The sequence below is a fragment of the Zootoca vivipara genome, chromosome 2, assembly GCF_963506605.1.
Source record: "Zootoca vivipara chromosome 2, rZooViv1.1, whole genome shotgun sequence".
NCBI lineage: Eukaryota > Metazoa > Chordata > Lepidosauria > Squamata > Lacertidae > Zootoca > Zootoca vivipara.
The window spans coordinates 121,092,524-121,351,031 of NC_083277.1; the positions used below are offsets into that span (position 1 = coordinate 121,092,524).

Genomic DNA, 258,508 nt, shown 5'->3' on the forward strand with positions numbered 1-258,508 from the left:
CAAAGCAAGGGAGAAACCATTTCTGTTTTCTACTGTGTTCTCCTGGAGAAAAGCAGCTGACACATCTTTTTTTAAATAAAAAAAAGCAACTGTGTATCATGTGACTCAACCATGCGAAGCAGTCATACTGCTTCTAGAAAAGAATTTGTATGACTTCCATTGCTCAGCAGGTTATCCATGCCTTGCCCTCTAGCAGGCAAGGGGCCCCCTCACCACCAGGTGATGATGGCCTCTTTACCTGCCATCAGCCCCAGCCAGCATGTCCGATAGAAGGTATGATGGGAGTTGTAGTTCAGCAGCAACTGAAGAGCCACATGCCCCCTTGCCTTCCTCTAGACTAGTCTGTGTTACAATCACACCTAATCACCAAGTCAGAGAGTGATGCATGTTCCAGCCTGCCCCAAGGCCACAAAGAAAGGAAACGCTTAACATCTGAGGCTTCAGGAATGCTTGGCTTGGCACTCACAGACTGTCTTGTGACAATGACTCAGCTCTTATTTCCAGCATGAGAGATTTCCAGTGTGAAAGGTACTGAGATGTTAACATCGGTGCTGGTCTCCCTGGGCCCCTAGGAAAGGTCATGAATAGGAGATGTGCACACTGTAGCCAGCCATGCAGAGAAACACCCATTTCCTAAACTAGGTTTTTAAAAAATCCTTTTGATTCCTTCAAAAACCCTGTAAGGCACATGTGGCAGTGGAAGTCTTCAGGGACACACCAAGGATGGTGCACTTTTATCGTGGGATATTTGCTCAGAAGTAAGTCCCACTGTTTAGTGAGTTTTCCTCTTAAGTACATATAGCAGAAAAGGGGAACCTCTGGCTGTTCAGATGTTATTGGGCTCCTATCAGCCACATAGTGATGTTCAACAACAATGGGAGCTGCATACGGAGGACTACAGGTTCCCCACCATAGGAGTAATTGTAGGCTACAAGCTTCATTGGCTTCATGTGCATATCAAGACTATTGGTTGGCATCTCTTTTTGAGAGACAATGGAATATTACTGAGCCAATAGCAACATTTATTGAATTGGAATGGGTTTGAGTACTTTTTTGTCAAGTCAGTAAGTTGTATTTTAAGATGGCTGAGCTTCCAGTGTCACTCCTGAGCCCATCTTATGTATTTTGGAAAGTGGTTTTTATAGATACGATGCATTTAAACACCACTTGAGATATCATCACCAAAATTTTGCATGGTGGTTCCTGAGACAAAGGAGAAAGGCATTCTATGTTTGAATACATTTGGACACCATTTTGAATCAAAATGAGACGGAACCTTTCAAAACTGCACTATTTTTTGGTTTCTTAGAATTCACAATCAACACTCAATATAAAATAGCTTCCAAACAGCTAATAGCAACATCATTTCTAAATTGGTGACACCTTTTGTGCTCTTTCAGCTCTATAACTAAATGGCCTGAACCAGAAGTAGCATCCTGTAGTAATGATCCATTTCAGCACTCTTGCAGTCTGTTATTTGTGCATCCTAAATTTTGGGGAGCTGCAAGCTTGCTTTCTGAGGCAATGGGGAGGTGGTGGCAAAGTGGCCTGTAATCCTTTTATTGTGCTGTGCTTGCATAAGATTTTATTTTCTAAGACCTCTCCCAGTGTGGTTAGGCCACAGAATGATGCCAAGCCACCCTCGTCAGTGCAGAATAGGAGGCTGTCTTTCCGGTAGAATGAGGCACACCTCTTGCTTCCTGTTCCCGTGTGGAAGCTAATGCTGTTTGAATGGCTGAAACAGGATGGGGGAGATGCTCTACTCAGTCATTTCTATAGCTTAGCCCCTTTTTTATCTGGCATTCATTGTCAAGGACCAGGGAGACCCTGGCTCAAATCCCCATTCAGCCATGAAGCTTACTTGGGCCAGTCACTCTCAGCCTGACTTAATTCACAGGGTTGTTGTGAGGATAAAATGGGAGGCAGGGGGAGAACCTCCAAGGAGCTCAAGGTGGCTTACAAGGAATGGTGGGATAAAAAAACAATGACAAACAGATTTTCAGGGCTCTTTTCTTTTTTGGTAACAGATTGATGGGGGGGGGGGTCCTCCTTGTAATGAAATACAGGACTCCTTGTGTTTTCCTATTGACCTAGAACAATGCAGTGGGGTATGGGGGCTCTGCACACCCATCCACCCTCCCTGTGCACTTTTGAATTTGTATTGCAGAAATGGGGCAAGATATACCAAGTGCTAGCCAGGTCTCTTGACACACTCCACCCTCCTTCCTTTCAGACAGTGTTGGCTGTACCTGAACCATGATGGCAGAATCATTGCCCTTCTCTGTGAGCACCCCAGTGCCCCCATGGGAGCTGGAGGCCTGGTATGAGGACTTGCAGGAGGTGCTCTCCTTGGACGTAACCAGCAGGACAGACCCCCCTGTAGGGGGACAGGAGCAGGTGAGAAAACGGAGGAAAGCAACTTTCCTAGCATCTTGTATGTCTCTTGTGTACAGCATCCCAGAGGTGGGTAGATTCCCCCCTTAAAGAGTTTTCTATTTCTTATTCCATTGGCTCTGCATCACACTTTGCTTCACTTGTCCTCCCAAACCATTACAAAAAAACCATGGAAAAACAAAATTAGTGTGGTACCTGTAAATTTGGGCAACCTAGTAAGCATCGGTTTTACCACTTATATGCTATGCAGAATTTTGATAATCCTAAACTGCTATATAGTTTTCAATATAGCCTATTCATGATGATGGTAGAGAAACATTGGAGCAAATCCTGTCATGCAGAAGAGGTAGATATTTCAGGAATTGATGGGGTGGGGGGTGTCCAACTACCAGCTACTCCACATGACACAGATGGGCTGTCAAGCCTTATTTTTTATGCTGTGTCATTCACCTTTCATGTGCCCATTAGTAGGTTTTTGTTTTTTGGGGGGGTGCCTATAGACTATAGATAATACCTACCTCTTTCTGTGCTCTTAGGTGTGCACTGCAGTTTCTATTATAGCTTAGAAACTGCTTTCTGTAGACAAAAGTAAAGCAAATAAATGTGCATATTTGGTTGCACGAATACCTAATCCCATTTGTATCTCTCGTGCTTTCTTCCAAGGAGCTCAGGGTACTTTCCCCACTTTTTAATCATAACAACCTTGTGAGGCAGCAACAAGTCCAAGGCTGCCCCAGTGAAGATGGATCAGGAACCCTGGTCTTTGTAGGCTGGGAATCACACTGGCTTTAGGAGGTGAAGGCAAATAGTAGCTCTCACCATCTTTCCATTTTCCTACAGAAGGAGTTTGATGGTGTTGACAGTACTTCTCTGCTGGGGAACCTGGATGCTTCCAATCCCTTGGAGCCCAGTGGAAGTGAAGCAGTTGGAAACTGTGAGCTGGACCCTGATCTCACAGCTCAACTCCTGGAACTGCTAGCTGAGGCGCCTGTGGGACCTGCCGAGTCAGACTCCAGCCACAGTTCCCCGGTGCAGACTGGGACAGATGATGATGAGGGGGTGTCTACTAGCCGGAAGAGGAAGCCTGGTGGACAGCCCCACGGAGGCAAGAGGCAGCGGGGCAGAGAGCGGGAGCAGGAGAATGAGCGCCGAGTGGCCGAGCTGATGGCCCACAATGAGCATCTCCAGAAAGAAATAGAGCGCTTGACTGCAGAGGTGGAAGCAACAAGAGCAGCACTTATCCAGCGTATGGTGAGCCTAAAGACTTAATGGACCTACTGATGACTCACTTGCCATGGACCAAACAGAGCAATACTTCACTGCTCCCAGCTTTAGCATCTGACTTTAAACAACATGCTAAAAAAAAAGTGTCAAGCACTTTTCTATACAACAGAGTAAACATTACCCTCACCTGGTAGGCTGGGGCTACCAGGTGCAACATTACCTTATCAAATTGCTTATTTCTATTCTGGTTTAGTGAGCCTGCCTTGCAGAACTGAAATATAAAAGGTGATCATGCAACTAGACTGTGCCAAGCTATATATTCCAGAAACTGCCTCTGCCAACCAGGCTTGTTCTTAACTTCACCACCACCACTTCACTTGTGAAGAAAAGTATGTATATATGAATCCAATAATAGCTTTTGCATTTATAGATACAGTATATATTTAACCAATAAAATATTTATTTCTCACCATATAATCAAAACACTTCAAAGGATTCTGAATTTTTCATAAATGTGATTACAAAATAGGAAAAGGGGCTACAGCAAAATAATTTAACATTGCGAAAAAGTGAGAAACTCTCCTATTGCTGAAATAAAAGGAGCCAAGTGTCTGGGCAGGAGACAATTCACTTTCTCTTTTTCACTTTTTCCTCAGCCAACTTGAACTGCTTCTGTAGTTCTGCTAATTTTGAGACTGCAGCATCAACCTGCTTCTTCTCAGCATTCTGAGCCTTCAGCTGCTGCACGTACTTATCCTAGATAGAGAAGTGAGAGGTAAAATATTGCACTCTTGCACAAACTGGAAGCAGGTTGAAGCCTGCAAGGCAAGAATCCTGAAACACTGCAAGTTACAGTAGCTGGGACCAGCAGCCAACATGCTGCTCTCTAGAGAGCATTGTCCTGTCGGCCTTACTGCATCCCTCATCACAAGTACCGCAGGCTGCCTCCTTAACTTTTCCATTCTATAAAGGTGGCTTTTACCTTGCCTCCATGCCATCTCTGCCCTCCTGATACAAGTACTGCTGTTTCCAGGCCTAGTGCAAGATGGGTGTCTCCCCCCCCCCCAGTGTAACACAAACCCAATAAAACAGCATTGCTCTGCAGAAAGTGATTTTCAGTTAGTGCAGCCCATGCTTAGTCATCTCTAAGTGGAACTTCACTTTTTCTGGAGGGAACCTCAAGGAAATGTAGCACTATGAATTTGTGACCCTTAGGGCTCTCTCCACCTGTCCCCCAAGCCACACCTTTCACAGCCTCTATTTTACAAGGCTATTAGGCTTCAGTAGACCCAGACTAAAGCTGTCAGCAAATCTTGCTCCATTTTATCACTTTTCTGTGCCTTTGTGAACCATGTGTGTTTGCTGGTTGCCAGTGCTCTTCATCACTGCACGGGACAGGAAACCCTTAAAAGTAGCTCACAAGTAAGCCAGTTTTTAAAACATTTTAAATGCAGCCTCCCCCAACCTGGTGTACTCAAAATGTTTCAAACTATATCGCCCATCATCCTTGACCTTTTGGCTAGCCGAAGTAGGGCTGATGGGAACTAAAGGGCATCAGGTTAGGGAAGAAGCTGGAGTTGTTATTTTGCAAGGCTACAGCTGCTTGGCTATTAAAGAGATAATCATGTAGTTCTAGTTGTGGAGTTGGGCTGATCAGTTCATTAAAAACTAAAAACAGTAGAGTGTGCAGCCTCACCTGTTTGGCTACTTCTTCCTGAAGCTCCTTTGCTCCTACTGCCAGCTCACCTTTTACAACTTTTTGCTTGAAGGGGAGGGGGAAGAGAAATAAATCTAAATGAGTGGCAGTGTAACAGGCTTCACCAGCTTAGCATCCAGGAGACAAGGATAAGCAGAACTGCTTTAGTATAGCCCTCAGATGAAGCTCAATTAATGGCAGGCACAGGCAAAGAGTCACCAAAGCTTGCTTGCACTGTTTTTGTTCTTGTTTGTGGGAGGGGGGCGGGGAGGAAAAGACACACATGCAGGATACATGCGTGTTCATTAAGGTGCCACTGGTGTTAAGCCCTCAATCTTCTCCCAGTGCCCTTTGCCCACTAGGGTATGAAGGATACCCATTGTTCTAGGTAGCTGTCCCCAGAAAATAAGCAATGAACAGGCTGCAGTGGGACAAGAGTAGAGGCAGTAAATAGGAAATCATGTAATCCAACCCTGACTGCTTTGAAATATGCCATGCATTTTGCCTCTCAAGCTAGATACAAATGGCTTAAATGCCTTGGTTAAGCAACAGAGGAAATTTACACTCTTGTCATACATGTGGATGGGTCAAATCTGAATCAGAAGAAGTGAGCGCTGAGTGGAACTCAAATGATGGAAAACAAAATGTCCCTCGTAATTTGACTGAACTTGTCCTTAAGGTGGGGAAAAGTGAAGGATGTACTGGAGAGCAAAGGTTATATATACAAAAGTTGGAAAACTGCCTTTCTCCAACTTGGCACCCTCCAGTTGTTTCAAACTACAACTCCCAGCAGCCCTAGCCAGCACGGCCAATGGCTAGTGCTGAGCTGTAGTCCAAAACATCTGGAGGGCACATTGGGGATTCTCTACATGCCACCCTTCTCACTGGCTTTTCGCAGTTTGAAATGTGTCCTTGAATTCTGACAATGTCTATTGCTTGTCCGATTGGGGGATAGCCAAGCCTCCTGCAAATGTTAGATCTATGGAGAGCCCTTCCCAAACCTCAAAGCCACTCCTGGTGAGCAAGAAGAACACGTTTTACCTTCAAATTCAGAGGGAAGTCTTCAAACTGGAAAAAGCACAAAAGGATATGATACCACAGCCATGAGGAGCAGAGAGAGAGAAGCAATTAGGTGCCACAGCAGAGGAAAGAACTTTGCAATTAGCCCAGAGCTCTATATACTGTATGCACTAAGGGGGAGGCAAGAGATGCTTGCCAGTGCTAGGGATGCAGGATCCAATCAAAACAGACACATTTTGTGGCTGCTGTGGATGCTGAGTAGATGACTAGCCTAGGAACTAAACCATAGGTGCAAAGCAAAATATTAAGAGGCAGAAAAGGGTGAAAAGCGTTGGAACAGTTTCCCCTGAAACAGTCACTTAGGCAGAACCAAATGGAAGATGTCAGAATGAGTCTCCCCAAGTATTTACCTTCAGAATGTGAAAGGGCAGATTTCTAAATCCATTTCTTTGTAGAAGTTGCTATTCAGAGCATGTCTGTCAATTGAAAGGCAAGCCCTGACTCATGCAGAGATACGACAGGCAGATTTCCCGGAGGTAAGACAACTCTGCTTTGCCCATGCATCCAACAAACCTAAATGATCCAGTCACACACCTCATGCAGGGCAGAATGACCTGCCTTTTGCAGAAGCTGACTGGAAAGAGGTGTGGCCAGAAGAAGCAAGTCAGGCAGAGATGCTGGGGGCAACCTCCTCTGGAGGGGAGTACTTTGGGCTCCCAGGAGCCTTTTTAGCAAATTCATTCATTTCCTGAGGCACACAAGCCATTTTCTCATTCTGCCGCTCTGATACAGAGTTTGGGAATTGCTGTGTTGAGAGAGTGAATTGTGAAATGTTTGGAACAGAGGAGGGCAGAAATGTTTTTTTCTGGCCCCCAGCAGGTAAGTAGCTGCAGCTTACTTGGAGGAATGCAGTGGCAGAGAGGTTGACATGGTGGAACCGCATTAGCTGAGCTAATCTGGTATTCCTGCCAGTGTGTTTGCATCACGCCACCCTCCCTGTGTCCCAGTAAGCAGCAACAACTCACCTGCCAGGTCAGGTAAGCACCCCCCACACACACACACATCTGCTACTGGATACAGGATACATGGGAGTGCTTCTTCAGTAGCTTTCCAGTTAATACTCTGGCCATTCTGCTACTCTCAGAGGCCGAGCAAGGTATGGGGGGGGGGGTATCACGAGGGCCTTTTTCGTGGTGGCTCCAAGAATGTGGAACTCCCCACAGATGTGCATCTGGCACAATTTATGACAGCATCTGTCAGTTGTTTTGAAAATGGACAATTCATCATCATGAACCAGGTAGGCGGAACTGGAGTGTTACAAGCTCAGGAAAGTTGTTTGTGCTGTGGCAACATTATGAGGAATGCAGTCAAGCTCACCTAGCAGTTCTTGAGCAATGCATGTCTTAAGTGCCCTCTCCACAGTCCCATTCAGTTTTCTGAGCTCATATAACTCCCCCTTTGCATTTTAACTAAACGCTTACTCTGACAGCTCATTGCATGAGGTTCTTCCAGAGGAGCTTAAATCCATTGGCTCAGCTGCCTCTCCTTACCTGGCCACCACCAAAGCGCTTCCGCAGGTTTTCAATTTGTTCTGTCTCCAGCTTCTGGAATAGAGGTGTCACCTGGTGGGAAATTAAGGAGTCAGGTGGGTCCACAGCATCCTTTGTGAACTTGTCCCACGCACATGTTATGTGTATTCTATATTACTTTGAGAGTACTGGGCATCCCAAGAAATACGTCTAAGCATCTAGTCCCTAAGTTTGCAGAGAAAAGTTTGTAACTATTTTAATAGTAACTGTTAGATGTAAGTAGGAGGGTGACAAAACAGAACTTCAGTTTCTTTTCTTTTTTGCCAATTATTTTTATTGCTTTTCCAATTTTAACCCCATTACACAAATTAATTCCAAATTAATACAATTTTGTTAAGAGGTTTCCCATGCGCTGTTCCCGATGGTTCTATTACAATCCATTTTACAAAATTATCACATAGTCAACAGCTGCACTCTTAATGATTTCTATTAGGGTTGTATTATTTAACTTTCACAAAACTTCAAGTGTTTTTTTTCCTTTTTTAATTTTTATTGATATATTTTCCATTTTTCTACCTATACATCATACAAAATTTCTCTACAGACTTCCCAACCCAACGCTCCGTGGCATTCTAGATGTACCTACCTTTGCTGATATCTGTTAATTTTCCAACCCTATTTTTCTCCTTTCAATTCCTTTGTTGCTGTTAACTGTTGCTCAAGAAATTACTCAAGAAATTACCCAGAGAGAACTTGCTGCACATTCCAGGGACAGATTTGCAAATACGGGGACTGTCCCCGAGAACCGGGAATGTCTGGTAATCCTAGCTTAAAACCCTTCGAGGAAGGAGAGTCCACAACCTCCCAAGGGAGAGGTAACATGAGCAGTCTGGCTGCTGCATTCTGCACCAGCTGCAGCTTCTGGACCAGATACCAGGATAGCCCCACACAAAGCCCATTACAGGAGTGGTATTCCTTTTAGCTCACAACTCGGTGACCTTTCTCCCAAACATGCTAGCTGTTTAAGTGCTGGGATTATATCTTATTTTTAATGGAGGAGCATTCTGTTATACAAGCCTGAAGCAGTACAGTCAAGAAACAGGTTTACCATCTTATCTGCCATTGGAAATAACTGGCCCTCGGTCATAGCTCAGAAAAGACTTTAGCCACAGTTCTGACACAAGCTATATAGCCTCCTCTCCCCAGCACTTACCGTGCCAATCTGATGCCCAGCAGGCAAGGTGCAGACAAAGTCGTTGGTCACCACGTTGTAGTCAGCAGGAATGCACAGCTGTTCTTGGATTGCAGCACTCACACTGGGCATGTACGGTTGCAGGATAACAGATAGCAGGGATGCAATGTTTACGGCTACCCCTATCACTGTGCTTGCTTGCTTCCTAGGAAGATGAAATAATGCTTGTTAATTTTCCTAGGAAGATGAAAGAATGTTTCCTCCCTGTGGGAGGAAGGAGAGAAGCCAAGAAGAGGAGGTGGCAGTCTATATACCAGAGCTAAAACATGCCTCCCAAAATAAAGCACTGGTACCGGTAGCTAGTGCACTCATGTGCATAGGAGGCAAGACACAAGCACTTGACCCAACACTAGCTGGACATCTCCCAAAGCAGCAAGACATTATTCTGCTGAGTTGGCTGGTCTGACTAGAGGGCACCATCAGAAAACAACCTTTTCCTCGAAGCAGAGACTCACTTGTCAGCCTCGCTGCCCTTGATCCGTTTCCAGGGTTCATTGACCTGGAGATACTGGTTGCCCAGGCGAGCAATGTTTAGGATACTGCGCAGGGCATCACGGATCCTGCAGGAGAAAAACAAAAAATTTAAATACTAACACAGATCCATACGGGCAAGCAGACTAGTAAAAGACCTTGCAGGTTATCAATTTTTGTCAAGTTATTTGCAAGGGTGACAGAGCCTGCTTTTTCATTGTTTTATCTCTACCTTAATCTTAACATGTCAGTTTTGCCTCTCAAAAAGGCATGGGATAAAAAGCACACAGAGGTACATAACCAGAAATAAGCATCTAACACAATGCGAGTAGAACTCTGGAAGTGAAGATTTGTTCCACATGCATTTACTTGCAGTTAATTAAAAGGATATCTGCACATGCTCGTGAGAGAGATATAGATATAACTAATTCACATGGTCAGAGCCAATCTGGAGATGATCGGTGTTCTCCTTAGCCAACATTCTGCTGCCTGTGACTGGGAAGAGCCCTTTCAGAACTTGTCTAAACAAGGGATGGAACCAGGCCCTCGGGTAATGGCACATGCCAGGTCCTAAGGACGTACTTGACCTTCTCCAACAATTGGTTGTATTGGCGCAACTCCAGAGTGATGTGAACCAACAGACATTTGTCATCCTTACTCAGCTCCATGGTGGGGACGTGTCCCCCAAAGAATTTGCACACAAAGGACCCGGCTCTGAGAGAGAGAGAGAGAGAGATGAGGGAAGTACGCAAGGGACAAATTTTATTGCAAGCATTAAATCCGAAAGTTCTGGCATAGACATTTTATTTTACAGAAAACCAGACTAATTGTAATGATTTGATGGTCATATTGTTTTTTTATTGCTGTGAAGCCCATGATTTGCATGCAATAAATGTATGGCTAATGAACAGGCAGATCACTTAAAATTTCTAACTGGATACAACAAAAATAGGAGGAGTTTGCAGGCTATGTACAAAGTAGTATCTCCCAACCAGGGGTGGGAACAGATCTGTATCCATTACATAAGTACAAATCCACTGAACAAACCATGTGTTGGGTAAATTACCTGCTTTCCTTTTCTTTATATGAACTATCTGACATACATTTGTAATTCTTCCTCTCAACAACTACCAACACCACCAGGCTGCCATGTTCTAGTTTCACTATGGATTTGAATGACTCTTTCCCTTCTCGCCCCGTTACCTGTTGATGAAGTTGCCAAGGGTGTTGAGAAGCTCTGAATTGTTTTTAAGCATAAGATCATTCCAAGAGAAGGCACTATCCTGGCTTTCAGGCCGCAAGTATAGCAAGTAGAAGCGCCAGATGTCTGCAGGGATGCCTGTGTCTTTGGCCATATCCCCAAAGACCCCCACACCACGACTCTTGGAGAATTTGCCATCCTCATAGTTCAAGTACTCTGCAGAAAGGAAGATTAAGTGATGGCTTTAAAAGAGGTTTCGACTAATTCACAGATAATAAGGTTCTCAATGACTACTAGTCATGATGTCTTTTTTAAATTTAAAAATAAACTTTATTGAGATTCAAATTAAAATGAACATACATATAAACTCACACACACACTTGAAATAATAATGAAAAGATACAAATTCATAATAAATAAGAAATCTGAAATTAACAATAATAACCATAAAAATATAAATTGAAAATTAAATTCATACATTCAACCTAAATCCGACTCAGATTGTAACACTCGTGACTCTGAAAGAATTACAAGTAAAAGCAAAATAGAAAAAAAGGAGAAAAAAGAAAAAAAATACAAACAGAGATTCTTCAATCCTTCAAGACCAGAATTATTATTGTCATAGTATTCCAAGTACGCTCCTCCCATAATCTCCTTTAATGATTTCCCTTTATCTCCTCCCCTCCTAATTGACTTTCCCTCATCTCTCTCTCAGGTTCATCGGTTACTTTATTACAATACTGCTTCCCCATATTTCAACTAATATATACCCTTAAATATCTTATATGTAGAAATTCATCATCTATCGACTTTCTCAACTTAAATTAAATCTAAGCTATTCAATACGAGATCTAAAAATAAACCCAGGACTTTACCGTGGGGTCTTTTCATGTATTCTCCGAATTTGTCCCAATTAAGCTGGAATTTCTTATTCGAATGCCCTCTAATTAAATTTGTCAGATTATCCAAATCTAAATATCCAAATAATTTCATGATGTCTATGCTCTCCTTCCAGTATGGAGGCACTTGGTTGGCATCAGTCATCTGTCTGTCTTAAGTGACAATGGAGCGTGCCTCCAGGGGCAAAGTCAAACCAGTGTGGTAGCAGAACCCAAGTGACCTCCCTGGAGCACAAGCCTGTGCAGTGTTTATGGAGGTCCTGGGTTGCTCAGACAACAAAACCCCACTCTCAGCCTCACTAATGTAGTCCAAAGGAAAGCAGAGCAATACGTTTGGCACCAGCTTGGCTGCAGGAGCTGCTGGAAGGAAGCGTACAAGGCACCACCCAACCATCTTAGGGACTCCACTCCTCAGTCCTTTCTTTTCCCAAAGAGATCCTGCAAGGCAGCAGAGGTGGCTACCTTCTCAAATTGATGAGCCCCATCTGTCCCTCGCTTCCCTCTACGGCATGTGCAGAAACTGCCTTCTTGACCAGGCATCCCCAAACTGCGGCCCTCCAGATGTTTTGGCCTACAACTCCCATGATCCCTAGCTAACAGGACCAGTGGTCAGGGATTATGGGAATTGTAGCCGAAGTTTGGGGGTGCCTGTTCTTGACCATTGGACCCATTATTGGTCTTGTCAGCTCAATCCACTGGAGCCTGTCTCTGCGTGCAGGGGAAGTCCCTACCTCACCTCTGAATATGCGGAAATGGGTGCAGCACTGTTGTACTCAAGGTTCCTACTTATGGGCTTCCCATAGGGATCTGCTTTGCCACTGCCTGTGGCATCCTCTAGCAGGGCTCATGTTCTTAGGGGGTTTTAAAGGTTTGCTCAAATCCCACTCCAATAGCTCCACTACAGCTTCCAGCTCACATAAAATGCAACCTTTTTTTTTCATAGTCTAGCTTGAACCAGCAGCAGTCTGAGGGCTGGAAATGAAAGAGCAGCAGGTGGGGCCAACTCACACACAGAGTACCTGTTGCAATAAGATGGTTGACGAGCGTGTATCTATCCCCAGTACCCAGCAACGAACATGGAAACACAACACTATGGAAGGGGACGTTGTCCTTGGCCATGAAGTTATAAAGCTGAACCTGAAAAGAAACAGGAGATGGGCTGCATGGTTAAGTCACACAACCCCCTCACTCTCTGCTGCCCCAAATGGCTGAATAGTATAAAGGGCATTTTTTGGAGGGGTGTTATCATTATTAAGTGCAATAGCCAGAAGCACAGATGCCCCTGGGGATGGGATATTCACATGGGTGGAGACAGGCACCCTGGGTCCTACACATGCTCCCACCCCATCTCCAGTGCTTTGATACACCATCAGACAGAACATTTGCCTGGATTCTAGACTGAAGACACACATGAGAAAACATCCTTTACATAAACATCCTTTACATAAAATAAGCTTATCTGTAAGGGATCTCCCGGTCTTACTCCTGTGAGTGGCAAGTGTGCAAAACTAACAAGCTCATCACCTGTTCTGGGTTCTTCCACCATTTCTCCCACTGGTCAGTGTAATTTGCTGCAATGGACAGGTAGCCAATGGGGGCATCAAACCAGACGTAGAACACCTATAAGGGGGGGGGGAACAAAACATCAGGGGATGGTTCACAGAAGGCAGCCAAGGGAGCACTTTCCGGTAACATCCTGCCTTTGCACTTTTGCTGACCAACATTTCACTTGAAATTTGACACATCTGCTAATACACATACCGTATAAGACGACCGGGCATATAAGACGACCCCCAACTTTTCCAGTTAAAATATAGTGTTGGGGATATACTCACCGTGTAAGAAATACGACCCGGCGTATAAGACGACCCCCGACTTTTGAGAAGATTTTCCTGGGTTAAAAAGTAGTCTTATACGCAGGAATATACAGTATTTTCAATCCTTATTTTTTGAATTATGGAAGGCCATAAAAAGGTAAAGGTAACCCTGACCATTAGGTCCAGTCGCGGACGACTCTGGGTTTGCGGCGCTCATCTCGCTCTATAGGCCAAGGGAGCCAGCGTTTGTCTGCAGACACCTTCTGGGTCATGTGGCCAGCATGACTAAGCCGCTTCTGGCGAACCAGAGCAGTGCACGGAAACGCCGTTTACCTTCCTGCCGGAACGGTACCTATTTGTCTATTTGTACTTTGACGTGCTTTCGAACCGCTAGGTGAGCAGGGACCGAACAATGGGAGCTCACCTTGTCGCGGGGATTTGAACCGCCGACCTTCTGATTGGCAAGCCCTAGGCTCAGTGGTTTAACCCACAGCGCCACCCGCATCCCATTATGGAAGGCCATACTGATACTTAATTTCTAAAACAGGGCAGGCCACAGCTCATATCTTTAAGACAATGCCAAATATGTGGAGATTAGCTGCTGATTCTTCAGTGGTGAACTGTTGGTTTTCTGCACATGCTCAAATGAACCAACACTTGACCATTCTGGAGCTGTACCACAGGTTTCAAGGGTTGAATCAATAATTAGCCGCAGGCATAAGTCCTGGGTAATTAACAAAGCGATCAGTTTAAGTCGAAGTATGAATAAATTAGATTGGAATTAGAAAGCATTTGATTGACTGGCAAATGCGATATGAAGTTACTAATGCGTAATACCATTGAGAAGGTTATTTTAGATGTTCAGAAAACAGACACAACCCAGACAACTTTCTGGGCTCCTTTTACAATGCCCTCCTTTTTCTCCAGGGACCCCTGATGCTAAGTTGTTCTGCCTCTAGACTCCCTACCTGCTAGAACTCCCTGTCTTTCCTGTGGGGCCCCTCAAAAAGAAAAAGCCTTGGACCACAGAATAAGAACAAGCACTCAGCAATACCATGAAAGGATTAAGCAGTGACCCCCTGGGTCCTTACCCCATCACTCACCTTGTCACGGAAGTCATCCAAAGGGACTGGCGTGCCCCACTTCAGGTCACGAGTAATGCAACGTGGCTTGAGCCCATCACGGATCCAGGAACGGCTGATATATCTTGCATTGGGGGTCCAGTCCCCAGTGGACTGAGAGACAGCCAGCCACTTTTCCAGGCTCTCTTCTAGCTAAAGGTGAGAGGATCAGAGACAGTGAATGGGGATCCTGTGTGTCTAGGGCTCATTATGATTGCCGACAACACTAAGCAAATTGTACATCACATGTACATCGTACTGTCCTTTAAAGACAATAGTAAAACAAGAGAGACTTACCTTGGGCAGGTCCAGGAACAGGTGCTGGGAGGATCTCACCACAGGGGTCGCCTGGCAGACTTTGCAAACTGGTTTCTGCCAGGATGGAAAGAAGACAAGGCCATGGTATGCTTGACATTAAGCCCAGCAAGTAAACAACATGTAGGAAGTAGTACTGAGCCCATATGTAGGACCGCCACACATGCAAATTCTTGTGCACTGGAAATTTATTATTGGCTGCACCTCCCTTTGTTTTGACTGACAAGCCCAGGTTTTAATCAATGAATTGTTTTCCAGGGAGCAGTGATTTGGGAAAAGGATGTTGAAGTAAAGACTAATAACTGTGTTTGTTCTTCACATGGATCTATGCTATTTCCACCACCACCATTACTTTTCCTATGCAAATCAATAGAAATATCACTCTCTCCCTTTTGAATACAGGGTCTGTGCGCTCTCTCTCTCTCTCTCTCTCTCTCTCTCTCTCTCTGTGTGTGTGTGTGTGTGTGTGTGTGTGTGTGTGTGTGTGTGTAATATTCCCCCCCCCCCCGTCTTTTCTGGGGATCCATGCTCTTTATTCCCACCATCACCTGCACTCCTAAATTCCAATTGTACACAATCCAAAACAGTAAAGTCTCCCTTGAGGGAAAATCACTTCAAAATTTGGCAGGTTTTGTATCATCAGAATTGCTTTCAATTCTGGTATCAGATACCTTTTCTTTTTCAAAAATTTGGTATGCCTAAAGCACTCTAGAGGGCTCTGCTATGCCTGCAAAGTTCATCTACTGTAAAAAGCGAAGGACCTTGGGCTTGTACTGCTGGATTCTATGGGGAGGAGATGGGTGGTGGGGAATCTGTGCTAGCCTAGCATGGTGCAAATGAGACACATTCCACCATTATTTCTAGCAATCCAAGACCAAGATAAAGAGAAATGCTAAGTACGCAGGTTCCCATGACCATATGGGTTGCAGCACCTTAAGTTCAGTGGCATTGATCAGTTTGCCACATTTGTCGCACTGGTCCCCACGGGCCTCTTCATAGTTGCAGAAGGGGCAGATGCCTTCCACAAAGCGGTCAGCCAGGAACCGTGCACAGTTCTCGCACTTCAGTTGATCCACTGTCTCTGTCAGAAGGCAATTGCGCTCCAGTAGCTTCTGGAAAATGTCTTGAGCTATCCTGAGGCGAGGAAGAGAGGAAACATATGAAGGAGGGACATCCTGAACCTTCATATGGCACACACCCAAAAAATTAAATAAAAATCACATCAAGGAAAACTTGGCAGTCAATCCATGAACAATAAGCAGACCAGTGTTTGTCTTGGGCTTGCCAACTGCATCTACACCTTCTGCTGAGGATTCTCTAATACAGCGGGAAGGCTGGCAAAGCACTTCATACCTCTAGGACAGGTGTGAGGAACCTTTGGCCCCCCAGATGTTGATGAACTACAACTACCATTAGTCCCAGCAAGGATGACCAATGGGAAAGGGTGTTGGGAGTTGTAGGTCCAAAGGTTCCCCACATCTGCTCTAGAACATGGAGTGCTGCCCTCCTGTGCCCACCATGGTCCAATTCATGGAGGAGGCCCATCTCATGACACCACCCGTAGTGTGAAATTCATGGCTCAAATGTCCATTGGTTATGAACCTTTCTACGGTGCAAAGGAAGTCCCACTGACTTGGTTCTGTATTGCTGAACCCTGTAACATGCGGCTTGCCTTACTTGCTCAAGCCACTGGAAAACGACCAAACAGCAAACACCTGTGTTTTCCAATGGCATATTAGTGCCTGGTGGTGTAGGTAGACTTGATGGGAACTGGTGCCGACTGATCTTATTTACACACATTTAGACCACTGAGTATTATTATTATTAAATCCAAAGTGTTGTCCAAAGGTTAAACTGCATCTTATCTTTAGATGTGTATCTGACCTTGCTTCACAGGGGGACTGAACATGCTTCCTACAGCAGTACACGTAAGCAGGGTAACTAAAATTCTATCTGTCCCAATTAGTATCCTTGGACAATGCTGTTCTGCTCATTCAGAGAGAGGGATAAAAGTACTGTTACAAATCACTTTATCAGTTTACCACTGAACAAGACAGGCCTGGAGCCAGTACACCCAAGCTGCTAACCAGTCAGGACTGCATTCTGAGTTTATCTGCCAGACCCCAGATATGATGTGGAGCACATGAAGTTCTGCTTACAGGTAGGTAGCCGTGTTGGTCTGACGTAGTCAAAACATAAAATAAAAAAAATTCCTTCCAGTAGCACCTTAGAGACCAACTAAGTTTGTCATAGGAATGAGCTTTCGTGTGCATGCACACTTCTTCAGATACTTTTCTGCATCACACTTAGTGGCACCATACACTCTTTTGTAATACACCAATGGCAGCTATTCAGAAGAAGAGAACCCACATCCTAACTCAGCCTGTGCACCAGTGGTTCCAAGGACCCCATCTGCCACATTAACCCATCAGTAAGTTACTAGCCCACAAGGAGTTCCTTCTCGCCCACATATATGATGCTTTGTCATTTGTAGCCCATGGCTACAAAAGCTAAATTTTGAAAAGCTTCCCTTTTTCTGGAGAAGTCAAAAATTTGCTACATTGAGCACAGTCATTTACACGCATGCCTTAAACCTGTACTTGGCACCAATGCCTCACCCTGAGCGGTCAGTCTGAGTGGAGTGGCAACAATTTGAAATAATTTAAATAAAAACATACAGGCATGCTTTGTTTCATGGCACCTGGACCTCCATGGTCACAGAAACTGTAAACAAGTCCGTCAAACTTTCCTGCCCATCTCTAACAACCAGTTTTACAGTTGTTAAAGGCTAAGACAATGTGTGGTTTGTAAGAGAGAGTGCAAAGCAGTGCTGCCACATGGGGCATTTGTGCTCCCTTTCCTGGCAGTACTTACTTGGTCTGATGGGGTGTGGTGGTGCGGCCAAAGTAGTCAAAGGAGATTTTGAACCACTGGTAGATCTGGGCATGGACAGTGTAGTACTTATCACAGATTTGCTGCGGTGTCAGCCCCTCCTCCATGGCCTTTGTCTCTGTGGCAGTGCCGTACTCATCAGTACCGCACAGGTACAGTGTGTTCCAGTTGCGCAAACGACAGTACCTGGACAAGACACAAGAAGTGAAGCAGGATGCCTATTGCTACCTGCAAGGACCAAAGCTTCACACATTCCCTCTGTTACTTCAAATGGGTCAAAGCTCTGCGGAAAAGCACATGCTTTGAATGCAGATGGTCCCAGCTTACATTTCTGGTACCTCCAGTTAAAAACACTCAGGCAGCAGGGCTGGGAAAGGCCTCATCTTCAGGTCTTGGGGAGCCACTGATACTCAGAAGAGAGCAGAAAATGGGGCTGCATGGACCAGTAGTCCACTTGATGTGAGGCAGCTTCAATGATCTCCTTAGATTAACAGTTAAACCCTGTCGATGATTAGTTGGAAATAACCCCCACTGAGCTCAGTGGCTCTTACTCCCTAATAACTCTTTAGAATTGCAGCCTAAGGCCTGCCTAAGACCCAAGTTGCAATACACAGAAAATACTCTTTATTTCCTTTCATAATATGTATACACTGCCGTTCTCAAAGTAGTTTACAAAGTGTATATAGGCAACGTAAGCACAGATATCCAAGTACACATATTGTGGGATTTTGCAAATTCATTTTAAAATCAGATTCATTAAAACAACATCAAATAGCAAGAAATCAATTGACTCATATCACCAACCACTCTGGTATTACCAGGTACAAAGGCAGCTCCGATGGAGTGGATACACCTTCAAAATAAAATGCCAAAAGAATAAAGTCTCAGCCTCCCATTAACCCACCTCCCCTTTTCAAGAGTCGGTGGTGAAAGGCATCATCATTTTACCTGGCAAAAGTATCAGCACTGAGGACACAGCCAATGATATTCCCAAGGTGAGGCACGTTGTTGACATAGGGCAGGGCGCTAGTGATCAGCACGTTCTTCATGCCTTCCACAGGAAGTCTGCGAAGATGAGACACAAGAAATAGACCCAGATTTTAAGGAGAGAAACTGTGCAGGGAGGAAAAAAGGCTGCTCTGTGAGGTTACACTGTAAGTATCTGGGCTCCTGGGGAAGTTGCCCCTGCAACTTAGAAAGGGAAGTTCTTTATAGGCTGGATGCTAGCCTTCTGCAACACCAAGTGCAAACAGATCCTGATACTCTGCTAAATTTGCAAATTGGCTTTTGACTTCTAAACCTCATGGCTGTGGGGAAACTCCATTAAAATTTATCACACATCACCACAAAATGGCCTATAAAGAGGAGGGGGCTGTTGTGCTGTGCACCATGTTGCATTGATAAGGGTTAACCGCCAACCCTAACACCAATGTCAATGTTCACCATTACTAGTTACAGGTAGGTAGCCGTGTTGGTCTGAGTCGAAGCAAAATAAAAAAATTCCTTCAGTAGCACCTTAAAGACCAACTAAGTTTTTATTTTGGTATGAGCTTTCGTGTGCATGCACACTTCAGCCCCCACATCATTCAAGACCAGGGCATTTTAGCCCAGCAAGGTACTTACATAGGCTGCTGTGGCTTCCAAGGTTTGGGGAGGCCAGCTGGCCCTCTGACCCAGACTTCTGCAATTTTTGCAATCTCCTCCTCAGACAGAGACCTCTGAGCGGATTCCTCTTCCTAGAGAGAGGAACAAAAATCCATCTCCAAACCTGCTTTGCAGGTGCTTGGCACCCAGCACCCACAAGGCAATCACTATGCTGATGCAAAAAGTGGCACAGTCCAAAACTGCAAGTGTGGCTCAAACACACCAGGGCAGTTGGCACCGCCCCTTGGTGCATCTTCCCTCCCCACATGGTGCTTTAGTACTTACTGGGCTAAACCAGTCAACTAAACAAATCCTAAACATCTTCTCAGAATCTAGTCCAGGCATCCCCAGACTTCGGCCCTCCAGATGTTTTGGACTACAATTCCCATCATCCCTGACCACTGGTCCTGTTAGCTAGGGATCATGGGAGTTGTAGGCCAAAACATCTGGAGGGCCGCAGTTTGGGGATGCCTGATCTAGTCATTGACTTTAACCACATTTTCACAAGCAGAAGGAAATACTTTGTTTGTTTTATTCATTTTATCTGTACGCCACTTTGCCACCCCCAAAAAATGCTCAAAGCAGCTTACGAAAAAGAAACAGAGATGCATTTCAAACAAACACGACAAAAACAATTTCATAACAACATAGCAAAGCAATAGCACAATAGGACCACCCTGCTGAAGGCCCTGCTCCTGCCTTTATCTACCTGGCCCAGGGCAGGAGCTGACAGGCTTCCTAAGGACTGCTGCTGCTGCCCAGCAGAGAGAGCTTCTTCCCTTAAATTGTTTTTATATCCTTTTAAATTCTTTTTTTAGTGTTTCAACGGTTTTTAACTGGGCTGTAAGGGCACTTGGTGGGATGCGCCGGGGATGAGAGGAGCAGGGGGAGGCCCCATTACAGAGGTTCTGGGTAGGGGGAGGTATGGTGTGGGAGGAAGGGCAGGCCGGATAAGGGGCACATGGCCCAGGCAGTTAGTGACTGTGCCATGAGCCAGCCCCTCCTCCAACCTAGGGAGTTGGAGTTGTCATATTAGCCAGCCCTCGGGTCTGCAACTGCTGCTGTTGAATGCCAGGTCGGCCCAGAATAAAATCTTCCTCATCCATGATCTGATTATGGATGAGGACGCTGATCTGGCATGTATCACTGAAACCACGGTGGGTGAACAGGGTGGAGTTGGTCTCACCCAGCTGTGCCCACCTGGGTACTCAGTGCAGCATCAGGCCAGACTTGAGGGTCAGGGAGGCATAGTTGCTGTGGTCTATAGAGATTCTCTATCTCCATGCTCTCTGTCCAGTTGAGGGGGGGGGCGAATCTAGAGTGTGTGTTTCTGGTGTTGGACAATCGGGACAGATTAGGGATTCTGCTGGTTTACCGCCCGCCTTGCTGCCCAGCAATCTCCCTTCCTGAGCTGGTCTCTGGGGAAGTGTTCAGTCTTCCCTTTCCCTTTCCCACATCTGCAGCCCTATGTGCTACTCTTAGCACCATTTGAAGAGAACTTGAGGTCTGGTTCACACGGAAGGAGGGCAATACCTTCAGCTCATTAGTAGCTGGCTTCTCAAAAGGCTGGTTGGAAGCAGGATGCTTCTGCAGATAAGCCTTCAGCTCCAGCAATCCTTTGGGCGTCCACACAGATTCAACAGCCTTCTTGCAGTACTCCTTCTGGTTCATGTTCTGGAACCATCTCCTCAAGGCTTTTAACTCATCTTTAAAATAAAACAAATTCCAGAGGAAAAATCTCTCCTTGGTAGTTGCTCAGTCTCAAATAGAAATGTATTAGGTTCCTATTTGTTAACACCTACACCCCACAATCTGCGGAGATCCCTGCCACTGACTCAAAACTAATTGGAGGGGTACACCAGACAGGAGACCTCTTCTGGGCAAGAGAAGCATAGTTGGAATCAGCAGTGATCAGAATCAAGATGGCCTTGAGAAACTAAAAGCTATCTGTTGTACCTTTATCTCAGTGTGGTCCAAACAGTGTTTTGAATGCCCTAGGATCCCTCTGTAAGATGACAGTAGTAGCAGACAATCCTTCCCCTGAAAGAGTTTGCCAATGCTGGTCTTCCTCCGTAGCAAGCAGCCACAAGAGCATGTAAGGTTGTTCCTTAAGGTGCACTCAGGGGCAACACAGCAACTGAGCAAGTCTCATTGGTGCTGCATATGAGCTGGTTGTGTCCTAGAATTCTCTGCAATGCAAGGGGGCTCCCTGAAGGCAGAAAGTTTGGCAATGTTCCATATGCTTCCATTACTGAGAGAGGGAAGAGTGTAAGAAGAAGGACCCCGCAAAACCCCAATTATGTATGCATGCATGTATGTATGTATGTATGTATCTATCTATCTATCTATCTATCTATCTATCTATCTATCTATCTATCTATCTAATCTTTCTATCCCACCTTTCCTCCAAGCTCAAGGTGGCATTAACGGTTCTCCTCCTCCCCATTTTATCCTCACAACAACCCTGTTGGGAATGTGACTGGGCCAAGGTTGCCCAGAGAGATTCATGACTGAGTGATTAGGGATGGGGAGAGGAGAGGAGCCAGAGTAACACCTAGAGGCTCATCCAAACCAGCACGCAGATCAGCACATCAAAGTTGCCTCCTGTGGCCTTATAGCTTGGCCACAAAATGATCATCATCATCATCACTTTTAATTTGTATACCGCCTTTCTATCTTACAATACTCAAGGCTGTTTACAAGCTGAAGAAACAGAATCTAAAGAAATACAAAGCAACCTTATAACAATCTAATGCAATACAAAAATGTGATAATAAAACATAGCTTTAAAATAAGCAATCAAATAATGTAACGTTCAACAATCATAAGGCCTTTGGCAGCATCTCTCACCTGGCAGGAAGGATTCATCCCTTAACAGAGGGAACAGGGCACCCCACAACACGACATCAACAGCTGACTCAGCGTCCTAGACAAAAAGGTTAGGGGGAAACTGGTTTGCACGTGTGAACAGGAGGGGCAACATGACTGCCAGGACAGAACAAACTCTAGAACAGAGTTGCAAAGTGTTTCCCAAAAGGACCAAACTCTTTCCATAATATGCATCTATTATTAAGTTTAAACTTTCCAGAATTGACACTGAAGAGACTTCCATGCCTCTGTTAACCATTTTATCAGAGGGCTCCTTTTTATAATTACAGAGCAATTTGCAAATTTCCTAAATGTAGCAATTTTGCATAGGCTGCTTTATGGTGCATGCACACATGCACACACACACTGCAATCTTTTAACTAACTTATGTAATTTATGTTCTACTAGCTGGCCCGGCCACGCGTTGCTGTAGGTCATCCCTGTGATTCCCCCCACCCTGTCCCGATCCATGACGTATCCCGCCCCTCCTCCCTCCAACCCCCTGGCTCATCCCTGTGTTTCGGTAGGATACCCTTCCCTCTGTTTTCCCCGGGGAATGTTGTCCCCTCCCCCTGTATCTCCATACATTGGCCCCTGCACACGCATCGTGAACCTTTTTATATATTTAGATTTTTAAAAAATTGAAATAAGAACATGAGAAGCAGAAGTTATTATTGTTTAATTTTATTTTGGGGGTTGTCATTTATTTTGGTGGGTATTGTATGATTTGGGCATTGTTGTGTGTTTTGGGGTTTGTGTGTGTGTGTGTTGTTATTTGGATTTTCTAATTTTGTAGTAGGTGACCCAGAGAACCACTTTAATAATCCCGACTGGGGGGGGGGATGGGAATCAAATAGTGAAGACCCACAGCCCCGTAGCAACAGAAGGCGAGTTCTGAAGTGCCCGAGCTCTTCAGTTCCATAAAAACCCCAGGAAGTGGCAAGGGGAAGGTAGGATATTGTAAATCAAGGGGTGGGGTGGGGGATTGACCAATGCAAATATCTAAGGACTTAAACTGGGGAGAGAAAGTGCATGGTTGGTTTTTTTTAAAAAAAGACACAGAGGCTTGCAATCAGTCATAGTATAAAGCCTAGGTTAAAAGGGGCACAATTGCCCTTACTTAAAATGGCCGCCGGAGCCTCGCATGTGACACAACGCCCACTAAATTTTAAAGTAAAACCCCCTTGCCGTGCCCCCAAGTGCATTGCTGTGGATTACCACCACCACCCCGGGCCTAGTGGGGGCCTGGCAGCCTGGCAGGGACCTACATAAAACAAGGGCCATGCTGCAGCCTGCGATCCGGGCATTCGCCCTCTCCCCCCCCCCCCCGGGCCTAGTGGGGGCCTAGCAGCCTGGCAGGGGCCTAGGAGTCTGGTAATGGCTGCCTTGGTGGTTTCAGTTGCTTGGTTGATGTTTGCTTGGTTGATTATTTGGCGTCACCCTTCAGAGCTTTTGCTGATGACAGCATGCAATCTGCCTTTCTATTGGATGCTGCTGGAGTCTTCAGAGCTTTAAATCACTATTTAAGGTATGGAAGCTGTGCTTTTTTGGAAAAAAATGTATGCCAGATCCCTCACTTATGGGCAAGGTACGCTTTGTCCTAATTTGATGCAATTTGGTTCAGCGGTTACGGAGAAAGGCTGTGACCTCTGCGCGCGCAATGCCTACATTTTTATATATATAGATAACTTTTGCATTTGTGCTCAGTGGGCCATAAACAAATTATATACGGTATTTGATTTATCTTGTCAGCAAAAGCCAGCATAACATAGCAATTTAGTACACATATTCTGTAATTAGCTTTTTATATAAGACGATAAACTTGTGTTCTAAAATGGTCACTGGGAAATACAAATGCACCAACTGAAAGAACAGATGTTCTTGTCCGATCTCTTACCCAAGGCAGGATAGCCTTATGCATTCTGTGACTCTATTGTTCCAAATTGCAGGGCCGGCTCTAGGGGTAGGCTGGGTGGTGCGGGGCACCAGGGAGCTGGGCTGGCAGGGGGGCGCCGCGCGGCAAAGCCGCGTGGAAACCAGGCTGCGCACTGCGCCCGCCCACCAGGGGGGGCGCCAGAGCGATCTCCCCACCATGGTGCCAGGGCACCCGACATGCTTGAGACGGCCCTGCCAAATTGCACAAGAACAGCACTTGGTATAAAATTTAGCATCCAGAGAACTGCAGCTTTTATTATTTCATTTTGGAGTTTTTAGCCCTTAGGCATAGCTGCCAAGTTTTCCCTTTTCTCGCGAGGAAGCCTATTCAGCATAAGGGAAAATCCCTTAAAAAAAGGGATAACTTGGCAGCTATGCCTTAGGGTGAGAAAGCTCAGCAAGCATTGCACTCACGCATACAGGCCTAAGCCTCAAAAGTCAGAGGTGATGCCTCAATGGCACTTCAAGCAATTATAGTTCTCTCCCCACTCTTTGCTTTGCTCCCCTGACTTTGCTTTGTTTCCCCCTCCCCTTGGTTCTCCTGTGACAAGAGCCGCATAAAATGATGTGTTGCAAATGGACAAGACCTTGGCTTGGAACCAGTCCTGCCAAAGACAACCGGGGGGGGGGGGGAGATTCTAAGTAGTGCTAAGGAGATTCTTCACCAGGACAAACAAAATTGCTTGCACTGATTGAGCAATCTCCCTGCTCCTCTCCACACACGCTGTTCCGGGGGTTCTTCTGAATCTCCTGAACAGATTTGGAGAATAAGGGGTGGAATTCCTGTTGTGCAAGCAGGATTCATTGCGCTGGCGCCCACTAGTGCAACTATTTAGCCTGAAAGATCCAGAGTGACTGGATATCCCTCTCAACTCTACCAATCCTTTGCCAGTAATGCTAAGTTTGCTACACAGAGATTCTTACTTACCCCAGCAAGATAAGGAGTACCCCTTTTGACAAGGGTCTGGTCGATGTAGTTCAGTGGTTTCTGAATAATATCCAAAACCTCCTCTCCTTTCTTTCCATGCACCAAATGAAGATACAAGGCTGCAGACAAAGCAGGCTAAAAGGAAAGCCAGAGGAGAGGAATTTTAAGGCCCTCTTATGCCTCGTGTTGGGGACGCAGGTGGCGCTGTGGGTTAAACCACAGAGCCTATGGCTTCCCGTTGCTCGGTCCCAGCTCCTGCCAACCTAGCAGTTCGAAAGCACGTCAAAGTACAAGTAAATAAATAGGTACTGCTACAGCGGGAAGGTAAACTGCGTTTCCGTGTGCTGCTCTGATTGGCCACATGATCTGGAAGCTGTATGCCAGCTCCCTCAGCCAATAATGCGAGATGAGCGCCGTAACCCCAGAGTCAGTCACGACTGGACCTAATGGTCAGGGGTCCCTTTACCTTTATGCCTCATGTTGTTATCTTTCACCCTTGCTCAAAAGTAGGTTGTCCTCTCCTAAGATTAGAACTGATACCCTATTTTACAATGAAAAGAATAGTGCATACTGGCAGCCCTGGATAACAGCAAATATAAAAGCTAGTTTCCCTCCACACTGTCACAATTCAGAATTAACCAAGGAGCAGAGAATGAATCCTATGCAGGACTACTGTATAAGAAAGGATGTGGAAAGGGAAGCAGGATCAATTCTCACCAGTGTCCCACAGCAAGCTTGGTGCTTGCCCCAGTAGTCACCATTTTACTTTTAGCTATACAGACACATTGAGCTCCCCTGCCCCCCAGCCAATTCATTCTAATGGCAGACATTTTGCTCGCCAGATTTTATATATTTAGTTCCTCTGCAACACTTGTGCTAATGAAGACATAGAACTTGAGGAAACCCTAAGCAGATGAATAGGTGGCTTCCCCACCCCCCACTTAATGATTTTCATTGAGTTTTGTAGGACAGAGTAGAGGAGCAGCCTCAATAGTTTGGGCTTCCAACCCAATGGCATTATTAAGCAAACCCCTTCATCTTCTTCCCTGTAAGTAGAAGGTTATTATTAATTCTATGGGGAAAGTGCTGCATCGGTAAACCAAGGGGGAGGGCAGGAGGCAGGGGAGAGAAAACCTATGCTCCAAACATTAGGTGTAGGAATGTAAAAAGCCAGTTTTCCACTCCAGCCTGCATTGTTGCATGCAGCCCTATCTCCTTTCTGCTGCAGTTTGTCTTCTGTCAATAACTAGGTTATTTGCCCTACTGTCCGCCGTGGTGAAATTATGTAATTTATGTATTTAACTATGTCAATTACATAGTATGTTATTCCACCCCATTAATTTCAATGCAAAGGAGTGGGAGCTCAATTATGTACTGTTTGCTGACTGAAAGCAACAGAAGCAAATACTGACTGTATTTGCTGGATTGATTTCCATTGCAGACATGAGACAAATAAGTGCATGTTTGCCGTTTCCTCCACCATTTCTGTTTTTGTCAGAATTCTCCAACATTCCTACTAGGTGACCCAGCCTCCATCAACAGGAAGCTTAAATAAGCATCTTGCACACACACCCAGGGGCCCCTGCAATATATAATCACTCCCTTCATACACCCCACCAACAAGAACTGGGCATTTTGGAAGGACAATAAACTGAGTCAGTCTCATCTATAGGCATCTGCGTATGTAATTAAAGAAAATAAAGCAGCTACTATAACCTTCTTCTCTTCCCGCCCGTGAACAATACCATTTCCCCTCCATGAACTGCAGAAACATGCAAATGTCCCCACCATAAAGAAACACAGCAATGCTTCACACACCTCCAGCTCAGTTGCATCCCACTCAAACAACTGATTGGAAAAATTGCTCTCATCCTGGCCAAAATCACGAATTTCTTTTCCAGATAAATGGAAGAAGTACCTAGAAGAAAGAAAGCAGAAGAAACTGAGCACTCTCCACTGGGAATATGCGCACACTTCTAGATGAGTTTAAAAGACAATCAGGAAAACAAAACGATAGTCGTGCTTGTGTTCTATCACAAGGAGCCCTCATTAACCCCTTCTGTTTCCAAACCCAACATGACTGCCCTTTCACATTCTTGTGATGGAGGCTGATTCACAGATCTTGCTTTTCTGTGCTCTTCTGCTTCATGCACTCCAGTATGTGATGCATATCTTGTTTCTATGATTTGTGCTGGCATGATCCAAGGCCACTAGAGAACCAGTGTGGTACAGTGTTCAGAGTGCTAGAGACCTGTGCCCAAATCCCTATTCAACTATCAAACTCACAAGGGGGTTGGGGTTGGGATAGCAGTCACTATCTCTGCCTTCCCTTTCCAAACAGGATTATTCTTATAATTAAATGGGGAAACCCCCACGTGGGCTCCTTGGAGAAAGACACCAAAATATAAACAGCAATAGAGATGAAGCCTGCCTAACATTCAACGGGAAAAGATTCCAAAGAGTAGATTCTAGCACTCACAAAATTCCCCATGAGGACACTGGCGGGAAACCCAGTGCCCACAGTCACGGGGGCAAGCTGGCACTGTTGGCCCACTCCATTGGTTTGGATGGGACAAATGGTCTTCACCACCCAGAACCCCTTCTCCCTCACTAGCAGTGGGGACTGGCACGGCCCAGCAGAAGGCTGCACCAGCCTGATGGTGTCGGGAGATACTACGCAGGCCAGTGCAGACTTCCACTAGGCTGCGTCGGTCCCTGCAGCGTTGGGAGACACTGCACAGGCTGCTGCAACCTCACACCAGGCTTCCACGACGTTGCGCTGGCCCATCAATATGGGGGGGGGGGATGCTGGGTCTCCTTCAAACAAATATTGAGGGGGTGGAACACACCACAGCTTCACAGAGTTGGTGTCCCTGCTCAGTGGCCCTGCCACCTGGCTGTTGTAGTGTAAAACCCATTGAGCCCATTGTTACAATTGTCATAATATATATTGTACAGATGAAAATAGCATGGCTCACTCATTTTATGCCAACTGCAGATATCGTTCAAAGCCTGGGGCTGCTTGCCTTCCCAGCTGACCCACCTGTTCAGAATTAAATCCCGATGTACTGGGGGAGGGGGGAGTTGGAAGAACAGAAGCAGGCTTTACAAGGCTTTATAAGGTTTTGTAAGTATCTGCTTTATAAGTTACAGAAGAGGAGGGAAAGAAAAAAGAGCACATTATGGAGGATTTGGAGCTTGAGTAATGGGGTGCAAAGGGAGAAGTTGTCCCCTCTCCTACCCTATGATGAGCTGGGACCACCAAGGGTGGTTCTAAACCCTGTCCTCTAGCACAAAGAGGTGGCTGTGTATGTTCTGAGGGTTGGGGAAGCCTAGCACAGACCTATGTAGGATTGTAAATAAACCAGTAGCAGAGTGCTAATGAGTGTCCCAGCTCCCCCCCCCATCTCCATTTTCCTCCACAGGAGACTAACTGCAGCGGTGAAGTTATTTGTGCACATGATGTAGAACTCTCAGCAATATCCAGTCTACAGTGGTACCTCGACTTACGAACGACTCGACAACCAAATTTTTTGACTTACAAATGGGGCAAAACGCTTACGAATTTCTCGACATCCGAACGAAACCGCGGCAGATTTAGATAGGGTTTTTTTGACTTACAAATTTTTAGATGGAGTTGCTTCGACTTATGAATTTTTCCGTTTCCAATGCGTTCCTATGGGAAATCGCGTTTCCAATGGCGCTTTTCGGCTTACAAATTTTTTGACCTACGGAGGTGCCTTCGGAACGGATTAATTTCATAAGTCAAGGCACCACTGTATTTGATATCAAGTCTGTGAAATTTGAAAGCTAGCTAGCTACTTTGCAACTTACTGCTGCTATTTGGATTTAAAATGTGACATACGTATTTTTAATCAGAAGAACACAGCCACATATATGAGACTCAAACAGAAAGCAAAAGTCTTCAAGCTGGCTGTTGCCCAATTAATACATCATTTTTGTATGGACTCAGGCAAATGATAACAACCTACTGAAAGTGATGCAGATTCCCAGGATCAGTAAGTTTTTTAAAATACTTTTTGTACCTGTGCTTCAGGCAACTGCTTTGCTCGTACTATCAACACCGCTGGTGTTTATCTAGCATCACCAGTACCCTAGACATTGGGCACAACACACACACACACACACAGAGTTCAAGTGATGTGACCAGTAACTTGACTTGGAAAGCACACAGGGCACCCAGGACCTCATACTTACTGGCAAATCATATTTGTGGAGAAGAGGAAAGACTCTTTTTCCAAGTGCAGAGCTGGCAGCTGTGAGCGGGTGAGGAATGGGACGATATGAGCTGTCAAGGAGGAATACACACAAAACAGAGGTACAGTTTACACACACACAAGAGAATTAACTATTTTCTAGCAGGTCTTCTTTGCTTGAGCAACTAAGAAAAGTTGACAGGGGGCAGAAGAGAATTTATAGCAAAATAGTATATATATTTTATTATATAGGAGTTGTCATATGCGGGCCCACATTTTTTAATACCAGATTTAGTTGCTTCAAGTTTATGGTAAAGCCTAAACTTTGCATGTGAACAGTTTCAGGTTCAACCCCCACTATCCCCAGATACAGATGGAAATATTCATTGACAGGAGTGCCACTCAATCCAGCAGTTAGCCCTCATTTTTGTCTCTAGGCCCAAAGTTTACCGGTAACTAATGATACCAAACAAACAAAATTGACATTTTGCCAAATTAAAAAAAATCTCCCTCGACAGCAATTTTACCTGGAAAAAAGAGGACTTATCTGGGGAAAACCAGATGTATGGCAATCCTAAAATTGGGTTCAATGGCAGGTGGGACTGCCAAAGTTTGTTCCCAGATGCCGGCCCCTTTTCTATCTATCTATCTATCTATCTATCTATCTATCTATCTATCTATAAACACATTGATTCAATGCACACAAGTTAAACACATGTAAGTTGCGGACTTACTGTATAGACTAGAGTTCTTCAACTGTGGTTTCCCAAAAGTTGTTCAATTACAATGGCCATCATTCTGGACCACCAGCTAAGCTGGCTGGGACTACTGGAAGTTCCAGTCCAACCTCTGGGGACTGGTTGAAGTAGGCTGTTGCAGGCAGGGATTCCTGCGGGGTACCGATTCTACACCTGCGACCACTAATGTGGGTTAGGATTCTTCCATCTTCTCAGTCCCACTCCCCACACATGACAAAGCAGAAGTTAAATGGCTGTCACATGGAGGATGGAGCAAGCTTGTTTTCTCCTACTCTATCAGCTAGGACCGGAACCAAACTTACAAGTAAAGGTAAAGGTAAAAGGACCCCTGACCATTAGGTTCAGTCAAGACTGACTCTGGGGTTGCAGTGCTCATCTCGTGTTATTGGCCGAGGGAGCCAGCGTACAGCTTCCAGGTCATGTGGCCAGCATGACTAAGCCGCTTCTGGCGAACCAGGGCAGCACACAGAAACACCGTTTCCCTTCCCGCTATAAAAGTAAAGGTAAAGGGACCCCTGACCATTAGGTCCAGTTGTGACCGACTCTGGGGTTGCGCACTCATCTCGCATTATTGGCCGAGGGAGCCGGCGTATAGCTTCCAGGTCATGTGGCCAGCATGACTAAGCCGCTTCTGGCAAACCAGAGCAGCACATGGAAACGCCGTTTACCTTCCAGCTGTAGCGCTTCCTATTTATCTACTTGCATTTTGACGTGCTTTCGAACTGCTAGGTTGGCAGGAGCTGGGACCAAGCAACGGGAGCTCACCCCGTCACAGGGATTCGAACTGCCAAGCAGGGCTTGTGCTTATTGTGTTGCCAAGAGATGGCAGAATTTGTTTCCTGTGGCCTTTCAGACTCACCCCGACCAGTTACCAAAGACAGTGTATTCTACTAGCAAAACTAGGAGCTTAAGCCATCTATCCAACTCATGCACAAGACCAGATGAAGATCGCTTCCTCCTCCCAGTCACAAGATATAGAGCCAAAAGAGCCCTCCAGGGTTAAAAGTCACCTTGTCACTGCCACCCCAAAAGCAAATTCAGGACCTCCCTGCCTACTGACAATCAAATGGCTGCCATGTTGTTTTTTAAAAGAGGCAGAAAATGGTTTAACCACAGTGCCACCTGGGTCCATTCCTGCTATTTATCTACTTGCACTTTGACGTGCTTTCGAACTGCTAGGTGGGCAGGAGCTGGGACCGAGCAACAAGAGCTCACCCCGTCGCAGGGATTCAAACCGCCGACCTTCTGATCGGCAAGCCCTAGGCTCAGTGGTTTGACCCACAGCGCCATCCGCGTCTCCCAGTAGGCCTGGACAACATATAGCCCAGGACTGGTATGAGCGGCAGACTGCAATGGCAGCTTCACTCAGCAATATATCATGGGTGAAACCACCATCACTCCTCAGTCTTTCTTCTACCAGTACCCAGCGCACCAAGGGAGAACAAGTTGCAGCAGGCACTGGAGGCAGTGGGACTCAGGAGAGGCAGCAACTTCACCAGTGATAAAGCGCTGAGTGAAACTGCCACCTCACTCTGCCCTCATAGCAGTGCAGAGGGAGAAACAACCTGCATCGGCCAGGCGCAATACAGCTTGTTCCTCCCGCCTCCTCTTTAAACCACTTGGCTGAGCAGCGTGCCACTGCCCTTGCCTCAGCCAAGCAGTTTTACAGAGCCCCCAACCCACCACCGGCTCGCATGACCCAGCGGCAGGGTGGGGGCTCTGTTAAAGTACTCTTGCTCCCCAGCTGAGGAAACTTGATCCTTCTCCTGCTAGGATCAGGGGTGCTTAGATGGGACGGGAGGCTCTGCACCCTCCAGCTGAAGAAATCTAACAGAGTCCCCACCTCGCCTCCAGCTTGTGCTAGCCAGAGATGGGGCTGGGGCTCCCTTAGACTTCTCCATTGAGGTGTGCAGGTGAGTCCCTCTTGGCGAAGATTTTTAAAGGAGCCCTGACTTCGCCTCCGGCTTGCGCAAGCTGGAGATGGGGTGGGCCACATCCCTTCGGCCCACCATGGGCGGGACGTGGAGCTTGTTCAGCTAGGGGGTGGAAGCCTTTGCATCAACCAGCTGAGCAGCACTGATGAGAACAGTGACAGTTACACCCAGCGCCTCACGGGGCTGGGGTCAATGCACCTTGCTCTTTCAACATTGCGGCATATTGCCAGACCAGGATGCTTGGCTGGTGATAGATCGTGGTGTTGAAAACCTGTCATCGCCCAGCCCTAGTTGTAAGAAAGGAGATTCTGACCAAACACAGAGAAGAACCTTCCAACAGTAAGAGCTGTTTGACAGTGGAACTGTTTTCCTCCAGAGGTGATGGGTTCTCCTTCCTTGCAGGTTTTTGAGAAGCGTTTGGATGGCCACCTGTCATGGATGCTTCAGCTGAGATTCCTGCATTGCAGGGGGTTGGACTAGATGACCTGGTTTTTGATTTATTATATTTCTATGCCGCTTTTCATTCAAATGAGTCCCAAAGTCGCTGACAAACAATAAATAACAGGATTGAAGATAACCGAACAACATAATTATAGCATAGGGTCTCTTCCAATTCTATAATTCTATGATTCATAACCAATCCAGGTTAAGGGATGCTAAATTACAGAACAGCAGAGGGTGGAGAAGTCCTTAAAAATCAGAATTCAAAGCTCTAGTTACAGGTAGGTAGCCGACGTAGTTGAAACAAAATAAAAAAATTCCTTCCAGTAGCACCTTAGAGACCAACTCAGTTTGACATTGGTATGAGCTTTCGTGTGCATGTATCTGAAGATATGTGAAGAAATGTGCATGCACACGAAAGCTCATACCAATGACAAACTGAGTTGGTCTCTAAGGTGCTACTGGAAGGAATTTTTTTATAGAATTCAAAGCGTTAGATAGGGATGGGGGGGGGATCCTAAGGTGGAAAATCAAGGCTGCTGCTGCGATAGGATTTGGTTTTTCATTTTTAGTTCATTTCTCTTTTACGTCGGAACAGTATCGTCATCATCATCATTATAGCAATCTCCCGTAAGCCACCTGGGCGAAACTGGGGTGTTTCCTGGGAAAGCGGGGCGCACCCCCTGGCACTCACTCACCCTCCTGAGGGACCCACTTCAGCTCCGCAAGGGCGCCGGTGGCTTCGGCAGCCGCCAGCACCTTCAGCGCCCCGGGACTCCCTTCGCTGAGGAACAGCTTCATGCTCGCAAGTTCGGACCGCGCTCTGCTCCTCAGCTGATGCAACTGGGCTTCCTCCTGCTGTCCACGTGGGCCGTGAAGCCGGCCGCCCGGACCCTCCCTCCGCACACCCACTTTGGGGCCTACGCACGCACGCACGCACGTCCCGGAACTACGACCCCCACCATGCATTGCGCACAGGACGGGAAGTTGTCGCGACAGACGCGAGGGGAAAGGAAAGGGAAGCAGAGTCGGAAAAGGAGGGGCATGCAGGTAGCTTGTGCACATGCGCACGTATGTACGTATGCACACGAATACGCTGATGTGATATCATTGTGTGTTTAGATAGATAGATAGATAGATAGATAGATAGATAGATAGATAGATAGATAGATAGATAGATAGATAGATAACATTATCACTAAAAGAAATGCAAAAAGCTAAATCGCAACATGTCTGATATCAATAGGCAGGGAGTTCCAAAGTCTTGGTGCTGCCATACTGTATATGGGTCTGATTATGGAAATAGGTTTCCTTAAGTATTAAATTGTTAGAGTTCCTTATTAAAATGCCTATTTACTGCATCTAATTATGCACATTATCTTCTTGATCTGTTGAATTAATGCAACAGCCACTCTTCCCACGCACCTGGTGATTCCCAGTAACTAGCTTTCAGAGGCATACTGCCTCTGACGGTGGAGGTAGAAAATTTAAAACACAGAACAGCAGAACATAATGTAAGAACCAACAAAACAGGAAATGAGTGTTAGTGAAGCAGTAGTCAATAAAACCCAAAAGTCTAGGAAACATGTCTTAGAAGCCGTTCCATTAAAAGTGGTGGTGAATTAAGAGGGAGCCTTAACCTGGCACCTGACAGAATAGCACAAGTGCCTAGTGAGTTTGTATGTCCAGGTTACTCAAAAGCCCCTTTTCCAACTTAGCCACTGGATGAGGAGGGCAGCAGGCACACCCGGAGAAAAGTTTCAGGATGAACCAAAGGCTACCCAGGACTTTCACCATAAGGTGGAGATAATTCTTTCTCCCATTCTCCCACCTCTTTGTAATAGGAGAGAGAGAGAAAAAGTAGAGAGAAACTTGCAGCATAAACTTCCAGTGAGCATTTGGAAGCTGCTGTGCATGGAACAGAAACAAGAAGGGATCTCTTGACACCTTAAAGACCAAGACTGCATCCTATACTGATTTACTGAGGGGTGAAAGTAAGACTGCAACACTATGCACACTTACAAGCTCCATTGAATACAGTGGAGTTTACTTCTGAGTAAGCATGCAAACAGCAGCTCTGTAAGTCCAACTGAACCAAATGGGGCTTACTTCTGTGTAGATACATATTTATTTTATGGCATAGGTGTTGTGTAGGAGAATCCACTTCTCCAAATCCACTGAAAAGAATTTTCATCTAGGAGCGCAGAGTGTTTCTGTCGTTGGGCAACTCTGTAGTACTCTCTCTAACTTTTACATTGGAAGTTAGGCTAGATTGAAAATGAGTTCTGTTTTAGGCAGGAAGGACTGTGATGGTTGACTTTTGCGGAGGCTGGAAGACAATAACACTGCTAGCTTCCTGTTTGATTCTAGATCTCTGGTTTACTGCTGGGGAGATCAAAGTACAGGGTGTTTGCATGAAAGCCACGGGAGGAAATAATAATAGCAAGGTGAAAGAATTGTTTTGGAGTTGTCAAGGAAAAAATGCATTTTTTTGCATGCTTCATATTTTATATAAAATGACAAAATCCAGTTTTGCTTGCATTGAGATGGGAAACTTTTTATAAAGAAAACAAATTAAACTGACGTCATCCTGGGAAAAAGTGACAAGTGGGGTGCCACAGGGTTCTTTCGTGGGTTCGTTGTTCAACATCTTTATGAATGACTTGGATGAGGGAATTGAGGGCATGCTCCTCAAATTTGCAGATGAGCAACTGGGAGGGGTAGCTAATGCCATAGAAAACAGAATCAGAATTCAAAACAACCTTAATAGATTGGAGAACTGGGCACAAGCTAAACAAAATGAATTTCAGTAGGAACAAATGTAAGGTTCTGCACTTAGGCTGAAAGAATCAGATGCACAAATATAAGATGGGGGACACCTGGCTTACTCACACTACATGTGAAAAGGATCTAGGGTTACTGGTGGACCACAAGCTTAGCATGAGTCAACAGTGTGATGCAGCAGCAGCAGCGAGAGAGAAAAAAGCAAACACTATTCTTGGCTGCATTAATAGAAGTATAGTGTCCAGATCAAGGGAAGTAATAGTACCACTGTATTCTGCCTTGGTCAAACCACACTTGGAATACTGTGTCCAATTCTGGGCACTACAATTTAAGAAGGATGTTGACAAGCTGGAATGTGTGCAGAGCAGGGCAACCAAGATAATCAAGGGTTTGGAAACTAAGTCTTATGAGGAGTGCTTGAAGGAGCTGGGTGTGTTTAGCCCAGAAAAGAGGAGACTGAGAGGAGATATGATAACCATCTTCCAATATCTATAGGGCTGTCACATGGAAGAAGGAACATGCTTGTTATTTCCTGTTCTGAAGGTTAGGACTCAAATCAATGGCTTCGGGTTACAAGAAAGGACATTCTGACTCAACATCAGGAAGAACTTTCTGATGTTCAACAGTTCAACAGAGGAGCGGACTCCCTCGGGAGGTGGTAGACTCTCCTTCCTTGGAAGGTTTTTAAGCAGAGGTTGGATGGCCATCTGTCATTGGTGCTTCAGCTGAGATCCCTGCATTGCAGGGCGTTGGACTAGATGACCCTTGGATCCCTTCCAACTCTAATATTCTATGATTCCATAATAATGAAACCAGCTTCCATTTTAACACATCATCAAGGACACTTAATATCTTGAACATATGCAGAGTGTATTTTCTATTATACAGGGACTCATTTTTCAAATAAATCAATTTAAGAACCTTTGGTCTCTCACTCACCTCATTCTATTTCCTTTTTAATGTTCTTTACAGAGCAACGAGAAATAACAATAGATTTTGGTGTTTACATTGCATCCAGTCCAGATTTCCCAAGAATGGAGTTAGTGGCAGGAGCAAAAGGATGCAAGGGAACAAAGACTGCTCTTGGTGGATTTTTGTAGAGGATGAATACTCTGTTAATGAAACATGTATGATTTACAAACAAACACGTAGAAGGCCATGCAAAAGGTCCCTAGTTCAGTCCCAGTCAGTGTAGGCAATACTGAGCTAGATGGATCAATGGCCTGTCTCAGTGTAAGGCAGTTTCCCGTGTTTCTAGCTTTAAGCCGATGATCTGCCTGAACTGAGCCCATGTTCAGTGGGTGTGCTCTCCCAATGAAGGTGTGCCTAGGCTGCAACCACACCGTGCGCTCTCTTAACCACATCTGCTTTCGGAAGCATCCTCCACAGACTTAAGAGGGACGTATTGAAAAGACAGCATGCATAGGATTACAACCCTTGTCTTGCTGCTTTCAGCAGGTCTTCTTGCTTCAGTAATAATTTGTTTCATGCACACACAAAAAGGCTTCAATCTTTATTTTTAAAAAAGATTTTTAAAACTCCATGTAGGCTTGATTTATGGGGTTGTGGGTCAGAGAGACTGTGCCTCCTTCCTGCCTCATCATGGGGCATGTGAACAAAGCAGCTCGCTGCTGCCGATAGGAAACTATTAACCCCTGCGAAAGCGGATGTGCGATACCTGCGCTTTGTGCTCAGTGCACTGAATTCTTTTAAACAAGTGAAATGCTTCATCTTTCACACCCCACCTACACGAGGGATCAGAAGGACAGGAGAGCAGATCCAGGAGCAAAATAGTCACTCTCAGGAACTTCATCATTCGTTGTGATGTGAAGTCAGGTAAACTTAATTCTTATACACAGTTGATCTGGTGCCATGATCTTGTGCTTCTATTATTGTGGATTGGTGGGATGGTGGGAGAGACTTATGAATTCAGGTTCTGTCTTCATCTCTTGAGAATGCAAAGGGATTTCATGAATCCGGTGGGTGAAAGGATCCATGAACTTAAATCTAGGAGGTGGGACTCTGTGATTTCTCCTAGGTCCTATGGAACATTGTGTCACACTTGTCCCCACTTGTATATAAGCAGAAATAAGTTTTAGTGGGGTTGATTTTCTTGGGGTTGATTTTCTTTCATGGGGTTAATTTTCTTGTTGGGGCGCCGGGTGTGTGTGTGTGCTAGTCTATGGCTTAATGGCAGGCCCATTGTCAGCGTGTCCCTTCCCAGTCCCGTGTGCTGGTAGCTGGATCAGCAAACTGCCATTTTTAATTTCCCACAGTGTCCCTGATTGTAGCATCTCTCATAGCTGCCAAGTTATCCCCTTTTTTAAGGGAAATTCCCTTATGCTGAATAGGCTTCCTCGTGAGAAAAGGGAAAACTTGGCAGCTATGATCTCTTTGTGGGAAATTTAAAATGAGGGCTCCTATTTTGTGCTGAGAAATGTTGGAGGGTATAACAAAAACTACCAAAGAGATACCAGCTTTTTCAAAAGTGGCTTGGCTTTTGAGAAACAGGGGCCTGCAGTACTTAGCTAACTGGAACCACTGCTGTACTTGGTTACAAAACACTAGTGTTTGATCGTAGAGCTGGAAGGGACCCTGAGAATCATCTAGTCCAACCCCCTTCAGTGCAGGAATACGCAGCTATCCAAAGCCACAACCTTGACATTATCAGCACCACATTCTAACCAACTGAGCTATCCAGTTGATGTGTTCTTTCTCTGCATAGCTTCACTCAGACTTGAGTCCTTAAGCTGTTACTAATTTGTCTCTAAGGGAGAGGTGAAAACTTTTGTACATATAGAGTTAAGGCACCCTGCATTAAAATGGGGCGGGGGGGGGAGTGAGAGGAAATCAACCATTAAAGTAGGAACAGGGCTGGCATTAAAAGGCAATTCAGAGAAGATTTTTGAATAATAATAATAATAATAATAATTTATTATTTATACCCCGCCCATCTGGCCGGGTTCCCCCAGCCACTCTGGGCGGCTTCCAAAAAAACAGAAATTCTAAAATACAGAAATCCATCAAACATCCATCAAACATTAAAAGAATGGTAATTAAGAGGCCATTCTACCATGGCTGAGTATCCACCATACATTTAAAGCACATTTTCTCTCTCTCTCTCTCTCTCACACCCACACACCCACACACCCGAAAAATCATGGGAACTGCAGCTTCCTTTGCACAGAACTGCAATTCCCAGCACCCTCAACAAATTACAGTTCCTAGGATTATTTGGCGTGGGGTGTATTTTATACCTACAGTATAGTGTTAAATTCAACAGGAAGCAATGAAACAGCAGAACCTGCAAGCAGGAAGTTTTTATTTTAAGACTCATTAGCTCTGAACTATTGCTTTGCCAGTCCGCTCTAGGCAGGCTGGCTCAACAAACATGTTTTATGTATTTTTTTAAAAAAATTCCCATGAATTTGGCTGGAGGATAAAATACTGGAAACTGTAATGTTGTTTGGATGCTCTGTCAAAACTGAGTGAATAAAGGATAACAGTTGCAGCTTAAACGCCTTGCCTGTTTGTATGAGTGATTAAGTTGAGCCACCTACTTTGTGCCTCAACTACAGTACCGCTGGCAAGTGGCCCTCGGAGAGTGGCCCAAGGGGAATATGAACCTTTGCACTACAGAACAACTGCTTGTTGCATATTTCTCACACACGCACACACACACACACACACAAAATCTATCATCTGTCTTTATAGATATAATCGATCTGTCAATCAATCAATCACCGCCCCACCCACTCATGCGCATCCCCCTCAACATGACCACATTTATCCGGGTCACTGTGGAATAAATAAACAAACAAATAAATAGATAGATAGATGGACTTCACCTTGCTCAGGGCTGCTGCCAGAGTAAGAGAAGGAGGCCTTCGGTTGCCCTCTGTGACCAGCGGCCACTGCCATGCACACTGGCTTCCCTCAGGCTCAGGACAGGTTGCGAAGCTGCCCTGTGCAATTTCCAGGGTGAGTCTCTCTCTCTCTCTCCTCCCCGCATGCTCTCCCTACGAAGGTGGGGTGCTCCTTATCAAATTTTAAGAAACGTGTAGCTTACGAATATGCTCCCAGCCTAGTTCAGGGGTAGACCATATGTCACCCTCCCTGAAGTTGCTGGACTATAGCTTCCATCGTCCCTAACCATTGGCCATGCTGGCTGAGGCTGATGGAAGCTGGGAGTTCAGCAATGTTCACCCCTAATGTGTAAGAAACAGAAGCAGCAAGGCTCCAGGTGTGCTTCCTATTTGTGTGCAATGCCTTGCTACCGTGTTCATGTTCTGGAATGGCATGCAAGCCAGCAACAAACAAGGTCAGCGCTAGGTCCGCTGGGCCCTGTGCTTTGTTGACAGAATTACTTGTTAGCCATTCTTTGAACAGCAATGAGTGGCTGAGAATCACTGCTTACATTTCCCACAATGCCTCAGAACATAGGAGACAACTCCTAGGGGCTGAGTGAGGTCCCTTTGCCCCCCCCCCCAGTAAAATATTTGTCATTTGGCTGTCCCTGTCCAAAGTTGATTAGCATTGTCATCTAAATATGTGTGTGCTGCATCTTGTGATTGATTATGCGGTGCGAGGCTTAACCCCCCCATATTTTATTCAAATTGGCATCCCTGCCCCAAAGTGAAGCTACCATGAGGAGTAATAAAAATGGTAGCAAATCCTCAAAAAAGTATACAATATATACAGAAACTACATTTTATATAACAGTATAATACCAGCCCTCCCACCCTCAATCTGACAGCCATGGGTCCTGCCAAGGTGGTTGGTTATGGGTACTGGATGCTGGCAGCAGCCCTACAAAAAACCCCCACAAAAACTCACTAGCAATTGGACATCTGAGGCAATCTTTCAGAAAGCAAATTAAACGCTCACCTTCTCTGATCCCACATGCATGCATAGATACCATCTGAGCACATGTGCTCCACAACAGTGAAACCCACTAGGTAATGCCAACATTTCTGTAAAGCCAGAATGTTTGGGGAGGCAGTGGGGGCAGGGTAGCATTCTGGCCTCTAGAGAATGGGGAAGCTGGAGGAGATAAAGTCCCCCCCCCAAACCCAGAAGTTGACCACTCATCATCTAGATGGAATATGCATAGGTTGGTCTACGAAGAACATGTACCTACAAAGAACGAGGTACAAGGATCTTATACCTTGAAGGTTCTGTTGGAGAGATGCTGACAAGAAGGATGGTGAGGAATTCCAAGGGGACTGAGACGAAGACAAGTCAGCTTTGTTTGTTTGAGAGTCTGGGGCTCTAGAAACTGCCTCCCTGTGATGGTTTTTATGAGCTAAGCAAATCCCACTGGGAACATCTTCTGCTTTGTATGGCTGTGTACTCACTCTCTGCAATGAGTTGCGAGAGCAGTATTGCTTCCTCTTGCAACAGCTACTTGGACACTCCTGCAACTTTCGCTTTTCCAGGGCCAGGTAAACTGGAAAGTACTTCTGGAGTTGGTGGGGACACTGCCAGCTTCTTCTCCAGTCTGAGCGGCATTCTGAAAGCCGTATGTAGTGGCCCCTAATGGAACCACAGACTCCCAGCTGCAAGGCACATTGAAATATACTCGGAGTCGAGAGTGAATTTCATGCTCTTTATTCAGCTCATAGTCATCAAGGAGAAGAAGAGAAGACTGGCTCCTTTCCCAAAACCATCTGCTTATATACATTATTTACACAATGGGCCTTGCGTGATTGGCTACTTCAGGGCTACACCTGTGGGCCAATCAGGTTGTGGATTGACTTCTGCCTGCAGCCTGATTGGCTGCTCCTGCAGGCCAATCAGGTTGCAGATTCACTTCTGCCAGCCGCCTGATTGGCTGCTCCTGCGGATTCACTTCCACCTGGAGTTGGATTGGGTAGCTCCTGCGGACCAATCAGACTGCTGATTCTGAATCCTATTGTTCTAGGATTCAGCTCAGTACATAACACACATGTTGCAGCATGTCTGTGTGGGCATCTGATTGTGGGAAGCCCTTTGTTTGCAATAGAGGTGGAAGATCCGATTCTCACTTCCTGAGCTACAGGACTATCCTTTCCCTGCTTGGTTCTCTCTCAGCTGCATACGGACAATGCATTTGAAGCACAATACATCCCCTGTAGAATCCTGGGAACTGTAGTTTGTTAAGGATGTTGGGAATTATAGCTCTGTGGGGAGGGCAATAATGTGCTTTAAATGTCTGGTGTACATGCAGTGGTGGCTATGATATGGTTCAGGGTTTTTTGTTTTTGTTTTTTTGCCGAGGCAGAAAGATCTCAAAAGCAAGTAAACTGACCATTGTAATAATATGGCTTGGCGTAGGTGTAGCGGTTAGAGATGTGTGGGGAACCTGTGGTGCGCCATATGTTGCTCCCATCATCTCCCATCATCCTGGCCACTGCTTGGACCCATGCCTAGAAAGCTAGGGTCAAGAAGAAGTGTGGATGGACCTAATTGTTGTGTCTCAGCCTCACCATAGGATGGTTGGGAGGATAAACCGGGAGGGAGCTACAACCTCTTTAGAGGAAGAGTGGGATATAAATGTAATGAATAAGCAAGATGTTTTGGGACAGAGAAGGAGGACTAACTGGAGCCAATGCTCCAAGAAGGAAAGGCCTAATCTTCAATTTAAACTATCCTATGGAATTCATTGCCAGTGTATGTATATTATGACTTTTATAGCACTAGGAAGAAAAGCCTGGACTTATAACCCAATGGTTGCTAGGAATTCCCTGTGCTTTCCTGCAAAACTAAGGGCTTGCCAATAATAATAATAATAATAATAATAATAATAATAATAATAATAATAATGGGATGGGGGAGAATTTCAACTCACTTGAACCTACTGTACTTAATTTGCACTTTCTGAAACAATCTGAGATGTGAAACACAGACATTCTTTGAAATTTGCACTTCCCTGAATTTTGCAGTGCAGTTCTCCAGCCAAATAGTGTGCACAAGAATGCATATACTGGGCTAAACCGCACATGTTAGTGAAAAAAGCATACTAGAATTATAGGGGAAATTGCATTGCAAAATTGCATACAAACAGGTATATAATAGGAGGAAATTAGCACTAAAATTCTGGTGGATTTTCTTGAGGACTTTTTCATTTTTAAAGAAATTACAAACTAATGTGGAAATGTGGAGAACAGAACTTAAGGTGGGGAAAATGAGAAACAGAGAGAGAAACCAAAATAGACAGATCCACCCATCATTAGTGATAGAACATCTGCTTTGCAGGCAGAAGGGCATTCCCTGGCATCTCCAGGAAGGGCTGGGACAGAACAGAATGTCCTGCCTACTACCCCAGAGAGCCCCTGACAGCCAGGGTAGTTATCCTGAGCTAGATGGACCAATGGTGGATTCAGTATTGGCCCGCTTCCTATGTTTGACATTCTTAGTACACTAATATTTCATCATGTATGATTAAACCAGCTGATGACAGTAGATGTGCCTAAGCAGATTGGCATCTTCTCCGCTATAAAAGGTATATTTATATTTGTGTGTTCAGCCTCTCGGTGTTGTGCCCCTTCTGGCACACAGTCCCTGACGCTTCACGGCTATCCTGTTCTGATGAGATGCTTGCAGGACGGCGACTACTGGAAGGTTTCAACCTCCGCCAGAGCACACCATCACTGGACAATCCCTCTGGCGCTGTTATGCTGCAGGCCCTCTACAACTACCAATATAAATCTGAGGATGGGAGGCAGGTGACCATTGCAGAAGGCGAGATCTTCCAACTCATGCACAAGGCCAATGAGGACTGGTGGCAGGTGCGACGGCTTGGTCAGCCCAAGCAGAAGCGGCCCATCTTTGTGCCTGCCACCTACATGATTGAAGTGCCGCCTGGCACAAGGACAGCCTGCCTGGAAAATACTGCACAGCATCCTGGCATCAATGCAGAGCAAGATGGTGGCACTGGTGAGTTTTTGGGGAAGGACCAAACAATGAGGAGCCAGGCTGGCATGCCAGTTTATATTGTAGACAAAACTTCTAGAATTTAAATAGAAATGCAACACATCTCACCATAGTGGGGAAGAATTTGAGCAGATGAGCTGTGTGTCTGCCCATTCAGCTGTCCAAGTGTTGTTGGCAATGGGAAATTTTAGGCCCTTGCTCTCCCTTCTTATCGGTCTTTATATTTAAGCTAGACTTGGACTGGACAGTCACATAAAGGGCACCTTAAAAGAGAGGACTCTCCTCTGACACACCTTTAAAAGAGGACTGCCACCCTTATTGGGGTGGATGGCAGACCTTCCACGTGAGAACTGTAAAGCAGTCACACTTTCCCTGCAGCCATGGCATTGCTCTCCTGAGAATCCCTACTCTCTGGGGTGATGGGAGCTGGAGTCCAATGCATCTGGAGGGCACCATGCTGAGGCCTCAATATATGGGCAGGATCATGTGGGAAGAGGCAACCAGGAGCAAGCAGAAGGGCAGGCAAGTGGATGGGGAAGCCAGCAGACTCTGAGGGGAGCAGCCAGGGCTGTGGCTTGGTGTGAGTGCCCAGGCTTTGCCTGCAAAAGGTTCTGGGTTCATTCCCCAGGTGGGGCTGTGCAAGACTGCTTTCTGAAACCCCTGAGAGCCACTGCCAGTCCCTAGAGACCAGAGCTCTTCCCCCATTATTTCAATCAGCCTAGGCAATGGGTCAGAGATGATGGAAGTGGTAGCCCAACAACATCTGGGAAACCAAGGCTGAAGACAGCTGGACCAATGGTTTGTTTCCATATTAAGCCTCACATTGGCTGCAGCGTGGAGATAGAGAATCTGACGATTGTTCCAGCAAAGACCTGGAAGCATTGATAGCTCAGTTTAGGTCACAAGGAACCAATGGTCTACCAGCAGTGGGGTGGAGGGAGAAGTTACGGTAAGTGGCATTAGAACCCGAGAGAACAACACTGTTCCTACCCCCTCCTCCTCCTCTCTGCAGCCTCTGGTAGATCATCACAAGAGATTCCTGGTTTGAGCCTTGGCTGGAAGAATGTTGACACGCTGATGGCTATTGGGACCAGTCCTGCAATAGGAGGCTGATGGGACACATGAGGCATGCTCTCCTGAGAGACTATGTGTGCACATGCTAGCAAAAGGAAACTTCATGGCTAGAACTGGGGATGTGGTAGTCAGTGGCCCCTGTTTTTTTTTTTAATAATAATAATAATCTTTATTAACAACACAAAAAAATCATCAACTCAGAAAATAGTACAAATCGTTAAAACCCATGAGCAAAAATTATAACCCATTGAGATATCATTTTTGCTTTGCCCCCTCCCTCCCTACCACTTCCCCCCATTCCCCGCCCCCCGCACTTTCCATCCTGTTTGGAGCTTATCCTTATATTCCATATATTATTTACATACTTTAATTTATTTAACTATTAAAAAAAAGAAAAAAAGGAAAAAAAGTAAGATAAAAAACACAGCAAAATGCATATAATTACTTATTTTCTAAGTCAAATATTCATGACAAAATCGTTAAGCATCTGAGATTACATTTGGGTTTTCCAATTGGCTCTTAATATAATTAATAAATGATTTCCAATTTTTAACGGTCTCCTCTGAATCCATTCCTTTAATTTCTTCGTAGTTTTTTGCTAAATTGTAGTAATTGAATAATTTTATCTGCCATTCTTCTTTACTTGGGTTTACCGAGGTTTTCCAATTTTTTGCAACTAATAACCTAGCAGCTGCTACCGCATAACTGACTACACATCTGTCCTTGGGATGGATGTCCTCAGATATCATTCCTAGAAGGAACATTTCCGGGGTTTTCTTGAAAGAGTATTTTAATATTTTCTTTAATTCATTGTAAAGCATTTCCCAAAATTCTCTAATTATACTACAATTCCACCATATGTGGATGAAGGAGCCAACCTCCTTTTTACACCTCCAGCATAAATTGCTGGTTCCTGGGTAGATTTTGGATATTTTAAGTGGGGTCAGGTACCATCTGTTCTGCATCTTCGAAATGTTTTCCTTTAGATCGTAGTTGGGTGTAAATTCTGAGTCTTTTTTCCATAACTTCTCCCACTTCTCCACTGGGATAGGTTTCCCCAGGTCCTGACCCCACTTAATCATGAATTCTTTGGTCAGCTCTTCTTCTGTTCTCCATTTTAGAATTATCTGGTATAATTTTTTAATATATTTGCTCTTATTTACTAATAAAATCTCCTCCAATTTTGACATTTCCCTGTCAAAGCCCAATTTTTTATCGACTTGCAGCCTCTGATTTATTTCAAAGTACTGCAACCAGGTGGTCAAGAGGTGTTTTATTTCAGAGTAATCTTTTAATTTTAATGTTCCCTCTTTTTCTTCCAATAGGTTCCTATAGGTAGGCCAATTACCACCCATATTAGTTCTTTTGACCGCCACTAATTCAAGTGGGGAGACCCACCATGGGGTCTTTGGTTCAAAGAACCTTTTATATTTCTGCCAAACTAGGTACAGAGATTTTCTAATTATGTTGAACATAAAAATGTTCTTTTTTTCAATTTTTTCTTTCATTAGATAGCGGTGCCAGCCAAAAGCTAATCCTTGGCCCTCCAAATCTAAAAGATCCGTATTTTGGAGCTCCATCCACTCTTTAATCCAGGCGATTGCAGCTGCGTCGTGGTATATTTCGAGATCTGGGAGCCCAAAGCCTCCCCTATTTCTATGATCTATCATGATTGTGTATTTGATCCTCGGTCTCTTCCCTTTCCAAATAAATTTCATAATATCCTTTTTCCATTCACCAAAAAATTTTTCTTTCCCCAAAATTGGTAAGTTTTGAAATAAGTAATTCATTTTCGAGACTACACACATCTTAATTAATGAAATTCGGCCCATTATTGATAGTTTTAATTTACTCCATTCCTCCATGTTTGCCTTTATCTTTTTCCAGGTTTCCCTATAATTTTCTTGTACCAGATCTATCCCTTTTATTGTTGTTTTTATACCCAAATACTTCATTTTTTTGTCAATTTTTAAACCTGTTTTTTCTTGGAGCTCCTGTTTTTCTTTGATTTCTAAATTTTTTACCAACATTTTGGTTTTCTCATAATTTATTTTGAGTCCTGCCAGTTTACCATATTCATTTAGCTTCGTAATCACTGAGGGGATACTTTGTATTGGGTCTTCAGTAGTTATAATTATATCGTCTGCATAAGCCTTTACTTTATATTTTTTACTGCCAATTACTATACCCTTAATGCTGTCCTCTTCTCTTATATTTTTTAGAAGAATTTCCAATGTTAATATAAAGAGGATAGGGGATAAGGGACAGCCTTGCCTAGTACCTCTTCCAATATTTATGTTGTCTGTTAATCTTCCATTTATTAGTATCCTGGCTTTTTGAGTTTTATATATGGCTTTTATTGCTTTCTCCATTCTGTCTCCCAGGTTCATTTTTTCAACTATCTTTATCAGAAATACCCAGGAGACTCTGTCGAAAGCCTTCTCTGCGTCAATGGCTAGGAGGGCTGCCTGCTTGTCCCTTCTATTTTCAAGGCATTCTAAAATATTTACAATATTTCTAATATTGTCCTTTACGGACCTACCCTTTACAAAGCCCACTTGATCTTTATGTATTAGTTCTTGCAAAATTTTGTTTAATCTTTCTGCCAGAATTTTGGTAAAAATTTTATAATCAGAATTTAGGAGAGAGATCGGTCTGTAATTAGATGGTAAATCTAAATCTGTTTGGGCTTTGGGTATTAGAGTAATTTGTGCTTCTGTCCAAGATTTGGGAACCTTGCCTTCCGTTAATATTTTGTTCATTAAATCTTTAAGTGGGCTAGATATTATTTCCTGAAATTCCTTATAGAATTCTATGGGAAGCCCATCAGGGCCTGGGGTCTTCCCTCTTTTCATAGCGTTTATTGCTTCTATTATTTCTTCTGAGGTAATTTCTTTATTTAAAAGTAACATTTTTTCGGCTGATATTTGGGGTAGCTGATATTTTTTAAGGAATTCATCAATTTCCTGGTCGCTTACCTCCTCCCTTTGATATAAAGATTCATAAAATTTTTGAAATATTTTCATAATTTCCTCAGTCCTATCAAGAATTTTCCCCTCTGATCTAATTCTTGTTATTATTTTCTCACTTTTCCTCTTATTGATCTGCCACATCAATAATTTGCTCGGTTTATTTGCCCATTCAAAGTATTTGTATTTCCAGAATTTTAGTTTTCGTTCCATTTCTTGGTCGATCGTCTTTTCAAATTCTGCTCTTAATAGTCTTAATTCTTGTTCTACCTTCTTGTCATGGTTTTTGTAGAGAGATTTTTCTTTTCTTTTTATTTCTTGTAATAATTTTTCTTTTTCTTTTTCTTCCGCTTTCCTGATTCTCGCTGATTGTTCTATGAAGACCCCACGCATGAAAGCCTTTCCCGCATCCCATACTGTATTTGAATCTACCTCACCATTGTTATTTATTCTAAAATATTCTTTCAATTTTTTAATAACCTCTTGCTTTACATTGGTTTTTTTTCAACATAAAGACATTTAATCTCCAATTTTTCTCTTTTTGGCCTTCCTTTAATATCAAACTTATAGCACTGTGATCTGAAAGGGTTCTGGGGTTGATTTCTATTTTTTGGATTCTTAACAATAATTCTTTTGAAATCCAAATCATGTCTATTCTACTTGCAGTATGATGTCTGGCTGAAACATGTGTGAATTATTTTTTAATTGGATTTTTGTGTCTCCAGGCATCCGATAAATTCAAATTTTTGGTCAGATTCAGAAAATTCCTAGGCAGCTTCATTTTATGATTCTTTATATTCTTTCCGCTTTTGTCAAATTCTGGATCAATTATTCCATTTGTATCCCCCATTAATATGATCTTATTTTGAGCATACAGTGGAACCTCGGTTTATGAACACCTCGGTTTATGAATTTTCGGTTTATGAACGCCGCGGACCCATCTGGAATGGATTAATTCACTTTCCATTACTTTTAATGGGAAAGTTCGCTTCAGTTTATGAACGCTTCAGTTTATGAACAGACTTCCGGAACCAATTACACCCAAGTTTCAGTTTATGAACGCTTCAGTTTAAGTACTCCGCGGACCCGTCTGGAACGGATTAATCCACTTTCCATTACTTTCAATGGGAAAGTTCGCTTCAGTTTATGAACGGTTACTCCGCGAACCGTCTGGAACGGATTAATCCACTTTCCATTACTTTCAATGGGAAAGTTCGCTTCAGTTTATGAACGCTTCAGTTTATGAACAGACTTCCGGAACCAATTGTGTTCATAAACCGAGGTACCACTGTACTTCATTACCTGGGATTCTAATTTTTCTAGGAAGGCTGTTTTACTCCCATTTGGGGCATAAATGCCCACCCAGATCCATTGCTCGCCCTCAATAGTCGTCTTTATCATTACTATTCTGCCTTCATTATCTGTCCATAATAATTCTGGTTCCCATTTCTTTTTAACATACAATACCACGCCCCTTTTCTTTTTTGCATCTGCCGTAACGAATTCCATTCCTAGTTTTTCATTTTTTAATACCCTCAGGTGTTTTTTGTTTATGTGTGTCTCTTGAAGACAAATTACGTCATAATTTTGTTTTTTAAGTAAATGGCCCACTCTGTTCCGTTTTTTCTTATTATTTAAACCGTTTATATTCCACGATATAATTCTTAAATTCATTCTGCTTTATTTAATTTTTTTTTTTAATTGCAATTTTAGGGAAAAAAGGAAAAAGGAAAAGGAAAAGAAAAAGGGAAGGAAAAAAAGAAAGGGGGAAAAGGAAAAGAAAGGAAAAAGGGGAGGGAAGGGAGGGGGGAGAAGGAAAGAGGGGAAAAAAGAAAAAACAAAAGAGACCGTAATATAAAGAACTGATAAAAACAAACCAGCTTAATCCCCAAACTAAGCAGAGCCAAGGAAACAAAACTCAGTTTCAATCACAATTTTCTGTCTGGTGTGTGAAGTTCATTAAAATCATAAGTGTCCATAACTAGAACCTCCACTATAATCATTTCACTAATTAACTGATAGGAGTTAACAATTACAAGGAAGGTTTACATATTCTATAGACTACTCTTTCTACTCATCCTTCTGTTTCTCCTTCCTCTTTTTCTTCTTCATCTGGCACTCTCTCCTCTTTATCGTCGTCGCTGCTAAGATCTTCCTCTCTTTCATCATCAGTTCTGGTTTGTTGTTGATCTTTAATTAGTTTCATTTTATCTCCTCCTAGTTCCTGAGAGTAGGTTCTAAAAAATCTGTCAGCTGCCTCCTGTGTATCAAACCTCCTCCATCTTCCCTTGAATGCGAAGGCTATGCCTTCCGGATACTCCCATTTAAAGAAAACCTTTTTTGCTTTTAAAGCTTTTGCTAGGAACTGATATTTTTTCCTTTTGTTAAGCAGTCTGGGGGGGATTTCTTTCATTATGATTATTTCTGTCCCGTCCATCACAAATTTTTTCTTTCCTTTGGTTTTCAAAATTTTGTTCCTAAGCCACATAGTTGTGAATGTTGCTAGACAGTCTCCAGGCCAATTATTTGCTTTTGCTTTTTTGGAGTTAATCCTGAAGGCTTCTTCCAGGCGGGTTTCAATGTCTAACTCCCCCAGCTCTAACCATTTCGCCAGCGCTACTATCAACTTCTTTTCGATGTCCTCATTAGGTGTCTCAGGGATATTCCGGAACCTTAAAATTTTTTCTCTCATTTTCATTTGAAGCATAGCAAGAGCATCCTGCTTTGCTTCCCAGGCTTCCTTTTGGTCCTCCAGATCTTTTTTTATTTTTTCCGTTTCTTTTTTCCCTTCACGTCTTTCTTTGGAGAGATTTTTCAAAGAGTTTTCCATTGTTTGGTTTTTTTCCTGTACTTCTTGTATATTCTCTATTGCTTTATTGGCTGTTTCCTCAACTTTGTTAAGATGTTCTTGAATACCTTGTTTATCTTTTTCATTTGTGTCCATTTTCCCTTCCATTTTTTCGACCTTATCTTCCAAATTAATCAATCTTTCATTCATATCTTTTTTCATTTCTGTAAGGTCTTGTTTAATCTCTCCAATGTCAGTTTTTAAACTGAGAATTAATTCTCTAAGGTCCATATCATGATCTGCTGAAGACACTCTTCTTTGGGAATTGCTGGCTGAATTTGATTTATTTCCTTTATTCATATTTTGGAGTTTTCCGCAATGTCTATTTATATCCACTTGATGTCACTGTTGAGTCAGATTTCTTAAGAGGATGTCTATCTGGTTTTCTATCTCCACTTGGTGTCGCTGTTTTGTTTTAGAGGCTGCTTTCTCCGTTGTTCGGTTATTCCTTTAAGATATTACACACACCACTTCTTGTTATTCTGTTACCTTGCTTGCTTAGTCATGGGTCTTAGCACGCCGTCGCCATTTTATTTTAGAATATTTCCAACTTGTAAAGTAAAGAAGGGAAATAAAATTAAGTCCAGCTTTAGAGCAAACAGTAGAGTTTAATGTAACTCGCATAAAAATTGCAGTTCTCCGCCACGGTTCTGTCCTACGTTGTATGAATAATATATAAAATCAAAGCTCCAACAGGTCCTGATTAAAAAGTTCTTGTTTCCCCCTGATTAAAGATACTTTGTGTCTCCCCAGTCAGCGTCTCTTGCATGCGCGATACTTTGTTCCTGTCGATCTTTCCCACACCCCACTTCTCCTTTTTTAACAGTTTAAGGCAGTCCCAGTTCGTTAAGGCAGTCCCAGCTCGTTGGGGGGGGGGGATGATTTTAATACCGATCTCCGTTTGGCTTCCTTAGTTTAATCTACGCCCGGGGGTGATCGTGGGGGTTATATTTAAAAGGGGTTCTTTACCGTCATGCACGCAGCTGGTTTCGGCTTCAGTTTAGGCTGGAAGAATCTTATCTCTGTCTTAGTTCCCAGGTCTCTCCCCCTCCTTCTTTGATCGCGGGGGTCTCGGGGAGGTCTCCTCTCCCTCTTCCTCTTCTTCCAATTGCGAAGGTCTCCGGGAGAGCCTTGGGGGAACCGCCGACGTTTCGGGAGGGAATCGCCTTCCCAGCCTTATTCGGGGGGGTCGTTTAGCCGCACGACACCCCCCTCTTTTCCAGCTAGAAAGTCGGGAGTTACGGAGCTCCCGTTTCAGCCAGCTAGCGCTCCGCGGTTCGAACCGGAAGTCCCCCTGTTTAGAGGGTCATCTGGTCTTTAATTAGATAACTCGGGTGTGTGCCTGAGGGATCTCAAGGAGGTATTTAGGAGTTGGTACAATCCCTTGGCTTTTAATGCCAGGCCTGGCCAAGGCCGATCTAGTCAGCTATGCTGTTCTCACAGTGGGAAACCTCATGCCTGTAGGAAGTCCACAAGCACGACATGAGGGCAGCAGCTCTCTTGCCACTTGTGCTTCCTAACAAGCGGTATTCATACCTAAGTGCCTCCAGCTGCGAAGGTGGAAAGCCCCCAGTCACAGACTGCACCTGTCCGCCAGCACACGACCCTTTTCATGTGTTTCTCACGTTGCCATTTCCCTCATCCTTCTAGCTCACTTGGAAGTGCTGTCTTGCTCTCTGATAGACCTCTGCATGGAACCACACACACGGCCTTTTCACCACGTCGGCCTCATGTCCTGCCACAGCCTCCCTCTGCGTTCCCGTCCCTCGTCTTTGGGGAGCAGTCACAGCACATGTGGCTTGTCCCAAACTGGTGACGCAAGGCAGGAGCAGAGTTCAGAGGAGCAGCTGCTGGCAAGCTGCGCCCAAGAGGTAAGGTGGCCTCCATCCTGTCTCAACCCTTTTCACATAATTAAGGTGTGTGAGGTGTGGGGAATAACTCTGTGAAATCAGAAGCAGGGCTTCAAGGCCTCAGATCTCTCCTGTCCCCTGAGCCCTCCATTGAAAGGCAGACCCTTCACTCCCTTCTGATGGCTTTAACCATCTTTAACCCAGACATGGACTAGACCAGGGGTAGTCAACCTTTTTATACCTACCACCCACTAATGCATCTTTCTTGATGGTAAATTTCCTTACTGCCCACCAGTGCTCGATGGAAGGAGGATTCAGCTTGTGCCGTAGAACCCTCTACCGCCCACCTAGAATCCTGAAATGCCCACTAGTGGGAGGTAAGGACCAGGTTGACAACCCCTGGACTAGACAGTCCTTCAAACAGAGTAATGTCCTCTATGACATGTGGGGAACCTTGGGATTCTCCCCAAGCCACACCCCTCACAAGCCCTTCTTTGTGTGCACGCGCGCACACACACGCGCGCACACGTACACGTGTTTGGGCTTGGTTGGAATGTGTCCTCCAACCCTTGCAGCCCTGGATGGAGGAAAGAGAAGGGCGTGTGAATTTGTGCAGAAACAAGCATGCTTTTAAAAGGGGGGGAGGTAAAATTTACATTACTTGCTGCTTTTACTCTGGACCCACCCAGCTCTGGGACCAGAACATTTCTTACTTCAGAAAGTTATTCCTGTTGTTTAGTTGGAATCTGCTTTCTTGTAACTAGAAGCCATTGGTTTGAGTCCTGCCCTCCAGAGCAGGAGAAAGCAAGCTTGCTCCATCTTCCATGGGACAGCCCTGTTTAGACATTGGGAGATAGCTATCATATCTTCTTGGTCCTTGGTGCTTCTCCCCCCCCCCCCAGCTGACTTAGCCCTCTGAGGCCTGGGCAAGTGTACCCGGCTGCCCACACACCCTGCACAGCCTTGGGTCTCCGGCTGAAAAAGATTTCCTGCCTCTGGTCTATAAAGAAGGACATGTGGCCATCCTGCTCCTCAGCTGCAATCCCAGTGAAAATCCCACTTCTCCTGCTACTGCTGATTGTCGTGGGCACGGCGGGTGGGGGGGGGAGGGATTTTTGTTGGGCTCACAGCTGGGGAGGAAAGGGTTAATCCTTTCCCTACTGCTTTCCGGTCCTTACTTTTAAGCAAACAGAAACCACAGTTGTGGTTGCGAGCAGCAACATGGTAAATGTAGGCCTAGTCAGCGGTTTGTACAGTAAAAGCAGTTTCAGGGTTTCCATTCAGTGTTCCTTACTAAGGAAGGATTGGCCAGTGTCTCAAATACGGTAAGAGAATAATGGTAAAATACCACTGTACTAGGGTTGGGGCAGACTTTTAACTGCACACTTATATCTATTTAATAAACTTTATATGCTGCTTAATCCAAAAGAAACCTATTAGAATCACAGAGTATGAATTGAATAATAGAATCACAGAATTGTAGAGATGGAAGGGAGCCCAAGGGTCATCTAGTCCAACCCCCTGCAATGCAGGACCTGCGGACTGAACAATCCACTAGATTCCTGGGTGGTCACAGCAGCACACATCTGAACATGCTGCACCCCACTTCCCCTTTTTGCCCTTTCCCTGGGAGGCTGCTGGTCTTGCCCACACAGGATGTGGGGGAAGCCAGGGGGAGGGCCGCCAGAGCCTCAGGGTGTGACTCTGAGCTGCACTCCTGACCCAGGCACTGAAAGCAGTGAGTACCGGGCTGGGAGGGGGAACTGGGGCTGGGGAGGTGGGCATGAGCAAAGGCCTTTGGAACAGGCAGTTTGGGAGGGGGGGGTGGTAAAATAGGGAAAGCGCTTGGGGGAGGCCAACGCAGAGCAAAAGGAGGCGTTGGGGAGCGGAGGCTCTCTGAACTGCTAAAGGAATCATTGGAAACCCCAGCAATGAAGCAAGGGTTTTCAGCTTCCTCTTGAGCAATGGGTGGGTGGAGGGAAGAAAGAGGGGCCTTTCTAGCAAAGTCAAGGCTTAGGAAAGCAGCAGAGTAGGACCTCTCTGGGACGGGGCAGTGTTTGTGATGGTCCATGGGTGGGGGTTCAGGTGGATTCTGTTGGGGTTAGGGGTGTGGCTTGGAGCCAACTTGTGTGACTCCAACCCAGGGCTCTGGCCGCCCACATGTACTTCTCACATTTAGTTGCATTTTGAGGATAAAATGGGGGTAACTTTGGTTATTAGGTGGGGTAAAAATCTTTCCGCCATAAGTAAAAGGCTCCACGTTGTAGGGTGGGGATGAATGTAAACTCCAGATTGGAGACGTCTGAGGATTACAGACCTAGATAGGACAGGTGATTACATGGTCAGTTTGTTCCAATGATGGAGGCAAGGTGGCTGCTCTCTCTGTCGCAGTGCAGTATCCGCCGAAGGGAGGGTCTTCGCAATGCCTGCGTCCCTTGAGCATTTGTTCATTTTGAAAACGTCTAAACTGCACCTTCATCTTTTTAAAGTCTCCACATGGACTCCAGTGTGGTTCAAATAAAAGTCAAACATCAATGCAGTATTAAAACAAACATTTAAAAAGAAGATAAATACAGTATTTTAAAAAATCTGAGAAATGTTCTGGTGCCACATGGTATGTCACCTGCCTTAGGTCAGGAGGGCACAGGAGGCCGTGATCTGGGACTAGGAAAGGCAGGTTTCAGGCTTGTAGGATCTGGTGTAAAAACCATGCCCTTAGAATCAAAGCATTCTGATTCCAGGAATTACTGTAGGTTTTTTAAAATGTATTTTTTTATTAAAGATTTCCTGGTTTACAAAAGTATGTGCAATGTCTCTTTTTTCAAGTTACATTTTCTACAGATCAGTTTCATTTGTTGAGACATTAGTGTTACATTAGGAAGAAAAGGGGGAAAGAGGTGGAGGGCGGAATGGTGAGTGGGGGTGGGGTCGGGGGGGGGCGATGTTTCTATTTTGCTTAATGCATGTGTGGGGTTTTGTGTCAGCATCGCTTGTGCAGGTTCTCTTTGCTATTTGCTTGTGTTCTTTTGGTGTTGAGAGGTTGGGGGTTGGCTTAGGCCCTAGGGTTTGACTGTTCAATTGTGATTGGGTGAGTTTCAGAGAGAGTTATTTCCTTTTCATTGATAAGAATTTAAAGCAGGGTTTAGACCACATTCTGGTCCACTGAGTGGGGTTAATCTCATAGCCTATGTCGTCCCCCCATTGTTTTTTGATTATGTCTAGGGGGCTCGTGGGATTTGGGAGTAGTATTTTGTATATTGCAGATACCATCCCTTTGCCGTGTCCCTTTGTTGTTAGGAGGAGGTTTTCATATGTTGTCAAGAGCCAGTTGCTGCTGATTTTACTATGATTGTTTAAGAAGTGGTGTGTTAACCAGGGCATTTGGGTGTCTTCTAGTTTGTCTTGTATTTCTTGCGTTGATAAGGGTTTGTTATTTTTATAGAAGTCTGTTAGGTGATACAGACCTTTGGTTTGCCAGGTTTTTATCTGGAGGTTTTGTGCTGTGTGATGGAATAGTGGGTCGTGTGCCAGGGGTGGTATGGTTTTTTTGTTTTGTTTTTTTATTAAAAAAAACCTTCCCTTCCCAGAGCTACAATTTACAGAGTGGTTTAAAATTCAATCCCTCTTCACAAGGATCTCTAAAAATTGTAGCTCTGGGAGGAGAAGGGGACAGCTCCTAATAAGTCTCCGCTCCCTTAACAACCTAGAGCTCCCAGGATTCTTTGGGGGAAGCCATGATGGTTTGATACTGCCTTAGTAGTACCAAAGTGGTATGATACTGCTTTAAATGTATCATGTGATTGGGGCCTTTGTTGTTGCTATTGTTAACCAGTTGGGAGAGGCCTCAAATCTTCTTGATCATTCAAATATCTATCAGTAGATCTGCCTTCTTCTTGCCCCTTGTCTAGGGGATTGGAAAATGTTTATTTTTGAAGTTAAGTTATCCAGAGCTCTTTATTGGGTTCACCATAAAAATCCCATGCTATGGAGGCTTCCTCTCACTTGTTTTGCATTCCACAATGAGGAGAAACTGCCTCCTCTTAATATCTGAAAAAATGAGCACCCCTGTTTTCTTCTGACAGATGTTAGATGATACTCACCTGCCTCCCCATCATCCCGTTGGGGAAAAGACCCCAATTTACTGCAACCTGGAGGAGATGAAGCAACCAGCCACAATGCCCCCCAGCCCTCGCAGCCCCCCACTGCAGGTGCTGGACACCTGGGAGCAGCACATCGATTCTGGCTCCCTGCGCAGTTACTATTACAAGCCAGTGACGGGCGAGAAGTCATGGAAACCCCCGCGAAGGAGCCAGGAGATGGTGAGGCTGCTGCTGGTTCTTACCAGTGTGTGCAACTGCTAGTGCAGAATCTCACCTCCATCACTTCAAGCATTTCTCAAGGGGGGTGGGCTGGCAAGCAGTGCTTAGGTGATAAGCTCACATTGTTGCCTCCCATCCTGGCCCTTTCAATTTCACAACAACGCTGTGAGGTGGGTAAGGCAAAGAAATAGATTGCTTCTGGACAACCTGCTTATTTACCATTCATCCGGATCTGTTTGCACAAAGTTTGTAGGGGGTTTGGACAGCACCAACTATTTATTGAATATTTGTTTGCTGGAAGGATAGACAGTGTTGTGTCAAGCAATTGTGATCTCACACTTTCCAGCGTGTATTTCCCCATTACTTTCCTTATTGCAAAAAGTCCAGAGCACCAAACCAATTTGCATTGCACAGCCTGAATATGCTGGTATGTGACTGAATCCCACCCAAAAATGGCAACAGTCTGGAAGCAGCCTTAGGCTACCCAGCGATATCCATGACTGCATCAAGATTTGAACCCGGATCTCCCAGGTCCCAGCTGAGAACTATTAAGCACTATACCACACAGGGCCCCCTGGTCCATTATTGGGGGCGGCGGCTCACCTGTTGGGGAACCCTACAAACAGGTACCTGCTGCCACCTCCCTCCCCCCACAGGCTGCCTCCCTCTGAAGCCCCTTGCTTCCTGGCACCCTCTCCCTGGGCCGCTGCTGGAGGAATTCTGCAGTAATTACTTCTAACGAACTAGGAGTCCTGGCCAAGGGGAAGGAGCCAGCCTGCCAGTGCCAGCTAATCTCCCAAGCTGGCTCTTCCATCTCCCCACGCCCCGCTGCCCCGTGCATCCCTCCTCCACCAGGAGAGCTTGTGCCTGTAGGTCTTGTTAGGATCATCAGCGGCAGAGGGTCAGGGCAGGACAGATGGGGGGTGGGTGGGTCAGGAGGGTGGAGGGCTGTTGCTTATGTGAGAGAGGAGGTTTGAAAGAAATAGCAGGGGGCCCCTGGGGATTAAGTCTCTGGAATTGCTGAGCCTGGGGTGGGGAGGGGGAAGGGCAACCTCTTTTAATTGGAAGCTGTCCGGTTCTCTAGATAGAAGCTTCTCTTCCTGACACACACACACACACACACACCACACTTTATCCTCCCCCCCTTCTGTGTTTCTGCATTTTTTGCAGCGCTTGAGAGAGGCAGAGGGACACAGCCCCTCAGCTCCTGTAGACCCTCCTCTGGGTGAAACACTGGACAAAGACCCAGACGGAGCAAAGAGGGGGGAGCTGGAGGCTGGGAATCAGGGTCTCAGGACCAGGGACAAGAAGCTGAGCTACACCAAGTCCATGGTGCTGCCAGAGACACACGTGCCCAAGGTAAGTCACCGGGGGGGGGGGGGGCTGGGGAGCAACTGTGTGCCCAAAAGTGGAGGAATTAGGTACATGTGGTAATGAATGGAGGCTGTGTGCACACCAGACATTTAGAGCAAATCCCTCCCACTGCAAGAATCCTGGGAACTGCAGTATACCTATCACAGACTACAATTCCCAGGATTCCTTGGGGAGCATCGGTCAGTACGCAGCCTTGCGTTACTCTGTGTCTGTCTGGAACTGCAGGTGTGAGAACAGGAGGGGCAGGGCAATGGTGTAGAATGTGTTTGGACCAGGGCTTGCCCAAGACATTTGGCTGCGTGAGGCAGAGTGGCAAATGGCATGGCCTCCCCTCCAACCCATGTCAAGTAAAGGTGCAAAAGTAACCAACGTCAGCCACATTATTTTGGCACCTGAAGCAGAAATTCCTTTCCCCGTTCCCTGGCAGAGAAAAAGACAATAAAAGATAGGGTGCTATCCAAACTTTGTGAGTGGACCCACCAAAATTAGTGGACTTGAGGTCACTGATTTTAGTTGGTCTACTCTGAGAAGGACTAACATTGGATATCACCCATAACAAATGAAATAAGCAGCTGTTTGCCACCCCTTCGTTTCATCCAGAACCAGCTGTTGAGGGCAGTCATTTCCCTTTGCCTAATGGCAGGGCTGGCCCTGGACTTGATACACCAAAGAGGCTGGGAGACTCACTTCTTCTGTGTCTCTCTCCTTCCAGGGAAGTCATCGCCGGAACCTTTCACAACACAGTTGTGAGGCCTGGCTAGAGGAATACCCTGCACCGTCGGGATCTGCCAATGGTTCCCCCACAGACAGCCCTGACCTGCTGCATGTAAGTGTGGTGTGGTGGTTAGAGTGTGTGAAGCTCACTGGGTGACCATGGGGCCGGCTGGCCTCACAGGATTGTTGTGAGGATAAAAGGGAGGGGACCATCTATAAACCACCTTGAGCTCCCTGGAGGAAAAGCTAGATATAAATATCATTGAGCAAAGAAACCTCCCCGCCTCCCCACTGGAAAGGATCTGGAGCAGTGAGCACCCCGAGTTTAGGACAGCCATGTCAGGCAGGCGTCTTTCTCAGTTTTGGGGTGGGGTAGGATGCTCTTATAAGAAGAGAGCCCTGTGGGATCAGGCCAATGGCACCAATAGTCCTAGACTATATACCTGTGAACCAGATGCCTGTGGAAAACTTGCAGGCAAGATCTGATTGAAGTCAAAAGTGCAGCCCAGGCAATGGACTACCCAATAATAATAGGAATAATAGAAGGCGAGCACAGTTTGCTACCGGCGGTGTGGCTTGGAGGGTGAATGAAGCAAAGGGGCGACAGGGAGTGGAATCCAGCCTTTGGAAAAACAAAGTTTTGCAGGGTGGGCTAGGGAGACCCAGTGCGGTAAAGGTAAAGGGACCCCTGACCATTAGGTCCAGTCATGACTGACTCTGGGGTTGCGGCACTCATCTCGTGTTATTGGCCGAAGGAGCCGGCGTACAGCTTCTGCGTCATGTGGCCAGCATGACAAAGCTGCTTCTGGCGAACCAGAGCAGCGCACAGAAACACCGTTTACCTTCCCGCTTGGAGCGGTACCTATTTATCTACTTGCAGCTTTTGAACTGCTAGGTTGGGATTAGGTTTACCTAATCCTCCTACCGGTAGGTTTAGGATTAGGTACCCAGTGCAGTACCTAATCCTAAACACCAACAATAAGATCATATATAAAACCAGCTCCAAGGCTTGATGGAAAAGGAATGTCTTCAGTAGTCATCTGAGAAGGCAATAGAACAGGGTCCCCAAACTACGGCCCGGGGGCCGGATGCAGCCCAATTGGCCTGCCAATCCGGCCCACGACGACCCCCGCCGCTCGCCGCCCGCTCTTACAGCATATAAAAGCAGCGCTCTTCCGGGTCGGGGAAAAAGCGCCAAAAATCCTTTGTGCGCATGCGTATGGGCCTCTCCCGACCCGGAAGAGGTCATTTCTGGTGCACTTCCGGGTCGGGGGAGGCCCATACGCATGTGCACAACGGATTTTCAGCGCTTTTTCCACCCTGGAAGCGCGCCACCGCGCCACCGCGCGCCAGCATCCGCACGGGCGCGCACTCCCCCGCCCGCCGGCCCGCACAGGCGCGCGCTCCCCCGTCCTCCGGCCCGCCGCGCGATCGGCGCAGTTGGAACCGGCCCAAACGCCGGTAAGTCTGGGGACCCCTGCAATAGAACAAGCGCCTGTCTGATATGATGGAGAGATGCAGGTTAAGCTCTGTTGAGAAACAGAGGCTATTGGGGAGTATCCTGCAGCTCAGAAAAGGTCAGAGGGTTTGCCCATGGTGCTTGCTGATGCTGATGCTTCTTCGCTGCAGATGGTGGAGAAAACCGGACAGCTGAACAAAACCAAGATTGCAGAAGGAGGCCGAAAACTCAGGTACCTCGCTGGAATCCCCCTGCAGTGGGAAGATGCTTGAGGAGGGGTGCTTCCCCCTATTCCTTTTGGTGGAAACTGGGCAGCCCTTGGTCCTCTAGTCTTCATGCTAACCTGGCTGGTTGCTCACTTCCAGCTGGATAGCAGTTCACAGCTGAAGGGGTTTTGACAAGCAATGTCCTGGCTGTGAAGGGACAAAAGGGCTGTCAGTGGATAATTGGGCCTTTTTTCAGCTTACTGTCACAGATCAGGAGGGGGCCCAGCCAACCTAGGAGGAAATAAAGCAGATTTGAGCCTGGGTTCTCTCCATCAGGGGAGAAGTTTGGTGGGGCAGAGGAAGCAAGCTTGTGTGAAATGGGACACATATTAATCAAAGAGGTTGGAGTATCTAAATAAGCCTTGTGGGCAATACGATGGATATACTACCATGCCAATGACTGTGGAAGGCCCCAGGGTCTTCAAAAAGTGGGCAGCAATGAGACCAGTTGGTCTTAAGGCAGGGCTGTGGTGATACTTGTGGCCTCCAGAGTTGCGAGGCTCCAGTGCTCATGCATCACCAGCCACGCTGGCTGGAGCTGATGTGAGATGGAATCCAGCAACATCTGAACATAGTTCTTCAGCTATGACCTAGGAGGAATTCTTTCTCCTTCCCTCAGGCTCAAACTGGGATATTGAGTTAGTTCCAGAGAACAGGAAATAGGTAAAGAAAGTCTCACCTGATTCCTTGTTGACATCCATTTGTCTTGAGAGATAATGGAGTCCGCCCCAGGGGTGAAGTCAAACAGCTGCATTAGCAGCACTGAAGGGACATCCTTGGGGTGCGAGCCTGGACAGTGTGTGCGGAGGTTTTGGGCTGCCCAGAGATGACAAGACCTCCCTCTCAGACTCACTCATGTGGTCCAAAGGAAAGCAGAGCACTCCCTTTGGCACCAACTTGGCTGCAGGAATTGCTGAAAGGAGGCATACAAGGTGCCATCCAACCACCTTAGGGACTCCTCTCAGGATTTGTGTAGGGTTTATTCCTTAGCCTTATCTTCCCGCAAGGCAGGGGAGGGTTAGGATTAGAGTTTTCTGTCTCCTAGAGAAGCTGCCTTCAGGGAGGGGAGGGGAGGGGAGGGCAGCCTGAAGACATAAAGTAGGTTCTGGGTGTGATGGCATCAGAGCAAGATACAATGAAGTCTTCCATATGAAGTCTGAAAATGCAAGAAAGCCACTGGCTGCTTTCAATGTAAGGTTGAGGTGGGTTCATTTATATAACTGCAGTGCTTAGTCCAGCCAATTAATGCAATCAATGTAACATGCCTGAATGTGGGGGCATTTGTTTTCCTGCTTTTGTGTGTGCGCTCAGAATATGCATGCTGTCAGATTCATCCCCATAGACTCTCACCCTGCTTCTCGCACCCCCACCCCCCGCAGAAAGTGTTGGGCATCTTCGTGGCTGGTGTTGGCTGGGAACAGCCTCATGTTCTACAAGGACCCCAAGATGGCAGCTGCATGGGTGAGTGGGGCAAGCAGGGCACAATGTGGAAGGTGAAGGAGGAAGGAAGAACTGGTTGTGCTTGACAGCAGAGGCCTCCTGTGTCCTTCTCCCAGCTAACTCCTTCTCCTCTCTTCCTGCAGACTCCAGCCAGTAGCCGGCCTGAAAGCAGTGTGGATTTGCGTGGTGCCCGCATTGATTGGGCCAGGGACTTGTCCAGTAAGCGGAACGTCATCCATGTAAGCGTGTGAACGCTCAGGAAATGAGCCTTGACCTGTGGGATACCTGGGGTCAGATGTCACATTGCCAAGAACTGAGCCCTTTTTGCCCCCACTGTGGCTTTGTTTGCTCCTCTCACTTAAGAACACAGAGTTGACCTTTAATGGTCCTGTGTTGGCCTGCAATAGAGAAGCAGCTCAAGAAGGGCTACTGCAGGTGCCCTGCATGGAGAAGAGAGAGGATAATTTCCAGACCATGGATTGTCTCTGCTGGGAAGTGGATGGTGAGAATCTGCTCAAAAGCACATTCTCAAGGAAAATAAAAAAATTCCTTCAGTAGCACCTTAAAGACCAACTAAGTTTATATTTTGGTATGAGCTTTCGTGTGCATGCACACTTCTTCAGAAGGTATGAGTGTGTATCTGAAGAAGTGTGCATGCACACGAAAGCTCATACCAAAATAAAAACTTAGTTGGTCTTTAAGGTGCTACTGAAGGATTTTTTTTATTTTGCTTCGACTCAGACCAACATGGCTACCTACCTGTAACATTCTCAAGGGTTAGTCAACTCCTCACTCCTAGCTAAATTCCCTCTCTGGGATTGGAGGTGGTGGGAGACTGCTATTGCAGGAGCTTGTTGGCTTCTCAAGACCCATCTTGTTGGTCACTATGAAAGAGGACTGTTGGGCCTCTAACCTGACCCAGCAGGGCTCTTATTATGTCCAGTGGCTCCTCATACAGATTTCCTTTGAAATGCAAGACAATGTATTCTAGGAAAACACAGGGTTACACAGAGCCGTTGCCTAATCCAGCCTGCCTTCTCTCCTTTCCCCCTCTGTTCTTCTTAGTTCCGCACCGTGACAGGCAATGAGTATCTCCTGCAATCAGGTAGTGAGGCTGTCAGCCAAGACTGGTTCCAGGCAATCAGAAGGGTCATCCGTAGGCTGGTGAGTCAGGCAAACCAAAAGGCTCTTCCCCCTCTTCAAAGTTAGAAATGCTTGAGGTTTTGTTCAATCTGCATTTGTTTTAATGAACCATTCTCATTTGCACTTCCTGGGACTGAAACATGGATTGAAATGCAGTTATTATTGAAATGCAGTTATTGCAATAGTTTTCAGCTGAAAAAGCAAGTTACCAATATTATATTTTATGTTAAAATGTGTACAAAATACATTTTAGAATAAGGCTGTATTAAAATAGTATAAAACTGCGTGTTTTGCGGGGAAACACATTAAAAATGGATTTGTGTTTTTTGTTTTGTTTTTTTAAAAATACAGCTTGATGTGGAAACAGGGAACTAGGGCCAAACCTAATAAATCAGGCATCCCCAAACTTCGGCCTCCAGATGTTTTGGACTACAATTCCCATCATCCCTGACCATTGATCCTGTTAGCTAGGGATCATGGGAGTTGTAGGCCAAAACATCTGGAGGGCCGCAGTTTGGGGATGCCTGTAATAAATCTTACTCCATTGAAGATATGACCCATGGTGTCAGAGAAGGATTGGTACATGATAGAAGCAGGCCACCAGGGAAGGCTAATGGCACTACAGCTGGCCCCTCTGCCCTCCTCCCGCTTTCCAGACCCAGGGCTTTTAAGGGGCCAGTTGCAAAGCTGAAAGTGTGGTTGAGGAAGACTGGAATTAAATGAAATGCCAATTGGAAGATTATGTGGGTCAGGGTTGCATCACCATGACAAGTCACTGGCCAGCCCAATCTAGGTCTCCCTAGCAATGAAACACCGCATTTTGCATTTGGGATAAATTATGAATTAAATTCATTTGCCTGCTTTGCTCCACCCCTACTGGCTTCATCTGCCTCCCTTCCACACTGCAGGATCAAGAGAATCCTCTGGATGAGCCACTTCTGTATCCACTCTGCCGGTCCAACAGTGCTGAACTTGTGGACCTCAGTGCTGATGATGAGGAGGAGCCAGGTGCTCTGAAGAATGAGGCGGAGGCAGGTCTGTGTCAAGCAAATCTGGGTGTGGGGAATGCTAAGTGAGTTTCTTAAATAAAGCTGCCTTGGCCTAGGTAGGGGAGCTGGGACATCTGAGCTTCAGCTACTGTAGCAGCTGCCTTAACTTCTTCTCTCCCCCCTTCTCCCTGCCCATCTCCTAGCACCCTCAAGTCCAGACAGAGCCTACAAGAAGCGGGTCAAGAGCAAGCTGAGGCGGTTCATAGCCAAACGGCCTCCACTGCGGAGTTTGCAGGAAAAAGGACTGATCCGAGGTGACTACCCAAACCCTTTCAGCTTAGGTGGTGTATGAATGATGGACTTTTAGAGGTATTGTAGAATTGGCATCATGATGTACTTGCTCGTAATGCTTCAGATGGGAAACCCTTGAAAAGGCAAAATAATTCCCCATAATCATGACCAGCATGGCTGCAATAGATGGGTGTAAATTTTGGTGTGGCTGTTGTGAACATGAAATGTAGCAGGAGCCAACATGGTGCCCTCCAGATGCAGTTCTCTCCTCTGGATGATACCCAGCTCTACCTCTCCTTCAAATCAGAACCAGTAAAGGCGGTGAAGATCCTGTGTGAGTGTCTGGAGAAGGTTGGAGGATTGATGGTGGCTAACAGATTGAGGTTGAATCTTGACAAGACAGAAGTACTGATTTTGGGGAACGGGGCGGGCGGGTGTGGGGGACTCCCTGGTCCTGAACGGGGTAACTGTGCCCCTGAAGGACCAGGTGCACAACCTGGACGTCATTTTGGACTCACAGCTGTCCATGGAGGCGCAGGTCAATTCTGTGTCCAGGGCAGCTGTTTATCAGCTCCATCTGGTGTGCACAGGCTGAGACCCTGCCTGCCCACAGACTGTCTCGCCAGAGTGGTGCATGCTCTAGTTATTTCCTGCTTGGACTACTGCAATGTGCTCTACGTGGGGCTACCTTTGAAGGTGACCCAGAAACAACAACTAATCCAGGATGCGGCAGCTAGACTGGTGACTGGGAGTGGTCGCCGAGCCCACATAACACTGGTCCTGAAAGACATACATTGTTTCCCAGTACGTTTCCGAGCACAATTTAAAGTGTTGGTGCTGACTTTTAAAGCCCAGTATACCTCCACCCCATCATTCTGCCTGGACGCTGAGGTCCAACGCGGAAGGCCTTGTGGCAGTTCCCTTGGCAGTGCAAGAAGTGAGGTTACAGGGAACCAGGCAGAGGGCCTTCTCGGTAGTGGCGCCCTCCCTGTGGAACACCCTCCTTAAACAACTATAGTATCTGACTTTTGGAAAACACCAGAAGGCAGATTCCCTGTTTAGGGAAGTTTTTAATGTTTGATGTTTTATCATGTTTTTAATATCCTGCTGGGAGCCGCCCAGAGTGGGTGGGGTATTATTGATGTTGTTATTTCCCCAGACCAGGTCTTTGGTTGCCGGCTAGAAGCCTTGTGCCAACGGGAAGGGGGCACCGTCCCACGTTTTGTCCAGCAGTGTGTGGAAGCTGTGGAACAGAGAGGTACGCTGTGCTCACCATTCCTTCTCCATGAGGCATCGCCTGGGCTGGGAATTGGCCCTGACCCTGGTAGTAGCCTCCTGCCTTCACTTTGCCCAGTTCCATTGGGGGTCCATGAGATTTCACAGGAGGGTTTCTCCTCTGCTTTTCAGGACTGGATGTAGATGGAATCTACAGGGTCAGTGGGAACTTGGCCGTTATTCAAAAGCTGAGATTCATAGTTGATCATGGTGAGTAATTACAGTGATAAATAGAAGTGGGGGGGGGGAATTGCAGAGAAAGGAGTTGCTGAGTCTCAAAGCCATCTTGTCCTCTGTCACTGGGCTTTTCCTTTTGTGATGGTACAGGAAGCATTGGAAAAACGGGGGCCAGTTTGAAAAGTACTTTTCAGCCTATTCAATACCAACATACATGTTTTCCTATCTTGGGGGTGGAGAATAGGTCTCTAGTTTTGTTTCCAGTGTGGTTCAGCTGTAGAACAGCCAGAGGACAGAAGCCACCTATTGCCTGGCACCTGGAAGGTAGCCAATGCACACATGCCTGCTCCCCCAAAGCAATTTTGCAGCTGCTTTTGCAATTATTTATAATAAGGCAAAAGGCAAACCTATGAATGTAAACATACTGCTTTAATATGTGTATAAATCATAGAGCTGAAGCATAAGAAGGAGAAGGCTGAATCTGTGTATGGCTTGCTGATCTGTATCTATGTCAGACATGCTGTGAAGATAGGATTGCCAAAGGCCTTGTTCCTCTTACTGGTGCCCTCAGTAACCATTGCATTGTCTTGCAGAGCGGGCAGTGACCTCAGATGGGCGCTACGTCTTCCCTGAGCAAGGTAATGACGGGTGCTTGCTTCTTTACAACTTTGTCTCTGAGCTCAAGAACACAGAATGAGAAACACAATACAAGCAAGGCAGAGATGGAAGCCTTTTATGGAGCCAACTTGTGCCTTGAATGCAGGATGCAGTTCTCTTGAGTTGCAGAATAACAGAGCTGAAAAGGGGACCCAGGGGTCATCTAGTCCAGCCCCCATTCAGTGCATGATATGTAATGCAGGAAGTAACTACCGCACCCTTGACAGGTGGCTGCCCAGCCTCTGCTTAAATAGCTCCACCTTCTCCAAGGCAGTCTGTCTCATTGTCAGTCAACTCTTATACAGTGGTACCTCGGTCGTTGAACATAATCCATTCCGGAAGACCATTCGACTTCTGAAACATTCAACAACTGAGGCGCAATGGGCGGTTGGCAAATTCCATTGAGAAAAATGAAGAAAGACGCCTCGGAAGCCATTCAACTACTGAGGTCAGGGGCGTAGCAAGGTGGGAGCAGGGGGAGCGGGCTGCTCCCAGCTCCGTGTTTTGGGGGCAGCGCAGGCGCCGCCACCGCCACCCTGCTATGTAGCGCGCATGCGCAGCGTTGCTACGTAGCGACGCTGCAGATACGCGCTACATAGCAACACGACACCCCTGGAGGCGCATCATGTTTGCTGCTCCGGGTGCCCGAGTGGCTTCCGACGGCACTGACTGAAGTGCGTTCCATAATGGAAGCATTCACTTCTGGGCTTTTGGTGTTTGGGTTCCAAATTGTTTGGCTTCTGAGACACTTGAAAACCAAGGTTCCACTGTATATAGTTAGCATGCTTCTCCTGAGTATAGGGAAATACAACTCCCTGCAATTTGTCCTTTTTTCTGCAGCAACACAGGATTAATCTCCTCCCTCTTTGTGACAGCCTTTCAGACATTTGAAAGACAGCTGGGACGTCTGCCTATCTTTACCCTTCTGTAGGCTAAACATACCCACCTCTTTCAACTGTTCCTCATAGACCTTGCTTTTCTTTGCCATTCTTGTCAGGACACACTCCAACAGTTCAATGTCCTTTTTAAAATGTGCTGCCCAGAGCTGGACGCAGTACTCCAAATGTGGCCTGGCCAGTGCAGAATGAGAGTGGAACAATTGCTTCTTGTGACCTGGGCACAATGATTCCTTTCAGGCAGACTTTTCTGACTCCTCATTTGCCTGTCTTCAGCAGCTCTACTGTCTTATTTCTCCCTTTCTAGAGGAGAAGCTGCGCCTCAGTGACCCCCAATGGGACGATGTGCATGTGGTAACAGGGGCCCTCAAGCTTTTCTTCCGGGAGCTGCCTGAGCCACTGGTTCCGTACAACCTCTTTGATGAATTTGTGGCTTGTGTCAGTAAGTGTATTTCCTGTCCTTGCCTTTTGGCTTTGGTCCGACTTTCAAGAGACTGAGATCTACTCCCACTATAAAAAACTGGCAGTGATCTACCAAAGTTGTTGAGCTATTTTTAGGGAGCCCAAGTTGTTTTTTTTTGGGGGGGTGTCTCCCAAGATCTACCGCGATCTACCACAGACCCTCCACAATCTATCAGTAGATCGTGATCTACCTGTTGGACATCCCTGACCAAAAGGAATGACATCCATAGCTGTCAAGTCTCCCGTTTTTCGCGGGAAACCCCCAGATTTTAATCCATTTCCCGCTGTTATCCCGAACAGAAAAAAAATCCCGTAAATCCCCCAGATTTCCTACCTGCCAGGGAGGCTCCATTTCGGGTGCCGCTTTGCCCATGTCTGGGCACCGGAAATCGAGCAGAGCGGCACCAGAAGTTGCTTCTACACATGTCAAGACATGCGTAGAAGCGACTTCCGGTGCCGCACCGCTGCTGATCCCGCATTTTTCAGTGGGAGACTTGGCAGCTCAGATGACATCACATTTCCCCTTGCCCGCCCCCAGTTAGCACATTAGTGGCTCCCATGCATAACTTAGAGCTTGGGTGAAATGCAGGTAGAGAAGCCGAGATCACATGGTGGGTAAAACACCTGCTGCAGGAGCACATATATCAGCTGCCAACAATTTTCTCTGCAGCTGGGGATGAAAAATGGCTCAGAACAAGTATATACTGCCCTTTTCTGCAATAATTCACCTAGTAACTTCCTACTTTTTTGAGTAATTAAACCCCAAAGCCTTGGTTTTCACCAACTAAGATCTGGGTTTGTAAAATTACTTTATTAGCAGTGTAATCACTGCAGAGTCATTTGCATTCTGTTGCTAAGATTAGAAGTCCTGTTTGTTTCACAAGATGAGCAAGAACCTCAAGCCATTTCCTGGTCTCTTGTGGCTCCTGATGATGCCTCTTGAAAGCTGGTGGTGTCTCTCTAAGCATGCCTGTTATCTCACCTCCTGCCCAATTAAGGAGTGGCTGGTTGCTTTTCCCTACACAGAGTCGTCTGAACCCAAGAAAGAAGTATCCAAGCTTGCAGGACTGATCCAGAGCCTCCCCCAACCGAACCGGGACACACTGCATTATTTACTGGAGCATCTTCGCAAGTAAGGAAGCAGGATTAATGTACCATCCAACCCTAATTGTTTTCTTATTCCACTACCTGTTACTGGCATGTGTGGCATTGGTTACTAATATTAGAAGGTAGCTGTTAAATATCCTGTTAAAAAACCTTGCTTAAAATCCCATTAAAAGACTGACAAACAATGAGGGCTTTATCTGTCATCACCGGACTTGCAATTACGTTGCATTGTGCACACACAATCACAGGATAGCAATTGCAGAGAAAAGGTATATTGTGGAAGCAAACTGGTATAATTCCAGCTCTCTTGCTTCTCCTATCAGATCTACTCTGCAAGGCTATACTCAGGGCCGTCTTAAGCCCATCCGGCGCCGTGGTGCAAAGGTCCCTCCGGTGCGCCCCCCCCCCCCGTTTCCCAGAGTCACTGACCTTTACTGAGCAGCACTTTGCCTGGCGCGGCATGGCGGAGGCGCCCTCCAGGCATTGCTGCTCCGTGCCGCCTCGCTTCTGGGGGAACCGCTGCTGCCCAGGGCGGGCACGGCGTCATGGCCACCGGGTGCCGCGGAGGCAGAGGATGGCAGCGGCCTCAGGACCTCCTGAGCCGGGAGCGCTTCCCCGCCCCACAGCACGGCCAGCAGGAGGAGGAGCAGCCCCGGCCACAGCCGCCACATTGGCACCTGGAGTGACCCGGCGAGGGCACACGGCCCTTGAGCTTCCTCTCCTCTCCTCCTCTTGAAGCAGAATCAGCGAGACTCCTGCCTAGAGTGGCAGCAGGCGCGTGGTGCCACTCTAGGCAGGAGTCTCGCTGATTCTGCTTCACGAGGAGGAGAGGAGAGGACGCTCAAGGGGGGGGGTGCCGGCAGCAGCTGCTCCCAGACACCAGCCGTTCGCCACCTCTTCCACGCCCCTGGTGGCTAGGCGCCCTGGCGCCTTGCGCCACCTGGCCCGGGCCTAGAGACGGCCCTGGCTATACTGAGTTTGGAAAGCTGGAGTACCGGTATTTGGGAGCTAGCACTACATGACACAGTGGTGAGAAATAGAAGTTCCAGCTGATTGGAATCAGAATGTCAAAGGATGTCTTTTGTAGGTCGTAAAAAGAAAGAATGTTGGGGGCTTCAAATCTTAAATATTCCCTAGTGTGATGTGCAGAGAAAGAAGCGTGTGTAAAATGTTTTCCTCTAACCTGGATTATTACAACAAGCCCACATATAGACTAGGGAAAGGACATTCCAGTTCATGGGATGTGACTTTCAAGCTGGTTGAGCACCACTTTTTCTTTTTAGATCTCAAACCCAAAGCATATCCACATGCCTTCTTTGGCCTTGGATGTGTTAGACAGAGGCCAGTGCTTTATGATGGTTCTCTCTCTCTCTCTCTCCCCCTCCCCGCTTCAGAGTGATGGAGCACTCAGATATCAACCGGATGACGACACAGAACATTGGCATTGTCTTTGGTCCAACACTCCTGAGACATGAGCGAGATGCAACCAGCCTGGTGGAGGGCATGGTGTACCAGAACCAGGTGGTGGAGCTGCTTCTTACTGAATTCCCCAGCATCTTTGTGGCCCCAGGTGCTGAATGACATGGCTGGCACCTAAATCTCAGAGACTGACGATTTTATCTTGAAGGCGTACTAAATCAGAGATCATCTAGTCCTGGGGCAAAGCATTGGCTCGGAGCACCACTGACCTCGCATTTGCTATTAGACCAGTATTGCTTGGCATCAGCTTCTTGCGGTGTGGATTTCTAGGTGGCTTGGGCTCTGCAGGGTCATCATCCAGGATCTTGAGACTGAGTCAAATTTAGAAGCTGGTGCACCATAGGGAAAGGTGTTCTCTACCTACCCCCACAAAGAACTATTTCTGACGCCTCAAATGTAGCTGAGGCAAAATGAAGCTGAGACTGGCAGCGCTTGGACCTAGGCCCACAGGGTTCAGCACGATTCCTTGAGTATGAATGTGAAAAGAGAAGGATGTCGAAAATAGACTCCCCATTAATCCTGTCCCTCTGACATCATCATTCAGCCAAGTTCTGCAGCTCATTCTCTTGAGCCAACAGTTATGTTTTCTCCACATGATGTGCAAGGCTTCTTTGCTCTGTTTTTGCACTCTTCTGCACCAGTTCCTCATTTTGCCCTTGCTGTAAAGTCATGCGGTAAAGCATACATCCTCTAGGACAGGAACAAGGAACCAATGCCTGTCTTAAGAGGTTTCTGGACCACAGTTCCTATTGTCCCTGACCATTGGCTATGCTGCCTGGGGCTGATAGAGTTTCGGAGTCCAGCATCTTCTGAAAGGAACCAGCTTCCTCATGCCTGCTCTAGGTCTCCTTCATGACTCATTATGTTAGGGCACATCAGTACTTTTTAATTAAAAGAAACGTAAAACTACTTTGAAACTGCCATGGTTTCCTGAAAACAACGCTGGGAACTATAGCTTAATGAAGCTGTTGAATTTTCTGTACTGGAGATCCAGTACAGGGTTTTTTGGTCCAGAGCTATGACATTTAGGACTGGTTACAGTGGGAAGAGCTGGTTGAATGACAGAGCATCCACTCTAATAAGGCTGTGGCTCTCTGAATCATTTGGGTCATAGCTTATGGCAGCCTTCCCCAATCTGTCACTCTCAATATGTTTAGGACTATAGCTCCTATCAGCTTCAGTGAACATGACCAAAGCCCAGGAACAATGGGAGTTATAGCCCAGCAATCTCTGAAGGGCACCAGGTTGGGAAGGCTAGCTCATGGCATACAAAGAGGTTGGCATTTAACAACTCATCTGGTAGCCCTAGTTGATCAAGAATCTCTTGTGGGCAAGTGAGCACACTAGCAGAAAAGGAATGGACCACACTTTGTCTCCTCTGCCAACCTCAGCCATGGAGGAAGAAGGTTGGTGGAATGGAGAAAAAGTTATCCAGCTCACACAGTAGAAGTCCTTTTTTTTTTGGATGAGTCTTAAAAGTTAGTAGCCAGCCTTTCCATGCCCACTATGGAGACAGTGGCTACTACCCTCATAGCAAACACATTTTTTGTTTGTTTTGTTTCTGTTTTTGTAGGCTTTTGTGGACTTATTTACAAGGCTGGCACATAGTTCCTGGAACTTTTCATCTTGGTTTTCTCAATGACTTGTAATAGTTGAGGAAGGGAAGCATTCAATAAAAAGAATTTCTGAGTGATCCATCCCCTCTCTACTGTACAGGGCAGAATCAAGCATCTTGGGAACCTCAGTTTGGTGGGGGAGAAAAGCAGTTTCCTAATGGCTACAGGAATAAACTATAGATCAGGGGTGAAGAACCTGTGGCCCTTCAGATGTTGTTAGACTCAAATTCTCAACTGCCCCGGCTGGCATTGCCAATTCTCTGGGATGATGGGAGCCAGGGGCAGCCCATCTCATTTCGCCACCCAAGGTGAAACGGGAATGTGCTGCACCCCACCCTATGCTGCCCCTTCTCACCGCACTCAGTGAGAGCTGGAGCGCTCTTTTCCAACCCCAGGGAGGGGGATGGGACGAGCTACAATGCTGTGTGCAGGAATGCTCTTGGGAGTCTGAGAGGAGATATGATAGCCATCTTCCAATATCTATAGGGCTTGTTTTCTCCTGCTCTGGAGGGTAGGACTCAAACCATTGGCTTCAAGTTACAAGAAAGGAGATTCTGGCTAAACATCACATCAGGAAGAACATTCTGATCGTAAGAGCAGTTCAGCAGTGGAACCATCTCCCTGGCAAGGTTGTGGACTCTCCTTCCTTGGAGGCTTTAAAGCAGAGGTTGGATGGCCACCTGTAATGGATACTTTAGCTGAGATCCCTGCATTGCAGGGGGTTGGACTAGATGACCCTTCGAGATTCAATTCTGTGATTCCACAAAACATTTCTGCTTGCCTTCTCAGCCCCGGGGTGGGGTGGTGGTGGTGTGGAGGGGGAAGACAAGCAGCAGTGCCTGCCATGTAGGAATGCCCAGGCTCTCACAGACTTCTCTGAGAGTTGGGGCGCTCCTCAAGGCATTGTTGCTTGTCTTCATCCCGGGGTGACACCATGTGCTGGAAGCAGTGGGGCAGATGGGGCACTGCCTTGTGCACCTCTGCTGTCTGAGGTGGGGGGGTTTCACCCCATCTCATTGGTGGGGGCTGGCTCTGATGGGAGCTGAAGGCCAACAACACCTGGAGCCACAGGTTGCCCACACCTGCTGCAGAGGATCTGAGGAGGCTCCTGGACAAGGAACTGCCTAAGAAGCAAAAAATATATATTAGATGAATTTATTCCTCATCCCTGCATAATGCCCCCCCCCCCGGTTGGTTTTCTCCTGGTCCTATAGTTGTTCATGACATTAGGTGCTTGAACAAGAAAGAAAGACTGTATCCCTGTAGTCAGGAAACTGGTCCATAAATGATCCATACAATTTGCTCTCTGAAATCTTCTGGCTCTTTCTGGCGCATACTCCATGTCTGCCCTTCCTTCACTTCTGTGTGGTCTCCCAAAACACTTATTTGGAAAATTAACTGACAAATAGTCCTGTGCTCAAAACAAATGAAATGGGTGCATCCTTGTATTTGGCAGTGGGTGTTTTTCAAATATGACATTTAAAAGCATACCTTGGCTTCTTTATGTGCTATGTATGCCACACGCAACTGTTGAAGAAGGAGGAGGATTTGGTTGTGTATAATCAGGAAGCACCGCTAGTTGCTTGCTCCTTAATAAATGATTTTTTTAAAACATCCAGCCAATTTGAAAAGGATCCATTATTGACCACCCAATCAGCTGCATCTCTATATCAACTGCAATTCAGCTGTCTGGAAAGGTCTGCTTCAAGCAGCTTGTTGGAGCCATTGCCATCCAAAAATCTACTGAGTAAGCAAAGGTTAATCAGTAGAAGATTGCCTACATTATTTTGGTAGTAAGCCCACTATGGAAGTTCAGTGCATTTCCTAGATCAAGATCAGGAGCAACCCATTCTCCTGGTTTTCGGTATGCTGAAGCTATAGAGCCCAAGTGAGAGTATGCTGTGCACACTGGTGACTGGCTGGGCACTTGTTACAAAGCTATCTCCCCCATTTTTGGAGCAGTTGGATGTGTTTCTAAAATATTTAAAAGTGACCAAGATGGATGCAAGGAGATAATACGGAGGGAGAATCAGTTTCAATTAAGAAGTTTGATTAAAATAACAATAATTGATCTGAGAGCATGGATGCTGTAATGCATGATGAGAACCAGGGTTACATTAGGGAGGAGAAATATTTGGGGGCAAGAAAACCAAGGCTAAAAAGAGGCTAAATGTTTGGTGTAGTTCCACAGCTATATGAGTCTCTTTCAATGTGTATAAAAGGGACAGATTTGCTTCTCCTTCCTTAGGAAATATTTTCAATTTTCATTTTTATTGGTGTTTTTTCTCTTTAAAAAAAGAGAGAGAAAGATTTACAGGTAAAAAATACTTGCACACCTATATACAATCCATAAAAATACATGTCACTATGATATGCCTAGAAATTTCCTCTATCACCCACCCTTTTGCTTTAATACTTTCCCCTTCCCATAGATGAACAAAAAAATCACCTGGAAGGGACAGGCATTGGTCTAGCTTCCCAGCTAAAATACAAAAGGAAGATACAAAACAAAAACTAAAAAGGATGAAAGGTTTCTTTGGTTTCTCAAGTTTAACTTAGGTTCTTTTTTCCCCCTTTCCCTTTTTCTTTTGCTAGGAGGAGGATGCTTGAGTGCAGGGCATTGGGAATAAGTACCTGAGGGAGACTAGGGAGGGGGAGAAGGTGCTAGCTCAGTGACAGAAGCTGGTGTTCAGTGGTGGAGCGTGGCTTTGCATGGTTCCATACCCAGCAACTCCAGGCAGGGCTGAATAAAGACGCCTGCTCCAAACCTGGGAGAGAGAGGCTGCCACTCAGCATGTAGAAGACAATACTGAGATGTGGTGGAACTAAGCTTCTTGTGCTCCCCCTGTAATGTTTTGTTCCCAGAAGCAGGGAATCCCCCTGTCTGCTTTGGAGAAAGAAGACAAGGGCTCAGGAATGTAACAGGCAATGTGTTTAGGAGTGGTGACAAAAGCGTCACTGGCCTTGGCTCTGCTCATTGTCCTTGGTCATCTTTGGTCAAACAGGTTTTTGAAAGCCTACAAAACCTGTTTAGAAGAGGTGACAGTGGGGCAAGTGTCCCAAAACCACAGGGGATGGTGTCTCCTTTTAACTCTTAACACCACTCTTGTGGTTGTCCATCTCAATGCAAACCCTCCAGAGCTTTTGCAGCACTTGTTTTGCTTAGTCAGCTGGGTCTGTTTGAACATTACCTCCAAGTCTCCCCAACCCCTGGCTTATTTGTAGCCTGTGAACAAAGGGCACCATCTTTGTATGTAAATTCAGAACTGAAGAACCCAGCCTCTGAACTATTTGGGGAACCTGGACTGAATAGATAGCAGGAGCTATAGCTCACCAGCTGAGCACAAGTGCCACAGATTGAGGGTTGCCAGCCCCAACCAGGTTTCTGCACGTTAAAAACAAACAACCCCCAAAGCAGCTTGAGATGGCAGGAGCTGCCTCTAGCCAATGTTTCTCTAGGCTAGAGGAAGGGATTTATTTGCTTTCCTGTGGAGTTGCCAGGCTGCAACCTGTAAAAAACCTTCAGATCCCCAAATGCAGTGGGAGTCAAGGCAACCAGCTTCCCACGTGGCACATCCCTGGAACCCTGATAATTAAAACAGGTTGGGAAGGATGGCTGGACAGAAGGGCCAAGGAAGGAGCGAATCAGCAGGAGCAGTTGTGGCTGCCTTGCTTCCTGCCAAATTGGGAGATTCAAAAGGAGGTAAATGTTCTCCAGATATGCAGCCCAACTCAAGTGATGCAACACACATGTGTGAACCTGCTTTTGAACTGATTTGGGTTCAAGAAGGATTTTTCTTGCAGGCTGGACCGATCTGTGATCTTAGGGCATGGGGGCCCTTAGGGGCGGGTCTTGTCATCCCTTGTAACTTGGCTTGCTTGTCTGAGTTATGAGCATGTGAGGCACTTCAATCCTGTGTGAGATGTTGTTCCTCCAGCTTTCTACACTTGTGGCTCATTATGGTCTGCTTGTGTGCCTGTTATGCACATTCACTTCCTAATCTTTCAGCCCTGGGATTCAGTTCTCTGTCCAATGCCTGACATTTAAGGACCCTTTCATACATCAAGAGGTAATAAACTCGGGCAAGGATCCATAGCCCACCCCAGCTCCCTGATGTATGTATGCAAACATGGGCTCATCACAAGCATCTGTTTTTAAGTGCACATGTAAAACATAATTGCCCCAGCCCCAATGAGATCTCTCTTTCTCGACTGGGAACTGCTGGTATAAATTATATGTGCATTCTGTTACTTACATGCACAACCAGAGGTGGATTAGGACACTTATATGTACGCCTTTAAAAATGTGATGTGTGGATGGAGTGGCCCTTTGGTGAAATTGGGCCAGATTCCACAATTCTGCTCTCACAGCAAGGGATAGTGGAGAGGCATGTATCTTTAGGAAAGCAGAAGCCACCAGAGCAGATGTTTTTGCATATCCCCCAACATTACACTTACATCACAATGTGAGCTTTGTCATGGTGGCAACTGCAGGATGGGAGCTAATGGAGAACGCCCAGGTTGGTGTGGAATTCAGGGCTCCAGGCAGTCTAGCAGCTTTACCAGACAAGAGCTGAAAGGCCCGAATGTGCCAGAAGTGTATTTGCCATGTGCAAAGAAGAGCTTGCTCTGAGCCCCACCACCAACCTCCAGAGCCTCTATGTAGGCAAAACCAGAGTCAATTCTTTCCTCCACTGGAAGTCCTTCCTTCCTTCTCTGTGGAATTTGCAAGAAGGAACTATGAACAGGTAGCCACATTCCTGCTTGCTCAAGATCACTGATCTCTCCTGCTAAATGCAGGCAAAGTTTTCAATTTGCCTAAAAGCCCTGTTTTTGCACATGTTCCTCTGTGGATAAAATGTTTCCAGGCTGACATGGGCCCTAGGTATGCAGCTGTGCTCAAGAAACTCTAGAAGCAGGCTGATAGCCTGTCAGAGCTCTCAATGCATAGGGGACTCTGCAGAAGAGGCACTTTGGGGTGATGCTTATTAAGAATACTGGTTTCATTTGGGGGAGTGCGGGAGACAGAGGATGGATGGGTTTCGCTCTTCCAGCTGGGAGAGTGGAAGGACTCCACTTCCTTTTCCTATGGCCACCTGTCCTTCACCCAGTACCATCAGCACAGTTCTCAACAAGAGACCCACCTTGTACAGGACGTCTGAGGTTGCAACAGATGCAATTTGGTACCAAAAGGCAAGCCTGGAAGTTACTAATTGGACTCAGTCTCCCTGCAGAGCCCCCAGTCCCACTCCCCAACCTCAAGTTATTGAGTCCAGCCCAGCAAGAGGTACCCTGGCCTTGTCTCTCCTTGTGCCCATCTGGTTCCTGTTCACAGCAGGTCCCCGTCATCTCTGTCATGAACCCAACTGTACTAGGAAAGGGTGTTAAGGAACTGGTTCTCCCCTGCCAGCGAGTTCAGCATGGAGCTCATGTCCCCCACAGCCATGTTGGCTGGGCCGCCAGGTGGGGAGGTGGGGCTGAGGCCCTCTGCGTCGTCTAGGATAGCTGTGAAGTCCAAGTGGGTGTTCTCCAAGTCCAGAGTGTCCAAGCTGTTGGACACCTGCTCTTCTGGCAGGTAAGAGAAAGAGTTTGATTTGAGGATGTCCAGCCTGGGGGTGAAGGGCCCACCTGGATCCTCTGCCACGCAGCTGGGGGGCTGGCAGTGACGTTGGTGGGCGTTCATCAACTTGTTCCCGGAAGCTTTGCCCAACGGCATGGAGAAACCTCTGGCCTCCTCAGCGCTGCGGAGAGGGGGCAAGCGCATCAGCCGGTGGGGGCCCCCCTCACCAGGGGTCTCATAAGGGAGGCTGGCTTGGTAGCACAAGCTGCTTGGCCTGCTCAGCGGCTTGGGGCCCCCGGGCGGGTGGGGAACCATCCCTGGGCTGTAACACTGGCCTCCAGGGCTTGAAAGTGCTTTGGTCTCCGTTGCTGGTGGAGGCTTGGCAGGGTAGCTCGGGTACTTGGGGCTGCCAGGGTACGGCTGGGGCTGCTGGCATTGTCCCCCGCTCTCTATACCCATCATGGCATCACCGGCTGGCTGCTCCCCCCACATCAGCGCCTGCTGCGACTGCACATAGCTCCGAACCATCATCTCCTTGACCTGCAGCATGGGGGTCTGGGGCCTCCTGCTGGGGGGTTGCCCCATACCAAACCACGGGGCCTGTTGGCTCTCAGGCTGGTGGTACCCCTCACCCCTGGCACAGGCAGGCTGGGCTTGGCTGTATGGCAGCTGCTTCATGCCCTGGCAAGAGGCCAGAGCAGGCGCAGCTGCTTGGAACTGCTGCTCAGCCTTGATGTGGGCCTGGCCGAACTGGAAAGTGCCCTGCTGGCCTTCACCACCATGACCTTCTACTCCCATGTGCTTGGCATCTGGGACTGCATACTGGGCAGAGTGGCACTGCCCCATGGCAGAGGGGGGTGCGGGATTAAGCCCTGCACCCTCGCCATCCCAGTGCCGCACTGTTGTGTGGAAAGCCAGGCTCATCTGGCACTGGGGCTGGGTATAGTCCAGTTGGTCAAAGCCGCCCTCCAGCTGTTCAGGACCCATCTGCAAGTTGCCTATCGTCCTGGGTGCACCTTGATGGGCCACGTTGCTTGGGAGCTCCATGCCTGCAGCCTGGCATGGGTAGCTCTGCTCCTGGTAACCCAGGTAAGGCTCCATTTCCAGCAGTTCCTGCTCTCCACCTGGGTTGGTGCTCTCCATGGTAGCGTTCTCTAAGAAGACGTTCTCAGTGATGCTTGGCGGTCGTGGCGGGAAGAGGTGGCGCTGCGGGTTGGCATCCGAGCCCCCAATCGCCTGCCCACTGGCTCTGCCTATGCCTCCTGGGCTCATGTTGCTGAGGCTTTTGAACCTTTGCACTCTGGGGGGCGGGTTGGCCTCACCCACCATCTGGGAGGGGTCGCTGGCTCGCCGGGCACTGTGGCCAAGTGCTAGGTGGGGGTGGAGGATGCCAGAGCTGCACCTGTGGTATTCATTGGCACTGTGTCGATGCATGAAAGGAGGCAGGGCAGAGCCTGAGTAATCTGCCATAAGGCTGGGCTGAGCAGCCCTCTCCATACTGTGCAGAGGGGTGGGAGGCGGCCCGCCTGTCGCAGCGGCATACTTGGCTTTGAGGCGGTATTGTTGGGCCGGTGTCAGGTTGCCCAGTCCTGGAAGACCTCCGCAGTGGCTGGCCTCGCTGGAGCGCCTGGAGGTGTCAGGGGAGATGGGCTCATACACGTCAGGTGGGCCCACCCCATTAGGGCCTCCCGCAGCTGGCAGGTATGGCGACACCATGGAGGAGCGGCGGCTGACGGTGTAGGCCGAGCTGATGGTGCTGGTGGTGCTGCCACGGCGCTCACTGGGCATGGACAGGGAGGGCAGGTCTCCAGACGACAGCTCCATGATGCGCCGGTGAGAGGCAGCGGAGGGGGGCCCACACAAGCCAGGCATCTCTCTTGTGGAGCCTGCGAAGAAGCAGCACAGTTGACTAAAAGGACAGAGAAAACACCTTTCAAAAAGCCAGGCCCAAAGCTAAGCCCATGGTTTGTAGCTGGCTTACTAGGCTCGAGGTAAGGCCTGACAGAATGGAGTAATGGCTCCTGGGCACCTGTCAGTCATATTTAGAGCATCGTATGTGATGTCAGCTGCAGGGCAGGGAGAAACATGGCTCAACCAGCTATGTGACCTAATTGGGAGGACGCAGTGCTAAATGGCTAAAGAAAGAAGAGCAGACCGCAAAACCAGTATCTGCAAGAGGTGATTTCACTGCAAGAGGTAAAACAGGAGAACAGCCGCGCCCAGCACTGATGCTGCTCTGCTGGCAGCCATCTTGAAGAGCAACAGTGGGCCTTGTTATTCTCACTGCCTCCTACCTATGTGAAACCCTCTATGCAGACCCTATTCTATGGGCATCCACAGGGGTAAAGGAAAACATGAAAATGGGGAGCAGGAGTTTCTGTCCATTTTGACTTCTAGCTCAAGTTCTACAAATGCTAGAAACATACCCTTTAAGAAAAATGAAAGCTGGAGATCTAGAGATGAAGGCTCATCTGGATTTGGAGGTGGAGATGAGTGCCTGACCCCCTGCAGGCACCCCTCCCCTCCCCTCCTCTTCCCCCCAAGACCTCCTTCCACACACACCTGACCCGGGGATGGAAGGCAGCTTGACCCCCTTTGCGGACAGGGGCTTGCGCAGCTGCTTCAGCTTGTCAATGCGCAGGTTCTCCAGCTTGTGCAGCGCCGACAGCCCTGAGTTGCCCATGGACTCCGACGGTTCCTCCAGCGCTGACAGGTCTTCCAAACTGCCACCCGCATTGGCATTCATCTCCACGCCACTGTCATTGTTGTTTGCGCTGCCCAAGGGAGAGCGCTCACTGCTGCAGGACGACTGGCCACCGGGGCTGGGCTGAGGTTTCTGGAGTGGGTGGGGGGTGGAGCACAGCCACATCGCAGGGTTACAGCAATCATCACAACAACTGGGGGGGGGTCATGCAGGGTGGGGGGGAGAGATCTTGGCTACTTAGAATCATAGAATTGGAAGGGACTACGAGGGTCCTCTAGCCCAACGCCCTGCGATGCAGGAATCTTTTGGCCAACGTGGAGCTCGAACCCACGATCCTGAGATTAAGAGTCTCATGCTCTACCACTTGAACTCACTGGGACCTGTATAGGAGTGGGGCACTTGCTTGTTTCTTTTATTACATTTCCACCCCTCCTTTCCTCCCAAAGGAGCCCAGGGTGGCAAACAACCAGTGATTAATCAATAGAAAGAATTCTAGTACAGATAACTGGGCCAAAGCAAACAAGATGAATTTTAACAAGGAGAAATGTAAGGTACTACACTTGGGCAAAGGGACCCAGGTGGCGCTGTGGTTAAACCACTGAGCCTAGGGCTTGCTGATCAGAAGGTCGGCGGTTCGAATCCCTGTGACGGGGTGAGCTCCCGTTGCTTGGTCCCAGCTCCTGCCAACCTAGCAGTTCGAAAGCACGTCAAAATGCAAGTAGATAAATAGGAACCGCTACAGCGGGAAGGTAAACGGTGTTTCCATGTGCTGCTCTGGTTTGCCAGAAGCGGCTTTGTCATTCTGGCCACATGACCTGGAAGCTATACGCCGGCTCCCTTGGCCAATAATGCGAGATGAGCGCGCAACCCCAGAGTCGGTCACGACTGGACCTAATGGTCAGGGGTCCCTTTACCTTTACCTTTTACACTTGGGCAAAAGAAATGAAAGGCACAAATACAGGATGGGTGACACCTGGCTTGAGAGCAGTACATGTGAAAAGGATCTAGGAGTCTTGGTAGACCACAAACTTGACATGAGTCAGCAGTGTGATGCAGCAGCTAAAAAAGCCAATGCAATTCTGGGCTGCATCAATAGGAGTATAGCATCTAGATCAAGGGAAGTAATAGTACCACTGTACTCTGCTCTGGTCAGACCTCACCTGGAGTACTGTGTCCAGTTCTGGGCACCACAGTTCAAGAAGGATACTGACAAGCTGGAACGTGTCCAGAAGAGGGCAACCAAAATGGTCAAAGGCCTGGAAACGATGCCTTATGAGGAACAGCTTAGGGAGCTGGGTATGTTTAGCCTGGAGAAGAGAAGGTTAAGGGGTGATATGATAACCATGTTCAAATATATGAAAGGATGTCATATGGAGGAGGGAGAAAGATTGTTTTCTGCTGCTCCAGAGAAGCGGACACGGAGCAGTGGATTCAAGCTACAAGAAAGAAGATTCCACCTAAACATTAGGAAGAACTTCCTGACAGTAAGAGCTGTTCGGCAGTGGAATTTGCTACCAAGGAGTGTGGTGGAGTCTCCTTCTTTGGAGGTCTTTAAGCAGAGGCTTGACAGGCATATGTCAAGAATGCTTTGATGGTGTTTCCTGCTTGGCAGGGGGTTGGACTGGATGGGCCTTGTGGTCTCTTCCAACTCTATGATTCTATGATTCTAGATGCAGACAGGGAAAGATCTCAGCTTAAAAGGCTGGTTGGAAGAGGAAGGTCTTCATCAGGCACCAAAAAGACAGCAGAGATGGCGTCTGTCTCATATTCAAGGGGAGGCCATCCCAAAGGGCAGGTGCCACAACACTAAAGGCCGGATTCTTGTATTGTGCAGAATGGACCTTCTGATGAAATGGTATTTGCAGGAGGCCCTCACCTGCAGAGTGTAGTGACTGTGTATATAAGGGGTTTCAAGTATCTTGGACCTTACCTGCATAGGTAGGGCCTTATAACACCGAAACCAGCACCTTAGCTACTTCAACTTGCTTCTTAAGCTGAATAAAGTATGATGGTAGAACAATATTTTTAAAATAAAAAAATGAGGACTGCCAGCTTTACTCATTAGATCCATCTACTTAGTTGATTAATCACTGGGGCAAATTCCAGTTGGTGTGGGCAATGGATTAGGGCGGTAGAAAGGAAAACGGGAATAATCCTGAGATCCTCAGGGTGCCAATTTCTGGAGATTTATAGTGCAACTGTTGAAAATGAAGTGCCTTGATTCCTTCCTCCAGGCCTGTATGCTGAAGAATGGACTGCAAGAACAGGAAGCTTCCCTGACTAAACTTTTTGGCTGAATCACAAATTCCCATCAAATTCTAATTCCTCTTTGGCTCAGTGTGGTTTGGTTTGGGAAGGTCTGTAGCTCAGCTCCCTGGCACCTGCAAGTACTGGCAGGAATGGGAGAAATCCCCACCTGAATCCATGGAGAGCCACTGCCAGTCAGTGTGTGGGCAACACTGGGCCAGGCAGACCAATGGTCTGACTCGGTATCAGGCAGCTTCCTCATCTTTTCTGACTCATCCTTTCTGTGCTTCTTAAGAAGGAGGGAAGTGCTCCTTAAACTCAATAAATTCTAGCCTCATAGCCCAGTGTGGAGGCTGACCCTGGTGGTGGGCACTGCCCCACCAAGCTCAGCCTGCCTTCTGGCAACCCCCACCTACCAGACTTTCTGCTTGCGAACAGTGCAAGGGAAGCACTGCCTGCCACCCTCCCTCTCCTCAGTCTTATAGAACACAGCAGGGAATGGGTGGGCTCTGCCTAACACTGGCTCTGGCGCCACCTACTGTTGGCCTCCTTGCCTTCTCCCCTAGCAGTCTCAATGTCCACCAGCCACCACTGCTCAGTGTCAAGACCCGTCCTCTGTGTGTCCTCTCCAAACAACCGTGATATGCCTTGCACTGGAATTTAGTCTCTCTTCTCCCAGCGCTGCCTGTGTAGCACAGCTTACCAAGTTAGAGTCAGGCACCATGAGTTTGCCTTCGTCTTTCCTGCCTTCGCTATCTCGCTCCTGTTTCATATCGCTGTGGAGAACTAGTGTCCGGCTGGTGGATATGGTGTCTCCGCGGTGCTTCTTGGTGACGTGGGCATCTGGTCCGTGCACTGTCTTGACATGCTTGCGCAGAGAACTGGGATCTGTGTATCGCTTGGTGCAGCCTGGGATCTTGCAGACGTAGGGTTTCTGCCAGGACACGAACAGATTATTATCCCTCACCGGTGGTGGTAACTTTAGGCATAGAATGCTTCTCTGCCTCACTTTGCCTCATAGTAAAGTGCTTCAAATTGGGACTCTTCAGATGTTGGACTGCAGCTCCCATGAACCCAGGGCCGGCCCTACGTGCAGGCTGGGTGGCGCAGGGCACCACGGCGCTGGCCCGCCAGGAGGGCGCCGCGAGCTGCGCCCGCTGGCAGGCCGGCCGGTCCGCCGTGCAGCTGCATGCTGTGCCCACCCGCCCACCACGCTGGGAAACAGGGCAGGAGGGCGCCGGAGAGATCCGGCGCACGACGGCGCCAGGGGCGCTCAAGACGGCCCTGCATGAACCCACACTATTGCCTATGCTGTAGGGGGATAATGGGAGTTGTAGTACAACAGCACCTAGAGACTTGAGGTTCGGGAGCACTGCTCTTAGTGGAAAGGCTGAAGCACTAGGTCATACCAATACTGCATGGGGGGGGGTGCCATCTTTTTGACGTGAGGCTACATGGTTCCATGGTTCACCCTAGGCCTACCTCGTTGGAATGTGTCCGGTTCTGGTGCTTGGCCCGGTCTGAAGCATTGGAGAAGGCCTTATTGCAGCCTTCGTGCTCACAAACGTAGGGCTTCTCACCCGTGTGGGAGCGCAAGTGGGTCTTGAGGTTCTCCAGTCGTGAGTAGGCCTTATTGCAGCCTTCAAACTGTAGGATAGCAAAGCAGTTGGTAGTTGTATGGCAAAATGGGGAACCCCCACCCCCCGCAAAACCACTCTTTCTCTGTGCCAACCCAAATGTGTAGCTTCCTTTGTGCACACACCACACCCTTCTTCCAATGGGGCAGCCAGCCACATGGAAGTGGTGGAAGATGGAACCTGGCTCATAGTCACAGGCACTGGGTTCTGCCCAACTTTGGGGGTGCCTGGCGCATGTGTGTGATGCCACGTGGCAGGAGGAGTCTGCAAGGCCCACCACAGCCACAGGGAGGCCTGGTAAGGCCTGGTGGGTCCCCTTTGCAGCCGTGGGAGGGGTAGGCACGGCGAGGCCCAGCACAGGATGCAGAATATTGAGGGGCCCCGGCTGCCTCCTTGGAAATCTGAGCCACCCCTGCTCAGGGGTAGGGAATTCCATCAGAAATTGAAACTAGTGCAATATGCAAGTTTGCCCAAGGTCAGGAATGGAAATCACACAAGTGAATTAAAACAGTACTCAATATTGACGTTTTTTAGTCCATACAAGTTATGCAAATCAGCAGTTTTCAAAAAAAATTCAGGCCCAGAACCCACTTTTAACCCAAACATGCATTAGGGAACCTATTTCGTAATCTTTTACAATATATTTGGATGGTGGTAGTGCTCCTGTTGTGATGCACCTTGGATCAGGCCACAACTCACTAGTGGGTCCTGACCCACCTGTTGAAGACCAGTGAGGTAAATAATTGCATTATTTTCTGCATTGTTCTTGACGTTTCCATGCCACTGAAATGTATTGAAATTAATTACCAGTAAGTTTGTTCTGGACATAGTAGAGAATGAAACGACACAGATGTTAGCAGAAGCCAAATAGTAGCAATACAAAAACAGTATTCATTGTGAAGAAGACAAGGCGGGAGACAGTCATAGTGCGAACCTCATCAAACTTTGTCTCTCCACCCAGGACCAGAAACCAGCTGCCTCTTTGAGCCCCCGCCCTACTCACTGTGCACTTGTGGGGCTTCTCTCCTGTGTGGCGCCTCATGTGAACAACCAGCATGTACTGAGCTTTGAAGGGTCGTTGTTCCCGAGAACACTCCCGCCAGTGGCACACAAACTCCTTCTTCTCCCCATGGATGTGCTCATTGTTAATATGCTACAATGACAAGGGAGCAATGCAGCAGAGGTAAAAAGTCAGTGGAAGTCAGTGGGAAACACAATTCATCGACAGCATTTATGGTTTAGCTTCTGAGCCTGCCTAATCACTGCAAAGCATTACAGAGTGGAAGCAGGGATCGTTCCAGGATGCAGAGCCATAGCGGGGGGGGGGGGGGGAGAGTGTCTAGCCAGGGTTTCTGACCTGGGTGAAGCTTCCAGAGGGGTGCCATTGAGGCCCCCAGCCTCCCAGTATGTCTGGGCTTCAGCTGGAGAGAAAGATGAAAAAGTGAATGGCAACCATGAGCTCCTCTTTCCCCATGAAGCTGAAGAAGGCTCATTTGCAAGGTGGCACAGGAAGAAGGAGAGTTGTTATTATATTTATATGTTTGTGCTGAGGAAAGCCCAAGAACATGCCTTCATCATATAGGCATACACCCCCCACCCCCAATAAATAAATATTATATGCAAGGAAAAATAGCATTTCCATCCAGAACAGTTAATTCAACAGTTGGTCTGTGAGCATTTAGAAAAGGATGCTGTGATTACTAAGACCCAGCATGGGTTTCTCAAAAATAAGTCATGCTAAACCAATCTGATTTCTTCTTCTTTTTTTGGTGGCTGATTTCAGTAAGGCTTTTGACAAAGTCTCCCATGATTTTCTCACGAGGAAGCTGGTAAAATGTGGGTTGAACAAGGTAACTTAGGTGCCGGACCAAACCCAAAGGTACTCATTAATGGTTCCTCATCATCCAGGGAAAAAGTGACAAGTGACAAGGGTTCTGTCCTGGGCCCATTGCTGTTCAACATCTTTATAAATGACTTGGATTAAGGAATTGAGGGGATGCTCATCAAATCTGCAGATGACACCAAACTGGGAGGGATAGCTAAATACAGGTTTCTACACACACACACACACACACACACACACACAGCTTAACATGAATCAACAGTGTGATGCAGCAGCAAAAAAATAATAATGATATTCTAGGCTGCATCAACAGCCAAGGGTCCAAATAAAGGGAAGCAATAGTGCCACTCGATTCTGCCTTGGTCAGACCACACCTGCAATACTGTGTCCAATTCTGAGCACCACAATTTAAGAAGGATATTGGCAAGCTGGAACGTGTGCAGAGGAGGGCAACCCAGATGATCAAGGGTTGGGAAACCAAGCCTTTTGAGGAATGGTCAAAGGAGCTGGGTATGTTTAGCCTGAAAAAGAAGAGACTGAGAAGGTTGTCACATGGAAGATGGAGCAAACTTCTTTTTTCCTGTTCTGGAGGGCAGGTCTCGAACCAATGGATTCAATTTACAAGAAAGGAAATTCTGACTAAACATAATGGAAAATGTTCTGACAGTAAGAGCTGTTCGACCATGGAATGGTCTGCCTCAGGAGGTTTTTAAGCAGAGGTTGGATGACCATCTGTCATGGATGCTTTAGCTGAGTTTTCTGTATTACAAGGGTTTGGACTAGATAATCCTTGGCATCCCTTCCAACAAAAATAAAATTGAGAGTCCAACAAAAATAAAATCGAAAGGAATCTTGTTGAAGCTTACTTAGGAGTGAATTTACATGTCAAAAATCCTTGAAAGGGTTTGCACAGAACCAAGAAGAGGGGTGGGTGACAAAAAGCCTCAAAGAAAAGGACAAAACCATTTTTGAAAGGAAACAAGAGAATCTTGGCTGATCTTATGGTCTTGTAATGCAGTCTTGTAATGATCCTGTGACCAAATAAATCCAATTCAAAACCTGACCTCAGATAGACAATTGCTGCACATGGAAGTTCTACTTTTGAAAAACAATTTGCTTTTACAGGAAGGGATGCTCACTTTCACTTTGGTCATACAGTCATGATACTTCTTAGGATTCCTCTGAATTCAAATCATTGCCTATTTTTATGCCCTTTATGAATAAATGTGTTGGGGTGCATGTGTGTGTGTGTTATGTATGTATGTATGTTCATGTGTGTATGCAAACACACATCTGAGGGTGGGTGGCTTCCAAACTGGGTCTTTGACCAAGGGGACAGAAAGGCTAGTTTCAGCCCTGCCAGGATGTATCTGAGGCAGCTAACCAGGGCAGGGGGTTGGACTGCGTGAGTCAGCCCTTCAAGTTTCCACCAAGTTCTAAGATGCCTCCCATCCCGCCCACCACCACCCCAAAAAAGTCCTGCCCACAGGCCCACGTGACTCACATGCACCAGCTGCTCCTGGGTGTCAAATTCCTTGGAACATCCTTCCCAGTGGCAGTTGGTCTCATACACGGCCTCAGCCTCTACTTTCCCATCTTCCTTCTCCAATTCATCCCGGGGATCAAGCATGCCTAGTAAGGGATCCTGGGATGAAGGTAAGAAATGGAGTATGTTCAGAAAATCTTGGGAACAATTCAGATCAATGACCTAGTCTGCTTCGCCCCCCCCCCAATCCAACGAGAGAGGGGCAAAATCTGTCCATGATGCTCCACCCAGTGAATAGGCATAACGAGGATTTTTGTGGGGGGGGGCTTTTTTGTGGGGGCAGGCCTTTGGGGGGGAAGAATCTCAGCTATGCATTTTTATTGATTGGAGGGGCAGCTGCCCATCCCTGCCCCCCTGGCTGCACCTATGGCCTCATGGACTGATGAAGTCAAGGGTTTTGAAGTCAAGGGTCTGACTGGTGTGTTTTGAACCACAGGGTTTTTGGTGTTTTACCTGCCACAGGTGTAACATCTGTCTTAGCAAACTTTATAAGAACCTTCAGACATCCGCTTGGGACGTTGTGTCAAAATTTAAACACAATTGGTCAAGCGGTTTCGGTGAAAAGTGGACACAAACCCACATGCCCTTTTTACATTCATATATATATATATATATATATATATATATATATATATATATATATAGATGCTGATGGTGAGAATATCTCCCTCTCTCTCCTCCACGCCCCCACCGCCCCTCCAGCTCCAAATGAGCCCCTCCACTCCTGAACACTTGACTCTGGATTTGGAGAGAGGGCACACTTTGTGTCTGTGTGAGCACATTGGTGTGGCCCGATGTTACCTGTGTCCCTGTAGAGGCTGGGCTGGAAATGTCACCCTCCGAGCACTCCTCCATGCACTTGGTGCTCAGGGCATCCAGAGGGCTGCCCAGGCTGGGCTCTGACTTCAGCTGTGGGAAAGAGACGGCGAGAGCTCCAGGTGATGGTGCCCTCTCCCAGTGCAGCCCCAGACCCAAAGGAGGCCCTTCCTCCCGCTGTTAGCTCTACGGCCACCCACCTTGCTTCCCCAAACGAATGCGAGAGATTAATCTAAGAGCCTACCAAGAGTGCTAAGGCACCCCTGGGTTGTTAACATTTATTTATGGGGGGGTTGTGGGGGGTGAGCCGGCTATGGGACTTGTTAAGCAATGGGTATGGCGGTGTCATGTTGGGGTTTTTTGGTATTCACACGCTTGAGCGTGACACATTGAGAGGGGCAGGCAGGTGAACTGGATACCCACTTACCTGGCAGTGTTTCAGCATCCCACGGGGTGGTGGCATATGGTGCATCATCCCTGGCCGGCCAGGCATGTGTTCATGAGAGCCACAGGGAGCCATAGGTGTGTTGTGGCCAAATGACATCCCTTGAGCTTTCTGGTGGCCCATGGGGCTCTGGAACCCAAGGGAAGGACTGCCAAGGGGGACAGAAGAAAGCACAAGCTGTTTGCATGCAGAACACCTGCATGATGCACTATTTGCACAATGAGCATTTGCATAACGGCAGTGCTGCGCATGTGTAACGATGCAACAGAAGTGACTAACATGTTACTGAGCCCAAATGCACCTTTCTAAAAAACAAAAAGGCCAAGGAAAGTTTCTAGCCCTTATGCTTGAAAGGGCATGGGCAATGCCATCTAGCTGTGAAACATGGAGCTGAAGAAGCTTCTGATTGTGGGGCACTATTAGTGGAGAATGAGAACTAACATAACCGGGAAGTTTATTTGTATCTCCAGCACAACCCTAGAACTATTTTCATTTTGTTCAGATGCATTTGTACACCATCCCCTTTCCTGGCTTACCGTAATTTAACAGAACTACCCTTTGAGTATCTATTATTGGGCTTGCTTGGGCAGCAAAATGGAGATGTAGTCAAATTTGGGCGTAAGGATTCCCTGCTCCTTATTGCAGTGCTCCTCTCACACAAAAGGCTCTGGCTTTGGAGGCAGACATTGGTGTGCTTCCCCAAAGAGTAAATCATAGAAAGTGGGGCATATATGCTTCTGCTTCAGAATGGCTAGAGGGGAAGAAGGGGGAGTGGAAGCTCATTTGTGCTAGTTTAGGGAAAACTGAGAACTTGGGTGTTGGGAGGATTGAGTGACAGGCAGGTGCTGCATGTCCACGGTAGGTCAAGCACATTTTTAAAAACATGTTTGACTTTTTCAAATTTAAGGTTTTATCATGTATGTTGCAAAGACATGGTGCGTATTTGCTCAGGAGCCACAACTGGCTGACATTTTTGGGTGTGTATGAGAGTTCCCCATACATTTTGCATACAAGTGAAGAAGGCTCTTAGTCAGAGGTCTAGCACACAATGAGTTCCTGAGTTTAAGTGTTTTTATAAGAGGAACAGGCTTTTATGGTGCCCAGGACAGTTCCTCAGATTTCCAAATATGTCCCTGCTCCGCAATACACACAAGCCTGACCCTTCCCGGAAGGGAACACCTACCTGCTAGTGCCAATGGAGAGGTGCCCGTAGGAGCCACCAGCTGAAGCACAGCGGGAGTTTATGTAAGCCACCAAGGAATTGGGAGACGTGCGGATGACAGTCTGCAGGTCAATGCTGGCATCTGAGAGAGGAGAGATGGACAGTGCTCGCTTCTTGGACAACTTGGCTGGGCTTCGGGACATAGAAAAGCGAGTACCTGGGTGGGAAACAGGAAGAACACATGGAGCTGCCTTATCCTTAGTCAGACTTTGCACCTGGGTCAGTATATTGGCAACACTGGCTGGCAGCTGCTCTCCAAGTTTTCAGACAGGGTTCCCATCCTCCAAGGCTATCTAGAGTTTATTTATTTATTTAAAGCATTGGGGTGCTCTAAATCAGTGGTCCTCAACCTTGGGCCTCCAGATGTTTTGAGACTACAATTCCCATCATCCTTGACCACTGGTCCTACTAGCTAGGGATCATGGGAGTTGTAGGCCAAAAACATCTGGAGGCCCAAGGTTGAGGACCACTGCTCTAAATGAATGTTGGCAGGTCCCCAAGCTTTTTGTGCATCTTCTCCCCTCCCAAGGGCAAGATGCCAGGGATTGAACCTGCACATTCTCCAATGCATTTCGTCATATGAACTTGTCTGGCCCTCTAAGACAGGGAAGGGGAAGCCATGACCCTCCAGGTGTTGCTGAACTACAACTCCCATCACCCCTGTCCACTGACCATGCTTCCTGGGGTTGGTGGGGAAGGAGGCCAGGTTGGCTATCTCTGCTTTAAGAGCATCAAAAGACAACTTGATGAAGGGTTCTTCTGCTTCTGTTTCTTGTGTAAGCGCATTACTTCCTGCAAAGAATCCCGGGAACCGTAGTTTATCCTTCACACAGATACACTTCTCAGCAGCCAATAATCCATTGTGGGAAGTCATGTGCTTTAAATGGACAGTGTATTTGCAGCCTTGGAGTGGGAAGGTAAACCAGTTGACAGAGCAAGACGGAGGAACAAAAGCAGGAGGCTCTAGTCTCAGTAGTGTGTCCCCACTGGGGATGTGGGCCCAGGTAGGTGCCCTATATTGTTGACCACTGATGCTGACCTTGTCCGGGACAGCCTCTAGTAATTACAGGCATGTTCCAAAGTGGAGATGTATGTGCTGGGGCTTGCATGGAAGTTGTCACCACCGCGGGTCCTACAGCAAAAGAGACAAGCCACTTTGAAAACTGCACAAGAGCTTGCCTTTTCAGCAAGTGTAGCAGCTATGGCAAAACTATCAAAAAAAAAACTCCAGCTCCATGCAAAATTTCTGCCTGTGCTTACTTATCTGTGCTCTCAAGTCTGTAGGCTGCAGTGTGTCCCCTTCTACCTCGCCCCCCCCTCATTACTTCTCATGGATTTGCCACCACCTGTCCTTGAAACTCACCATCAGTATGAGAAGGATGTTCACTTCCCGGTGGCATCCCATAGGTGTGATGATTCCCCATGGAGTTGGCTTGGTGGTAATATGGCAAGTCATTGATTCCTGGAAAAGAACAGAGTGAGTCATTAAAAGAAGCAGGGGAATGTTTTGGTCCACCCTGGGATTCCTTGGAATGTCATCACTCCTCAAGGAGAAGACCAGTACTGGCAGACAACCGAGTCCTGAACAAGACCCCTGTTAATATTCCCTTCCAACATCTACCTCAAGGGGTGTGATGAGTGTGTTCTGAGACACAAGGGCATTGTCTCAGGTGCACAGAGAAAAACGAGGACCTGCAAGGCTTTGCTGGTCCTCTGCCCAAACTCAATGTGCACATGCATTTCTAGAAAACCCTCTCTACAAATCCTCTGTAGCATTAAAGGGTTCCATGCAAGAGCTCCTCAGCAGACATAGTAACATGGGAAAGGTTCCAGGAAGCTGGGTGGGTTGGGAAACCCTCTTGGAAAAGAACAGAAGGAGAGGCAAACAGATGACTCAGGTGGAGTGTTGAGCAAGAGGACTTTGCTGCCCCTGGCTGTTGCTGTGAGACTGACCTTCCACCATGGCGCTGGGTTGCCCTTGCCCATGCAGGGGCCGAAGGTAGCAGTGATCTACGTAGTTATTAACTGGTGGGTTCATTGGGTTGAACATGGTTTGTCAGAGGCTGGATGCAGTCAGGGAGACATCTGCTTTTTTGGTGGGTTACAATGGGCCAGGAAGTGGCAGGGCTCCTGCTAAGGGATCCAGATCTGCAAGAGACAGAGTGTAGTCATGTGAGAAGGCAAGAGAGACCAGCACCCAAGATCCCACAGTCACTGGTGTGGTGGCTCTAGAACTGGTCCTGTCTTGTTGCACAGTTCATCCAAGGACCCTAGTTTTCATCACGGACAGAGAGGGGTCACATGTCAGTGGCAGAGCACATACTTGGCATGCAGAAAGTTCTAGGTTAAATGCCTGGCATCTCCAGGCAGGGCTGGAAAATACCTTTCTCTCCCCCCATCCACTTGAAACTCTGAAGAGCCACATCAGAGCATATTGAGCGGGACAGACCAAGAGTCTGGTTTGGTGCAAGGCAGCTTCCTATGATAACACAGGTTAAATGTACACCTTCCATGATTAGCTCCAGTAATAGCATTATATGCGCTTAAACAGATACGGAGGGCTCCTCCAGACAGCCAATTTATTATTTTTCTTGATTTGGCTTGCACGAAGTTTACATGGGGGTTAGATTATATCCAGTCTTTATTGAGTATTTGTTCTGATTTGTTTGCTTGTAGCTTACACAAGAATGAACATTCATCCTGCATTCATCCTGGTTTGCTTTTTTTTTATACATCTACCATTTGTCATTCATTCAATCAATCCACACCTTTCAGTGTCGCTTACTCAAACTGCAAAAAGTTGTTTCTTTTTAAAAAGTGGATTCATTGCATTAGAGCGACAAAGCACAGTAATCCACTTTAACAGAAAAAAACCTAAAATTATCAGTATGTTCCTGAATCCCTCCTGGAAAATGCTGACAAATCTGGAGAGACAGAGGCAGTGACACCCCAGTTTTCTGATGAAAGGAGGGAAAGAGTTTTCTAGTAAAGCAGAGTGGAGTGAGAGGAGCATCAAAGGCTCATAATTAAATAGATACAAGATTAACTCCTCCCTCTCTGGGGAAAGAAATTAAAACGCCTTTTAAGAGCATTTGCCATGATTATTTCCTATTTTACACCTCATCTGAACTGTGGCAACGACGAGTTCCACTCTCATTTTTAAGAAAAAACATTTGTTCTTTTGACATACATGTAAGCTTGTGTAAAAAATGCTCAAAATTACCCCCCCCCCCAAAAAAAACAGAGTCCCTTTTGCTGGGGATAACCCAGACTGAAATTCCCAGATGTCAGAAAAGGTTATTTATGCATGCAACAACTGTGGCCCATGTTTTGTTAGCCCACAAATGGAAAGTGAACGAGGTCCCAACTCAAGAGGATTGGCAACTTAAGTTGACAAAATATGCACAACTTGCAGATTTAACAAAATAGAATGGGAGAGCAGGAAGAACATAGGTTTAAAGAAGATTGAAAAACATTTATTGAATATATGGAAAATAACTGTCCAGCTGAAAACACAGGCAGGATTAAGATAAATTCAACAAAGGAAATAATTTTTGATGGATGTAAAAGTGAAAAATTGATTTGAATTGTTATAGTAAAATATGCAGGATATATGATATGTAAAATGAACCATGGAATGAAGAAGGGAAGTGACTGAATATTTTAAAGTTTGTAAAATGTTTATTTGAAATTGTAAAACAGAAAATTTAATAAAAAATATTATATACAGTATACATAAAAAGAAACGCCTCTGCTAAAATTCAAGAGGCTATTTAGGTTGCCCTAGAGTCCTCTAAAATGTTTTGGATTGATATGCTGTTTCACCACTATGCAGAAGGGGATGTGAACAGTGGGATTCTTTTTGCACATGTGGTAGGAATGCAACCCAGTTCAAAGGTTTCGGGAAACTGTATTTGGGCAAATATCTGACATTACAGGACAACTCATTCCCCCTAACCCTGCTTTCACCTTTCTATCTATTGCAGATCACCTGGAGATATCAGTCAAACACAAGGAACTTGCTATGCTCTCTCTCTCTCTCTCTCTGTGTGTGTGTCTCCCATACTTTTGCCATCACCTCTCCCTGGAAAGGTTGCCCACAGCTTTCCATTGGGATGCTATCTCCATTTATTACTTTCACCAGAAGAACACCACTCACTTCCCCTCCACCCACTTACTCAGATTCCCCTACAGCAAAGTTCAATAGGTAAATGGACACAGAATATCAGCCTTATTCTGTTGCAGACATGCTGTGTGCATGAATTTTACCTGTATTACTCCAGAGTCATTTGTACTTGTGCTGTTGTTTTCTCTTTCATTGTATAGACTATAAACTACAATTTTAAAAGAAAATACTTCTGGGTGCAATGAAACACACGGGAAGTATGCAGAGCCACCAGCCCACGGGAGAGTGTGACACAAGCCCAGGTCTTCCTCACCACCGCTTGCATTCTGATGGGTTTTACACAACAAGGATTGTTGACTTTCGTATCCCTTTAACAGCAGCCCTTTCCAGGCGTAGGGAGGGACAGCTTCACCGCCTTTGGGCTTGTGTGTCCCGTTCTGGGCAGGTGGCAACCCTATTCACAGCTGTGTGGATCCACAGGAACTCCCACCCATCTTGAGTGGCAACCAAGTACTATGGCTGGCACAGTAATGCACCCTTCACTTAAGGTGGCGATGTACCCTAACTTTACAGAGGCATCCTTTGCTTTAAGATGCCCTCTATTTGAAGCATTGTCTGGTCCCATTTCTGTTCAAAAAGCAAGGACCATAAGGAGAGGCGAGCAGGAGGGGCCTCCGAGTTGCCCGTCAACATTTAGCAGCACATGGAAAGCAGCCTGGGTTGGCACCCAGGTCATTTGGGCATGGTTTGGTCGAATGTACGGTGCTTCTATCGGAATTCTTGATACTGGGAACACGCCTTCACTGTGCACTTTTCAGCATTTTTGTTTAGACAAGTCTGCCCAGGTATTTAGAAAGCTGGTACATGCATTACTCTGTTTTTAGTTTATTGTGGATTTTAATTTTTTCCAGTGTTTTAAATTATGGCTGTTATTTATTTATTTTTACTGATAATTGTATTGTTTTGCCTTTTTTGTAAACTGCTTTGAGGGCTTTTTTTGCAATCAAGCAGTGTATTATGAAATAAATAAATAAATCATAGTAATTATTTTAAAACTTGCATCTCTTTATATAAAATAACACATGCAAATATCTTTGATGAGCAATTCATAAGTCACCACCCAACACTCATTTTTGCCTTTGTTTAAAGGATTGCTTTTGTGGACTGCCATAGGGAATGTTGCATGATATTAAACCTCCATCTAAACAGTGCCTTTTAAAACATATCATACCACTTTCACAGCCATGGCTACCCCTCCAAAATCCTGGGAACTGTAGTTTGTTACAGGTGCTGAGAGTTGACACGGGCCGCAATTCCCAGAGTGGTTTAGCAATCAATCCATCTTCCGAGGGAATTCTGGAAATTGTAGGCTCTATGAGATGAAAGGGGTTAACAGCTCTCCGCACCAGTAACAAACTAAAGTTCCCAGGATACTTTGGAAGAAGCCAGGACTGTTTAAAGTAGCAAACTCTATCATCACTGCTTTAAATGTTTGCAAACCATTTGGTGTTTCTTAACAGCCAACAATGTATTCTGGATTCCAGCAGAGGGAGCCAACACTATAGCACTTCAAGGTGAAAGATTCATAATGCCATGTGGTATCTTTATAAGGTCCAGTCGTGACCGACTCTGGGGTTGCGCCGCTCATCTCGTGTTATTGGCCGAGGGAGCCGGCGTACAGCTTCCAGGTCATGTGGCCAGCATGACAAAGCCGCTTCTGGTGAACCAGAGCAGCACACGGAAACACTGTTTCCCTTCCCGCTGTAGCGGTACCTATTTATCTACATGCACTTTGACGTGCTTTCGAACTGCTAGGTTGGCAGGAGCAGGGACTGAGCAACGGGAGCTCACCCCATTGCCATGGAGATTTGAACCGCCGACCTTCTGACTGGCAAGCCCTAGGCTCTGTGGTTTATTTTAACCCACAGTGCCACCTGCGTCCATATGGAAGAAATGGAGGCAGTGAGAGATTTTACTTTCTTGGGCTCCTTGATCACTGCAGATGGTGACAGTAGTCATGAAATTAAAAAGACGCCTGCTTCTTGGGAGAAAAGCAATGACAAACCTAGACAGCATCTTAAAAAGCAGAGACATCACCTTGCCGACAAAGGTCCGTATAGTTAAAGCTATGGTTTTTGCAGTAGTGATGTATGGAAGTGAGAGCTGGACCATAAAGAAAGCTGATCACCAAATAATTGATGCTTTCGAATAATGGTGTTGGAGGAGACTCTTGAGAGTCCCATGGACTGCAAGAAGATCAAACCTATCCATTCTTAAGGAAATCAGCCCTGAGTGCTCACTAGAAGGACAGATCCTGAAGCTGAGGCTCCAATACTTTGGCCACCTCATGAGAAGAGAAGAACCTGATGTTAGGAAAGATTGAGGGCACAAGGAGAAGGGGACAAGGTGGTTGGACAGTGTTCTCAAAGCTATGAACATGAGTCTGACCAAACTGCGGGAGGCAGTGGAAGACAGGAGTGCCTGGCGTGCTATGGTCCATAGGGTCACGTAGAGTGGGACACAACTAAATGAATAAACAACAACTATCTTTATTCCCCGTCCCACCTCTGGTCTTTGCAAGGCAAAAAGTGACTTGAAGGGCCATCTTGATTGAAAAAATTGTGTCTCCTCTCTATTGCTGTTCTAAAGATATTGGGAAGTACCCATAGCTCTATTTCCATTTTTTGAAAGCCCAGCAGATCCTATTATAACATGCAGTTTGGCCCCAATAGTCCAAATTGTGTCTTTACGCTTAACATTAGAGAGAGAAATATATGACTGTAATTACATTTTTATCCCAAGGATCTCAGGCTAGCATACATGGCTAACCCCTGTCCATATTATATTTCCTACAACCCTGTGAGGAAAGTTTTAAATTGTAATTGTTATTAATTACCCGCCCTTCACCCTAAGTTCTATTTTAACAACACCCTAAGGTCCTAAAGGGCAGGTTGCAACATTGAAAACACAACATTGAAAACTGCTTAAAACAACTTACAATAACAGAAATAAGGTGGGCACATACATCTGAAGTGTCAAAAGCCAGGATAGAGGTGTGTCTTCAAGCATTCTCCGAAAGCTGTACAACGAAGGTGCCTGTTGCACCTCTGCAGGGAAGGAGTGCCACAGATAATGCCCTCTTCCAGCGAACTGCCGCCACCACCCTGAGCTTCTAAGATGGCCTGTTTTTATTGTTTTATTATTATTTATTGAATTTATATACCACTCTACACCCGGAGGTCTCAGGGTGGTTCACAGAAGCAGTAAATGTGCAGTATCTGTTTTACTTACTTTAATGGGGTCCATTGCAAAGTGAATGTGCAGTTAAACCATTTCTTGGTCCAAATGCTTCCACAAAGGGTCAGCATCCTTTGGCGATACCTGAGGAAACCATACCCAAGGCACTTCTCGGCCAAGATGGCGTCCTGCTGGCTGGCCTTGTGTCAACAGATGGTTTCCTTCCAAGGCACACAGCAGCTTGAGAGTGTGTCTGAGGATTGACATCAAGATTTTTCATTGGGGTGGGGAGAGTGAAACCTTCCTCTTCACATACCATGGGTGGGGAAGCCTCAGGCCCTGGGGGCTAATGCCTATTTATTAGGCTCTTGGGATTATCCTTACAAGGCCATGCCTAACTGTACAATATGCTGCAGTGCTTTTGCCTAGTTGAACTATGTCCTTGGACTATGGCAATGTATCTTGGATGGAGGAAGAAGAGGGGTGTGTTTGTGTGTGTGTGTGTGTGTGTGTGTGTGTGTGTGTGTAGAAACCTGTATTTTGTGTGGCTGGAAAGTAGCCTATTTTTACAAAGATAAGCACTTCTGCCTCTGGTTCTCTCCACTCTGGCCTCACCTACCACTGGCAGGCAACACCCTCCCCCCGTCTGCTGAAAGACTGCACAGGAGAGAATCAGGCCCTCAGACCGAAGGCGGCTCCCCATCTGTCCTGTTGCATTTATTTATATTTATTTATTACATTTATATACCACCTTTTATCTTCCAAGGATCTCAATGTGGTGTGCATGGTTCTCCTCCTCCCCATTTCATCCTCACAACAACCCTGTGAGGAAGGTTAGGCTAAGACATGGTGACTGGGCCAAGGTCCCAGTGAACTTCATGCTGAGTGGGGATTCAAATCCTGCTCGCCCAGGTCCTAAATTCAACACTCTAACCCATGGGTAGGCAACCTAAGGCCCAGGGGCCAGATCAAGCTCAATCGCCCTCTGAATCCAGCCTGCGGACAGTCCGGGAATCAGCGTGTTTTTACATGAGTAGAATATGTGCTTTTATTTAAAATGCATCTCTGGGTTATTTGTGGGGCAAAGGAATTCGTTCATCCCCCCCCCAAAAAAACTAGTTTGCCCCCCAGTCGGAGGGACAGTGGACCTGCTGAAAAAGTTTGCTGACCACTGCTCTAACCATTATGACACACTGGTTTTCGGTCCTTCGCTGTCTCAGTCCTTATCTGCCTCCCCTGCAGTTGCTACAGTATTTATTTTTTTAGAAGTAGGCACTTTAATAGCAACTACACAATTAAGGGACCCAGGTGGCGCTAAGGGACCCAGGTGGCGCTGTGGTTAAACCACTGAGCCTAGGCCTTGCTGATCAGAAGGTTGGCGGTTCGAATCCCTGTGACGCGGTGAGCTCCCGTTGCTCGGTCCCAGCTCCTGCCAACCTAGCAGTTCGAAAGCACGTCAAAAAGGCAAGTAGATAAATAGGTACCGCTACAGCGGGAAGGTAAACGGCGTTTCCATGTGCTGCTCTGGTTCGCCAGAAGCGGCTTTGTCATGCTGGCCACATGACCTGGAAGCTATACACTGGCTCCCTCGACCAATAATGCGAGATGAGCGCGCAACCCCAGAGTCGGTCACAACTGGACCTAATGGTCAGGGGTCCCTTTACCTTTACCTTACACAATTAATATCACATTTAGTTTGGCCTTAGCTGCTGAAACCCTTGGCAGTTGGAAAGGGATAGGCAGCTCTCTCCCCCAGACATCAGGGACATGTTGTGACAATGAGTTAAAACAGATATCTACTAGCTGGTTTGGTGGGTGGGGAGGGTTTAGAAGGTCTAACATCCCCTTTCTCAAATGCCTTGCAATTTGTCTAAGTATGCAAAGTCAGCATGATTCAAAATATATTGACTCAAAACATTGCACCTGGCAGGATAACTCCCCCAGATGCCACCCCCCAGCTCCAAGGGGAATCTACTACAGTTTGGAAATTCAATGCATTCCTTCAGTTATTTGGAAGACACCAATGCATTCCAATGACTGTTCTCTGTCACTTGTCTAGTACACCTTCCTCCAGGAACAGGTTCCTCTTAAGACAGCTAGCCTCAAACTTATATTTTCCCCAGCCCACTTGAAAAATGCTCAGGTTCTCAGCACACCACTTAATAAGCTGTTTGTTGCTGTTCTACACATAGATAACTGAAATGAGCCCAGGGGCTCTTTCTGAAGGTGCATGAGGTGAAGCTAAACAGGTGAGTGAGTGAGTGACCTCCGAGGGACCACTTTGGGCTCCATGATGGAAGAAACATCACTTTGTTCTATTTCCTCATGTCCTGATGTACAGATATTCACACATAAATGTGAGATGGGGCTAAACAAAACAAAACCCTCCCTGCAAGAAGTGTCACTCTGATCACTGGTTTAGCAACCCTGATGCTTCAGAATTCTGATTTTATAGAATGACATTAACATTATAAATGCCTAGGTGAAGGTGGCAATCAAGAGTTACCACAATAGTTGGTCCAGGCCAACCTCTCTGCAGTTTAATGTAGGCCATGTTCTTCCTTGACCGTCAGAGGCAAAATGCCTCTGAATGCCAGCTGCGTGGAGTCACAAGTGGGGAGAGTTGTGCTTATTAGTTTCACATAGGCATCAAGATGGCCACCATGAGTAAGGGATGTGGGCCATTGGTCGGATCCAGCAGGGCTCTTCTTCTTTTCTCATGTCAGCTGAGGCGGCTCTATTTCATATTTGGCAGCCACATCAGTCTCGACAAGAAACAGGGCACTTTTGAATGTCACTCTGGAGCTGAGAGCACTTTGCACTCGGCTCCATCCCTTCTGGAGGCAGGTTTAAACTTTTAACGTCCCTTTGCTACATTACATTTATGTTTGGTTTTGCTGCAGCTGCTACTGCCTTTTGTTGTGGTTCAGAATGTTTCGTCTAACCCCATTATGATGCAAACTGCTTACATATCCTTTAAAAAAATATAAAGAGGTTCTATGGCCATAGGTTACGGCACACATGCAGAAGAACTAGGATGTCTGCTCTTCCCCATCCCCTATGCTTCTTGGCAAGGCAAAATCCCATTCCGTTCATTTGTACATCTTCTGTCTAGCAAATGTGCACACTGAGGGGGTTTTGTGCGCTACACAGTTTGGAGTCTCCCTTAACTCACAAGGACTGGGTTGCTCCACAGGGGCTGGGAAGGAGGAGCAGAGGCCCTAGTTCTTCTGCATGTGTGCTGGTCATGTGAGTTAAGGTGGGTATTTTTCATGTGGATACCTTGCATTTTAATTGGTCAGTGTACATAAACATCCAGGTGTCTAGCCCTTTACAACAAAAAAGTCCCAGGTCCCTGCCCCAAAGGGCTTACAATCTAAAAAAACTTTACAAGTGAGAAGAGGTAGAGGAATCAATAGGAGTATAGCATCTAGATCTAGGGAAGTAATAGTACCACTGTATTCTGCTCTGGTCAGACCTCACCTGGAGTACTGTGTCCAGTTCTGGGCACCACAGTTCAAGAAGGATACTGACAAGCTGGAATGTGTCCAGAAGAGGGCAACAAAAATCGTCAAAGGCCTGGAAACGATGCCTTATGAGGAACGGCTTAGGGAGCTGGGTATGTTTAGCCCAGTGTTTCCCAACCAGTGTGCCTCCAGATTTTTGGGACTACAACTCCCATCATTCCTGACCACTGGTCTTGCTAGCTAGGGATGATGGGAGTTGTAGTCCCAAAACATCTGGAGACACACTGGTTGGGAAACACTGGTTTAGCCTACAGAAGAGAAGGTTAAGGGGTGATATGATAGCCATGTTCAAATATATGAAAGGATGTCATATGGAGGAGGGAGAAAGAATGTTTTCTGCTGCTCCAGAGAAGCGGACACGGAGCAATGGATTCAAACTACAAGAAAGAAGATTCCACCTAAACATTAGGAAGAACTTCCTGACAGTAAGAGCTGTTCGGCAGTGGAATTTGCTGCCAAGGAGTGTGGTGGAGTCTCCTTCTTTGGAGGTCTTTAAGCAGAGGCTTGACAGCCATATGTCAAGAATGCTTTGATGGTGTTTCCTGCTTGGCAGGGGGTTGGACTGGATGGCCCTTGTGGTCTCTTCCGACTCTATGATTCTATGATTCTATGAAGGGGAAGGAAATGAAAGCTTTGTTATAACAAGGCCTGGAAACTACAGGATTATTGTGCCCAAGGTTTCCCAGAAAGACATCTGCAAAATTTTGTCTCCATCCTTGAGTAAGATGCACATGCACATCCTCCACGATCTTTGGTAAATATGCACAACAGCCAGGTTTTCTCTCTCTCTGGGGAGCTCTCATTTGAAGGAGAGAAGTTGAAACACAAGCAATGGTGCTGGAGACCAAGCTGCTTCAAGGCAGGGGTGGATCCTCCCTCTTTTCTAAAAGAGGGAGGAAATATGTAGGTGGTTTTTAATTACACATTTTACTAGTTTAGACAGTTTAATGGTATTTCATGTAAACTACCTCAGAGATCCTCCTGGACCAAGAGGGGGTTAGAAATTACACAATAAATGATACTATACTCGAGTTAAACTGTCTGTTTCTTTAAAGAGGTGATAAGAAGGTGAGGCAGGACTATTACATAAGACCAACATCCAGTATCCTGCCCCCCCCCATCATAGTTCAGTGCTGTAAGGGGCCAATTCTGCACTTATGCAAATAAAGGAATATCATACCACTTCAAACAGTCACAGCTTCCCCCAAAGAATATTGGGAACTGTAGTTTGCTTAGGGTGCTGAGAGTTGTTATTAAATCCCTATGCTACAATTCCTGGAGGAGTTTAATAATCAATTCCTCTTCCCGGGGAACTCTGGGGAATTAAGCTCTGTGAGGGGAAATGGAGTCTCAGCTCTCAGCAGCATTAACAAACTGGTTCCAAGGATTCTTTGAGGGAGGCCATATGGGGTCAGAGTTGGGGATTGCTGGACCTCCTGATGTTAAACACTAACTCCCATTATCCCTGACCATTGGCCATGCTTGCTAGAGCTGATGGGAGTTAGAGAAATATGTGGAAGGCCGCAGGTTTCCCACGCCTTGTAAACCCCCTTGTGTACAAGGCTCTTCCTTTTCATACACTTAAGCATGTGCCAACCTGTGCAAAAGTACCACTGAAATTACTCCATCCAGGTGCACGAAATAAGTGGGAATACAGCAGTCTGTTGACTCATATAAACATGTCCACATGTGGACACATGACATGCCACAGTGCAGATACATGGACACAGACTTAAAACATGAAGCTGGTGAGGTCAGCCATGTATACTTGAAACCTGCCTCACAAGAAGCAGATCACTAGAGGAATTTTGGGGGGGGGGCAGCGGATCAATTAATGGAGGAGGATATGTCATGCCTGAGTGCCTTCAAAATCATTGGGTTTATTTTTTTTAAAAAAGAAATTAATTCTTCCACAATGAATCATTAGTCCCAAATAGATCCCAGTGTTACAAGAGGCTCTTAAGTGTCAATTTCCATACTATCTATAGCTATAAAGATTTTTTTATTTTTTAAAAAAACCAGCAAAGTCCTTGCTACACCAGGCATCTAATCTCTAAAATGAGAGATGCTCCATCTCAAGCTTGCACAGAAGATGCAGAAACAGTGGCTGAGTGTGGTAGTGCTGATTGTGGCCACACACTTTCTGCACATGTTCAAAGGAACACTTTCTTTTAAAAAACAAGACAACATTTCCACCTTCTAAGACTGAGTGCAGCAAACAGGTTTCCATGTTAAACTTTGGCAAACTCTGGCTCATATAAACCAGATTTCAATAGGAACGGGATGCTAGACTAGCTGGGCCACTGGCCTGATCCAGCATGGCACTTATTCTGATACGTTCTTAAGGTGCTGGAGCAAGAGAGAAAGAGAGAGAGACCTGCTGTGCGGCAATTCCACCAACAGTGTTAGGTTAAGTTGCAAGTCTCACCATGACCACACTTTTCTCCTAGTGGTGCAGCAGTTAAAACAAAAACAAAAACAACTGAAGGCGGCCCTGTTTAGGGAAGTTTTTAATGTTTGATGCTGTATTGTTTTTAATATTCGGTTGGAAGCTGCCCAGAGTGGCTGGGGAAACCCAGCCAGATGGGCAGGGTATTATTATTATTATTATTATTATTATTATTATTATTATTAGGGTCCAGTATGGTTTCAAGTTGGCTGGGAGACAGCATGCTGAGATTCCTGCATTGCATGCATAGCAGCCAACTCCTAGGGGCCGAGGGGGCTCCAGCCCACCTCATGGGCATAGCCAGGGGGGCAGGGAGGGGCAGCTGCCCCCCAGATAGAATAGAAATACTCAACTAACTGACCAATCACGTTGGTTTGCCCCCCAAAAAAAGTCGTGCCTCCTTAACAAAAATCCTGGCTATGCTCATGGACCCCCTAATAAAATATTAGAGGTAGCGAAGCGGGGCCCCCCCTAAGTTGATGGGTATTGCCATTCAAATAGTGTGCATGCACCGTGCCATGTGATCGATTATGTGGGGTCAGGCTTACCTGGGCCCCCAATATTTTATTCAGTTGTCACCCCTGGTGCAGGGGGTTGGGCTAGATGACCCTTGGGTCCCTTCCAACTCTACAATTCTCTGTTTCTTCTGCAGATAGAAAAGTGGGGCGAGTAAGAGCAAAAAATGGCAGAAAGGGGTAGGATTCAGCGGTCCCTCCCTCTTTCTCATCTACTCCTTCAGCTCCCCATTTCAATTAATCCCGGAGGAAGAACCACGGACTTGTCTGAACGCAGGAGCTGCGGGGTGCGCTGTGCACTCAAACGCCGCCCGGTGGACCAGCATAAATAAGGAAGAGAGAAAACTCGGCGGCTTCTCCTCCCCGTCCACTGGATCCGCGCTCCGGCCTTCCCCGCCAGCCGAGGCCCTTCCCAGCGAGGTGGGTGTTCTCGGCGCATTTGTTATGACTTGGGAGCCGATAATGGCAGATCTTATAGACAGCGCTGCTCCTCCCGCCGTGCGGCGGCTTCGTTGGAAAGAGAGGAGAAGCGCGCCCGCCTCGCGGAGCTGCCTTGCCTGCCTCCTCCCCGCCAATTTCTCAAAGGCTAACTTGGCATGTGGATGGATGGCAGAGGAGAGGAGGGAGAAAGGGGGAAGGGGATGCCCGGGGAGCGCATGGGAACACGGAGCGTTATCCCGGCAAGAATCCGACGCGCTGGACACACCGCAAGCCTGTTGCGGAAACGCGCCAGAAGGGGAGAAGAGGTTTTGCCAAAGGCAGGACCACCGCTCAGCCTCAGACCTCTCCTTAATTCCCAGGTCTCACCCTGGCTCCCACCCTCTCTCTAGTGTTATGTGGGTACAGCCACTGCCGGGGTCGGGCTATTTTGCGCCCGGGGCCAGCCACACTGCAGAAAAAATGAAAAGCGCGAAACTTGAAACTGCTAGTTTGTTTTAATTTGCAAGTTTAAGTAACACTGCAATCTTTGATAATCTTCCTCAAATGCAAGAGAAAACTAATCTACCGTATACATAAAACTGCCCCTCAAAGGTCAGTACTGTGACCCTCGGAGGGAGGCTACCTAGTTGGCCTAATGACAGAACCAGCCCTGGACTTATTAGAACTTCAGAACTGTTATTTTTTTAACCAGCCCTGGTACATGTACAGTACAAAACAGACTGCCTTTGCTTTTGAACATGTCATGTGCAGAGTGGTTTGATGAACCACCAGGCATACAGGTTGTACTGTATTCAATGAATAGTAGAACAGACTTATTGAAATTAATAAGCCTAAATTAGCTATGCCCAGTAAAGAGCAGTGGACTGGCCCTGAATGCAACCCAATGGGTCTACTCTGAGTAGGACAAAGGCTGGCTACAACTGCCAGTCTCTTAGCCACTTCACTATAACTTTGAAGAAGGACCATAATGATTGCCCCATCTGCACTTTACATTTAATGCAGTATCATACACTTTAAACAGTCATGTCTCCCCCACCCCTCACCCCAAAAAGAATCCTGGAATCTGTAGTTCATTGAGGGTGCTGAGAGGTGTTAGCAGACCCTATTCCTATTGTGTTTTTATACTGTAATCTGCCCTGTGACCCTCAGATGAAGGGCGGTATATACATTTAATAAAATATTCCTCTCATATTGCTACAGTTCCTGGAGTGGTTTAAACAGTTGAACCATCTTCCCATGGAACTCTGGAATCTGTAACTCTGCAAGGAAAGGGGGGAATGTCTCCTGATGACTGTCAGCTGCCTTAACAAACTACACTTCCCAGGATTCTTTGGGCGAAGCCATGGCTATTTAAAGTGGTATGATACTGCTTTAAATGTATGGTGCAGGTGGGGCCAAGTAGCACAGCAGCTGCACTGCATGCAGAAGGTCTCAGTTTCAGTGCCTGGCATCTTCAATTGAAACAAAGACCAGACACTAGGTGATGGGAAATACCTTTTTCTGCCTGGAGTCCCAGAGAGTAACTGCCAGTCAAAGCAGACAATCCTGGACTAGATGCAATAATAGTCTGATCACCTGGTTTAAACTAGCTTCCAGTATTCTATTTTAACCACACCAACTCTACCCACCCAAGGTAAAAGATACACGGCCCAGGATCCCTTGATATGTCACAGAAGGGTGCTGGAGGATGACTCTTGAATTTGTCCCTACTTTGCAAATCACAGAGCTCTAAGCCACAGCTTCTGTAGTCAGACCAATGGGGAAAGCAAAGGAGTATAGTTCATAACCTTCCAAAAACATTTTTGGACCACATTCTTGGTGACAAAAAGTATTTAATGCTTGTAGTCATAGCCTGTTGCATACAACACAAATAAAAAAGGGGGAAATGTCTGCAAAGACAGAGATAAATGGGAGCAGCTACGCTTCCCAATTCTTCGATTTTGAAAACCCTTAATATTAACTTTTGAAGGCTCCTATTTATATAGCTTGCTCAGATTAATGAATTACTCTTAAAGTCTACTAACATTTTATTCAAAAAACCCTCATGCTGATTTTCTTTGCGTCCAATTGGTGTGTGATTGCCAGGACGGGGGGGTGGGGTGGGCTTATGCACACTCTGCCAACATGTGGGGGCTAAGAACAGAACCCCGTGCAAAATGGTCAAATGTAATGCAAAATTTTAAGACGGGCACTCTGAGAGTAAATCTGAGAGTAACTATGCCACTATTTCAGGGATGGGGAACCTCAAGTCTGGGGGCCAAATGCCAGGCCTCTCTAGGCTCTTAGGCCACACCCATTCCCCTGGCCACAACTCTCCCTGGACCAGCAGAACTGTCATAATGCCTCTTTCTTGTGAGGTTGCAATATAGCCTACTGTGCAAAGGTAAGAATCACACCTGCTGCTCCACCCACTTTGGGCTCCGATTCACCCACCACTTGCATGTGGCCCCCAGAAAGTTGCCCGTGGATGAATGTGGTCCTTGGGCTGTAAAAAGTTCCCCAACTCTGAACTATATCATTTACTGTATTGACTATTCAGGGCATCAGGCCACAAGGTAGGAGTCTCCTTTTTTGGAGGTCTTTAAGCAGAGGCTTGACAGCCATATGTCAAGAATGCTTTGATGGTGTTTCCTGCTTGGCAGGGGGTTGGACTGGATGGCCCTTGTGGTCTCTTCCAACTCTATGATTCTATGATTCTATAACTATTATGTATTCTCAGAATAAAGCCACGGGGGGGGGGGGGGGGTTGCAGGAAGGACAGGACAGATAAGGTGGGAGGGCCAGCGCTTAATTTCTAAAAAGACTGTGGCTAGGGCTCATGCCTACTCTCTGCCCTGAAGAACAAGCCTTGGTCCTTAATTTGGCTTGCCGTTGCTTTGCAGCGAGGGAAAAGCAGTCTAGTCTGTATATGCTGAGGGGACTTTTCTATATTGTGTAAATAGTAATCTACATAAAGAAGGGGCATGGGCAAAGAAGGGTGGAGTTGGTGTTAAATGGCTGTGGTGAAGAAGAAAGGATTGAGCTATAAAACCAATAAACCCAGCCAGAGATTTCCCCTTGCCTTCTACTCCATGTCAGACCCTAGCCCTAGAAGCCACTCTAATCACTTAGCTAAGATGACAAAAGAAGCCCTTGCATTATATTGAAGATCAATTTGTTATTTAGAGAACGTGGCTAAAAATATGTCACACACACACACAAAATTTCTTATTTCTTTCTCCCAGGCCCTGTTGAGATCTGATAAAGAAGTAACAGGGTTTCCTTGCCTCTGGTTCTGATTTCATCCCCAGTAAGACTGTAGTGTGGATAACCTCTCCACTTCTGGGGCTACCAAAGGCAGACAGGCTTGCTCAAAATAGCCCTAGGCCAAGTGTAGAGCTGAGGCTGAGATCAACCAGTGAGAAGGAAGGTGTTGTTTGTAGCCCAACTAACTGCAGGCCTTGATCGCCCTCTTGCCCTCGCAGGACCATAAATGTCATTGGAGGGCTCTCTCTGGTGCTCCCTAGAGCCAATGCTGGCCAGGAACACATTTTTTTCTCTCTGCCAACTCTTTACACCCCCATCCCTTTTCCTGCTATTGGGCTGTGGAGGAAGGGACAAAGTGTTTTTGCCAGGGGTCTGAACTGATTGCTTACAGTGCTCTTTCCTTTCATGACTCCATCTCTTTCGACTTCTCTCCCCTGCCGGTAATTTCCCCTGCCCCACCTACATGAACTTGTGTAGAGGGCACAACAGAAAAAAGAGAATTGAATTCCCACCCCCACTCCCGGTTTGGAAATTGATGGGAAAATGCATTGAAAAGTGTGGGATGAACAAATGGCTAATAAACACCCCATAAGCAAATCAGAATGAATGCGAGAGAAATGATCATTTGGCCCTGGATACCTGAAGAAGTGTCTCCACCCCCATCATTCAGCTTGGACCTACTGGCAGTTCCCTTACTGAGAGAAGTGAGTGAGGTTCCAAGGAACCAGGCAGAGGGCCTTCTCGGTAGTGGCGCCTGCCCTGTGGAACATCCTCCCATCAGATGTCAAGGAAATAAACAACTACAGTATCTGACTTTTAGAAGACATCTGAAGGCAGCCCTGCTCAGGGATGTTTTTATTGTTTGACTAGCTGGCCCTGCCACGTGTTGCTGTGGCTCAGTCTGTTAAATGGAGCCTCAGAGTCCCCCTGTTTTACACGTGTTATGTTTACACAGGCCATAGCTGCCAAGTCTCCCATTTTTCGTGGGAAACCCCCAGATTTTAATCTGTTTCCCGCTGTTATCCCGAATAGAAAAAATTCCCGTAAATCCCCTGATTTCCTACCTGCCAGGGAGGCTCCTTCTGCGCATGTCTGGACTTCTGCACAGAACCAATTTCGGGTCTGGACATGCGCAGAACTGATTTTGGGTGCTGCTCTGCCCATGTCTGGGCACCGGAAATTGGGCAGCGCCGGCACCGGAAGTTGCTTCTACGCATGTCCAGACATGTGTAGAAGCGACTTCCAGTGCTGCGCCACTGCTGATCCCAGATTTTTCAACGGGTGACTTGGCAGCTATGACACAGGCGCATCCTTGTGACTCCCCCCACCCTGTTTCGACCCATGACTTATCCCGCCCCCTCCTCCCCCACCCCCAGCTCAACTGTGTGATTGGGCCCACCCTATCCCGACCCATGACCTATCACACCCCCCCTCCCCCACCCAGGCAAGCCCCCACCTCCACTTGGCTTAGTCTGGAAAGCGGCAAAGCCAAGCCGAGATACTGTGGAGAGTGAAGCTTTCCTAGGTGCAGTACCAGTGTAGCAGTTGCTAGAGGGCGCTGGTTTGCAATCTCTCCTGTGTTCCCAACATGCACTTTCGTATGATTTGTGAGTTCTGAAAGATGGGGTTTGGGTTTTTTTACCTGGCGTAGGTGACACATCTGTTTTTGAAAATGGTATGGGGTCACTCGGGTAGTCACATTTGACTTTGTGTCCAAATTTCAACGCTATCGGTCAAGCGGTTTTGTTGAACATTGGAGACGAAGGAACATACCCAGTTTACATTTATATATATAGATAGATGTCGTATTGTGTTTTAATTTGTTGGAAGCCACCCAGAGTGGCTGGCGTAACCCAGTCAGATGGGTAGCATATAAAATATAATAATAATAATAATAATAATAATAATAATAATAATAATAATAATACCACCCAACAAACAAATCAGAATGAATATCTAGATATTGTCCAACCTCTGCATCCAGAATTGGTTTTAACATCTAAGACTTTACAGATCAGTTTCATGATCTCAGAACTGTGCCATAACTTGGCCAATGTTGAGAATACAATTTTTATTAATGTTGCTGTTCCATCCTCAGGCCAATAGGTTGGTGGAAGGGTTTAGCTGCACCTTGAAACATGCTAAGAAAATTTGTGAGCACTGCACCTCGGTGGTTGCCTACTTGCCCAACCATCCCTGGTACATCAAGGCTCCCTGTATGAGGTACTACACAAGGCTTGTTCACATGCCACACTGAACACAGGTACATGTACAAGTGTTTTTCTTTTGAAACAGTGTACACTTGTTGATTTGTACAGCTCAACTACTGTGCACATTCACTGAATGTTACATGTGTACAAGTGTACTGTGAGATATTTCATTTGGTGAAATAGAAGTTACAGATGAACTGGTCCAGTTGCCTTTTCTGCTGCTACTGTTGCTAGAAACCAGAACAGAGCTGAAGTTCTTTATAAACAATAAATTGACATGCGGGATGAGGCCCTGTGAGTTCAGTGCTGGGCTGTGAGTTCCTCTTTAAGCAGTTAACAACATTTGATCCCCGGGTGAGAATAACAGAAACATGGGAAGCTACCTCATACCAAGTCAGGCCATTAATCCATCTAGCTCAGTGTTGTCCACACTGACTGGTAGCGGCTCTCTAGGGTTTCTTACAAGCAATCTTTCCTGGACCTCCCCAGAAACTGGGGATCGAGCCTGGGGATCGAGCCTGGAACTTCTGCATGCAAAGTAGATACTCCGCCGCATAGCCATAGCCTGTCTCCTTACAGAAATGACAGCAGACTTTAAGTAACCAGGTGCCTGTCCTGCCTTCTGATCCCCTTTCATGGCCGTGGCAGAGTACGCAGTACAACGCAGCTGTAGACCCAGGTTCAAACTTCCCACTTCTGCAATTGACTTTACTCGGAGCAGGCAGAAAACTGATGATGATCTCATTTCCTTGAATCCTCGTTTCATAGACTTGCTGGGTGGCCTTGGGCAGGTCATGATGGTTGCCAATTTTTCCCCCTGGCAGGATTCCCAAGCCTTTAGCAGCTGCATGACAACACGAAGTTATGCTTGTCATACAGCAGCTAAAGGCACAGGAGCTCTAACAGAAAAGAAAAAAAACCATGAGAGGAAAACCTTTGGCTACCCTACATATCACAATTTACCCCATCCTCTGCTGCCTACCTGTAAAAGACATGGCCTGGGATAGTGGGATAGCTGTGCTGTGAATATAATGACAGTGATGACCAACCTTGCATTTTAAAAACACGTGTAAACATCTCTATCTATACCCAAGAGGTCCGCACCATGTTGGTGTGGCTATCTACACAGGCATTATTTATGATCACCACCAATCTACTCCACAGCATCGTCTGGCATGCCCAGGGGTCTTGGGAGAAAGGACAGATCGTTTCTTATTTGTCTGGGGCACAAAGGTAAGAAACAGTGTGTGCCACCTCTGCAGCTCTGAAGAGATTCCTACTGCTTCTTACTTTCTCAAACGCCAGTCAGTGGGGTCTTTGTGGCAGTGGTTCTCCTGTTCACCAGTAGGCAAGGGACATTTGCCTCTGTGCAATTGACAGGTGGATTTGTGGATGCCTGTCTATTATTAATTTCTAATGTTCTCTCTCTGTCACACCCAAGTTAACAAAAAGATAAAAAGAATGCAACCCAATAAACAATGAGGGGGCAGGGAGGAAAAAGGTTGATATTCTCTGAAATCCTTCAGCAGTGACTGCTGGGATAGCTCAGTTGGTAGAGCAGAGCTTTCCACACTGTGAGTCTCGAAACATTAGTGTGTCAGCTGCAGTGTGTAGGCGTGTCGTGTGAACGCTCCCTGCGCTCCTCCCGGGGCTGGAAAGGGGTTAGTTTTTTAACCTCTAGTTTACTAGTAAAATGGAATTGCTGTGTCACAAAATGACACAATAAAAGTGAGTCACAAAAATGAAAAGTTGGGAAAGCTCTGCGGTACAGCATGAGATTCTTAATCTCAGGGCCTTTAGTTCGAGCTCCACATGGGCAATGGAGTCCTGCATTGCAGGGAATTGGGGCCCTTGTAGTTCTTTCCAACTCTACCAGACCCTCCCAGTGTCCCTATTTTCCAGCGACAGTCCTTGATTTACAGAAGCTGTCCCTGTTTCTGATGTGATCCCTGAATGTCCTGCTTTTTCTAAGGACTGGGAGAAATGGAGAAATGTTGGAGGGTAAAGTCATGGGACTCCTGAGCCAAGGAGGAAAGTAACTATACAACTTTTAGAAGACATCTGAAGGCAGCCCTTTGTAGGGAAGTTTTAAATATTTAATTGTGTTTTTATATATTGTTGAAAGCTGCCCAGAGTGGCTGGAGCAACCCAGTCAGATGGGCAGGGTATAAATAATAAAACTGTTGTTGTTTTGTTATTATTGAATAGGATGTCCCTATTTTGATGTTGGAGGGTATGCTCTACAACTCTTTGATTCTGTAAGGTTGCCCAGGTCATCAGAACTTTCACACAAACCTTTTCAATACCCAAAGAGGTCAAGGAAGCCCTGCCAGATACCAGGACAACTTCTACTCTCCTTTGTTTGTTTGTTTTTAAAAAATTAAAATTTGACTTCAACCAGACAGCCTTTCAGATTTTACATTTACTTATTCACATTTTGCAATAATTTATAGACTGTTAATACTGAAAGTTTCCAAGTGGTGTGCTTCATGAATGCCAGAGACAGTGAACTGTTACCTAAGATAAAATAAAAAAATTCCTTCAGTAGCACCTTAAAGACCAACTACTGAAGGAATTTTTTTATTTTACTTCGATCCAGACCAACACGGCTACCTACCTGTAACCTGTTACCTAAGATGTTATTTCTATTTCATACAATTCCTATAATTAAAGGGATAGGACAATTCAAAGATTGGCAGAAAATCTTATCTAGATTTATCTGGCAGGGAAAGAAACCACGAATAAAATTTAAATTATTGGTGGATAAGAAAGAAAGAGGCGGATTCTCCATGCCAGACTTGAAGATATATTATGAGGCATCCTGTCTATGTTGGTTAAGAGAGTGGATAATATTGAAAAATACAGACTTATTAGATTTAGAAGGTTACGACAACAGGTTTGGTTGGCATGCTTACCGTTGGTATGAGAAGACAAAAGTACATAAAGGTTTTACAAATCACGTGATAAGAAGGTCATTATATGAAGTTTGGGAAAGGAATAAAATGCTGTTGGAAAGGAAGACTCCATGGTGGATATCACCGGTAGAGGTTTTAATGGTTAAGAAAAAAAATATGGAAGGGAGGAGGGCCACATATGAAGAAATTTTGATAAAATCAGATAAAGGCTGGAAATTAAAACCATATGAGGAAATAAAGGAAGGGTTGACTGGATGGTTGCAATACCACCAAGTAAATGATATATTATCAAAAGATAAAAAAATAGGATTTGAAGATAAAAGGTCCAAATTCCAAATCGAATTGCTAGAAGGCAGAGAGAAATTGTTATCGAAAATGTATAATTTTTTGTTAGAATGTTTTACAAAAGATGAAATGACAAAGGATGTGATGATAAAATGGGCAAAAGATTTTGGGCATAATATTGAATATGACGCGTGGTTGAAATTATGGAATGAAACATTGAAATTTACTGCATGTACCGCTTTGAAGGAAAATGTAATGAAAATGATGTATAGATGGTACTTAACACCAGTGAAATTAGCTAAAATGTACAGAATGAGTAATAAAACAGGTTGGAAATGTTTTAAAGATGGGGAATTTTACCATATGTGGTGGACATGCGAGAAAGTAAAAGGATTTTGGGAAATTATTTATAATGAGTTGAAAAAGATGTTTAGGTACACCTTTTCCCCAAAACCTGACACTTTTCTATTAGGTTTAATGGGAGAGGAAATAGCAAGGGGAGATCAGAGACTATTTATGTATGCTACAACTTTACAACTTTATGTACGCTACAACTTTACAACTTTATGTACGCAAGGACTTTATTAGCCCAACAGTGGAAATCACAGGAGATACCGACGATTGAGGAGTGGCAAATGAAAATGATGGACTATGCAGAACTGGCAGACTTGTGGGATCCGAAACCAGGGAGAGACAAAGTTCCAGAGGGAATGGAGTAAATTTATTGACTATATGGAGAACTGTGGAAGCTTAAAGACACTTGCAGGACTGAAATAAATCCTACAAAGTGAACTTATCTATGTTTATAAAAAGGAACTGCAAGACAGGAGTGAGAAATAAAGCCGAATGACGGGAGGGAGGGAAGTCACAGCTCGGCGGAATGAAAGACTGAGATGGGGAAATTTAAGATAAATTGTAATCAGTTTTTTGGTGGTTGTTTTTGTTTGTTTGTTTGTTTGTTTGGGAAATTTAATAAAACTTTTTTTGGGGAAAAAGAAGGTAGGTAGGTAGATGATAGATAGGCAGGCAGGCTTAGGGAATTGTTTCAAGGGGGTTGTTGTGAGGGGGCTGTTGCTGTTAATAATATTGATATTTATTTTAGACCTTTTTATGATTTATGTGGAAATGGCTTCATTTGGTTGCATACTCTGTGATGCATTTCATTGTAATTATGCATTTATTTTTCATGTTGTAAGCTGCCTTGAACTATGGAGAGGCAGCATACAAATAAAATTATCTATGCATGTGTAAGGTAAAACCCACAAAATCCTGACAGTTCTTCTAAGGGACAACTATCCTCTGCAAAACTGGACAAATGGCCACCTGACTGAGTCTGATTTGAAGCAGGCCTGTCTGCGGTGGAGGAGGCAAATCTGCCGGGGCTCTGGCTGCAATTAGAGCAGTGTTGTGTCAGGGAAGGGGTGGGCGGTGGGGGCGGGGAAACTTGGGGGGAGAGAAAGGTGAGGTGGGGAAATGAGAACAAGCTGACTAAGAAGGATGAAATGAGGGGGGGCGGTCTGCCTGTGTGTGGCATTTTGGGAGTGTCTCCCTCCCCCCTCCTCCCAGTCGTTCCTTGTAAAGGGAATGAGACAGAGAATAAAGCTCTCTCCACCTCCCACCCACCCAACTAAAAAGAGAGAGGAGAACGAGACAGAGCCCCTCACCCCGCTGGGAGAAAAGGGTTTCATTGCTGGTACCGAGGGCAGCGGCCTTCCGCTTGAGTTCCCCCTTTCAGGGCTCATCTCTGCCCATTGTTGGGATGTCACCAAGGAAGAATATGCGGGTGGGGGTTGGAAGGACAAGGGGAGAGGCGAGGTGGAGGGCAAGGCAGGCAACAAGAGGTGGCTTAGGGTGGGTGCTGCAAGGGACGGTGGGGGGAGGGTGGCTGGGAGCACAGCTGCAGTGCTGCAAGGCCATTTTTAGGAACTGGGGCAGTGGAGGAATGGCCCCTTGCCCCAGAGAGAGTTGCAAGGCCAGGGCTTCTCTCTGTTTGGCACAATCTCTCTCTGTTTATGTGTGCATTCATATAAAGCTGCCTTTGTCAACCTGGTGCCCTCCAGATGTTTGGGAATGCAACTCCCATCAGTCCCATGTGATGTTTGGGGGCTGATAGGATCATGGAATCATAGAACTGTAGAGTTGGAAAGGAGCGAAAGGGTTGCCGTATGTCCTCTTTTCCAGGACATGTCCTCTTTTTCATGGGTATGTAAAATTAGAGTCATCATAGCAATCCATAGTTAAAAATAGAAAATGGCAAATGTGTCCTCTTTCTTGCTCTTCAAAATATAGCAACCCTAATTTTTCTAGTCCAACCCTGTGCAATGCAGGAGCTGTAGCCCTGAACACCTGAAGGGCACTAGGCTGATGAAGGCGATATAAGATACTGCCCACAGTTACCTCCATCCATTTTTTAAAAGGTCATAAATTAAAGAAACCACTCCCTTTCCCAGAATCTTATGCTTAATGATAGCATGATATACATAAGACTCCTGATGGGTTAGCCGAAGAGTCTCTATAGTCCAGCATGCCATCTCCAACAGGGGCCAGCAAAATCTCTCTTGGAAGACTAGAATGGTGGGCATGAAGAAGAAGCCACCTTCATATTTCCCCCCTCTCAGCCAGGTACACTTCCTCTCAACATGGAAGATCAATTTAGCTGCCATTGTTAATAGCGGCCAACAAACGTACCCAATCTGAGCTGGCTGCCATCACCACACCTTGTGGCAATACTGGTAAATTCAACAAGTTAATTATGCATCGTATGAATATATACCGTACTTCCTTTTGTTTATCCTGAACCAACTGCAGGTCACTTTCACTGGGTGACTCAAAGTCCCATCAGCCCTGACCATTGGCCAGGCTGGCTGGGGCTGATGCAATCCAACCTGGGCTGTGCACACACCTGGGAAGTGCAGTTTTCCCTTCACAGATCTACAATTCCCAGCACCCTTAGCAAACCACAATTCTTTTGAGCCAGTGTGACCCCATCTAGGGCAGGCCACACTCCACTCAGCCGGTCAGAACAGCATCTAGTCTTGTATGGATTAAGCATCTTTTTATTGACCCTCATCTAGTTCATTATCACAACCAAGAATGGATTCAGGGCCTCTACTGCCTCACCTGCAGAATATGAGAAAGGAGAAACAGAGTTGTGGGCCATCAGTGTATGGATGACAATGTACTCTAAACCACTCAGTGGTTTCATGCAGATGCTAAACACCATGGGGAACAGAGCCAACTCCTGTGGGACCCCATGCCTGAGTACCCACCCAGCCAAGCAATCCTCCCCAAGAACCGCCTTATGGAGCTGGCTATCTAAGTAGGAGCAGAACTACTGCAATGCAGCGCCCCAATACCCCCGACGGTTGTCTCAGAAGGATCCCAAAGCTGATGGCATCAAAAGCTGCTGACAAACTGAGGAGGCTCAACAGAATCCCATTCCCCTGTCCCTCATCCCACACAGGTCATTGTGCTCTGCATGGCAATCAAGGCAGTTTCCACACCCAAACCAGGCCTGAATCTCAACTGAAACATCATCTAGAAAATCTGACTTCTAGATCTGGTTGGCAAACATGCATAATGCTAAGCCAAGGATCATGGTTTGTGTTCCCTGCATGCCTACAGAAAAGAGCAAACAGCCCAGATAGACATATTCACCATAACCTCTGAAGTGGGCCACTAAATTTATATTTTGTGGTTTTCCACCATAATAGTGATTCAAGAACTGTTTCCTGGAACAGCCGTAGTTAATTCAGGCCTCAGGTGGAGGGTTGATGAATTGATTTTGTCTTGCAATGTGCATCACTTTGTACTTACTTAAAATTAAATCCCACCTGTTGTCCAATCCATAGATAATGATCCCCTTTTGGAGTTCCTTCAGAGTTTGCTTGCAATTGCACCATTCGTATGAACTGGTGTCATCATGGGAATCTTTAAAGCTGTTTTAGCTGAATGTTCACTTTCTGTGAACTGGATTCTCTCTCTCTCTCCCCCCCCCCCCAGCTGCAGTGGCAAAATACCTGCTCTGAGTTCAGAACTGATATGTGCAAAGCAGAGTGGGACACCCACTCACTGTTAACTCTTACATTTGAATCATTTGTTTCATAAAATTTATATCCTGCTTGATTGGAAAAAACTTCAAAGTGGTTTACGAAAAGATTTTTTTAAATCAGGAAAAAATTCAATACAATAAAACATACAAGAAGTTAAAATACTAAAAAGAGATTCAGACCAAAATTTCTAAGCATCTGGATTAGGCTTGTCTAAGCAAGAACATTTTTAGCAGATGCTGAAAAGAATACAGTGCCTGCTTGATATCAATGGGCAGGGAGTTCCAAAGTGTATGTGCTGCTACACTAAATGATAGAGCTTTTACAAACGCCTTTTGCCCATGCTCTAGATACCAAATGTCTCCAGATCACTTCATGAAGGTTCCTTCCATCCTATGAAATTTCACACCACAATAAATTTGTGAAGCTTGACGGTCCTACAAGGACCCTTTGTTATTTAAACCACAGAATTAGCATTAGGATGTAACAACTGGTTGCCTTTATTTTACTGTGCTGACAATATAGCTGTGTACCTTTGAAATGTCACCCCCATCTACCCATCTTCGTTCTTCACCCGCCCAACTTGTTGTTACATATCAGATCATAAAGAAACAGAAATATCAGATCCCTTTAGGGTAGGGATCCTCTGACTTCTGCATGGCTTATGGCTTATAGAATCATAGAATCATAGAGTTGGAAGAGACCACAAGGGTCATCCAGTCCAACCCCCTGCCAAGCAGGAAACACGATCAAAGCATTCCTGACAGATGGCTGTCAAGCCTCCGCTTAAAGACCTCCAAAGAAGGAGACTCCACCACACTCCTTGGTAGCAAATTCCACTGCCGAACAGCTCTTACTGTCAGGAAGTTCTTCCTAATGTTTAGGTGGAATCTTCTTTCTTGAAGTTTGAATCCATTGCTCCGTGTCCGCTTCTCTGGAGATATTATGATAATATCTGTGGCCCCACCCACCATTCTGGAATGCGGCCCTCACAGGAATAGGAACCTCAAGCTGAACAAAGGTTCCCCACTCCTGCTTTAGCAAGTTTGAAAGCAATCTTCTGCCTTGATATGCCTAGCTGAATCAATGGGTTCCTCTTTGCAGTCCAGCAGCTGAAGCTCTGTGCATGCTTTATGGCATTTAAAAATATAATTAAATGGCTATATGGAAAGATGTATTCAGCCCTCTTCCCCATTCCTTCTTTGTCAAACAGCAAGTCAGCAGAAATATTTCAGCTGCTCAAAAAGGACTCCTGCACTTCAGTACATCCAGAAGAGTTCATGCAGTGAGCATCAGGCTTTCTCATGGCACGTGTTAAGTAAAGCTTGGGGGAGGCCCAAAGGTAAGGCAGAGTTTGAAGGCTCAGCAGAATGGTTTCCAGAGGGGAGCTGTGTTCACCTGCTGCAGCAAAAACTGAACTGGTTAAGGGAACCCAAGCATCCTTCGTTGTCAGCCAACACACCTCCTCTACACCTACAAAACAATTTCTATCTCCCTGGTGATTAAGTCCATAATGATATTGCAAACTGAACAAGCCTCTTCCCTCTTGCCGTTGCCCCTGGGCAGGGCTGGGTTACACTGTGAGCTGAAATGTTCTCCGCTCCCTAGGTTTGGCTCTTCTAGGATGTCCTGAAGGCTTCAGGCACATCCCAAGAGCCCGGCTCAGCACTCATGCCTTTCCATCCATTGGGAGCAAGAGAACTTCCATCAGACAGCAGATTCAGGGAAAATAATAATAAAGAGGCACTGAAGATCTGGGACATGTAATGGGTGCAAAAGTCATGAGCTGGCCTACTTCTTCTCTGGAATCAAGAGACCAGCTTGCAAATCATGAGATGCTGGTTCTGACCAGCTAGGAGCCAAAGGGGTCCCTATGAGCAGAAAGCTGGATGTGGATAAAGTTGAACCCTAAAATGGCGCTCTCCCTCACCCCGCCTGGGAAAAATACACAGCAGGAACAAGAGGGGAAGAAAGATAGACAGTTGGTTTATTATTATTATTATTATTATTATTATTATTATTATTATTAAAATTTGTATACCCACAGGTCTCAGGGGCTCCTGAGGATCTTGCCACCTGAGGTGGTCACCTCACCTTGCCTCATGAGTGAGCCGGCCTTGCTTATTTATACTCTCCCTGTTTGACCATTTTTAAATTAGCCGCAGACATAGCCATGTGACACAGAACCAGCACACATGGTAAAGTTTTCTCTACCAGTACAGGTAAAATTAACAGCAAATCCAGGGAGGTTGTGTTATTACGGACCACTGCTACTGTGCATGGTCACTGTCAGGGCTTTTTTTCAGACGGAACTCACCTCTCAGGTGGGCACCATTGCCATTCTAATAAAAAGAATGAGATGTTCATGGTGAGTTCTGGCACCTCTTTTTCCAGAAAAAATTTGTACACAGAGCTTTGCACAAAAATCTCACAGACCACATTCTGCATTTCATGGCTTTTTGGGCTCACTGCTTTCAATTCTAATGAATGCACATGAGTGTTTCTGCCAACTTTATGCATCTGGTGACGAACTCTAGTGCCTGGGTCTCTTGGGACTGGTGGGGTGATGGGGGTTTGGGTTTTTTGCAGGTGTATTCTGCAACGTTCTGCAATAATAAGCTTTAGTGGTGGATTTAAACTGAACCATCCACACCTCATTCTGCTCTGTTAGTTGTTTGGTGATGGTTCCCCAGTGTTAATGCACTGTTGTCATCTGGAGAGGCACTAATGCACTATAGTGCCAGAAAAGTGCAACTCTCCCACTCCCCCCAAAACACACATTTGTGATATGAAAAGCTACAGGATTTCAGCCAGATGTTATGGCACATGCCCTGACTGGAAACAAAACAGCATGTATACTCAAAAACCTCTGCAGGCACAAATGCTATTGAAAGCAGAATTGAAAATAGCCACCCGGATATCATCATGAGTGCAAAGAATCACAAATGCACAATTAAAAGGATGTCTGGAGGGGCTCCATAAACATTTATGATTATGTAAATATCTTAGTTTTTAAGGTGCTTAATTCTTTGTTGATGTTTTGCTAATCTGGCTTTTCCTCTAAACTAAGTCATACAGGTCACAGAATACAGGTGTTCTAGTTTTTAACACAGAATATAAACAGTCCTGGAGGATGGGAAACCAGGCTATGGCTGTGCAAATGCTGGATAACCACACATTACCACAATCAGATTCAAATAAGAGGAGGAGAAGGCGGAGAAGGGCAATAAACAGAATGAAGGGAATTAGGAAATTGAAATCAAACAGCATTTTGAGATGTTAGGGGACGCTGGGGTAAAATTAGCAGCTGATTTACAAGTCATTGATTTTAGCACTAAATTAAACAATCGTTTTTGAAGTGGAGCATGAAGCAGGCCATGCTAGGTGCTGTCTGAACAAGCTGCTATTTTACAAGCTTAGCAGAAATTGACTGGTAGAGGCAAACCATAATTTAGGACCAATTGTAGAGGTAGGCAATCAGCTGGAGCAAAAGATCTGTGCTCCATTGCCAACCTACACTAGTCCTGAGCACAAGCATGGCAAATTCCAGTGGACACTTAGCTTGAGATCTGTGTCACACCAATGGATGTCCTTCCCAGTCCTCTTGTTTGACACACAAACACTCCTCCTTCTCGCCACTCCACTCGCCTGCTCCCTTCCCTATTCAACAAATGCCAGCTAATTCCTGAACAAACTCAACTATTTACCCTCACACACCCGTCTGCCACAAACCCCCTCTGTACAGGCAGCATGGCCCACAAGTGGTTTGAAGTGCCGTGTTGACAAGTCTTGCCGCCTGCCTGATCCAGGCGGAGGGAGGGAGGGAGGGCAGGGGGAGAAGACACAAAATAGCAAATGAGGGCCCAAAGAGAGTTGATTCCACCAGGCATAAGGACATGGAAATAGGAACTTGACACCATCTGCTTCTGCTGTAGCAATTAAGATAAATTGCCACGATCCTATATATTACCAGGAAACCCATTATCCAAATGTGGATTCTCATGTAGCCAAAATGGCAACATCCTTGCAGAAGTTGGAGGCTATCAGCCATGGGCTTGGGTTGGGGGAACTTCATGGTTTGCAAACAGACACATACACCACCTGACAAATGATACAGGAGTCTACTTTGCAGCAGTGTCTCTCCGCTGCTAACTTAAATCTGGCTGAAAGGCTCAACAGGGAGTCTAATTTTCTGCTCCCATGTATCACCCATGTGGGAAAAGTACAACTCCATCTCCAAATCAGTACATTTAAAATCTTGCCCAAGTTTTTGTCCAAAACAAAAACATGGCCACTGAAGTAATCAAGGAAAGAAATGTGCATAGGAAAAGTGATGTTTTAAAAGTAATTACTTGACACGGGCAATGATTTATAGATTAACCTATAACTTCGTGCAAGAGGGGACATTAGGTATGAAAACAAATTTCTTGAGAGATGGGCACTTTTTATTTCCTTTTGAAATGAAACATTTGGAGAAAGAATGTACTCTTTTTTTTTTTAAGTTACAGGTAGGTAGCCGTGTTGGTCTGACGTAGTCAAAACAAAATAAAAAAATCCTTCCAGTAGCACCTTAGAGACCAACTAAGTTTGTCATAGGTATGAGCTTTCGTGTGCATGTTATCTGAAGAAGTGTGCATGCACACGAAGGCTCATACAAATGACAAACTTAGTTGGTCTCTAAGGTGCTACTGGAAGGATTTCCCCCCCCCCATTTTTTAAAGTTTAAATGTGGAGCTTATTTCTCTTGCTACAGGATACTGTGAGAATATATTTATCGCAGGGGGGGTGGGGGTCTTGTCGTCTGGGCAGCCCAGGAGCTCCATACACACTGCCCAGGTCTGCACCCCAGGGAGGTCACTTCAGTGCTCTAAACTTCATCCCCAGAGGGGCACTCCATGGTCTCTTGAGACAGACAGATGCCCACAACAACCTTTCTTGCCTGTCATTAAGTTAATTCTCTCTCATACGGTAAAGGTAAAGGTAAAGGAACCCCTGACCATTAGGTCCAGTCGTGGATGCCTCGGGGGTTGCGGTGCTCATCTTGCTCTATTGGCCAAGGGAGCCGGCATACAGCTTCCAGGTCATGTGGCCAGCATGACAAAGCCACTTCTGGCAAACCAGAGCAGCACACGGAAACGCCGTTTACCTTTCCTCCGGAGTGGTACCTATTTATCTATTGCATTTTGACGTGTTTTCGAAACTGCTAGGTTGGCAGGAGCAGGGACCGAGCAACAGGAGCTCACCCCGTCGCGGGGATTTGAACCACCGACCTTCTGATCAGCACGCCCTAGGCTCAGTGGTTTAACCCACAGCGCCACCCGTGTCCTAACTATCATACAGTATATATACTAAATAAATAACTTTGTGATCACCCTTTTGTACACACCTATTTGAGCACAGTTACTAGCACCATTCTTGTCGCCAAGCTGTTTAGCTGTTTTACCCTCCAAGTCTGACTTCCCATTGCATGAGAAACAGTCTGAAGGTAAGAATATGGGGAAAAGGTAAGAATATGGGGTAATGTTTGGGGGTGGCGGCGGAGGAGGAGGGATTTTATTGATATTAATTTTTGCATCTTTGTTTTAGATCCTATTACTGACATGGGGGATGTGGGTGGCTCTGTGGTTTAGACTTGCTGATCAGAAGGTTGGCGGTTGGAATCCCCGCGATGGGGTGAGCTCCTGTTGTTCAGTCCCTGCTCCTGCCAACCTAGCAGTTCGAAAGCACGTCAAAGTGCAAGTAGATAAATAGGGACCGCTCCGGCGGGAAGGTAAACAGCGTTTTCGTGTGCTGCTCTGGTTCGCCAGAAGCGGCTTAGTCATGCTGGCCACATGACCCAGAAGCTGTCTGCGGACAAATGCTGGCTCCCTCGTCCTATAGAGTGAAATGAGTGCGCAACCCCAGAGTCATCCACGACTGGACCTGGTGGTCAGGGGTACCTTTACCTTTTATGACTGACATGGAAATTGTTCAAAATGTATTTTTTGACATTTTAATATTATGACTACTTTTGTTATGTTTGTAATTATGTACTGTTTTTTTACATGTTGTAAAAAGGCAGAACACAAATAAAATGATCGACTGAATTTGGGTCACGTTGTATTAGTTTATCAGTGTAAGGATGTTCATGTTATTACCAACACAACCTTGTCAACTGTCACTAACTATTTTGTTTTTATACATAACTATCACTGATTTGAGGATTATCCACACCTCCACTTTCCCCTGGGGAAACCTGATATTTAGCACCGAATTGGAAAAAATGGCAATCGGGTTTTCCACAGATGCCATTTGTTCTGATTTATCACCAGAGTGTGGGTTTTCAGAGGGAAAGAAGCAGGGCAAAGTCAAAATCACTCAGACCCATGGCTAGAAAGCACAGAGCAAACAGAAAACCACTTGGACCTATGCTTTCTAGGCATGGGACAAGTGGAAGTGTGGACAAACTCTTATTTTTGCGTGCACACACACACCTCTGACCTCACTCCTCTGCATTTCCCATCTCCAACCACATGCATATTTATGCCTGCCAGTTTGGGGATATACTTCATGCATTCAGTGAAGTGGACTCTGTCTCTGGCCAATGAAAGGTTATGCCACAATATTTTAAGGTGCCACAAGAGTCTGTTGTTACCTTGATTATCCAGGGATAATTCAGATCACAAAAATGAAAGCTAAGTGATGCTCACTACACTTCTTCTTTGCCTGGCACTACCTTCACAATTAACTGATTATAATGCAATTAATGATACCAATCATTGAAATGCCAAATTTAGGTGGCCCTCCACATGCCAGAATTAATGGTTTATTTATTTATTTATTTTATTTCTACGTTCCAATATCTTATAGATTTCAATTATGGCTCCAGTCAAAATACCAATCCCTTATATCGCAACTGCAGTTTTAACGACTTCCATTTGTATTGACATATTAAATTATTTCTGTACCTACAGATGAAGCATTCGAACTCTCTCCTTCCAGTGTGTGGCAATTGTTCTGTCCGTAGTGTTTCTTCCTGTGCTTTAAATATATTACAGTGTCTATCTTTTGTCTATCTTTTGTCAGTTGTTGTTCTCCATCATGCCTTGGGCGGCGCTAGTGCCCTATTGTTGTTTCAGAAGTTCTCCATTGCTCCGTCCCTGGTTCACTGTTTTGCAACTCCAATTAACTGAAATTAATTTGCTGTAATAGTGCTGTTCGGCTTGAGGCTCTGGCCTTGATCAGCAGTTTTGAATTTTGACTCAGAGTTGATTCATACAACCAAATCTACATGCTAAGTCATGGGGGTTAAGTGGATCCACAGGATGTCATCAGCATGTTCCCCAAAATGGTTCGGATACATATTAAAGGATTGTGTTGGACAGGTGCGGAATTGTTATTTTCCTTGAGGAAGAGATATTCAGGGGTGGGGTTTTTTGCATGTTAAACTGTTATACAAGAACAAGTCACACAGATTTTAACTTTGAGCATGTAAACTTCAGGGATTCTATATACTATGTATATTGAGCACCTGGGAAGATGGACGTGCACACAAATGGGAGTTTATATATTTATGGCAAGATGTATCACGCACAAAGGATGCTTTGGGTACATTCTGAGAATGCTACATAAAGATTGAATGATTAGGCCTACAAACTTTCTCACTGATGAGGCTCTGCACGCAAAATGCTCACTGAAAGTCTCACACCACGCAAATCCTCAGTGTTTTGCATGCTCTCACATGTACGATGCATATTGTGAGCACATCAGGCACAGCTATGTCACTGGTTATTCTATGTTCTGGTTGGAGAAAGGAGTTCTTTCACTTTGCAGAGACTTCACCGAAACCTCCGGTTTCTGTAATGTTCTCATTTTATGCTTCTGTCCAAGTGTGACACGTTTTTCAATATTGAAGCACTACAGGAAACCACCCAAAGGCTGGTTAATAATAGTCAGATGGAATTGGGGTGGGGGATGGAGAGATGTCAAAAAGTCTCACAGCGTAAAATGCAAACTGGAATCTGGGATTGCAGAATTAAGTGGACTTGGGGATGCGCCACCATGACAGTCTCCATGCAGAAGAGAACATGCACACTGCTCCAATGTGTGATTTTAACATATATCTTTAAAAGTAAGGGTACAAACTATCTCTCCTCACCCCCAAAGTCATATTAATGCAGGAAAATCATTATATTTAAACTATTATTCTGTACGCCCAAAAAAGTGAAGATTCTGCCCCTTCCATTAGGAGAAATTGTTTTCTTTCTCCTCACCCCATCACATACTTTTGCCCTGACCATCTCATCTTCTGCTCTTGCATAACTCAACCCTCCTGATCTATGGATGAACTCTGAACCAATTACTATCTACTCTCTCTCTATCCTCTTAATTCTACACTTAGTGTCACAGTCAAGGAGATCTATGAAATGGCCTTGATTTGCACAATTTATACACAGAATTCAGCTTTTCTTGGCACATGATGTGTGTGCCATACATACATACATACATACACACATAAACTTACTGTCTTAACTATGCTGCCTGAGCTCTAGTGCATTTTGGTTACCCTAAACCTAGCTAATTTGCATTATATTGAACTAGAGATGAATGGGATTTTGCTGCTGCTGATATATATATATATATATATATATAGAGAGAGAGAGAGAGAGAGAGAGAGAGAGAACATTGTCAAAAAACAATTACTATATACAGTATCAGATACTGTCAAAAACTGACCACCACTGCAAAATCTTTGGGTATCAAACCTCTGATTCTAAAAATAAAAAACCACCACACATTTGCCAGTTTATAATATATATCCACCACTGCAGAGGAGAATGTGGTGGTAGGAATATATATCACCAGGAATGTTCACTGTGCATTCCATATTGCAGGAAACTGGCACCAGAACGGCAGGACACAGAGGCTGAATTCACTGCCATTGCACTTTGGTGCACCTAGTGCCTTACTTTTTGCTGAATGGTTGTGTTATTTGTAAAAAGACCACACAGCAAGGTTGCCACAGCTGCATCAGCAAGAGTAGAAAGATGAGAAGAGACCCCTCGCAAGGCACTTCAGGATAGTCCCTGCCCTGCCTTGAGACCTGGATGGCAGGAGCTCTCAGGGCCATGGGAGAGTGTGGACAGAAAGCAGGACCGGCTTACATGCCCCCATAAGCTATCAGTAGGATGGGTGTTGCAAGGAACACACTTGACCTGGGAAAGAGACTAGCAGCATTTCTCACAGTGACCAGAAGCTGGACAATAGCAAGCACTAAGCATCAGGTTTGGATGACGGGCCCAAAACCAAGCACCTTCGTCCCCCAATGTCCCCCAGACCTGAGCGTACTCAGGATTCTATGACCTAACTCAGGCATAGGCAAACTCGGCCCTCCAGATGTTTTGGGACTACAACTCCCATCATCCCTAGATAACAGGACCAGTGGTCAAGGATGATGGGAATTGTAGTCCCAAAACATTGGGCGGGTCGGGTTTGCCTAGGCCTGACCTAACATACAGGAACACTGAATTGCATGGGGTGCAGAAGAAGAAGCAGCAGCAGCAGAGCTCTGACTGTTCTATACGCTGTTCATGCAGAACATTGAACCTGGGTGGGATCTGGTGCAAGCTGAATGCACGTAGCAGAAGATCAGTTCAATTTTTTAAAAAGCTAACATTTGGAGCTTTAAGAATATCAAATTCCCCACCTGTCCATGAAGTGACAACAGTAATTAGAATAGCAATAAATCCTAGTCAGGTATAAGGAGCATCCCCCCCCCCCAAGCTTCTGTGTCAGGAAGTTTCACCCCTCCATCCTTTTTTCCATTCCACCCACAGAACTGGCCAGAGGAAAGGGGAGGGTCACGGGAGAGTCATTCTGGAGTACATCAGAATTTCATTAGTTTTGTAGAGCTGGTTTTTTGTTTTTTGTTTTTTATCCCAGAACAAACCGAGGAGGTGAGGCTGCAAGTACAACACCCAACATACATAATTCATGAACGCATCAAAATATGTGAATCCCGTATTTGCACATGCATGAACTAGCACATACCCATGCTATGCCTTTTGGCTGCACCATACAAATGTAACATTTTCTCACTATTTATCCCAACTGGTGTAGTGGATCTGTACACTCCAAATCTGCCTATTTAGCTGGTAGAACGCCAGCTTCTGTATCTACTTTGCAGTTCTGACATTCTTAAAATCCTTTGAGTTGTTTGATAAAAATGGAAAAGAGAAAATGACTCTCTCGCTTGATGTAAAAATGCATTTCCTAGGAGACATTGGAAGTACAGATTATAGATGCTTTCCCCCCCAAAAAAGTCTTGAATGTCAGCTGCTAAAGCCAATGGATGTGTGTTGCTCCACTTAATTTTTTTAATCAGCAGTAATAACAATAGAAAAGTTAAAATTCTGTATCCAGCCAATGCAAATTCTGCACCAAGAAAAGCTAAATTCTGCAAGATGTATAAATTGTGTAATCCATGCAAATGTTGCATACATTTATTATGGAATTTGTGCCATTTTCATAATTTAGTCTAGCTTTGTTAATCACAGAGGAGAGTGAGCAGCTATGCAAGGCATTGAAAGACCTTCTTCACACACTGAAAATATCACTCAGCCTTCCCTTTGCTCAATGAGATTTCAGAAAAGGGTGCCCACAGAATTTCAAATTCAAATATACCATTGGCTACATACTTGCTTTTTAAAATGAAAGTGGAATTCCTCACACAATTCTACTATTTCATGGGAAATTACAATATAATCAGTACCTGCTTATACCACTATACCCCACTATAAAGCTGAGCCACCTTAACCCTTGCTGTAAAAAGAAGGCACCTCACTTCATTTTAAAAACATTGGATGGCATGCATCTTCCTCTCTTCAGGCTCACAGATGCCACAGCAGAACATCCAATGGTCACCCACACCATGTGACATGCTGCAACACCAGGGCAGTCTCGAGCAGGTCGGCTGCCTTGGCGCTGAGGGGCGGAGATTGCTTCGGCGCCCTCGCAGAGCGCAGCATGGTTTTCGAGTGGCTTTGCTGCGCGGTGCTCTGCCTACCGGCCTGGCGCCCTGACACACCGCACCACCGGGGGTCTACCTAGAGCCGGCCCTGTGCAACACTGTGGGAAAATGTTAACAGGGAGAAATGCTATAGGGCACAAGAAACCCTCTACCTCTTAACTTGGAGGTCAAAGAAAGATGTGGATGTTCTTTTCATTGGCATTTGTCAAGCTAGCCTCCTTAACCAGCATCAGTGAGGGTCTTTCCAAGACTAGGTCTAGGGCAGATGCAGGGAACATCACCCAAGGCTGAATGTGGCCTCCTAGGCCTCTCTACCTGGCCCCCAAGACTCTCCCCAGCCTCCGTCCCCTCCTCAGCCCCACTCCCCCGCTCTGCTTTGCATTCTCTTAAGAGTGTTTTTGCCTGGCTGGAATATGTTCCTGAATGCTGGTAGCACCTCTTGCTTGCCTGGATGATCAGGGAGACCCTCCCAGTGTCCCCATTTTCCAGGGACATCCTGGATTCACAAAAGCCATCCCAGTTTCTGATTTGATCCCAGAATGTCCCACTCTTACTTAGGACTTCTCTATTTTCATCAGAGAAATGTTGGAGGGTATGGAGTTATCCATCCACTGAGCCATCTGAAGGCAGCCCTGTATAGGGAAGTTTTTAAATGTTTGATGTTTCATCATGTTTTTATATATCTTGGAAGCCACCCAGAGTTGGCAGCTTCCAACATTTATTATTATTCTTAAATAGGACACCTCTATTTTCATCAGAGAAATGTTGGCGAGTATGAGAGGGGTATGTCGAATGTGTATAGAAACCAGCCTGCTGTACACACATAAAATTTACATATGTTGCTCCTCCCCTCCAGGAATTTGGCCTTTGGACTAAAAAACGCTTCCCCATCCCTGGTCTAGGCCATAATACAAGCCAGAATCAGGAAGACAGAGGTCCAGCTTCAGCACCATGAGGAAAGTAGCAGGACCCAGTTGGGCATTCAGGTCAGAGATTCTAACAGTAAAACAAACTTAGTGAACACATGAAAAAAGAGCCAGTTTGCCAAAGCAAGCAAGCAATCTGAGCAGCTGGTAGCAGAGTGCACTAATCCCAGCCTGGTTCCATATTTTTGGGCTATGAGTAGGTGTTTCCTACCATAGTGAAGTGTGTGGCTTTTAGCTGGCCACGACGCCTCTCTTTTTTAGAATTCAATTTCTGCCATGCCCCAGGAGCACCGCAAGTACCCACTCTTTCCCCAGCTGATCTGTTGGCCTGAGCCTGCAAATCCATGCTTGCTCACATTTGGGAGTAACGCCAACTGAATTCAGTGGGGCTTCCTTGGGAACGAATATGCACAAGATTCTCTCTGTGTGTCTCACTAAATTCATTCGAACATATTTCCAAGTAAACACACAGAAGATCATGTTGTTAGTTTTATGCACAATTACCTGGGAAACTTTTTCTATTGAAGTCAGTGGGAATTACTTTCCCAGAAAACGGGCACTGAGCTGGCCTGTTAGTGCCCACTGGGGCTAACTCTCACATTAGGGTGCATCAGTTATCAGAAGCATTATTTTGGGTTTGGTGGCATGGATTTTTACTACCCATCCAGAGGCACAAGTTAGCACCAACGGTCAAAATATTCAGGGCTTTGATGGCCCTAAAGCTCAGTGAATTTTATCAGTGTGGTGAAGGCCAAATTTCAGATCCCCACTCACTAGGTGATTTTGGGCCAGGTCTAGCCTCAGCATTAACCTACCTCACAGGGTTGTTGTGAGGATAAAATGGAGAGGCAGCAGAACTATGTACACCACCTTGAATTCCTTGGAGGAAAGGTGGGTATAAATGTAATAATAAAGAATTAAGTGACATGCTTGTACCCCTAGCGCATTGGGTTTCATCCTTTCCTTACACACTCTGCTTTTCTCTCCAAGGTATCTGCACACCCTTCACACTGACCTCTCTGTGCCTTTTCTTGTGATCCTTATCCTGTTCATTATCCCAGCCTATCCTGCAAGGCAGGGTAGGGTTATACATGCATAATATAATCCCCACTTATATGGATGGGAAGCTGAGACTCAAAATGCTTGCATAAGAAAAGGGTTGCTAAATAAATAAAGAAAAACCAGGATCAGGCTTGAGTAATCCTTCCTGCCCCAGCCTCTCACACAGCACATTAAAGGGTCCTCAAATAGGGCCCTGCTAAATCACACCCAAGGCTTCCATCCCAGCAGTGTGTCTCTCTCTCTCCAAAGGCAGCCATCCAGATGCCCCTGAGAAGGTGGGGGTGGGGGAGAAGACATTATGGCAATGGCCATGCCCAGCATCTGGTAATCAGATGTTCTACATGCTTCTGAAAATGAACGTTCTATTATTAGCTGTTATTGCTCATACCTAGGGATCCATGAGGATTTTGGTCGGCCTGCAATTTGAAGCAAAACAACCAGATTCACACTTCACAGAATAGTGCACAGATTGGAAAAAAGCAGTTTATCCTTTCATTTTTTTTCCACTTCTCTGCATTTTGTGATACTATTCTTGGATCAACACACATATAAAAGGACATTTTAGGTTAAAGCACACACAGAAATGATGTGTTTTGTGAGGAAAAAACACATTGAGAATAATGCGAATATTCTTTTTTTTAAAAAAATAAATCAGATTGATGTGGAAACAGGATAGAACACACATAAACACGTGGAAAACTGACAGAAATGAGAAAAAGACTGACTTCATCCCAAATGATATCCACTGATAAATCTACACCTTTCCCTATATTATTATTATTATTATTATTATTATTATTATTATTATTATTATTATTCTGCCCATCTGACTCTGTTCCCCCAGCCACTCTGGGTGGCTTCCAACAAATTAAAACACAATACGAGACCAAACATTAAAAACTTCTCTGAACAGGGAAATTTATCCAAATTTATCCAACCCCATCTAAGCCAATGATCTGCCATATACATTTTCACACAGCTGCTACATAACTTAAGGAATTCAGTGCTAATCAGTTTTATTGGATGGCCTTGAGTTTTGAGAGATAGGACAGTTAATTTCTCCATAGTATTCATAATTTCATTTTTTCAAAGTTTTTTTTTATAAAAAAACACCCTCTCAACTTTTAAAAACATCTAGGGGAAATGATACGTCTCGCTGATAAGCTGCCCTTTTCTGAACCTTCTTCAGCTCTAATATACTGTATTATATTTTAGATAAAATGTCACAACTAAATGACAGTATTCATAGTAAGGCTGAAGCATAGATTTATATATAGATTTCTGTAATGGCATGATTTTTGTGTTTTCATTATCAATCCTGTTTTCTTCTGAGTAATTTCTAACACCAACTTTGTTCTTGTGTGTGCCATATAATACTACGATGAAATTTTCAGTGAGCTGTTTATAGCTGTTTATTCACACACACACACACACACACACACACACACACACACACACACACTTTCCTGCATGGTTACAGACAATTTAGATGCTTTTAGTAGCCCATTCAAGCATTCAATACCTATGGTGGGCTAATCAGATTGCATGGGCTAAACATGTGTGAGCAGACCAATCTGAATTAGGCCTGTGCATGAACATCTGTATGCACATAACCCCCTTCTGATAGACACCGACACAACTTGGTTATCGCTTCACACGTTTGGTACTCTTATGTACCACTTGCCTGTATGAGGTTGGTGTATATCAGCGTACTATAGACAACTATTTGTAGCAAGTGTCATGCCTTTTGACCTGGAAAACCTTTCTGGTGAGGCAAAAGGAACCCTGTACATGCTCAAATACATTTATAGTCTTAGCTCAAATTAAGGCATTTTAGGACAAGATGAGCTGAAATAAAGACCCACATGACTGCCCAGCTACTGAGATCAGCCTTGGAGGCTCTGTTCCATGTTTTTCTGCCATCAAAAGTAATCCATCAGATACCTGGAGACAGAGCCTTTTCACTTGTGGCACCCTGTTTTTGGAACTCCCTTCTCAAAGAGGTTTACGGTACTTGATGCCAACTTTAGTCTCTTTTGGCATCAGAGGAAAGTTTCTAATTTCCTGTTTTCCAGTTCCTGGTGCTAAGTTCTTTATTTGTTTTATGTTGGATTCTGAATTGCCTGCTGTGATCTGCTATGGTAATTGGAAGGATTTTATTCTAATTTATGTTTATTTTGTAATTGTAATCCATTCTGAGCTACACGTGATGCCAAATTCGCCACAACACACCTTTATATAGCTGGTCCAGCAAACAAATGTACGTGTCATGGTGTGGGCCACGGGCAAAACTAGACTTTATTTCACCTGGGTCAAATACCACGTTTGGCACCCACCCACCCCAACGCACATTTCTACACAAACACACTGGCAAGGAACCTCAATGGCACCCCTCTGGAGGCTTCACCCAGGGCAAAAAAACTGGCTAACCCCCCTCTGTAGCCATGGCACTGGTGTGGGCACACATTGACAAATTTGCCATGGTTGTGCAGCCTTAGATCAGGGAATTGCACTAGATCAATAGCAGCCAATGAAGTGCCCTGCAAATTTTTTGGACTACAATTCCAAAAAGGTGCTAAGAATCGTGTGAGGGGTAAACTGCAGTTTCCGGGATTCCTTGGGGGCAGCGGTGTGCTTTAAAGGTATGGTGTACTTTAAAAGTTGGACTCCAGCTTCCATCAGCCCTAGCTAGTGTGGCCAATGGTCAGGAATTATGGGAGTTGTAGTCTACAACATCTTGCAGGGCGCCATGTTGGCTACCCCTGGAACAGATAGTGCAGAGATTTTCAACCTTTTTGTGTCCATGGCTCCTTTGACCAACTATATTCTTCCTGTGGCTCCCCTGTGGGGAAACGCGCTATGGGCCTCAGAGGCCCGGTTATGTCACCCCTTGTGCAGAGTTGGCAGCACCTCACCCCTTTTTGAACACCCTTCCTTGAAGAGTGCTTCCTCAGCCTCCTCACCTTTCCTCTCTCCCTGGGAGTGCTCCAGGCAGCCGTCACCCCTGGTCTCTGAGCCGCCCATCTGCCCAAAAGAGGTGCTTCCTCACACCCCCCTTCAGGGCCTGGAAAGAGGATATCCCCAGCCTTAGCAGCCCGACAGAGAGTGGCCAAAGGTGAATGTGAGGCCAGTACCTTGCTCACCTTAGGAAGCAGCAGTAGTGGCAGCAGGTGCCACTGGGCCTGCGTGGCAGGAAAGCACTGAACACTCATCTCCCAGGCAGGCATTGCACACAGCAAGCACAAGAAAGGCCAGCATGGTGCCTGCCTGCCTGCCTGCCCACTTTTCTGTCTATTCCCAACAGCAAGGGCTGGAGGACTCAGCTCCTGGCAACCAGCAGCCCCTGGCCAGCCCCAGAGTCACCATTCGCCTGAGGAGCTTGTAGCCAGGGCTGCTGCAACAAACAGCTGTGCAAGACTTTGGGAGGCAGAGATGCAAGGGGGCATCAGAGGAGGGGCGGAAGGAAAGAGGGACAGAGGCCAGAGTTGCCTATGGCACTTCCAGCCACCATTCAAGCACACTGTTTGAAAACCACTGTTCTAGTGGGTTAATTCCACCAGAGTGGTTCAGCAGCTCCGCATGTAGAAAACTCTTGTTTCTTTCACCATCTGTAAAAGAGTGGTGTGGATCGGCCCTGAGTTGCCAACCCTCTGCAAGGCCTCCTTCAGCTTGTCCTGTATAAACCTTGCCTAGCTATCACAGAGGTTTTCAAGATGTGAGAAGCAAACAGGGATATTCATAACTGGCTGCTTTCTTCAATACAGTTTGGCTTCCTTTGAACTGGCACTGCTAGTGCTGCAAGGGCTTGGCAGGGGGGAGAGCAGTCAAACATTGTTTCGTTGCTGCTGCTGCAATAACCCCATACAATTTCCACAGGGAGGGAGCATTCCGACAGCGTCTCAGCATTTACGCTGCTTCCTTGGAGCAGCTGCAGAGATCCAACATACCTGCTGCATTGATGGCGCAGTGCTGTGCTTGTTGATATGCTCCTCAGCCAACACCTCTCCCCTACACACACACACACACACACACACACACACACACACACACACACACAGGCACACCTTTTCTCATAGCTTGAAGCCACGCAAGAATTGCCTGAGAGTTTGAGCCTATCTCACCTCTGATTAGGGAGATTCACCTCTGGAGCATGTTATGGCAATTCCCTGGGGAGCAGGGGAACGCACAGTGTGTCCGTGTGTGTACATGCGTGCAGGCGTAAGAGCTGAATGCAGCCAATGGGGAGGGAACGCCTGTTCCTGTGAAGAGTCACCCTCCTCCCCTCCCCTCCCTCTGCTCAGCCGCCTCTGGCCCACCCAAGTAGCAGCCGATGGGCATAAATTTGAGAACTGAGTACTAGGCTGGGTTGAAGGAAACCTTTCCCTCTCAGCCTCCACGCCTGCCAAGAAACTCAAACCGAAACACATTCCCTCTTGGCTCGCCTGCCAAGAAACCACGGCGCAAGGCCAGCAGTGCTGAGGCTCCTCCACATAAACACGACTTGAGGGGGGTGGCAGGGCTACCACCCACCCTTCTCCCCCCCTCCATTACCAATATAAGGGGAAGAAACATTAATGCTTTGCCCTGGGTTGCTTACGCACACCACATACTCACATCTGGCTCCCTAGAGGGAACCATACTCATTCCCACCCCAGCCCCCAGCCCTCAGGGTTTTGTTAAGAAACACATATACACTGTACGTGCAAATATCCTGCCTGGCTAAAAGGTGGAGGAATCAGAGGCAATTGTAGTATGCCCCCCCCCAAGCCCAGAGAACCCCATGAAAACAAAAACAAAGCCCCTGCAAAACTTAATTTGAGCTGTGGAGGTCGGAGTTTCCCTGAGGCCTCCTGTAAGGGAGACTCAAAAGCAACGTGACTAAATTTGGAATACAGCATGCATAAATGAGAAAAAAAAATAGAGGGACGCGGGTGGCGCAGTGGTCTAAACAACAGAGCCTAGGGCTTGCTGATCAGAAGGTTGGCGGTTCAAATCCCCGCGGCGGGGTGAGCTCCCGTTGCTCGGTCCTAGCTCCTGCCCACCTAGCAGTTCGAAAGCACATCAAGTGTGAGTAGATAAATAGGTACCACTCCGGCGGGAAGGTAAACAGTGTTTCCATGCGCTTCTCTGGTTCGCCGGAAGCGGCCTAGTCATGCTGGCCACATGACCCAGAAGCTGTCTGTGGACAAACGCCAGCTCCCTTGGCCTATAGAGCGAGGTGAGCGCCGCAGCCCCAGAGTCATCCGCGATTGGACCTAACAGTCAGGGGTACCTTTACCTTTAAACGAGAAAATAAATGGGGCTTGGGAAACAAGATGACTCAGACCCTCCAAATTTCTACTGTAGAAATGAAGAGCAGGATGACGATGACATAAATAAATAATTGATACATTAATGCTGTTGCTGAGGAGATTCAAAGTGTCGGAGTCTCTTCCCCAGCAGCATCACATTCAAACTGAACAAGGAAGGGTGGGGATGGAATGGCTGCTTGGAGAGCAGGATTGAGGGTCTTATGTAATGCTTAAGAGCTCAAGTTCAACCCTCAGATCTGGTGGAGGGGGATGAATGAGGTGATCCAAGGTCTGCCATTCATGGCCTTTCTATTCCCATTTATGAGTTTACATAGTCCCAAATCACCTGAGCAGGGATGCCCAGAGGGCCAGGCTGGACTCCCAAGTCTCAAGCCATTGTCTTCAAAATAACAGGCCCCCTGAAAGCAGAGGGACGAGCAGTGAAAGGAAAACTGCAGCCCAGGGAAAGTGGTGAGGGAGTCAGCAGGCCACCAACCTATTTCCTTAGGCCTGCATTCAGAAACATAGCTGCCAAGTTTTCACTTTTCTCGCGAGGAAGCCTATTCAGCATAAGGGAAAATCCCTGTAAAAAAGGGATAACTTGGCAGCTATGTTCAGAAAGCTGCCATCTCTTCAATAACTGGCTTCCTCTTTCAGGACTTCTGTTCATACGGAGTAGAAAGCTTACTATAAACCAAATGTGTGTATGCGTGCACATACATTTTAACTGTGAGCCAGAATCATCTTCAGTCAGTCCTAGGGTGGTCAGATGCAAACTAGGATGGGGGTTCCTTCAATAGATGTGTAGAAAAAGGACGTTAAGCAGGTGTTGCTTGCAGGACAGTTTGCACCTGTGAAATTCCCTCTTCTACAAAACAGGTGCAGGAACCCAGGTCTCTTTTGCATCTGGCCACTTAATTAGCCATGCCATCAGTTTTAAAAATATTTTGTTTGAAGAAAAGGCTCTTCCCTCAACTGCCATATGTCAGCATAGCTGCCAAGTTTTCCCTTTTATCGCAAGGAAGCCTATTCAGCATAAGGGAAAATCCCTTTAAAAAAGGGATAACTTGGCAGCTATGTATGTCAGCAGCTATTCCCATCAGGTTCTAGGAGAGGGGGAGGAGTGGGAATGCAAGGCCTCTCCATCCACTGCTCTGCAAAACCAGCATATTTCCATTCCAGCTGCTTGTTACAATAACTCTGCAACTAAGAAACTGCCCATGAGTTTGCTCCCCCCCCCTCCCAATCTCTTTTCCTTTTGGTTGTGTCTCTTAAACTATAAGCCTGTGGACTATAAACCTGCCTTTTCCCTTGATATTTTTAAGCCACTCTGGGAACCCTTTTCAGCTGAAGAACAGGATTTTTAAAAAATGCTTTAAATATACAACCATTCTACACCCCACCCCACAAAAACACATAATCTTAACCTTATAGGGTGTTGTTTTATGTGTGGTTTGTTTCTCAAGCAACTTGTGAAAAACTGAAATTGTTGTGTAAAAAAATAAGAGATGATTATGACGAGGCAGTGTCTAGTTTTCCAACAGCTCCACACTTGTGCATGTCATCTAAACAATTTGACTAGCAAGTGCTGATAATGATGATGTGGTTTGCAATAGCCTTTCTGATCTTATTACTCATGTTCCCTGAACATGACCATTCTGTGTCCTTGAGAGCAAAAGGTCCAGTTGTGAGGCATGGGACCTCCCCTACCAGGGGATCGCATCCACACTTCCACTTGCCCAATGCTTTCTAGGCACAGGGTGCCAGGTTTATATTTTGCCCTGCCACTGAAAACCCACTGCCTACTGCTGAATCTGAACAAAAAACAATCAGATTTTGCGAATTGACGTTTGCTCTAATTCAGCAGTAAACGGGGGTGGGGGGGTGGGACGACGATGTTCAGACAATAGGAAGACAACAAAGGACATAGGGAAGTGTGGATGAGCCCTAGCTGTGGCAATAGGCAAATTCACTGATGTCCGATATCAATGGACTCTTGCGATCCTGCCTCTATAGTTATTTTCTCCAACCATGCCTTTCTTTCTCTTGCTGTGGTGCTTGTTCATTTGTTCAACAGCATTAAAAGAACCCACCCCAAAATTAAAATATTACTAAAATAGTAAGAAAAAGTGAAACTTAAAGCTTTTAAAACCTATTTAGATTCAAGCATCCATGCTACTTTCTCTGGATTGGGACCCCAGTGCCTTTCCAGCCTGAGTCCCCACATTTAAAGAATACAGGGCCTGTTCTCATGCCAATTATTAGGCCTCACATACAGGGCCCCTTCAGGCTTAATACTGTAGTGTGATGGGGGAGAGCAGAACTGCAGCACGGAGGGGGGGCAACACACCTGAAGAAGGAAGCCGTCTCTACTTAGGTGCATTCCCACCCAGAGTTATAATAATTCTATCACACCCACACACAATATCCACAGGCCACACTTTATCCAAGTGCTAGTAACATTCAGATTAGGTAAAGGTAAAGGGACCCCTGACCATTAGGTCCAGTCGTGACTGACTCTGGGGTTGCGTGCTCATCTCACATTATTGGCCGAGGGAGCCAGCGTATAGCTTCCAGGTCATGTGGCCAGCATGACAAAGCCGCTTCTGGCGAACTAGAGCAGCAAACGGAAACGCCGTTTACCTTCCCGCTGTAGCGGTTCCTATTTATCTACTTGCATTTTGACGTGCTTTCGAACTGCTAGGTTGGCAGGAGCTGGGACCAAGCAACAGGAGCTCACCCCGTCACAGGGATTTGAACCGCTGACCTTCTGATCAGCAAGCCCTAGGCTCAGTGGTTTAACCACAGTGCCACCTGGGTCCCCAACATTCATATTAGGGTACTGCAATATGTCGTATGTGGAGCTGCCTTTGAAGACTTTAGGAAACTCTGTTGGCCTACAGTACAAACTGCTAGGCTGTTTGATTTGCTCAGTACAAACAAAGGCAATTTAAATACTTCAACACAACTCTTGTTTCAAGTGGTTCCCCCAAATTCAGCTGAAATTGCAATTTATGCCGGCTTCTCCATTCTCACCATTATTCAACCCCCTCAATAGAATCCCTCACAAATATACCAGGTGTTGTCTCAAGCACACCTGATGCAATTAATCAAGACTTGGTGGCAGCAGGCACTGCGGTTTCAGTGAACACAGAAAGGTGCGTACTAAACTGGTGAGCAGGGATTACCCACCTCAGTCACTGGTGTTGTGCAATGCCAGGTCTATAGACAATAAAACCGCCACTATGCGAGACCTTTTAATCTCACTGGGGTTTGACCTGGCTTGTGTGACGGAGACCTGGGTGCGGGTATAGATGTGATCATGTCCTCAATTGTGGAACTGCCATGGTCTGATCACTATGCTCTGAAAACCAGGATTGACTTCCCGCCCCTACCCCGCCTGGGTGGCGAGCCTATTAGGGCTCGCCTGCAAAGGCTGATGGATCCTGATGGATTCCGTCAGGCCTTGTGGGACCCTGCTCTCCCTGGCGGCTCACTAGATGAGCTGGTCGAGAACTGGAATAACCGGCTCTTGGTGGCCATCGATGAGATCGCACCTAAGCGCCCTCTGCGACCCCACCGAAACCGGGCCCCCTGGTTTACCGAGGAGCTTCGGAAAATGAAGCGGGACCTCAGACGGCTAGAGCAAGTATGGTGGTGTGCTCGCGACAGAGCCTCAAGAACATCTTATAGGATGCTTATGAAAGCCTATGAGATGGCAGTGAAAGCTGCAAAGAAGTCTCACTTCTCAGCTTCCATTGCATCCGCTAGCTCTCGCCTGGCACAACTTTTCAGAATAATTAGGTCTCTAACCCTAGAGGAACAGCCAAATTTAAATACAAATTTGACCCATAGCTGTGAGGCATTTAAGAGCTTTTTTGCAGAGAAAGTCTTGATACTCCGCCGTGACCTCCCTGCCAATTTAGATGCAATAACAGAACTGGAGGCCCCTTGACTGTCTTTGAGTCCAGTATTGGACCACTTCGATCGGATACTCCCTGCCGATGTAGACAGATTCCTCCGAGCTGGCAGGCCCACCACTTGCTCCCTTGACCCGTGCCTGTCCTGGCTGATTAGAGCGTGTCCGGATGAGGTACGGGCCCCCCTGGGTGAGATCATCAACTTGTCCCTTGGCACAGGGACTTTCCCAGAGGAGTTGAAGGAGGTAGTGGTGCGTCCACTCTTAAAGAAAACATCTCTAGATCCTTTAGATCTATCCAATTATCGCCCGGTTTCGAATCTTCCATACCTGGGTAAGATAATTGAGAGAGCGGTTGCCGAATAGCTGGGTAGGTTTCTGGATGAAACATCGGCTCCAGATCCATTTCAGTCCGGCTTTTGCCCTGGTCATGGGACCGAGACAGCTCTGGTCGCCCTAACAGATGATCTCCGTAGACAGCTGGATCGAGGTGGGTCGGGAGTGCTGAATTTTTTAGATCTGTCAGCGGCCTTCAATATGGTCGATCACGAACCTTTAGACCACCGCCTTGCCGATGTGGGGATTCAGGGCACAGTCCAACAATGGCTGCGCTCCTTTATCTCAGGTCGGGGACAGAGGGTGGCGCTAGGGAGTTGTCGCCATGGCACTCCTTGGTGTGTGGAGTCCCGCAAGGCGCAATCCTTTCCCCGATGCTTTTAAATATCTTTATGTGCCCCCTTGCCCAGATTGTCTTTGGGACTCCACTCTGGATTGGAGTAGAGTTTACTCCTTAACCTTTTCCGTTCCTGAAGATGTCCTGCAAGGTAGCAGGTAAGAGCAGGGCACAAATGCATTTTCTACTTGTTTTAATGAATGTCTTTTTATTGTTGGTTTTATGCTGTTCATGACCACGGCATTTTGCTCTTAATGTTGGTGGTACCGAAATAAATAAATCTCTTCAAAAATATGTATAATAACAAATGCTACCTGGGCCCTTAATGTTTGCCCAGAAAAAAAATTTAAAAGAGAGGCAGAGAAGCTTGAACTTTAGCTTCCTTGCTGCTGCTTAATCCTTCATATTTGTTTTGGGGTGTAGAGCATATGCAATATTCCCCTCGTCCAACATAATTAGGGGCAAATAGGGGTGGGATGCAGTTACTCATTTGCCTACATCATTCCATTTGAATTTATATAACTATTAGCCTCTGGAATGTAAAAAAGAAACTACACAGGTAATACAAATCAGAGAGAAAAGAGAGCAGTAAGAAAAACTCAGGGATAGCAATATGAAGAGTGGAAAGCTCCACTCTGTTTCCGGAACATGATTAGCACCATCCTTAACCTAGGCCAATTTAGCCTCTGTAGGGTTAACTCCATGTGCCCACACACACACACACACACACACACACACACACACACACACAGTGAAGGAATGTGATGTAATGGCTGGATTAGCAAGTGCTGCTAAGATCCCAGGCTTGATAAAAAGGCAGCTCAGAACTGTGTGTGGCAAAATCCATCATCCCACCACTAGTCCCCCAGCATGTATCTGTGTGTGAGCAGACAAGCACAAGACTTCTTACAGTAATGAGAACAGAGTTAATCCAGGCTGCATGTGTATGAAGACAGATACAAATAGATATTTGTGTACAAGAAGTTGGGGTAAATGGGTGGATGTTTATACGGGCAAACAGATTTATTGATTACTAGGTTAGATAAACCTATTTATTATTTGTATTCATTCATTCATTCATTCATTCATTCATTCATTCATTTATTGCATTTATATCCCACCTTTCCTCCAAGGGAATAATAGAATTGTAGAGCTGGAAGGGACCACGAGGGTCATCTAGTCCTACCCCCTGCAGTGCAGGAATTGTTTGCCCAACGTGGGGCTTGAACCCATGACTCTGAGATTAAAGAGTCTCATGTTCTACCAACTGACCTGTGCCACTTCTTCCTCCCTATTTTATCCTCACAACAATTCTGAGAGGTAGTTTAGGCTGAGAGACCATGACTGGCCCAAGGTCAATCAGTGAGTTTCATAGCTGAGCAGGGATTTGAACCCTGGCCTCCCAGCAGTGGCGGAGCTTCAAGCTCTGGTGCGGGGGTGGAGAGCAGGCGGGGGCATGGCTGGCCCGCGCCCAGGGGGTGTGGTGTGCATCCTGGGGGCGGGGCAGGGCACGATGGCACCCCACCGGGATTGTGCCGCCGGGGGCAGTGTGCTCCCCCCCCCGCACCCCTGTTCCTCCACCAGTGCCTCCTAGCACTCTAGAAAGGTCCTCCAGCCTCTTCCAACTCATGAATGCGAATGGAGTAGGGCAAGGTAGGAGTTGCCCATCGTTGAAACAGATTGTCAGGGAACGTTGGGCTGGTGTGTTTGGGTAGGAAAAAGTTGTGGAGCGAGTGGATTTGAGAGCAAGAGTCCAGAGGAGGGAGGGAGTGGGGAGATACAGAGGAATCCCCACTTATGGAGGGAGGCGGTTGTTCAGACAACGTGCCCAAGTGGAGATTTCCCCACCCTGTTCTGACCTTGCCCCCTTTTGGCACTGTTTTTGGCGCTTGTGTCTGCAGGAGCGCATAAGCTGGTTGTGCGCAAGTGGGGAAATGCCTGTATTCTCTGATATTTAATATGTTACTCTGAAAAGCAGTATACTTCAGGCAACATTGGCTCCATGGCAGAGGGAACTGGCAATGATGAACCAGTATAGATTGCGCAGTTCAGAGGTCTAGCTTCTTTCAATAAGATGACAGTATCCTGTGAATAAGGAGGAAATGTGCCTGCTTTTCCTTGAGGCAGTCCCTGCTGCAACCTCAGCATCTAATGTGGACCATTAAAAACCACCTTCCGGTGGGAGTTTTAGTCCAACAATATCTGGAGGACCACAGGTCCCTTGCTCCTCTCACATGTTCAAAGTTTAAATTCACTTTGAGCTCCTCTCTGATGTTAATATCTGGTGGACAAGAGGCCCCTGTACTGCAAAGGAGCACTTTTAAGCCTCATGTTTGAAATTTGAATTTACATCTTTAATGTTGACAATAAAATATAATGTGCACATTATTGCTTATAATTTTTTTCCTAGTCATTTAAAACTAAAAAAGTATAAATTCATGGCAGCAAAGCCATTTGGTATAAGTTAACTAACTGGATACATATGATTTCAGAGACTCTCAAATTCAGGCCCTGTAAGGCTGTGGATGAACAAAACTAGCTAAGGTCTGAATGGGCCTGATACAAACTGTAGAAGGTATGCTGGGATGGCTAACTTGTTGCCTTTGCAGCAGCTAAATTTTACAGGGTTGGAGCCTGAGAAGGAACTCATACAACCTTTTCTTCTTGAGCACAATTTGCCTTGAGTTTCACCTGCTATTTACTTTGGTGTGGCAATAAGGCCTTTAGCATGAACTGAAAAGACCACCTTCATTAGAACCTGGTAAATGACTGGAAACTGGAAGGGCCAAGGCCTGGAGACTTGTGGTTGCCATAAGTGTCTGTGAAAGCTTTCCCAATACTTCCTCCCCACCAAAAATGATGGAGAAAAGCTAACCTGTGGAGAGTTAACAGCAAAAGAATGCAGGAGACCTGGCCCTGGTTTGCAGCATGAATTCTAACATGAGATGACTTCAGGGGTGGACAGGAAAGGCAGCTGCTAAAGGATTCAGTAACAGTGGTCCATTTCACACTAGCTTTCTTCCGCTGGCATATACCCTCTCTGTTCATTCATCGATTCCTGACAATCCAGAAGACATTCCTCCCAAACCACTGCAATCTGGACTCCTTCAGACAACCTACTGATTGAGCATTCATCCTGATTTCCTTACACAAAGCTTAGGCAGAAGTTAGATTAATATTTGGTCTTCAGGGAGCATTCATTCTGATTTGTGGGGGGGGAGGGGTTTGTACAATAACGAGCATTCATTCTTAATTCATCTGGATTTGCTTGCAGGGGGTTTACACATCTTCCCATTAAGCATTTGTTTTATCCCCAGTCACTTTGTTTGTTTGTTTGTTTTCTTTCTTTCTTTCTGAATTGGTTGTGCTGGGGTGGCAGAGCACTTTTATCCACTTCAATTGTGCAAACCTAACGTCCCAGAATGTACTTGAATCCCTCCTGTAAAATACTGGCAGTCTGGAGTGGACGTTTTCCTTTGCTGTCATCCCATAGTCTGTTTTGTTTTGTTTTTTAATTGCCGGCTCCTGTTAAATTGGCAGCACAATCCTCTCAGGTACGAATTAATTTGGACATTTCAAGCAGTTATATACCAATCATTCTTGGCTCCTGAGTGTGCTCCTTGGAATTAGAACTTGGGGAGGGGGTCTATTTATCTATCATAGGTGATGGCTTGCCTGCTCTTTCACAGCCATCAAATGGGAGCCAGGTTGGCACCAGGGTGAGATGGGAGCCTAGCAGAGCCCATCACAGAGGCATGGCCCTTCCTGATCTCCAGAAAGGGATGGGGGGTGACAGGCAGCTCTAGAAAGCTTCTTGAACCATGAGGACCTCAGTTTCCATTCTTCAAAGCTGCTTATTCCCAAGACCAGCATGAATTCCCCAAGGACAGCACATAGCTCTGCCCAACACCCTATGGAGCCTGGTGTCTTAGCCAACTACTCCCAGTAGAACAGCGGCCCTAGGCCATGGGGCAAGCCCGCTTCCCAAGCCTGCCAGCATGGCACTCCCAGGGCATGGCCTTCATGCAGGCGAAACGCCCAACCCCTGCTGGTAGACCAGCTGGCCTCACCCCATTATGCAAACCTTACCATTTTTATTGTGTTACACTGCTTTTAGCTGTTTTTAGCAGTTTTAATATGTTCTAAATACATTTATATCTTACTTTTAATTGCATTTTTATTACAGATGTGTTTGCCACCCTGGGCTCCTTTGTGGGGAGGGTGTGGGGCATAAATTTGATAGATAAATATATAAGTACAGTACCTTGTTGGAAGGGTTAGGATAAATCCCAGTCCAATAGTCCCAACTTAATTAACACTGCAGTTACCTAAACTGGGATGAGGTCTGGGTGATCCCAGTCATGATTAACTCATATATCTGCATGTATTGTGTGTGTGGTGAGAGCTTGAATCGGCAATTCTTTCAAATTCTGGGACAGACTGGTATTGGCCATGATAACAAGGGAAAGAGCAATGTAAACACAACATAATTACACTCTGCCAGTAGCCAAGCCAACAGTGGGCCCGAAGCCTAGGATTTTAGGAACCAGGTGATCACAAGGAGCCAATCCTATGGCACTGTCTGCTATAAAGCTCCAAGATTCAGGAATCTTATCAAGTTGAGATTCTTGCAATGCAGGGGGTTGGACTAGATGATTCTCAGAGTCCCTTCCACTCCCATCAGCCCATCACCCATTCCCACCACCCCCATCACCTTCTGTATATACATAAGGGTCTGACTCTTCTGTTTCAAATGTATCTGAAGAAGTGTGCATGCACACGAAAGCTCATACCAAAATAAAAACTTAGTTGGTCTTTAAGGGGACCCAGGTGGCACTGTGGGTTAAACCACAGAGTCTAGGGCTTGCTGATCAGAAGGTCAGCAGTTCGAATCCCTGCAACGGGGTGAGCTCCCGTTGCTTGGTCCCAGCTCCTGCCCACCTAGAAGTTCGAAAGCACGTCAAAGTGCAAGTAGATAAATAGGGACCGCTCCGGCGGGAAGGTAAACGGTGTTTCCGTGTGCTGCTCTGGTTCGCCAGAAGCAGCTTTGTCATGCTGGCCACATGACCCAGAAGCTGTCTGTGGACAAACGCCGGCTCCCTTGGCCTATAGAGCAAGATGAGCGCCGCAACCCCAGAGTCGGACACGACTGGACCTGATGGTCAGAGGCCCCTTTACCTTTACCTTTAAGGTGCTACTGAAGGAATTTTTTTATTTTGCTTCGACTCAGACCAACACGGCTACCTACCTGTAACCTTCCAACTCTACAATTCTAAGATCTGATGTAAAGTCATTACTGACTTAGGGCCAAACTAGATGCGCATTTGATGTGTTATTGTTAACTTGCAAGTGTTTAAAGACACGGATAGCCATCTTGGCTTAGCACGATAGGGACCATAGCAACTGGTGAAGGGAGGGGGATTAACCCTTTCACCCTCACTGCAATCCTGACTTACCAACCTGACAGTTGTTCTTCTCTCTGCTTGAGGTACCTCTCAAGTTGGGGTGCAAGTACTTGGATGCAAGACCTGACATGGCTGTTACCGCCAAGCTTTGGTTCCCAGATCAGACCAGCATTTGTGAGCAGCTGAATCTGATGAAATATACAAGACAGCTTTCCCAGTGGAGATGTCTGCAAAACATTGCCACAGTGGAAAAAATGGTCATGTGAACCCATAGCTTTGCACAACAATTATAACTCCCTATTTTTGCCTTTGGGTACCAGTATCCTGTGTAAGTGACCTACTTTTGAGAAGGAGGCCCTAAGTTCCCGTTTTGCAGTACCCCCTTCATTACTCTGGGCCTAGCAAGGGACAAGGCCTCATAATGCCATTTCCAAATATTGTAACTCTCAACATCACAGATTCTCACAATTAGGAAAATAAAATTTTCTTGTGAGAATGAAGAGATTGGAAGTGGTGGAGTGAGGAATCTCTCTCTCTCTCTCTCTCTCTCTCTCTCTCTCTCTCTCTCTCTCTCTCTCTCTCTCTCTCTTGTGTGTGTGTGTGTGTGTGTGTGTGTCAGCTCTCCTAAACAGACCAAATTCCACACTCCACGTGTGAGCCAGGCTGGGTCTCCCTCTGACCTGAATGAAAGTTTTGTGTTCCCCCACCATGACAGGAAAGAATCCCCTTTGCTCACCTCCGCTGTGTGCCCAACCCCTTCTGTCTGGCCCACCACCCTCATTCAGTCCCTGCTCCCCTGATGTTGCTAATCCCCCATCCCAGACAGCTGCCTCAAAGCCCATTGTTTCAGGTTCATGGGCTTTGAAAAGGCCAGGATTCCCTGAGCGGGTCTGGACTGCAGCACTGGATTCAAGGTGGTCCTGCGGCCATACCGCCAGGGGCTGCAGAACATGGGAAAAGGGACGGCAAGCATCTAGGCTCCCCAGTCCTAACTCCCACACCCAATCTGCTGCATCCTCTTAAATACCAACTGCTAATTAGTACCGGTTTTAAAAGCAAAATGAAAGCACCAGTGAGGGGCACTGAACACTCCCATTATCGTCCTGCAGAAAGCTATGGGGATATGGGGAAGGTTTCTCACTTCCTGTATAGGAGCCTAACTGAGATACCCCGAATCCTGCTTTGATCATGATTCAGGCAAACCACTCCAAAGACAGAGCTGCCACCATCACAATTCACCTTGTCCACAGAATCTGTTCTCAAAATGGATGGATGCAGATTTCTGGCAGGAACCCAGTCGGTGCTTAATGCCGCAGCTTATTTGGTTGGCTGATTCTGTAGTATTGTGGGTAGAATATCAGACAAGGACCAAGGAGACTAGGGGTCAAATTCCCACTCAGACATGAAATTCACTTGTTGACCTTGGGCCAGTCACTTTTTCTCAGCTTCAGTTGCTGTGAGGATAAACTAGGGAGGATGTTAGTAGGTTGCATGCCACCTTAAACTCATTGGAAGAAAGACAGGATATAGATGATAAATTTAAAAATCAATGAGATATTTGGCTGGCATAATGCTGCAATCCTAAACATACTTACTAGTTAGCAAGTTTCCCACTGCTTGGCTTTTGCCCACTGGGAATGGGGCAGAGTGCAGGAAGGACAACAGTAAGTGGAGCCACAGCCAATGATAGGTGGAGACAACCAATTCCAGTTTTGTCCCCATTCTCTTCCCTACTGAATTCTATGAAGACAAACCCTAAGACTGAGGAAGAAGCTGATAACCAGTGCCACCCCCTGGCCAAGGGAAAGTTGGTGGGGCAGTGCCCCATTTGCCCTACTGGATCAGCCTCCATTGAATAAACATGTAAACTAGGATTGCACAATGGATCTCAAAATGTTAGCAGCTCCTGAACTGCAAAATGCTTGCTTGCTTGTTTGCTGGTAGAAATTACTGCTCTCGCACAAATTGCCACATATCCATGATGCCTCTCAACAGAACCAATTGCAAATCTTCATTCTGAAGTTGGACTGTGGGAAGAACAACCAGGACCCTTGCTTAATGTACTGTGCCCTCAGCAAGAGCTGAAATATGTGTGTACATTGATTTGGGAAAGTGTGAATGCAAAACAGCCTGCAGGGATCCCCCCGCCCCAAGTTCAATAGAAGTTGGAAAGGAGATTGTGACCAAAATGAATGGAATTAGGACAAGACTAAGTGCAGTGTTTTAGATCCCTGCCAGCGGGCATGCTGAAGAACAATGCCACATCTGGAATAAGTGGTGCTTTAGACGGCCAGGACTGAAAGGGACAAATGCAGAAAACGTACCACCTGCCTGCTCTATTCTGGGCTCTTTTCTGGCCACACGGCTATTATGGGAATCTGAAGCCTTATTTCTAACCAGCAAGCCAAGTATTTCCTGGAACCAGGAAAAGCAGCCATTGCCTTGATAGGTGGTCCTGGGGGCACAGTTCGGGAGGAGATTGCCCTGGACTGTTGGTATATTTGTTTTGGCACTTGCCACAAAACCGTACACATTTCCCCTATAAAGTGACTGCAGGAATTTGTATGCTTTGTGGAATGTGTGTGTGTGTGTGTGTGTGTGTGTGTGTGTGTGTGCGTGCATGTAAAAATATGTGTGGGATTAATAAATCAGTCTGCTTCAAATTCACCTGCTGGTCGTCCCCCCCCCCCCAAAAAAACAGGCATTGTTGCAACAGGAGCATATTAACACACATTTACAAGGTCTCACCAACCATGTTTCATTTTAAGTCCTGCAAGATTTAAGTAGTTTTAATTGATAGTTTAATCAACCCAAGAGAGTTATTGCCTCTGTGCCTCACTTGTGATCTTATTGGAGGCATCTAGATCAGTGTTTCCCAACTGGGGGCCATATGGTCTCCTGGGGGCCTCCAGGATATTCCAAGGAGGCCCCAGGTAAAAATCGCATAAATAGGGGACCACAGTACGAGGCTAGGGGGCCACAGAGGGAAGTGAGAAGTGAATTTATATTATATATATATATATATATATATATATATATATATATATATAATCCTGATTGGCTGGCTATCTGCTTGGCCATTCAGAAGCGGGTATGGGGGTGGCCCACCTGACCCTGGTAAGTGTGGTGGTGGGGTGGCAATGAGTAGGGCTGAGCGAGCCCAACCTGCTTGTTGCTGTCACCAGTGCTGGACCCGTCAGCAGCCTGGGTCTGACTCTGCAAGACACGGGGTTAAATACACCCCAGCGCCTAGCCGAGCAGGGTCGTCTGGTGCTGCTGACTTGCATCTAGCAAATAACTAAGGGTCTACTCAGAAGAAAGCTTCACTGAGATCAGTGGTGCTTACTCCCAGGTAAGGGTGTGCGGGGCTATAGCAGTGGTTTTCAACCAGGGTGCCATGCCTCTGCCTCCCAAAAGCTTGCTGCAGCAGCCCTGGCTAAAAACTCCTCAGGCGAATGATGCCTCTGGGCTGGCCAGGGGGTGCTGGTTGCCAGGAGCAGAGGCAGCCCCGGAGTAAGCAGGCAAGTGGGTGAAGGAGCCCAGCCAGCCAGTCCTCCAGCCCTTGCTGTTGGGGATGGACAGACAAGTGGGAGGCCAGGCAGGCAGGCACCACACTGGCCTTTCTTGTGCTTGCTGTGTGCAATGCCTGCCTGGGAGATGAGTGTTTGGCAGTGCACAAGGCAAGGTGCTGGCCTCACATTTGGTCAGTCTCCATTGGCACACTAAGGCTGGGGGGGGCATCTTCTTCACAGGCCTCTATGGGGCAGTGTAAGGAGGCACCTCTCTTTGGGGGCAGCTCACAGACCAGGGGTGACTGCAGCTGCTGCCTGGAGGACCCCAAAGGACTGCAAGGAGAGCGGGGAGGGGAGGAGGCTGAGGGAACCCTCCACAAGGGAGGGTGTTCAAAAAGGGGTGAGGGGATGCCAGCTCTGCAGGCAAGGGGGGACATAATCGGGCTCCTGAGCCCTACAGGGGAGCCACAGAAAGACTGTAATTGATCAAGGGAGCTGTGGACTCAAAAAGGTTCAAAACCTCTGGGCTATAATGTTTTATCTTTATCTAACCACAGGGTTCTGTCTTGGGCCCAGTCTTATACAACATCTTTATCAATGACTTGGATGATGGGCTTGAGGGCATCCTGAGCAAGTTTGCAGACGACACCAAATTGGGTGGCTAATACCCCAGAGGACAGGATCACACTTCAAAATGACCTTAACAGATTAGACAACTGGGCCAAAGCAAACAAGATGACTTTTAACAAGGAGAAATGTAAAGTACTACACTTGGGCAAAAAAAATGAAAGGCACAAATACAGGATGGGAGACACCTGGCTTGAGAGCAGTACATGTGAAAAGGATCTAGGAGTCTTGGTAGACCACAAACTTGACATGAGTCAACAGTGTGATGCAGCAGCTAAAAAAGCCAATGCAATTCTGGGCTGCATCAATAGTATAGCATCTAGATCAAGGGAAGTAACAGTACCACTGTATTCTGCTCTGGTCAGACCTCACCTGGAGTACTGTGTCCAGTTCTGGGCACCACAGTTCAAGAAGGATACTGACAAGCTGGAACAAGTCCAGAGGAGGGCAACCAAATATAGTGGTACTATTACTTCCCTTGATCTAGATGCTATACTCCAATTGATGCAGCCCAGAATTGCATTGGCTTTTTTAGCTGCTGCATCACACTGTTGACTCATGTCAAGTTTGTGGTCTACCCCCTCAGAGATGGCACCCGAGGTAGACCGCCCCCTCCCCCCTTCCTATGCCCCTGGCACCAGGTCAGTGAAAACCACTTGCTTTTTAAAATTCTCCCTGTGCACCTTTTGGACTGTATCTGTAGGTTTCCTCCTCTGTGTCAAATAACAGGGGTCAAATAAGTGTTGTTTATTTTTTATTATACATGTAAGATGGATCTCCCTCGGGAGGTTCTGGACTCTCCATCCTGAGAGGTTTCTAAGCAGAGGTTGGATGGCTATCTGTCATGGATGCTTTAGCTGAGTTTCCACCAGAGTTTCTTCCATTGCAGGGGGTTGCACTAAGAAGATGACCCTCGGGGTCCCTTTCAGCTCCAGGATTCTATGTTTCATTATGGTCCTATCATTTTATGTAATTGTATTTTGTATAAATTTAAAAAATATAAGTAAAACATGTTCTATTTACAAACAAAACATTTAAATAGCTAACTTTCTATTGGTAGGATGGGGGATAGCCAGGATTTTTCTTAGGGGGTAGACTTTTATTGGGGGGGGAGGACCTCAGATTTGTATTGATTTTTACTTATTGAGTGGCAGCTGCCCCCCTGCCCCCCTTCACTATGCTTATGGGGGGCCACAGGAAGGAAACAAGGTTGGAAAGGGGCCATGGTCGAAAAAAGGTTGGGAAACACTGATCTAGATGACCCCAGAGTGAAACAAGATACTGGATTAAATAGACCATTGGCTTGATCCAACAGAAATCTTCTTATGTTCTTATATAAATATTTAGTTCATTAATCAATGTACAGTACAACATTTTTAATATGTGAGGCTGAGAACCATGAAATACATATTTAATTTTTTCTTAATATATATTAAAAATATTTTTCAGTCTATCATTGTTGCGGTGCAGTGTTTTAATAGGGAAAATGAAAAAAGAAAACATTAAAAGATGGTCCCTTCCAAAAAGAAAGGTTGCTTTTTTTCCTTTGAAGTTCAAGTTGTCTCACATTACTTCCACTAGAAGTTCAGTAATATGTAAATAAAATTAATTAGTTTAGTGGAAACTTATTAATATATTAAAATTGTCTTAATTTGTTGATAGCCGTAAACATTATATCCTACAGTTTTATCTGTTTGCTAGAAACTGGGCCTATTTCCCCTATTTGGGTACCAGTTGCTGAAGTATATTGATTTTGAGCCTAAATACTAAATTGCTGCCTCCAGATACAACTCTTTTTTTGGCATGAATTAAACCACACCCAACGGTCTGACTATGGTATAATCCACAATTCAAATCCATCTCGGCCAAAAGAAGAGAACTCGTTCTAACACCATGGAAGCTAGCACAGATACACCCAGGAATTTCATCTAAATGCTGGAGAGGCTGCATACCCGTACCTCCACATGTGGTGGGATTGCACCCAAAACCAATCCTTCTGGATATCAGCGCTGCAGAAAATTTCCAAAATAACAAAACAGGTAATAGAAGCAACTACAGAACCTGCCCTATTAAGTATCTTCCAGGACAACAACACACATGGACACTAAGTCACTTGCTTTCAGCTTTCAGCGAGAAAAATCATAACTAGACACTGGAAGGACCTATCAGAAGTGAACAGAGACCAGGTAACAAAATGTATGAGAAACCACCCTTCTAGAAAAGTTAACTAACAACCTCAAACAAGCACGGGGATAGGCTACGGAGGATGCCTTCACCCCAGTGTGGTTCCCATTTAGTACATACACAACACAACAGGACAATGACCTATCTCCCCCAACAGCATACAAATCAATATGGCTAACCTGACTCAACAACCTAGCCTGCCTCCCTCACACAAATAAGCCACACTGCAATCAACTAAAGACAACCAACCAAGCTTGGGAAGCCCTAACCTCTCGCAATATCAATAAAACCTACCCACATGATGCTGACGCAAACCCCCTACATTAAGAATAGGCAATAGAATGAAAGAACAATATCCCTATCTCTCGCTGCTCCCCTTTCCCACAACTGCAAGATATGTATGAGAAAAGTGTCTCAACTGTGAAAAACACGATGAACTGAAAATGGAGACAACAGGTGTACTGTTCCCTGTTTATCTGTTTGCTTTGTAAAAGATAATCATAATAAATAAATTAAATAAATAAATACTAGCCTGCCACAAACATGGAAAAAAAGTTTTACTGGTCTGCGAAGGTGGATAATAGGCAGCTTGATACGCTAGGTTCAGAGGAGGGATAGAACACTTCATCCTCAAAATAGCCAACTTATTCAGCTACATGCAATTCCTTGTTGCCCATGGCTAGCAGACAAATACAAGGCTGTTTTATCTAGTACAAATTAGAAGGGAGCCTGCCCCCCCACCATTTGTGACAGTCCCCTTACCCACGGTTTATAGAAGGCTACAAAGTGGTCTATGATTTGGATAACATTTGTTGAGATTAAAGATGAGGCTCCTGGTTTTGATTAATGTCCCCCTATACATTTCCTCTCATTATTCAGTTGCTGCCTTTAGTACAGTTGGAACCAGGTATTTTGTGTGAGCCGGAAACAAAGAAGAGGAGCAGCAGCAGGAGCAACATTATAGGGTTGCCATACGTCTGGGAAATCCCAGGCATGTCCTCTTTTGGGGGGCCTACATACCCATCCAGGGGGATTTTTACAATGTTGAGCAAATGTCAGAGTTGGGGGGGGGTTAAAAGAATATGTGTGAGGGGGCGGCTCAGGTTCTGGTGTGGGCTCTGGCACGGGTGTGGGCATCTTGGGCTGTTTCATGCTCTGATGTGGGTGGCAGGTGGCCGGGGGGGGGGGGAGAGCGAAGTTTTTTTGTCCAGATTTTTACCTCTGGGAATATGGCAACCCTATGGTGCCACAGCATGTTAAGGAAAGAAGCAGCAACTCTTTTGCACAGGCATGGAGCAGTAGCTGGTTATTCAAATGTTAGTGTACAGTTGTTAGGCCTGTAAAAATTCACCTCTCCACACGGGTGGCCCTACTGTTTGGTAGACTGTAGTGGCAGCTACAGTCGTACCTTGGAAGTCAAACAGAATCCGTTCCTGAAGTCCGTTCGACTTCCAAAATATTAGAAAACCAAATTGCAGCTTCTGATTGGCTGCTGGAAGCTTCTGCAACCAATCAGAAGCCACTGAAGCCCTGTCAGACGTTCGGGTTCCAAAAGAACGTTCGCAAACCGGATCAATCACTTCTGGGTTTGCAGTGTTCGGGAGCCAAAACGTCCGAGTTTCAGGGCGTTTGGCAACCAAGGTATGACTGTATTGAGGTTCTTTCACAGCTTAGTGAATCATCAGTTGTTTGTCCCTGAGTTTTGTTTAACACAAAAGGAAAGAGTGGTGCAATTTGTTTTTTCCTCCTGAGGCGCTAATATGTCCTGATCCTCCATCTTGGCTCCTCCACCAGCCATGAAACTTTAATTTTTAAAAAATATATTAAAATAATAATAATAATAATGTAACTATAGAATAAACCTATTATAGGTTAAGTACACCATACCAGTTAATTGTAGCTTGGCATCTGTTATATTGTATAATTTAAACCAATTATGTTAATAACATGCCACTAAAATTTGCAGATTAGCTACAGCCCTCTGGCTCATGGTGCATTTCTAACGTGAAGCTGAGCAGTGAACAAGCTGCCTATCCCTGCCCACTTCACTGGGCTACCTGGGCTACCTCTTGCACCTGCGCCTTATCCCTTATCCCTCCTCCTCCAAGGAGCTCAGATTGCCTTCTCCTTGGCTGCCTCGTTCAGGGCCAGGCTTAATTAGCTACAGCAGCAGAACTGAATCATGTGCCTTTAGACTATTCTCTGGGCAACCAAAGCCATTATTATTCAAGAGCCAGAAGAGGTGCAGCCGGCTCCAAATGATTTTGCTTACTGAATAAGGAGTAACACACATTACTTTTGCAATAATTAAAATTCAGCTACAGTATAAGAATGCCCTATTTACCCCACACATAATGATTAGGTGTTGACAGATGAACCCTGCTTAAACATTTTCAATAGAAAGAGTTGACAAAGGATGGATTGCACATAAGTTTGCACCTGTCATGCTGAACTGTTGAGTTGAGTGTTCAGTGATAGGGTTGGGGGGGGCAATTTTATTTAAAACAAATAAATTTTACTCAGCTGGGTGGACTGCTGGGTGTGGCTTGCACGAGATACTTTTAGGGCTTCCTGATACAAATTTCAGTAATAATTAATTAACTATTGAACTTGTTAGCTTCTTGTTACACAGAAAGGTCTCCAATCAGCTTAGAACTTGTTTATTGGTACTAAAAACATGTTTACACAAATCAGCTAGTCCAAAGGTAATACAGGGTTGGCGGAAGGTATTTTATCACCCTGGGCTCCCCTCAGCCATCCCAACTCAGCAACTTTTATGCCAGACACAACACTGGCTAAATAAGCAACAAAAAGTTTCCTGGGAATACTCTAAGTCTGCCAATAGCCATACTTCATCTCCTTCCTACTCATGAACCACAAAAATCTCCATTAATTAAATACAGAAATTTCTCGTTCCACAACATTCAAAATGCAAGATGACCAAATTTGAAGTGTAAGTGCTTAGACTGCAAATTAAGAAAATTGTCATGACCCCATGTCCTGCTTCATCGACCCAGCAGTTGCTCAATTTTCGGACAACATGGTGATAATTCAACGGTGTTGTGGTCCTCATAACCACCTCAACATAATTAAGAAGTGTTCATTAAACAATGAGCATTTTGTCTCCAATTGCCTTCTAAGGTTTTTATAATGATCTTCCCAGGACTTCATACACATTCTTTTGTAATCCTAAAGCAGGGCAGTAGAGTATTCTTATCATCTCCATATTATAGGTTTGTTGGGCTCAGTCCAAGTGTGATAAGCTTCCTAAAAGGCCCCCAGGTGAGTTTCTGATAAAGGCAGGACTCACACCAGGGACTTTATAGCCAAGTGTCTTCAGTACTTCTATATCCCTGCTCTGTAACATGACTTGCCACCATGAATTAGGAGAAATGGGCTGCTCATCTCACCATGTGGAAAATGCAGAATGAGAATGGCTGGGCAGCTGGTGAACTGTGTGCACACACTAAAGCATTATTTTCCCCTTGGCACTTTTCACATACAATACCATACATTTTTAGTAAAGGTAAAGGGACCCCTGACCATTAGATCCAGTTGTGACCGACTCTGGGGCTGTGGCGCTCATCTCGCGTTATTGGCCGAGGGAGCCAGCATACAGCTTCCAGGTGATGTGGCCAGCATGACAAAGCCGCTTCTGGCAAACCAGAGCAGCACACGGAAACGGCGTTCACCTTCCCGCTGTAGCGGTACCTATTTATCTCGGCCGGCGCACCTACAGCTTTTTCCTAGTGCAACCATGCACTTTCTCTCCCCAGTTTAAGTCCTCAGATATTTGCAGTGGCCAACCCCCCCCCCCCCCTATTTACAATCCCCTACCTTCCCCATGCCATTTCCTGGTCTTTTTTATGGAACTGAACAGCTCGGGCACTTCGGAACGTGCCTTCTGTTGCTATGGGGCTGTGGGGCTTCACTATTTGATTCCCCCCACCCCCGGTCGGGATTATTAAAGTAATTCTCTGGGTCCTGGGGCACATCATCACCCCCGAGCCTTCTCTTTCCCCAAACGGACCTCTCCCCCCCCCCCGGCTTTGGGTTTTTTCCAAACAGACCTCTCCCCACCTTCCTCAACACCAAATACTCCTCAATTATACCCACAATAAAAACCATAAAAATAAAAAGTTACAAACAACACATTAAAAAAACAAAATGCACTCCATCCTACAATCCAAAAAATTACACCAAAAATAAAAAACCAACCACACCAAAATCATACACTACACACCAAAATAAATGACAACCCCAACTAAAGAAATAAAACACCACAAACAGCACAATAAACAAAAAAACCAACACCTCATCCTACATTCAAAACACCTACTCCAAAATTAGAAAATCCAGATAACCAAAAAAACAACCACAAAACACAACAACGCCCAAATCATACAATACCCACCAAAATAAATGACAACCCCAAAAATAAAATTAAACAATAATAACTTCTGCTTCTCATGTTCTTATTTCAAATTTTTAAAATCTAAATATATAAAAATGTTCGCGATGCTTGTGCAGGGGCCAATGTATGGAGGTACCGAGGGGAGGGGACAACACTCCCCAGGGACAACAGAGGGCTCAGACAAAAGTGCATGCTGGGAAATAGAACCCAGAAGCTGACAGTTCTTTCTCCAAGGGTGGGGGCCCAGGCATGGAAGTACAGGGGGGAGGGAGCAACAATCCATGGGGACAATAGAGAGCTTAGACAAAAGTGCATGCTGGGAAACAGAACCCAGAAGCTGACAGTTCCTTCTCCAAGGGTGGGGGCCAAGGTATGGGGAAACAGGGGGAGGGGCCAACCCTCCCCGGAGACAACAGAGGGCTCAGACAGGGGGGTGGGGGAGGAGGGGGTTCAATATTTCTTGAGTCAGGACAGGGTGGGGGCAGTCATAGGGATGAGGAGTCATAGGGCAGTCATAGGGGGAGGAGGGGGCAGGATAAGTCATGTGTCCGGACAGAGTGGGGGGAATCACAGGAAAGAACCACAGCAACGCGTGGCCGGGCCAGCTAGTCTAATATAAGCATACAATGAAGTGATTCAGAGGCAGGCTAGCGATGGATTATGTACAGTAATTTGTCAATTTTGGTTACTCTCCTTCCCCGTTTTTGTAATCTTAGGGCTCATCCACACTTTCGCTTGTCCCATACCTAGAGAGCATGGGTCTGAGGGGCTTTCCACTTGTTATGTGCTTTCTATGCAGTTTTTGATGTCCTATGTATGTAAAATGGACCTTTCCTCATAAAACCTGTTCTTTAGTGCTAAATTGGAGCAAAGGTCAATCTGGAGAAAACCCAATTGACCTTTGCTCTGATTCAGCGGTAAACAGCAGGAAAGCAGCGAGAAAGGCAAATGCGTAGACAAGCCTTCAAATTCAGGTTGCCCCATTTCCACATCAGTTTGCAAATTATTTTAAAAAGTCTGCAAGAATATATACATTTTCATGCACGTGCATATTATCTCATAAGGTGCACATTTCGTACACAATTTTACCTGATCTATGCATGTTTGCAGACATGTTTCCTAATATAAGGCATTTTATGTTACTTATTTCCACTTGTCTGCACTTTCCCCTAATATACACATGGGGGGGCACATTGTTTAAAAACTGCATTACAAAATTTGGAGAAATGCAAATTTTGAATGATAGCTGTGTTCACGTATTAGTTTAAGAAGTGTGAATCTGTTGGGTCTTTATTTAAAAAAAACAAATGAATTTCTCCCCTAACCCTCCCCCAAACATGGTGTTCTCTCATAGAGTTTGATAGTCACAAAGACCATTCCACACCACCATGCACTGGAAAAAAAGAGTGGAAAATGTTTGGAGAATCTTATGCACAAATAATCCACGTATCTACTAGGGTGGCCGCTTCCACATCACCAGAAAGGGGGACAAAGGCACTTGGCAATTTGCATAAAAGTGTGCACATGCTAATTTATATGTATACATGCAAATTTAGAAACACTGTAATTACTATAATTTAAATAGCAGTACATTACATCTCACCGTAGCAGAGAAAACTGAGACCCAGTGACCTCTATGCTTCCTCCATCTGCTGCCCAGGTGCTACTCACTGTTGATGGGCAACTCAAAGGCCTCTGCTCTCTCCTTACTTGATCTTTAAACCAGACTTGGCCCTGGCCTCCTTCAAAACATTTTTCCATGCCTGGTGGACTTGCGAAAAAGCTAAGGTATATTGGGGTATGATTCATGAAGAATGTAAAAAAAATGCCAAAAGTGCCTATACAAAAGAAACCAGAGGCATTTCTATTAGGTCTACTGGGGAAAGATATACCCCAGAAAAGAAATGAATTTTCCTATACGCTACAGCAGCTGCCAGGATCGTGTTAGCCAGCAAATGGAAGAACGAGACAATACCTACAAAAGACAACTGGTTACATAAATTAAGTTAATGGAAATGGCAAAGCTAACAGCATACATAAGAATGCAGTCAAATCAAAAACTTAGACAAGAATGGCAATGCTTTGAAGAATATATGGATAAACACTGTTCAAAAAAGAATATGCTGATATGTTTAGATTAAATGAGTGAAGTAGAAAAGAAACCATTAAGAAGTCGTTATAAAGAGATTAAAATACAAAACCCAAAAGACTGCAATGTTTTGTACCAAATTGAAAATATATGGAAGTCAAGTTGTGGTGATGGGTTGTCAAGGGGGGGAGGGGATGGGGATAAATGGTGTTTGTGTAAATAGTAGTCAATTTCTGTCTGTTTACGCATTTTACTTTTTTCTGTATCATCAAAATTCAATAACTAGAATTTATACACAAATAGTGGCCTCCTTCAAATAGGCATCCCTGTGATAGCCAGTCCTGATATAGAATTGTCCTCTCAGCAGGACATGTGGCATGACTATCCTAGGAAGTATTTAGCCAATTAGAACACTCTTCAACATCAGCCCCCACTCTGACTCCTTTTCCCATCCCTAGAATGGGTGGCAGCACATTTCCCCTATTTCCCTGGTGGGGAGTCACGCTAGCAGGAACATCGCTCCCCTCCAATCTCTTCCCTAGGGGGGAAGACAGTGAAGGGGGGGGAGTGTGGGAAAGCTCTTCATTCCTAATGATCTTCAAAGGCCACTGGCTTGTTTTGTTTTTGGAAATTATTTTCTAAGTTAAAGGGAATGCTAGAATGATGGTGAGGAGGATAATTTCCTGTTCTGATCTCTCTGATGATAGAGGAGAAAGTGGTGGCGCGATTCAGGTCCTTGCACAGACCTTTTGTCTTCAAAGTATGGCTCTCTCTGAGGACCTTGTCAGTCATGGGTTTATACAGGTGTGCTTAATTGGGCCACTTTTTGACCTTTTACTTTTCTCAGGCCATTTAAAATACTGTATTGCATTTTGAACATATTTACCTCTGCATTTCACTGTAGTTTCTTAGCCCTTTGAGATTATGAGATGGTTGCTGAAGATGTGTTACCCTGATTTGATAGGGTTGCCTGTTGCTTTAAGTAACTTCTTGTGGTGTTATTAACTGGGTTCATTGGAACTGTGATTTTAATTGTTTCTTAATGTGCTTGTTGCCCACAGAACTATGGGCATCAGATAAATATAGCAGTAGTAGCAGTAGTCATAATAACAATCATAATCATAATCATAGTAATCACTGCCCACATGCCTGCAGGTGGTTTGCGACAGGCCAAGCCACGTCAACAGCACTACAGGTGCATCTACGTCTTGTGCAAAAAGACAGCGGATGACTCTCTAGCTGTGACAGTGGCTCTGGGACCCAGTGAACCAGCAGCCAAGTCCAGTATTTTTAATGGACTTGGAGTACAAGGCTGTGTTGGTTCTGTCAGTTTCTATTATTCTAATTCCTCCTTTCAACCTCTTTTTTAATATACCCCTGGCAGTAGGTTGGTGTCAGCTGTAGCTGCAGTTCTCGCCAGTTACCAGTCATTTTTCTAACAGCTCCCATCAAATGCAACAAATGGGCAAGCAACCATCCGATTTGGAATCACCCATGAAACGCAAAAAATGGAGAGAAGGAGAAAGTGAGGGTGAACTATAAAGTCAACCCAATGCATGAAAAAGAATGAAGAATAAAACCCACTGGCCTAACACAGAGCTCCTTCCTATTTTTATTTATTTATATAAGTGATTTTTATCCCATTCTTCAGCACAAGTGCTATTTGGGCAGACTGACAGATCTCAAGGTTATCCCTCACTCCTTTTATCCTCCCAACATCCCTATGTTAGGTTAGGCTGAGGGAGATAACAGCTAGCCCAAGGTCATCGTAAGCTACATGGCTGGGTGAGGATTTGAACCTGGGTCTCCCCAGCTCTAGTCTGACACTCTACCACCCTGGCTCTTTCCCACATGCTAGGTCCAATTGCCTTTCCAGTTTGCAGACACGAAAATAACAAGACATTTCCAGAGCAGACTCTGCTGAGACAGACTCAGCCTTGGGGAACCTGTCAGTAAGGCATCACCGTCCTGTTGTGAAGCCCCAGAAAAATACGCCTGAGGGAGTGACCTCCAGGACAGAAGCTGTGTTAATCTGTAGCAGTAGTGCTTTTTTCCTGGGGGGATGCAGGGGGACACATTCCCCTAAACATTTTTTGAATCTAAGTTTGGCCTCATTGAGGGGCAGTATTTCATGATGAGTAGGAAAATGAGAGTTCAGTACCCCATATTTTTAGAAAAAAGCACTGTGTAGCAGCATAAAGATTTGAGTACTATGGGCTACAGTGGTACCTCGGTTTATGAACACAATTGGTTCCGGAAGTCTGTTCATAAACTGAAGCGTTCATAACGAACTTTCCCATTGAAAGTAATGGAAAATGAATTAATCCGTTCCAGATGGGTCCGCAGCGTTCGTAAACTGAAAATTCGTAAACCGAGGTGTTCATAAACCAAGGTTCCACAGTACTTGTATGTGATTTTCCTACGCCAAATTCATTTACATGTATGCATGTGGAATATACAGTCAGGTGGGCTGAACACCTGCTGTGGAATGCCCTCCCACTAGAGGTCAAAGAGAACAACAATTACCAGACCTTTAGAAGGCATCTCAAGGCAGCCCTGTTTAGGGAAGCTTTTAATGTTTGATGGATTTCTGTATTTTAGCGTTTTGTTGGAAGCCGCCCAGAGTGGCTGGGGGAACCCGGCCAGATGGGCGGGGTATAAATAAATAATTATTATTATTATTATTATTATTATTATTATTATTATTATTATTATTAATTTCGTGGACAGTCTAAGGGAATCAGCCATGGCATGATAAGTCTAAGGCAGGGATCAGCAACCTTTTTCAGCCGTGGCCCGGTCCACTGTCTCTCAGACCATGTGGTGGGCTGGACTATATTTTTTGTGGGGGGGGGCACGAATTCCTATGCACCACAAATAACCCAGAGATGCATCTATATATATAAAAATGTAGGCATTGCATGCGCGGAGGTCACAGCCTTTCTCTGTAACCACTGAACTGTAAATGTAACAAATTTGGCCACAATGTTCCATGCCCATCAGTGAGGGATCTGGCATAATTTCCCCCCCAAAAAAGCAAACATTTCATACCTAAAATAATGATTAAACACAAAAAGTGGCACCCAAATTAGACATCACCAGCAGAAGCTCTGAAGACTCCAGCAGCATCCAATAGAAAGGCAGATCGCCCACTGCTGCCTCCAAAGCCACACCACCAGTTGACACCACAAAATTCCACAGCAACCAACTGAAAACAGGCCTTTTGCAGCAACAAGGCCCAACATTGCCAAGTGGAGGTAAGGGCCTGCCTGGGGGGTGGGGGGCTGAAATAGGGGGCAGGGATAGGTAATGGGTCAGAACAGGGTGGGGGGGGAGACACAGGGATGAAACCTGCCCTCTCCACAGTATCTCGCCTCGGCTTTGCAGACTAGTCTGAGTGGATTTAGGGGCCTGCCGGGGGGGATGGGGGGCTGAATAGGCCGCAGCATAGAATTAACATAGAATTAACTTTTACAGGGCCATGCCTTTGGGTAGAATAAATGTTATTTCACATAACACACGTGGGTAGGGGAGTCAGGGTTGGGACAGGGCAAAAAATTACAGAACATGCGCATTGGGGGAATGATTGTGTGCAAAATGAACGGGTCACAGGGATAACCAGGGGGGGGTGGACGGAGGAGAGGAGGGAAATCACAGGGTTAAGTGGGGGGGTTAGGGGGAAGAGAGGGGGAAATCACAGGGATAAGCCGGGGGTGGGGGGAAGAGGGGGCATAATAGGTCAGGACAGAGTTGGGGGATTCACAGGGATGAGGGAGGGGGATGAGGGGGGAATCACAGGGATACGTCATGGATCGGCACAGGGTAGGGGAAATCACACAAATAACCCACAGCAACACGTGGCAGGGCCAGCTAGTTTTAAATAAAAGCACACCTTCTACTCATGTAAAAACATGCTGATTCCCGGACTGTCTGCGGGCTGGATTGAGAAGGCGATTGGGCCGCAACCGGCCCCGGGCCTTAGGTTGCCTATCCCTGGTCTAAGCGAATAAGCCACGGCTTAATGACATACATGAAATGACTGAGAAGATGGTAGGTGAATATGCAAGTAATGGAAATAACTTATGCAGAAGTTACTAGTAAACATTTTTTGGCAACCTTCATTAGTCATTTGTGGCATGTTGACACCACAGAAGACAAAAAGAGTGGTCTGTTTTCTAGTTCATAGAAATTTTCTGGCCTAGTGTTTTGAAAGCGGTGTTTGCTACCGGGTGACCAGGCCAATAGCAGTTTACAAGCCTGGTGTGTACAGTGGAGAAGAAAAACCAGTATCCCTGGCTATTGTAAATCTCACTGAAAAGAACTGAGATAATTGAGCCGGTCTCCACCCTCCTCGATGCCCATCTTTGCTAGTCTGTTGCCAAGACCTGCCTCTTCTGTGTAGACGAGTGGAAAAGGTAGCACTCAGGGAAAACAAGGAGATGCTGTTAAAGGCTCTTTTTAAATGAGAAGTATTTAAAGTTATTGCGTATTCATTACTAGTGTGTTGTCCAAGCTTCCCGTGGCTTTGGTACTGTATGTACTATGTTTTTATATTAATGTTTTTAAACATGTTGTCAGTCACTCAGATAATAAGCCACTAAAAAGTCTATTATTGTTGTTCCTGTTATTATTAACTTATTATTAACAAGTCTTATTAATCGTTCAGAACGCTGATCATCATAGCTCAGCAATTCTTCACGCAGTTCAAGCAGATCCAGCTGCTCCAGAGGCGGCTCATGCCACCTGGTTAGGGATGAAGCCCAGAAGGGCGGAGACTGGGGGGCTCTGGGGGGCAGGAGGCAAAGTCTGTGGCCTCTAGCAAGCAAGGGCTGGATCCCTCATGATACAATTTTTAGCTTTTAGCTGTTTGTTTATACTGTGTGAATTTTTCATAACTACGGTATATTATTATTATTACTGTTGTTGCTGCTGCTACTATTACTGTTTTATTAGGTTTTTAAAATATTGCTAAATGTTTCTGGCATTTTCTCAGAAATGTGGGGGTAAAATTATTTAAACAAACAAACATGGGCCTGGTAGCAAGAGCTAGTAGCAAAGAGTTCAAGGCAACCAATCTCATTCTATAGAAAATACATATTTGGGATGTTGCAAGGAAGCGGGGCGCCAACTCCAAATACAAGTCATTTTATTCCAGTCAATGATCAGTATCAAGACAAAAACACCACTTACAAACTTTAAAAGTTCAAAAGAGGATAAAATTATATAAAATAAAAAAGAAGTTCTGGGTGGTCATTTATCTGTCAGAAAGGAAATCCTTCTAGTATATGTGCTGCTGAAGCCCTTCTGATCTAGAAGTGTCCATCGGTTGATATATTATATATTATACTATTTCTGGGTGCTAATTGTTATATGCCATATTTTGATTGCTGCTGCACAAAATTTGGTCACCTTGTATGTTATACAGTGGTACCTCGCAAGACGAATGCCTCGCGCAACAAAAAACTCGCAAGATGAAAGCGTTTTGCGATGTTTTTGGTGACACGCAAGACGAAGTTTTTTGTGGCTTTTTTTTTTTGGCCGCAGCAAACCGTGCTTCGCAAGGTGAAATTATCGCAAGCTGAAGCGACTCGCGGAACGAATTACTTTCGTCTTGCGAGGTACCACTGTACCAGGATTTTTTATCAAGGAGCAACTGAGTGGCAAGAAACTGATCAGAGCATCCAGTATATTTCTGGATCATTGGCAGAATAAGGTCAAAGCGTAAATCTCTATAAAAGAAGCACGTGTTCTATAGTTTCAATTTGGCCAGAGTCACAGGGACAGCATCTCTCCAAATATGAGAGAACAGCAGAGGGGAGAGCACGGCATTGAGCCAGGATGAAGGCCCTACAATGTCTAGCCAGTTCCAGTGTTTAGATATGGGCGTCATGCATGACATTGTAACATCACGCGCCACCATGATGTCAACCTCCCCATCTCCCTCCCGAGTTGGTACACTGCAAAGAAGTCAATTGAAAGGGAACAAGGGGCAAAAGGGAACAGTTTAAAACAATAGAATGGGCAAGCTCAGTCAGCAGAGCACAAGACTCTTAATCTCAGGGTTGTGGGTTAGAACCCCATGTTGGGCAAAAGATTCATGTCCTAAGATGACCCCCGGAGTCCCTCCTAACTCTACAGTTCTAATGATTTTAAGAGAGCTGAAGGTAAGCCCTGCAAAAGACAGCCTGCCTGGCCTGCCTCCTGAGGTTTTGCCCTTTTCCAGAGGACTCAGTCTCGGAGGAGGAGGCGGCGGCTACAACTCCAAAACTTCAGGTCAGTCCGAGAGATCTGTCAATCTTAATTGCAGGTAGCAGGGTGAGGCCACCGTGCCTTGCCTAAGGCCACCCAGTGAGTTCAGAACTGAGTTGTGATGCGATCAGGAGGCTTCTGAGTGAATGAATTGTGATCGTCACCACTAAACAGTGCCACTTCCTAGTTACTCAAGTCGCAGGTGCAAGAGCTGGGATATACTAGTAGCATATCCAGAGTTTCTCAAACCTTGTGACAGAAAGTCTTCATAACACATCCCTTCTGCCCGACATTTGGAGCTGGTGAATATTACAACTAGATACCCTATGAGAATGGACCCTTGGCTTCCCAAACACGCCCCTGGGCTGCATCAGTCATGAGAGGCCAGGGCCTTGGCTCTACTGTGAATCTTGGCTCAAGGCATACAGGAAAACTGGACTAGGAGACACGAGAGGGCAGCATCTTTCCCACCTAAACCCCTTAGGTAGGTAGAGCCTGCCACATACTTTAAAAGCTATGGCACTAGACCATCCTTGCAGGCTTTACTGGAGGTCATCTGCCTCAAAGACCAAAGTGAGCATTATACACTCTGGCTACATAATAAATAATAAATTTTTATTTATACCCCGCCCTCCCCAGTCAAAACCAGGCACAGGGTGGCTGACACCAACAAAACCACAACAAAACGTAACAAAACCACAACAAAACGTAACAGAACCACAACAAAACGTAAAAAAGAAAAACAATTAGTTAAATACAGGTTAAAATACAATTTAAATTTAAAAGTTCACGATCCACCATGTCGAAGGCTGCTGACAGATTTAAAAGAATCAGCAGTCCCGACCCGCCTCGATCCAGCTGTCTACGGAGATCATCTGTTAGGGTGACCAGAGCCGTCTCAGTCCCATGACCAGGGCGAAAGTCGGACTGAAATGGATCTAGAGCCGATGTTTCATCCAGAAACCTACCCAGCTGTTCGGCAACCACTCTCTTAATTATCTTACGCAGGTACGGAATATTCGAAACGGGCAATAATTGGATAGATCTAAGGATCTAGAGATGTTTTCTTTAAGAGCGGACGCACCACAGCTTCCTTCAACTTCTCTGGGAAAAATTAAAAATAAAAAAAATCATTCTTTAGCACCTTAGAGACCAACTAAGTTTGTCATAGGTATGAGCTTTCGTGCCCGTACCTCACCTGGACACGCTCTAATAAGCCAGGATGGGCACGGGTCAAGGGAGCAAGTGGTGGGCCTTCCAGCTCGGAGGAATCTGTCTACATCGGCAGGGAGTATCCGATCGAAGTGGTCCAATACTGGACTCAAAGACGGTCGAGGGGCTTCTAGTTCTGTTATTGTATCCAAATTGGCAGGGAGGTCATGGTGGAGCAGCAAGACTTTCTCTGCAAAAAAGCTCGCAAATGCCTCACAGCTATGGGTCAAATTCGTGTTTAAAATTGGCTGTTCCTCTAAGGTTGTTAGAGAGCTAATTATTCTGAAAAGTTGCACCGGGCGAGAGCTAGCGGATGCAATGGAAGCTGAGAAGTAGGACTTCTTTGCAGCTTTCACTGCCATCTCATAGGCTTTTTCATAAGCATCCTATAAGATGTTCTTGAGGCTCCGTTGCGGGCACGCCACCATACTCGCTCTAGCCATCTAAGATCCCGCTTCATTTTCTGAAGCTCCTCGGTAAAGCTCCAGGGCAAAAGAAAAAACCCAGCTCTCGAATACAGAGCTTTAAAGCATGGACCATACCTGGGAAAAGGGGAGGAAAGGTAAGTGTAGATAAGCGCTTAGAGCCAAAGAGCAGATTTTCCCTGGGAAAGGAGCAGATCAAGGGAAAAACCACTTGGACCTGTGTTTTTAGGCATGGGACAAGCAGGTGTGGATGAACCCTTGGAGTGAAATGAAGAATAAAAAGGTTGTTTAAGGTATTAGCCTTCAAGTGGTGGGGTTGGGGCATTATACATGCAGTTTGTGTTCCAACCTCGAATGAGTCACACACCAGTGGCATTGGTGTCCTTTCGGATCAAAAGGTGCAACTTCCAGACATGCCTTAGCACTGGTGCCTTTCACTTGAGAAAATTAAGCACTTGGGATTCTTCCAATCTTGCCTGGACATGTGAGCGTTTGATTTTGCGAAATTTCACATGTGTGCATAAATGAGGGGGTGTGAACCAATTGAAAGGGAGAGTTCCAGGGCCATTGGGCACAGCTGCATACTGTTCACTTGTCTTGATTGCAGCCCCCTCTACCTCCCCATCCTGTCAGATCTAGGAGGGAAGCACTGATCCATATTCTATCCTTTACAGGACAGGCCTTCTCTGCAGTGTATCCACATTATGGAACGTTGTGGCTTTCCTACTAACTGAGGGCTTGCCTTGCTCCATTGCTGCTGGCTTTTTGGCTTCTTTAGAAGGCGTTTTCTTGGGGCTGCCATATCTATCATCTATCTATCTATCTATCTATCTATCTATCTATCTATCTATCTATCTATCTATCATCTACAATACCTACAATTTTCTAGCCACCATAGAAATATACAGTATATATTTAATGGCACAGTCCTCACTTGCAGGCTTACACTTATTACAGAAATTGGGAAAGCAGACAGAGAGAAACCATGAAATCAGGCAGGCACAGACACTAATACCTCATCGGTTACACTGACATAAAAATATTTTTTCATTAAATCTAACATGATTCTAAATGGCTGTATCTATTATGCTTTCTTGAAATAATAGCAATCTGCTAGGCTGTCACTATAATCTTTTACTGCACTCAGAAAAATGTGGCTAAAAGTTACTTAAACTAAATGTATTACAGGTGTGTATAGAATCATAGAGCTGGAAGAGACCACAAGGGCCATCCAGTCCAACCCCCTGCCAAGCAGGAAACACCATCAAAGCATTATTGACAGAATGTTTATGTTCCTCATAAGGCTTGGCTTCTATACCCTTAATCATTTGCACACATTCCAGCTTGTCAACATCCTTCTTAAATTGTGATGCCCAGAATTGGACACAGTATTCCAAGGTGTGGTCTGACCAAGTCAGAATAGAGTGGTACTATTACTTTCCTTGATCTGGACACTATACTTCTGTTGATGGAACCTAGAATAGTGCTAGCTTTTTTGCTGCTGCATCACACTGTTGACTCATGTTAAGCTTGTGGTCCATCAAGACCCCTAGATGCTTTTCACATGTACTACTACCGTAGTAAGCCAGATGTCTCCCATCCTATATTTGTACATCTGGTTCTTCCTGCCTGTGCTTCCTGCCTGTTCCTATTGAAATTCATGTTAGTTTGCACTCAGTTCTCCAATCTGTTAAGGTCTTTTTATATTCTGATTGTGTCTTCTGTGGCATTAGCTATCCCTTACAGTTTGGTGTCATCTACACATTTGATGAGCATCTCCTCAGTTCCTTCATCCAAGTCATTTATAAAGACATTGAACAATGGGCCCAGGACAGAACCCTGCAGCACCCCTCTTGTCACTTTTTTCCAGGCTGACAAGGAACCATTAATGAGTACGCTTTGTGTTCAGTCTGCCAACCAGCTACAAATCCACCTAACAGTTACCTCATTCAACCCATTACCAGCTTCCTCATTAGAATATCAGGGGGGACTTTGCCAAAAGCCTTACTGAAATAAAGATACACTATGTCCACAGAATTCCCCTGATCTACCGAGTTTGTAATTCCATAAAAAAAAGAAATCAGATTGGTCTGGTATTACTTATTTTTGAGAAACCCATACTGGGTCTTAGTACAGTGGAACCTCGATTTATGAACACCTCGGTTTACGAATTTTCGGTTTACGAACACCACGGACCCATCTGGAACGGATTAATTCACTTTCCATTGCTTTCAATGGGAAAGTTCGCTTCAGTTTATGAACACTTCAGTTTAAGTACTCCGCGGACCATCTGGAACAGATTAATCCACTTTCCATTACTTTCAATGGGAAAGTTCGCTTCAGTTTATGAACACTTCAGTTTATGAACAGACTTCCGGAACCAATTGTGTTCATAAACCGAGGTACCACTGTAATCGCAGCATCCTTTTCTAAATGCTCACAGACCGATTGTTAAATTATCTGTTCTAGGACCTTCCCTGGTATCAATGTCAAACTCACCAACTGGTAGTTACCTGGGTCTTCTCCCCACTCCCCCTTTGAAGATGGAGACAACATTTGCCCTCCTCCAGTCTGCAGGGACCTCACCTGTTCTCCAAGAATTCTCAAAGATCATAGACAAAGGCTCTGAAATTACAAATATTCCCTCCCCACTTGCCATCCTCTCCTGCCACACCAGTGTGATGTGTCACACCCTTTGAGAACCACTGTCTTGGAGGAACGGTGAGATAAAAGATTCCCATGTTCCCTATAACAAGGCAATATGTGGGTTACTGGATAATAGCAAGTACTGCATCTTCAATGAAGCAGCAATAAGGTGACAAACCCATTTCCAGAGATCAGTGATAGCATGTTCTGCTAGGTGCATTGCTAAGCAAGGTATCATTTCACTGGAGATTCAACACTAAGCCCTTTGCCTGGTAACATCATGTGAAAATGGTCAAGTGCCAGCCACAAAGTATGCTTCTGGTGTACAAAATGCCTTTGTGTGCACAAGATGAAGGGTCTTTCACAACAGCACATGAACCAGGAATAAATAATAATTCACAATCACTTGCAGATTTAGATTTGGCACTGAATGCTTTCGATGAGGGATGGGGATACAGTGGTGCCTCGCTTAACGAATGCCCTGCTTAATGAAATTTCCGCTTAACGAAAGGATTTTTCAAGCGGAAGTTGCCTCGCTAGACGAATTCGTTTTACGAAAAATTCGTCTAGCGACTCGTGGTTTCCCATAGGAATACATTGAAATTCAATTAATGTGTTCCTATGGGCAAAAAAAAAAAAATCAAAAAAATTTCAATGCATTCCTATGGCATTCGCTAGACAAATTTTTCGTTATAAGAAAAGACCTGTGGAACGAATTAAATTCGTCTAGCGAGGCACCACTGTATTGTGGTCCTCCAGAAATTGTGGCCCAGAACTCTCATCAATCCTGACTGCTGACCATGGTAGCTGAGGGCAGTTGGTGGGAGGCAGAGTCTGAGGGCTCATCCACACTTACCTTTTGCTCCATGCTTTCTAGGCACAGGTCCGTGCTTTTCTGGTCAGGATCCGAGCACTTTTTTTGGAGGGGAGGCCACAGTTTTCCCCAGAAAAACCAGTTCTTTGGCACTAAATTGGAACATATGGCAATTAGGGTTTTCTGCAGGTTGCCTTTTGGTCCGATTCAGCGGTTTTCACAGGAAAAGCAGTGAGCCCAAAAGGGGGAAAAAAGTGCTCAGACATGGAGCTTTAAAAGCACAGACCTATGCCTAGAAATGTGGCAAAAAAGCAAGCCAAAATTTTTCCAAAATCTTTTTACTTTTTCGCATGTCCACCACATATGTTAAAATTCACCATCTTTATCTTTACATTTCCAGCATAATTTACTACTCATTCTATACATTTTAGCTAATTTTTCTTGTGTTAGGTACCATCTATACATCATTTTCATTACATTTTCTTTCAAAGCGGTACATGCAGTAAATTTCAATGTTTCACTCCACAATTTCAACCACGCGTCATAATACTGTACCCAAAGTCTCTTGCCCATTTTATCATCACATCTTTTGTCAGTTCATCTTTCGTAAACCACTCTAACAAAAAATTATACATTTTCGATAACAATTTCACTCTGCCTTCCAACAATTCTATTTGAAATTTGGACCTTTTATCTTCAAAGCCTATTTTCCTGTCATTTAACAATACATCATTCACTTGGTGTTACTGCAACCATCCAGTCAAAACCTCTTTTACTGAAGGAAAGTTTGAAAACCACAGCATTATTTGATTGTGAACATGACTGTGAGGTTCAAAGGGAACCCAAAGTTTTGTCAGAGCACAGTTTGAAAAGCACTGGTTTACTGCATGTCCTCACACACAACTCTAACTTTTAAATTATCTTTGAGCCTCTCACACTGTATTTATATCAACAGCTGGATGTTTAAAATGTGGGAGACAAATCTCAAGAAAGGCATTTGTAATACATATATGCATTCTGGCCAGTATGGGTTTCACACTCAGATTGCAAACACAATTAAATCAAGAGCCACTTTAAGTCTCTTCTGTGAAAATGCTCATAATGGGTACGAGAAGATTTCTCTCAATTTTTAGGCTTACAAGAGCCATTACACTAATCCATGCCTTTTATTCGGGATTAATTAATCCATTGTGTTTTCTTAACACCACGGACAAGAATAACCATTCCACTCTTTAAATGTTATTGGGAAGACTAAAAGAAAGCCATTCTTTTAACTCCTAATAAAGAAAAAAAAGTTTGTTACTTAAAGTTTGTATTATCACAGAGCATTCTGATAATGAGTGGCTATCCTTCTCAATGTGTCAATTACTGTTTTGCACATTCAGGGTGATTAATGACTGGCAGAAGAGTAGACATTTTCCCTCCTCTCCTGAATAAAGTTTCAAAAAAGATGGAGTTGTAATTCAAGCTCAGTTAGGTGTTGCCAGAACACAGCAGCTTATATGTTAAGTTATGCAAGTTTAAATTGCATTTTTACTTGCGTTGGACTCATAGAGGCGGAAAGAAATAATCAGCAAAATTGCTAAAAATAAAAATAAAAATAGAAGTAAGTAGCACTAAAAAGTTGAACTTCCATGTGGATCTTTAAAAATAAAACACACACACACACACACACCCCAAATTGCTGTAGAAAGGTGGAGAACAGAATTCAAGACTGGAAAGATGAAAAACAGAGAAAACCAAAACTGACAGAACCATCCATTGGAGAGCATGCAGCTTCGTGTATACAGTATAAGAGAGTGGGGTGGAAAAGCAAAAAAGAGCAGTGTGTGTATGTTTCAGGCTAGGCTTCCCTTGCACACAAATTGTGTAAGATAGCCAGCTGACCTGCACTGGCTTCGTCTCTACTTTCCAGCTGTGCTCATAACACGCAAACATCACCGCCCACCTTCTTCAAGGCCTGCCCCCAAGCCAACTGGCAAACACCAGCAGACCCAAGCAGCACACAAATAAACAACCATGCCCTGGGCACAGAGTGGGCTCTGTAAGCTGCCCCATGCAAAGGCCTGGGGAAGAAGAAGAGGAGGGGCCCTGAATGGAACTACCAGGGGCCATTCTAGCCCTGAAAACACATGAGTGTGGCATCCATTGCTGTGGCTGCCAGGTCTTGGCTTGGAAATCAGACAGACTGCGGTGCTCTCTCCTCTACAGAGATCAAAGCAGAGGAGCTTCCCATACAGGGGAGAGTGAGAGGCTGGGCTGTTTTGAAACAACTGGCTGAGGCAGCATTTTCCTTATTACGAAGTCCTTTCTACTACTTCCACCCTTCTCCTTGAGCCGGGGCCTCAGATGTCAATACGTTAAAAGCAAGGGTAGTTAATCTCTGCCCTTCCAGATGTTGTTGAACTGCAGCTCCTATCCCCCCCCCCCAGCCATTGGCCGTGCTGGCTGGGGTAGGTGGGAGTTGTAGTCCAACATTTGGAAGCAGCAAAGGTTCATTCCCCCCACCTTAAGGAATACAGGAGCAGTTAATGTACAAGCAGCCTATGTTGTGGTAAAATCACAGCTTTCCTGTCCTTATTAAAATATATTTCCTTTCTACAGCTAGATGCAGAACAAAAAACTTGCAGCAATCCTGGTCAAGACCCATAACTTAAAAATTTCCAATATCCTAATGCAGAGGGTGGCTATCCTGGTGCCCCCCCCCACCGAGATGTTCTGCACTCTAGCTCCTATCAACCCCAGCCAGCATGGCCAATGGTCAGAGATGATGGAAGTTGTAGTCTAGCAACGTCTGGAAGGTGGTTCGCCACCTGTGTCCTCAAGCCTCAAATGATGACCCATTCCCTAATGCAAAGATCAAATACAGACTAGCCAGCTCTTCCTAATTCCTTTTCTTGTTTTGTAACTCTTCCTTCCATGCCTTTTCTACGATTGTAGATTCCCCCCCAGTAAGCTGAGAATCCTGCCCTAATCCTTTTTCATTTGTGTACATTCATACAAGTACATACAAGTATGAATGTTTAAAAATGCTTTTTTGAGGTTGAAATAAGACCAAACAGTCATTTCTAGTCCATGGGCAGTCAATGTGGTGGCTTCCAGAGATTTTCGGAGTACCATTCCCAGCATCCTTTACCACTGGCCTTGGTGGCTGGGACTGGTGAGTCCAACAATATCTGGAAGCCACCACATCGGCTAACCATAGCTGCCAAGTTTTCCCTTTTCTCGCGAGGAAGCCTATTCGGCATAAGGGAAAATCCCTTAAAAAAAGGGATAACTTGGCAGCTATGCGGCTAACCCTACTCAACAGGCCCCTGTTGCTCCTGGAAAGAGTAGAGGGACTCTAAGGCCTTCATCCGTTTCTCCATGCCTGCCATGCCCCTCACCCAGACTCGCGCAGGGAGGGCGACTCTGCGACCATTTGCCGGCCAGCCAACCTCCCTCACCTGCTTTCAGGGAAATCAGCCCCGCAAGAGCCACCTGAACCATCAAGGCCAGCCATTCAGAGCAAGGAGAGCCAGACAGAGGGGGCTAGAGGAGGATGGTGCGCTCAGTCCGCCACCGAAGCACCGGCCAGATCTTGAGAGCCTTTTAAACTTGCCAGACGGCAGACTTTTCTCTCATCACCTCAGTGGATTCAACTGTTTATTCAAATCTAATGTGCCATCCAATGTAACGCACCCCCTAATCTTCAAAACATAACTTGGCCAAAAAAGTTGTGCATTACATTTGAGTAAACAAGGTAACCTAATAGGGTTCCTCACCTTGTGGATCTTAAAAGCACACTGTAGACTTGTGTGGACCTGCTCCTTCCCTACTCACACATTCTTTATTTCAGTCCAAAGACCCACAAAAACATTTTCAAAAGCAAAATAAAACAGAAATTCAGGGAAAGGGTTCCAAGGCGGTCACTATGTTTCATCCAGAGCATGTAGGTTTCTGTTTCTTAATACTTCCAAGAGGAACTTAGCTATGTCCAAAGTAGTATCATTTGACATATCTCTAATGAGGTACTTAAGGTGGAAGGTTTCAGATTTTCCAGTTAAGTTTACCAATAGGGGTTTAATTAATTGATCCCTTGCTTGTTTGAACTACTCACAGTGTAGTAGGATCTGCTTCATAAAGTCCACACCCTGAGAGCATAAGCAGAGCCTATTCCGATAGGGTATACCAGACACTCTGCCATTTAGTACTTCTAATGGAAATACATTTGGTCTAGCTTTGGTGAATAACAATTGGCGATAGTTACGTACAGACAGATTCATGAAATAAAATGGCCATACTGTAGTGGATTCCAGATGCAAACGGTCCACAGGTTACATAGGATCACTGTGTGGAATATCTCATAACCTCTGCCTCAGGGATTTAAGGGCAGTATCATAGCCCAGATGATGTAAAAGACCAACTGAAGAGACTTTTCGGGCCATAGTTTTCAACCATGAGCTGATAGATGCTTCATAGGTTAGATGAAAAAATATCCCCTTCCCCAGGCCAAATACTGTGAATGTTAGCCAGTATTTCAAGGCAGCTTTGGTGGAGAGTGGGCGTTCACCTGTTTCCAACAATAGAATTGAGTTAGAAACACAGTTTGGGACCTGAAGTAGGGACCGAAGGAACATAGCTTGGAACCCATCTAACTTAGAAAATAGATCAATGCTGGTTTGATGTGAGGTCTGGCAGCCATGTTAGCCTGGACCTGGAATGTAGGTGAACTTCCTTAGCCAAGCCAAACTATTCTGACTTTGCTTTCACATAGCTGCCCATGAGGCTACATGTTTACTCTCAGGACGTATCTACAATATCTCCCTTTTTTCAGTCATAATCACAGTTTGATTCTCAGGTCACACTATAATATTTACATACCAGTTAGTCACCCGAAAGGAACTCCTCTCTTATGGTGGTCCATAGTAAAGCATAGGTAGCAATCTAACATTGAAAACGAAAACGAAACAAAGCTAAAAAAACCACAAAACACCTCACTGTAAGTGGAAGTAACACATACTGTAAAGCCTAGCAAATAAGGGATCACAACACAACAGAGATGGCTGAGGCAGAAGACCCTTTCCCTACTTTCATAGTGGGGAAATATACGGTATGTAAAAATATAGAACTGGCCCTCTTTTGCCCTTTAAGGGCCCTGCCCATTCAGCTTAATGCCTGCAAGGAAAACTTCAAGTTGCATACTGCTCCGAAAAATCCATCAGAAAACCCAGAAAAAGCTGAGCTACTCCAAGTCTCCATTTTTTTTGCAGAAAGTTACCTTTCTAGCAGATACTGTGTGCTCTAGGGAAAATGTGGGAAAGTGGACAGTTTTTTTAAAATTAAGACCCTTTCTGAACAGTAAGGAAAAGAAAGGTGCCCTCAGCTGCATTGAAGTCTCTGAGCAATACTCCTCAAAGTCATTTTCTAGTCCTTAAGCATTGTTGTTGTTGTTGCTTAGTCGTTTAGTCGTGTCCGACTCTTCGTGACCCCATGGACCAGAGCACGCCAGGCACTCCTGTCTTCCACTGCCTCCCGCAGTTTGGTCAAACTCATGTTCGTAGCTTCGAGAACACTGTCCAACCATCTTGTCTTCTGACGTCCCCTTCTCCTAGTGCCCTCAATCTTTCCCAACATCAGGGTCATTTCCAGGGAGTCTTCTCTTCTCATGAGGTGGCCAAAGTATTGGAGCCTCAGCTTCATGATCTGTCCTTCCAGTGAGCACTCAGGGCTGATTTCCTTCAGAATGGATAGGTTTGATCTTCTTGCAGTCCATGGGACTCTCAAGAGTCTCCTCCAGCACCACAATTCAAAAGCATCAATTCTTCGGCGATCAGCCTTCTTTATGGTCCAGCTCTCACTTCCATACATCACTACTGGGAAAACCATAGCTTTAACTATACGGACCTTTGTCGGCAAGGTGATGTCTCTGCTTTTAAAGATGCTGTCTAGGTTTGTCATTGCTTTTCTCCCAAGAAGCAGGCGTCTTTTAATTTTGTGACTGCTGTCACCATCTGCAGTGATCAAGGAGCCCAAGAAGGTGAAATCTCTCACTGCCTCCATTTCTTCCCCTTCTATTTGCCAGGAGGTGATGGGACCAGTGGCCATGATCTTGGTTTTTTTGATGTTGAGCTTCAGACCATATTTTGCGCTCTCCTCTTTCACCCTCATTAAAAGGTTCTTTAATTCTTCCTCGCTTTCTGCCATCAAGGTTGTGTCATCTGCATATCTGAGGTTGTTGATATTTCTTCCGGCAATCTTAATTCCGGCTTGGGATTCATCTAGTCCAGCCTTTCGCATGATGAATTCTGCATATAAGTTAAATAAGCAGGGAGACAATATACAACCTTGTCGTACTCCTTTCCCAATTTTGAACCACTCAGTTGTTCCATATCCAGTCCTTAAGCATACAAAGATCCAATTTGGATGTAACATTAAATTAAACCATGGCTTGGCATGAATGAGCAAAAGTGTGGTTCCCAGAGCAAAGATCATAGCTGCTGCTTTCCTCCCCAGGTCCTTCTCCTGCTGCCACTACCACATTGTCCATGCCTAAGCTATGGTTTAGTTATGTCTGAACCCAGGCTTGCAAATTTGTTTCACTGCAGGCAAACGAGGAGCTGCAATGAAGGTTTCTTGTTGGTTTGCCACTACCAAGTACATTCGGAGAAGTGTGAGATCTGGTAGAAAGCTAAATTCCAATCTGTCTGCTAATCTGAGATTAGATAATTTACCAGAAAGAACCCCTGTACCTGTACCTATTTTGCCTTTTAGGGATGATTTTAAGAGAAATTTGTTAACATGCATCTTCATGTAGAATAATATACAGTGGTACTTTGGTTCTTGAACTTATTCCGTTCTGGGAGTCCGTTCGACTGAAGCTTCCGATTGGCTACAGGAGCTTCCTGCACTCAAGCGGAAGCCATGTCAGATCTTCGGCTTCTGAAAAATCTTCGCAAACTGGGACACTCACTTCTGGGTTTGTGGCATTCAGGAGCCTATTTGATCGACTACTAAGCCATTCAGGAACCAAGGTACCACTATACTAGCTCAAAATCCGAAAAACATGTAATAGGAAATGATGATAAACTCATCTCTAAAATATACAAACTGTTATTGGAGTGGGAGACCAAAGACGAGATGGCAAAGGTGACAATGACTAAATGGGCAATAGATATTGGTAATAATATACAAATGTCTGCCTGGGAGAAATTATGTGGGGAAACTATGAATTTCTCAGCCTGTTATCAAGGAAAATTTACAAAAGATGATATACAGGTGGTACTTGAAACCCAACAAACTGGTAAAAATGTATGTAAAAGGGTCCAAGTTATGCTGGAAGTGTCAAAAGGTAGAAGGCACTCTGATGCATATGTGGTGGTCATGTAAATATGCTAGAGAGTACTGGAAAATGATTCATATAGAATTTTAAAAGATCATTTCCCAAAAGACCTGAGGCCTTCCCACTAGTGGAGGAAGAGGAGTGCGGGGGAGCGCACCGCCCCCGGCAGCGCGATCCTGGTGGGGTGCCATCGTGGCTGCTCCCCTGCCCCCGCCTGCTCTCCGCCCCCTGGTGCCAGAGCATGAAGCTCCACCACTGGGCCTTCCTACTAGGGATAATAAGTGATGATATTGCAAAGAAGACACTCAACCTCTTACAGTATATGCAACAACTGCGGCTACAATAGTTTATGTGAAAAAAATGTCAAGAAAAAGAAATACCAACAAAAGAAATATGGCAGAATAAATTGATAGAATATACAGAATTATAAGAAACAATTGTGAAACACAGATAAGAAAGGAGTGGAAGTCTTTTGGAGAATATCTCGAGAGATATAATACTCAATTTAACCTGCAAGTAGGAGTAGCCATATGAGCTGCAGTTAGTATTAAATAAAGGAAACACATGAGATAAAATAGGGTGGTATAGCAGGATATGCAGCAGAGTAAGGGTTGCATAGAATGCCATGGAGAGATGGACTGGGAAGTCCTAAGGGAAGTGATATGGGATGGGCAATGTAGGGTGTACAGTATATAAGAAATGTGTGGAAAATGCATAATTTTTGTATATACATATACATATGCGCGCACACACACAAGATTCCTTCCAACCATCATCTCTCAGTAACTTCCTGCCCAAATAAATATTTTTGCTAAATATTTTTGAGTTGCAGCCCTTCAAAATGAACCAAGGTCCATTTAAATGAGATGTAAGAATGTTTAATAGATTTTTCGGGGGGGGGGAGCATGTGTGTTTATTTTTAAAGGTAGCAGTTATGGTCAATTTATTCACACACACACACTTGCTTCAAAAGCCACTGCAAGTCAGGCTATTGTATAATCAACAACTAGGGTATATTAAAAAAATTCCTTCAGTAGCACCTTAAAGACCAACTAAGTTTTTATTTTGGTATGAGCTTTCGTGTGCATGCACACTTCTTCAGATACAGTGAAATGGAAGTTTCCAAGCACTTATGTAGAGAAGGGGTGGGGAGGGGTGGGGATGGGGAGGGGGGATCACTCAGAAGGGTGGTGGAAATGGGTGATTGACTGACTGATAGCTGTTAACAGCTATCAGTCAGTCAATCACCCATTTCCACCACCCTACTGAGTGATCCCCCCTCCCCATCCCCACCCCTCCCCACCCCTTCTCTACATAAGTGCCTGGAAACTTCCATTTCACTGTATCTGAAGAAGTGTGCATGCACACGAAAGCTCATACCAAAATAAAAACTTAGTTGGTCTTTAAGGTGCTACTGAAGGAATTTTTTTATTTTACTTCGATCCAGACCAACACGGCTACCTACCTGTAACCAGAACTAGGGTATATGGCAGATATTCTGCAATGTTTGATCAGATGGGGGGATTGTTTAGTTGAAAAAATAGTTGGTGGGTGACAGACGGCAATCCTTGGTGTAAGAATAGTGGTATTTTAAGTGCTCCCGGTTATCCCTGTTTTCATCTGTAAAACATTGGATGGTGTGTGAAAAGCCAAGGGATGATAACAGGAGTGGCAAAACATGTGACCCTAAAGCATGGGTGTAGCCAGGATTTTTGTTGGGGGGGGGCAGAACCTCAGATTTGTTTTGATTTGTAATGATTTTGATGGATTTAGGGGGGCATAAAGATATGGACATAGCCAAGGGCCATCCAGCATCAGCCCCAGCCAGTATAGCTAAGGGTCATGGAAGTGGTAGTCCAGCAACCTCTGGAAGGGCACAGGTTCCTCATCCCTGGCCTAGAAAATTAAAATTCAGAGATGGGTGTGCATGGGTGCTTTTAATCCATCTTCCGCAGGTGGCAAAGCTAAGCCTTTGGGGCTGAATTCTTTCCTTTCTGACAACTCACTTGGGAAACTGACTTCAAGGAGAGAGGGCACCTAGAAGTCAACTCAGGGGCTGGGTAGCAGAGCTGCCTAGGTGGTGATCCTGCAGCGTCTCTGTCCCATGAAATAATCAGTTTAGGCCTTGAATCTGGGAAGCTGCCCGGGGCCTGTGAATTTTTCAGCCTCACCCCAAAGGACGCTGCCTGCACGGTGTAGCAGCTGGCCGAGGGCGGTGGTTCCCACATAACACCCAAAGTGCCCTGTCACCCTCCCACTTTCTTCCCCACCCCTTAGCCCTGGGAATGCTGGCTGGGTGTGCCAACCCCCCCCCGATGGGAGCTCAGAATGTGGGTTCATAACCCAAGAGCCAGTGCGGTGTAGTGATTAGAGCATGGGTAGGCAAACTAAGGCCCGGGGGGTGGATCCTGCCCAATCGTCTTCTAAATCCGGCCCACAGACGGTCCGGGAATCAGCGTGTTTTTACATGAGTAGAATGTGTAGTTTTATTTAAAATGCATCTCTGGATTATTTGTGGCGCAGAGGAATTCGTTCATTTTTTCTCTCTTCAAAATATAGTCCGTCCCCCCACAAGGTCTGAGAGACAGTGGACCGGCCCCCTGCTGAAAAAGTTTGTTGACCCCAGGATTAGAGTGCTGGACTAGGACACTGGGAGACCAGGGTTCAAATCCCCACTTGACCATGAAGCTCGCTGAATGACCTCAGGCCAGGCATCAGCTCTCAGCCTAATTTACCTCACAGGGTTGTTGTGGGGATTAAATGAGTTTATTGGAGAAAAAAGTGGGAATATGAATGCAACAAACAAACAAACAAACAAACACTTTCCACTCAATTTCAGGCTGAAGAGGTAGGCAAGGGCATCTCTTCACAGTGTGGCTAAAATGCATCAGCGAAGAACGCATGCAAGGGCAACGGGGTAGGAAGCTACATGTAGAGGCTAAAGGTTCTATATAGTACTAGGAAGACTTTGAAGACAGAACCATTAAGTGGTGCAGGAGAACAGAGAGAGGGGAAAACTGTAGGAACATATGGCTGGATTGTCAGAGGAAAAACCTCAAGTCCTTCACTGGATAGCTGAACATTATTCATGCCTGTAGCAACATCAATACATACAACACTTTATGAAGTTTAACTGTGTAATGAACACCAGCCGCTACGTTTCAACAGTGGAGAAGACAGCGAAGGAAGAGGAAACATTTACAAGGGACAAACAGACCACTGTCAGCTGGGAACTAAAGGCTGGGCACACCCTCAATCTAAAAATCTGATACTAACTCCTACACAGACTAAACACACTCCAAACTGATGCAGGCTTCCATGTACAGTGTTTAAAATCTTTTTTTCCAGCTTGGATAGATGGAGTTAAAATAATAGTAAAAATAACAAGAACAAGAACTTTTATGTTAATTTTTACAGTGAGAAGTCCTATAGTCTACATATTGGGAACATTCCTGTTGCACAGTAGTATTTCAGTACTAAGTTGTGGTCTCCTCAGTGGTTAGGTATACCCTGTGATGGTCTGCAGTAAACAAGCCTAATAGAATAAACAGGAGACGGCTGCTGAATATGCAGATGCCTACAATGTACAAAAGATTAGTGTTGTCCAGTTTTCAAAAGGTCAGCCCATAGTTCTTTATGGTAACCTCTGCTAACAAATGTTAGCAACCTTTACAATACTAACAACTGCAAGGGCAGAAGACGTCTATTTGCGTGTCACAGAGCAACTTTCCAATCCAATCCCGACGAACCTGCCTGAGATGGTGATACAACAAACAGAATCTGAAATATGCTAAAGTCTTGTTGCTTCTTTCCCAAACAAGTGGAACCATGAGCAAAATGTTTTACCACGCCTTGATTAAAATTTGGTGGAGCCACCAGGGACCACATAAAGCTGCTGTGAGCTGACACTTGGCCATGCCTGCACCGACTGAAGCACAGATTGGCCTTTGGAGCGTGAAGCATCAACAGCTAACTCATCCTACTCCTCAGCACTCAGCCAGATGTTCGCCCACAGCCTTCACCAAACAATTTGCAAGCAGCAAACTCACTCTGATCTCAGCTTTCTCTCCTTGTGTGTCCAAACCTTGCAGCCAGCATCTCTCTTACAAAACCCTGAGTGGATTTTTCCAGGAGGCAAGAAACTTCCACAAGACCTCTTCCCCACTTCCCCCCCCCCACTTTTTCCCTTCAGTGCTCAGAAGAGCCCCATCCCTTTTACACTCCCCCTCTATCCATCACCCAAGGCAGATTGTTGTTAATCTGAGCTGCAAAGTCAAGAGGCATCCCCAGCAACCGAATCTCCTTTAGCAGTTCAACAAGTCCACACAGGTCATTCCAGCTGCCGATTTCAGCAGACAGGGGAAATGGATTCTTAATTATTTTTCCAAGCTTGTCACGGAGGGCTTTGTTTCTCTTCTTTTCTCTGTTGTGTCACAGAATGTTAGAGATGAGTCACGCTCGGGGGTTCCTTTTTTCCTTTTTGCTGAAGGGGGGAGGATCTGAAGAGAATAATGGACTGGCTCCACAAAACTGGGGTAACCAAGGTTTCCCCATTCATTAAGGGCACATCTGCACTACACATTTAAACCAGTTTAGGCAACATGGCTTCCTGTGAGGATTATTTGGTGGCTAATCCAACCCCTTTCACCAAAAGACAATTCCCTTCGGTCAGGAGGTGTGAGGGGGAAACATGGTTGAAACCAGGTTAAATCTTACAAATGCCATTCAATCCAGAATAGGCTACAAGTTTAACATGGGATAGAAAGTGTAGAAGTAATCATTTTTAACATGTAGATATATTCCTGGCAAATGTGGGTTTATGTTACCATAAAGCAGTGGGTTTCAACCAGTGTGCCATGGCACCTTTGGGTGTCTTGAATGATAGTCAGGGGTGCTGCAGGCAACCCTGGCCTCTGTCCCTCTTTCCTCCCCTCCCTCCTCTGATGCCCTCTTGTGTCTCTGCCTCCCTGGCTATAAGCTCCCCAGGTGAATAGTGCCTCTGGGGCTGGCCAGGGGGTGCTGGTTCCCAGGAGCTGTGGTGGCCTCAGAGTAGGCAAGAAAGTGGGTGAAGGAGCCCATCCAACCTGTTGGGAGTGGACAGACAAGTGGGAGTCCAGGAAGGTGGGGGGGCAGCTCAGAGACAAGGGGTGGGCTGCTGCCCAGAGAACTCCCAAGGAGAGAGGAGGAGGCTGAAGGAACACACTACAAGGGAGGGTGTTCGAAAAGGGCTGAGGGGCTGCCGGCTCTGCAGACAAGGGGTTACATAACTGGGCTCCTGAGCCCCACAGGGGAGCCGCAGAAAGAATGTAGTAAGTCGAGGGAGCTGTGGACTCAAAAAGGTTGGAAATCTCTGCCGTAAAACCATATGCTATGTTACCAGATCCAGAATGTTTGACAGATTTTAAGTGTCACTTGTAGAAATGGCTTAAAGATCTAATATTTGGGCCCTTTTGTCGATCTATTAAATGTTACACACTCCTGTATCATTTCCCAAAGCTTTGGCCTTCAAGCATTACAAAAGAATGCCAATGATACCAAATGCCACACAACAAGAGGGCTGTCTTGATTTACCCCAGCTGGCGGGGAAATCCACCCTGATGTTAATAATTTAATTTAAACAACTGCAGCATACCCCCTCAAAGCCTTTGAAGTTTGCCTGCCTGCTTAAGAAAAAGTTTTAACAGAAGTGTCACCATCCCTCTTATACACACATGGAGCCCCCAGATACTCCCAAGTGCCTGATCCTGCAACCTCCACTTAACCACTGAGGTGTGAAAAGTAAATACAATTACAGTACAATGAAGAAACCCAGATAAAGTGCTCCATTTGGAGGATATAATCTCTTCCTAACAATATTTGCAAAGTTGATTCTGCCTCAAATTTTAATTGGATCTGAACCAGTTCCAGGAATTTGGATGAAGATCATGGATGACTCCTGTTGACTTGTTGGGCCAAAATATGTCAGAAACGGTTAGATTTTTTTTGGGGGGGGGTCCAGACGGAGAGCAAACTTACAATTTTTGTTTTCAGTTGGTTGGTAAGGAATGAGAAGAATCCACAATTCCTTTAACCAACTGCGCAAAAGTTACAAGTTAGGAAGTTGCTGCATAGCTCTCCTCAAATGGGAACTCTTTTGAAGATGAGATTTCACACAAGCTCCTTCCCTGCAGATAACCCTTCTAAAGTTCTTTTGAGGGTGAATAACAATTCCTGCCACTGTGCACTCTTTATCGATTCAGAAAAAAATAAAATCTCTACTGCTCCCCCCCCCCAATTTCTTTTTTCTTTGTCACAAACGCTACGACCATTTGAAAGGCAAAGACTGCATGCAATGTCAAAAAAATTCGTAATGAGGAATGAGGATTTTTATTTTAACTTTTTTTAAAAAAAAATCAGTTTCAAGTTGGAGACAGGGGAGAGAGAAAAAGCATACCTTTCAAAGACTGAGGCGGTATTGTTAGAGAGTCATTAGAAATCCGGAGATCCTTGTCTACTTCATTACGGAGGATTCCACTTCCAAGATCTGGACCTGGTTCCGAAATCTCAGCTTTCCTGTAGTCTTTTTCTTCCCAAAAGAGCAACATCCAGCGGGGTAGAGAAGGGAGAGCGCTTTTCAAAAAGCACAAAAAAACCAGCAGTAAGGAGAGATCGCTCTAGCCTTTCACCAAATTCCCCAAATTTTCCACATCTTGATTTCACTTCTTTCGCCTTTCTTGGTTTGTTTTACAATTATTATTTTTTAAATGCCAAGAATAACAAGAGTACGCTTTAAAGCTGTTAAAAAGTGCGACGTGGGGTGCAGCTCTCCCTGCGCGCGCGCGCACACATAACGCAGCACGCGTTATAAATATTCGATTCTCCGGACTGCAGCCCGGGACCACCTTGAAGCAGGAAGTTTTGATTTTCTTTCAAAACTTTCCCGATGCTTTCTTGAGCTTTTGCACATGGAGCCAATCAGCCGCTGCGTCTGCGCTGCTGTCTTGTGGAAGGAGGGCTTTGCTCGGGACCACGCAGACTTGTCAGGAGGGGATGGGGAGGAAAGAAAGAGCCCCCCCCTCCGCCGCCGCCGCGCCACCCACTCCACGCCTTTCCTACACGGCAAAGCTTTTGGGTGGTTTCCCCCTCCTCCTGCCCCTCCTTTTTAAAGTTTTAAAGTTGTCGGCTTTTTTTCCTCTTCTTTTTTTTTAAACGGGATCTTTAGCAACAGGAGGAGGGTAAGTTGAGCCCTGTGTGAGGTTTTAGATGGAGCCCCTCTCGAGCGCAGTCCTCACAGCATGTTGCCTACAGTTCCAAAGCGGCTTGGAAAACCCGGCATGGATTTTAAGATTATTATTATTATTATTACTTTATTAATTTGTGGGGTGTGGGTGTGTACGCACACCGCCTGCGCATCTGGGCACACGCCGGGGAGCGCGAGAGGGCGCAAAGAGGCCGGTCCTGTTTTCAAGGCCCATCCCAAACCTATAGAAGCAATTGAAAGAAACGGCTTAGGAGCACAAGCCCACCCAGACTCTTGGGTGGCCTCCCTCGCTCGACGCCATCTATGAGAAATTGCCTTGTCAGGCCGTGGAGGCTGGGGGTTAGAGGGAGAGAGAGAGTGACCCCCAGTATGCTGAGGGCCATGGGCGTAGCCAAAGGGGCGGGGGCAGCTGCCCCCCCCCCAAATCAGGTCAACCAATAAAAAATACTTAACCAATTGAGGTTAATAAAACCTGGCTATGCCCATGCGGATGAGGCCGCCCAACCAGGAGCAGACCAAGGCAGTTTGCTGCCTGAGGCAAATAGGAAGGTGTCCCTTCCTCCCCCCCCACCCCCCATTCCATGGTTCAGAAGCTGACTGGATATTGCTTCAGTACCAGGGACAGGTCACCTGGGGGGAGCAAGCCGATTTGGGGGTGCAGGGCTGGTCATGTGACACACAGAGCTCCCTCCCCCCCCCAACAGGAGGGAGCAGCCAAGCCAAAGGGGTTGCCGCCACTGCTTTCCTCTGACCCCCACCTGCTGCACTCCAATTCAGGAGGGGTTGTGAGGGTGCGAAATCAGTGTCTGGGGCCAATAATGGCCTGGATGAGGGATAATCAAGCTTAACGCCCCCCCCCCCAGGTTCATAGTCTGGGGGGGGCTGTTCAATCCATCCCCATCTTGGGGGGGGCAGATACAGCCTCCTCTGAACAGGAGTAGTTTGGAAAGTCATTTATATTTCTGGCAACATCCTAGTTAGATTGCTGCAATGTGTTATATGTTGGGCTGCCCTAGGAGACAGTTTGAAAACTACAGTTTCTGAAATACTGCAACTTGGTTACTTATTGTAACCAGGTGCATAAAACACACCTTGCTGGTTTGAAAACATCCACAGTGGGTTGAGGTGCATTTACAGATGCAGTTCAAGGCACCAGTGTTAACCTTTAAAGCCCTAAGCAGTTTGTGACAAGACTACCCTAAGGGCCACATCCTCCCACATGAGTCTGATGATTAAGCTCTTTGTTGGAGACCCAGCACCACCATCAAACTGGAGCTGCTTTCCAAGGGCCTTTTCAGTTGTGGCACCTCCAGCTCGAAACTTGTCCCCCGAAGTAGCTTTTATGGTGCCAAGCCTTTGCAGTGCCAGACCTTTTTAAAAAAATTGCCCAGGTCTTTTTAATTGTGGTGTTTTCAAACACTGCTTTTCCACCGGCTTATGTAATCTTTATTCTGTTCTGCTTTTATTTTGATGCCTTTTACATGCCTTTTTGTGTTTTAAGTGTTAGCTGCTCTGAAAGGCTTTTCCCTGATAGGAATGAATGAATATCAAGTAAGCATGCCTAGGACTCCAGTTGGTTTAGCAATGTGTCTTTACTTTGTCCAATGTGATTTGAATGTGTGAGGGGAGATTTTGCTTCTAATAAAAAAAAAAGTATCACTTGAGGCTACAGGCCTGCCTTTGTTCAGATCTGGATTTTTAAAAGGAAGCTAACACTGAATTAAAACTGTATTGTGTTCAGAATCATAGAACCATAGAATCGTAGAGTTGGAAGGGACCATGAGGGTCATCTAGTCCAGCCCCCACAATCCAGGAATCTTTCGCCCAATGTAAAATAAAGCCACCTCTGATGTATCACATGGATCCAATTTATGGAAATTGTGAAACTGTTGGAAGAAGTTAAGGTGTTGACTTGCCCAGCAGCATTGGAGCTCCATTCTTAGATAATCAAGAAGCCATGTAGTCCTGTGCTCTGGGTGGATAAGCAGCCAATTATGCTCCTCTGGGAAGCTCAAAAAACGAGGCATGAGGGAGACAGGCTTGCAGTCATCTTTTCCATAGGGCTTACTGGTGCATTGTGCCAGGGTGCCAGCCTCTCCGGGGCGCCCCAGCAAGCGGGGGAGCTGCATGGCTTTGCCAGTGGCCTCCCCTTTCCCTGCACGCCCTCCAGCTGCGCCCCGCCAACCATAAGGCTGGCAGGCGTGCAGCTTCCCTCCCAAGCCTCTGCGGGGATCGCTCTCCTCCCGAGGAGGCTTGAGAGGGAAGCTGCACTCTCCTCCCGCGGAGGCTTGGGAGGCACGCAACTTCACTCAGAAGCCTCTGTGCGGATCGCTCTCCTGCAGTGGCATGGGGGAGAGTTGTGCCCCCCCCCCGTGATGGCTGGCAGTGTGCAGCTATGGCCACCCCAACACTATCTGTGGAAATTTGGGGGCACTGGGTGGATATTTGCACCCTGACGTCGCATCTGTTAAAGACTTGTCCTGTGTTTCTCCCCAGCATTTGACAACCAGAGGCTTATGGCCAGAGGCTTATGTGGGTGATTTATGGCTCTTATGAGAGCTGTTGTGGTATACTGGATAGAGTGTTGGACTAGGACCTTGGAATCCCTGCTTAGCCATTAAACTTAGCCTAACCTACCTCACAGGGTTGTTGTGAGAATAAAATGGGGAGGAAGAGAACCATGTTCTCCACCTTGTGCTTCTTGGAGGAGGAAAGGGGCTATATAGGCAATTTGCCAATGTGCTGCCTTGGAGGTGTTATTGGACTACACCTCCCATCATTCCTCACTGTTGGCTGTGCTGGCTGGGGCTTATGGGACTGGAGGGCCATTGGTTGACTATCCCTGATGTAATACATCCTACACAAAGCCATCTAAGCTCTGGTGAAGAATGCCATGCATGGAGGAATTGGAAAGGTGTAGAAGAACACCTTGCCTTCTGGCGCAGGAGCATCCTTCTTTTACAGTTTAAAAAATGTGAACAACATCCCCTTGTGAAACTGAAAAAATGAATGTGTTAAAGCCCACATGACAATTGTGTGCAGAGAAAACAGCAAACCTGAATGATCCATTTACAATGTAAACACTCTGCAGGTACCCTTAACAATTACACTGGGGAACAAAAATTTTGTTGCATTGACACCTGCAGTTGTTCTAACCTAATTTCAATGTGCTGATTTCATATCTGAAGTTGGTTTTGTTCTGTAAGCTCTAGTTCTTTTGCAATTCGTGTTTTTCACTTTTCACCTGAATATTCATTTTTCACAATGCAAGAATTAAATATTTTATTAAACACATAGCTAAAGTAGTACAATATGACAGCGTTTCTCAACCGCTGTTCCGCGGCACACTAGTGTGCCGCGAGACGCTGGCTGGTATGCCGCGACGTGCGGCGACGAGAAGGGCGATTTGCATTGTCACGCCGGAAAGCAATATTTCTCCTTCTCTTTCCCAAAGCTCAGTGCAAACGAGCCTGGCGGCCGCCAATACACTACACTAACCCGCCGGAAAGCAATATTTGGCAAGTGTTTCTTACAGTCATAATTATAATATAGGGCGGCACAGAGTTAAATTTTTTAACTTTTTTAATGGTGGTGTGCCTCGTGATTTTTTTCACGGAACAAGTGTGCCGTGGCCCAAAAAAGGTTGAGAAACACTGCAATGTGATTATAAATGTGACTTATATAGCATTGAACATGACATGTACAGTGGAACCTCGGTTTATGAACACCTCGGTTTACGAATTTTCGGTTTATGAAGGCCGCGGACCCATCTGGAATGGAATAATCCACTTTCCATTACTTTCAATGGGAAAGTTCGCTTCAGTTTATGAACACTTCAGTTTAAGTACTCCGCGGACCATCTGGAACAGATTAAACCACTTTCCATTACTTACTTTCTTTCTTTTTATAATAATTTTTTATTGATTTTACAACAAAAAGAAACAGCACAATATAAAAATAACAACAAACACAATAACAATAAACACAACAATATGAAAATAACAATAAACACAATAAAGCAACATTAAAAAGACAAATACAAAAATCCAAATGCTAAATCCTTTTCTTTTAACATTGTATGGGGGGGGGGAACTTCCTCGAGTTCCCTCCGTCTGCGGTTCAATACTCTTTTATCTTTAGCAATTTCCAATTCATTATTTAAAACTCCTTATGATTTCAAATCTCTCATACATCAATTTACTTCACATAATTCCCAAACCCGCAGTTTCTATAAACTTCTAAATCTAATCTCAATATACAATTTTACCATATTTTTTAAAATAAATTTTGAAATCTTTCTAATCTTCTTCTGTCGCTTCTTCTCCCCGGTCGCGGATTCTCCCGGTCATCTCAGCCAGTTCCATATACTCCATCATTTTCATTTGCCAATCATCCACTGTTGGTAATTCATGGGTCTTCCGATTATTGGCTAGTAATACTCTTGCCGCCGTTGTAGCATATATTAAAAAATTAACATTTTTCTTAGGAATCTCTTTCCCAACTATACCCAATAGAAAGGATTCTGGTTTCTTAATAAATGTGTTTTTCAACACTCTCTTTAATTCATTATAAATCTTCTCCCAGAAATCCCTTATTTTCCCTTACTTTCAATGGGAAAGTTCACTTCAGTTTATGAACGCTTCAGTTTATGAACAGACTTCCGGAACCAATTGTGTTCATAAACCGAGGTACCACTGTATATCTATGTATAGTTGGAGGTATGCAAAAAATGTATTCCCTTGGGATACAGTGTATATACAAGCTATTGTTATTCAGGTAAGAATCTGTTGTGGGAGGAGCAGATGCAAAGGAGACCCAGATGCCTGTTCCCATAAATTATAATTATCAATAAATTCCATTACAGTATTTAAATTTAATAGCTGCATAGCAGAGGGAGCTTTTGTAGATGCTGCTTGTCATGCACAGATGAGGAAAAGACCCCACCTTTTTACAAAGCAGTTACTGCTTCTTAAGCACACTTACTTTGAATCCATGTGATCTTTTTGAACACGCCGTACATTTATAGTACATTTAAAGCACTTGGCTTCCTACAAAAAATTATGGAAACTGTAGTTTACTCCTCACAAGCTTCAGTTCCTAGCACTCTTAACAGTTCCATGACTCTTCGTGTGTGGGGGCGGGGGGCGGTTCTCTTGTGGTGCATAAGTGCCGCAGGAACTTTGTCCTAATATCTAGTCAAGTTTATTTAGAACTGACCACCACCTTAGGGTATAAGGACCAGTTATCCATCTGGCCAATTGCTCAGGCCTTGTACTTTGAAAAAACTGTTTCTGGAGCCTTGCCTGGCACAAGGTTCCTGTGCAATTTGGGAGCCACACCCAGCACTGAGCTCAGTTCCCTGTTGTCAGATCTGCCTGTGTCTGTGGGTGGCTTTGAATGCTTGCAGAGTCCCTTCCACACACAGCACTTGAGTGGCATTTCCAGCAGCCTCTTAACAACCAAGGAGGCGGGGCTCTGAGTGAGCTGGCTAAGTATCACCCCTGAGCAGTCCATCTGTGGGATAGGCTCTTGGCTTTCTCCAGTGATTGTAGTGTGTGTTTTTGCAGGTGACCGGTGGCGTGCTGATTCAGCTTTCCAGAGAGCTGCAGCCCAGACTGCAACAGCCCAGACTGCAAATGTGCCACTGTCTGTGCTCTTTGCTGCTGTCCAAATAAATGTGCTAGCAGGATTGTTGTGTTTCTGTCTGTGGGGCAACAAACATAACACAAACCTGGTGATGGTAGCTCAAAGCTTCCATGCTACTTCTATAAAGTGGGTAAGGAAAAATAGCACTGGACTTTATCTTCTTTTATGAACTGTTTAAACAGCAGCTTGATCTGCAGCCCTTAGCAAGGGACAATGCTTAACTCCATTCTGTGAAAAATGTTACCTGTTGATTTTTGCCGGCCAGACTGGTCCTAAGAGTGCCCAAGCATTGATTGGCCTGGTACAACCTTAAATACAGGCCCACTTCCAGCTCCTATCAAAGGCCTTCTCTGTTTTTAAAAAGTGGAGGCTTCCCTTTAATTTCTCTGAGTCCCTTTGGCTTAAGTTTACTCACGTTTCTGATTGTTGTTTGCAGGCAGAAATGGCAGTAGGACAGGTAAATCTGTATATATACAGTATTACTATGAAGGTGGCAAATGCTCTTTCGACTTTTTCCTGGGATCTGGCAGCACTTCTTACAAATGTGCTCTGGAGACTGCAGGCATAATTCATTTATTCCCATATGTTCCAGAATTGGAAAAATCCTCCAGTGGCTCTCACTTGGCCCTGTGGTCTCCAAATGTCCTCAATTCTTATAGTGCTTGTCCCTCCTCTTGCTGCCAGTTTGATGCCACCCTCCGTTGGCTCATTCTGCCTATGCAGAAACAACAGTGCGAATTCAGCTCAGGAACCCTGAGCTTTGTAGTTCTCAAAAGATCATGTCTCAAAGGATGGCCCTGCTCTCTGACTCTCAAAATGCCCTTGAGCAAGGATGGGAAAGGCTGGACTAGATGAATCCCAAGCCGGAATTAAGATTGCCGGAAGAAATATCAACAACCTCAGATATGCTGATGACACAACCTTGATGGCAGAAAGTGAGGAGGAGTTAAATAACCTTTTAATGAGGGTGAAAGAGGAGAGCGCAAAATATGGTCTGAAGCTCAACATCAAAAAAACTAAGATCATGGCCACTGGTCCCATCACCTCCTGGCAAATAGAAGAAGGTGATGAGGCAGTGAGAGATTTTACTTTCTTGGGTTCCATGATCACCGCAGATGGTAACAACAGTCACAAAATTAAACGATGCCTGCTTCTTGGGGGGAAAGCAATGACAAACCTAGACAGCATCTTAAAAAGCAGAGACATTACCTTGCCGACAAAGGTCCGTATAGTTAAAGCGATGGCTTTCCCAGTAGTGATGTATGGAAGTGAGAGCTGGACGATAAAGAAGGCTGATCGCCGAAGAATTGGTGCTTTTGAATTATGGTGCTGGAGGAGACTCTTGAGAGTCCCATGGACTGCAAGAAGATCAAACCTATCCATTCTGAAGGAAATCAGCCCTGAGTGCTCACTGGAAGGACAGATCGTGAAGCTGAGGCTCCAATACTTTGGCCACCTCATGAGAAGAGAAGAATCCTTGGAAAAGACCTTGATGTTGGGAAAGATGGAGGGCACTAGGAGAAGGGGACGACAGAGGACGAGATGGTTGGACAGTGTTCTCGAAGCTACGAACATGAGTTTGACCAAACTGCGGGAGGCAGTGGAAGACAGGAGTGCCTGGCGTGCTCTGGTCCATGGGGTCACGAAGAGTCGGACACGACTAAACGACTAAACAACAACAACAACAAGGATGGGAAGCATCCCATTTTCAAACTGCAGCTCCCATAATCCCTGACCATTGGCCATGCTTGCTGGGATGGGAATCCTGAAGCATGTGGAAGGCCACAGATTCCCTGTCACTGCCCTAGAGATTCCAGTACACACAAGCAGTCTCTCTCTCTCTCTCTCTCTCTCTCTCTCTCTCTCTCAGGTTAGACAACCAGGTGCTCTAGATCTAAGTAAACTGTCCCCTCTGGTCCACATGCTTAGATCCCAATTGTTAAACGCACTGCAGCAAGATAGATTTATTCATTTTTTGGTTAAGCAACTAGTAACTCTAAAAACATAGGTACCTTCTTTAAGATCCTTTCTGCTTTGGTTCTGGATTTGGTACAATCAACATTGGATTTAGCATAATTGGGTTACTCTCTGCTTTGTGCCTTTGTTGTTGTTTAGTCATTTAGTCGTGTCCGACTCCCAGAAGTAAATGCATGTGTGGATGCATATATTTTAAGAATATATAGACCTGATATCTTAGTTGGTAGAGCACGAGAGTCTTAATCCAGCCGGGCAAAATATTCCTGCATTGCAGGGGGTTGGACTAGATGACCCTCATGGTCTCTTCCAACTCTACAATTCTATAATTCTTCCTTATAAATATTTTCAAGGTAGTTTGCAAATTAACCCAGTGAAGCTTTTACAACATTTTCTCCATGCCAGAAAAAGCTTCCCTTGCTCAATTTATATGTGAAATTACCAGTTCACATATTACCATGTTAATGTCTATTTCACATGGTTTGCCATAATTGTTTGTGGAGTGGGTGGCATGGGCAAGAGTTCTGTGCCTTTAACTGGAGACTTGCAAGTGGGATGCCACCTTGGGTATCCATGTTTTTCTGCCTCCTTAGGAGCAAGCCTAACACACAGAAATTAGGCAGATAAAATGCTTCCTGGCATGAAGACAGAATGAACAGGGAATGCTTTCCCTACTTAATTTCTGCATGCTGTCATGCTCTTAAAGGGCCAGGGAAGGCGCAGGTAAAAAGACGGTGACAGTAATGCCAGGTTGTAGGGCAGAGATGAGGACCTGTGGACTTCCATATGTTGCTGGACAGTGGACTGCAACTCCCATCATCCTTGACCATTGACCATGCTGTCTGGGACTGCTGGGAGTTGAGGACCAACATTTGGAGGGCCACAAGCTTCCTGTGTCACTGTTGAGTCATCAGATCTAAATAGAGTAGGTTCCTGCACCTTTCATAGAATCATAGAATTTTAGAATTGGAAGGGATCCCAAGGGTCATCTAGTTCAACCCTCTGCAACACAGGAATCTCAATGTAGCTGTATAGAAGAAGGAATTTTTGCAAGCACAGCTGTCCTCATCTTAACAGTGCTAAAGCATGACAAGCTGGTACTCACAATAGTTCTTCCTTCCTGACAGTTGCCCTACCCCGCTGTTGCTCGGTGTATTTCTGATGTTTTGACCACAACATCTGAAAGGTGGTAAGCCACAGCGCCTGCTGCCCTCTGCTGGTTACAAATGGCTCTGCAACCCATGCAAAGAATCCACAGTCTCTCTCAGTCAGTGCAGTATGAATCTGTTATATACATGTCACTGGAATATAAGGCACATGTGAGAGTGAACCCCTGCTAGGAAGGGGAAAGTGTGTGAGCTACTCAAGATAGAATCAGACCCTACAAGCTCACTTTTGTCCAGTCCCTATCTCTCAGCCTAACCTTTTATTTCATAATTTCATAAAATGTATACACTGCTTGACTGTAAAAAAAATTTGCAGTGTTCTTTTGGGTAGAAAAGGGTGGGTTTGTTAGTTGTCCCAAAAGGCACCTATTAATTATATATTATATGTTATTTACTATTAATTTTTTTATTTGAAAATAAAAAGCTTACAGCCACAACCAGTCAACATGTTTCCAATTACATATATCATTTTGCTTTTATATCAGGTTCTTAAAGGTTCTTAATAATTCTTCATATACCACTTTCTACTTCCGCCCCCCCCCAACTTCCCCTCACCCATGCGTGATCTTATTGGTATTTATATTATTGTTTTTTGTTGTATTAACAGTTGTTTGTACTTAATAATTCTTTCCTTTGTAACATTATCTTATATCCTTGCAAAACTTTCCTTTTATGTTTATATTAAAATTTATTTCCATTTCCATATTTTTCCATATATGGCTCTACACACTCCCACTCTCTCTTAACTTTTTGCTTGGAGCTGCCTCTAATTGAAGCCGTTAATTTTGCCATTGCCATAAATTCACAAATCTTGGTTCTCCATTCTGATATTTCTGGTATTTTTCCTGTTTCCAATTTTTTGCCACTAGTAGTCTTGCCGCTGCTGTCTCATAGAGGAATATGTTCTTTTTGTCTTTGGGAATATCATTGATTATTAAGCCCATCAAATATGCTTCTGGCTTTTTAAGAATTGTGCTCTTAAATATTCTTTTCAGCTCTTCATGTATCTTTGTCCAAAATTGTTTAATCACAATTGATTAATCACACCACATATGATACATTGTTCCCACCTCTACTTTACATCATCAACAAAGATTTGAATATTTTAAAATAAATCTTAGCCAATTTCACTGGGGTAAGGTACCAGCGATAACACATTTTCATTATATTTTCTCTTATCACATAACAAGCTGTAAAATTTATGTCAACACTCCATAATTTCCCCCACCTGTCTAAGTGTATTGTCTTACCCAAATCTTGTGACCACTTTATTGTTGTTTCTTTTATTACTTCATCTTTCAATTCCCACTCAAGGAGTAAATTATACATTTTCGATATTATCTTTTTATTTGGCTACAGTAATTCGCTTTGCAGTTTAGATGTTTTCTGTTCAAAACCTATTTTTTTGTCTTCGTTAAACAGATGGGCTATTTGACGATATTGTAGCCAGCTATTGCAGTATTCCTTAATCTCATCATATGGTTTTAATTGTAAGACACCATGTTCTTTTATTAATAATTGTTGATATGTAGGCCAATTCTTTTCCATGTTTATTATTATTTTTATTATACCGCTAATGATATTCTTGAAAAGAAGCTGGTAAAATGCGGGCTAGACAATGCTACCATTCAGTGGATTTGTAACTGGCTGACTGACTGAACCCAAAGGGTGCTCATCAATGGCTCCTCCTCATCCTGGAGAGTAGTGACTAGTGGGGTGCCACAGGGTTCTGTCTTGGGCCCAGTCTTATTCAACATCTTTATAAACGACTTGGATGATGGGCTTGAGGGCATCCTGAGCAAGTTTGCAGGTGACACCAAATTGGGAGGGGTGGCTAATAGCCCAGAGGACAGGCTCACACTTCAAAATGACCTTAACAGATTAGACAACTGGGCCAAAGCAAACAAGATGAATTTTAACAAGGAGAAATGTAAAGTACTACACTTGGGCAAAAAAAAATGAAAGGCACAAATACAGGATGGGTGACACCTGGCTTGAGAGTAGGACATGTGAAAAGGATCTAGGAGTCTTGGTAGACCACAAACTTGACATGAGTCAACAGTGTGATGCAGCAGCTAAAAAAGCCAATGCAATTCTGGGCTGCATCAATAGGAGTATAGCGTCTAGATCAAGGGAAGTAATAGTACCACTGTATTCTGCTCTGGTCAGACCTCACCTGGAGTACTGTGTCCAGTTCTGGGCACCACAGTTCAAGAAGGGTACTGACAAGCTGGAATGTGTCCAGAAGAGGGCAACCAAAATGGTCAAAGGCCTGGAAATGATGCCTTATGAGGAATGGTTTAGGGAGTTGGGCATGTTTAGCCTGGAGAAGAGAAGGTTAAGGGGAGATATGATAGCCATGTTCAAATATATTAAAGGTTGCCATATAGAGGAGGGAGAAAGGTTGTTTCCTGCTGCTCCAGAGAAGCGGACACGGAGCAATGGATTCAAACTACAAGAAAGAAGATTCCACCTAAACATTAGGAAGAAGTTCCTGACATTAAGAGCTGTTCGACAGTGGAATTGGCTGCCAAGGAGTGTAGTGGAGTCTCCTTCTTTGGAGGTCTTTAAGCGGAGGCGTGACAGCCATCTGTCAGGAATGCTTTGATATTGTTTCCTGCTTTTAAGGGGATTGGACTGGATGGCCCTTGTGGCCTCTTCCAACTCTATGATTCTATGATTCTAAAGATTCTTTTAGTGTTTGGTGAATTTAGGTGAAGCTTTTCTTTCTTTCTTTCTTTCTTTCTTTCTTTCTTTCTTTCTTTCTTTCTTTCTTTCTTTCTTTCTTTCTTTCTTTCTTTCTTTCTTACAATCTTTTTTATTGAAGTTTTTGGGAAAATACAAAGATTAATATCGGATATCTTTTTATCAAGGCTAAAAAACTACAGACCATAAAGAAGGGGGGGGGGAGTTGAAGGGAAAGGAAAGGGGGGGGGAGAAAAAAAAGAGAACTACTGATTCTTTATCTGTTTCCTATATGTAGAAAATTATTTGTAGAAAACACCCAAGAAATCAATTTTCTAGAAACAAATATTAACATTGTTTCATCTTTATCCCAGAAAGGCTTCACTTGCTAAATTTCTGCCCATGAGCCCCATCAGAAATAATGTTGCATTCCCAGTTGTGGTTGTTGTGGGAGAAGCAGAAGAATATCCAAAGAATGGTCATGACAGTTGAAATCCCCAACCCCAGACCATGGAGGGAAAATAAAAAGAACTACTTGGCAGTGGTGCCAGCTTGCAAAGGTGATTGGGGGGGGGGCAACATTATGCCTCAGGGCTTTGGGAGGAGCAAGGGGTGGAGCCAAATCCGGTGGCTCCTCCTCTTGGCACTGCTACTGGCAGGAGGCTGCTTCAGCCCTCCTTCCCCTCCATGGCAGCAGGAGGAGGAGCTGGCTGCCAGAGCCACACTACAGTTGGCTTTGTGCTTCACCTCCATGCTTTTTGGACATTGGGGGGTCCAGCCCCTACCCCCAAAAGGGCTCGGCCTCCAGGAGCTAGTGCCCCTGCTACTTGTTGTTGTTGTTGTTTAGGCGTTTAGTTGTGTCCGACTCTTCGTGACCCCATGGACCAGAGCACGCCAGGCACTCCTGTCTTGCACTGCCTCCCACAGTTTGGTCAAACTCATGTTCGTAGCTTCGAGAACACTGTCCAACCATCTCGTCCTCTGTCGTCCCCTTCTCCTAGTGCCCTCAATCTTTCCCAACATCAGGGTCTTTTCCAGGGAGTCTTCTCTTCTCATGAGGTGGCCAAAGTATTGGTGCCTCAGCTTCACGATCTGTCCTTCCAGTGAGCACTCAGGGCTGATTTCCTTCAGAATGGATAGGTTTGATCTTCTTGCAGTCCATGGGACTCTCAAGAGTCTCCTCCAGCATCATAATTATACAGACTTTTATCAGCAATGTGATATCTCTGTTTTTTAAGATGCTGTCTAGGTTTGTCATCGCTTTTCTCCCAAGAAGCAGGTGTCTTTTAATTTCGTGACTGCTGTCACCATCTGCAGTGATCAAGGAGCCCAAGAAAGTAAAATCTCTCACTGCCTCCATTTCCTCCCCTTCTATTTGCCAGGAGGTGATGGGACCAGTGGCCATGATCTTAGTTTTTTTGATGTTGAGCTTCAGACCATATTTTGCGCTCTCCTCTTTCACCCTCATTAAAAGGTTCTTTAATTCCTCCTCACTTTCTGCCATCAAGGTTATGTCATCAGCATATCTGAGGTTGTTGATATTTCTTCCGGCAATCTTAATTCCAGTTTGGGATTCATCCAGTCCAGCCTTTTGCATGAGGAATTCTGCATATAAGTTAAATAAACAGGGAGACAATAGCCCCTGCTACTTAGTATTTTCAAATGGCCAGCTCATTTCAGCACATTGTATACTGACGTGTGATCCACCTGGACATATGAATGCTAATTGTTAGATAATATAAATATAAATTTTTAATTTTATATGTGATATTGTGAGAAGGCGCCATATTTATGTTAGATTGAGCTATACAGGAGATTTCTTGTTTTTTTCCTTTTATATATCTTGTCCATATGTTTTCTTCAAATTGGATATATAGATATGGCAAGCATTATTAAGCTTTCTTCTTGCTCTCACTTTTGGAATCCTGAATGTGTGGCTTGAAAATACAACTAGGAGCTGTGCCTCTGCTCACCCGGCTTGCCAGCTCCACTAAAGCTTTCCCTTCCTACCCCTTTCAACTATTAAGCTCACTTTTCCCAATCCCATTTCTGAAGCCACTTCTCTCTTTGATTCTGCAGACCTGCTTTGCACTCCTGTTTTCACAGAGGTGATCCAAACTAGTATATATTAAGGACATTGAATGCGGTTTTTCACTGAGAGATCTTGGTTTAACTAGCTTATTTGTTTTCCAGATTGCAATATTATGACTCCATTGGACTCTGAAATTTTAGAACCAAACATGGTACTTCTGTTCAGGGCACAAGTTTGAATTGAATTCCAGCTCAGCCTGTTCACCCTTTTTCAATATGTCAATGCAGCATACACCTTGAAGGCTGGGAAACTGGAATGAAAGTTGGTGTGGGTTTATTCCACAATTCATGTTCAAACCTGTTTTCATGAGAAACTGACTAGGCCTCACAAATTCGGTGCCTAATTAGTTTACAAGTGGGACCCGCAGCAAAATTCTGCATTGTGAAATGTTCCAAGCATGCCCTCTATTCCAACCCTTCTCCTCCCATTTTCTGGGTTTCCTCCCTCAACAGCCAGTCAGCATTCTGTGGCCACGGAGCATGCTCATTGCATGGGGGGGGGGTTGTTTCTGCAGGGTGGGGAGCCAATTTGTAATTCTGAAAACCTTTCAGTTCCCTCTTGCGCCTCCATGGTCTCGTTTTGGTAACAACCCTGTTGGCACTCGCTGGCCAAAGGTGCTTAACATGTCCAGCTCATAAAGGCAAGCAGAACCATAAAAATGTCTTTTCCCCGGCTCATTTTTATGTTTGACCAGTAGAGGGCAATAGAGAGCCATGCTCCCATTATGGGTCATCGTGCTGGATCGAATATTCGTTTATTTCCACCTTCACCAGATTAATGAGGTCAGCAGGTGGGGTGGTGGAGACAGACAGGTACAGTGGTGCAGTTTCTTCATTTTAGGCTCTGGACTTAACGGCATTAGGAAGGACCCTTTTTAGATGCCCCTGCTGTTCATTTGACTGAACTTCTTCCTTAGAGGCCTGTCCAACAGGGCAAGGAAGCCACTGAGCCATCAGTAGGAGGTCAAAAATGCAGGGCAGGTACAATGTGAATGTCAGACATGACATCTGGTTGTTCCTTGCTTTCAGAAGAAGTAGGTCTGCAGTGGATACACAGTGCGAAAGCTTGCTTCATTTCTGACTCCACCTGAGGCTCACAGGATTTAAGTCTTCCTCCAGGCCAGACAATGCAATTCCCTCTGCTTAGGCAACTTGGTGTTAGGGAGAAGGCTTCTCGCCTAGTCCTGGTGTGTGTGTGTGTGTGTGTGTGTGTGTGTGTGTGTGTGTGTGGTGGGAGCAGAGCAGAGCAGAGCAGAGCAAAGAACAGGGTGAGGAACCTATGGCTCTCCAGATGCTGTGGAACTCTAACTTGGCTGTTTGTGAGAACTAGGATTCCAGGTGAAGGAGCTCCAGTGGAGCAGAACAGGGGCAGGCAATGGCAGGTGGAGGGGAGCAAGTGGTGACAAGTTTTTGCCCCTTCCTTGCCCATCTTGAGTCAAAGTCAAATGCCACGTTGTGTGTGTTCGTGTATAAAGGGTAAGCAAATACCTACTGTGTTGTGATGCCACATGGGGCTGCAATAGCACATCAAACCTTGCCTCTTGGGCAATGCCAGAGCTGGGTTGCATTCTTGTAATCTCTACTCCTGGGGCAACCAGGAAACCACATGGTTCAAGATTCCCAGAACTCTGAAACCCTTCACCTCCCCACCCTAGGATTTCATGAGTTTACCCATTGCAAAGAATCTATTCCCAACATCAGAAATATCTCCAAATGAGATACAGTAACTTAATAATGTGTTGTATTTCTCTTACAATTCAGGATGACAACGAATACATAATTACAAGTGTATTATTTGCGCTGGTCACAGTTAGTCCACACAAAGTAGGGGGTTAAAATATATACAAACATGTATGCACCATTTTCTTCTACAATTTTTAGAAAATCTGTTTCAAGTTTGTAATAGAACCGCAGCCTTTCATTGCAATCCTACCTATTCATTGAGCTCAATGGAATTTACATTTGATCCTATTCAAGAAAGACTGGCCGTTAAAATTAATGGATTCTGCTGAAATGGCAAAACTTATGGCAAGAATTAGAAACCAGGAAGAAATTACTTTTAACAAAGAATGGGAAAATATGTAATTCATTTGAAAAATGATTGTAAGCAATTAAATTCCTTAGTGGGAATAATTTAAAACTCATAGTTCAGATTATTGACTAAGGAAAAGGAAAGCAGAAAATGAAAAACTGGAGTTGGAAGGGAGATGCAGTATAAAAATCCTAACAGAAGGAATCCAAGAGGATATTTTTATTATTAATTTATGTGTATGTGGTGTAAATTTGAAAAACTGAAAATAAAATTTATATATAAAAAAGGAATTTACATTTGAGCAGACACATATAGTTTAGTCATTACTTGCTTAAAGTTTGCCCGATAATTTTCAACCTAATGGCTCCTTCTTCAGCAGCTTGCAATGATTAAAAACACATACATGTTTCAGAAATATGGTGAAGAGTCTCCTTAACTCATTAGGAATGTTGATTCTTTATTTTTTTTTTAGTTCTCATTGACCCAATTTAATTATGTTTTTAATGCTGCAGTCCTGTGCATACTTTCCTAGAAGTAAGTTTCACTCAGCCTAATGGGACTTCTGAGTAAATGTTCATAGTATTGTAAGTCATTCGTATTATGAACACACAGTGATAAGTCTGCATTTTTTTCACTTTAAAAATTATAAACCACCCAGTGGCACTGGGACAACCGATCTCAGTGATCACGGGTAGGAGGAGGAGGAGTTACGCTAAGACCAGACCATGTCATTACCGAGAAGGCAGGCTTAGTCGTTGTCTGAGGAGTATCCCTGCCTCCGGGTCTGGTCTTGACCGGATGGATACTGGAATCAGCAAGAGATACCCACACGACCTGAAGGTACTGCTGTGCAATGCCAGATCAATGATTCATAAGACCACTGCCATCCATGACTTGATCGTGGATGGAGGACTTGACCTGGCATGTGTAACAGAAACTCGGTTGGATGAAGCAGATGGGCCTGTTTTAGCTGCTGCGTGTCCACCAGGTTTCTCTTACGCACAGCAACCCAGGCCTTGTGGGCGGGGAGGGGGGGTTGCAGTGATTTTTAGGAAGTCATTAGTTTGCACTAGGCGTCCTGTTGGGAAGACCCAGTTTTCTGAGTGCATGTTCTGGAAGTTGGGCAATAGGGGCAGCACAGGATTCCTTTTGGTGTACCGACCTCCTTGCTGCACCAAGGATTCCCTGCCCGAGCTGCTTCAGGTCGTGGCGGACATTCTCCTGGAGACACCTAGTTTGGTGGTCCTAGGGGATTTTAATATCCAGGCCAACACGACCTTACAAGGGGCCGCTCGGGACTTCGTGGAAAGCATGGCCTCCATGGGGTTGTCCCTGAATAAGTCTGGCCCAACTCATAGCCGCGGACATGCCTTGGACCTGGTGTTTACCTCTATGGATGTTGGTGATCTGACACTAAGTAAAAGTGAAACTAAAGAAGTGCCATGGTCAGATCACTACCTGGTGCAACTGGACTTCTCGGCAACCCTTCCCCTCTGCAGGGAGGTGGGACCGATTTGGATGGTCTGCCCCCGCCACCTGATGGATCCAAATGGTTTCCAGAGAGTGGTAGGGAATGCTTTAACACATGTTGATGGCCTTTCAGCCGATTCCCTGGTGGCCCGCTTGAATGTGGAGTTAACCAGGGCTATTGACTGTTTGGCTCCGAAGCGCCCTCTCCGATTGCATGGAGCCTGGACAGCCCCATGGTTTTCCACGGATCTGAGGGCAATGAAACAATCGCTGAGACGGCTAGAGCGCCGGTGGCGGATAACTCATTCTGAAGCTGACCGGACATGGGTTAGAGAGCTCAGTGTCGAGTCTACCAAGTGGCGGTAGCAACGGCGAAGAAGACTTTCTTCACCACCTCTATTGCACCTGCAGAAAACAGCAGCAGGAGACTTTTTCAGGTGGTTCGCAGTTTAGTGGAACCACCTGCTCCATCGGGGCCCAGTACGGGCACATGATCTCGTGCAACGATTTTGCAAAGTTTTTTGCGATAAAGTCGCTCAGATTTGGGAAGAGGTAGACTCCACCGTGGGAGCAGGGCCGGGGCGGGGGAGTGCTAGAAGTCTGTCTAGTCAAGTTGCATGGGATCAATTTCCATCTGTTCCCTCCAAGGATGTGGACAGTGTTAGCATGCATAAACAACACATATAAAGCACTTTTTCTTTGCCAATGTAGCTGAGTCCTTAGTACAGTGGTACCTCGGTTTACGAACGTAATCTGTTCGTGAAGTCTGTTCTTAAACCGAATCCGTTCTTAAACCGAGGCACACTTTCCCTAATGAGGTCTCCTGCCACCAGTGCCCTTCCACCATTTGATTTCCATTTGTAGACCAAGGTAAAGTTTGCAAACCAGAACACTACTTCCAGTTTTGTGGAGTTCGTAAACCGAATAGTAAACCGTAAACAGGACTGTTCTTAAACCAAGGTAGCACTGTACTACCTTGGATGCAACCCCTGGCTTCTTCATGGATGGAATGTAACCTGCTGTAGGAAAGCCAGTTCTATCCATTGTGCTGCCCACTTTTGCAATGGCCAATCCCCACCCTTGGTATACGCGCAAGGGAATGTGGCTCTCAAGATGGAAAATGTTTTCACCCCCTGCTTTAAACCACATTTTTGTTTCAGAGTTGGAGGCAGACTCAGCCAGACCTGGCTTTCCACCTGGGAAGCTTCAATCCACTAAGCACTTTCCCCTGCTCCATTGTCCACCCCCTTGGGGAAACAAAGCCCTGTAGGTCTTTGCTCTCAGCCCTGCATTCAGACATGTGCAAGGACAAACACTGTGGGAGGAGGCAAAGTCTTTGGGGGACCTTATCCTGTTTATTTTTACCTCCAAGGCCATTCTCTCTTGCTCTGGCTGCTGGGTCCTTGCTCTTGTCTCTTGTTGCCATGGCACTTGAATGCAGGGCAAAGGGCCTTCCCTGGCAGAAGGACATGTGGCTATTTCAGGCACATGTGGCCTTTGCCCACTCCACTCCTGTCAGGAAAATGACATAACACATTGCGACCAGATCAGGCTTCCAAAGGGGCAAAGTCCAGTGCCAGGTATGTCTGAGCTTCCTATGATGTGCTTGAGAGACAGCTGCATTCATGTTCCCCTTCCTGGCAGTTCCTCTGCAAATGCTCTCTTCCTTCTTGCCCCATAATCGGCAGGGCCCAGTCAGCAGTGCATTTATCCCAGGCAGGGCTGGTCCTACCATTAGGCCAAATGAGGCAGTTGCCTCAGGTGGCAGAGACTTGGGGGTGGGTGAGGTGTTGGTGAACAGAGCTTCATCAGCTACATGGCCTCCCCTCCACCCCATATGTTAGCCTCTTATCCTGAGGCATAATGCTGACCTCACACCAGTGCTGAAGTCAGAATCAGCTACCAGTCTAGTTGGCTTCAGTGCTTGGAATTGGGAGTGATGGAACCTTTTCCTTCACCTCAGACAACAATATGTCTTGAGCTGGCTTTGAACCCAGGTTTGCAGGTAAATATTTCTTCAAGGCATGTTAGAAACCGTACCTTATCATCTGTGTGCCATGCTGCTGTGAAGGGCACAGGATCAGGGCCAATTAAAAAAAGAGGGACCCTTGTCTGAACCTGAGAATATTTTTTTTCCAGAAGCATTGCAATACTTTTTTAAAAAGTTTGCTTTTGGTGGCTAGAGTTCCACTCAGAGTATTCTTATTTCAGGGTGTCACCCTCTCCTCAATTTTCCCTTGCCATATTTTGAAAACAAGACCCATTTTTAGCTCTTAGTGATGGGGCAGGCTCCAAAAAGTGTGTATATACATCTATATTTGTGAATCCATCCTTTGGGATTAGGGCTCTGAATCACCCATCTATTATTTACAGACCCTCCAAGTGTCCCCATTTTCCAGGGACAGTTCCGGATTTACAGAAGCTGCCCTGGCTTCTGATTTGACCCCGGAATGACCCATTTTTAAATGTTGGAGTGTATGATGTTATGCACCCCCCAAGCCAAGGAGATAGGTAACTATACAACCTTTAGAAGACATCTGAAGGCCCTATATAGGGAAGTTTTTAAAATGTTATACAGTATTGTATTTTTCTATGTTTTGGAAGCAGAGTAGCTGGGGCGACCCAGTCAGGTGAGCAGGGGATATTACTACTACTACTACAATGGAATTGGACATCCATATTTTCATCAGAAAAATGTTGGAGGGTATGTATTTATTACCATTCCATATTATGCCAATAAAGGCTGAATGAATGAAAAAGTATTACCATTTTATATCCTGCTATTCAGGATCCAAAAATCCTACCAAAGTGACTTGCAACTACATAGTTGAAAAATGCATTAAATAATACTATCAGATTAAAACACATTGGGGCAGTTGAGGCTGGATTGCCCTGAGGAGAGGCCCACTAGAGCAGACCTTGAGGGTGGTCTTTGCCTGCCTGCCTGCCTCATGCTCTTGCACCATTTGAACATGGATGCTGCATTCCTGGGCTTGGATCCAAGATATTATGGTGAGATTGTAGAGGGTCATCAAGGTCCCCCTACCACTCGCATGTGCTGCTCTCCCATGGATGTTCTCATTATTTTGTTTGCCAAGAATAAACCTAACAAGTCAAAGGTGACTGTAAGGCTCTGGAAACCAGAGCAAAGGTAAAGGCCCAGCCAGGGACAGGCCAGTCCTTCAGATAAGTAATTATTTGGGTAGGTGGTATTGATGAAAGGCAAGGTCAACGTGGTCATTTGACAGATGGAAAATTTGCTCCAGGTTGTGCTTTTGAGGGGGTTATTTGAATAGGCCTGGTGTTAGGACAAGGCATCTCTTGGGCTGTTGGCAGAGCCCCAGCCACCCTGATGTCTTTTGCTGAGTCCTCTCCCATCTACAGCTGGGCAAATGTGAAGTCCAGCTTCCTGCCAAAGGTAGGCAAGGAGGTACAGGTAAAGCAACCATGTCCGCACAGCTACCTTTGCAAGTGTGCAAAGGTAATCCCGTGTTCTTCACTGGGTTGCAACCTGGCCACCCTACGCACGAGCTCATAAACCAACGCTGCAACCTGAGGCAGGCGTGTGAGTTTATTCTTTTATTTTTACAATTTATATGCTGCTTACCGGTAAGGGACCCAGGTGGCGCTGTGGTTAAACCACTGAGTCTAGGGCTTGCTGACCAGAAGGTCGGCGGTTCGAATCCCTGTGACGGGGTGAGCTCCTGTTGCTTGGTCCCAGCTCCTGCCAACCTAGCAGTTCGAAAGCACATCAGAATGCAAGTAGATAAATAGGAAGGTACCTACAGTGGGAAGGTAAACAGCGTTTCCATGTGCTGCTCTGGTTTGCCAGAAGCGGCTTTGTCATGCTGGCCACATGACCTGAAAACTATACGCTGGCTCCCTCGGCCAATAATGCGAGATGAGCGCGCAACCCCAGAGTCGGTCACGACTGGACCTAATGGTCCTTTACCTTTACCTTTACCGGTAATTACCGCCTTTAAACTGTATACAGAAACTCAGTACAGTTAAAACTATAAAATCAGAACGATCTTGGTGGTGAGAGAAAGGGAAAAAGAGCAGCGAAATAGCAGAGCAAGTGCCTTCATATTTTTTTTATAATATTTTTTATTAGTTTTATATAAACAAAACAAAACATACACCACACATCCATCCACCTTCCCTCCCTCCCCCCACAAGTCCACTTCTGCCACCAGTAGATCCTGCGGGTGTTGAGACCGAAGGTAGTCCATTATAAGGCTGAGTTTGTCCTCCCCCCCCTCCTCCATCCCCCGCCCCCCCCTGCCACCAAGAGGCCCGGAGATAGAAGGAACATTGAGGTTTGGGTTCCCCCCAGCTGTTCCTCCAGCGTAAACAAACAAACAAACAGTAAAAATAAATAAATCCATTTCTAACTTGCTTAACATTGTGATTTTGACTTCCTCAGATCTCCTCTTCCTGGTTTCCATAGCTTCTTAATATGTTTATAGCGTATTTCTTATTCTTGATTCCAAGCCTTTTCATTAATTATCAACATTGTCTCCCTCCTTCTTCATGTCGCCTCCCCACAGGTCCCCTCCTGCCACAAGGGGAACCTTCAATGAATCTGGGAAAGAAGGCTTGGGCCAGGAGCGGAATTTCTGCTTTTTCTCGGTTGTATTCAATGCTGCACATGTGGGGCCACGCTGACATTGTGGTACTTCTGCTTCTCCTCTTAGAATCATAGAGTTGGAAGAGAAAACAAGGGCCATCCAGTACAACCCCCTGCCAAGCAGGAAACACCATCAAAGCATTCTTGACATATGCCTGTCAAGCCTCTGCTTAAAGACCTCCAAAGAAGGAGACTCCACCACACTCCTTGGCAGCAGATTCCACTGTCAAACAGCTCTTACTGTCAGGAAGTTCTTCCTAATGTTTAGGTGGAATCTTCTTTCTTGTAGTTTGAATCCATTGCTCCATGTCCGCTTCTCTGGAGCAGCAGAAAACAACCTTTCTCCCTCCTCTATATGACATCCTTTTATATATTTGAACATGGCTATCATATCACCCCTTAACCTTCTCTTCTCCAGGCTAAACATACCCAGCTCCCTAAGCCGTTCCTCATACGGCATCGTTTCCAGGCCTTTGACCATTTTGGTTGCCCTCCTCTGGACACGTTCCAGCTTGTCAGTATCCTTCTTGAACTGTGGTGCCCAGAACTGGACACAGTACTCCAGGTGAGGTCTGACCAGAATACAGTGGTACTATTACTTCCCTTGATCTAGATACTATACTCCTATTGATGCAGCCCAGAATTGCATTGGCTTTTTTAGCTGCTGCATCACACTGCTGACTCATGTCAAATTTGTGGTCTACCAAGACTCCTAGATCCTTTTCACATGTACTGCTCTCAAGCCACGTGTCTCCCAACCTGTATTTGTGCCTTTCTTTTTTTTGCCCAAGTGTAGTACTTTACATTTCTCCTTGTTAAAATTCATCTTGTTTGCTTTGGCCCAGTTGTCTAATCTGTTAAGGTCATTTTGAAGTGTGATCCTGTCCTCTGGGGTATTAGCCACCCCTCCCAATTTGGTGTCATCTGCAAACTTGCTCAGGATGCCCTCAAGCCCATCATCCAAGTCATTGATAAAGATGTTGAATAAGACTGGGCCCAAGACTAGTGGCACCCCCTGTGGCACCCCACTAGTCACTACTCTCCAGGATGAAGAGGAGCCATTGATTAGCACCCTTTGGGTTCGGTCAGTAAGCCAGTTACAAATCCACTGAATGGTAGCATTGTCTAGCCCGCATTTTACCAGCTTCTTTACAAGAATATCATGGGGCACCTTGTCAAAGGCCTTGCTGAAATCAAGATAGGCTACATCGACAGTGCTCCCTTCATCTACCAGTCTTGTAATTTTGCCAAAAAATGTGATCAGATTAGTCTGACATGACTTATTTTTCAGAAACCCGTGCTGACTTTTAGTGATCACAGCGTTTCTTTCTAGAGGTTTTCAGTCACTTCTTAGTGCTGTGGCTGTCAGGGCCATCTTAACCATATCTGGTGCCAAGATCCCTCCGGCGCCCCCCCATGAGTGAGGCGGGCAGGAGGGGCGCATGGGGAGCTGAGAGGCGCGGTGGAGGCAGCCCCAGGCTTGCGCTCCCTGCACGAAGCTCCGGAGGCGCACGGGGAGCGCAAGCCTGGGGCTGCCGCGCTGCACCTCTCAGCTGTACAGGCGGCCCCAGGCTCACGCTCCCCACGCACCTCCAGAGAGCTGCCTGAAGCCACTCAACAGCAGAGGCGCGCGGAGGCAGACACCAGCGTTCGGCGCCCCTTCCGCGTCCCTGATGGCCAGGCGCCCTGGCGCCTTGCACCACCCAGCCCGGGCCTAGGGACGGCCCTGGTGGCTGTGTATGGTAGGGCGAGGCCTATTCAGAACTTTGGAACCTTCACTTGAGTTAGTTGCCATAGATAAAGAGTGCAGTGTGACTAAGGTCAAGTTCCAGGTGGATTTTCCCAGCAGCCCCTGTAAATTGAGGTGGTTGATGCATGTCATTTGGCCAGGTGCTAATCCCCTTAGTCTAGATTTGTATATGAGCCAGTTCAACTGTCTGAAAGTGCCTGTCCCATGATTACTGAACTGCCCTGTTTGTCCAGGTCACGCATTCTCTTTCTGGCAAACCCTGATGGTACTATCAGGAAAGGACAGAGGGATCCACAGCACCAGTTCTTCCTCTTGTATTATGTTCATGTCTGATGGTGTGTACCACCCCGAAAAAATCCAGACTGTTTTGTCTTCATGGGGCAGGCTTGCATGGTGTCTTTACAAGGGGAGGTGGTCGCTCTAAGGAAAAGAGAAGTGGGTGCCTCCTCCCCACTCTCCCCTTCCTTTAAGCTTTCTTCTGTCACTTTAAGAAGAGTAAAGCAGATCAGAAACAAGGGGGATTAAAGGCTTAGTGACTCCAAGCTTTCCATTCCCTGGGCTCGTAGGTCAGTATGTCAGTGAGTTCTTCAGGCACACTACTCTGATCACAGATCCGCCCCACCATAAACAACTAAACTCTGACCCCTGCTGCAATCCATGTTTTTTTCTACCCACCATCTCATCTGTTCATCCCACCAGTCTCCTTCCCATTTTGGCAATGTACCCTACTGCTACAACTGATCTAATCATGTTCTCTGTGATTTCCCTAGAGTTCAGCGCCATGTGAATTGGCTGGAAGGATGAACTAACCCAAAAGCACTAATGACAGATTCCTCACATTCTCTGGTACACTGGAACAATGTAGTTGGATCATAGACCACCTGGCTCCAGTTCTTTGTGGGCGCTTGCTCAAGAGACCTCTGGCATCTCCTCCCTGACTAGACACCCTTTTCCTCAGTGGGAGTGTGCCATTCACTCATGGCTGCAGTCCTTAATCCTCCTTCAGCACTGGCCATGTGAGTAATGATAGACCAGCCAGAAGAGCTGTATAAAAAGGCAGGATAGAAATGTATTTTAAACATATAGAAAATGAATTGCTGAAATTCTTGACTTCCAAGGACTCTGGGTCATTGCTTGACCATGCTGTGTGCTGGTGCTGACCATGACGTGAGAGTGTTTCTCAGATTCATTGAATTTGGACCATTCTTCTTAATGTACTGACATGACACATATAGACCCCAGCCCAACATCAGTAATCTGGAGAGTCTCGTGTGAAGGTATGCACTACCCATATCTATCTTCTAAAACCATTCATAGGAAGCTATCATTTGAAAAAGCCTATTTCAGTGAATGGATTATGAATTTATGATAACAACAACAAACAGCAGCAGCAGCAGCAACAACAACAACAACAACATATTACTTAAATCAGACTGGGTTGCCCCAGCCACTCTGGATGGCTTCCAACATAGGGTTGCCATATTTTGATGAGCAAAAAAGAGGACACATTTGCCAGGACACAATTGGAGGTGGGCTGGGGGAGGAGGGAGGGGGGAAATAGTAGAAATTATAACACTGAAAAGGAGGACTGTGGACTATGGCAACCCTATCCAACGTAATAAAAACACAGCAAAACATGAAACATTAACAATTTCCTGATCCTGGGCTTCAGATTTCTTCAGAAAGTTGTGTAGTTGTTTATCTGTTTGACGTTTGATAAGTGCTTTCCCACTGAACAGTTCTCTTACAATTAGTGGAGGCTAGTCCCAGCCACAGCTGGCCTTGTGCATGTGCCTTCTCAAAATTGAGCACCTCTACCACTTATTGAGGGCCCAAGGAGAAGGGGACGACAGAGATGGTTGGACAGTGTTCCCGAAGCCACCATCATGAGTCTGACCAAACTGCAGGAGGCAGTGCAAGACAGGAGTGCCTGGCATGCTCTGCTCCATGGGATCACGAAGAGTCGGACACGACTAAATGACTAAACAACAACAACAACAACAACAACAACAACAACAACAACAACAACAACAACTTACTGAGAGGGTGAAGTGGAAGGCATGGGGACCAATGTGGTACGGGTGCATCAGCAAAAGTATTAGATTGACTCTGCTACTGCCCACCCTGCACTGAGGTTCCCCCACTTTGCTCCTCTCAGTACAGGTAAGCAGCAGCAATGCTCAGTGTTGGGATGCCAGGCACACAATGCCATCCTGCCTGTGCCACCCCACTGGCCCCTGCTGGCTGGTCCATTAGGGCAAATGGGGCACTGTCTTTATTCCTCCAAGTCCAAGCCCACCTGTGTTTTTACTTAACAACCAATTCAGAAGGTGGTCCTGGCTGTCAGCTTCCTCCCTCAGTCTCAGTGTTGTCCTTGTAGAACTCAGCAGGAAGGAGGATGAGAAGAAAATGAGAATTAGTTGGCTCTGCCTGTCATTGGTTCTGACCCGACATACTGTTGGCCTCCCTGCCTTCCACCTTAACGAGTTCCAATGGGCATCAGCCACCACTTCTTACAATTGCTCTATGAAGTAACCCAGTTGGACTAGGAGACCTAGCCCAGGGGTCAGCAAACTTTTTCAGCAGGGTCCATTGTCCCTCAGACCTTGTGGGGGGCCGGACTATATTTTTAAAAAAATAATGAACGAATTCCTATGCCCTACAAATAACCCAGAGATGTGTTTTAAATAAGAGGACACATTCTACTCATGTAAAAACATGCTGATTGCCGGACTGTCCGCGGGCCGGATTTAGAAGGTGATTGGGCCGCATCCAGCCCCCGAACTTTAGTCTGGGGACCCCTGCTAGCCTATAGTATAGTTGGTTTTAATGTAACTCTAGCTCTATCTGGTCATTCAGTTTATTCATGGGAGTCTAAATCCTGTCTAGCCCCACCTCCTTTTCACAGGCACATATGCCCCCTTAGTCAAAATCAGACTTCTGCAGCAGGGAGCCTCTTGGACTCATCCAGTCAGCTTCATTTCCCCTTCCTGAGCTGAAATAACTCCTTTTCTTTTAGCCTTCTACACTGTGTTCACCCGAGGCCCCGCAGCATCCCTTTCACAAGGAAGCAAAGCCGGCTGCTTATTCTTTCGCTGCGGCGGCAGCTTTTCTTTTCCTGGGTTTGCCAGCTAGCAGCGTCTGCGAGGAGAAGCGCTGCAGCATTCTTTTCTCTGCTGGAGGCTTTCGCCCTCTGCCATGCCACGCCACGCCCGGAGCCCTTACCGCTGGAATAAGACACACCCCAAAAATAAGCCATAGGCTTATTTTCTTGAGGAAAAGAAATATAAGACAGTGTCTTGTTTTCGGGAAAACACGGCAGCCCTAACCTTTTCCATTGGTTTTCACGTTTTTGGTGATTTTGCTTCATTTTGCATTTTCTGCTGAATTTCCTTCTTTGGAGGCGGTTTTGCTTGTTTTGTGCCTCATTTGGAACTGCTTCATTTCTGGTGGTTTTCTTCGCTTTTGAACTTCTGGTGGTATTGCTTCATTTATATCTGATGTGATAATCTCCAAAAGCAAGGAAATCCACCCAAAGGGAAACAAGCTATATGCAAAAATTCACCACAAACAAAGGAAATACACAAGAAACAAGAAACCATTGAAAACTAAAACACTATATATTGCTTGGTTTTTTTTCATTTCTGGTGATTTTCTTTTCCATGAGTTGCATATTTTTGGCTTTCAGGTAGTGTCAGGTGTCAGGGAATCTGATCCCCCCCCATGGTAGGTTGCCAGGAAGGTTCAGGCTGGGGTGGAGGTCTCCACCATTCCTCCTCTGTCCATTCCCCGACAGGTAGATTTGGTTTTTTTCAAAGGGGTTGTCCGGGGTAATACTACTGTCCATGAATTCTTGTTCCTCAGCAGTTAAGGTTGGCATGGTCAGTCCTATGAGGGACTTTCTAATTTCCTGCTCAGGTGGGTTGTGGGAAGTGTACAGATTGGAGTAAAATTGTGTCTCTTTGCAACTGTACATATAAATTATGCAAATTTTATGTAAATTATCCTCTTTTGTTCTCTTCTTTGGCAATGTATCGCTGGTCGCCCTAAAAGGAGGACAGCAGTTACAGTTGGGAGTCAAGAGGTTGGAACTGAAGGGTGGTGAGGCAGTGATGGGAACCCTGCATTCAAAAGAACTGAAAGTACACATTGCAAGTGAAGACAAGCCCATGGGGGGGGGGGGAACTGTCAGGATTTGTACTCATCTCTAATGGGCCAGAGCAAGGATCACATTGTGATCCCCTCATGAACGGCAAGACCTGAGCAGTGGACTGTGCACAAAGTGTCCTGGCTGATGAAAGCTGCCCTTTGCTCTCTGAGCTGTACTCTGCCAAGCAGTAGGCCCATGGCCATGGGAGAGGGGATCAGGTCTGGCTAGAGGGTTGATAAGATGCCTCTGTGCTGCCATGTAACACTGGACTTTGAGCTGTGTTCTGTGCCTGGGCAGCGGAGGGACTCTAAAACGCATAGCAGTGCAACCAAGCGGCATGTGCACAACTTGTTTTGGGTAAGGCAATGAGCCTCGCCTTTTCCTCCAAGTTGTTAGATAGCCAATTTGTAGGAGGTCTTCAAAAGGGAACTACTATAGAAGTGAATGAATATATTAATATAGAGCGGCTACACGCAGAGCTGGGGACTGCTTTACACATTATGTTTCTCAAGTGTATACCTAAGGTTTTCCCCCAAACGTGCATCTAAAAATGTGTGAGTTAGACATTCATATATTTGGAAATGCATCTCTCCTACAGATATGCCAGGCAAATAGCTAGAATTGGCAGCAGCTCCATATCAACTGTACACTTGATGACAAACTAATTTTTGTTTCCCCACAGATTCATGTAATGTTCTCAAGATGATTTTAACGTTGAAAAGCATGCTATGTTTAAGTTAGGCAAAGTAGGGAGGCAGTTTTTTTAGCAAGAGGCATTAAACTTTAAGAAGGAGTGTCATAAAAAAAACTTGGGGAGCCATAGGAACTGGGTAGCTGTCTTTCTGTCGTCCCCCCCCAAATCCATGGCGCTCTTCTGTTCCTGATCACAGCCTCCCAAGGCTCCTTTTTGTTTTTAAAAGTTGGGAGAAGGTTTTATACAACTACGTATAATGCCTTTGGTCTGGTACTCAGTTGAACATTTTCATTTATTGCCAGTGTGTAGGTCTTTGGACTTGTCTTTGGACTTGTACCAGCCTGTAAGATAACAGTTGATCTGTCCAATCTTGGGCCCAGTTCCAGAGCAAGATGTCCATAGCAGGATTCCCCTTCTGGTACCGCTCACCCTGATGAAACCCACCCTTGTGGCTTACAGGGCTACCTGCCTGCCCAGGGGGTTGGCGCTGAGTGCACCTCTGGGTCCAACCACCAGAAATCACCAGCACTGCCATCATAATTGCTCTGGCCCCAACTGTGAGATATACAAATCCGGAGTCGGCCCTAGTACCGCTGGCTGTTGCAGCAGGCAGACAGGGTGGGTGCTTTATAACAGTAGTGGTGGTGACTAGAGATGGGAGAGCAATTCAGTTCAGTTTCCATTTTAATAAGAACCCACCCAGTTTGTGAACTAAATTACAGCTATCCTTCAAAATACATGAGGGTGATTAGCAGGGGGATTTGAAGGGGAGGCCTGGAGTACTGTCTCACGGTGTATGTAAGAACAAGAGACATGGGCAGCGAGGGAGCTCTGCTGCAGTAGCCTGCAACACTTGTGCCATGTTTATCTTCTTGCCTGAGAATATGCAGAACTACACCTGCACCAAGTGGTTGTATTGCTGGAAGAGAAAGGTACAGCAACTTGAGGCCTGCGTATCTAAGCTATCAGGCAAGATGAGGAATTTCTCACTAGAGCAGAGTGGGCTGCCCTGGAGCTTTCTGACAGTAAGAGCTGTTTCACAGTGGAACAGACTCCCTCGAAAGGTGGTGGACTTCTAGAAATATGAAAAAATGACCCTTCTGTTTGTTTATGTTTTCAATATTTGTTTGACCCTTTCTACATTTTGGCTAATTTTGTTGGTGTTAAATACCATCTACAAGTTTGGAAAACTCAGCAGTGGCCAGAGGATTGGAGAAGATCAGTCTACATCCCAATCCCAAAGAAGGGCAGTGCCAAAGAATGCTCCAACTACCACACAAATGTGCTCATTTCACACGCAAGCAAGGTTATGCTTAAAATTCTGCAAGGCAGGCTTAAGCAGTATGTGGACTGAGAACTCCCAGAAGTGCAAGCTGGATTTCGAAGGGGCAGAGGAACCAGAGACCAAATTGCAAACATGCGCTGGATTATAGAGAAAGCTAGAGAGTTCCAGAAAAACATCTACTTCTGCTTCATTGCCTACGCAAAAGCATTTGACTATGTCGACCACAGCAAACTATGGCAAGTTCTTAAAGAAATGGGAGTGCCCGATCATCTCATCTGTCTCCTGAGAAATCTCTATGTGGGACAAGAAGCTACAGTTAGAATTGGATATGGAATAACTGATTGGTTCAAAATTGGGAAAGGAGTACGACAAGGCTGTATATTGTCTCCCTGCTTGTTTAACTTATATGCAGAATTCATCATGCGAAAGGCTGGACTGGATGAATCCCAAGCCAGAATAGAGATTGCCGGAAGAAATATCAACAACCTCAGATATGCTGATGACACAACCTTGATGGTAGAAAGTGAAAAGGAATTAAAGAACCTTTTAATGAGGGTGAAAAAGGAGAGCGTGTCTGAAGCTCAACATCAAAAAAACTAAGATCAGGGCAACTGGTCCCATCACCTCCTGGCAAATAGAAGGGGAAGAAATTGAGGCAGTGAGAGATTTTATTTTCTTGGGCTCCATGATCACTGCATTTGGTGAAAAATTGATGCTTTTGAATTATGGTGCCGGAGGAGACTCAATCCCATGGACTGCAAGAAGATCAAACCTATCCATTCTTAAGGAAATCAGCCCTGAGTGCTCCCTGGAAGGACAGATCGTGAAGCTGAGGCTCCAATACTTTGGCCACCTCATGAGAAGAGAAGACTCCCTGGAAAAGACCCTGATGTTGGGAAAGATGGAGGGCACTAGGAGAAGGGGACGACAGAGGACGAGATGGTTGGACAATGTTCTCGAAGCTACCAACATGAGTCTGACCAAACTGCGGGAGGCAGTGGAAGACAGGAGTGCCTGGTGTGCTCTGCTCCATGGGGTCACGAAGAGTTGGACATGACTAAATGACTAAACAACAACATACTTGTTAGACTTTTGCCTCTAGTAAGCAGGTTTAGAATACATTTGTATTGTTTTGAAAACCTGCCACACTCCTTTGACTAGAGATGACAGTGAGGGGTGCATTGTTTTGTTTTTGGATTTTTGGTTCTATTTATTTGTACTTTTATCCTGTATTTTTATCTTGTGATCTGTGGATGAAGGGTGGTATATATTTAATAAATAAGGGAAAATGAAATGTATGCTGCCAAGTGCAGCAAAGCCCTTATCTAATCACTTCCAGTGCTTTTAAATACTGCATGTCTCTACTCTTAGTCTCCTGCAGGAACTTTTAACGTGGGCTCTTGTTTATGCCCCCAAACGCCACAGAATAATTGTAACTGATAGTCGCAGGCAAACTTGCTAACGTATCTTGCAAATGCCATTAGTTTAACTTCAGTATGAAGCCCCAGTAGAACAACCTGCATGCAATGGTTCTCTTGCAATGTGATGAAAGACAGAGAATTTGATGATCTGGACTCAGAGACCTCAGTGCATGTGTGTAACATGGCCTGGAATAATGGGTTGGTGCTCAGTACTAACACAGGAATGTTGGGAACAGAGAAGCACCAAAGAACAGAGAAAGAAATGAGAGCTGCACTGTCCCTTCACTGCCTTTGAATACCCGCTGTGGGGAATCACAGGCGAGGAGAGTGCTGTTGCCCTCAGGCCCTGCGTCCTTTTGGGCTCCCCCTAGGCATCTGGATGGCTGGCATCTGGATAAGGACTTGATTGCCTTTTGGGCGGATCCAGCAGCACTTTTCTTACTTTCTTAGCTGGGGTGGGGGCTACTGGTAGAATGACATTAAAACCTTAAGGTGGTTAGTACATCTGCTGCTAAGAGGTTTTTGTTTTTTGCTCAGCAGCAAAGAGTCCCAAATTCAATCTCTGTTGTCTTCTTGTAAGGCTGGAAGAAATCTCTCTTTCCCCTTTCTTCCTCTCCATATATATATTGAATGGGTGTGTTTTGAACACTGTATTGTACTTCATTTATATGTTTGATGTACATCAAAGAAAAGTTGATTAATGAATTTATTTATTTTTTTAAAAAAAAACCCATATCTGGACAGTTTTGTGGATGAAAAACATTTCTTAAACCATGCTGGATGCTTTTTTAAAAAACACATCATTTTTATTGATGTAATTCAAAAATAAAATAATATAGATAGATACATTAACATAAGTGCAACATCCATGCACAAATAAAAAAGGTATTAATGGCATCAAGGGGACCTTTGGCATCAGTGTTACTGATTGAATGTGTGGCTCTGACTCTTTAGTATCCCCATTTTTCTGTGCACTCATTGCTGGCTTTTCCCAAGTAAACACTTTCTAGTCCAGCCAGAGACACAGGCGGGAACACAATGAAAGTGAGAGCCATAACCATGAGAATTCTTAAACTACCCAAAGCCAAGAACCCCAAATTCTATCCCATTGTATCTGGTCAGGTCTGAAGGGGTTTCTGTGGTTAATTCTCTCCAATCGCATTCTGGAATCCTGAATGCATCAATAGCATATATTAAAAATGAACTGAATGGATTGAGACAAGCATGCATGCATGTATGTCCTTTGTCCGCGGACTACCTACATTCCTGGGGGATATGTTATGCTGGCTTTCCCCCAGCTGGCATTTGGACTAATCCCATAGGGCCATAGATAGGGGTTGAATCTGCTGTGCGTGTTGTGGTGGTGGTGGGAAAAGCAGAGATCAGAGAGGCTATTGAGTTGCCACTTCCAGAGTGGAACCTGAATATAATAGTGTCCCAAGTCCAAATGACCCTGTTGGTAGCCCTGCCTAGCACTATTTATGTGCTTTACTGTGAATGCTTTTGTCCTGAAGAGGGCAGGATTGGTTAAGGCTTCCTGCAACTTGCTCTTCTTTGCAGAAACCACTGTTGCTCTATGAAGAGAGTCCAACACACCATGCTACCCAGCTTAGATAGGAGCATCATGACCGTCACATGGGTGTCTAATAGGAGCATGGGCAGGGGGGCAGGGGGGGCAGGGGGACAGCTCCCCCCTAGATCAAGTAAAACAATAGAAATAACTAACTGACCAATCATGCCGGTTCTGCCCCCCCCTAACAAAAACCCTGGCTACGCCCATGAATAGGAGTAGTGGGAAATGTCTTACATCTTCTGTTCTGCCCCTCTCAGCTTTCCCTGTGGCTAGAATCCTGTTCCTAGCTGCAACCGCAAGCATCAACAACCATGTCAGGAATGTCTGTCTTTATGAGGTTGCTATTGGGATCAAAGTAGAGCAAAGAAAGGGACCGTCGCTGTGTGGGGACGCAGCAAGAACGGCCAGCAGTCTGGATGTTGTTGGCTTTGACCAAGTTGAAGACAGTTGTGTGGAAGGAGGCTGCTACCCCAGGTGAGCCAGCCAGGTGCATTGGGCACTCACCCATGCAATAGTTTATCTGATAACCTTCTGGCTTGAAGATCCAGTCATTCCAACCAATGTCCCGAAAGTCTACGTAATAGTCTTTTCTGCAGCACAGGTCAGAGTTCTGGTCGCAGCTCAGGCTGCGCTTAGCTACCCGGTGGCCAGGCTCCCGTATCTTGGCCTTAACCATCAAGAAGGGCTGTTGGGAGCTTCCGGTAGCAGTCAGCAAAGAGTCGATGCTGGGGTGGCAGCCCTCACACTGCAGCTCCAGGCACAGCGCCGTCTCCTCACGCTCAAGGAAGCTCTGCAGATCTGGCATGAGGGAGAAAGTGTGCCAGCTGCTGCCTTTGCTCTCCAGCTGCTGCCGCTCCCCAAGGGCCACTCGTTGCTGCCCTGCCAGGTAGACCTGCAGCGTGATGTTCTGGTGAGCCTTAAGGTACAGCCACAGCTCAGCCTGGAGGATGTGCATGTCTTGGCCTTTTGGATGTGTCAGCTGGAACTGTAGGACCCCAGAGGGCTCTGTAGAGGGGAAGACAATCATATGAAAATCTTAGGAATGCTAATCCTGACGTGCCCCAGAAAAGCTACCACCATGCCTGAACCAGAGTCCTTTAATTAGGGTCAAAAATATGTCCCAGAGTTGCCTTGCCCTCACTTCACATTTATTTTCTACATTTGTATTATGCCTCTGAAGAACCCCATGAGGTAGATAGGCTGAGGCCAAGTGCTCTTCCGGCATTCTCCTGCAAACGTGTGGAGGGAGCAGCAGAGCCCCACAAGGCACCCCCAATGTCCCCATCCTGGCCAGCTGCAGCGCCTGACCTTTGGGCGTTGTGCTTCAAGCATCTGGTTGAATGCATGGAGAACCCTCCTAATGATAGGGAACCCTGGTCATGCTGATGGAACCAACAAAGGTAGGGATGCAGGGTCTGGGACTAGTGTGAACAGCTCTATTCCCCCCTTTCACACGTGGGGGAATAATGCCTGACCCTAATGGTGAATACCATGATTCACCTAAGGGTGCCCTTCTTAATTGAGCATGGCTCTAAACCAAGCAATAATGTTCTTTCTAATAGATTGTTATTGTTCATTGGCTGCCAAAAAATTCAAGCCCTGTACAAAACATGTGGGAAGACAGGTTCTGCTGAAACAGACAAACAATCCCAAATAAATAAAGAACAAAATAATAAAAAAGGAGGAGTATGCTGAAATGAAAACCTATCTACTACCCCACACTGGTTCTCGCCAGCTGTTCTTCCACCCCCACTATAATTCTATTATAAAAAGCCATTTCCTCCACATTCCTTATGAGCAACATCACTGCCCCCTTTTGGTGGGATAGCCTGGAATATTTTTTAAAACCACTTGACCCAACAACCTTAGAACAATATGCCAAGAAGCTTGATTGCTTAGTCTCACTCAGCATTGGGTGGCCTACCAGCCAAACATGGGTGGGTTTTTCTGGTAAATATTTTTTTATTTGCAGCCAAACACACGTTGAGCCCGCAACACTAGGTCCAGGTGGATTTCTGCCATGCAATGGTCACAAAGGTCATTCCATAGTAGAAAGAGCAAAAAATTGTGCAAATACCTAAATAAATCCATCAAAATTCTGAGTGCTTATCACTAATACCACAGTATGACCAATCACTCCTTGCCCAAATGGGGGTGGGGAAGGTAGGGAACCTGCAATCCTCCAGATATTGCTGAACTACAATTCCCATCAGCGCCCCCAACCAGCATGGCCAATGAACAAGAGATTATGGGAGTTGCAGTCCCCTGATCTAGACACTCTTCTGAGTGCACCTCACTGAGATGAACTTGGTCCCTAAGTTCTCAGGAGCACACAGAAAGAATGGGGTCAGAGAAGTGGGTGTTTGTGACAGCTGTGGTGTCTGCCTGGGGTGTATGGGTCTGAATACCCATTTGCTGGGAACCACAAGTGGGGACAGTTCTGTTGTACACAGGTTCTGCTTGCTTGTGGGCTTCCGACAGGGACACCTGGTTGGCCCAGGTGGGAACAGGTTGCTGGACTAGATGGGTCATTGGCCAGATCCATCAGGGCCCATCTTATGTAGTTAATTAAATTAGGCATCCAGCAAGCACAGTGGTGTGGGATATTCCTCCAGCTGCCACCATTCGGAAGAATAGTAAATAACAGGCTGAAGCTCCCCCCCCCCACTGTTAAAGGCATAAAAAGGGTAGCAATGCTACGCTAGCTAAGCTTCATCCTGTTTACTAGCTACTTCCAGTGAACCCATCCTATACTGCACATTAAGCAGAGAGGGCAGAAGGTGACAGGAGGTCATTTTTAAGAGAGGAGAAGGTAGTATGATAGAGGCGTCAGCATCACTGTCTGAGGCACACAGACTCATTTTTTTAACTGCTGGTGGAACAAGTTTTGCAGGTTTTTAAAGAAGTGATCATGGCATGGACATGCACACTGCTGGCAACACCACTTCTACTAATACCATCTTCACTCATCTCTCTCTCTCAGAAAAAAAACATATGTCTGCAGCCTGGGATATGCCACAGAAAACTGGATTAATGAGAAATTTAGCAACCTGTCCACTCTCACCACTACCACACACATTGCCCTCCTCCCCCTGCAGTTGATATTTTTCAGCACACTGTCGGAATCTACCCAGCTCTCCCATTACAGTGCAATGAATAACTACAAGTCTCTGCTCTCAAGTGCACTTTGTATGCAGCAGTTATTTGCGGGGGGTGGGGGGAGCTGTTGGCACATCCGACTTACATTCTCTCCATCATAATATTCAAGTCCTGGGCCATGCACCAGGAAGAGCTATGAAGACTCACCTGTCTCTGCAAAACTAATGATCTCGTACCCCTGTTCATCAGGCTCGGGGTTCTGCCAGCTGGAGAAGTGCCCAAGTCTGTCCATCCGGGCTTTGCCCAGGTGCAGGCGGCGTAGGGCGTTGGCCACTGCCCCACGTGGCACTGGGTGGGTGATGTTGGGCCTCTCGCTCAAGTTTAGTTTCTGCAGGATCTGCTGCTTGGCTAATTCGACCAGAAAGGCTTTCTCAGCACTGGGCTCCAGAGGCGGCACCCGACAGGAAGGACACGCAGGCTTGCCCTCGATCCAGGCCAAAGAAGTCCATAGCAAGGCCAGCGTGGCCAGAGGAGTCCAGCTGCCCTGGGGGCTGTAGGTGGGAGCCATGAAGAGCCCAAGTGTGGGAGGGAGCAAGATACAGCAGAGGAGGTGGTTTTGTTGCCACGTAGTTCTTGTGACAGTAACTAGAACTCACGAATTGTGCCTGCGCTGGGACCAGCTGCTTGCATCTTAGCCTAAAAGGAATGGCAATCTGCCCTGGGTTCAAGGAGGATAATTGCTAACCCCTGGCAACTCCTTTGCTTCCTGTTGCTCTCCCTGCTTCTTGGGGCTGGGTGGATCTGCTGCTGGTGCCGAGGTGAAGCAGGTGTTGATCCCTCGAGAGATCTCAGCTCATTGACTGGCTGCTCCAGAGTGCCAGGCAGCTATGCTCCTCAGTATTTGTCACTCAGCCAGTCTGGCCCTGCCCTTTGTGCCTCTCTGATTGGCTGGCTCACCTAGTGCCCCAGGGAGGTTTACTCCAGTTGGGGAGGAAGGGCTTAGCAAAAGGGGATGACAGGCTCCCTTTGGTGGAAACAGGTGCCTGAAGAAAGAGAACACAATTTGCCATGATGTAAAGCAAAGCAGGAGTAGGATTGCATTGGGAAGGGCTTTTCACAGCCCTACAGCGAAGAGAGGCTTAAGGTGAGAGAAAATGGCAAAGCATAGGGGTGGGATGTGGGGAACAACAGTTTGCCTCCACCTTTGGAAGAACCCCAGAGAAAATGTACATTGCAGTAGTCCAAGCGGGAGATAACTAGAGCATGCACAACTCTGGTGAGACAGTCTGCAAGCAGGTAGGGCAGGCATCCCCAAACTTCGGCCCTCCAGATGTTTTAGCCTACAACTCCCATGATCCCTAGCTAACAGGACCAGTGGTCGGGGAAGATGGGAATTGTAGTCCAAAACATCTGGAGGACCGAAGTTTGGGGATGCCTGAGGTAGGGTCTCAGCTGCTGTACCAGATGGAGCTGGTAGACAGCTGCCCTGGACACAGAATTGACCTGTGCCTCCATGGACAGCTGTGACTCCAAAATGACTCCCAGGCTGCGCACCTGATCCTTCAGGGGCACCTTTACCCCATTCAGGACCAGGGAGTCCTCTACACCTGCTCACCCCGTCCCCCCAAAACTGTTTTGTCAGGATTCAACCTCAATCTGTTAGCCGCCATCCATCCCTCAACCGCCTCCAGACACTCACACAGGACCTTCACTGCCTTCACTGGTTCTGAGTCTTTAAACTTTAAAGCAACCACTTTGAGAAGATGTTAGTGGGCATAGAGAAAAGTCCCAAGATATAGGTAAGAACAGGTAGAACCTCTAATCACATCTATCCAGCACCACAGTATGCTAGCAAGCAGATAAATTACTTAAAAGCCTTCTGAAATGATTGCTTCCTGGAATTCTCATCTTCCAGAAGCCACAAACTCCTTATCTGCTGCTGATAAATCCTCTGGTGATTATTAACAACGGTGAGGAAATGTGTCTGTGATTATCAGCTGGTTTCCCTTTCTGCACCATGACGTCTGTGGCAGGTGAGGTGCCACATTACTTGCACTGCTCAGGGTTCCATCACCTTGATACATCAGCGAAGTTTTGCTCAGGTGCCAAGGTCCCTCACTGGAGTTGCAGATCTTAACTTCTATGATGGAGAAAAACCTTTGGATTGCAGGGCTGTCAGTACTAACAGTTTCTGTAACCACTTTTCTGCAGCTATGTTTCGTATCTGGAATATGCAATGTAAACTAAAGAACCTATGCAAATTTACTTCATTGATGGGCTTGAGGGCATCCTGAGCAAGTTTGCAGACGACACCAAATTGGGAGGGGTGGCTAATACCCCAGAGGACAGGATCACACTTCAAAATGACCTTAACAGATTAGACAACTGGGCCAAAGCAAACAAGATGAATTTTAACAAGGAGAAATGCACTACACTTGGGCAAAAAAAATAAAAAATGAAAGGCACAAATACAGGATGGGTGACACCTGGCTTGAGAGCAGTACGTGTGAAAGGGATCTAGGGGTCTTGGTAGACCACAAACTTGACATGAGTCAGCAGTGTGATGCAGCAGCTAAAAAAGCCAATGCAATTCTGGGCTGCATCAATAGGAGTATAGCATCTAGATCAAGGGAAGTAATAGTACCACTGTATTCTGCTCTGGTCAGACCTCACCTGGAGTACTGTGTCCAGTTCTGGGCACCACAGTTCAAGAAGGATACTGACAAGCTGGAACGTGTCCAGAAGAGGGCAACCAAAATGGTCAAAGGCCTGGAAACGATGCCTTATGAGGAACGGCTTAGGGAGCTGGGTATGTTTAGCCTGGAGAAAAGAAGGTTAAGGGGTGATATGATAGCCATGTTCAAATATATAAAAGGATATTATATAGAGGAGGGATAAAGATTGTTTTCTGCCGCTCCAGAGAGCAATGGATTCAAACTACAAGAAAGAAGATTCCACCTAAACATTAGGAAGAACTTCCTGACAGTAAGAGCTGTTCGGCAGTGGAATTTGCTGCCAAGGAGTGTGGTGGAGTCTCCTTCTTTGGAGGTCTTTAAGCAGAGGCTTGACAGGCAGATGTCAAGAATGCTTTGATGGTGTTTCCTGCATGGCAGGGGGTTGGACTGGATGGCCCTTGTGGTCTCTTCCAACTCTATGATTCTATGACCTAACTCTGGCTGTGTAATTGGGGTTCTGTATTGCCTTGTATTTAACTTATATGCAGAATTCACCATGCGAAAGGCTGGACTGGATGACTCCCAAGCCGGAATTAAGATCGCCAGAAGAAATATCAACAACCTCAGATATCCTGATGACACAACCTTGATGGCAGAAAGTGAGGAGGAATTAAATAACCTTTTAATGAGGGTGAAAGAGGAGAGCGCAAAATATGGTCTGACGCTCAACATCAAAAAAAACTAAGATCATGGCCACTGGTCCCATCACCTCCTGGCAAATAGAAGGGGAAGAAATGGAGGCAGTGAGAGATTTTACTTTCTTGGGTTCCATGATCACTGCAGATGGTGACAGCAGCCACGAAATTAAACAATGCCTGCTTCTTGGGAGAAAAGCAATGACAAACCTAGACAGCATCTTAAAAAGCAGAGATAAAGGTCCGTATAGTTAAAGCTATGGTTTTCCCAGTAGTGATGTATGGAAGTGAGAGCTGGACCATAAAGAAGGCTGATTGAATTTTGGTGCTGGAGGAGACTCTTGAGAGTCCCATGGACTTCAAGAAGATCAAACCTATCCATTCTGAAGGAAATCAGCCCTGAGTGCTCACTGGAAGGACAGATTGTGAAGCTGAGGCTCCAATACTTTGGCCACCTCATGAGAAGAGAAGACTCCCTGGAAAAGACCCTGATGTTGGGAAAGATGGAGGGCACTAGGAGAAGGGGATGACAGAGGATGAGATGGTTGGACAGTGTTCTCGATGCTACCAACATGAGTCTGACCAAACTGTGGGAGGCAGTGCAAGACAGGAGTGCCTGGCGTGCTCTGGTCCATGGGATCACGAAGAGTCGGACACGACTAAACGACTAAACAACAACATTGCCGTCACAGAGTCTGGACTCCCTGCTGCTCTGTTTCCCCAGAGAGTAGAACCACTTGGAGGAACAAATGGTCAGTGCTACATATTAGTAGCCTGACCCTGACAAGGAAATGAGCCCCATCACATACCACGGTGGTGAGACTGTTGTTGCACTACCAGCAACACCAGAAATAACATCAGTATCAATGCTGTTTGTGAATTAAACTGCCTGCAAAGGCATCACTACAAATTCTGGCAACAGAAGGTGAGGCTTATTAAATCTGGAAAGAAGGGAGAGACATATTATTACAAATAATTGGTTGATTCAATACCTTCTCCAATGAGACTCAAGATGGTTTATATTCCATGCCCCATAAATTCTAATGGTAGAAAACATTATTCATAATACTTCTGTTGAATTCAGTGGGAATGAAAAGCACTGAACCTGGCTAGATAGCCCATGCCCTATTTTTTATACAGCATCAACATGGTTCAAAATACTTACACAGCTTTAAAATGGATAAAACTTAATTGCTATTAAATCACTTAGGGTGTAGCAGAAGTCAAAAGGGAGTGGATCGCACCAGGCTGGGAAGCTCAAGATATGGGTTCTCTCTCTTTGTTGAGATATGCTGGGATTGCAGGGATGAGAGTCAAGCATGTGAAATAAATCACACTCCCATGCATTTTAATGCTGGCACACACACACACACACACACACCCCGGTACCAGTGTCATGTTGAAGAAGTATGTGCATGGGCAGAGGAATGGAGACTGTAGCTCTTAGCAGTGCCTTTATCTGGGGGGAAAGGTGGCAGAACTCACCGCTCTTGCTATCACTACTCACGCCACCAGCATGTGAACCTGAGTCAGGCAATTGTTCATCTAGCTCAATGTTCTACCAAGGGTGGGAAACCTTTTCCTTACCATTGACCTGTCAGAAAAATCAATTTGAAGCTGCAGCTAATAGCTGGTCATGCCCAAGTGGGCAGTGTTTGCTGAACTGCCAGATTGCAGAGTCCCCTCCCACAACAGAAAGGCTCAGCCTCTTGTGGGTATTAGCTTGTAAGCCTTGGGTTCCTCGTCCCAGCTCTAAACCGCCTGGCAATGGTTCTCCAAGGGGTTGCAGGTAGTTGTTCCCAGCCTTACCTAGATATTCCAAGGATTGACCCACCTGGGGGTCTTTTTCATGCAGCATACAAGTTATTGAATGGGAAAGGCCATAGTTCAGTGCATGTAGAAGGCCACAACTTCAGTTCTCAGCCTCTCCAGGTAAGGCTTGGGGAAACTCTCTTCCGAAACCCTGGTGAGCTGCTGCCAGCTAATCCAGAGGAAGACAGTTCTGAGCTACCTGAACCAGTGATCTGGCTCCTTATGCAGCTTGGATTTGGTGTTCTGTCAGGAAAAAAGCCAGGAACTTTCTTGCATATTCACCTCTGGTGACTGAACACTGGATGCCCTAGTTTAAATCTCTCCCTCCCTCCCTCTCCCTCCCTCTCCCTCCCTCTCCCTCCCTCCCTCTCCCTCCCTCTCTCTCTCTCTCTCTCTCTCTCTCTCTCTCTCTCTCTCTCTCTCTCTCTCTCTCTGTGTGTGTGTGTGTGTGTGTGTGTTGGGTTAGGATAGCAGGAGTGCAAATGCTTGCATACTTAGAATAATAGAATTGTCCCTGAGGATCATCTTGCCCTTGCAATACAGGGAATCTGGGTGGCCACAGTGAGGAGATTGCTGGACTTACATTGGCATCCTTTGGCCTGACCACCACTGGGACAAAGCTGCAAGTTCAGTCCCCCCAAAATGACTCCCAACTTTGGCAAAAACTGCAGACTGAGATGGGGCTAATAGCAGGGGTTAAATTGGGCTTTCTTTCACCCGGGTCAAGAAGCCAGTTTGGCACCCCCCCATGCATATTTGCATACACTTACACACAACTTGGGAGCCTCAATGGCACTCCTCTGGAGGCTTCACCCGAGCCAAAAATCAAGGTAGACTTGCTTTAAATTTAAATTTTAAGTTACAAAATTTAAAAAGTGTTTTTTTTTTAAAAAAAATGTTTTCAAAAAATTAATATGATTATTTTTTTAAAAAAATATTTTTTAATATTTCTAAGATCTACCTGCAAAATTTCATATTGGGATCTCAATGAGACCACATTGTAAAATAGTATTTTCTACATACATGTCTGCCTTATTAGGTTCTATTTAGGATAAACGGGTCTTCTTGGAGTGAGTTAAATTTAAATTTTAAAGTCCATCTTGTGACATTAAAACCCATGAAGTTCTAAAGAGATTGGTGTTTTTTAGTTTTGACGTATCTCAATGCTGGACAAGGTTTTTGTGTAGTCAGACAAGGCCAAAATTGACATTTTTTTTACATTTCAAGCCCTCATAACTCAGAAATGGGATGAGATAAAATGCTAAAATTCTAGATTTAAACTTACCCGGTAGTTTTCCTCATTCAACAAGAGTACAAAATATTAAGAAAATTGGATGACATGAGGTAAAAAAATTGGATCACGATATGGAATGACCCAGAAACAACAAAAAGCACAAGTTCCTAGACCAATGCTGTGAAGATATAGGAAATCCTGATGAAATTACAGAAGCTGGATAAGAGGGGATTTCCAGGGGGCTTCCTTTGTGCAACTTTTTTTAAAACACAAGAGACTATTATACACACTTGTGTATAACTTTCAGCCTCACTATATACTATTGATCAGAGCAGATATTAACATCACCTGAACCAGTCACCAAAACAAGGTATCCCCTTCCTTTTATCAGGTGACTACTTCTGCCTTAGGTTCTTGCTGCTTCCGTTGTTTGTTTGTTTAGGTAGTCAACATGATATTTCATTTTATTCATATACATGTATGTCATAAACTCATATGAAATGAGTTCCAGCAGCTCTTGCTCCTTGCCATTTTTCTCAGTCTGGAAACCTTAAAGACAAAACAGCAGACCCTTTTTTTTTAATTTCCAAGCAAAGGGTCTGCTGGTTTCTCTTTAAAGTTTCCAGACTCAAAAGAGAGCAGGGCAATTAAAGGCACAGAAGTCCTGTCCTCTACTGAGTCTGGCAACCCTACTCACAAAGTGGGCCTCTCTTGGAGGAGCAGGCTGGGGTTTTAGTTCAAACCAAATTCCCCTTTTCTTTTCTTTTCTTTCTTTCTTTCTTTCTTTCTTTCTTTCTTTCTTTCTTTCTTTCTTTTTCTTTCTTTCTTAGTCTTTCACCCACTGCAAGAAGCTGTCTCTGCTCTTAGAGTGCTTGATATACTCAATTTGCACATTAATTCTCTGGGCAAGAATCTTGCCCGTAACCTTCTTGTTCACAATAATTCCCACTGCATGCTGGGTAATGTTGTATATCCTTCCAGTCTTGCCATAGTAACATTTGTGGGGCATGCTTTTCTGAATTGTGCCCATGCCCTTTATGTCAACAAAATCACCTTTATAGATGCACATGTAGGTGGCAAGAGGGACAACACAATGTTTGCGAAATGGTCTTGAGAACATGTAACGTATCCCCTCCTCTTCCCCTTAGTGTTGGTCATCTTGACGGATTAGGCAGGCAACACTCTCAGGGGGCACAGTGGTGCGACTGGGAGAAGGGCGGAGACATCCCACTCTCCCTCAGCCATTGTTTGGATGCAGTGCCCGGGTCTGCTTCCCCCCTCCTGTTCCCCTTCTTGCTGCTTCTGTTGTGTAGGAATTTGAACCCAAGACCCGAGACGTTGAGTCCACCAGTTGAACAGCTTCCACAACTGGCCTTGTCAGGGAACAGTTCTGCTGACATTCAAGTATCTGGCTGTAGGGTGGAGGGACGCAATGGGATTAAAGTTCTTGGGATAGTTGGTTTTGGCTAGAGAAAGAGGCAACGTGTAAACAGTGCTGTCTGGGAAAAAAACACTGGTGCAACATGGTGCAACTGCAGGGCCAGGGCCAAAGTTCACAGCACACTAAGTTTGCTGGCAAGTCAGCTCCCAGAATAGGCCAGGAATGTAAATAGTTAGCAACTGACCCTGGCATGATGCCAAGGCCCACGGTCCACGGTGCCTACACCTGCTCAGAGACACCAGCTACTGTGCACGGAAGAACTATTGCACAGGGACAAACTTGTTATTCAACACGTTCTACATCCTGACTCTGAAAGTGTCTGGTTATGTGGACCAGACAGTAGCCGAAGTCTGGGAGGCAAATGAATTAGAGTGATGGAATGCCCTTAGAGCAGAAATAATTTGGGGCCATGGGTTGTATCCAAATAAATTATACTCAAGAGTAGTGTGTGTGTTGGGGGGAGAGCATTTCACAAGCAAGGAGTCACATAGGGATGGCGAGAGCGTTCTCCCATCCCTACCACCTGAACCAGTGCCTATCCGCAACCTTATAAGTTGTGACGATTTGCTACGCGGCAGGCGAAACCCAAATGGCAATAGCCAATCAGCCAAGTGGGGAAAATTCCTGCCGTGCCACTATCCCAACGATGGACGACACACGACAGCATAGCAAGGTCAAGTGCAAAAGCCCTAAAAGTAGGGAAAGGTGGGCAGGTGTTCCGAATGCACGTGCCAAAAGAGGAAGCTCCGGGTCACGTGCATGGGCATATATAGGTCCCTCGATCCGTTTGGACTGCACCCCATTGGCCAAATTTAACCCAACATCGAGGGACCTACCAATCGGGTGTTGTGGCTGACCAATCTTACCCACCCACAACACAGGAGGTCAGTCTCCAGGTCTCACCGCAACAGGTCCCCTCTTTTAGGGAGGACACGATTCAGAGGAATATTGCTTCCAACTGTTGTGGAAGAACATACCCATTGTGGCTACCAACCATTGATAACGTTCCATGAATGGCGTCGCTAGCCTTCTGGCTGCCTGGGATGGCAAACCAGAAGGCACCCCACCGGGGGGCAGGGCGTGCGACGCACACATCACGATACACAACGCACATATCGCGCTACGGAGCGGATTGCCGGGGGCGCAACCGCCGCTGGCAACCTGCTCCGTAGCGCCACGTGTGCTTCTTCCTACTCAGGCAGAGAGGCGAGGGGCGTCTCCGCTGACTCCCCTTGCTGCTCCGCCTCCGCCTGAGTAGGAAGAAGACAAAGTGAGCTATGGACCACCAGGAAGAAGCGAGGGGCGAGGCCAGAAACATCGGGGCCTCCGTGATGGCGGTTGCGCCGCCGCCACAGTAGCAAGGGAGTGCCACAGCCGCGCTGCCCCCCGCAGAGCGGAGCCCGGGGCGCCCCACCCCCAATTGCGATGCCCCTGTTTGTCTAATCCTTTTACAGATCAGTCGGTAGAGCATAAGACTCTTAATCTCAGCGTCATAAATTCAAGCCCCATGTTGGGAGAAAAAATTCTGCATTGCTGGGGTTTGGACTAGATGACCCTCATGGTTCCTTTCAACCCTACAAGTTTGAGATTCTGTGATTCTGTGTGTGAGTAGGTGTGACATGAAGAGAAAGAAAGAGAAGGGAGTTTGCTTGCACACCCAGCCTTCTCTGTTCCTAAAAGTGAGTGATCCTCCTCCTCCCTCTTTCCCCAGTGAAGCTGAAGATGGGGTCCCCTGTTGGGTTTTGCAACTAGGTTAGTAACAGAACTGGTGCTGCAGGCAGCCATAAGGTCCCTGCTTCATTTGCAGGGAGAGGGGAATCCTGGGGAGGGGAGAAGGCAGACCGCCAAGCAAAGTTGAAAACATCCATGTTTTGTTGCTGCCAGCTGCTTGCTTTGCTGTTAAATCTAAGGAAGGGAATAATAGAATATCCTTTCTCTTCTTCTTTTCCTTTTTCCTCCCCTCCACATCTCAGAGAACAATTAAAAATGGTGGAGAGATCAGACTTCCTTAAGTGGGTAAAGACTGCGCAGTCTTATACTGCAATTACCGTATAAGCATTTTTACTCAGAAGTAAGTCCCTCTGCATTCAATAGGACTTACACTCTGAAACATGCCTGATCATTCTCACAGTTTCCATTATTATTATTATTATTATTATTATTATTATTATTATTATTATTATACCTTGGCTCCAAGGAGAGCCTTTCCTGTGGGGACTGCTTGACATGTGGACCTCTTAGCCGTGGGGAGAAGTGGGGGCTGCCTTTCCTTAGCAATATGTGAAGGGGGAAAACACCCACCCACCCATGAAACTGCCTGATCCTGTGTCAGGCCACTTGGTCTCTCCAGCTCAACCATGCTGCAAAAAAAAAAAAAAAAAAATCTCTGGCGTAAAAGACACATCGGGAGCTCAGAGGAACTTGGCAAGTTGGCATGCTCTGAGTGGGTGACTGCTCAGTAAACATTGCCATGCCTGCCTTCCTCAAAGGAAGGGGGCTGAAAGAGAAGACAAGGAATTAATTAAAATATTAAATAAAAATACAACTCTTTATTCAAATAAAATATTCCCTACTTTTAATGCTCTTTAAAAACAAATATGCACGTACGTATATACGTATGCCAAACTGAGTATTTGACCTGGGTGAAAGAAAGCCTAGTTTTGCCCCATCTTTCTTCACCAGTACTGGTAAATAGCCACAGCTAGCCTCCACAGAACAGGAACTCAAAGAATGAGCTTCTAGGTTGGAGAGCATGATTATTATTATTATTTGCAAACAAGAGCTTCAGCACCTATGTGCTTTCAACCTTTCAACCTTTTCCCTGGAGCTGTGGGGCCTAGGAACTTGTTTGGTGGGTTTAAAACACGCACAACAGTGTGGGGATTCTCAGAAATCAGAGTGATGCATGCAATGTCTGGATATCACTCTGGAAGCAAGCCTTCTGGATGTTTGGTATGTTTGCAGCCACGAAGTAAACAGATGTCTCTGACTTTGAGGGAGCATAGTGGAATCTACAACCTCAGACAAACAGCGTTTGGTGTTCCCAAACCATGTTGTGTTTTGTGCAGGGCTTCCCAAAGCCCCATCCCCTATTCCAAAAAGCATCTAAGGGAATCTAGGCCAGAGGTCAGTACAGTATTTTGAGAGTCATGGTACACATTGCATAAGCTGCTGATCAATGGACCATTTCCCAGAAAACAAACTTTGTACCCAATCCAACTCATGGGATGAGAAGCAGAAAGGCGTGACTGGCTTTACCTGTGCAACATCAATCATAGCATTTGTGCCTGAATCAGGGGCGTCTTACCCATAGAGGCTAGGGGTGCGGGGCGCCAGGGCACCAATTTCTGGAGGGCGCCAGGGAAGAGGTGGAGGCTGGACCTCCCAGCATCAGCTCGCTGCCCTCACCTGCCTCCGCTATGCTGCACTGAAGCAGTGCTGCACCCAGAGCCTCCGTCTGCCATGGCCACTGCGGCACAAAGCGGCCAGCTGAGCAGGGAGGCGCCGCGTCCAGCCTCCGCCTCTTCCCCGCTGGAGGAGCCACCCTCCAGCCCCACTGGCAGTACCATCCTCCCTACAAAACTCTGGGAAATGGGGGGCGGGGCGGATGGAGCTTTGCACCACGGCACTGGATATGCTTAAGACGGCCCTGGCCTGAATACATATATATATTCTGAATAAGCCTACGAATCTGCAAATGCCCTTTAGGAATTGCGCTTTATAGTCTCAATCCTATCTTTGCAGTCTTAAAGGTGAGAAAAGACTTTGTTGTGTGTGTTTTTAAAATTGAAAACTGCGATAGCCAAACTGGAGAAGACATGAACATGCAAGAGTAGGCTCTTAACAAGTTTGATTGAACCAGATTATGTCTAAAGGACCACATTTTCCTATATGAGCATCTTTGGACTCTGAGATCACCATCTGAGTTTTTTCTCCAGATGCCATCTCCAACGGAGGTCTGCAAGGGGGCGACCAGAGAAAGGGCCTTTTCTGTAGTACCTTTCCACCTATGGGATGCTCTCTCCCAGCTATGGCATGCTCTCCCCTGGTGGCAACTTTGCCATCTTTTTGGCACCAAAGCCATTTTTGTTTCCCCAGGCACTTGAACAGCACCAATGATTGAATGTTTTTATCCTGATTATGTTTTAAATATTTTTATGTATTGTTATGAGTTTGGGGTGTTAGGTTGTATGCCAAGACTCTTCTAATCCCTGGATCCAGCAAGTGTTAAAATTTAACCAAGATTTCTAATTCTTAGAATAGCCCAGCTAACTTCCTGGTGAGGTGATAGCCTGGGTGACAAGCCATTAAGAGGAACCAAGGAAAGGGGCTCTGTGTGAGATGGCAAATGGGTTAGCTCCTGTCAACATTGAAAAATTCATATACTTTGTTCCCCAAAGCAAATAATCAACATTCTGCTCCCAGGTAACTCAAATTCTACATCAAGAAAAGCAGAATTCTGATTTCTTCATAAATATGTCTGCCCTTGTGGAGTCTTTTTCTGTTCTTCTTGAGGAAGGTTTCAAGCTTTCCAACACCAAGCTGAAATTCTCAGAGTGATCAATTCTGTGCCCAATGCAGCATCACTTGTATGATGAGGTCACAGAAACACACCCTATGTATAGCCCTGACTTAGAGCATGCTTCCACTGGCAAATTCACAAGGAGTCAATGGCCTCTACCTCTTTATGACTGCGGATAAATCCCTTTAGTTTTAGACTCCAATTAAAATCTGCTCATCAGTTTAACAAAAACAAACTCTGTTCCAGCGCTCATCCCCATATGGCAGAAAGACTTTGCTAGTCTCTGGCATAGCTGTCTGCTAGTGTCTATATGAGATTCATAGCAGTTTGGGCATTGACAGTTCCCCTGCTATAGTGCTTCTACTTTAAAAAATATAAGCTAGACCCCTCTTCTGATTTCCTGCTATTGATAATTTGCACAGACTCTAAAGAAACAATGTACTGCAACTCTATTGCCACCCAGTGGCAGTATTGGGAATAACAATTAGTCTCCCAGCCCCCCCCCCCCCAATACTTCTACATTTCCTGCCGCTTTCTCGCAGAAAACCCATGCTGGTGGGAGGGAGCTGGAGTTCAGCAAGTGCCACAGGTTCCTCAGCACCCCCTGTAGATCATGATCCTCTTTAGCCATGATCCCCTCCTACACCAGCTGCCACGAATCCCCTGTTGTGATGACAAGATCCCCCAAAGGTGTCATTAAATTTCTTTTTAAAATGTTCATGCCCATTTTTACACTTTGGCCCCCATAGATTTGGCCATATACCAGTGCAACATTTGGCCCCCAAAAGGTTGAACTAGATCCTGAGAACAGGAATCTCCATGCACAAAAACAGGACAAGTCATGTTGTATAGAGTTTCGGCATTCAGATCAATTCTGTCCATTTTTCTATCAGTTAAAACATGTTTTTGATTATGAATGTAATTGGTTTGATTTGAATAATGTGTCAGGGCTGGCCCACCCATGAGGCAAGTGAGGCAACTGCCTTGAGTGGCAGGATCCACAGGGGTGGCCAATATGGCTGCTGCTATGATGGCAGCGACGGCTGTGGTGTGCTCCTTGGAGCGCCAGGTGTGCTACCTCCTTGGCAACTTGCCCGCCAATGCCACTTCTACAGCAGTAGGGTACAATTTTAACTATTCTCATGAATGTGTGAGTTATTTCAGGCTCAAAGAGTCCTTAACCTGTCCAAAAAAGTAATAAATTTTTATTCAAAATCAATTTATTTTATAACTGCAAAAAACACGTTCCTTATTTTTAAAACATAACAAGTACAGGGTTAGCCCGTTCTACAACAAAAGTATGAAACATGTGTTAGTTGTGGTTTGTGCGCTATGGCCTATCAAACCTACCGGGAATAAAATGACAAAAATTCACTTTGAATGGTCAGTCACCCTTTTCTGTGGCACTTAAGACAATTTTTAGACACTATTTTGAAAGAGACCACAACTATCTTTATTTTAATACCAAAATAAGCCCAATCGGTTGAAAAATAAGTGAAACAGGAGGGTTTTTTCCTACACTGATGCAGAAATTGCATTAGGCTAAATTGCGCAAAAATCAAAATTTTCAAAAAATTCTCCTGCACCCAATTTTGGACCAAAAAAATCTTAAAATATTATTTTGAGCTTATCTCATAGGTATCTACGCATTATTATTATTATTATTATTATTATTATTATTATTATTATTTTGAAGAAAATATGAGTCACGAGAGTACGGCCGAGTATTAAAATCAGGTGGTTTGGCGTGGAATTACCCATTACCATTCTTGGATCAAGAGAGCTTGACCACAGAGGTTCAGGCGCTGGTGACTTCAAAATAGGATTGCCACCATGCACTCTGTGTGGGGCTTCCAGAAATTGCAGTATATGCTCTTTCAACTGCTTCAGTCTGAGGAACTGGCTCTCTTATAGGTGTCGCATTTGTAAGATAGCTGTCTTTTTGTATGGCAATACCCACATACCCACACTTTGGAGCTTCCTTCCCATTGACATCTGTCAGGCTCATTCATTGCTCTCTTTTTGGTGACTGCTTAAAATATTTTTTGCTTAGGCAAGCCTATCCGGACAATTGGATGTTACACATTGTTTGTGGTTTTTTTTAGCTGCTATTGAAGTCTATTGAATATCTTCAGATACCTGTTTTTAACTGTTTTTATTGATAATATTAATGCTTTGGTTTATATTTGTGTGAACTGCTTAGAGGTTTTTGTACAATCAAGTGGCCTATACATGTCTATTTTTTTGTGTCTATTTTTTTTTCTTTGAGAAGTGGCTGGCTGGCTCTTTGTGATGTTTCTGTTTTTCTGTCATTCCTTTTGGGTATCTTTGATTTAAACCAAATAAATAAATTGTCCAGTAGCACCTTAGAAACCAACTTAGTTGGTCTCTAAGGTGCTACTGGACATTTTATTTATTTATTTCAACTGCGTCAGACCAACATGGCTACCACCTGAATTTTAAACCACATAGTGATTGTAAACTTATATTAGAGTGTTTTTCATAGGTTGTTATTTTTGATGAAATTAACCCTTTTATTTTGGAAGGTATTTTTGTCCTGTTGCTGACGTTATAGAGATTCAGCAGTTATATGTTATGTTTATATAATGTTTGTAATTAACATTTGTATAATGTGTATCATAAAACATGCCTGCAATGACAGCATGTATTTCAGCTGCCTAAAATAACTTGAGTTCAATGAGTTCTTATTTACAGATGCACCTGCAGTCAAGAAATATTATTATATCTAGCTGCTTGAGACCAGCAAAACTTGGAGCAACTGCAGAACTTGAAATGGTTAGCATCTTAAAGCAAAAACTCAGAGAATTCACCATTTTTGCTATCTTTCCCCAACCTATGACCCTTCAGATGTTTAGGACTCCAGTTCCCATCATCCCTCACCGTTGGCCATGCCGGTCCAAGATCTATGAAGAACACAAAGTTGTGAAAGTCACCCTCTTCACTATTCAGTGTTGATTCCAGGATGTGTTCAGGTACTTGGTGTGGCCTTTGCCCACTCATTATGGAGATGTCGTACTGGGAGAGAAAGAGAAAGGGTTAAAGGCTGACCAATAAGAAAGCTCAGGGGCGGAGCCTAACTGGGTTTAAGGCTCAACACGGGTTTGGGCAGTTAGTTCAGTTGGTTTATTGTGGGCGGGAGGCATAGGAGTCAGAGTGAGTTAGAGATAGAGGGGAGACAGAGAGGGTGAATCGGATTACAGTGTTTCAAAGTATTTAAAACTTGTTTGCGTTCACAAAAAAATGGAATCTTTGTTAATATGTTACAACCTGACTGAGTCTGAATATACTACCTGGTTGGTGGCAGTGGAAAGAGATACGCCATGGTGCTGCAGGTGTCTGTGGAACAACCGGGGTGCTCCGTGCGAACGCTTTATTTAGCTACTTAAACAAAAGACCTCTAAGCAGTTTACAAATGATTACCCTGTAGTGAAGTGGGCGGGTTGAACAGTCTCCCATTGAGCTCTATAATATATAGTAATTGTATCATTATAATGACATTCGTTGGTTGCATTGTTAAAGTTTAATGTCTTCATGCTGTACTTTTAGCTGGCAGATACTGCCTTTCTAACCAGCATGATTTTTCAGCGTGGGCTTTTTAACACTGTAATTTATATTGGCTTTGTAATATTAACCCAAAAAATCTTGTCATATACTTGTACTGTACTTATATATTTGGTTGGTTTTCTGCCACTCTTTACCATGTAAGCTTTTTTCCTTGATGATTTTTGTTTTGAGCACTCCTCTGCCCCTCTGAAGCTGAGTGGGAAACAGATTGTTCCTGTGAACTGGCTTTTATATGAAAATACCTTATGCAGAGTTGGACTCAGACCTTTGCTCCATCTAGCTCAGTTTTGTCTACTCTGGCTGGCAGAAGCATCCTAAGGTCACAGGCAAAGAAGGGTCTTCCTCGGTGCTGGTGCCAGATTTTGTTAACTGGAGATGCCAGGGACTCAACCTGATTCCTTCTGCATTGAAAGCACCTGCTGTTCCACCAGGCTCTATGCGCTGCTGTACAGCTTCCTTTCCACAGTGAACCTGGGAGGGGGATGAAGATAACCTTGATGGTGGAGTCGAATAACACTCTTGATAGTAAAAATTAAAAATTAGCCTTTCATGTAACAAACATGAAGACCTTGGGAAAATTTCAGCCTAGTGGCTTGGACCTTGCAGTTATTGACTTTGGCAGAAAATTCTTCAAAAGCAACTATCATAGTCTTGATTTTGGCACAGGGACTGCTCAGTGCTGGCTACAATGCTGACATTTGAAACATTGCCAAGTGTGAATCTAGTGCTGCTTGTCTCTTCAAATGCTGACCACCAGCTGTTCTGCCTCCTCGCCTGCCATTTCATCAGTTCTTTCCCACTTGCCACAGTTCAAATCCTGCTTGCCACAGCAGGCAGAAGGGGCTGGTGTTGGAGAAGCTGGCGGTGGGTGGAAAGTGGCTGCATAACTCCATTGGTGCCGTGGAGCTTTCAAAAGACACCTTCAGGTTGAGGCTTGACAAAGCTGCTTGTGAAAATGCACAGTGCAAAATGGTTCCTCCAAGAGCTTGGGACCAGTTAAATTAAGGGTGATCACCTTGCCCCACATGTACATTTATCTGATCCTTCAATCTGTGGAACCTGCACTTTTACAAATGCCTCAGAATGTCTGTTCCACATTTGTGAGGAGCTGGTTCTTTAGTGTGGCGGCAGCACCTGTGCTCTTTAGTCCAGTGTTTCTCAACCTTTTTTGGGCCAAGGCACACTTGTTCCATGAAAAAAATCACGAGGTACACCACCATTAAAAAAGTTAAAAAATTTAACTCTGTGCCTATATTGACTATAAATATATATATATATATATAGAGAGAGAGAGAGAGAGAGAGAGAGAGAGAGAGAGAGAGAGAGAGCCCAGTTTAGTTTGTGGGGTAAGTCCTAAATCTCAGTGAATTATGACTGTAAGAAACACTTGCCAATTGCTGTGTTGGTTGCAATCTCCTGTAATAAGGTTTTCACAAGCCGCTGATTTCTCTGCCAGCACGTGCTCCTCGCCGAAGACGCCTCTCACTCCCTCGTAGAGTAGACGCTGCTGGCTGCCCTCCGGAGGCTGTTCTGCTTGTCGGCCCGCGGCCTCGCGCCGATCAAGCCCCGGGCGCCGCCAGCAAAAGCAGCGAGAGCGAGACAAACAGCAGCAGCACCCGCCGGCCGCCTCTCACGTCCGAGGCCGTGGTGGTGGCTGTTGAGAGCTGCGCTCGCCCCACGTCGTGACCCGGCCGGCTTCCTTTCCGGTGGGTCAGTGATGTCTAGGCCGCCAGGCACGTGACAATGCAAATCGCCCTTCTCGTCGCCGCACGTCGCGGCACACCAGCCAGCGTCTCGCGGCACACTAGTGTGCCGCGGAACAGCGGTTGAGAAACGCTGCTTTAGTCAGCAGCCTCATCATAGTGTTTTACATGCATGCTGAAAACTTTTTCAGTTGCAGCAAGCATGATTTTAGCTACCAATATTTCTTTTAAAAGTTTTATTTATTTTATATTTGGATTTCCTGATGGTGGTTTTATTAATATTTGTTTCAATAGGTTTATGGATGCAAAGAAATTGCAATGGAAGATAATCTTTTTTCCCCCTTAGTCTATCTGAAGAAGTGTGCATGCACACGAAAGCTCATACCTATGACAAACTTAGTTGGTCTCTAAGGTGCTACTGGAAGGAATTTTTAATCTTTTTTTCTTGCTAGACAGGGAACAGGGAGAGACAAAGCTGTAAGTGATATATAGAGAACAGGTTTTGAGGGGCTGAATTAATCAACCTGAGATTCCATCTTTCACTCAAACATTTCTAGTCCTTATGACAACAAAAATATTTCACGCAATTTTGGAAGCTGGAATGAGGTGCAACTTTTAGGGACCAGGGTATACATGCTGCACGTATATCTTTGCTATTTCCCATGACAATGACAAGCAAAAGTAGACTTAATTATGTAACTCTGATAACTGAAAAAAGTAGTATCCTATACTCTCTTATCTGGGAGCAAGTCTTGGATGTGACTCCTGGAAGACCTGCTCCCTGCCTTGACCTGGGAGAGCGTAGGCTGACTGACTCCAGCTACTGACTCCTTGGGCCAGGGAGGGTTGTTGCTGTTATTTATATTAATCCATTGTATCTTTATTTTTGTCTCTATTTTAAAAAATAAAAATAAAAAACTCCCCAAAACTGGACATTTCCTTTAAAATGTAAATATCCTCTCGGATGGGCATGTTGGTCCCCTAAAAGAGGACATGTCCAGGTTTTCCCTAGGCAACCCTAGGTAAAGGTAAAGGGACCCCTGACCATTAGGTCCAGTCGTGACCGACTCTGGGGTTGCGCGCTCATCTCGCATTATTGGCCGAGGGAGCCAGCGTATAGCTTCCAGGTCATGTGGCCAGCATGACTAAGCCGCTTCTAGCGAACCAGAGCAGCACATAGAAACGCCGTTTACCTTCCCGCTGTAGCGGTCCCTATTTATCTACTTGGACTTTGACGTGCTTTCGAACTGACTATTTTTGTTATGTAATTATGTAATTTTTTCATGTTGTAAGCTGTCTTGAACATGAACATGATTTTAACTATGGAAAGGTGGCATACAAATAAAATGATGTGTGAGGTATGTACGCCCCACTGAGTTCAGTTTGACTTGTATAAGATAGCACTCTTATGCAGATTTTCTTATCTATATTAACTGCTGCAGAATTTGTTTACGTTTCACTTATGCTTCATATTCACTGCCCCTATTTTGCAGGAGGGATTCAAGGGCATACTGAACTTGTGCAGTTAAAGGGGATTAAAGTGCCCTGTCGCCCAAGCACAGGGGGAGTCAATGTGGTGCCCTTCAGGTGGCCTTGGACTACACTTCCCATCATCCCTGACTGGGACTGATGGCAGTTGGAGTCCAAAACCACATTGGATTCCCTGCCCTAGCACAACAAATCCATTTTAAAAAGAAGCAGACTTTTCGCTTTTTTGGAAAGTGGGGGAACAATTGACCATCCAGAGGCTGTATAAACACCATGCAAGCAATTCAAGATGAATGCAGGATGAATGCCTGTTATAACAACCACCTCACAAACAAACCAGAATGAAACTCAATAAAGAATGGATATAACCTAACCTCTGCATAAGCTATATGCAAGTAAATCAGGCTAATTGCTCTGTAAACAGGATGTTTAGAGAGGCCCTATATAGCATTGAAAGTAATCCAGTACCTGTGCCCTCAGTAGCCTTCCCGAAAGAACTTGATTTCAAGAGAGAGCAATGGGACCAGCAGGTGAGGCCTTGCTTGTGGTGCTACTACTACTAAGGGCTACCTGGTTTGTGTTGACCCATGATGGGGCCTTCTCAGTGGCTCTTCCTTGCTTGTGGAATGGCCTCTTTAGTGAGATATGTCTGTCTCCCTTATTGGAAGGGATTTTTATTTTTTAACAAACAAACAAACCCTGATTTACAAAGGTATTTGATGACTGAGAGATACTGTTCTTGGCAACTCTGAAATCCTTGGCTGAGAGAATTTTTAAAACTGCTTTTAGAATGCTATAGAAACTAATTTTAGAAGGTTTTTAAACTGTTTTTAATGATACTGCTTTTAACAATATGCTTGCCACTCAGCCCTGCACTCCTTTGGGAGGGAACGGTGGGACAGAAATTGAATAAATGAATAATTTTTACACCTGTATTTAAATATAGAATTCCAGCTTCAGTAGGCCTCCAGAAAAGTAGGTGAAAAAATTGTCTTATTTTGGTGTTGATGACAAGGCAGCCCTAGTTCCTCAACAGCCCTGCATCCTGTTAGGCTGGAAAGGCACAGAGCGTGGGAGATGTAGGTGGTTAATTTATAGCTCTTTGTTCGCACTTGCGTCAAAGCTTGTTTAAAAATACAGCCCTTTGATTCTTAGTCACTTTTCATGTGAGGCTCCTTGCGGTTATAAATACCTCAGCCAGATGCCTTTCCAGCCAGAGCCTGTGGCCCTGCGTGCCACCTGCTCCCTCCTCTCAGTTGCTGCTCCGTACAAAGAGAAAAAGGGCCTCGCTTGCTGCTCCTCACACAGGTTCAGCATTTGCTTAATGAAAACAAAAATAATTGACATTTTATTTTGCCAAGTGAAATCTGATGCAAATGTGAAGTTTTCCCCCCAGGCAAAACTCCCAAAGGATTTGGAGGAAAGCCAAAAGAAAAACCTGGGAGGGTTTTTGAGGAGGGTTCAGGTGGAGCAAGATGTTAATGAGAGACGCTGAGCTGCCATCACTCCCTGTCTCTTTCTCATCTCATCCTGGCAACATGCAGTAGAAGATGGCGTATTATGGGACACCAGGGTTCAGTGCTCTCTAGGTTACCCCCCCAAAAAACTGGCCATGAGGTGAGGTGGGGATGGAGGAACGAGCGATGGCAGCCATGGGTGTCCAAAGGGGGGGGGGGAGTAGTGTAACATCTAGTTCTGCTCCCAGGTTGCAGAATTTAAAGGGTGAAATTCAAAGTAGCACTAAGGAGACGGCGCTGTCAATGCCAGGATTTATGCTTGTCTGATGGAATAATCTCCTCTGTCCCCCCACCTCCTGATTCCCCCACCACTTGAGTGTTTATTTTGGGGGGGGCATGGTTGCATGCTGGGAGAAGAGGAGGGGGAAAGCCCCATTGTGCTATCGGGACTAATTGCACTGGTTCCTGTAGCGCATCTTTTAGTTGAATCTAACTGAAAGTGAATCCAGGGATACCTTCTCAGATGAAATAGCAGTTTACCTGTGGGCAGCTGGTTTTCAACAGCATCATAGAGGAAAAGGATTGAACCTCCCTCCATCCACAATTTAGGATCACGGCCTGCACACCTGCAATTTCCAGGAAAACACACGCAGACTCAAATGCAAGGTCACATTTAGGGTTCAATTCTAAACCGATATACCTGAGAGTTGTTGTTGTTGTTGTTTAGTCATTTAGTCATGTCCGACTCTTCGTGACCCCATGGACCATAGCACGCCAGGCACTCCTGTCTTGCACTGCCTCCCGCAGTTTGGTCAGACTCATGTTGGTAGCATCAAGAACACTGTCCAACCATCTCATCCTCTGTCGTCCCCTTCTCCTAGTGCCCTCCATCTTTCCCAACATCAGGGTCTTTTCCAAGGATTCTTCTCTTCTCATGAGGTGGCCAAAGTATTGGAGCCTCAGCTCCAGGATTTGTCCTTCCAGTGAGCACTCAGGGCTGATTTCCTTCAGAATGGATAGGTTTGATCTTCTTGCAGTCCATGGGACTCTCAAGAGTCTCCTCCGGCACCATAATTCAAAAGCATCAATTCTTCGGCGATCAGCCTTCTTTATGGTCCAGCTCTCACTTCCATACATCACTACTGGGAAAACCATAACTTTAACTATACGGACCTTTGTTGGCAAGGTGATATCTCTGCTTTTTAAGATGCTGTCTAGCTTTTGTCATTGCTTTTCTCCCAAAAAGCAGGCATCGTTTAATTTCGTGGCTGCTATCACCATCTGCAGTGATCATGGAACCCAAGAAAGTAAAATCTCTCATTGCCTCCATTTCTTCCTCTTCTATTTGCCAGGAGGTGATGGGACCAGTGGCCATGATCTTGGTTTTTTTGATGTTGAGCTTCAGACCATATTTTGCGCTCTCCTCTTTCACCTTCATTAAAAGGTTCTTTAATTCCTCCTCACTTTCTGCCATCAAGGTTGTGTCATCAGCATATCTGAGGTTGTTGATATTTCTTCCGGCGATCTTAATTCCGGCTTGGGAGTCATCCAGTCCAGCCTTTCTCATGATGAATTCTGCATATAAGTTAGATAAGCAGGGAGACAATATACAGCCTTGTCGTACTCCTTTCCCAATTTTGAACCAATCGGTTATTCCATATCCAATTCTAACTGTAGCTTCTTGTCCCACATAGAGATTTCTCAGGGGACAGATGTGGTGATCAGGCACTCCCATTTCTTTAAGAACTTGCCATAGTTTGCTGTGGTTGACACAGTCAAAGGCTTTTGCATAGTAAATACAGTGGAACTCAATTCTGAGTAGACCTTTATAAGGTTCAGTGCTATTTTTCTAGAAAAAGAGGTGCCGGAACTCACCATGAACACCTCCCTTGTTCTCTTATAAAGGCAATGGCACCCACCTGATAGGTGCCGGAACTTAGTTCCGGTAGGTTCTGACTGAAAAAAAGCCCTGATAAGGTTGATCTTCAGTTGTAATGTGGTCCTAAGTTACGGCTCAGCTGTGCAGTATGTGAAGTGCTCACAAAACATTCTGAGGCACTACAATACTTTTTGCACTCTTTCTTTATGAACTGTCACACACATATGTGTGTTTATGCATGTCTCTTGGCCTTGCAATGGTGCTCCTCTTTGGGCTTCTGCATTGAATATTAATCCTGTGCAAATTCCTGAAAATCTCATTGGCATCACCTATGTACATAAAGGACCCTTAGGGTGGGATTCAAATACTGAGTTCTGCTACTGGAAGCCCATGCAAGACCTTCTGGTAGTGCAGTGGGGTTGTCACTCCTATCCTCCCCCCATGCCTTCCCATGTGTGTATCAGGAGAACCCTCAGAATAGCACATAGGGGGAGGTGATCATTCAGTCTGAAAAGCTGAAATGCTTGCACTGACAGAATCATTAGAAGAGTGTGATTTTTGAGTTCCTTCCAATGAGAGGAAAAAATGGGCTTTTTTATAATCTTGGGGACTTACAGCACCTGCTCCCCATCCCCTGTACTTGTTTTAGCACCAGATGCCCTCTGACCTACGTTATTATAAATCCTACCACATTGATGGTAACAAATTATATTGCAGTTTTTTTAACTAAGTGGATAATGATTTGGGGAGCTCAATGAAGGGTTCTCCAAATGTTTGCTGAGCAAATAAGTTTGTGAAATCTGGCAAGGAAGAGGCAACAGGGAGCCAGGTGGGGAAACCAACACACTTTCTCTAACTTTGCGCAAGCATAGCCTGGTTGGTTTCCCAGACAGCATTGATCTTCATGTGTTGGGTGGTATTGATTTCATTCTTGTTCCAGGTGTCCCAATGGTGCCAATGCTTGCTTCCAGGCAGACACTGGAAAGCTTGTCCATACATTACCGGTAGTTTCCCACATCGCACACACACCCTCTAGTGGGCCACCAGGTGCATCGAGAACTGTCCTTGCAAAAAGCAGGTACCCTTCCCCTCTGTACAGAAAATATCAGTGGGGGCACTGATGTTTAAGTGGAGTCGGCTATGTTTAAAGCACATGCCACCTGACAAAAAATCATGAGAGCTGTAGTTTATTAAGGGTTCTGGGAATTGTAGCTCTGTGAGAGGCAAGCTACAGTCCCTGGGTTTTTTGAGGAGAAGCCATGTGCATTAGAACTTCTTCAAAGGTTTGGTGCGTACACAGCCTCCTCCTGCCACTTCCTCATTGATGGATCTTTCAAGGAGGAAAATCGAATCAAAGGCAACCTGGCCTTCTTTTGCCATAGTGTCAAGGATTGAGGAATGACACCTCTGCATAGGCGCCTACAACAAGGGTCCCCTGCAATGAGGAGATAGGCTAAGGCCTCACCCACACTTCCTTTTGTCCCACATTTTGTTCCTTTTAGTTCGTGACTTCTAGGCATGGACCCGATAGGTTTTTCTTTGCCCGGGAAAATCTGCTGTTTATTGCTGAATCAGAACAAGTGTCAATTTGCAGAAAACCTGATTGACGTTTGCTCTGATTCAGCAGTAAACCACGGGTTATCCTGGGGAAAATGGCAGGACAAAATAAAAACCTATTGGATCCATGCCTATATGTCACGGACCAAATGGAAGTGTGGATGAGCCCTAACTGAGGGAGGGTCCATGGAGGGTGACTTGCCCAAAGGCTCTCCAGAACCTGGAGCTGAGAGGCACAAAAGTCTTTCCTCCCCAGCTCCCGTCCACTTCTGAGGAAAGAGAACAGGTTGCCTTAGATGCAGCCATAAGCCATCCTCCTGTGCTTCTCTTTGTGTGTGAACAGGAAATTAGCTACAGCGAAACAGGAGCTTAGGTGAGAAGGGGAAGAAGGAACAGCCATTTCAAAAGAGCTCACCCTCTTTCTCCTGGTATGAACCATAAAAGTGCATGGGCAGGACAACCTCTCAGATTCCCTCTCAGGTCTTTGGGTAAGGAGTGCATAATTTCAGTGATCTGCAGGGCTCTGAGCAAATGGCTGGCATATTTAACTAGCAGTGGCACTGAAACTCAGAAGGCTCATGATGAGAAGGAACTGGTCCCACAGCATTTATGTGACATGTGAAGTGGACCAGCGTCACTGGCAAGACTGAAGCTGGAACTTGACCCTGGAGAAGTTGCACTGTACACAAACATGGATCTTGTCCCATAGCAACTCCCAGTGCAGCTAGTCCAATAAGATAAGGAATGAAATCTGTGTCCTGAACCTTGATGTGTTGCTGTCACAGTGGCCGGAGTGGACTACTTCAGAGTAACGACGCTACGCAGCTCTGCATTTTATTCTTTTATTGGTGCTGCGTATTTACAGTGCTCAAGTCATTGCTATTTACACGGAGCGATGTTGTCAGTCGGTTTCAGAACCTCCTAATGGCTTTTGGCGCGTCTTTCTCCAACACAAAAGCTTTGGCAGACCCATCCTCTTGCCCCTCCTCTTCCTGCGTAATTCTGGAGTTGGAGGGATGGGTCTTCCCCCCTTGCTTGCCCCTTCCTGTCCCACCTGGGACCCTGGCTCCTCTACCTTGCCTGAGCCTCGGACACGACTTCCTGCTTCCCCACTGGAATCGGAACTCTCCCTGCTTTCCCCTTTGCTCGGGGACGGGCTTGAACTCAGGAGGGGAGGGACTTCGCGATATCCCCTGTCCCTCACATCCACCCCCCTCCCAAGCTCTCCTTCACCCCTCCCCAGGCCCCCCCCATGTGTCGGTGACGACTGGAAGCCTAAGAACTCAGTGCTCTCCGAGCCCGTTGGTGTGAATACCTCCCCCCAGTCCTGCGAGCCCCCCCCTTCCGCCTGGGCGGACGGGAATCCCAAAAAGTCCGTGGCGTCAGAGCTGGTGGGGGTAAAAACGTTCTGCCAATCTGCTCCTTCCTCCGACTGGGTGGATCTCGGTGACACCCATACCTCATCCTCTGGTTCCTCAAACTCCGCTTCCCAGCGCCATGGTGAGCTGCTCTCCCGTGCCTCCTCCTCCTCCCCCTCCCTTTCCATGTGCCAGGGCTTGGGTCTGTGGGGAAAGAGGGCGTGAAATTCTTCCACCAAGAATTCCTCCTGTATCTGAGTGGCTGGGACCCATTCATTCTGGGACGGTGGAGCATCCTCCCATGCCATGAGGTACTCCAGTCCCCCCACCCCCCACCTTGAATCCAGGATGGCCGTGGCCTCATTGAGTTGCTCCCTGCCTTCCCTCTCCCCCCCTCCCTCGGGGGTTTGTTCGCTGTCTCGGAGCCTGCTGCTTTCCCTGTACGGCGACAGCAGCGATCTATGAAACACTGGATGCACCCTCATGTCCTCTGGCAGTGCCAGCCTGTATGCCACCGGGTTTACCTGTTGCGTGACCGTGAAGGGGCCCAGCCTTTTGGGTGCCAGCTTTTTGCACCTCCCTCTGGTGGGAAGGCCCTCCGAGGACAACCACACCTTGTCCCCCACCCTGATGACCTCCCCTTGTCGCCTGTGGCGATCTGCCCCCTTTTTGTACGCTTCCTTGGCCCTCTCCAAGTGTTCTCTGAGCTGCTGGTGCACCGTCTCCAGTTCCTCTGCCCAATCCTCAGCCTGTGGGCCCTCCTCCTCCTCCTCCTCCCTCTCCCTCTCTGGGAAAGATCTGAGGTCGCGCCCGTAATTGGCCTTAAAGGGCGACACCCCTGTGGAGACGTGCACTGCATTGTTGTAGGCAAATTCTGCTAGTGGCAAGCGATCCACCCAGTCCGTTTGCCGCTGGCTGACGTAGCATCTCAGGTACTGCTGCAGAATGGCGTTGACCCTCTCCGCTTGTCCGTTGGTCTGCGGGTGTCTAGCCGTCGACAAGCTGACCTCCACCTGCAGGAGGTTCATGAGCCGCCGCCAGAACCTGGAAACAAATTGGCGGCCACGATCCGAAATAACCCTTAAAGGTAATCCATGCAGTCTGAAAATGTGATCAACAAACAGTTTGGCTGTCTCTTCTGCCGAGACTGCCCTGGCACACGGTATAAAGTGACACATTTTGGACATAAGGTCCACCACCACCAACACTGCAGTCTTACCCCTGGACGAAGGCAGATCTGTGATGAAGTCCATGGACACCACTTCCCACGGCCTGTGTGGTGTGGCTAAGGGCTCCAGCAACCCTGGTGGCGCTGCTCTGACCACCTTCGCCCGCTGGCAGGTGGTACAGCCCCTTACATAGTCTCGAACATCTTCCCGCACCCCTGGCCACCAGAAGTGTCTCATGACTAGGTGAGCGGTTTTGTCCCTTCCAAAATGCCCCGCTGTAGGGTTGTCGTGCATCTGCTTGAGGACCGTACGTCGAAGCTGGGTGGTGGGTAGGTACAGCGCACCCTTGTAGAAAAGCAGCCCTCTGCGTTCTGCAAAGTCTTTTGCCTGCTCCCTCCCCCCTCTCAGTTCTCTGAAGATGCGGTTGGCAAATTCATCCGCTGCCGTCAGTGCTGTGAGTTCTGCCTCGCTCACCACAGCTGCTCCGCAGGACCATGCCGACGGGGGGAAAATGTGCCTTGGGGCTGGTGGCGCCTCCTCCTCCATGTACTCTGGCTTGCGGGAGAGGGCATCCGCCCTGACATTCTGCTCCCCCGGGATGTAGTGGATGGAGAAGTTGAAGTTCGAGAAGAACTCTGCCCACCGTATCTGCCGCTGGTTGAGCACCCTGGCAGTTCTCCAGAACTCCAGGTTCTTGTGGTCTGTGCACACCTGGATGGGGTGCTTCGCGCCCACCAGGAAGTGTCGCCAGTGCTGGAACGCAGCGTAGATCGCAAGAAGTTCCCTATCAAACACTGTGTAGTTGCGTTCAGGCTGTGTCAGCTTCCTGGAGAAGAAGGCACAGGGTCTCCACTCCCTGTTGGCGTCCAGTTGCAACAAAATTGCGCCCACAGCTTTTTCAGAAGCATCTGTCTCAATGCGTAGGGGCGCGTCCTGCACCACATGGAACAGGTTTTGGTCTGAGGCGAACACTCTCTTGAGGCTTTCGAACGCTGCTTGCGCCTCTGGTGTCCACTTGAACTTCTGCTTGCCTCTCAGGCAGTCCGTGATGGGAGCCGTAACGCGAGAGAAGTTCTTGATGAACTTCCTGTAGAAGTTAGCGAAGCCTAGTAGGCGTTGGGCATCTTTGCGCGTCCTGGGGCTGTGCCAGTCCAGGATGGCCTGCACCTTGTCCTTGTCCATCGCCAGCCCCTTGTCTGACAGCTTGTAGCCCAGGAAGTCCACCTCTTTGGTGTGAAACTTGCACTTCTCCAGCTTCACATACAGGTGGTTCTCCTTCAGGCGTTGCAACACCTCTCTGACATCTTTCACATGCTGCACTGGGTCATTCGAGTAGATAAGGATGTCATCTAGGAAGACCAAGCATTTCCTGAAGAGGAGGGACCCCAGGACGTGGTGCATGAAGGCCTGGAAGCATGCTGAGCCCCCTTGCAAACCGAAGGGCATCACCAGATATTCAAAAGAGCCCAGAGGCGTGAACATCGTGGTTTTCCATTCATCTCCTTCCCGGATCCTGATCAAGTTGTACGCCCCCCTTAGGTCCAGCTTGGTGAAAATCTTGCCCCTGCGTGCCGCTGTCAGGAGATCATCCACTCTGGGCATGGGGAAAGCCACGGGCTCTGTCACCGAATTCAGCCGTCTAAAGTCCACCACAAGACGGCGCTGTTGCGTGTCTTTCTTGTCCACCCAGAAGACCGGGCTGCCCCCTGCTGCCTTGCTTTCCCTTATGAACCCCCGCTTGAGGTTCTTGTCGATGAAAGCGCGCAGATCCTCCAGCTCCTGGTCTGACATGGCGTACAGCTTGGCTGGGGGTATCGTCGCCCCTGGCACCAGGTTGATCTGGCAGTCAAAAGGCCTGTGCGGGGGTAGGTGGTCGGACTCCGCTTCGCTGAAGACCTCCTGCAGGTCCCAGTACTGCTTGGGTATTGCCTCACCCCCTTCGATATGCATGGTGGCCACCGTGGCTATCGGAGGCCCCTCCCCTGGTTGGTGCTGCATGCAATGTTCCAGACAAAAGTCTGACCCAAACGTGATGCACCTCTGGTGCCAACTGATGGAGGGGTCGTGGCGCGCCAGCCAGCTCATGCCCAAGACGATGGGGGGGTCTGAGATGGTGGTGACGTTGAACGCCAGTGTCTCTGAGTGCCTTCCCACCGTCATTCTCATGGGGGGGGTTTGATGTGTGATGGCCCCTCCCAGCAGCTCCCTGCCGTCAATGGTTGCTACGTGCAGAGGAAAATCCAACTGCAAAAGCTGGATTTGGTGCTCTTCTGCAAAGCTTCTCGAGAAGAAGTTGGCGGACGCCCCACTGTCAATTAAGGCGAGGACCGTCAGGGGATAGCCATTTGGGAGCGTTAGCGTCACTTCTAGAACCACTCCTGCTCTGGGAGGGGTGGGCTGGCTCTGCACCTCTCTGTGCGGGTGGGCGGGCTGGGGCTGTTGTCTGCTGACTGTGCCTGGCTGCTGCCCCTTGTCTCCTGCAGCCAGGCTTTCCCGTTTCCCTGCTGTGGTGCTGCGTCAGTGGGGGAGGGCACCACCGTTCCCGCCTTTCCTTGCCACTCCCTGCGATGTGGGCAGTCTCTGACGAGATGCTGGGGTGAGTTGCAGAGAAAGCAATTCCCGCCCCTTCCCTCCTTGCGTCTTGGCGCCGCTGGGGTTTGAAAAGCCCGCGCGCGCGCGCTATCAATCTGCATGGGCTCCTGGTCCTGGCTGGCTCCAGGCGTGGCCTGAAAGGGTTGTTGAGGGAGTGGCTTCTCCTGCGACCGTGGGAACCAAGCCCGCTTTGCGCGCGTCGCTTGCTTGTCGTTCCACCGGGATTCCTGCCTCACCCCCACCGCCAGAGCTGCTTTGCTCAGCTGATCCATAGTACTGGGCTTTGGACCTCTCGAGAGTTCATCCTTCACCTCCTCGCTCAAACCCAAGTAAAACGCAGCTTGCATGGGAGGCGAATCCAAAACCCACCCCAGTCTGTGCACCAGCATGGTGAATTTCGCCCAATATGCGCGAACTGTCATATTTCCTTGGCGTAAATTATGCAGTTCCTCCTTAGTCTGGTCCAAATGACTATCGGACGAATACATCGTCCTCAAACCTTCTAGAAATTGTTGGACATTTTTCATGCAAGGATTCTTGGTTGCGATTAATGGTCTTAGCCACTCCCTGGCTGCTCCGGTGAGATGTTCCACAATAAACGCTACTCTGTGCTCATCATCGGGGAACTCATTCTGGTGCAGCTCAAGAGCATACACGATCTCAGTCTCAAAGCCCTGAAACTCCTTCGGGTCTCCATTGAACTTGCTTACAAGGGTCCCTGCTCTCCTTCCTGGCAGCACTTGGACTTGGGGAGCCCCTCCCGCCTTGTTTTTCTCTGCATCCAGCTTGTTTTGGAGGTCTACCGCCACCGCCCTTAAATGCTGCTCTTTTTCCTGGAGCTCTCTCACCTGTTCCGCAAGTTGTAGCCGGTCGTCCTGGACCTTCTTAGTCTCCTCTTTAGCTGCCTTCAATTCTCCCTGCGCCTGCAGCGACAGCTGTTGCAGTTCTAGCTGGGCTTGCTCAGCGATCTGCCGCCACTTCTCCGCCTCGGACACGCTCATCCCGGCAACTCCGAAATAGCCCAAAAATGATTAGGAGGTTGCTGTCACAGTGGCCGGAGTGGACTACTTCAGAGTAACGACGCTACGCAGCTCTGCATTTTATTCTTTTATTGGTGCTGCGTATTTACAGTGCTCAAGTCATTGCTATTTACACGGAGCGATGTTGTCAGTCGGTTTCAGAACCTCCTAATGGCTTTTGGCGCGTCTTTCTCCAACACAAAAGCTTTGGCAGACCCATCCTCTTGCCCCTCCTCTTCCTGCGTAATTCTGGAGTTGGAGGGATGGGTCTTCCCCCCTTGCTTGCCCCTTCCTGTCCCACCTGGGACCCTGGCTCCTCTACCTTGCCTGAGCCTCGGACACGACTTCCTGCTTCCCCACTGGAATCGGAACTCTCCCTGCTTTCCCCTTTGCTCGGGGACGGGCTTGAACTCAGGAGGGGAGGGACTTCGCGATATCCCCTGTCCCTCACAGTTGCCATCTCCCTTGCTGCACAGCTGATCACCTTGGGCCCCTTGCTGACGGGAGCTTGGAGTCTGTTCCTGTTTGATGCAGGAATTGCCTAATCAGTCATGTTGGATATGTACTTTTGCCAGCAACACAAGGCATGGGGACTATTGCTGGATCTGATCCCTCCTGGGAAGCCTCGTTCTTGATTTGTCATTGGAGCCAATATCTACTGACTGCCCACCAGGACTCTTGTGTGATGTCAGGGAGGGGCAGTGGCACAAAGGCGGAGCACATATTGATTGCTCTGGGAGCAGAAGACCCTAAATTCAGGTTGCAACTTAGATACATGTTTACGGTATCTGCAAGTAAGTCACACTGAATGGATTGGGTCTTACTTCCCAGTAAACATGCTTGGAATTGCAGTCTCAGTCTGACATCCTCAGTTGAAAGGACTTCAATAAACAGGACTGGCGAAGACTTACCTCTGCCTGAAACTTTGGAACAATCCAACTTCCAGCTCCAACTCCCAGCAGCCCAAGCCAGCATGCATGGCCAATTTTCAGGGATGGTGGGAACTGTAGTCCAGCAAAAAAAGGAGGACCACAGGTTCCTTATGATCCTAGAGAGACTTCATGATGGTCCAGTGATATACAGATTAATTAACTACTGGTGTGTATTTTATTAATAATTAATGCATATATTAAAATTATAACTCATGGAAATCCAGGAGATTTATTTTGTTTTGTTTTTCATTTGTAGGAGAGGTATTGGTGTTATATATCTGATGTTATATTAGCAGTTTGGATGTTATGTTCACTTCAGTTATGGACAGGGAACTTTAGATGCTGCTCGACTACAACTCCCATCCTCCCTGGCCATTGGCCATGTCAGCTGAGGCTGATGGGAGTCTGATAACATTAAGAGGCCATGTGCTCCCCATTCCTGACTTAAATGCTTTGTGGATGCTACATGACACCCCCCACCCAAATTTATATGATTTTCAATTACGTATATGAAGAGCCACAAGAAAATAAAATAAAGAAATATAAAACAGAAGCAACCAAAACAGGAAAAGTTAAAAGTCACAGTATTATCTTGCAGAAGCAATTCTTTTATATAGTACAACAACTTATGTACAAACTTGCCCAATAAACAGAGAAGGAGAATGCAATGCTACCTCCAGTATGTTTGTTTATCTGGCTAGTTTTATTTGCGAAATAGGCAGTGCAATCCTATTCATGCAGTTGTAAGTGCAACTGCATTCAGTGGGACTTATTCCAGGATTTACAGTGGGGTTGGGAATATATGGCTCACCAGATATTCTTAAATTCTAATTTCCATCAACCACAACTAGAATGGTTAGTGATAATGTGAACAGTAGTTTATTCCCTTCTTTACAGCTAACTACTAAGACCATTCTCAACATAGGGGGGCAGGGCTGGCTCTGGGGAGACTTGGACTCGGCTCTCTCCGCCCCTTGGTCCCCCATGGCGGCACTGACGCTTCTTCCCTTGTCTCTGCTCCTCTCCAGAGCCCACCATTATCCGGGCAGCCCTGGTGCCCCAGGAGGGCGGCTGTCTCAGAGGAAGGACAGACCAAGCTGCAAGGTGACGTTCACGACAGCATGCCATGTTCACAGAAAAGCTGTTTCTCAGAGCATGCTGCAGTTGAGCCAATATGCTCTTTCAGCCCCAAAATGCAGAAGCCCCAAAGAAAGAGTCACGGTCACTGGGAAATGGCGAGGTTGGTTCCATGGTTGAGCTCTGCCCAGCGTTGGTAGAGAGCGAGGGGAAACACCTGTGTTCAGGTTGTGTGGTTCATGGTTGTGCTCGCAGCCTCTAACATTCAAGGAACCAAGTGACAGAAGGAGAGTAGTGCTGGAAAACGGCAGCATGAAGGCAGATCTGCCAAAAGATGCCCTCAAGCCTGCATAGCAACCAATGGGGAAAGGGAAATGGGGAAAGTCAGTCACCAACACAAATGACAATCAAACCAAATATGAACACAGCACTGTGAATAACCCACAAAAGTTACTAGCCTGCAAAAAGTCTTACTAGCCTGTTACGGGCTGGCAGTGGAAAGGTGGAGAGCTGTGTTTCTATGCTGGTTGGAAAGGAGGGAGCATCTGGCTAATTGTTTCTATTGGAAGAGATACCGTAGCAGGGATGCCTCTCATCCTAGCAGGGATGACTTTGACTAGATGACTTGTTTGTCTTCTTGGTCTGCTGCACAGATGATGGAGAACTTCAAGGCCCCTGCTCTCCCTCCAGGTCTTCAACTACAGTGGTACCTCTACTTACGAATGTTTCTACTTATGAACTGAGCTCCGTCCGCCATCTTGGATGCGGTTTAGATAGGATTTTTTCTACTTACGAATTCTTAGATAGGGTTGCTTCGACTTACAAATTTTTTCTCCCAATGCATTCCTATGGAATTCGACTTACAATTTTTTTCGACTTACGAATGTGCGTTTGGAACACATTAAATTCGTAAGTAGAGGTACCACTGTATTATATCATCTGAATGGAAAAGAAGAGAAGGCAAGCAAGTATAACTGATTTGTAGGGAGTTTCCTATATACCCTGAACATATGCTTGGAAATAGACATTACCTTCATGTTTTCCTTGGCGTTTCTTCCTCCTGCCATCTTCTTCCAGATCAGGATGTGACACCGCCTCGCTGGCCCACCCCTCGACTCCGCCCTGGCATGTGCCACAGCAGGAAGGGAGAGCACGCGTTGGCTAAGCCAAGCCCTGCAGCACCTAGCGATGTTTTAATGGGCGGCTGCTGGACCAGCTTGCTCCCTCAGCTGATGCACACTTTCCCTTCCTGCTGCTGTGCGTGCTCTCCCTGGGTGGAGTTGAGGGGCGGGCCAGTGAGGCGATGCTTGTGACACCCCTCGCTGGCCCGCCCCACTGGTCCACCTAGGGAGAGCGGCGGCGCAGCAGGGAGAGCCCGGCGGCGCTCTCCCTGGGTGGAGTTGAGGGGCGGGACAGCGAGGAGACGCTCGTGATGCCCCTCACTGGCCTGCCCCTCAACTCCGTCCAGGGAGAGCGTGCGTTGGCCAAGGGAGGGAGCAAGCTGAGCCCAGCCCACCACCCGGCGAAAACCTTGCTTGGTGTGCGGCGGCAGCAGCTGCCTTTTGCTTGCTTGCTTTCTTGCTCTGCCACTGCCAGCTCGCGCTTTCCTTCTTTATTTGTTTTTTTCGGCTGGGGTGGGCCCTGGGCGGCGCCGCGTGCGGAGGTGAGGGGCGTCCCAGCGAGGCGTCACGCTTGAGGCTGGTGTGACGCCCCTCCTCACTTTCCTGCCCCTCACCTCCACGCGTGGCTCCACCCCCAGGGCCCACCCCAGCCGGGGGAAAAAAAGGAAAACGCGAGCAAGCACAAGCCAGCTGCCGCCTCCCGCCGAGCAAGGTTTGGGGATCGGTTGAGTCGCTGATCCCAGGGGCGGGGCCCCGGCGAGTGTTTGTCACCCCTTCAGGGTGGTGCCCGGGGCGGCCCTCCCCCCTGTAGTGACGCCCCTGGGTTTTGGCATTCAGGCAACTAAACTCAAGAGGAATTCACTATCATAACAGAATGCAGATGCTGAGAGAAATCCTACTTACATATCAATCACCTTTCTCTCACACAGATGAAATGATCCCACCATAGGAGATCACTAGGCCTTTTAGCACCCTGGTGACCAATGAGCATAGCTGCCAAGTACCCCGTTTTCCCTGGGAAACCCCCATATTTTCTTACCGTTTCCTGCAGGTGTCCCGAATGGCAAAATAACCCATATTCCCCCGGATTACGGAGCTCCTGCTGGCGGCCATGTTCTTCTGGTGCCGCGCCGGCACCGGAAGTCACTTCTACGCACTTCTGGACATGCGTAGAAGTGACTTCCGACGCTGCTGTGCCCATTTCCAAAATGTCTGCAGCGCCAGAAGTCGCTTCTATGACATGCAACACAAATTTTGTAGAGCCCTCAGTGCTGTAGGCATTCCTGTTTCTGAGGGTGCTGACAAGAATACTTTGGTCAGAAGTCTGGTTAACTAGGAACCCAGTGGGAGATGACTCACTGCATTTCCATAGGACTTTTAGGCTCAACATGCACTCAGAAACCACCAACTCACTGAGGGGTTTTTTGCAAGTCCCTTATTGCTCCAGAATAAAGTCCAGGACTCTTCTCATCATAAAGTACCAACACTTAGCAAGTCTTATGTTTGCCCTTTTGTTTGTTAGGACCCTATTTGGGGTGGGGTGGGGGAAAGACCAATCCTTTAAAAAATGATTAATATGAGTGATGCTTCCTTATTGTTCAAAACCTCCTTTTACTTTTGGTATGGCTGGGCCATTAATACTGTAATATCATCTTGGTCCTTTGGATGGTCAGGTCACACACAGGCAAGGTGGAGGCTTGCACTTGCTTTGCTTACCCTGAGTGTGAGATATGGGCCAAAAGAGTGCTTTCTCCCATATGCACCTCACCATGCCCCTAAATTCTCTTATCCTTCACAAGCAGAATCTCAAGGGGTGTGCAGCAGCACCTGCTCAGTGGTGGCACCTGCTCTTTTGAGCTCCATTCTTAGGGAACTTGGATTGGCCTCAGCCTTAGACATAGTTCAGTGCCACCAGGTTCTTTTTGCCCAGGCATTTTTTCAGTCTTGGGTGGATGTAACTACATTATTGCTCTGAGTCAGTAGTTTTCATTCCATTGACTTAACTACTGTGTAATTTGTGTGGGGTTTTTCATACTGTTTCGTAGGTTTTAGAAAACTTTGGGCTAGAGCTATGGAAGGGCTATATATACACATATATAAATAGGGCCATTTAAAATTTGGCCACAGAGAGAGAGAAATAAATGCTATATTTTTGGAGCTTGGTGCTTCAGGGCTGACTCTGATGCTGCTTTAGCACTAACCACTGCCTGTGTGCCTATGAAACAACAATCCTATCATGCACCTCCTTTCATTGCAGAGCTGATTGGTGCTGGAAACTGTTGAGGGGTTTGCCTATCAGCATGTTGTTCAGCTGTTTCCACCACCGATCAGCTGAGCAATGGGGAGGGAGCCTGTGAGTCACATGGAAGTCAGAGAAAGGTCTGCCTGCAGGCCAGGGGTAACTCAAATGTGGCCAATGCGTTTGCTGCAGCTCTATCTGTGTACTTATAAACAAACTGATATTTCAAAAGAATGATAGTGCAAAAATGTCCTGGAACATCCTACTCTTTGCTTTGGAAATGTGAAATAATGCAATACAAATTAGCATTACCACTGAAAGGTGTGCAAAGTGTTGATATTGGCAGTGCATTAAAGGTCAAAACTTGTGTATTGGTGATGTGCCATGTTTTGGACTATGGCATTGTGAAAACAAATCCTGGCTTTTAACTACACTGCTATGAACTGGGTTGGCCCTTCCACAAGAGTGGACCAGTTGGCAGATGGGATGGCAGCAGTAGCAGCCCCACCACCATTCTGTCTGAGCCCCCCAGCCTTTTCCCTTTGTTGGAGACCTAGGTGCGCTACAAACCTGTCATGTGCCCCTTAAACTAGCCTGCTGTCTTCAGGTGCACTGGAGAATGTTACCCTGTTGTCATTGTTAAAGTAAGATTCAGCTGCCAGTTCAGTTATCATGTCCTTTGCTGCAGGCAGCAAAATGTATTGTGCTGACCTGAGTTATGGGCTGAGATGTGACTGCCAACCAGCTTGTGTTGAGAATGACCTTACAGCTCATGGCAGTGCAGCTTGATGTCAGTGTGTATTAACTTAAAAATGGTGCCTGTGCCAGTGTGAAATTGTATGAATTAAATGCATTCCCACTCCCCGCTGGTTGGGCAGCTTTGGTTGGCACAGTAAATGTGGGTTCAGTTGCAAATGGAGTGTGTGGTGAAACTGTCACGTGACATGAAATGTTCAGTTTCAGTCCAAGTATAAACACTGTTTTCACATTTTGTTTATGCTTGAAGCTTGGAAGATCAACCTGCTTTGCAGCAGTTTTGATGGATATGCTACATGGTGCCCAGCAGGAAGCACATGTCTAAATAAATGTGATGTCTAACACCTAAGAACCCAATCTTCCTTGCACATGCTGTAGTGTGATGGGTGGAGCTAACTTCAGGGGCTATGTGAATTGTCTGGGTGACACACTTGACACAGGAACACTGGCTTGGTGTAGATTCAATGTAGACTCATCTCTTAGCCATTGGGAGTGCCCGTCCAAGTCCCTTCTCCCACCTCAACCCCATCATTCCTTTCCCTTCCAGCACTTACTATGGGCTGGCTGACAGCACCTGGACCACTTAACCACAATCTCTCTTCTATCACTTGTGGGTTGAATTGAGAAAAGGGGTGTTTGTCTATTTTTACAATTCCACTACATGCAGTACTTAGCTTACCAAGGCCAGAATGCAATGCTACATTGTTAGTGGCTGCTGTTACACTGCTGTATATGTGTAGACTTTTGCAGAATTTTCTGCTTTTCCTTTTACCTCACTCAAGCAACTTTGGATAACATCTAACAAAGCAGACTCTTGTCCATAAAAGCTTCTGCCATAATAAATTCTCTGGTGTGGTAACATCTACAGCAGAAGCTGAGGCATTTGGGCATATTCTGAAACAAATTATTTCAACATAATAAAGATATTTTGAAGAGGCCTTGTGTTGAAAACCCTAAATATGCAGGTGAGGTGGGGAATGACCTAGTGTAACTCCGACCACATTGCAACCATTCTGCACACCAGTTCACCCTGAAATGAAAAGCGCCTTGTGTAGCTACTGGGATATTCTCTCTCTGTGTGTGATGAGGACTTTCTCCCAAGCAATCATGCAGAGGATTTGCCAGCCTAAAGCTGCAGGGAGAAGTCAGAAGGTGCCTGTGTGTCCCTTCTCTCTCTTTAATATGTGCACGTCCTACTCAGGTGCGCATAAAGGAGCCGAAGGAAACAAATGCCACACAATGATGCTATGACTGGAGAGAATCACCTGTGGGGTGGATTTTAATGGGTAAGAGAGGATATATGAATTGCAACTTATCCCTCCAGGTGCCCACTTGTGGTTGGACAGTCTCAAGATCCCATCCTCGGCAGCAGAATTAAAAGCATAGGAAGTAGGACAGGCATCCCCAAACTGTGGCCCTCCAGATTTTTGGCCTACAACTCCCACGATCCCTAGCTAACAGGACCAGTGGCTGGAGAAGATGGGAATTGTAGTCCAAAACATCTGGAGGGCTGAAGTTTGGGGATGCCTGAAGTAGGATGCAAAAGTAGGATGCAAGTCCAGTTATGAAATAAGCTGGTTTCCTCCTTCTCACCCCCATTAAGAAAGAATCGTAGAATCATAGAGTTGGTAGAGACCACAAGGGCCATCCAGTCCAACCCCCTGCCAAGCAGGAAACACCATCAAAGCATTCCTGACAGATGGCTGTCAAGCCTCTGCTTAAAGACCTCCAAAGAACCTCCTTGGCAGCAAATTCCACTGTTGAACAGCTCTTACTGTCAGGAAGTTCTTCCTAATGTTTAGGTGGAATCTTCTTTCTTGTAGCTTGAATCCATTGCTCCGTGTCCGCTTCTCTGCAGCAGCAGAAAACAACCTTTCTCCCTCTATATGGCATCCTTTAATACAGGCATCCCCAAACTGCGGCCCTCCAGATGTTTTGGCCTACAACTCCCATGATCCCTAGCTAAGAGGACCAGTGGTCAGGGGTGATGGGAATTGTAGTCCAAAACATCTGGAGGGCCGAAGTTTGGGCATGCCTGCTTTAATATATTTGAACATGGCTATCATATTACCCCTTAACCTTCTCTTCTCCAGGCTAAGCATACCCAGCTTCTTAAACCGTTCCTGATAAGGCATCGTTTCCAGGCCTTCGACCATTTTGGTTGCCCTCCTCTGGACACGTTCCAGCTTGTCAGTATCCTTGATCTAGATACTTTACTCCTATTGATGCAACCCAGAATTGCATTGGCTTTTTTAGCTGCTACATCACACTTTTGACTCATGTCAAGTTTGTGGTCTACCAAGACTCCTAGATCCTTTTCAGATGTACTGCTTTCAAGCCAGGTGTCACCCATCCTGTATTTGTGCCTTTCATTTTAATTCCCCCCCCAAAGTGTAGTAGTTTACATTTCTCCCTGTTAAAATTCATCTTGTTTGCTTTGGCCCAGTTCACTAATCTGTTAAGGTCATTTTGAAGTGTGATCCTGTCCTCTGGGGTATTAGCCACCCCTCCCAATTTGGTGTCATCTGCAAACTTGATCAGGATGCCCTCAAGCCCATCATTCAAGTTGTTTATAAAGATGTTGAATAAGACTGGGCCCAAGACTGGGCCCTGTGGCACCCCACTAGTCACTTCTCTCCAGGATGAAGAGGAGCCATTGATGAGCACACTTTGGGTTCGGTCAGCCAGCCAGTTACAAATCCATTGAATGGTAGCATTGTCTAGCCCGCATTTTACCAGATTCTTTACAAGAATATCATGAATATACAAGAATCAGGCAACAACTTGTTAAGTAAATTTAAAACAACGTTTAAAGGTAAAGGTAAAGGGACCTCT

At 45.9% G+C, this 258,508-nt stretch overlaps 5 protein-coding genes and 1 pseudogene across 11 annotated transcripts in view; 2 read left to right on the plus strand and 4 right to left on the minus strand.

Annotated features, from left to right (window-relative positions):
• DDIT3 (DNA damage inducible transcript 3) overlaps positions 1–3,999 on the plus strand; it is an 8,395-nt gene extending 4,396 nt beyond the window's left edge. The window contains exons 3-4 of one of the 2 annotated variants that reach the window (XM_060272167.1): positions 2,234–2,397; positions 3,238–3,999. In XM_060272167.1, the coding sequence (XP_060128150.1) occupies positions 2,257–2,397; positions 3,238–3,663 (567 nt within the window). In that variant the 5' untranslated portion in view covers positions 2,234–2,256 and the 3' untranslated portion in view covers positions 3,664–3,999. Of the gene's footprint in view, positions 1–2,233; positions 2,398–3,234 lie in introns of both variants that reach the window. The other variant, XM_035102425.2, reaches the window with a different exon arrangement.
• Positions 4,000–4,060: 61 nt separating this feature from the next.
• MARS1 (methionyl-tRNA synthetase 1) lies at positions 4,061–33,450 on the minus strand. Of its 2 annotated transcripts, XM_035102407.2 has the most exons (22): positions 33,255–33,450; positions 29,425–29,515; positions 27,025–27,124; positions 25,207–25,341; positions 22,326–22,401; positions 21,009–21,181; positions 19,455–19,567; positions 18,780–18,896; positions 17,814–18,017; positions 15,872–16,073; positions 14,922–14,996; positions 14,607–14,777; positions 13,211–13,306; positions 12,706–12,823; positions 10,790–11,003; positions 10,169–10,300; positions 9,571–9,675; positions 9,077–9,260; positions 7,885–7,956; positions 6,356–6,382; positions 5,315–5,380; positions 4,061–4,374 (listed from the first exon to the last, which is right to left on the minus strand). In XM_035102407.2, the coding sequence occupies exons 1-22, from the start codon at positions 33,355–33,357 to the stop codon at positions 4,246–4,248; spliced, it is 2,703 nt and encodes a 900-aa protein (XP_034958298.2). In that variant the 5' UTR covers positions 33,358–33,450; the 3' UTR covers positions 4,061–4,245. The 2 variants fall into 2 exon arrangements, with proteins under 2 accessions (XP_034958298.2, XP_034958306.2); XM_035102415.2 differs by lacking the exon at positions 6,356–6,382 and having other exon boundaries at positions 33,255–33,449.
• Positions 33,451–36,727: 3,277 nt separating this feature from the next.
• Positions 36,728–74,158, plus strand: ARHGAP9 (Rho GTPase activating protein 9). Of its 2 annotated transcripts, none has more exons than XM_035102371.2 (18): positions 36,728–37,176; positions 42,848–43,257; positions 51,796–52,016; positions 56,078–56,314; positions 57,485–57,673; positions 58,401–58,514; positions 60,032–60,093; positions 61,456–61,588; positions 61,711–61,806; positions 62,633–62,731; positions 63,619–63,745; positions 63,903–64,013; positions 65,150–65,248; positions 65,398–65,475; positions 66,036–66,080; positions 67,303–67,437; positions 68,484–68,589; positions 69,959–74,158. In XM_035102371.2, the coding sequence occupies exons 2-18, from the start codon at positions 42,915–42,917 to the stop codon at positions 70,143–70,145; spliced, it is 2,382 nt and encodes a 793-aa protein (XP_034958262.2). In that variant the 5' UTR covers positions 36,728–37,176; positions 42,848–42,914; the 3' UTR covers positions 70,146–74,158. The 2 variants fall into 2 exon arrangements, with proteins under 2 accessions (XP_034958262.2, XP_034958278.2); XM_035102387.2 differs by having other exon boundaries at positions 61,507–61,588.
• A 2,055-nt stretch (positions 74,159–76,213) lies between these two features.
• Positions 76,214–183,581, minus strand: GLI1 (GLI family zinc finger 1). 4 transcript variants are annotated; one of them, XM_035102338.2, is made up of 13 exons: positions 182,890–183,581; positions 91,633–91,827; positions 91,043–91,141; positions 90,719–90,811; positions 89,641–89,761; positions 88,440–88,605; positions 87,998–88,105; positions 87,155–87,295; positions 84,811–84,960; positions 83,653–83,817; positions 82,874–83,104; positions 79,782–80,055; positions 76,214–79,105 (listed from the first exon to the last, which is right to left on the minus strand). In XM_035102338.2, the coding sequence occupies exons 2-13, from the start codon at positions 91,727–91,729 to the stop codon at positions 77,031–77,033; spliced, it is 3,720 nt and encodes a 1,239-aa protein (XP_034958229.2). In that variant the 5' UTR covers positions 91,730–91,827; positions 182,890–183,581; the 3' UTR covers positions 76,214–77,030. The 4 variants fall into 4 exon arrangements, with proteins under 4 accessions (XP_034958229.2, XP_034958208.2, XP_034958243.2 ...); XM_035102317.2 differs by having other exon boundaries at positions 89,641–89,836; XM_035102352.2 differs by lacking the exon at positions 90,719–90,811 and having other exon boundaries at positions 89,641–89,836.
• Positions 183,582–211,834: 28,253 nt separating this feature from the next.
• On the minus strand, positions 211,835–220,252 carry LOC118078432 (inhibin beta E chain). The gene is made up of 2 exons (XM_035102307.2): positions 219,570–220,252; positions 211,835–217,268 (listed from the first exon to the last, which is right to left on the minus strand). Exons 1-2 carry the CDS (start codon positions 219,928–219,930, stop codon positions 216,547–216,549), a joined length of 1,083 nt encoding a protein of 360 aa, XP_034958198.1. The 5' UTR covers positions 219,931–220,252; the 3' UTR covers positions 211,835–216,546.
• A 5,932-nt stretch (positions 220,253–226,184) lies between these two features.
• Positions 226,185–227,066, minus strand: LOC118081568 (large ribosomal subunit protein eL21-like; annotated as a pseudogene).
• Between the last annotated feature and the right edge of the window lie 31,442 nt (positions 227,067–258,508).

What these genes read in the sequence shown, in the direction of transcription:
- MARS1 (XM_035102407.2), bottom strand. Translation starts at nt 33,357, where the DNA reads ATGAAGCTGTTCCTCAGCGAAGGGAGTCCCGGGGCGCTGAAGGTGCTG. An exon ending in GGGATGCAACTGAGCTGGAG is followed by an intron (nt 25,342 to 27,024) that starts GTGTGTGAAGCA and finishes CTTTCCTTTTAG; the next exon opens with CCTGCTTTGTCTGCAGCCTT. An exon ending in TGGATGACTTCCGTGACAAG is followed by an intron (nt 13,307 to 14,606) that starts GTGAGTGATGGG and finishes CCCCCCTTATAG; the next exon opens with GTGTTCTACGTCTGGTTTGA.
- ARHGAP9 (XM_035102371.2), top strand. Translation starts at nt 42,915, where the DNA reads ATGCTTGCAGGACGGCGACTACTGGAAGGTTTCAACCTCCGCCAGAGC. An exon ending in AGAGCAAGATGGTGGCACTG is followed by an intron (nt 43,258 to 51,795) that starts GTGAGTTTTTGG and finishes TCATCCTTCTAG; the next exon opens with CTCACTTGGAAGTGCTGTCT. An exon ending in TGGCAAGCTGCGCCCAAGAG is followed by an intron (nt 52,017 to 56,077) that starts GTAAGGTGGCCT and finishes TTCTTCTGACAG; the next exon opens with ATGTTAGATGATACTCACCT.
- GLI1 (XM_035102317.2), bottom strand. Translation starts at nt 91,729, where the DNA reads ATGTTCAACCCAATGAACCCACCAGTTAATAACTACGTAGATCACTGC. An exon ending in ACCCAGCGCCATGGTGGAAG is followed by an intron (nt 91,142 to 91,632) that starts GTCAGTCTCACA and finishes GTTCTTTTCCAG; the next exon opens with GAATCAATGACTTGCCATAT. An exon ending in TAGAGGCTGTCCCGGACAAG is followed by an intron (nt 89,837 to 90,718) that starts GTCAGCATCAGT and finishes TTTCCCACCCAG; the next exon opens with GTACTCGCTTTTCTATGTCC.
- LOC118078432 (XM_035102307.2), bottom strand. Translation starts at nt 219,930, where the DNA reads ATGGCTCCCACCTACAGCCCCCAGGGCAGCTGGACTCCTCTGGCCACG. An exon ending in CATTAGTTTTGCAGAGACAG is followed by an intron (nt 217,269 to 219,569) that starts GTGAGTCTTCAT and finishes TCCCCTCTACAG; the next exon opens with AGCCCTCTGGGGTCCTACAG.